Below are 242764 nucleotides of genomic sequence, written 5' to 3' on the forward strand. Positions count from 1 at the left end.
CATGAATTCTAAAATAGGCAAATTTTTATTTGATCTATTTAATGGACTTAAATCAGGTCAAATGGATGCTCATTCATATATTTCAACGTTTCATAGGAATTCTAATTCCACCATGAAACTCTACTAATACAATTTGGATAGTTCTTGAAGCCTGAGAACATAAAAAATGAAGACAATTAAACACTATAAAGTTATTTTAATAAGAACATCACTGTTCCCAAAAGTTTGAAGTCCATTTTTTTCTTTTAAATTGGCAGAACTACTTTAAATACCTGAATTTCATAGATGTTGAACACCCTGAAAATCTCATTGGCTATAAAGGGCAAATGGGATGCTTGGTAGCTCTCAGAGTGTACTTACACTGTTAAAATTTCTTACTCTCCTCACAATTTGGTTAAATACAGAGAGATTCTATGAGCCTCATTCTTAGCTCCACTCAAGTACCCAGGAAGCCATCCTAACTGGCTTCCTAAATAGTCCCTTTAGGTGGGGGATGTTGCTTTTTGTGGCCTGAACAGTTAGCCAGCAGTTACCCAATATTCAGAATCCTATGGGTTGTTTCTGTTAGGAGGAGAAATTGATGAATACAAAAGATATTTCTTTGATGCAGTCCTACTCCCAGAAACACTTCCATCAAACAATGTCCAGCAAAACCCTTCTTCCCCCATAGTTCAGTTTCTCACCAGCCTTGCATGAGGCATGTGTGTTGGGGGATGGCTCTTATTTTTTCAGCTATCCTACTCCAAAAAGGCGCTTAACTGCTTCTTGCATTTATCCTGTGTGAAGGGCGGCTGTCATGCGCACCAGCTTCACAGAGGTTTCACAGATGGCATAGCAGCTTTATGCCATCCACTAACTCCACTGCCTGCAGCAGAGAGAATTCCTGCAAGAAAGGGGCAGAATATTACGTAAATTAAGTTGTCCTGGGATAAGAGGGAAGATCCTTTTATGGATTGAGAACTGGTTAAAAGACAGGGAATAAAGGATAGGAATAAACGGTAAATTTTCAGAATGGAGAGGGGTAACTAGTGATGTTCCCCAAGTGTCAGTCCTAGGACCAATCCTATTCAACTTATTCATAAATGATCTGGAGAAAGGTGTAAACAGTGAGGTGGCAAAGTTTGCAGACGATACTGAACAGCTCAAGATAGTTAAGACCAAAGCAGACTGTAAGAACTTCAAAAAGATCTCACAAAACTAAGTGACTGGGCAACAAAATAGCAAATGAAATTTAATGTGGATAAATGTAAAGTAATGCACATTGGAAAAAATAACCCCAATTATACATACAATATGATGGGGGCTAATTTAGCTTCAACTAATCAGGAAAGAGATCTTGGAGTCATCGTGGTTAGTTCTCTGAAGACGTCCACGCAGTGTGCAGCGGCAGTCAAAAAAGAGGATAGGATGTTAGGAATCATTCAAAAAGGGATAGAGAATAAGACGGCGAATATCTTATTGCCCTTATATAAATCCATGGTACTCCCACATCTTGAATACTGCGTACAGATGTGGTCCCCACATCTCAAAAAAGATATACTGGCATTAGAAAAGGTTCAGAAAAGGGCAACTAAAATGATTAGGGGTTTGGAATGGGTCCCATATGAAGAGAGATTAAAGAGGCTAGGACTTTTCAGCTTGGAAAAGAGGAGACTAAGGGGGGATATGATAGGGGTATATAAAATCATAAGTGGTGTGGAGAAAGTTAATAAGGAAAAGTTATTTACTTGTTCCCATAATATAAGAACTGGGGGCCACTAAATTAAATTAATGGACAGCAGGTTTTCTTCTTCACGCAGCGCACAGTCAACCTGTGGAACTCCTTGCCTGAGGAGGTTGTGAAGGCTAGGACTCTAACAGGTTTTAAATGAGAACTAGATAAATTAATGGAGGTTAAGTCCATTAAGGGCTATTAGCCAGGATTGGTAAGGAATGGTGTCCCTAGCCTCTGTTTGTCAGAGGGTGGAGATGGATGGCAAGAGAGATCACTTGATCATTACATGTTAGGTTCACTCCCTCTGGGGCACTTGGCATTGGCCACTGTTGGCAGACAGGATACTTGGCTGGATGGACCTTTGGTCTGACCCAGTATGGCCATTCTTATATCTCTACACCTCAGTGATCTTCAGCAGACAGAATGACCCTTTTGGTTGATAGGCAGCTAAGTGTAACTTAGCACACCACTGTGGCTCAGCTCTAAGTTATACCAGGGAGAGGACCAGCCCTGGGACCAAGGGAAACACATGGTGATTTAGAACTACCTTTATTTCCCGACCCACAGCTATGCAGAGCATATCTTGCCTGTAGATGAGGATCTAGCCCTAGCTATCTGCAGATACCTTTTTCCAATTGCTCTATTATTTTTATTAAATAAAGATGTTAAAACCTTGGCCCTTGCAGACCTATCTAGTTGTATCATCGCTGATACTAAAACAGCATTTCTTTGCCACTTTCTAGTGTTTTTGAGAGCTGAGCAAGCAGTCCTTAAAGAAGTGTGGCCATAAAGTGTGACCTTGAGATCCATAACCCCTTCCGAGTGTACTGTCAGCTTATGTTTAGTTAGCTAAGCTTTTCAAACTGTGACATTCCAAGTATCCTGCATTTTAAACAAGACTTCAAATTATCTTATTCTAAATTTGGACTTTATAGAAGTCCAACAATTTAAAGGAAACCATTCTATACCTCCACAGCTTCTCTCTCTTTTCTTATAAAGAAATCACAATTTAGTTTTTCTATAGCTAAACACAGCAATTCTAGGAAAAGATCAAAACATTACCATTGTGGAATCAAAGCTGACGGGTAAAGTGAGGTACATGCAGACTCTTAGACCTGCTCACCTACACTTACTGATGTAAAAGGCAGTTTAAAGAGGGCTTCTCACATGTAGAGGAGCCAGAAGAAGAGGTAAGTTACAATTAGTGATGGGGCTACTTTAAACTTACACCTTCCTGCTAGAAAGAAAAGCAAGTACATTCCTATCTTCTTGTGAATTACACCAGCTAAGATTCCCTCACAGTCATTCTCACTGGGCTGTGTAAGTTACATGTTGACAATAAGCATGAATCTAAGCCCTGGTCTACACTACAGGGTTAGGTCGAATTTAGCCATGTTAGGTCGATTTTATAATGAATGCGTCTACACAAGCAACCCCATTCCATTGACCAAAAGGGCTCTTAAAATTGACTTCTGTACTCCTCCCCGACGAGAGGAGTAGTGTTAAAATCGACTTTGCTAGGTCAAATTTGGGGTAGTGTGGATGCAAATCGATGTTACTGGCCTCCGGGAGCTATCCCAGAGCGCTCCAATGTGACCACTCTGGCCAGTGCTTTCAACTCCGATGCACTAGCCAGGTACACAGGAAAAGCCCCAGGAACTTTTGAATTTCATTTCCTGTTTGGTCAGCGTGGTGAGCTCAGCAGCACAGGTGACGATACAGTCCCCCCAGAATCGCAAATGAGCTCCAGCATGGAGCGAACGGGAGACACTGGATCTGATTGCTGTATGGGGAGAAAAATCTGTGCAGACAGAACTCTGATCAAAAAGAAGAAATGCTAATATATATGCCAAAATCACACAGGGCATGATGGACAGAGGCTACAACAGGGACACACAGCAGTGCTGTGTGAAAGTCAAGGAGCTCAGGCAAGCCTACCAAAAGACAAAGGAGGCAAACGATTGCTCTAGATCAGAGCCCCATAAATGCTGCTTCCATGATCAGCTGCATGGCATTCTGGGGCGGGGGGGGGAAGAGACCCTACCACTACCCCACCACTGTCCGTGGGCACCTGCAAGGGGGGAGTCTCACGCAACAGGGAGGAGGAGGAGAACGTGCAGCAGGCAAGCGGTGAATCCGTTCTCCCCGGCAGCCAGAACCTTTTTATCACCCTGGAGCCAATACCCTCCCAAGGCAGGATCCCAGACCCTGAAGATGGAGAAGGCACCTCTGGTGAGTGCACATTTGTAACTACAGTACGGGGTTTAAAAGCAATAGTGTTTAATGTTTGATTTGCCCTAAAGACTTGGGATGCATTCGCGGCCAGTACAGCTACTGAAAAAAGTCTGTTAACGCGTCTGGAGATGGAGCGGGAATCCTCCAGGGATATCTCCATGAAGCTTTCCTGGAGGTACTCTGAAAGCCTTTGCAGAAGGTTTCTGGGGAGGGCTGCCTTATTTCGTCCTCCATGGTAGGACACTTTACCACACCAAGCCAGTAGCAAGTAGTCTGGAATCATTGCAGCACAAAGCATGGCAGCAAATGGTCCTGGGTTTTGGTTGCATTCAAGCAACATTCGGTCTTTATCTTTCTGTGTTAGCCTCAGGAGAGTGATATCATTCGTGGTCACCTGGTTGAAATAGGGGAATTTTTGTAAGGGAACAGTAAAAGGACCCCGTTCATGCTGGGCTGTTTGTGCTTGGCTAAAAGGGATCATCCCATAGCCACGCGGCAGGGGGAGGGGTCATCCCATAGCCACGTGGCTACAATAAGCAATGTGCCCTTGTCGTTCCCTCCTCCCCCACCCGACCTGGGCTAACTTATCAGTTATCTCCCTTTTTTTAAAATTAATAAAGAAAGAATGCATGGTTTCAAAACAATAGCGACTTTATTTCCTTTGCCAGCTGTGATGGAAGGGGAGAGGGTGGTTGGCTTACAGGGAATTAAAATCAACAAAGGGGGCGGGTTTGCATCAAGGAGAAACACACACAACTGTCACACCGTAGCCTGGCCAGTCGTGAAACTGGTTTTCAAAGCCTCTCTGATGCCATAAATGTCTCCCCCTTACTCGCTCAGATATTGTGGAGCACACAGCAAGCAGCAATAACAATGGGAATATTGGTTGTGCCAAGGTCTAACCTAGTCAGCAAACCATGCCAGCGAGCTTTTAAACGTCCAAAGGCACATTCTACCACCGTTCTGCACTTGCTCAGCCTATAGTTGAACAGCTCCTGACTACTGTCCAGGCTGCCTGTGTATGGCTTCATGAGCCATGGAAGCAAGGGGTAGGCTGGGTCTCCAAGGATAACTATAGGCATTTCAACATCCCCAACAGTAATTTTCTGGTCTGGGAAGTAAGTCCCTTCTTGCAGCTGCTCAAACAGCCCGGAGTTCCTAAAGATGCGAGCGTCATGCACCTTTCCCAGCCATCCCACGTTGATGTTGGTGAAACGTCCCTTGTGATCCACCAGTGCTTGCAGCACCATTGAGAAGTACCCCTTGTGGTTTATATACTGGTTGGCAAGGTGGTCCGGTGCCAAGATAGGGATATGCGTTCCGTCTATCGGCCCACCACAGTTAGGGAAACCCATTGCAGCAAAGCCATCCACTATGACCTGCACATTTCCCAGAGTCACTACCCTTGATAGCAGAACATCAGTGATTACATTGGCTACTTGAATCACAGCAGTCCCCATAGTAGATTTGCCCACTCCAAATTGATTCCCGACTGACTAGTAGCAGTCAGGCATTGCAAGCTTCCACAGGGCTATTGCCACTCGCTTCTCAACTGTCGGGGCAGCTCTCATCTTGGTATTCCTGTGCTTCAGGGCAGGGGAAAGCAACTCACAGAGTTCCAGGAAAGTGGCATGAGAAAGTTTTGCTGCCACTGGGAATCATCCCATACCTGCAAGACTATGTGGACTCTCAGGTCTGTGCTTGTTTGCCGGGCCCAGAATCGGCATTCCACTGTATCAACCAGCCCCACTGCCGCCAAGATGTCCCAATTGCCACATCCCGTGCTTTCAGGAACGTTTGTGTCCATGTTCTTCTCACAATCGTCCTCGTGCTGCCGTCTCTTAGCTAGGTTCTGTACATACTGCAGTACAATGCGCGAGGTGTTTACAATGCTCGCAACAGCAGCAGTGAGCTGAGCGGGCTCCATGCTTGCCATGCTATGGCGTCTGCACGGGTAACCTAAGAAAAAAGGTGCAAAATGATTGTCTGCAGTTGCTTTCACGGGGAGGGAGGAAAAACTGACGACATGTACCCAAAACCACCCGTGACAATGTTTTTGCCCCATCAGGCATTGAGAGCTTAACCCAGAATTCCAATGGGCAGCGGAGACTGTGGGAAGAACTGTGGGATAGCTTCCGACAGTGCACCGCTCCATGAGTCGATGCTAGCCACGGTAGTGAGGATGCACTCCGCCGACTTAATGCGCTTAGTGGGGACATACACAATTGACTGTATAAAATCGATTTCTAAAAATCGACTTCTATAAAATCGACCTAATTTCGTAGTGTAGACATACCCTAAGAGAGCTAAGTAAGCCAAGGGAGCCACACAAAAACAATGAAAGGGCCAGAAGACGACTCACCTTCAATTTGGCCTTCAAAGTCTAGGGGAGTCCTCACTGACCAGCAAGATTTGGGAACACTGGATCCAAAGCATTCAATTCTGTTTTTTAAGAGAGGGAGTTCTTCAGACCTTACTCTTTAGTGACTCCCCTGGCTAACTGAAGAGCAATATTCAGGGATCCTAGTTTTCCGTGATATAAAAAACAAAATTCTCTGATAAAAAAAAAACATAAAAATCTGTGTTTTGCATGATTAAAATTAAACACTGAACTTTAGTTGCCCTAGCCACTATATATATAGGGATCAGTTGAACACAATGTCTTATTGATATATTTACAATTTTCAAGCAAGTTCAAAGTCTACCAGTGCCATCAATCATTTTAATAAAATTAATAGAATTGCAATGTGTATATCTTACATATACCAAATACTTCTATGTCTGTTCTCTATTGTCAGAAAATTGTTTTTTTTTTTAAATGCACAAAAATGCTGGAGTGATCTAGACACAGTATATTGTTTCTTTACCGTTGTCAATGGCCCTACCGTTTCAGCCTTTTGTTTTCATTCAGTTTGTTTAGCGCTTTCCATATGTTCCACAACCGTTTGCTTTCGAATGAAATTTACAGCACTGCTGCATACGCTACAGAACAGCACATTAACATCAACATGAAATTTGCCCTTGCCAAACTCAATGACACTGTCTTCAAGAATGATTTTTAAAGTTTCTGGCATCTTTTCATAACTTTTAATTAACTTACATTGGGCGGCTGAAGTGAAATTTGAGATGCATTAAAACACTAAGCTGTATATATCAGAAGCAGTTTATTATATGTTTAGCTATGTAAATTTAAAGCACATTCAAAAATCAACCACAAGAGGGGGAGGCTGCATGCATTAAATAAGGGACATTGGTACTTTTAGTAAAATTTAGTTAATACATGTTTTTATTTTTTCACAAAATGTAAAAACTAAAGATTCTCTGTAAAGACACAAATTCTGCGTTCTTCTGTGGCAAATGGATTTCTAAGATCCCTGGACATAATGATAGGCCAGAAAGACTGATCAAGCTATGGGACCTTGAGATAGAGGGCAGGAAAGTGGAATTAACAGTTCTACTAAAAGAAAAGGAGTATTTGTGGCACCTTAGAGACTAACAAAATTTAAATCCTTTTCTTTTTGCGGATACAAACTAACACGGCTGCTACTCTGAAACAGTTCTACTAAGAAATTTTACAAAAAGAAATCCCTCCAAGCTCTTCCCAAAACTCACTAAACATGTGGATGTGATATATATTTAAGAATAAGACCTCGTCTACAAATGAAAGTTAATATGGAATAAGGTAGGGTGTGAATTTAAAATACATCAGCTATTCCTGATTAACTCCAACTGTAGATGTTCTTATTCTGGAATAAGAGTGCTTTATCTATTTTCTGGATTAAGCTAATTCAGAATAAAGCACTTTATTCTAGAATATGAGCATCCACGGATACAGTTGATCAGGAATAGCTATTCTGGAATGACTTCCCATTTAGACAAGCCTTAAATTGTCATTACTTGGATCTGCAAGAAGGCAGCAGATATCCTGAAAGGAATTTCTGTGACCCGCATAAGATGCATCACAAAGTACTATGTCTATGATACATGAGCTTTATGTATACATAGACTGACAAAAATAAGCAGTAATAGCTACGTATGTTTTTATGTCACTGCTAATCTGATAATGGAGTCTTTCAAAGCTCAATATGTACTTTATTAGCTCTTAATCTTTATGCATCAAACAGCGTTTGCCTCATCCTTCCCACAACATCACAGACCTAACTCCTGGTATAACAAGACCTGACAAGAGCACACAAGTCAACAGTTATTAAAATGATCTGGATGCAGATTATCTTTTGTCGTTTGATCTACCTCGAAACTGGAATTGTTAATACAAAGATGAACTAAAGGTTGTCTAGTTTCATTGAAGGCTCTCTAAGCAATTCTAGCTCCTTTGCGGAAGAGAAGGTAAGTGAGAAAGTCTTTTATTGGACCAATGTCTGTGGGTCCAATCACCTCACCCACCTTGTCTCTCTACTATCCTGGGACCAACACAGCTACAACAACACTGCAAATCCAGGCTCTGTTGTTCTTCTAGGCTGACCTCTCAAAGGAAGCTAACTGCACCTTCTCTGAGGACAGAAGTCTGCAGGGATTTGGTCTATCCTGACTAAGGAGCCTGTATTCCCCACACAGGGGTAATTCCCACACATGGAAGTGTAACCACTTTGAACTCAGAATTTCTTCATCATCCTCTGTGTGCATGGTGGGGAGGCTTACTCCCAATACAAAAGACTGAGTCTCAGGGGTTCCACTGGAGACAAATCATCTGCACTAAGGACCTGTGCCTCCACATACTCCACCGAAGTATTAATGGATTAGCCACAAACAAAATCAAGATAGACTTTTCCTTTAATTCATATGTGTTTTTGCTAATGCTTTGACTGATTAAAACTGAAATAACATTTAAAATTAATGCATTTTTCAAAATTTATGCTAATAGATACCTTTTTGCATTTTTCTCAGCTTGGCCAGTGAAACTAAACAGGTCCAGTTCCCATTTGTTTATAGTCACTTTCATTTCCTTATGCACCATCAGGTTGCTGATGTATTGCAGAATATGTACATTTCTTTTAAATGGTGCATTTAATTCTTTTAAAAATCATTATATTTTCTGATAATAAACACCTGCAATGCCCATTCACTCCAATGAGAGATGAGGGAGCTCTGAATCTGAGTGATATTTTTACATGTAAATGGACACATTCATTATCTTACCTGAGAGTCAAGTTACATGCGATGTGATATCAGAACTGTAATCATACAGAAGGGCTTCCTTCCAGGACCTGAAAGTCGTGTATTCATAGCCCTTCAATTGCAAAGTCACTGCTGAGTAGCTGGCACTTTGTCTGCATCACTCTTCACAGGACAAAGAGTTTGGCATCCTTTTATGTATTCCTTTCTAGAAAATAAAGAGAATAGGATAAGAGGGTTGAAAGACTTATTTTTTCTTGTACATTTTGGCTGTTTCTAAATAAAACAGAAACAAATTGTTTCTTTCAGGGTGTGACTCAGTGCGCTATTGAGCGCCTCACAGAATCAGCGACCCAGGGAGGTCTCAATCCTACTATACTGAAATCAGTGGTAATCCTTCCAGTACTCCAATGAAACTCTTAGATGGTCATATTTTCCCATTCTTCTACCCTCTTCACCACAGAGTTGTTATATATGTCCATTTTGTAAGGGTTAGAAGTGAGAAATATCTATTACTATCCATGTGGTGTTGGTACATTTTGTGGTTTGTGTTTTTTAAATGCTGCACTAAATACTCTAAAGCACTCCCTTCTGCACCCCATCTCATGTGACTGATTAATACTAAGAAATTGAAATATACATAAGAGGCACTGAAAAATGAAAATCTCTAATAAATGGAAACAATTATTTATTTCATCCAATTAAAGGTCTCAAGAATGAAGTGGTCTGCCTCAGTTCAAGATTTTAAAGATCGTTACCATAATTAAATAAGGCAAAACAGATTTGCTGTAGCACACAGGAAAATGTGAGAAGACAGCAGAACAACATTCCAAGACTAACCTGAAAACCGGGGGGCTCACATCTAGTAATTAAATATATTGCCAATACGCCATAAGTCTCCACTGCATGAGCAAGGGAAATATGATTGTAAGCGCACCCTGTCACTGTTTGGTGTTCATAATGCGTTATCCCAAGGGAAACAAGTGCATCTGTTCTATATTAATTGTAGGTGATTTTTCAGTAGTTTGAAAGATATTTAAGCAAGTATTATACATACAAAACAGTGTTACAGTAATATAGCCAAACCACAAAAAGATTAAGGAGCTATATAGTAATAAAACAAAGGTTTCAAGGCACATTTTTATGGAGCCATTATCGGGGGTGTGTGTGAAAAAAGAGGACACATAGAGTGCATCTTAATTCCCACATCCCCTGCACATGCATGCAGCCATTCTTCTTCTTATACAATAGTAAGCGCAAAGGAGGTGGGATGGATAACCTGACCACCAGTGCTCCACAGCTTTAAAGGCATGTGGTCTGCCAGCTAGGGTTCCCAACCCTACATATGCATATTGTAGTAGGGAGCATTGTTCTTTTCTGGAAAAGCCAAGTGATTCCCCACCTCTTACTGTGATGGCAGAGAGGTCCAGGAACTCACCATGCAGCTGGCAATACTTTACTCATCCCCAACGCAAATACATTCAAGACTAGATTTTCATGATGTGTATTTGGAGGCATACATATGCTATCATTGTATACATATTTACTCTATATATGTGGACAGTGAAAAAGAATACTATGGTGATATGCAGCACAGAAATAAATAAATAAATAAGTCTAATAACGTTGAGCTTTCCTGGCAGTCACTGGACCTGAAATCTATCTTCCTTGTCAATCCCTTATTGCAATTTGCTTATGCCATGGGCCCTGCCCTAATTTTTGCCGATGTTCACTGCCTCCAGGCCAACACATTAAAAAAACCACAGCATTCTACGTAGAAACTGCTCTGCTTTGCTAACAATTTACACCCACAGACTGACTGGTGTTCAACTCATTGAATATTTAAGGACAGTTAGCTAAGAGGCCTTGTGCTTTGATCATACCCTCCTTTTGACACTTTCCGGTCTTTGTTTTATAACAAGATACTTTACAAAGAAGATCAAAACAAATCCAAGTGCCAGCAACTTTTAATTATGAGCAAGATAGCTCATTATTTGTGGTCTACCTGCCCTTTGCTGATTGCAGTGGGTCTGACATGGGAGGAATCTTTTGTTCCTGGCTGCTAGGTTATTTATATATTTTTCCATGTGATTCACCACATACCTGAGCACCTCATAAACATGAATGAAGTTATCCATACAACACCCCTCTAAAGCAGGAAACTCTTTTTTATCACCATTTTACAGACGGGAAAGTGAGGCACAGACACACTGACCTGTCCAAAGCTACCCCTTACTAGCTATAGCAGAGTTGAAAACAGAATCCAGAGTTCCTAAGTCCCAGTCCAGTACCTTAGCCACAAAACCTCTGCAGATCTGCCTCTCCTCCAGATACACTAGTCTCCAACTCCTACCTACAAGTCTGGGCTCAACTAAACCTGCTTGGTCGGTGCACACCCAGACTAATGCAAGGGATGGGAAATGTTCAAGGTGACAATCAGTGCTACAGAGATGCTCTGCGGTGTGCCAGGAGCAGGTGAACTGTGCAGCAGCGCAGAATCCAGGCAGAGCCATGGCAAACCATTTAGGAAAATGAACCATCTTTTACAAGGTGGTGAAGCGTAGGCAGACACATTAAGTAATTTACCCGGCAGAGTTTCCTTCATTAACATGCATACGTCCCTGCTAGCCAGGGTTAGTTTCTGGGGCTGCACAGCTCTCTCCCAGCTCCAAGCCGAGTGACCACTTCAGAAGAACTTTTCCTTCTGCGTTGTCCTAAAACGTGAACCGTTTTCGCAGCTGCCTTCAAGGCGAGCTCGTGTTTCCAGCCGCAACGTCCGTACTCCGGGGAGGCCGCGGGTGCAGGTAACGCTCCTTCCCCACCGCAGCCGCCTGCAGCGGGGCCCGCTTCTTTCCGCCTTCCCCATCGGTTCCGTCCGGACCAGCAGCGGGTGTCAGAGGGTCCCGGCCGGGGCCCGCCCAACGCTCCTGTCACGGCCCCAGGCGGGCGCCCAGCAGCCTCAGCCCCTCCTCAGAACTTCCTAGGACAGCGGGCAACCGATGCACCCGGCTTCCCCCGCCCCCGCCATCCCTGACCCCTCCCCACGGAGCAGCCGCCCCTGCCCCTCCCCGTCTCCCGTTTCCATTCCAGCGGCTGCGCGGTCACCTCGCACCGGCGCGGGGCGGGGCCTGAGGAGCGGCGCTGCCGGGCCCCGATTGGCGGAGCAGCTTGACAACCGCAGTCAGGGAGCCGGAGCAGCCAGAAGCGGAGCCGTAGGGTCGGGGCAGACGCCGAACTGGACCCCCTTATTCCTGGGCCAGGGACCCGCCGCCATTTTGCGTCCCTCCCATCCGTTCCGTGCTTATCTCTGCGTCCGGGCCCCCCGGACCCCCCTCAGGTGGGTCCCCTCTGGCGTCGTGGGGAGCAACCTCGGGCTGCCTAGGGAGAGTCCTGGCCTGCTGGGGACCCCTTCCTGCGGGGGCCAGGCTGGCACCTCCCGAGATGGGGTGATGGCAGGCAACGGGGGAGGAGAGTGTCTGGGAGGGAGCAAACCGTGGAGGGGCGGGAGGAGGGGAGTGGGAGCAGGAGCTGGGGTGGGGTGGCGGCGGGCCTGTCAGAGAAAGGGGGGGTAGAAGAGAGTCTGGGGGTGTGTGTGACAGCGGGAGCTCTGAAGCGGGGAAGCCCCAGGGGATGACAGGACCCCCTGTCATGGGGAGGAGGGGAGGAAGTCTCCTGCTAGACAGTGGAGCGGAGGGTGGTGCTGAAGGGAACAGGCGAGACAACAGCCTGGCTGCTTTGATGCTGGTTTGGCGAAAGCCCATTCATCTTGGCATTCTCTCCTACCCCGCCCCACACCCCGGTATCCTCCAGTCTAAATGTGGTGCGTGTTCCTGTTCTGTGGCCTGCAGCCCCGGTTCATTTCCCCCGTGAATAGCAAGGGGACAGTGTGGTTCTAGCCTGATTCCTCTGTTGTGATCCTGGCATCTAAGTACTGATTTCCCTTTGTTGTAGCGTCACAGGGCAAGTCTCCTATAATTAGGTGCCTTGGACATAAAAATGTGTCGACTCTTAGCATCCTTGTGTTTACATAAACGAGATGCTGTTTCTTTTGTGCCTTTACTGCTGACAAATGGGATGTATAAATATGGTGCATTAAACCTTAATATTTAAGTACAGTAATCTCACTATGAAGTCCTACATGTTCTTAGTTCTTCTGAGTAAACATTCTGGAAATATTTTCTGTATCTTGATGCTGTATCATTAAGTACCTGTACCTTATTGTTTCAGGATTTTGAGTAGCAAAAAGGAGAAAATACTCTTAAATACACATGAGAAAAAACGAATGAAGTATGCTGATGTGTAAAAGTGGTGTGCCAGTGACTACTTAGTCAAAACACACTAGCTAGTTGCTAGATTGTCAATTATTTTTCTTAGTAAAAATTGTTTCCTTTTTCCTCTTTATACCAACATACAAGTATTGTGTGGTTTAATTTCACTTTTTTTTTTTGGCATCCATCATACACTTCTCTGTGTGACGTGCATGTATAATCTAGACAAAGCATTCAGGTTGTAAAAGAAACTGATTAAAGGCAAGGAAATCTGCCGGTCAGTTTTCAAATACGGTAGTTTAAATGTTAATGAAGTATGTAATATTGTGTCTCTCTAAACTGGGCCTTGGAGCACCTCCTTGTGGTCTGCCATATGAAACACTTGGATGCTAAGCAATGGGGTTGTGGAGAAAGAGAGAGAGGATGGTGCATGATAGAATCTTTACTTTAACAACTGATCAGTGGAATGGAAAAAAGTTGAGCCATTGAGTTAACGCTGTTCATTTGGGGGCCAGGTATGGGAAAATGCGTTGTATAATTCCTCCTTATACACAGGTTTGTTTTTTTTAATTAAAATCGTAGTACCTGTATTGTAATGTAGTTTATATGAATTTTTATATTACACTGTTGCTAAGGGCTAAGTGATTTCCAGTGATTTTCACCCTATATATCCCTATTTCATGGGGATTAATTCAGATAAAAACTTGGCTCAGAGAATGTACTTTTTAAATATTTCCTCTTTTCTTTAGGGCATCTTAGAATAATTGAGGACAGAGTGAAAATGGATCCACAAGTTAATGACTTGGGCCCAGATCCTGCAATGAACTCTCTGCATGGACAGACTCCTATGCTCACATGGAGATTATCAGTGCAGAATCAGGGGCTAGGTTACTCTAGAATGAATGAATAAAAATGTGTCTAATATTTCACACCAAGAAGTAAACACTTTTTTATTATTTTTTTATTTTAAATGTTTTTTCTTTTTTTCCCTTAATACTACTTACAGAGCTCTTTTCTGTGAAGTTGTTTATGCTGCAACAGTTATTATTGTGAGAGAGTCTCTTCAGAAGTGTCTGCATTTTAAAAGGCTTATAGTTTTACAGCTTGTTATTTACACCTGTTAGGAAAACTAGACTTCTGAATGCATTTTGCTCTTCTGTGTACAGAGATATATGAAGAGACTCTGGAATATTTGTAATATAATGAAAAAATATAAAAGGAGTATGTCGGAGATATTTTTAGGCCAGAAGTTTAAAACTTCTTACACAAATTAAGGGGGTGAATATTGTCTTTAAAAAAACAAAACAGAATTAAGAATATGTTCTCTTTAATTGTCTATTTATCCCTTAATAACTGTTGCTTAGAACTAGTACAAACATCCGTTATTTTAGACTTTCAAAAGTCTAAAAGAATTCCCAGTATGACTGCCCCTCAGTCAATGATCATTATCTAAGGGCACTAACATTTTATTTTAGAAATGCATTGCTATCTAAAATGTGAACAAATCTGGTGTTTTTAAAACTCCCTTACAAAGTTCTTTTTGTAACCTCTACTAAAAGGCCATAGATGCAAGTTTGCACAATTGGAGTTATCATTCCATTTATCGGCAAACACCTTGTGTAGAATGTTAAGTTTAAATTATGCCCCCAAGAATAGATATTTCCTGATTCTGTTGCCCTACCAATACTTATAATACTCTGTTTTTTTGTTTTTTTGTTTTACATTTTTTTAAAGGAAAACCAGCACAGAAATCTGAACGCTTGGGATATAAATGCAAAGAAAGGAATTTTAAACCTAACACTGTCCCTCAGTCATTCTTGAGTATTAGTGCTTGATCAGATCATTGGTGACGTTATGTGCCATATGTGCTGGCAATACAGTGTCACAGGGGGATGGTATGAAGATGCAGCTTGAGCTCTAACTATGAGTTTTCCTGCTGCTCTGTGTTTAATACCTATAATGTTTTCAAAAACTGATATATAAACACACATTTCACAAGATCCTGTGTGCAAACTTCTGGATTTTTCATATTGCATACTTTACAGCTCATTGTTCCAGTGCATAACTTGACTGTTTAATGCATATGAGTGTAGTAAATCTGAGGGGTTTTTTTTCTTGTTATCCTTAAAAACCTTCAATTAAATGAAATTTTTTTCTGTAGTAGACCTCTCATTTATTCTGGCTCATTGCCATTAGACTAGCAATTGTGCAGTATCCCTCTCATCTGCATTTTCAGTCAGTCTCTTCAGACTCGTGTTAATGAATTCCCAGCATGGTGCATCTTTTCCTCAGAAATTCAATGTCCCACAACAGTGTTTTTTTTTTTTTTTAAATGGGGCCCAAAAAATGTTGCCATAACTGACAATGAATCAATAAACAGTCTTTAGGTCCTGTCCTGCAAGATGTTCAGGACCTCCTGGATTGTATTGAGTGGCCTTTATTTCAATTGCAGGCAGAATGTAAGTAGTCAAAATGTAATTATCCATGTTGGAATTTGGCAAGAACACTAAATGAGCATGCACCTACTCTTGAAGAAAGTACCATGAAATCTGGAAACAGATGATACTTGTTCTCTTGCAGGACTGGACTGTTTTGGACCTAATCCTGCTTCCACTGAAGTCACTGGCAAAATTCGTTTTGGTTCCAATGGAAGCTGGCTCAAAAGGAAGACACTCTGAGCTCCTCATTTTAGTTCCAGATACGACTGATTTATTTTAATTATGAATTTATTTTAGTTATTTTGGTGTCAAACGCTTACCAAACCATTGACACTCTAAAGTACTGACTAGGATTATATGAAACCTCAGATTTTCTCTTTGCATATTGTAATAAGATGTAAATTTCTCATGCAGTAGCTTAGTTTATTATGATATGGTGGCGTTTTTGTTGTCAGTGACAATTTTGTTTGCAAAATGGGGCTCAGCTGTTGTTGGTCCACTGAAATTGTTAGTTCTCTTATCTCTAAAGGTATGCAGAATGAATATTCCTCTGTAGTCCCTATCTAAAAAAAATTGTATAGCTGTAGAACTTTACACCTGCATTCAAAGATCGAAGTTACTTGTGTGGAAGATGAGTGCTGCTTTTACATGTTGCAGTGCCATAGAATTCTCCTAGAATAAGTTTGCGGAAGCAGGACTGTTCCTGGTTTAAAGACGTGGTGGTTGTCTTTTGTGCTGATAACTTCTTTTACTGTCACAGCTGTTAGATCTTTCACTTAATGTAATTGTACTTCCAAGAACGGTATTGTATATCACATTGGTTTCTGCATCAGTAAGGTGTGTAATATTTAACTTTAATGCAGTCGTGGAAGGCACGTAGAGCCTGTACTCCTATTTAGCTTTGATCTGTGGTGCCATCCAATCCAAACAAAAGTCCAAGCTAAATGTTCCATTGCTCAGTTGGAGGTCTTATTCTGCATGAACTGTACTAGTAATATCCTAGTAAAGAGATTCATTTTAAGGTTGGGGACTAGTTTTACCTGTCTGCTAGGAAATTCAATAGTTCAATAAAAGCTCTAATATCATAAAACATAGTAAAAGGCAAATCTGAAGTCTAGAGACCTACCTTGGAAGATGAGGTTGGGGATAAAGGTGTTGACACTTCAGTATTACAGTATATGTTCTGATAAGGTTGTTAGTTTCCTCCTTCCCTCTTAAAGATATGACTGGATTATCTTCTAGGACCAAAAAAACCCTTTCCCAGTTGTAGAAAGAGAATTAGAATAATGATGAAAGAAGAGCATCTGTCAGCATTAGGGAGGGAATGACATCTCACCATTCAACAGCTTTTTGAAGTAAACACAAAACTATGCAACTCTGTTTCCTTTCATTATTTTATTCCTGGGGGAATTCTGTGCCACAAAATTAAAAATTCTGCACACAATATTTTAAAATTCTGCATATATTATTTGTCAAAATATCACAATATAATCATGCTGGTTTCAATTATTTAGGTAATTTATTTAAATTAAAATACAGTGGATAGAGAATGGGAGTGGGGAGCGTTGAAGGAAATCCCCAAACCCCCTTGCCTAATAATAATGTAACTAGGTTTGACCTTTTATATCTAGTTATTAGTCCACAGATATATCCAGCCATATGCTCAGTGTTACATCATAGGCACTGAAGAGCAAGTGAGGGCTGGGGAACCAAACTCACAATTTATATTGGCTACTGACCATCACCGGAAAGGTCAGTAATAAACAGTTCATGGAGCAAATTTTGATAAGAAATTTTTTCAGTCCAAAAATTTAGACCAGTTCTAATCACTAAAGCACTTTACACCACTCTGGCCATGTAAAGGAGCCTTAAAACTTTTACATCTGTTTTATACTACTGGGGGAATTCACAAAGAGAATGGGAACAATTCACTAAGCGGGCGGGCTGCTATGTTCTGCTCTGCCTGAGGGAACAGCCTGTGCCACGCCTACCTCCTCAGACCCACCCAGAAGCCCTTCTCCTCCATGCCGAGCGTGCCGCAATAGTGAGTGAGAGGGACAGAGTCTCTCTCTCTCTCTCTCTCTCTCTCTCTCACGCATGACTGCCCACCCCTTCACACACCCCTGGTAGTTATTTATGTCCCTATTTGCTTCTCCAGGTGCCCAAACGGACCTGCCTGTGCTGCCAGAGAGGGGAGCGTGACTGCTCTTGTGGCTTTCCTTTGCTCCCCTGTCAGAAGTCATATTTCTGCGGGGAAGCAAAGAAATCTGCGGGGGACATGAATTCTGTGCACACGTAGTGATGCAGAATTCTCCCAGGAGTAATTATTTACATAAAATGTTCTGTGAGCCAGCTGACTCTTAAATAGAAAAAAAAACTTGCCAGCTGAGAGCATAGGCCCAAATAATGGTTGTGCCTGCCATTGGAGCCACTAGAATATTTAATGATGACTAGAGCCTTCTGTGACTAAAACATGAATTAAAACTAGTCATATTAACAGAAGGCAGGCTATTCTAGGTGGCACAGCCAAATGTACACTGCTCCAAAATAAACAAGGCTGCTCTAACTGAATAATTTTTCCAGTCAAGTGTTCTGGGGCGGGGGGGGGGGGGAACAATTAAAGAAAACTGGCATACAGCTAAAGGAAGAATATGGAAAATGCTATGATTTAACTGGTATAATATTAAAAAAAAGTCTGAGTTGTCATATCTGTTAGAATTCAGCAGCATAAGTTTACTCTGAACAGCGAGAACTTTCAGATTCAAGTATTTATTCTTTCAGTTTTCCTGTTGACTGTGCCTGGTAAATAGTTCATCTGTTCACTAATCCCTCATAACACATTTTACCTGGAAAATCAAGCTAAACTGATTATTCAAACTTGATATGGCAAACTTCTTTTTATTTCTGTCTCTTGCTTTTTGATTACTATTTTCAATACTTTCCAAATTGGAAGTAGATTAGTAATTACCTGCCCCTAAGTGGAGGACCGCTAGAGTATGCACCACATCTTGAAGTTGACTTGGGAACCACATCCTTTCCCGTTAGCAGTCATTTAACATCCCAGTTGCAATTACTTACTTATGTGGAAAAGTAATATTAGAAAAGTGTATATTTTAGATATGCCTAATATATTTTTTGTCATTCTTGAAATGATGAGAAAAAAGTACAACTCTCCCTACTTCACACAACATTTTTCATTTTACTCTCTGTGGTTGTTTCTCTTCCCTTACTCATATTTCTTTTCCTCTTCATTACCCCCTTGTCCTCTGCAGACTAGCCACCTGGCTCTCTTGTCCCCTGTTTTCCTGGACATTCTTTCCTACTGATGGCTCCAGTCCTTGAGAATAGCTTCACTTTCCTCTCTTGTTGCCAGCTGCTTTTAGGATATGTCTATACCAGGGGTTCTCAAACTTCATTGCACAGTGACCCCCTTCTGGCAACAAAAATTACTATGCAACCCCAGGAGGGGGGACTAAAGACTGAGCCCGCCTGAGCTCTGCCGTCCCGGGTGAGGGGGCCAAAGCTGAAGCCCAAAGGCTTCCACCCTGACTGGGGGGCATGTAACCTTAGCCCCGAGCGGTGGGGCTCAGGCTTCAGCTTCAGCCCCGGGTGGTGGGGCTTGGGCTTGGGCTTCAGCCCTGGGCCCAAGCAAGTCTAACACCAGCCTCAGCAACCCCATTTTGGGATCGTGACCCACAGTTTGAGAACCCCTGGTCTATACTACACCAGGGAGTGAGCCTCCGAGCCTGATTAGATAGACTTGTGCTAATGGCACACTGAAAATAGTAGACTGGATGTTGAGACTTTTGCAGAGACTTGGCAGAGATCCAGCAGGTCACGTGGGCTTGAGCACCTGAGGTGCAATGTCCACGTCGCTATTTTTAGTACTCTAGCTCGATCCCCTCAGGCTGGAAGGTTCATTACCACTGCAATGTAGAAATACCCTTACAGTTCACCCTGGGCTCCTCTTTGCAATGAAGAGCTCCTGAAAAGATGGTACTGTGTGATCTGCAAGCTTTCTACAGACCACCAGCAAGTTCCCAGTGGAACATGGTATGGGAGCCATTGCTCTAGAGTAGAGTTTCCAAGATGTTGCGCACCCTCACCCCTAACTGATATCAGAGAGTTGAGGTATTTAACATCTTGCAGGAATAAGCCAGTGAACTAGGAAGCTATCCCAGATTTCCAAATAGAGATGTATGCCTTTGCTTGCCCATGCTTCTGTGGAGGGGTCTTGAGTCAAGTTTGACATTTAGATTCCCCATAAAACATTGCAATGGAAATAGGCCTCCTTACAAAGTAAGGATGGAAAGTCCTGGCTTACTTACCATGTACTGTTTCAAAATGGCAAAATAAATCAAGATAGTGCTTCTTATCTCTCATAAAATTGTTCTTCATGTATCTTTTGTATAATTATAAACTCTTACATGGATAAAAGTATCTCATGCATACCTTAAATACTCAAATACTATTCTGTTATCTTGTATTTCCTTTTCTGAGAGAAAGAGACTGAAGTCTTGCAAATGGAAATTTTATTCCAGGGTAAAAATATAGTTGAAAACTTCTTGATCAGCTCATTTCAGTGGTCCACTTCATGAACTCAGGGTACAAATGGGTAGTCACAGTTTCAGGATCAAGTCGGAGTTATGGCTGCATGCTCAAATGCATGAGATTGATTTTCTAAATCCCACTAACCAATTTTGGAATACTACAATATTCAGTATTGTCAAAACAAACGTTTATATGCAATCTCTGGTCAACAGCATTTGATGACAAGGCATAAGACAAGATATTGACCATATTACTTACTTTGTTTTTTCTCTCTAGGCTACCATCATGACTGCTGAAGAAACAGTGAATGTAAAAGAAGTTGAAATAATTAAACTAATCTTAGATTTCCTGAACTCGAAGAAACTTCATATCAGTATGCTGGCTCTTGAGAAAGAAAGTGGAGTCATTAATGGCCTGTTCTCAGATGACATGCTTTTTCTGAGGTAGAAATTATTATATAATTAGTACAATAGAAACTAACTTAATATCTGCTGGCCATGTGTTCGCTAGCCAAACCAATTGACTGCTGACTGCCATGAAAAGCATTGAGTCATTTTTGCCATAACCATTTTCTCTCTTCAAGTATTGCTTCTCCATTGTGAATTGTCCTATGTGTAGCATTTAAGCACTTAGGATGTTGGTGGGCTTTCAAAACATCCTGAGACACTCATGAAAAATGTCAAAAAATATTTTGATAAAATATTCTGGTAACTGTCTGAGCATCTGTCGTGGATGGTTTAGACACAACAAATCCTGAATTTTGGCAGGGCGGTAGACTGGATGACCTTTGCAGTCCCTTCTAACCCTGTGATTGACTTGGTCTCTAAATCAAATCTTTTCCAGAAGATGTCATCTGCCTTTCAAAAAGATGCTCAGATTTTCTCTAACATCAAACTGTGGAAGTGGACTCTACAGGGTTGATGGCATATGTTGTACAGCAAAATGTTTACTGAAAGGACCTGGGTGACTACAAGTATGAAGATAGGTTACTAAACCCTACAACAAATGTAGGGAAGAAGTTCATACAGGGAGGAGTTTTTGTTTGTTTTTGGTTGGTGAGGGGGAAGGGAGAGGGTGAGGTTGGGGATGTTGGTAGTTTGGACTTGGACCAACGGGGCTCTTTTTTTCATCTGTAGCTGAACAGATATTCCAGCCTTGCTCTTGAGCAGCTTCCCTCAGGCTAAAACTTAATATAGGGCTGACTACCAGTTTTAGTATAGACCTAACATTTGTGATGATTAAATTGGGATTTTTGCCGTGCTGACAAAAAGGCAAATTTTTCTGGTAAAACTTCCTAGTGTAGACCAGCCCTCACCAGTATTGTAGTTATACTTCTAGCACTCCTTTTGAGGCTGTCACCATTCCCATAGTATTACCCTCCAGTTGGAAAAGTGGCTACTGTTGAGGCACAATAAATAGACTTCTAATATCTCACATTTACTAAATAGGTGTTTGCATGATGAAACCATTAAGCACAAATGAGTTTTATAATATACGTACTAAGGGATTTTACAGCTTACCGGAAGCATAGGAAACTATTTATACAACTATATTTAAATAACATTAAATGTGAAATTTAAAATCTGCTTAACAACATTTCCTGCCCACCCCCAATTACGATGTTCTTGTGGGTTTTTGGCACATACTGCTAAAGCTGAGTAAGCATAATGAAAAATAGGTACGTAAATTGACAAATTCTCGGTTGAGGTTCTTCATCCTTAATTTGGGTGGGTTCTTAGTGATAGCAGAAGTATTCATTAAGGTGAAATTTTCCTCTCCCTACCAAAGTTAATAGACTTTCTGAGGAAAGCACTGTGAGGGCATGAAGAAATGGTATTTACCCACCCAACGGGGGATGAGGCTGAAATGCAGCCCTGCCTGCTATTCCAGCTTATTGGATGGAGTAGTGGCTCTTCTGCTTGCCTGGGAGTTTTGAGCCACTGGATCCAACTGAGCTCTCACAAATGCTTCCCTTATACGTTGCTCCCTAGCATTGGGACTGTGTCCACTTTGTATTTGTACAGGGCCTAGCACAATAGAAAAGTTGATTGTGCTATACTATAAATACTGTAAGCAGATGCGGAGCCCTGCTGCACAACTGCTCTGTTTACACACAACCCCTGAAGGCAGTTAATACTTTTAGGCTTATTTCCAGTATTTTTCAGGATGTCTTCAATCATGTTTTGTATGGTGACTTTTAAAATCTCACTTGTGGAGAAAGAATGAAGCATCTTGGAAGAAATCCCTAAAAACATAAAAAGCAGCAGATACCTGAAGAGATACTCTTGTACCTCTTAACAAATACATACGTATCTATCATTTGTCCTCGTGGTGTTAGAGTATGTAGCTACAAAGATAGTATTGAGAAAGGATTTAGGTTTTACGTTTATCTCTGTTTAAATCCGATCTTGTCTGCTTTGCAAAGCATTAACTTTACAAAGCTCGCTGATCAGCTGTACATCAAGCTATATGTAAATTACATTTGTAAAAATGTTAAGTAAAAAATGTCCAGCTAAATTTAATGAGTGGCTTTCTTTTTGTATAGACAGTTGATCCTTGATGGACAGTGGGATGAGGTTCTTCAGTTCATTCAGCCTCTTGAGTGTATGGAAAAATTTGACAAGAAAAGGTAAAATTATGAACTTTGAGGTAGTAGCATCGTAAATCATGTGGCAAGGTGGAAAATCTCTGGAATAAGACTTTTTCAAGTCTTTAGAAAAATAAACTGTAACTACTGAATCTGAGAACAATAGTTTACAATTTCAGTTGTATGGCTTAATAGATTTTTTTCAATCTATACATCCAGTATAAAATTATTTGAAAGTATTTTAGAACTTACTACAGACTTTAAAGTATTCTGTAACGTGTCTTGGCCTGGTTAAAATGCTTTATATTATAAGAATTGTGCTCGATTTTAAAAAATTAAAATTTATTTTCTTTGAGATCACATCAGAGTAACCCAGGTATTCAAGAAAGGAGGATACTGGCTGTGTATCTTTCTCTTATGAACCAGCAATTATTTTAACATGTAATATTTCTGGAAGTAAATCATTGGAAAAAGACATCTTTTCTGAAAAGAACCAATTATTTTATTGCCTGGCTTGTTACATTTTGAGAGCAAAAACTTTGCACTGTAGTTATCTGTGGAATGTACTACTTAGCTACTGCTTTAAGATCTTTAGTGTCTTATACTTCACTTCTTTTGTGCAGGTTTCGCTATATTATACTGAAGCAGAAATTTTTAGAAGCCTTATGTGTGAACAATGCAATGTCAGCAGAAGATGAGCCTCAGCACGTAAGATTTTATACTTGGCTACATTAATGAAATGCTTTAAAATCCTCTTATTGATTAGACACTATGGAAGTCCATAGTACAGTATTGTTGTTCCGGAAGGCTTATGGTAGTAATTTGTTTAGCTAAAAGTTCTCATGTATGACATAAGAACTACCAACCTTTTCTGAAAGTGAAGGACTACAGTTGGGAATAGTATTGGATAGATTCTGGGCAGTTTTTGCCCACGTAATTCCAACTGTGCACTTCAAATTGGCCGTAAAATGCCCTTGCCATTACTTGATCCAGTGGTGCCAACAGTGCAGTGTTTACATGATGTTAGCAAATATGCAAAACTAAATTGAAACCTCTAAATTAGTGTATGTTTATGATCTAACAGAGGACTTCAGAGGTGAAAGGTTAGTTTTTACCTCTGCCCATTGGACCGTCTAGCATTCTGTTTTAGAATAACAACTTGGAATATGTAAATATATTTAATAATCTTATTAGGCTCCCTAAATATATTTATTTGTTTTCATTATCTCCTAAAAGAGGAAACTTTGATTAATATTTTTGAAGTGTTATAGAATCTGAAACCTGTCAATTAGACTTCCAATTTCAAGCTCAAATTGATCGTTCAGGTGTTAGTGTGCAATTTAAATTCTTCAATGCGTTTTGCCTGTGGCAGCTTTTATAGACAAAGATGCAATGCTGTTCAGTGTTCCTTCGCTAGTAGAGAATAAACGATGTCACAGAGGATTGAGTTCATTGAATGTGTGAAAAGCAGGGAGGAGGAGTTATGAATAAGGTTTTTAGTGTGCAAAAGGTTTTAAATGGTAACCAGAGCTGTAGCATGGTAAGGCTTATAGGCTGTAGGCTTATTCATTGTAAAGTATTTCACTTTATATTGCTCATATATGAACATTAAATTACAACTACAAAAGCATTATAAAACTTTTACATAAAAATACATTTCAAACAAAAATATTAATTACTCAAATAAAAAATTAACATTGCTGTGGTGACTTTAATTCTCTGTCCCATTGCCATATATTCTATGGCAGGGTCTTTACCTGACCGCATGCAGAGAGCAGTACAAAGTTCTACATTTAAGATTAGAAGAAGGACGTAGTTAAAACATTTAGCACTCTAGTCATAGTATTTACATAATCTTACTGGAGAACACTATAGAAAAAGGTGCAATTTCTTGATATTTTACATGCTGAATATTGTTGTATGATAGGTTAATGAAAGGTCATCATAATGCACATGTAAGGAGGGACAGTTGGTGGAAATTTCAAAGTTTTTCCATTTTCTGCAGCTAACATCTCAATTTTAGTATTGCATTTAAGTTTACTTTCTTTTTTTAATTTTTAACAAATTCTATCAAACACATCTGTGTGTATTTGAATATGTGATCTGCAAAGAGCTGTGGAGATTTTCATCGCTTGTTTTTACACACACACATCACGTATAGTCTGAGAATAAGCATGAAAAACTTCAACACAAAACATAACTTTCTCAGAGTTTCCAGTGACTGAAAATTACAGAAACTTAGGACTTGATTCTCTTACACCAGTTTGATACTCTTAACTTAAATGGAGTTTCTCCTCTTTATGGCTCTGAAAAGAGAATTCGACTCCTAAAGTGGAAATGCCTTCTCAGCCTACAGTTGTAGCAAATTTGTTTAACTATATATATATTAAAATTCTGAGAGCTTAAAACATGTAGTGGCTTCTGTGAAAACAGCCACATCAGCATGACCTTCATTGTATTGATCAAGTGATTTGAAATTGGAGTCCCTTAAGAAGAATTTGGTCTTAGAACTGCTGACATGAAAGCTGTTGCAGACTCCGTGTATGCTAATTTAATTAAAATGAAAACAATAGTAACAACAAAGCAAAAATGAGGGAAATCCTATTGCATGTTATCCTTCTGCAGCTAACTCTGCTTGTGAAGAATAAATTGGTAACTTTAAAGTCAACTGTGTCCTGTTTGTATTTAATATTTCTTCCATAGCTGGAGTTTACAATGCAAGAGGCTGTACAGTGCCTACATGCCCTGGAAGAATATTGTCCTTCTAAAGAAGACTATAGTAAACTGTGTTTGTTACTCACGTTGCCCCGTCTGACCAACCATGCAGAATTCAAAGACTGGAACCCTAGCACTGCTCGAGTTCACTGTTTTGAAGAAGCTTGCATCATGGTTGCAGAGTTTATTCCTGCCGACAGGAAACTGAGTGAGGCTGGTTTCAAAGCAAGTAATAATCGTTTATTTCAGCTCATAATGAAGGGATTGCTTTATGAATGTTGTGTGGAATTCTGTCAGAGTAAAGCAACAGGAGAAGAAATTACAGAGAGTGAAGTATTGCTTGGCATTGATCTTTTATGTGGTAATGGGTGTGATGACTTGGACCTGAGTTTATTGTCATGGCTTCAGAATCTGCCAGCTTCTGTTTTCTCTTGTGCTTTTGAACAAAAGATGCTTAATATTCATGTTGATAAACTCTTGAAGCCCACAAAAGCTGCATATGCTGATCTTTTGACACCTCTTATCAGCAAACTTTCTCCTTATCCATCATCCCCAATGAGACGGCCTCAATCAGCTGATGCTTACATGACTCGTTCCTTAAACCCTGCCTTAGATGGGCTGTCATGTGGATTAACGAATCATGATAAGCGAATCACAGACCTTGGTAATAAAACCTCTCCAATGTCACACTCCTTTGCCAATTTCCATTACCCAGGAGTGCAGAATCTTAGCAGAAGTCTCATGCTTGAAAATACAGATTGCCATAGCATTTATGAAGAGTCACCTGAGCGGTAAGTTTCATTTAACTCCACATTTTTTTTGAGAGAGAGTTGTTAATACTGAAGTGTAACTGACCATGTTAAACATATGTTCTTCCAGGTGCACTTGTGACTTACGTGAATGGTAATTAAAGTTGGATGTGTAAACCCTATTGCAGTTCAAACTGTTTCTTTTTTCTCTCCTCAAGCCCCTAAGAAATTTGACTTTTAAACTAAAAATGGGTATGAGACCCACAAGATTTTAATTCAGTCTTCCCCAAAGTTCAGGGTTGTTCAAACCTGACGCTTTTATTCAAGCCCATCTATAGTTTTACCCAAAATATAGCAGAAAGATGAAGTTCTGGCTTAAATCTAAAACCTTAAATCTAAATCTAATACACTAGATTCTAGTTACTGAAGTTCTTATTGGAACTTACTACGTATGTAGGTATATAGTGGCATGCATTGGCAGTGTAAAATATTTCAGTGGTTGATTTAAAATATTCTGAATGCCTTTTATCAAACTGTAAACAACAGCATTCCAACTCTTTGTATTCTTGAAGAAGCAGAAATTCTGAAGTTTCTGTGAATTTTTTTTAAATGATTATGTCAGCAATGTAGCAAATAAAACTAGATTCAGTGTCTATCTTGGAGAATTCCTAAACTCTGTTTCTTTTCTCTCACCTTTGTAATAACCCTGTCTCCACACTTCCTTGTAGATAAATGGAATGCCCACAGAATGGCACTATACCACACCAACTATTATTGCAAATTTAGATCCTGATCCTGCAAAGAATTAAGTAAATGTTAAACTTCGTATTCATGAGTAATCTCACTGAAGTCACTGGAACTGTGCCCATGTGTAAATCTGCAGGAGCAGAGCCTTAAAAAAAATTCACCAATATTAGAGACTTGTGCAGCTATAACCACAGTTGCACTTAGATATAGTGTACCTAATTGATCTTCGGACAAAATCTCAGCAAGACTTTCAGATTTGCTTCCCTATATTTCTATTTAAATTCCAGCTAATCAGGTTTTGATGGCTATAGGAGTTAATTAATACCTTGTGTTAGTACACAGTAGTATGCAAAACTGATTTTTCTCATGTTAAGAATTAAAACTCTTATGGAAACTTGCTTCTCCCCTCCCCCCGTATCTTCATGATATTAAACTTTTTCCTTTCTAATCCTTATTAAAATCAGGGTTTATGGCTTATGAACTCTAAATTTTATATACTTAGTGCTCTTATAACTTGCACAGTAAACCTGTTTAAGACATTTAGAGTATGTCTATACTGCACACTTCTTTCAGCTGCATGCAGAGTACATACTCTGATCGCTCCTCTAGCATGGGGATAAAAAGCAGTGTAGATGGTGAGGTATGGCTTAGGCGAGTAGAACAGGGAAAGGCTCTGTTCCCTTCGCACTGCTGGAGCCTTCCCCTGCCATAGGGAAAGGCTCCAGCAGTGGGGAAAAGCTGAGCCTTTCCCCACTGCTGATCCCTGCCAGAGCTTTTCCTGGACTCAGTGAAATGCTTGCCATCAGGGAGCTGCTGAAACTTCTCCCCACTGCCTCTCCCCTGCCATAGCCTTTCAGTGACATGTAGCTACACATCACAGTGTGGATGCAACCTGCTTTTTACTGCTGCATGTAGCTACATATAGCCTACCTGCCACCACCAGCAGTGTGTAATGTAGAAGTAACCTTAGAAAAATTTGAATACTTTTCCAAGTATGGTCACCTGTATATCTAAAGGTTGGCATTTGGGCATCTGCCATATCCCTATGTTTTAAAACTGGTCCTAGAATGTGAAATATTTTACTAAGGATTTCATACTTGAATAACTTTATTTATTTTTCTGTTTTAATATGCTACTGTCATTGATTCTATACATAATGAATTTATTACGTGAATTATACTTCTAGGCTATAAATCGCAATAATTAGCATGAGTTACCTTTGCACTATTTTGCAAACACTTTGTACAGGGATTTAAAGGATCAGGCTTTTGATTTGATGTAAAAAGTAACAGACAAGTAATATGAAAATCTTTTATTTTTTTATTTAATATAGTTATCGTACCTCATGAAAGCTGGAAGTAGGCTGAGGGCCAGACTTTAAAAAATGCTTGGAACCCCCAGTTGAGGTTAGATTTTTCAAGAGTTCAGCTTCCATTTAGGTACCTAAATTAACTGACCAGATTTTTGAGAATGGGAGCTCTTGGCATTTTTCACAAGAGCTCAGCACCCCTTATCTTACCGTTCTCTCCTAACCTGCAAAGAAGATATTTCCTCTTGTGTTCAGTAGACAAAAGAAAGATCCTTACATGTCTGTTAATCAGATTAAATTGTTTTTGCTAATGCACACATGCACCAGTAACTCAAATAATTTCAACAAATCGCCGCTCCAAACCATTAAGTATTTGCAATTTTGTCAGGTTAGAGTACTCTTTAAAGAGTCAAACATTTTCTAATGTATTTTGCATATTTACTGGCTACTGAAATGTCTTCTAAAATAATTCCAGATGGAAATACTTCTCTTAACCTAATTTTGTAAGTCCCTATAAAGCACAACATTAAGTGAGAACAGATTTTAGTTGCACTCTTTTTTCCTATATAGCTAAAACAGGAATTTTCTAGCTTCCCAATGTTGAATGTCATTTAAATGTAGCTTAAAGAAATATTGTCCTGTACAGAATGGGAGGCAGTTGCGGAGGTGCCTTGTGATGAATGGAGGCTTCCTCCCCTCCCAGGATTTTAGGGAACAGTGGGAGAAGTCAACAGATCTAATTAGTGTTCCTCAAAAGTGGGAGAGATCTGAAAATTTAACAAAGAGCTTGAGTAATTTGTTGATGGTATTTTAGATTGTTGGAGGAATGGACAACCTTTCATGGAAGGCATAAAAATAGAAAATAAAAGCATAATGGGACTTCCAAAATATAAGGCTTTTTGGAAAAACCTGAGAACAAAGTACATTAGCTCTATTTTAGGGCTAGCAGCTGTTAGTGTAATAGGTTAAAATGGGATATTTTTGTCTGTTCTGCCAGTAATATCTCTAGGCTTCATATAATGGGGTGCCTTGTACATAATCATTTCAGGATTTATTCCATAAATATATATTTCTTTACTTATTAGAGGATTTTCTATTAGATTTCTCAAATAACCTCTTCGGTTTTCCATATCACTGAAAGAAGTGATACTCCTGTGGAGCCGCAGCATTCCATTGGCAGTGAGACCGTGTGCCAGAGTTCAGTTCCAGAAAATGAGCCAATAAATGGAGCACAGAATCAAGGACCAGCAAAACCAGAAAAAAATGAGGTAACGTTTTATTATTTCCATATAAAAAGGCCTTTTGAGCTGCCTGTTCTGATAAATTGCAAAACAATTTGCCTGCTATGATGGGAAATTCATCATGTATATGACACAGATGCTTTTGAATCTTGTTTTGCCCACACCAAGGGGGCTTAGAAGCACTTGGGATTCAGCAGTTGAATCAAAATCACAGTTGACTGGGATCTGTCCAGAAAGGGTGACTGGGTCAGGTGGTGATAGACAACATTGTTTCCATTTGTACTTAACTTGTGCATCACAGTTAACCTCTGGATGAGGTGAGTGGGGATAGTTCACATCTTTCAAAGCTTTTATTTTAAGCTGTCTGTAGGTTTGTGATGACACCCTTGTATTATTGCATACAACGTTTTACTCACACCTGTTAGAAACTTTTTTTAAAAAAGAAAACAAGGTTTAGATTTTGCAGTATGATTGCGTTCCATGACACTAATTGTACAAGGTACAGATTCTTGTTCCTACTGTATCAATAGAAGATCCACCAGCTTGTCTAGTTGTGCTGAGACATCTCCTTCTAACCTACAATTTCAAGGGTTATGAGGATGTTTTGCCTTGGGTTTCATATAAGTGTACATATTAGTTGACAAAAGAAGTCCTACTTGTAATGCTTCTGAAAAAAAGAGAATGAAATCTTTTTTCTGCTGCTGAGTAATTATTTTTACCTTAAATTGTGGTATTCCAGTGTTTAAACTTTGCCCCGTAGGATTGGTATAGCTTTTTGCTTGTATTACTAAAGTAAAAATCTCCTCTAAAAACTGATGGCAGAAATGGCATCTTTTAGCAGCAGATCAATTTCTTATGTATATTCAGTTTTACTTGCTTACTATAGTGACAAAACAACTTTCATTCTTCAGTCCTGCAAAGCCAGATTCAAAAAGTTAAAGCTTTATAACCATTAAAGCACAAACTGTCAACATCACATGTCAAAATATACAAAGCAAACATCCTTAAATCAAACTGTTCTCAAGGAGCATTTTCTTTGCCTATCTGTACATTTTGATTATTATTGATTAAAAAAAAATTGATTTTTGTGTGTATTTTTAATTTTAATTTTAATTTACCATTAAAATTCAAATCCTTTTAATCCTTATTTCTTTAAGCTTCGTGATTCAACAGAGCAGTTTCAAGAATATTATAGACAAAGATTACGTTACCAGCAGCATTTAGAACAGAAAGAACAACAACGACAACTGTACCAGCAAATGTTGCTTGAAGGAGGAGTAAACCAGGAAGATGGGACAGACCAGCAACAGAATCTTACTGAACAGTTTCTTAACAGGTTGGCTTTAGTTGACTGTTCCACTGATGTCATCTTATGCACTTCAGTACTAAATTGCCTCCTAGATACTAATCTGCTTAGATATTCAGAATGCCAAATATGGAATTACTTCTTTTCCCAGATGTACCCAAAAATAATTTTCTGGGCTAAAATTATGTTTGCCAATAAATTTTTCTGAAGAATAAACTCCTCTGTCATGAACAGAAATGAAAAATAACTCACTAAACAATTTAGTGAAATAGCAGTGAACTTATATACAGATATTTGAAGTTGTTTGTGGTCTTTCTTTAAATGTTTTATACTAAGATAACCCTGTAATTGGGAGAGCTTTCCTCCATATTGGCTTATATTTAGACAATTCGTTACTAAGATTTGGGTACTGATATGAAAATCGTGAGGAAAGCCAACTAACTTCTAACAAGAACAAATTTGCTTTAATGGTCATATTCTTTGGAAGGTCAAATAGGCAACTGGCTCACTTTTCATTTTTCCTAGGTTTTATAATATAATGAACTTAATTCAAACCAAGCAGCAACTAAAAAGCTGGGTTTGGGTATTTTGGTCTAAAAATAATTACCGTTCTCATTGTGTTGGTATTCTAAAGCTACAAATCCCTCTTCAAATACAGTATCCTCTAACTGGTCTAAATTTGAGTAAATAGACATAAGTTTTGCAAAGAAAATCTTGGTACTTTGTAAGTCGTACATCCATCCTCCTCCTCCTCCTCCCCTCCTCCTGCACCTCCACTCAAAAAGGGTTTTACTAACTTCTTGATGTCTGCTGACTACAGTTTATAATCTGACTTTTTTCCAGAAAAGCACTTGAGCACACCTAAATTCAAGTATGTCAAGTTTAAGCATGGGTCTAGGTGCTGTACTTTGGACCAGGGCCTCTGTTCTTCTGGAACCTGAAGAACTGGATATATTTGAGGAAAGTTTTAAGAAAACTTATTGTACAGCCATTTTTATAATTAATTCTTTGGGGGGGGGGGGAATTTAACTCCTTGTGGTATTTTTTGACCAAGTCTGCTGTGTACCCAGTTCTGATGCATAAACCCACCTTGCTTTGCTCTAAATGATTTGACCTGGCTGAAGGATTATTCAATTTAAGAAATAAAATTATAGACCCAAATAATTTTAAAAATAGTAACTTAGACTACTGATAACTAGCATTTGGGAATTTTAAACTAGACTTGAATATGGCCATCAGGCAAATAAAATATTCTACATACATCCTTGAAATATTTATATTAATTGGCTGTGCTTTTCATATGGAAAGTGTTGTTCAAACATGCTCTTCATGTTAAACTGTCTCATGTCTGTTTAAATTTTAGCCCTCCTGGAGAAAAGTGAAATTCTTATAGATTTGTTTTCTGGCCATGTAAAATATACTTGTCTTTTTTTTAAACTCATGGCATAATAGGGAATATCACATTTGTGTAACTGGAATTTTTTTTTTTATTTTCGTTAGTTCATAAGACCAAGACTTATTTGAATGAATGTGTGAATACTATTTGAACTCTGGTAGCGAAGAGAGGAAATTCAGTTCAGAGGCAAAATTCATCAACTAAGTCTATTAAGTATTATTACCCAGTTCTAGTATTTTGTGTCCTTTAGGACCAAGTGTTTCTTTGTCTTTTTATGGAGGATTCCTGTTGATGTTAATGGAAATCCTATGCACGTGTCCAGTGTATAGCCCAATAATCAGAAACCCGTGAAAATCCAAATGGACAGAATTTAGCCCTTTAAAACGAAAACTCTTAATGTTTGTTAGGTCTATGCTAAATAACCTGCACCATGTATGAACTGTTATCAAACACACAATTCTGTCATAAAACAATTGTGGCAAGGTACCTCCTTCATCTTGCTGGGCACAGTGTTTCCCCCTCTGGCAATGGAGACATGGAGTAAAACAGTCCCAATGTGGACCTCAGGGTAGGCCTGAGCGAGTACCTTTTAGCCAAACAAAAAAGAAAAGGTAATAACATAAAAGAGGGAATACTTTTTTTCTCTTCCCCATCTCTGGGGTGTTGCCTCATTATGCTCGCCTCTGGGTGCTAGTACTTCCCCAAATAGTCCGTTTGCATAGTTGCTTTTCCTGTAGGGAGGAGTGCAGCCCCCCACTTAGGAGAATCCTTTTTCCTTGTGGTCACTAGCCCTGCCGCAGTTTATCTCCTTTTCTGGTGAGATAGAGGGAGGGTTTTTTAAAGATCACAGGCAGCCCTTAATTGGATTCACGGGTCCCTCACTGACCTGAGGTAACCTCTTTTCAGCTCATGGGGGAGGACCTTTACCATTCTAGGGCTGAGCAGAGCTCCTCATCAGCCGCCTCCTAGCAATGGCCAAAGTGGCCATCCATAACACCAGGGAGAGGATGTTGGCTGAGGGGGAGCTCTGCGACTGTGGGGCCTATTTCCGTTCCTCTCTCCGTTCACGTATCCAAGCAGAGTCCCTTTGGGTTGTGTCCGCTGGCTCCCTTGACAGCTTTGAGGAGCAATGGGCACTGTCCAGGGTTCTCTGCTTGTCCCCTTCAGGGTCCCTGCTTTTGACCCTTTGCCCTCACACTTGTCCTTGTTTTTTCTTCTGTTGTCCCCTGTATTTATTTGAGTCGCGTGCTCAGCGGCTCTTCCCCTTAGGCTGGGGGTGGGGCCTTTTGCCATGGGTGGGCTTCTGCCCGCCCACTTCCTGGACCCCAACAAGACCACTCTCTTACAGTTGTCTGGTCTGACTTTGTCACATAATAGATTCACTTTAGAAACCTCATAAGCTTGAAATCCCCAAAATGTAATTATTTCAGTTATGTAGTAAATACATAACCTAAAATAAGGTGGTCAATGTTTGATTCTAGTTATCTTTGTTACTTTCTACAGTTCTCTTATGGGTGTGATATTAGGTTGTCACTCTGGTAACAAAGTGTAAAGGAGTATTTTTTGTGATTATTTTATGATGGGAGAAATAGATATTAAATTAAAGGAAAACTTATTGTTTTACTTTGACATCTTGTCAGTTTGTTCATATGAAAATACTCTTCCTTTCATGTTGACAGGGTGGGTTTAAAACATGTCAAAAATATCACTCTTTAAGTAAATGGGCTGCTAAAAATCTTTGGGTCAAACATCATTGTAATTAAATATAATCAAACTTTTCATAGATTAATTATTATACCTGTCATGCTACAGGGCAACGTGGGTACAACTTCACTTTTTTTTTTTTTAACCTTTTCAAGTTCCCATATTATAAACTGTTTCTTTAACTTTTATTGTCTGTTTTCATCAACCCTGTGCAGGTCTATTCAAAAGCTGGGAGAGTTAAACATAGGTATAGACACTCTTGGAAATGATGTGCAGACGCTCAGCCAGCAATGTAATGGGAGCCAAGGGCATGCATCTAACACACCAGCAACTAGCTTCGTATCACCACCTCCAGATGTTAATCAGAGAATAGGTACTGATAGCCAAAGCGTTAATACAAGCACTCCTCAAAAGCGTGGATCAACAAATCAGATACCCTTTCTTGAAGAGTCGCCTGTCCGTGGGAGTAAAACGTAAGCACTAGAGATTGTTCAGAGCTGGAAATGTTGCTAATCTTCAGTTAATACTATGGGGATGGGTATTGTATTTTGAAAACTAGAAAATTCATGTATTTGTGGTGATGTATAGAGTCCTATGACCCGACCTGAATCCGACAGGACCCGACTAAAAGTGTTAGGTCCAGATCAGGTGGGAAAACAGGTGGGTTAGCTTGACTCTCCTCCTCCTGCTGTGGAGTTATTGAAGTGGAGGCAGCGTGCCCCACTCCTGTTGTCTGCTGCCACCTTGCTGCACTGTGCATGCTGCGAAATGAATGTGCCGAGGAGTTGTAGCCCTCTCAGGCCACGTCTACGCTTCCCTGGGGATCAACGTTGCTGCAATCAGTGCAGCAGCTGGGGTTGATTTAGCGGACTCGCTAAATCGACCGCAGAGCGCTCTCTGGTTGACTCCGGTACTCCAACGGAACAAAAGGAGTAAGGTAAGTCAACAGGAGAGCGTGTCCCGTCAACGCAGCGTAGTGTAGACACCGCAGTAAGTTGACCGAAGCTAAGTTGACTCTAGCTATGTTATTCACGTTTAGTTTGGACAAGGCCTCACGCTATAGCACATACAGTGAAGCTGGGGGCGGTGAATGACAGGAGCAGCGCACCCAGCCACCACCACGTGGAGCTGCCACCATGCTGCCACCATGAGCAGGAGGAAGAGAGCCCACTCCAGCAGCAGCAGGCTGTATCGGGTTTGAGGAGAAGGGGCCGGGCTGGGCCATAAAATGACTGAACTCTCTCAAGGTCAGGTCTGATGGGCTTGGGTCGAAAAATTAGGTTCTAGCAGACCTTCAGTGATATACAGTTCCTGCTAAATGGTCAATGTAAACTGTATTTTTTTTTCAGTTCACTTAGATTTCTGCTTTTCATAGACCACCCTGTAAACAATATATCCTGATATTTTTTTGCTCCCAGTTTGTATAAGTCTTACCAGTTATTTTCCGTTTTACTGAGTGACTGCCTACACAGGGAAACAGTAAAACTGACTATACACCTTCTGTATAATGCAGAAAGTAATGGGGCAGGGAGAGGGAGACGTACTCTTTCCTTTTTTTTAGATGTTGCTTGTAGCAATAGTAAAACAACACTTCCAGACAAGTTAATTTTCAAGATGACGATGTCGCTTTTTAGTTATATATTTAAGATTTTATTTTACTTTGCAAAAATATTTTTAAAAATTCTGTAAAACGATGGCTTATTGTTAATGTGTCAGACATAAGTGCTACTGTTGCTCCTATAAATTAATGAGTTAATTCTGAGTGCCAGGTTGGATATTGTTGTTCCAGTCAGAATACATTCATCAAACAGACAAATTAGAAATGAGAAAGATCTGCTTATTTTGTGTATTGCACTGAATTTTTTTTTTAATTTTTTAAAAACCAAACAGTATGCCAGAACACACTATCATTCAGCCACGACTTGAAGATTCTTCAGGGAATCTAACTAGGACAAGAGGTGATGAGGTGAGACTTTTTTAAAGGGTATTTACATTGTGTCCTGTAAGGATAACCTTTGAATCTGACTATATAATATCTTAATAATATTAGATGTTAAGAGCAACAGTATTTGTAATGAGTTTCTAATACATGCCAAGTTTCAAAATTAAGAAAATGCAGATGAGGGTTAAGACTAAATGGGGGTGCAAGGGGGCTGTATGCAGCGAAATTTCAGGCTCCCCTCGTATCCACCCCAAAACCATTCCAACTCCATGGAAATCTACTCAGACTGCAACTTGCTTTTAAGTCCTTGCCATCGGTGCTCTCCTATGCTGGCCCCCAAAATACTGCTTATGGGACTTTGTCCATTACCTTCATAAAGTAATATTTGGAGTATTCTGAATGGAGTCAGGCAGCACATAGCTATCTTCCTTATAAGGTAGAAGGTTTGGTATACTGTGGGGGACACATACCATGATGATAAACATATCAAATGACCAGATATTAATTCTTTGCATTCTTTGATTCTAAGAAGGGAACTTAGACCATTTTCTTTCTTTCTCTGTTATAAGAGGGCTTTGTGGAGTAGCCCATTTCTCACCCCACTCCCATACACCCACTTACCTTCCAAAAAACACCTCTTGCATAGTGATAGGGATCTTCAAGGCTTTTGCCTCTTTTCTGGCTTGTCGGAGAAAGGGAAGGGAGAATGCTAGGTGGCTCCAAAATGCTTGTTGGCCCAAGAACAATCAGAGGGAGTAGAGCACTGACCACATCATACAATACTGAGGCAAACACACCCATGAAAGGAGCTGCTGTTGCCACACTGAGTGGCATATTTTTGCAGGTTGTTGTTCTGTTTTCCCCCAGTTTGGATATCTGATCTATGATCCTGCTTTAATCTACCACAGGAGGCATAATTGGGAAGCTCTTCGAGGGCTTGTTTGTGTCCATTCCAATCGGGGTGTTTGTGTGTGTGTGGGGTGGGGGGTGTGTGCACGCATGGCAGCCGGAAGATTTTCCCCCTAGCAGTATCTGTCGGGTCGGTCCAGGCACCCCCCGGCCTCTCATGGCACTCAATATATGGCCCTACAGACCCGCCACCCCCTCAGTTCCTTCTTACCGCCAGTGACGGTTAGCTGGAACTTCCCCTTGCTCTTGTTGTGACAAGTGCATTTGGCAGTCTGTATATCATTACTCATTAGTTTTTGTAGTTAGTGTTAAGTAGTTAGTAGGTGCTTAGGGTTAGTTCTTAAGTTTCCTTTGGGGGAGTTTTCCCTCCAGTGCTATCCAAGCGCTGGGGCATGCTGTGGTCTCCAGGGTTCAAAGCCTGTGAAGTCTATGGCAAGTGTATGCCCAGAAGCGATCCTCAAACTTCGTATTTGAAGTGTTTGTGGGAGAGCCTTCGAAAGGATCGCTGGAGGATCTGCAGGGGGGTTTGCCCCAGGACATTAGAAGATAGGGATCAGCGCCTGAAGATCCTACTAATAGAAGCAGAACTCCATCCCCAGTCCGACCCCGGATCCTGCACCGAATACCTGCTCCTCGGTACCTTGGTTACCAAGGTCCCTCCCCCAAAGAATCGGGTGGTGAAACGATTCGACCTTTTCAGGAGAAAAGTCTAGTCCACTAGCGGCTTGCAGCTTCGCATTTCTAATCAGCAGGCCATTGTCAGCAAATGCTGCTATAATATATGCAGGGCAATGGCGAAATTTGCGGAGCTGCTGCCGCAGGACTCCCGCACTGAGTTTTCAGCCCTGGTGAAGGAGGGTAAGCTCAGTTTCCGAGCTCTACTGCAAGCCACGCTGGACACAGCTGATGCAGACAGGATGAAAGGTCTTCCAATCTCCTCTCAACGAATTTCGTCATGAATCACATCCTGCATCCGTGAGTGCTAGAACCTGGCGAAGGTGTCTGCTTTCCACCCCACCCCATCCCTGCTCACAGTGCACTCCACCAGGGCTCAGGCTTCTTCAACAGCCTTCCAGGAGCATGTTCCCACCCAGGAAATATGTAGAGCAGCGACGTGGTCCTCAATACATACCTTCACATCGCATTATGCTATCACCCAACAGGCCAGAGACGACGCGGCCTTTGGTGGAGCAGTGCTCCAGTCAGTGGACATCTGAACTCCGACCCCACCTCTGGAACTTGGGCTTGGGAGTCACCTGATTGGAATTGACATGAACAAGCACTTGAAGAAAGAAAGGTTCCTCGCTCTCTCGTAACTGTTGTTCTTGGAATGGGCATGAACAACACATCTCTAATACCCACCCACCCACCTACCCCTCAGTCGGAGTAGCTGGCAAGAAGGAATTGAGGGGGTTGCGGATCGGTAGGGCCCTATAGTGAGCGCCATGAAGGCGCCACTCCAGGGGGTGCGTGGACCGACCTGACGGATACTGCTAGGGGAAAAGTCTTCCGGCTGCCATGCACGCGCATGCGCACATACCAGATTGGAATGGACATGAACAACACATCTCGGAGAACAACAGTTATGAGAAGGTGAGTAACTTTTAATTTTCCCATCAATCTTAAAAGTGATCACGTTTATCAGTGACTTAAGATGTACAGCCCCATATTATGGATTACAGGAGTGGCTTGAACTGGTTCCATTATAAGCACAACTTTGAATGCCTTCTAACTTTCACCATAAACTACCTTTTGTCTGAAAATGTTTGTACTTAATGTCATTTCAAAGAGGGTTTTTGGTTGGAAGGTTATTTTGGTGGAGGTGTTTGGGGATTTTGTCTTTAAAGTAAGTTGTGAAAGCAGGTGGAGTTACAGGACTCTTCAAAATGTAACTTGTAATTTTTTGTGATTATGAAAATTAAAAATTAAAGAAATAGACAAAAAGTAAACTATTTATTAACAGCTTGTATATGCTAGCAAATACTGCATAATATATAACTTCTAAAAGTTTTTTGTCCATCTGTTACTCAAGAGTCTTGAAGTCTTTCTGTTTAGTTCTCATATTTTCCTATATATTTAAATTGGAAAATAAATTGGTACAAGTATTCTGCAGAGAATATTATATGCTTGTAACATGCAACATTACACTGTAATATCTTTTACTGTGTATTTTAGTTTCTCCTTAGTCTAGTACAAATAGCACCAGAGGTTGTGAAATGTCACTTCGTCTGTTCAGTATTAGGTGGCTTTCCCTTAACCCACAAGTCTTCCCCCTTGACTATTTTACAGCTGTATGTAAAATATTAAGATGAATTTTAAAAAACTACAATAGTTGGATGTCTTTGAGGAAGGAAAGAGAAGCATTTTACTGGTGCCTAATTTGGAAGTAGAAGAAATAGGAACAAGCTCTTGCAAAGGAGAACACTTCATATTTTATCAACTAAAATATTAAAAGGTTTTCAAGTTCTTTGCTCAGGAAAATGTGACGTCATGCCACCTTTGTTTTAATTTGATTTTGTGTAAGCATTCTTGTAGGTCTTTTAGAAGAATCTTTGAAAAACTGTTCCTTACATGATTTTGTTAAGATCAAGATGCTGTGATATCTTTACTCTCCGTATCACAAACAGTCAAGGAGTGTTCCTCCCAGTCTTTTCCCCTATAAACTTTACATTTGAATACATTATTTTTTTAATGGGGATGGATTTTAACTTCTCTCAGCCTTGGAAATGTGTGTAAGCTATTAAAAATGTAGTTATGTTTGTGAACCTATTGTGACTGTCAAACTTTTACACAACAGGATGATAAATCAAAAAAACAGTTCATTTGTATTAATACTCTAGAAGATACACAAGCTGTCAGAGCTGTGGCTTTTCATCCAAGTGGGAGTTTGTATGCTGTTGGCTCAAATTCCAAAACTTTGAGGGTGTGTGCCTATCCAGAAGTAATTGACCCAAGGTAAGAAGAAAAATAAATGAACATACAGTCCTACCATAATCATTTCTGTTCCACTACCGATCACTGGATATCCAAAGCTGTCTGTAGATATTTCAAGTCTGTTCTTGTCTTTTACCCTTTCATTTTGTTAGTTGATTAAACCTGTCAACAATGAACTGTTACAATGTTGCTTTGAGAACATAGTAACTACCAAGACAGAATAAAAAGACCAGCTGCGGTATTTTTGTGTTTGTGACTATTTTGACTAGTTCTTTCCCCTACTGCCAAGCTGTTTTGACATCAGTACTACAACTTTTCCTTTTGGTAGTATTCTTCCCCTAGAGTCTTGGACACACTGGCATTGTAAAAGAATCTTTTGTGTCTGAGAATATACATTCAGGAACAGAAAAAGATGTTATGGCAGAATGCTTCTGGCTTCTTCCTCTTTTGTCTTAATTCCACCTACTTGAATTTTCATATCCATTATTTCCTTCTTTCTTCAGAAATAAATCTTGGTGTCAAACTCACTTTCTAGTTATTGCTTCAATTCCATTACTTTTGTAAAAGTTGGAGAGTTTTCAGAAAAATTACTCTAAAATGGCATTCTTTTTGTGTGTATCTGCTCCTGATGAGTCTGGGACATCTTCCCAGTTTGGCCAAAAAGCATGCTTTAGCCTCTAATGTCCTTGCCTAATATGCATTCTGTTTTCCCTCAAAGGTAATAAACAAAGGAGCCAGTGAAGTTCTTATTCCAAAATGTTTGATGTTGATGTATGAAGCAGAAAGGACATGGGTTGGGGAGATGTGGAGTGCGTTGTGTGTCCTCCTCTCCCACTCCCCCTCGCCCACCTGATTGGTTTGGCTTGTTATGCTGGAAGTTAGAAAAATCTGTTGTTTTTTTTTAATTTATAAACAGATTATCCCTGTAGCCTTTAACACCCTTTTAATAGTTAGTGTGTATAATTTGATTTGGTGAATTTGATGTGACTATTGGCTTGATAAGATAGTTTCTTGCTGTGCTGTAATTTTCTAAAGGGAATGTTCTGAGCTTTCCACACCTCTTCCTGAGGTCTGTCTGTACATCTCCTTACCCATTGTCTTGTCAGGCTGTAAACATAGTGAAAGATTGTTCATATTCTTAATCTTGAGAAATATCTCCTGCATCTAATGAAATTCTAAAATGGCCCATTAAAAGTTAAGATTTGCTTTCTCATTTTTAAAAAGCCATAGTACACCTGGTACTCTGTCTAGTTTAAGTGCATTTAGCCTTTTTATAATTGTGTGTTTATATGTTACGCAGTTCCTCGTCTGTCGTCCCTCGAAAACTGATACCTGACCTAGGCAGATCTTCACTTTCTTCCTCTGTAAAGATGGCAACAGAGTAACTAGTAACTTTATTTCCTTTTATGAGCTGTCTTCTGTAACTTTAAAGTGGCCACATTATTTGCTTTCCCTGTTGCATATCTATTTAAAATCCTTTGAGATCTTATCATTTTTTGTGCTTTTTTCCCCTCTTATCATTCTTGTCATCCTCATTTTCCAGTTTCTGTGGCAAGTTTTTAAAATGCATTAGGAGTCAGATACTTAGTTTCTGTTGCCCTATTAGCTTCTTGCCTTTATTAGAATGAGCTTTTATTCTCGATGCTGAATTGTATCTTAAATACTTTGTAACTTCCCACAAATTTCCTACAAGCATTGTATTTACTCATGTCTAAATAACCCATAGAAATAATCGGAGAAAGGGAATTAGGAATTTCTCCTCAGTCAGATGTAAGTAAAGGCTGATTTAGGATGTTCAGGAATAATGCCGGGAAGGTTACAACTATAATGTATAACTGAATAAGTTTTGAGAAAGTGCACTAGCTGTACTTTTTCCACAGACTGCCTCATTCAGTCTCGTTTCTTGTTAATGGGTGAGATGTTCTTAGTGTCATATTGCTCCTCTTCCTTACTTTTTAATGTCCAGTACATGGAGGTTGAGTGGTATGTTGATATGAGTAGGTCTTTAAGGTGACCTAAGAAAACCAAGGCTCACTTCCTTCCTAGGCCTCTGCAAACACTTACATAAATGCTTAACTTTAAGTACACAAGTAGTCCCACGGAAGTCAAGCACATGTATAAAGTGTTGGATACAAAAAGGAATACTTCTTCCTGGTTTTCACTTGTTTTGGACTCTGAAAATAAGGTATTTTGGTGGGCATTTTTGTTTAGTTGTTGGGTTTTGAGTTTTGGTTTTTTAAGACAATACCTTTTTAAGAGTAGCTAAGTGTTGTCTTTGTCAAACCAGGTACCTCTGGCAGACATTTCTGAATTTTGTTTCAAGGTTGTTGGGGTTTTTTCCCCCATCAAGAACACTCATAACTTAATTAGTGTGTGTTGTAGAAATCGTTTCAGGTCACACTTCAAATGTTTCTGTAGTGAAATATTGGAGAACAAGGAGGAGCTTTCTTTGTGGTTTCTCTGTTATCCTAATACTCCACCTTAGTTGCCTTCCAGCATTAAAACTAAACACTTTTTTTAAAGCAAAAGTTTAAATTGCCACCTACACTTGTCTATTTTCATTGCCCTTTAGAGCACTTGCTTATGCTTGCAAGGAATCAGACCACAATAAGTGTGGTATGGAAGATGTTTGCATAATGCATGGAAGCTAAAATGTGTTTGGGGAACATAGTTCCTGTGTGGCAACAAAACACTATGTTTTCACACTTTAGTTTTAACTTTAATTGCCTACCGTCAGAAAACTGAAAAATAAGTAGAAATTAACTTTCTTGCCTACTTTGGATTTCTTATTACATTAAATAATACAGTTGACTTGCATTTTAGATTACATATTCTATATTTACATATAAAAGAAATACTTCTCTCTCTCTCTCTCTCTCTCTTTTTTTTTTTTTTTCAGTGCTTATAACACTCCTAAACAACCTGATATTCGTTTCAAAAGGAACAAACATCACAAAGGGTCAATCTACTGTGTGGCATGGAGTCCCTGTGGACAGTTGTTGGCTACTGGTTCTAATGATAAATATGTTAAAGTACTACCTTTTAATGCAGAAACTTGTAATGCAACAGGTAGGGTGTATGTATATATACTGGTATATCATGTTATCATTTATTTGGGATGGTCATATTAGTGACAAATGGCAAAGTAACTTGAGTTATGCCTGTCATTATGGTAACGAGATGTATTAGGCTGTGTCTACACTGCCTCTTTTAGCGCTAAAACTTTAGTCGCTGAGGGGTGTGAAAAAACACCCCCCTGAGTGACAAAAGTTTTAGCACTGAAAAGCGCCAGCATAGACAGTGCTCCCGGCGATAAACCTACCGCCCCTTGTTCGGGGTGCTTTTTGTTTTGTTTTTTTTATCACCAGGAGAGCTCTCCCCCAGCGATAAAGCGTGTCTACACTGCCCACATCACAGCGCTTCCGCGCTGTAACATGGGCAGTGTATACATACCCTTAGAGTATCACACCTAGTCCTGAACCAATTGTAGGTTAGAATGCTGCCAAACCTGGGCTCCAGATCAGTAACTTTAAGTACCTGATTTGTACTTACTCATGTTTTGGGGGAAAGGGAAATGCTGCTTGGAAGTTTGAAGTACTAGAAGATATTCAGCAGCGACAGATTAATGACTAGTATGCAGGTGAGATCAAAGAAAGTTTTATTTTGAGGTGCCTGGCATACTTTTTTGGTTTCTTTAAGAAAAATATTAATAAATCAGAATCTGACCGAAGGTTTTGGTAAGGAATTTCAAGATCATTAGCCTGTTTTTAACTTTGATAAATGTATTCCAGGATAATCCAGTCACAGAAGTACAGATAACCTTATGGGACTTGGTCTTTCAGCACAAGCATAAATATGCTTCTTATTTTGATGTCACTGATTTAATATTACAATATTATTTCAGTTAGATAACTGTGTGGGATTTTTTTGTTAACTGAAATAAAATACCATGAACAAACATATTGAAGTCTAGCTCCAGAACTGAGAATCAACTATTGATTGAACATCAAGGGTATGTCTACACACCAAAGAAAAAACCGATGGTTGGACTGTGCCAGCTGACTCAGATTCAAGAGGCTTGGGCTGCAGGGCTGTTGCATTGCTCTGTAGACTTCCAGGCTCCAGCCCTAGGACCCTGTGAGGTGGGAGGGTCCCAGAGCTCAGACTACAGCCCAAGCCCAGAAGTCTACACAGCAATGGAAACAGCCCCACGGCCGACCTGTGAGCCCAAGTCAGCTGGCATAGGCCATGCATGGGTTTGTCTTTGCTGTGTAGACATACCCTAATAAGATGTGAACCTCTCACAGAGGGATTAACTAATATTGAAGAAACAGAAAGTTAATATATTCTGATACACAGAAACTTGTCAGTTTGCCCGTTCAGTGTGAAATTTTATCCTATTTTATGAAGTTATATTCTCCCCCTTGAAATTGTTACATGTATCAAACTCAAGCTTTTTAATTAATACTAATGCACTGTCACAATAACAGCTTAAATTATTACATAATTAATTTATACTAAACAATGTATATCTCACTCTGTTCTTGGTTTATTTTAAATTTTTTCAGGACCAGACTTGGAGTTCAGTATGCATGATGGGACAATTAGAGATCTTGCTTTTATGGAAGGTCCAGAAAGTGGTGGCGCTATTTTAATTAGCGCTGGAGCAGGAGACTGTAATATTTACACAACAGACTGCCAGCGAGGTCAAGGCCTGCATGCTCTGAGTGGCCATACTGGTATGTTTATAAAAATGCAACAGTAACAATCTGTTCTATGCACTGGTAACAAGCGACCAGATCATGCTCTTCTTATGGACAGCACCTCTGTCCTATCAAAAGTGAGCTCAGGAGAGATTTTATTTCATTAATCTAGACCGTTACGTATTTTAAGCCCTTTGTCTCCCTGTGAATGCTAGGGAAGATGTAGAGCAGGGTCTTGCCATTGTACTGGTGGCACTTCTTCAGTCCATGCCACATTGAAACCTTTCCCAAGAGATGCATATATTTGGAGTAACAGATAATGAAGTGAGACCTACAGAAATCTGCTAACAAAGGCTCTCTGAAGAGAGCTAGTTGATTATCTCCAACTCTCTGATCCATCCAAGACTACTACTTTCCTCAAACCAAAATATAACATTTAATCTACTAATTGTATGCTGCTGATGACCCTACTTAATGTGTAAGTGCATATTCAGAACAATAATATGTAGAGAATTCAGTAGTGATCTTTAAACAATGAGTAATACTAGTAAAGTAAAACATGTTCTTATCTACAGGTCATATTTTAGCACTTTATACCTGGAGTGGGTGGATGATTGCATCTGGTTCCCAAGACAAGACTGTAAGATTCTGGGATCTTAGAGTACCGAGTTGTGTTCGTGTAGTTGGAACAACATTTCATGGAACTGGTAAGACTATTGCTCTTCTCGCACTGACTAAAAAACTTCTTGCACAATTACATATTTTAAAGATTGTTCTTGTCATTGGTTTGCTGAAAACAGGGATCTTGCATTGTAAAATGAGGACTTATGGCTTGTTCAAAACAATCCCCAGTTGCTCGTTTTTAAAAAAACAACAAAAACTCGGTATATTCATTCAAAAACTGGTTAGTTCTTTGCTTTGTGACCTTTTGATATTATTAGCTATTTATATAGCACCATAAGCTTACATGATGCTCTAAAACAGAGAAAACGTACAACCTTACCCCAAAAAATCAACACTTTAGACTGACAAACTGCCTTACAAAGAATGACACGCTTTGTAACAGTGATATTATTTTATTGATAACAAATGTAAACATGATGGCTGCAAGGAATATTAGGCTGTTAAAAAAGTCAACCTTGGAGTTAAATGTGGCTTCTGGAATTTGGCAAATCTATTGTCGTGTAAAGGACATAGGACTCTACCTAGCAAATGATGTCCATATATAGTTAATGCAACACTTCCAAACTGATACAGCTCAAGTCAAGAAATAATAACATGTTTTCTCAAACTCCAAAATGCAAATGCACAAAGGATGGTGTTTGTCTAAACTACAGATGTACAGTAATCTACGCAAGAAGTGTTTTGAAAAAAAGTGAGTCAGGTACAGAACTTGTTTTCAAAACAATCTCTTTATTGCCAATATATTTCTAAATGAATTATTCTGCTATGGATTCTAACTATGCAGAAAATTAAAAGCCCGCCAACACTCTTGGGTATTCCCTTTTTCTGTGATGAAACATTGAGCAAATATTCCTAATCTTTTTCCACTGTTAAACACAATTCTCTGATGCAGCTTTAACTGTGACTTTGCTACCACTCCACAATTAGAAATCAACATATGCTACAAGGCAAACTATACAATGGGGGCAACACAACATAAGACTTGCCTTTTAATATAGACAAAATTGGCTGAAAGTACATTTAACTTGGCTAGATATGTTCTTTACCTTTTTAATATTAACAGTTCTACAAACATCTCTCAAACCTTTCTATGTTCAAAAGAATGCAGAACATATCCATAAGTCTATATTAGTTTATGGTCGGCATTTTCTTCTTATAGGTAGTGCTGTGGCATCTGTAGCTGTTGATCCTAGTGGTCGCCTCCTAGCTACAGGGCAAGAAGACTCCAGTTGCATGTTGTATGATATTCGAGGAGGACGAATGGTACAGAGCTATCATCCTCATTCCAGTGATGTTCGTTCTGTTCGCTTCTCTCCTGGGGCTCACTACTTGCTCACAGGATCTTATGATATGAAAATAAAGGTGACAGACTTGCAAGGTAATTCATCAGATGTGAAGTGTTTTAAGCAAAATTGAGCAGTGAAGTGTGTTTTGTTAATAGCAGTTTTAAGAGTGTTTGGATCAAAAGAGATTCATTTCTGAAAATGTAGAAATCTGACATCTATTAAGGCTATAAAGTGAAATTTAAAAGGTTTAGAATACACATGACTATTGGTTCTTGTCAGCTCACAACAGATTGCTCTTATTGCAGTCAAGACTATAGTCTGACATATAAATATGATTAAGGAATATAATTGCAGTATGGGAAACAACTTGCAGCTGTTTAATCACTGGACCTCTGCTTTGAGGTGGTGTGCAGAAAACTCAAACCCACAAAGAAAAAAATCATGCTTGGCTTACCTTTTTTGGGGGGGGGGGGGCGGAGTGGGAGGGATTAGTCAAAAGTCCTTCAATTAACCTGATTTTTATGGACCATTAATTTGTATTTAAACTGTAGTTTAGGAAATACCAGTGTTGCAAACAGTTGTATTGTACCTAACACAATAGAGTCCCAGCCTGGTTGGCCTGTAGGCACTGCTACAGTATAAATGTTAAAAAATTATTTATAGCAGTCAGTTTTATTGATTATAGAATTTGAAAGGAGATTGTCTTGGGCCTTCCAAACCAAAATAGACTTTTCCCCCTTTAATGTGAATGAAAGGGTTTGTGTGCATTCTTCCTGTAAGCATATTCTTGAGGTATCTTTAAATTATCACCTAATGAAGTAATTTGTTGTTCAGCAAGTGAAATAGATATGTAGAGTTTTTTTAAGAAAATTATTTTAAGTGTTCACGAAACAAGTAATTATTTCTATTCCTCTCTCCTAGGGGACCTTACTAAGCAACTTCCTATTATGGTGGTAGGGGAACATAAGGACAAAGTGATTCAGTGTAGATGGCATACGCAAGATCTATCCTTCTTGTCATCTTCTGCAGACAGAACTGTAACACTTTGGACCTACAATGGGTAGAGTGCAACTAAAGGCAATGTATGTAGATAAAGCACAGAGAAATAAGACTACTGGACTGTAAAAATAATAATTTAGGGATTCAAAGAGCAGCATCTGACCAGGAGAGTGTCTTAGCAAGAAGAGGCACTTGTCACAGATTTTCTGATTGGTAGGAGGTCTTGGTGTGTTAGTATTATTTTGCAGTGCTTTCAGTCTTCCATGTGAACTCTTGCTGCTGTGACCTATTGTAGTCTTGTTGCCAAAGTCTGTTGGAAGAGCTCTTATGTTGTCAATGTGCACTCAAAGTAAGATTAATGATGTGTTTACAGTTTAGTATTAATTGCATTCCTTGGTCTTTGCCTCAATGACAATTTTATATAGAAACTTAAACTGAATTACACTTTTAATCAACTCAGTAACTAGTTCCACATAAATGTAGAAGATAAAAATTTACTTCTGCTGTTTCACACTTCTGTTGTATGCATCACTTGTCAACCAGAGGTCAGACTTTTTTTTTCCTTTCCACACTTTCAGCATTGTTTTGGGGGGGTTTTTTTTGGGTTTTTTTTTTTTTTTTAGTACATATAATTGTAAAATTTAAAGGTGACTAGGCAGTAAGTGCTTCTTGATTATAGTCCACTATATAGTGTGTTTTGCTTTTCACCTAAACTGGGGGAAGTGTTGCTGTTTTTACTAGGTGATATTGTTTTCAACATGCTGACGTTGAAAACAAAAAGTAAAATGTTGGGTTTGCTCCAGAAACCATGTAATGTTTCATTTTGAATGCAACAGAATACCTCTGTGTATAATGTACTGTAGAAAAGAGCATGGATTGGCATCAGTTATCACAGTGAGCTAAATGGTTAGCTGTTCTCTTAAAGAAAAATGGTACCATTAACACTTAGACAACAGCATGGCTTAAAATGCTGTTTGCATGATAATTTAAATTAAAACATTTAACTTCCCAGTCTAGAAGCATATTTGGATTTTTCTTTCTTGCACTGTTTATGTAATGCAGAATTGCAGTTTTATTTCTATGAAAATTTAGATTCTAATGTTTAAGTATTGTTATATTTTCATATTGTACAGTTCCTTTTAAATTAAAACCTTACATTTTAGGTTATTTATTTATTTGAAATGCAGTTATTTGGTTTTAATAACGACTAAATTATCGGTTCACTCTCTCAAGCATTTTTTAACTAATTGTATAAAAGTGAAAAGATTATTATGGAAGTGTATCTCTGCTATAATCTCATTAAAGACCTCTGACACCTGAAAGCACAACTCCTACTTATTTCACTCTTAGTCTGGTCTCTCTTATACTACTTTTATAAATCTCCAAGTTTCAACTCTAGGTTTACATGTTATTAAAAGATGAAGACTTTATACCTTCCATATCCTCTTTAGTAGCTGATTTAGTAGAGCTAATGTATTATAGTAAATTACTTGGTTATAGAAGCCTGTTCTACATATAGACCCCTCCCCCCCATGCAATTTTGAAGTTAAGTCTGAGTTTTAGTTCTTCTGTCCTGTCTTGTTTCCATACGTATAGCTGGTTGGTGATCTATGGTCTCAGTCATACAATATTGTAACACACTGATTGCATGTTAAATTCTAACAATTTCCCTGCAATAGATCTTATTCAAAATTTGAGCATCTTATTTCAACTGAATTCCTGACTACCACAAAACTTCAGTTTCTCTTCCATTCTTCATTTCTGTGTCCTAATCACTGCTTCCCTGTTGTGATTCGTATTAGACTGCAGCTGTACAAATTCTGATTTTTAACACTTGAGAGATTCCAAGCTTATCCTCGGTGTGCTTTTCAGACCACCTAACCATGCATCTGAGAATACCCACACAACATATTTTCTCCCAAAATGGTGTCTTGTCCGCAGCTCCACACAAATTATTCGAAAAGGTAAAACATTCGAATCCGTTATTCTGGTACAAGATAAACCATACAGAAACCTGCAGCATGACATGTCACAGTAGGCGGGAAGGTGTAGGGGAGAGAATTAGATCACTCAAGGACTGGCTACACAACCTTTCACCTTTTCTGATTTTTAAATCCATCTGATACTGGTAGAAATATTCAGCTGCTTGTTCAGCGGTCTTTGTGAAATTAGTCTGCTCTCAGTCCATTACAGTAGTTATGCTGCAAGCCCCTGTAATGGCACCCTTGCTGTTCGCTTCAGCAGGGAGGCAAATGGTATTTTCAGGTCAGGTTTGAGACGTGTCCTACATTGCCCGCCCGCGGCGCGCCGTTTTGAACGGTCTGTTTAGCTTGGTTTCCGTTGCCGCCGGCGTCGTTTCTGTCCCGGATGGAGAGGAGCGCCGAGCGCATGGATTGGGATCCCGTCTTCTCCGTGCGGCTACGCTGACTCACTCTTCGCTGGCAGGGGGGCTGGGGAGGGCTCGGAGCGGGAGCTGGGCCTGGCTCGAGGCTGCCGGAGCGGGGCCGGGGGCCGAGCGAGGGAGAGGGCAGGTGGGTGGGGCGCTCGCTGGCGGCGCCGTCGCCGCGGGGATTTGGGGAGGATTTGTAGGGGGTTGGGGCGTATGTGGGGGTTCCCTCGCGGGGGGTTGTGGGATTCGGGGAGCGGTTCCCACGTTGGGGGGCGGGAGTCGGGGGGAGGGGCTGGCTCCTTGGTTGGGGGCGGGGGGTGGGTTGTGGAGGGCGGTTGCGCCTCGAGGGCGGGGGGCTCCCTCGCGGGGGTTGTGGGATCCGGGAGGGAGGCTCCCATGTTGGGGGTTGCGGGGGGCGGGTCTCTGGCTAGTGGGACTCGGAGTCAGGAGGATGGTTCCCTGGCCGGGGGTTGTGGGATTTGGAGGCTCCCCTAGGTGGCACTGCAGGAAACTAACCCACTAGGTGGTGCCACAACACGGGTACAATTTGTAGCATGCACGAGAGAGTAGCTGGATGTAGCACAACTCAAGTCTTAGGCTTAACCTCGTTTGCAGAATGTGTCTGGATTCATCAAAAGACTAATAGGGGGAGGCTTTATTTCCTTCCAGATTTTAACAGTTATAAGTGACGTTCCTGTTTTGTTCTTTGTTCTTTGTCTGTTGTTCAGTAATAGGTTTTCTTAATTAGTAGTAGCAAATGTAGATAGAAATTGGCACACAAAGACACTATATGGATAATAGTACAACCAATATTTATCTATAACCAGTTATTTTACACATGTATATTTATAAAATAAAAATCCCACTCTCACTACTTGACTTCTCACTTTGATGTGCTTATCATGGTTAGAATTTGGAAAAGGAAAAATATTATATGGATACTGTTCAAAATGTGTAGTTATGAAACTTTCTAGTATTTTTCTGTTCAGTAGGATTTGTAACATTTTAATCCTTTTGATAATTTACTTTAACAAATTGTTGCAATCGTGCAATTTTATCCAAGCATATGGATCCTCTTGCAGGTCTCTGGGATCTATATTGTGCCATTGTTCAGTAAATAAAGGTCTGATCATAAATCAGCATTTATTGGCTTACATCTATTTAATCTTCAGAGTGCTTTCTTTTGTAGGAGGTTATGTAGGATATTCTCTTACCTTTTAATGTGTGTTTAATGCAAAATTTACAATATGTTATACATACTGTACAAGGTGCAATTTATTAAGATTTTAAATTATTAGAAATACTAATATTTACAAAAGGAAATGGTGAATGTTGGATCTTTTTCATTCACTTGAATGAAACACTTTTACTTTAAAACCAAAAATCTTGTTAAATCTATGTAGTTGGCAAGGTGAAAATATAGATTTTTTCCTATGTTCAGGTCATAATCATTGAAAGAACATGGGTAAAGCCAATGCCATATAATTAAGGAAAAAAACTAGGCAAAACTGGGATTCAGTCCTTCAGAGTCTTATTCATAGTAATAGTCTTACTGAAAACAAGGCTTCTTAAGTGAGTGAAGTTCACTTGTGAGAGTTGGAGTTTGCAGGATCAGACAAAGCTTAGTGATACAGCTGAATCCATGTTTTAACAAATAAGGAGACATCTGGATTTAAACGCAGATATTTTGAGCTGGACTCCAGTAGAATCTTAGTCCTTTCTCAGTTATCGTGACTTCATCCATATATTTGCTCACTGATAATGGTCCGAATCCTGCTCCCATTGAAGTCAAAGGGAGTTTTGTATTCCATAAATTAAGTAAAATGTATTGATTTTTTTTTAACACTCTTTGCCTGTATCTGTCAAATTTGGACTCTTACATATGCTAATCTCTGTGTTTTTAGCCAGTAATTCTTACCTGTTAGAACAGTGTGGTGAGGTAACACTGTTGAATGCTCAGTATAAATTATTAGTTATTTTCTTTTGGCCAAAACAGTTATTTAGACAAATCTGTTTTATAGGAAACAAGTTTATACACTACTTTGGGAAAAGGTTGATGTCCCATAACATAACATTAACAACTTCTAACCACAGTTTGCAGTTTTAATCAAATTTGTGGATTTTGTTGTTGTACTCAGGATGCTGGTTCCCTTGATACTGTGTGCAGCTCTCATGATAGGAAGTGGTGAAATTCAAGGTGATGAATGGATTGACCCCACAGATATGCTCAATTATGATGCAGCTTCAGGAACAATGAGAAGACCTGCCAAGGTTAAAAAAAAGAGTGTGTCTCTGTATATTACTTGTAAGAATGTATGTCAAAAGAACATGATTAATTCAGCACCATTATGAGTATGCATTATGCTCATGATTACATACTGTTTTTTTCCACAGGACCGCTATTCTCAGTTCTGGTGCCCAGCCTGCAACAGCTGACTGTTGCAAATGCCCTGGCTGGAGCATGCCCACTGAGAAAGGAAACTTTGGGGGATTTAGCTGCAAAGTTCTAGCAAATCTGCTGAGCATGTGCTAACTGTGATTTTTCAACATCTTATAACTTGGCCAAATTGGGGTGGATTTTCATGGGCACAGCAAAAGGTACTTCACAGACACAAAGGACCCCTTCCTGCCAAATTTCAAGTCCCTGCTCCAGAGCATGGGTTCACTAGAGGATCTCAAAGAACAGGATGTCAGGATTTAACAGGGGTAAAACAACATATTTTTCCCTAGCCTCATTCTCAGAAATGGGGCAACTGTTTTAGTTGAAGTTTCCCAAAAAACTCAGTCTGAGGCAGACACTTCATTGGAACCAAGTTTGCAGGCAGGAACAGAAGAGTTGGAAGGGGCCAGTGAGGAGTGGGATCTCTGGGTTTTGGTAGGGCCGAACAACCTTGTCTGTTTCATCTCTGTTACTTATGATAGAATAATCTCAGCAAATCTCTGCAAAGTTTTCCTCCTCCTGATCTCTATGGGTATGTCTACACTACGAAATTAGGTCAAATTTATAGAAGTCGATTTTTAGAAAGCAATTTTATACAGTCGATTGTGTGTGTCCCCACTAAGCGCGTTAGGTCGGTGGAGTGCGTCCACAGTACCAAGGCTAGTGTCGACTTTCAGAGCGTTGCATTGTGGGTAGCTATCCCACAGTTTCCGTAGTCTCTGCCACCCAGTGGAATCCTGGGTTAAGCTCTCAATGCCTGATGAGGCAAAAACATTGTCGCAGGTGGTTTTGGGTACATGTCGTCAGTCGCCCCTCGCTCCGTGAAAGCAGCAGCAGACAATCATTTCACACCTTTTTTCTGTGCGGGTGCCATACTGGTTTCAGCAGACGGTGCAGTAGGACTGCTAACCGTCGTCATCGAACCACCGCTACCGCTGCCACTCTGCTCTCCTGCTTTTGTCTCAATAGCAAATTTCTCCATGTTGTCTCTCATGGGCTCCCACTTCTACAACTCTGCTCTCCTGCTCTCATGAATCCACCGTCAGGTCGTCAGCCACCGCTTCCACTACGGCTCTGCTCTCCTGGTGGTCTCACAGGGCTGCTTCCACTGCAACTCTGCTCGGCTGCTCTTGTCTCGCCATAACACGGCAAGCGTGCAGCCCGCTCAGCTGTTGTGTCCTGGCAGTAGACGGTGCAGTAGGTCTGCAAACCATCGTCACTGAATGACCGCTTCCGCTGCCACTCTGCTCTCCATGCTTGCCGTGTATGGTGTCTGCAGGAGCCTGCTCAGATCACCGTGGCAGTTATGAGCATTGTAAACACCTTGCACATTATCATGCAGTATATGCAGAACCAGAACCCACAAAAGCAGGCAAGGAGGCGATGGCAGCACGGTGATGAGAGTGATGAGGACATGGACATAGATTTCTCTCAAAGCACAGGCCCTGGCAATTTGGCCATCCTGGTGGCAATGGGGCAGGCTCATGCCATGGAACGCCGATTCTGGGCCCGTGAAACAAGCACAGACTGGTGGGATCACATAGTGTTGCAGGTCTGGGATATTCCCAGTGGCTGCGAAACTTTCGCATGCATAAGGGCACTTTCATGGAACTTTGTCACTTGTTTTCCCCTGCCCTGAAGCGCAAGAATATCAAGATGAGAGCAGCCTTCACAGTTCACAAGCAAGTGGCGATGGCCCTCTGGAAGCTTGCAACGCTAGACAGCTATCGGTCAGTCGGGAATCAATTTGGAGTGGGCAAATCTACTGTGGGGGCTGCTGTGATCCAAGTAGCCAACGCAATCACTGAGCTGCTGCTATCAAGGGAAGTGACTCTGGGAAATGTTCAGATTATAGTGGATAGCTTTGCTGCAGTGGGATTCCCTAACTGGTGAAGCGATAGACGGAACACATATCCCTCTCTTGGAGCACCAAGGCAGCCAGTACATAAACCGCAAGGGGTACTTTTCAATGTTGCTGCAAGCACTGGTGGATCACAAGGGATGTTTCACCAACATCAACGTGGGGAGGCCAGGAAAGGTACATGACGCTTACATCTTCAGGAACTCTGGTCTGTATGAACAGCTGCAGCAAGGGACTTACTTTCCAGACCAGAAAATAATCGTTGAGGATGTTGAAATGCCTATAGTTATCCTTGGGGACCCAGCCTACCCCTTAATGCCATGGCTCATGAAGCCGTACACAGGCACCTTGGACAGTAGTCAGGAGCTGTTCAACTATAGGCTGAGCAAGTGCAGAATGGTGGTAGAATGTGCCTTTGGACGTTCAAAAGCGCGCTGGTAAAGTTTACTGACTCGCTTAGACCTCAGCGAAACCAATATTCCCATTGTTATTACTGTTTGCTGTGTGCTCCACAATATCTGTGAGAGTAAGGGGGAGACATTTATGGCGGGATGGGAAGTTGAGGCAAATCGCTTGGCCGCTGATTACGCGCAGCCAGACACCAAGGGGGTTAGAAGAGCAAAGCAGGGCATGCTGCACATCAGAGAAGCTTTGAAAACAGTTTCATGGCTGACCAGGCTACGGTGTGCCAGTTCTGTTTGTTTCTCCTGGATGAAAACCTGCTCCCTTGGTTCATTCTACTTCCCTGTAAGCCAACCGCCCTCCCCTCCCCCCTTCGATCACCGCTTGCAGAGGCAATAAAGTCATTGTGGTTTCAAATTCATGCATTCTTTATTAATTTGTCACACAAATAGGGGGATAACTGCTCAGGTAGCCTGGGAGAGGTGGGGTAGGAGGGAAGGACAGGGTCCCACTGCACTTCAAAACTTACTGAATGCCAGTCTTCTGTTGCTTGGGCAGTCCTCTGGGGTGGAATGGTTGGGTGCCCGGAGCGTACGTGTGCCCCCCCGGCACGTTCTTGGGCATCTGAGTGAGGAGGCTATGGAACTTGGGGAGGACGGCGGTTGATTACACAAGAGCTTCAGTGGTGGTCTGTGCCTTTCCTGCACCTCAACCATACGCCGGAGCATATCAGTTTGCTCCTCCAGTAGCCTAAGGATTGTATCCTGCCTCCTCTCATCATGCTGCTGCTACCTTTCCTCTTGATCCCGCCGCCTCTCCTGTTGCTCCCGCAACCTGTCCTCTCGTGTGTCCCTCCTGTCCTTGCGTTCATTTTGTGCTTTCCTGGACTCTGCCATTGTCTGCCTCCACGCGTTCTGCTGGGCTCTTTCAGTTTGCGTGGACTGCATGAGCTCAGAGAACATTTCGTCGTGAGTGCATTTTTTTCGCCTTCTTATCTGCGCTAGCCTCTGGGACGGAGATGCTAGTCGCAGCGTTGAAACATTTGCAGCTGTGGGAGGAAAAAAAGGAGAGTAAAATTGAAAAAGACACATTGGCCATTTAAAAGGAGGGGCTGATGTTTTCGGGTTAACATGCAGCACTAACCCCCCAATCCCCCCCACACACAACCAATTCTCTGGAATGATCACTTCATCCCTTCCCCCCACCACGTGGCTAACAGCAGGGATAATTTCTTTTCAGCCACAGGCAAACAGCCCAGCAGGAACAGCCACCTCTGAATGTCCCCTTAATAATGTCCCTGGAGGATTTCTGCCCCACCCTCAGACATGTTAACAGACTTTTTGCCAGTAGCTGTACTGGCCGCGAATGCATCCCAAATCTTCAGGGCAAAGTAATCATTAAACATGCTTGCTTTTAAACCATGTATTATATTTACAAAGGTACACTCACCAGAGCTGCCTTTTCCGCCTTCAAGGTCCGGGAGCCCGAGTTGGGAGGGTATTGGATCATGGTGATAAACAGTTCCTGGCTGTCGGGGAGAACGGTTTCTCCGCTTGCCTGGCGTGTGCTATGTTCAACCTCCCCCTCCTCATCATCTTCCTCGTCCCCAAAATCCTCATCCCTGTTGCGTGAGACTCCCCCCTTGTAGGAGTCCATGTACAGGGGTGGGGCAGTGGTAGGGCACCCCCTAGAATTGCATGCAGCTCATCATAGAAACGGCATGTCTGGAGCTCTGACCCCGAGCGGACGTTTGCCTCTTGGGTTTTTTGGTAGGCTTGCCTAAGCTCCTTAAGTTTCACACGGTACTGTTGCGGGTCCTTGTTATAGCCTCTGTCCTTGGTGCCCTTGGAGATTTTTTCAAATATTTTGGCATTTCGTCTTTTGGAACGGAGTTCTGATAGCACGGATTCGTCTCCCCATACAGCGATCAGATCAAGTACCTCCCATTCGGTCCATGCTGGATCTCTCTTGCGATTCTGGGACTCCATGGTCACCTCTGCTGAGGACATCTGCATGGTCACCTGTGCTGATCAGCTTGTCACACTGGCCAAACAGGAAATGAAATTCCAAAGTTTGCGGGGATTTTCCTGTCTACCTGGCCAGTGCATCTGAGTTGAGAGTGCTGTCCAGAGCGGTCACAATGGAGCAGTCTGGGATAGCTCCCAGAGGCCAATACCGTCAAATTGCATCCACATTAACCCAAATTCGACCCGGCAATGTTGATTTCAGCACTAATCTCCTCGTTGGGGAGGAGTACAGAAATCGATTTTAAGAGCCCGTTAAGTCGACAAAAATGGCTTCGTTGTGTGGATGGGTGCAGGGTGAAATTGATCTAACACTGCTAAATTCGACCTACACTCGTAGTGTAGACCAGGGCTGTGTTTTTCCACTGGAGGGGGTAAGTCTGTTTCCAAGCAAGGACATTGGATTTACACGAAACAGCAATATGTTTTGCTGCTACTTTACACTGAGAAATGAGAGATTTCTTTGGGCATGAAAAATTATGTTTGGGGAAGCTTCATGTTGTAAAGTGTATAATGTAATCCGAATGCTTCGGAAAATATTTACACAAACTGCCGTTAGTAAGCTAATATGGTATTTAATCAAGGATGGTATTAGTTCTGAATATACATCTTGGGGACATTTGCCATTTTGCCTTTAAATTTTTACAGTGAAATTCCTTTTAATTAAAGTAATATTGGCAAGTGTGTCAAGCATTGGAGAATCTGAGCTCCTACTTGTATTAAAGTCAGTGGGAGTTTTGCTACTGACTTCAGTGGGAGCCAGAACACATCACAGAGGATTATCCTGCAACCCCATCCATCTGCTCTTTTTTCAGCATGTCTCTGCTGCTCTTGTTTGAGGGGATTTGTAGGAAGGCTGTGTGGACTAAAATTCAGTTGGTTTCAATTCTTCAGTTAGGCTTCTTTTCTTTTTACATTTTGTTGTATTGGATAAGATGACCTGATTGATTAAAAGATAACATCAGCCTGCATTAACCAAAATCTTGCCTAGAACTATAATATGAATAATTTTTTCTTTACTCTATCTGCAGGTAAATTATGACGACTCTGAGGATAGGGAGGTACCAGATGCTGTTACGAACTTGCCAAGCATTGCAGCAGTATCAGAGTGCCATAGGAAATTAGAATCCTTAATTCAGAAGGTTGGCTTATAGCTTTATATTCATTCAGAACACTATCAGGAAATCTATAAAGTATTTCCTATCTTTTTACATCATTTACATGTTTTTCTATAATCATCAGAAATGTTTGCTTGGAACAGGTGAATTAGTAGAGGATCAGTCTGGTTTTTTTTTTGGGGGGGGGTGCGCTGATTAAAGCCATTCAATTAATTTTTTGTGCAGTAGTATTTGATATTTCAGCGTTTTAATTTGACTCATCTGCTACATCTGTGGATATCCATGTACTGTCTGTTGTATTTTTGGCTTATTTTAGAAAGGTATTGACAGGAAAGCAACACTCAAAATGTATGCTTTGTGTGTGATTGCCCTATTTTAAAAAAACAAAACAAAGCCCAGAATACACACACACTTTGACAATCCTAATAGAAATATGTACATGAAATTTTAAACTTTAATGGGAGAATAGATTTTTTGGTTGGAATTAAATCTTCTTCCCATCAGTGCTGGCAACTAAACTGTTGGAGCGTTGTTAGTTATGGGAACTAAAAAGTTAAACTGACTAGAAACAAGGAAAATTGAGCTACCTCTCTTTCACTGTGTCTGTGTGTAATATGAAAAATGGGGAGAGGGCTAGTGGTGTGAGCGGTTTGTCAGGAGCAGGGCCACAACACATAGGCTTGTGGAGATTCTAGGCAACGTTGCAGCCCTTAGGGCAGCCCCAGAAGACTGCTGTAACTTAGGCTAGCTCACAGGGCTGTCTAAATTATGCGGGGAGCCTTTCCATCCCCCAGAGTAGCCCAGGATCATCAGGGATTGCAAATATGGCTTAAAGCCACGTTGGCCATGTAGATGCTTCCCCAACCCATCTCACCCCAGGTTGAGAGTTCTGTGCTGTGCCCTTTTAGATCTCACTTAATACATAACTGATTTTTATAACTAAACTGGTACAGATTTTCTTCTGATTTAAACTTCAAACTATTGAGGGATGAACAAATATTTAGTTTCCCAAGTCCAAGGGATATACTGAGGTTAAGATTCAGGCCACATCATCAGAGGGTTAAAAGTCTACAACATTTATGACTTTGAAACAAGTGCCATGGAAAGTAGCATGCCAACTGTTGTTCTTAAGTACTTTACTATGATTTTATGTGATACATTAGCGGCAACAAGTTTATATTAGGCTATAGGAACTTGTTTCATTCACTGGAAACTTTATTCATCCTTTGCTTAACTAATAAGTCATGAGTGGAAGATTGTAATTTAGAATTTGCTTTATTGCTCCAGATTGAAGACTATGAGAAGAAAGAGAAGACCAAGTTAAGTGAAAGCCATAGCATTCATGTTTTTAGGAGATACTTGAATAAGATTTTAATTGAAGCTGGAAGACTTGGCCTTGTGAGTATTCAAATGTTAGTGAAAATATGGTAGAATTTTAACTGCTACTTTATATATTTTTCATTATTACAAATCAAATCAACATGGTGATTTAAGTATTCCAGTTACTCCAAACTAAGACAAATAAGATAAAGGGAATCGTAGTGAAAAGACATTTTACAGATTAAATTATGCTACATTAAATTAAAATACGTACACTAAAATAATGTACCTGCAACCCTAGCCCTCTCATGCCCAGTTTGTCCACAGCTGCAGAGGGAGCCCACATGAAGCTGGGTTGCATGCTAGTTGAAGGTGTGCACTCCCCATGCAGCCTTCCTAAGTGCTGCCCTCCTGTTTGGAAACAGAACTGAAGCCTTTCAATGAACAGAGAGCCCTCTACACCTGCGGAGATGTGAGCAAGATTTGCCATGTGGAGAAGAGAATATAGCCGACTTAATTTATAAAGTATTCAAAAGGAGATGATTGACGTTCAGAATACTTATGTATCAGTCCACTGCTATGATGCAGCCACTGCTGAGACAATGCGCATGCTCCCTGCAGTTTAAGAGACAAGTTCTGTTCAGTCTTTTTGTCGTTTGACAATTCCAGGGCATTAATTCACTTGTTTACAGGAGCTTGCATAAAACAAGGTCACTCAATTAGTGATCATTTCATTTTGATGTTTTTGGATGTAACTGTTTTGCTTATACTTAAGAAAAAATTCTCTCTCTGCCTCAGAATAGGAAAAAAATCAGTTAACAGCATTGTGACGGGTTGGGTCACAGAGACCCCCTTGAGACTGCCACCTGATGTGCTGAGACTACCTCTGAGCCCATTTTCCCTGCCAGCTTGGGACTTCAGTACCCTGTCTTGTTGAGCCAGACACGCTAGCCTGCTGCAAACACAGACCCAGGTCTGAACCATGTCCCCCAAAAGCTGAAGACTTAACTAAAAACAGCTTAAGAAGTGCTCCTGTCTCTGGCACCCAGCTCCCAATGGGATCCAAACCCCAAATAAATCTGTTTTACTCTGTATAAAGCTTATACAGGGTAAACTCATAAATTGTCCACCCTCTATAACACTGATAGAGAGAGATGCACAGCTGTTTGCTCCCCCAGGAATTAATTACTTACTTTGGGTTAATTTATAAGCAAAAAGTGATTTTATTAAGTATAAAAAGTAGGATTTAAGTGCTTCCAAGTAATAACAGACAGAACAAAGTAAGTTACCAAGAAAAATAAAACAAAAACACCCAAGTCTAAGCCTAATACATTAAGAAACTGATTACAGATAAATCTTATCCTCAGAGATGTTCCAATGAGCTTCTTTCAAAGACAAGACTCCTTTTTAGTTTGGGCCCAATCTTTCCCCTGGTACAGCCCTTGTTCCAGCTCAGGTGGTAGCTAGGGGATTTCTGTAGCCTCCTTTGTTCTGTTCTACCCCCCTTATATAGCTTTGGCACCAGGCGGGAATCTTTTGTTTCTCTCGGGCCCCACCCCTCTTTCTAAATGAAAAAGCACCAAGTTTAAGATGGATTCCAGTACCAAGTGACATGGTCACATGTCCTGTGAGACCCCAAGGCTTCATTCTTCCTGGCCTGACTCACAGGAAGGGTTGCAAGTAAACAAAGCCATCTATAGTCAATTGTCCCAGTTAATGGGAGCCATCAAGATTCCAAACTACCATTAATGGCCCACACTTTGCATAATTACAATAGGACCTCAGAGTTATATTTCGTATTTCTAGTTTCAGGTACAAGAATAATACATTTATACAAATAGAATGACAATACTCAATAGATTATAAGCTTTGTAATGATACCTTACAAGAGACCTTTTGTATAAAGCATATTCCAGTGACATTATATTCACCCTTATCATATTTTCATAAAATCATATGGAGTGCAAAGTCACCAAGCATTGCCAGAAAGAAGCACATGATAACATTTCTTAAGGAGCAGTGAGCGCTTCTGCCTTTTTGTACTAAAGTATTCACCAGTGAACAATGCCATTTTTCTCTCTCAATCCTTCCAGCTACAAATTGGACTTTCCAGTCTGTTTGAGAATAGATTAGCTGTTAATACCTGCAAGTGGAGAGGTATTTTGAAATCCTAATAAAATATTTTTTAACATGTTTCAGAGTAACAGCCGTGTTAGTCTGTATTCGCAAAAAGAAAAGGAGTACTTGTGGCACCTTAGAGACTAACCAATTTATTGCATCCGATGAAGTGAGCTGTAGCTCACGAAAGCTTATGCTCAAATAAATTATTTAACATGAAGTTCCACTTCTTTTTCCATAAATATTGTAATAAAGTTATAATACATGAACTTTGAAGGTATGTGAATTAGTAGTTTCATTGGTACAGAAGAGTTAACAAAAAGGCTCTAGAAACCCCAGATAGCAAATGACAGGTTTCAGAGTAACAGCCGTGTTAGTCTGTATTTGCGAAAAGAAAAGGAGTACTTGTGGCACCTTAGAGACTAACCAGTTTATTTGAGCATAAGCTTTCATGAGCTACAGCTCACTTCATCGGATGCAAGTGAGCTGTAGCTCATGAAAGCTTATGCTTAAATAAACTGGTTAGTCTCTAAGGTGCCACAAGTACTGCTTTTCTTTTTGCAGATAGCAAATGAGACTCTGATCTTGCAGACTGACCCATACAGAAAGATACTTATGACCATGCATAATTAAGGGTCATCCTTAGGACTCCATATGGTAATATGGGTCTCTTTGCATAGATGAGATATACTGCAGGTTTGAGGAAAGATCAGGTAATTCTTCATACTTTTGTCTTTCTGATAGATTTCGTATTGCAGGTCGACTGTTTAACTTGTTTTGTGTTGCTTTCATTTAGCCTGATGAAAACATTGGTGATGTGCATTATGATGCTGAGATCATCCTTACAAGTCAGGCTCTTTTGGAGATCAACAGATTTCTGAATGAGGAGGACTGGAAATCAGGCGCTTTGGATGATGCAGTTAGTGATATTCTGATTAATTTTAAACATCATGATTATGAAGTTTGGAAATGGAGGTTTGAGGACACTTTTGGAGTTGATCCATATAATTTGCTTATGGTAAGAAAAAAGGGATTCTCTGTACTTTTTTATTCTCCAGTGTTCTTTAATAGGCCAGCCCAGTCACTGAGTATATCCTTCTACCAGTAGATGGGGATCAAAATAAATTAAATTTATGAGGCTCTTCCCCTCATAAAGTGCTGCCTGAGCATTCCTCACTTCTTCCATCCCAGCAGGTGAAGATGACGTATCTGCCCAAATTAGGCATTTTTAACTTTGTTTTTCCTCCTACCTTTTTCTTATAACTTTTTTTCTGCTTGAAATTATCACTTGGCCTCACAGTTGTTTCTCTTTATTCTCCATCTTTTGGATCTGTATGTGGATTGGCCCATTGAGTTGGGCATCTTTCTTAGTCCTAGATTTCCAGGACCAGATATTGGATCTTAAGCTATAGGGTTTCAGACACACCTTTAGAGGCAGTAGTTTGGACTCTGTTGATGCAGCCTTTGGGGTTGATCTGTATAATGTGCTTGCTCCTGGTGAGAGAGGAGAAATATTAGTTTAAATGTTGCAGCTTTTAATAGTTATGTGTCTTTAGATTTAATCATATACGAAATTTTAAAATGTAGATTTTGAGTTAATCATGAATAGAGAGGTATAAGTCCACTGAAGGTCTGTGGTGAATTAATAAATCATAAATTTAAAATAAAAATCCAGGTATTGGATCGTTAATTATTCTTTATCCCACTCATCATGTCCCGGTGGTGCTTTAACCTCCCTCTTCAATGGTCTTTTCCTGCGATGCCTCTCTTTTCCCCCCTGCAAAGTCCCATAGAGGAGTCTTGCTGCTGCTTTCTTATTCTGCTTAAACCACTGGCAGAATAGGTTTGCCTCACTGCCCTGCTGCAGATGCTGGAGTGGTGATTCTCTGTTAATAACCACCAGACATTTTGCTGCTCCAGCACTGATTTTTTTTTTAACTCTTGTACTTTGCCATTGTAACAATTCCATCACACTGAAAATGTTAAATGTAATTGAAAATAGTGAGAGATTTTGTGCAAATATAGAAGATCTTGTGACGATATGATGGAATGACCTTTAAAGTCAGGAAAAAAATTCCTTTTCCCACAGTGCAGAGGATGTGCTCTGAAAAAGAGGCAACAATCTCGTAACATGAATGTATTTGGATGAATTGAATCTGTTCCCTGTTTTCTCAAGATTTCTGTTCCTTCTGATGTTCCTTCCTTTTTGTTCAGTCCCATAAGGCATCTATCCATTCCTTTCTCAGTGCCTTTTTCTTTTTTTTCCTCATTCATTCCTGTCCTCATCCTCTCATCACTTTCCCCTTTACAATATAAATCCACTGTAGTGTCCAGATCCAGCAATTTCATTTTAGCAAATTCCACACTGGTCTCTGACAGCTTGTATCATTTCCTGTGGGGCCTGGTTTTTCAAAGTGCTGTTCTGCTCTTTTTTCTTTTTTTTTAAAATTAAACTCATAGACACGTAGACTTTAAGGTCAAAAGAGACCATCATGATCATCTAGTCTGACCTGCATATTTCAGGCCACAGAATCTAACCCACCCACTCCTGTAATAGACCCCTAACATCTGGCTGAGTTATTGAAGTCCTCAAATCATAATTTAAAGACTTCGGTTTACAGAGAATCTGCTATTCACACTATTTTAAACCTGCAAGTGACCTGTGCAAAAAAATCCCATGGTCTCTGCCAATCTGACCTGGGGGAAAATTCCTTCCTGACCCCAAATATGGTGATCAGTTATACCCTGAGCATGTGGGCAAGACCCACCAGCCTGATACCTGGGAAAGAATTATCTGCAGTAACTCAGAGCCCTCCCCATCTAGTGTCCCATCACTGGCCGTTGGAGATATTTGCTGCTAGCAGTTGCAAATTGGCTACATTCCATTGTAGGCAGTCTCATCGTACCATCCCCTCCATAAACTTATCAAGCTCAGTCTTCAAGCTAGTTAGGTAAATGAAGCTGAAAAAGAGAAGTTTGTAATTCTCTCATTTTACTGGCAATAGGCTTGAAAAACTCCAAATCTGGTTCATGACTTTTCCCCCCTCATTTCCTTTTCAGGTACTCTTGTGTTTGGTGTGCATTACAGTAACTGTAGCTACTGAGCTATGGACACACATTGGTTGGTGTACTCAGGTAAAACGCATTTTATTCATCAGTTTTCTCATCAGTTGTGGATGGAACTGGATCTACTTATATAAGGTAAATTAATCAGAAATCCTGGCTCTGTTTTTTAATAGTAAACTTTTAAATCATGATAATCCAGAGAGTTTGGGGATTATTTTTGTTACATTATAAAATACAGTTATTGATTGCCACAGTGAATACTGTAATGGAGACTTCAGATTGCACAAATTATGAGATTTAGATTAAAATCCTTGCTTCTCCTCGCTGCAATGGAGCACAGAGTTCAAAAGGCAGTGGAGCCATCATAATTCCACTACAGAGGATTTGAAGACTGTATGTGACTCTCCAAAGCACCATGGTGGGAGGGATTTAGGAAGTGGCTAATTGATCTGAGTACTACATTGATTCACTGGCTAAAACCTTATATAGTGGGTGTATACTATACAGCAGCTGCTGCTAAAGCCCAGAGCTTCAGTAATTGTCATAGAGCAGCTGATTGTACCTTGGGTTGTGTTAGGGTAAGGATTCTATCTCTTCAGCTCCTACCTAAAAATCCCCGCACAGAGCACATTTACTTCGGCTCTGCCCAGGTATGAGGCTTTGGTCCTTAATATGATTTTGAGAGTTTAGTTTATCGCTAGGTCAATTTAAAACAAAATGGTCCGATCTCTGATGTGCTGTGGCGTCTTTGGTCAAGAAAAGTCTCATGTAGATGCGCATTTTAGAGGTACCCCATCAATTAAAAAATTACATTTTATTCAAAAGATTTTTACCTACTCTTGTTACAAATTACATCTACATTTATTATAATAGAGGTTTGAGGGAGAGGAAAAAGAAAAGGAATACTTGTGGCACCTTAGAGACTAACAAATTTATTTGAACATAAGCTTTCATGAGCTACAGCTCACTTCATCGGAGAGGGAAATTCTCCCATTGTCCAGTTTGCTCATTTTATGCATAGTAAGTTTTGCTATTTCCCTGTATAGTCAATTTCTCTGGGATTTTATGTGGTCTTTTACACATCAGCAGAGGGAGAAAAACATTTTTAAAATTGGAAAATATGGTTATAAGACCACAAAAATTGGGGTAGTCAGGGCAGTTGAGACACTTTTTTCACTCTTTTAAACTGTCCCTTTAAATTAATGTCTAATAAAATTCTTTGCACCAATCTAGAGTTAAAAAATAATGTAATGAAGCTCTTTGAACTGAAGACAGTTAAGAAAATAAACTACTTGTCCATTTATGTTGACCTATGAAAGAAACAAATTTGCTATAAGGATACTTTGAAAAGCACACTAAATGAATAGGATTACTGCTTGCTGCAGACTCCTCTCCATAGAAATGTTTCACTGCTCTTTCAAGTGTGTTACGGGTCTCCATATTTTCTGTATAATCTATGCTGCAGATAATTGACCAGTAGAGGGGCCTTCCACAGATCCAAAGGAGGGTTGAAGTAAAGAGAAAATATATTTTTATTCCCTAATAGTGCCCATTACTTAGTGGGTACTACTATTATTATTTATTACGAGTTTAATTCTACGGTGAAAAACACAGTCCACTTTCTACCAATGTTCAGTAATCTTTTGTTGATCTCTCTTAAAATAAACTATGCACTGTATCCATTATTTCAAGTAGCTAATATCCATAACACTTTGAAAATCTTATATTTGATCACATGTAGCAACAAAGGGTAGATCTCAAAATAGACTGCATTTATTGAAATATTGTATGGATTGTTGCAGACTAAAACTGCGATGAAAATTAGCACAAGTGTGATTAGTACACTTCCGTTCAGAAATATTGGTGGGGTAATGTCTTTTTGAAGATATGTCAAATAGCTGCCTCAATTAGGATGTTGCTTATTTTGAACTGAGCCAACCGAATGCTGCGTGCATTGACAAATCTTTCTGCTAGAACAGTGCTGCATGTTGGGTACAATTGGGAGCTTAAATTAGTTTATAACTTATTTTATCGTGTGTAGCCAGATGTAGTAGAATATGGGTTCTCAACCTTTTTTGCTTCTGCAACTTACTTTCCTTCTGTGACACTATTATCTCAGAATCCTTTGTGCTATCTTCACCAACCCCCCAATGTTGTAATACCAAATAATGGTTTTGTAAAATTCATGGTCATATAATCACAAATAGAAATTTCCATTCAGTGTATGTACCTTTCATCCAGATTAAAGTTATTTACAGTCAGAAGGATCTCTTGCAGCCAGAGGAGCTAGAAACTTTTTTTAATGGAAGTGTACGTTCTGCAGAACACTCCAGAAACCCCAAAATGCAGTTTCACCAACTTTGGTGTTGCAATCCAGTATGGTAACCCATTGCTTTATGCAGTACCTTAGGGGGGCTTTCTTTCAGAGTTACAGTTTTTACTGTAACTATAATTATGTTAACATCTAAAACTTGAAAATAATTTAAAAAACTGATCAGGAAACAATAGAAATGTGCCTGGTTTTGTTTCTGAAAATGGTAAGAAGTTCTTTCTGTACCTGCCTCTTAATCCAGTAATATTGGTGTTGGTGGTGAGTGTTTGACCCAGTTTCAGAAATTGTGTTATATTTAACTAACACTTCCTTATTGTGAAGGAAGCAGTCAGTGCCTTTTGACTAGCTAAAAATTCTTCTTCTTCTCCCTATTCAGGAATCATAGGCTTTTGCTGAATTTGATTTGCTGTGGTGTTTTGCTTTTGCAGATTCTTTTATTTTTAATACATTTTAGGCAACTTTTTGGTTGATGGCAGAAAGTTAAAATAATAGTCTTTCATTCAGTGTAAACCGCTTTTACAAAGGTTAATTCTGGTTCTGTTGCAGATAGCCTTTGCACAGCATCAAGCTGAAGTGGCCAAAATGGGAAATTATGACAAAGTATGTGATGAGAAGCTGGACTGGAGTGAGAGTCTTTTTGGTGAGATGTTTGTAGTTATGTTTCCCTTCTAATACTTTTTATCTAAAAAAAAACTAGCAAACCGTGATTAAATGAGACACAAGCCAGTGCTGGCATCACCCTAGAAGTAGCTTTTTTATTTCATTTTTTACTAATCTTGCATTACAAATTCTCTTATCATATAACTAGGTAAGCCAGCCACTGCTTTATCTAACACATAATTAGCATGCTATTATATTGGGTCTTTAAAATTATTAGATACAGGCTTATCACAAGCTATTTTATGATATGTCACCTCCTCCTGGGTTTAAACTTCTCCTTGCACTGACTAGTAGAATCTGTATCTGAAATATCTCTCTCTATCCCATGAATATTCCACAGCTGTCCTGTACGGTTCAGTATACAGTATCTTAAACTAAGGAAAGGAAAATCCTCTTGGCTTCAATTCCACTTTTCTATACTCCAGTTATATCGCTCTATGTGAATACATGGGCTGCAGTAACTCACCAACACAAATAAAATCATACAAAAATATTCTCTTTATTTCAAACTATAACTAGATATTTTTGCAGCATGCATCCAGTTACTTTACATAGTAAATGGCTGAGCTTATTTATCTTAATTTTATAGCATACTTCTTGCCATAGCAGCTAGAAACCTTACAAGTTTAAAATACTGCATACACTTTTGTAAAACCATCCATGATGGATAGCAAGAATGAATTACTGTTGCTGCCTACAGAAATGTTAGTAACCATGTCTTTTTGTTAGGAATAAAGCAGCGTCCATCCAGCTCTGAAACTTGCTAGGCACAGCAGTGATGGATTATTAAGGGGAGGAAAATGCACTCCAAAGCCTTGCCACTTGTCCTGGGGAGTTCAGTAACAAACATCAGTAGCCTCTAAGAGATCAGAATTGTTATTGTGGAGTGAGGGTGAAAGTTTGGTTGCAGATAATGTAAAGTTTAAAAGATAATTGTCAACCCCTTGAATTGCACCTGAAAACATGTAGGAAACTAATACGGAGACTAGGGCTATGTCTACATTGTGCTACAGTACAGACTATAAGGGTCAGAATTTAGAGCGCAAAGTGTTATACACTAACTGCCCTGCGTGGATACTGCTGGCGCAAACTAAAAGATGCCTAGTTTGGTTAATGTAGTCCTCTTTCAAACAGGACTGCACCAATGCAAGCTAGGTACTACAGAAACACCTGCGCCTGCATGGGAACTCCCCGGTCCAGCATGACCTTTCATGCATAGTGTGTGTGAGGTCACAGTGAGCAGAGGACAAAATGGTATCCTCTGTGTGACAAAAGTTCTGGAACACCGTTCCAGCATGTTTCAGCTTTGACTCAGGGGACAGACCTCTGCAGAACCCAGGGTGGACTCACAGGACTACAGGGACCCAACTTTGGGAACCACTGCTTTAAGGTACTGAACTAGGCAAATACTACCTTCTTGTACGCTTATGCTCCTCCACTATCACCCTGACCCAGTAGCTGGCTGAAGACAGAGCCAACCTCCTAACAATTACAAAAGTACAAACTACATTTTAAAGCACCCCTCACAAATCCCAGTTCATCACGGATATGCAAGAAATAACATTGAAAATGCCCCAAACTCCAGTGACAGTGTGCAACATGTGCCAGATATTTCATCATCTCTTTAAATCAGTGGTTCCCAAACTTGTTCTGCTGCTTGTGCAGGGAAAGCCCCTGGCGGGCCGGGCCGGTTTATTTACCTGCCGGGTCCACAGGTTCGGCCGATCGCGGCTCCCAGTGGCCGCGGTTCACTGCTCCAGGCCAATGGAAGTTGCTGGAAGTGGCAGCCAGTATGTCCCTTGGCCCGCGACGCTTCCAGCAGCTCCCATTGGCCTGGAGCAGCGAACCGCGGCCACTGGGAGCTGCGATCAGCCGAACCTGCGAACGCAGCAGGTAAACAAACCGGTCTGGCCCGCCAGGGGCTTTCCCTGCACAAGCGGCAGAACAAGTTTGGGAACCACTGCTTTAGACAATGTAAAAATTGGCAGACCTTATTTCCTCTTTCAGAACTATTTAGTGCCAAGTGTTGAAGTCTAAAAGAGGGCTAGGAAGGATTTAATGTTAAGAAAAGTTTTTCTTCCCCCAGCCCTCTTCTTTGCTTGGATAACTTTAATTTTCAACTAGATGGATGACTTTTTAAAAAATATAATTAACTTCTGAGCTGAAACCAGGCATGAAAAATTTCAGTGAATTTTTCTATTGGATAAAAAATGTAAATGCCACCTACGGCTTAATTACATCATGATAAAATACATTTGCATATATTTGTATTACTTTTGCTTTCTTTTAACTGTAGAATGGTTTAGAAGTTCATGGACATTCCAGGATGATCCTTGTCAGAAGTACTATGAAACAATACTAGTAAATCCCATTTGGCTAGTCCCCCCAACAAAGGTATATGCAGTTCCTAAAGAAACCATTCACCCTTCCATTTTGTATTTGGAAACTGAAGAAGAAGAATCCTCATGTCTTGTTACTATTTCTTATTTTAGGCATTGGCTGTTACATTTACCAATTTTGTCACAGAACCATTGAAACATATTGGGCAAGGAATTGGTGAATTTATTAAAGCCCTTATGAAGGAGATACCAATGATGCTACAGATTCCAGTGTTAATCATCCTAGCTGTGGCAGTTCTGGTCAGTATATGTTCTCGATCACATTAGTGAATCCTAAAACAAAATGAATAGTTCAAATATCCATGACACACAAGATTACTAAAAACAAAAAAAATCACTGATCTAAAATTTTAGAAGCATTCGTCTATATAGATCTCAATAACAGTTTGATAACATTGAGGCTAAAATTTTAAAGTTGTTATTTCTTGGATATTTTATTTTTTCTGTGATTTATTTGTTGATCTCCTGACTTAAAACATAGCAATGTGAATTTTTCTCCATATTCAAGATATGTTAACTATAAAAGTGAAAAAAAAAAAAACTTATTTTTAAAGATTATTTCTCAACTGGTATAAGCACAAAAATTATTTGATTTAAAATAGTTCAAAATCCCAGGCTGCATGATAAATGAAAATGGGTTTAGTTTCTCACCAGCTCTGGTTGGACCACATAAAAGAACCTCTGCAGAAAGTGGTACTTTGTATTTGAGGACTGAGCTAGAATTAGCAGGTAGCGTTGCAGCGGCTTGCACCAAAAAACATACCAATACTGCAACCATCTCACACCCATACTGACCGACTGTTGGAGAGCAGGACATTGTGAAGTCCCATTGACTTTAAAAAATGAGACAGTAAAAATCTGAAAATATTTTTTCAGTAACCTTAAGGGTTGTAACAAAAGTAGGTAAATTTGTTCCGATGCATTAATTTAAGTTTGTTCCTAAACTCTGTTCCAAAGTAATGAAATTGTGTACTTTTTAAAAACCACTTTGTCAACTTGAGTAATTTTCTAAAGTAGGAAAGCTCTTGAGAAAATGATAAATCATATACTGAAATTTTCCCTTTAAACACTATTGTGTGGAAATGTAGAGATGTAAAAGTATCTCTGTAGAAAAAGAAGAAGAAAACCATACAAGTTGTGAAAGTGAATGTCAGTTATACTTAAGGAGACAGTGTTTTTTCTTTAGGGTTTCTGCTATGGTGCAGGAAGATCAGTTGCTACACTAATACATTTAACAGGTCCTGAGCGGAAACCATCTCCTTCACTTCCTCCAAGTGACAGACAACAACAGGAACAAATACATTATAGTGCAGGTGATTCAGATGCCAATTACAGAAGGAATGTTGGCTCCCTCAGTGGAGAACCTCATGACAGAAGAGATGATCCCATGAGACTACAAAATGGCAACAGAAGCTCTGAAGTTCTGCTGCCAGGTGGTACACTAAATGCACGAAGAGAAGAGCGTCACAAGGTACCATCTAACGTACATTAACAATTGAGCATTTTAATAGCTATTCAAGCTAAGCCTATTTGCTATTTAACTTAACTGTACAGATTTTTCATGTTTAAAAAGGTGGTGTAGTTTTAACTAAGTGCTCCTCTAGAGCAGTTACCCGGTCATCTGAAAAACCACCTTAATCCGTTCCCCTACAGATGTTCAGAGAGAATAAATTCCTATATGAAAGGATGGTATGTAGATTAATATTTCTGGTAATATATAGACTTCTGAAAGAACACACACCATGGAGTATTAATCTTATTTAATGATAGTGAGCTGAAGTGGCTTAAAAGTTTTTGAAAGTTGAAACCTTAGCAAGATTTCAGTATCTGTAGATCTAAATAACTCTTCGTATGTGGTTTCCGAGTTCACTCCCAAGTCAGCCTATGAATGAGGATTGCAAATGAAAGGAACTGGAAAAAAAGAATTTAGACCAATCTGTAAATTGTAAGTCAGATTTAATGTGTATTGTACATGAAACAAGTTCAGTTCATGAACGTTTCCTGAAATTAGAGATTTATTCACACTCTTCAAAAAATGCAAATTATGATATTCTTCATAGGGTTGGGGAGTCCTGCTTCTCAGTCTGATGATAACTTAGACCACTGCATAAAATACCAGCAGGTCTTAGGCTGCCTGCTCAGGTTAAATCACTTAATATACCCAATTAATTGTCCGAATAACACAGATTATCTATTTTACAGTGTGGATTGCACCCTGTGTCTCAAGATCAAACTATTTTTAGAGTGAAAACCAATGCAGATCAAAATCGTGATAAAGAGATTGCACCTGAAAAACACAAACTGCGCATGCTTGAAGTTGAACAAGAGTCTGAAAAGAATTGTGAACCTCAAGCAAGTTGTAGCCCAAAAAAGGAGAAAACAAATAAGCAAAACTCAATTGATAAAACAGGAGATCTTGAAAAGATGGAAAAGGGCAGTCGACCTCAATTAATGGAAGGCACAGAGGAAACTGAAGAATCTTTGAACTCTGCTGTAAGTTTTGTCTAAATTTTGATTCATGTGTGCTTTTCCTTTGTGTTTATATTTTTACAGTTACAATCAATCACTGAACTAGATGTAGGCTTGGCAGAATTTGATTAAAAATAATCAATATCTGAAGTTATCTTTTTTCATGATCAGTTTAAATTTTCACTGTTGTGGGAAGTTATGGGAGTGTCAGACAATTCTTGATTGACAGACCTTGAGATTTAAAAAGTTAGTTTTATAACCATTAAGACAAATAAACATGTCAAAATAGCCTTATGTAGGTTCTCAAGCAGCATTTTCTTCCTTTGCCTATGTGTAAATTTCAATTATTGATGGAAATACTTTTTCATCAGTTTGTAGTGAAATTGATGTTTGACATTTACTGATGATAAATCTAATCTTCCTAAACCAAACTATATGAGTGAGCTCATTTTGAGCCAAAATCAACACTACTTTGTTGGACATAGGTCCCCTTACGCAGACACCTGTGCTTTTAGATTCCATCTGATAATATCTAGGAGTACTGACAAGCTGTACTTCTCAGAGCTGTTTTTATAGTGGAGCCTGTTACCATTACAGATTTGGAGGTTCTCCAGTTTCTACATCTGTTAAATAAGGATAATAATCCTATTGCTGTCTTTTAAACGGCCAAGAACTTGCTCTGAACTAATGCAAACTGTGCACATTTTTTACACGGGTGAAATTTAGCTTCCAGTTCACGGTCTTTGGGCCCCCCTCCCTCTCAAATTTAAACTTTTACTTTTGTTTTGAAGGTAGAGATTAAATACATAACCTGAAAATTAAAAGTTCCAGAATGTTTCAACTAGAATTTCAAAATAAAACTTGGTTCTCTTAAAACCTGTCCTGGGTAAGCACTAAAATGCTGTGTGTGTGACCCAGCCCTTCAGGGCCAGGTAATGGCCCACCTTGTGCTGGTATCACAGATTTGATTTAGGCTCAAATGTAACTTTTTCTATAGCATAGTTTGAGGGTTGTGTTTGCCACAGTGAGCTGAAGTAAACTAGATTGGAGGCTAGCACATTTAAGGTAGTTCTATTTAAAACAATTTTTAAATGCTGCTTTTCAATCCCCATCCAAATAGAGCTTAAATTTTTTTTTTTTTTTTTTACTTATCATAAAATATAAACATTAAGAACTATATAGTTTGAAATTACATTGTGTATAGATACACTAATGTCTTGTCTTGACTAAAACATGTTGATTTGCAACATAATTGCAAATCAGTCTTCAGGAAAATAACTAAAAATACAATGAAAATGGGTTTAGTTTCACACCAGCTCTGGTTGGACCACGTAATAGAACCTCTGCAGAAAGTGGCACTTTATACTTGAGAGGACAGAGCTAGAATTAGCAGGGAGTGTTGGAGAGGCTTGCACCAAAAAACATACCCATCCTCCGACCAGCTCATACTCATACTGACCGACTAGTGGAGAGCAGGCCACTGTGAAGTCCCATTGATTTGAAAAAAAACTACTTTCAGGTTTACCATCCCATTTTTAAAAATCTTTCAGTTACAGTAATCTTAGGGGTTGTAACAAAAATAGGTAAATTTGTTCAGACACATTAATTTAAGTTTGTTCCTAAACTGTTCCAAAGTAATGAAATTGTGTACTTTTAAAAAACCACTTTGTCAATTTAAGAGTAACTTTCTGAGGTAGGAAAGCTCATGAGAGAATGGTAAATCATATACTGAAGTTTTCCCTTTACACACTATTGTGTTGAAATGCAGAGCTATCGACGTATCTCTGTAGAAAGTAAGAAGAAAACTGCAGTTTGCAAAAGTGAATACTTAAGGAGACAGTGTCTTCTCTTTAGGGTTTGTGCTATGGTGCAGGAAAATCAGTTGCTACATTAAGAGATTTTAAAAGTCCTGAGCAGCAACCATCTCCTTCACTTCCTCCAAGTGACAGACAGCCCCGGGAACAAATACATTATAGTGCAGGTGATTCAGATGCCAATTACAGAGGGAATGTTAGTCCCCTCAGTAGAGAACCTTATGACAGAGGAGATGCTCACATGAGACTTCAAAATGGCAACAGCAATCCTGAAGTTCTGCCAGCCGGTGATATACCAGATCCACAAAGAGAAGAGCATCACAAGGTAGCATCCAATGTATGTTAAAAATTGTGCATTTTAATACCTATTACAGCTAGGCCTAGAACAATTTAATTTTTGCTATTTAACTTAACTGTATAGGTTTTTATAATTTTCATGTTTAAAAAGGTAGTGCACTTTAAGTTCTCTCTCTAGAGCAGTTATCTGAAAAACCAGTGTTTTGTCCCCCTCCAGGTGTTTAGACACAATAAATTCCTATATGAAAAGGCAGTATGTAGATTAATGTGGATGAGACTCTCAATCTAGAGCAGGGTGTAGAACTTTTCATCTGGCCCTCAAGCACAGTTGAAGGCTTTCCACACTGCTCCCAGAGGCATGGTGGTCATGTCTCCCCTCCAGTTCCTATGCATAGGGGCAGCCAGGGGGCTCCACATGTTGCCCCCACCCCAAGCACCAGCTCTGCAATTCCCCTTGGCTGCAGTTCCCCACCACTGGGAGCTGCACCTGCAGAACCTGCACCCTGACCTAGCCTCAATCCCACTCCTGCATGCCAAACCCTCCCTGTGTCCCAGCCCAGAGTCTGTACCCCCAGGTGGAGCCCACAGCTCAGCGCCCATTTTTGTGAGCATTTGTGGCCTGCCATACAATTTCCATACCCAGATGTGGCCCTCAGGCTAAAAAAAGTTCACCCACTCATCATCTATAGGGAAATTACTATAACTACACATGCAAAACAAGATCAAAATTGGTTAGATTTAAACTCATCCACCTTAGTATAATTTATTTTGACTTTCAGAGAACATTTGATAAAGTCCTTTACAGGAGGTTACTAGGGCAACTTTGTCATGGGAAGAGGGCCAAGTACTGGCTAAGATTTGGATAGGCCAGTTTTCAGCATTGTGAAATGTTATGTGGGGTGCAGCAAGGTTCTCTATTACTCTTTGTATTTAACATGAAAAAGGGGGTAACGAAGTTGAGAAAATCTGCAGATACCACAAAATACTTAGGTTCCAGAGACATGTGGGTTTGTCTAACAAACTCAGGGAAAGGGGTAACAGCACAGTAGCTAACATTTGTCAGTTTTATCTATCACATTAAAAGGCATAATTTGAACTCCTCATATACTGCTGTCAAGAAAAGAGTTGGGTGGAATTAGCCTGTTTTGCAGCTCAGTTAAAAAATCAGAATGTTCAAGAAACAATACAATGCCATATTATAAGCCAGTGGTACAGCCTTTAGACTACTGTATATATTTGTGGTCACTTCATCTAGAAATAGAAGGGGGACAGATAGTTTCAATCTTAGTTTCCCTTTCTAGTTGACTGACTGTTATATACAGGGTGTTGCCATGCCCCCTTTCTAAAAATGTGTGGTTTGCTCTCTTACAATACAAAAGTAAGCTCTTTGGGGCCAGGAGCTATAACTGTGGCCCTGAGTTTCATTGTGTCCCTTTTAATATTACAATAACTTCAGTGCTAAACAGGGAATGGGTTTTGTGCTACATAATCTAGTGACAGTGAGTTGCAGAAATTAGGAGGCAAGAGGATTTATAGATAGACACCAGCAGTTATTCAACAGAATTAAAAACTGTTTCAGAGCATAATTCCAGCTACTGTGTGTTGAGCAGGTTATTCTAGAGCTGTCGAGGTGGGATTTGTTGATTGTTTTGAAGCCTCTGATCTAACCCAGTACATCAATTTCTATTTTGCAAAACTTAAATAAAATGCGCCTTCTAACATGGCTCAAAAATGCATTATCCATGGGGCCCGTGTACTGATATGGTGGTCACTTCACTGGAGTAATGACATCGTTCTGGGGAGGAGAGTTGAATGTTTTGAACTGCAGGATCCACTTGCTGTTTAACAAACATTTTAACCTTCTCATTGCAGGAACAAAGTCAGCAGCCTACTACTGAAGATCTTCCAGAAACCCCTTAGGTCCCTGGTTTTATCTTCCTGATGCAATGGAACCCCAGTGGAGGTGAAAGTGCAGCAATTAAAGAAACAGTAATTTATCAATGCCAGTTGGCAAGTGACACTACCTGTGGCTTGTCCCTTAATCCAGAAGACTGGATTCCAAGTGAATTCCCATCCTTCAGATTTTTGCTCCTTATCAATCAACACTACCCCCATGAAACGGTTTATAAAAGTCCGTCCTGTGATGGAGAACTAGCCAACTGTATGTATTTCAAAGTAAACCAAGCCTGGTTGTAAAGCAAGAGCTTATTTTTGAATTTAAATAAAGTAGCTTTTTAAGAAAAAAGTGGCCAAGATGTGATATGTTCAATTTAAGCTAAGAGAAACCAGCAATCTTGATGTTTAGGAGATAACTTCGAGTAGAAACTGTGTCCTAAGCTAAACAGGAAATGGTCTTTTTCTGAATTCAGGTACCAAGATAGCTCATCATAACAAGACTTTTACTGACCTGAGTTCTGCAGAGAACGACTTTTCCCAATCCCAGTTAGATTTTCAGTAGATTCCAGGCACACACATGAGAGCAGTCAGGTAATTTATTCCTCAGTTTGTGGGTTTAAAAAAAAACTGGTATAAAAAAAAGTTTTTAAAGGACATATAGAACTATGAAATTTGTATTACTGTTAATTTAAACTGCTATAAACTTGTAGTGTTTTAATCAATGAAGCAGAGTACCTTAAACACTACATCTTATTGATAACAATGCTATCCACTTTCTTTTAACTATCTAAAGTACTCAGTGACTCATTTAAACTTGACATACAGTTAATCTCTAGCAGTAGTAGCAACTGTAGACTGTACCTTTTGCAGAACACTGATCACAAGAGTGTACAACTGTCAGTTTACTAGCACTATTTTAAAAAAGTAAAACTAATACACTTTGAACGGAATATCCAAATGTTATTAGTGCTACAAAACCCATTTTCCTTTAAAGGTATATTATCGTTTTCCCTGCAAACAAAGGAAAGTGATAGACTTTGTTAAAAATTACAGTACAATCTGATCCCCTAATCTTTGTTCTATAGTTGAAATTCCAACCAGGCTTCTCTTTCTAAAAGTCTTTGATAGGATTTGGTCTCTTTGTACTCGAGGGTAAAGGGACTCTCTGTTCATCCATTCTCTTGGCCTGTGATCTCAAAATAAGGCTGAAGAAATCTTCATCAGGTACAGTTTGTCCTTTTGTGGCAGTTGATGGTGGAGCACATCTTTGATCATCTAATCTGGAACCCTAAAGATTTAACAAGGGTTAAAAATTTAACCAGTGCCTGTCAGAAGTGCAAAAGCTCATACAATAATACGATTACTATTTCATTGCTAATATTCTGTATTTTCTCACTGCAGAAAGTTTATTTTTATGCACAGGAACAGATTCATTAAAAGCCATCAGGATTTCTTATTAGTAAAACCACAGGGGTTTTAATAAAATTATAGTAATATTGCCTCTAGAATACTGGCAGGATTAATACTAAGGGTATAATGCCTCATCCACTTACCAGGTGTGCAGGCAACTCAAACCCTTCCCTCCCCTCTAGCAGTTGAATGGGAAATACTATAACATACCCATTGAAGATGTCTCATCAAAAACATCCTGTATTAGAGTTGTGTGTGAAGTTAAGAATGTGGTTTAGTTTAGTTTCTTGTAAGCCCGTTGAGGTGTGAGTAGTAAGTATGAAGAGAATAACCTTTTTCGTAGGGGAATATGTTGGTGACAAGGAAAGGTGAGCAATAACCTTACAATATTTTAGTTTTGTATTCCTATTTTCTATCTATATGGACACTAGACTCTCCCTCAACCTTATTAGTGCCATTACACGAGGGCATGTAAGAGAGTTAATTTCCATTCCCAATTTGATCTGACATCACTCCTGTAGTTAAAGTAGGATACAATTGCAAAAGGCTTCAGCTATGTGTTTAACTCTGCAATTCAGGAATAAAATGGAAAATCAAACAGGAGAGGAATGGAAGAAGAGACATTTATTTTAAAAACATTAAATTAAATACCACAAACAAACCTGTAGCAGGATCCTTAACTAGGATTAGTTTATGCACACTTGCGTCTTACATAAAAGATGAAGAACCAGTTAATTCTGGCTCTGATCCAACTCCACTGCTAGCAAGGGAAAGGTGGGTGGAACCCTCTAGTTTAAGCTTTTTTTGGCTACAGATTCTCTTGTTTTGCTATATTCACTTAAAAGCACAGTAAAACATTGAGCAAACTGAAGAGGTAAAGCTTATCTGGCTTCACAGTAGTTTCTGTAAGTATATCTGTATGGTCTGCTGCCATGCCCTTTAGTAATTCCTTACAGCAATCTTCTCATCACAACAGATTTCACATTCTACCTAGGGAGGGTGTAGAAGCTCCTTCACTGTAGGTTTTCAAAAGGAGGCTGGATAGCCATCTGTCTTGGATGGTTTAGACACAACAAATCCTGTGTCTAGATGACCCTTGCCATCCCTTCCAACCTTTTATGATTCTGAGGACACTGTTTTACATCCCTCCCCCTCTGGCAGTAACACACTTAAAATGTGTCCTAGTAGTGCTGGACTAAATAGTAGTAATTTTCCTAGCACCAAATTCTGCTGTGGACTTCAGCCTGTGCAACCCCTATTATCTCCAATAGGGAGTGTAAATATTTTCCTCACACTGGAAAAACCCAAATCATTTTTCTGGACTAAGTGTAAGACCTCACAAAGGCCTGATAAGAAAAACACCTGCACCACCTTAAATGCATCTGCCTTTCCAACATGAAAGTACACATTATACAGAATGGAAAGCAGGCAATTCTGCAAAACACACACACACACACACACACACATCAGTAAGCCACCAGGCTACTAGCTACCTATTATACGTCTTCCTTCCTTTGGATACAGGCACATTTTTACCAACTTATTTTAAAGCATCTGGCCTATTGCAATGGTTTAACTACAGTAATGTGCTGAAGTACATATTGTTAATGCTGTACTGACTGCACAGGAGTGTGCAGTTATTTTTAAAACTGAATAGAAGTCTACACAATATTCTCTAACTTTATTTCCACAATTTGCCATCAGTCTGATGCAAAGTGTGGCACTTCTGTGGCTACGGCAACAGATTTAGGGTAGAATTCAGGATCTTCAGTGTTAAGAAAAGGAACTAATGATTACATTCCGTTTAATCCTCTTTCTGTTCTGGACCCAGCCTGACATTTCAGATCACTCATGTTAACTAAGTAGTAGAAATATTTCATAGCTTCTCTGTATTAAAAAGTTTTGTCCTTATGGAGGCTCTGCCACTGCGTCCTAACCACCTTCAACACCCCTTCATGGACTGGGAGGGGGCTGCTGCAGCTAAAATGTTGAACAGGCTGTCCATGGGCTCCTTTGGCTCCTCCACCTCCAGCTTGTGGGAACCTGTTTAAGGAGCTCTTGATGAACCCTGAAGTCATATGGTGGCAGTGGGTTGGCAGGACCTGTGACCTCCACATTTAGGGATGATGAGGAAGGGGCTACTACCATAGGAGGGACTGGTTCCTCCTCCACTACTGGGGTTGCCTCCACTGGGACTGGGGTTGCAGTCTGCGTCCAGCACCAGCTGGGGTGGCACAGTGGTTCGCCTCTTGGATACAACCAAAGGTGACAGCTGGGAGTAGGATTCTGGCATCTGAGGGAACCGATTGCCATTACACCAACCACTGCCCCAGTCGCCAAGCATCTGCAGAAGGTCTGGCGCCAAAGTCTGATGCTGGTGTCTCCTCAGGATGAATTCATCCCTGGCCTCCGAAGAGAACTCCTCCTGCGGAGACCATGGAGCCATTACCACTTCCGCCTGTCAGCTATGATGGGGGAGCTGGAGACTGGTGCTGTGGAGCCAGTGACATGGGACCGTGGATGTGTGTCACAAAGTAGGGATCAGTGCTGTGAAGCGGAAGACCAGTGGCATATCAGAGACCACTGAGGTGGGCCCATGGAGGGTCTCTCTCTGGTGGGGACAACCTTCGACAATTCTGAGGAAGCCGGTTGAGAGGATCTCAGAGCATGAGCAGCACCAGGAGGGACATTAGGTCCCTTGCTGCCTGCAATGCTTCCAGTGTTGATGGGACTCATAGGCGTAGGGTGCCCTGACTGCTCCCAGGAGTCAGCGTTGAGTCCTGGACTGGGCTTGTTGCCCTGGGTGGAGTCGCCACTACAGAGCGCAGCTCTGGGGAGGACACATGGCCCGGCACAGGTATCACCTCATCAGTCACTCTCCACCTATCCTCTTTGGCACTGGGGAGCGCCCTCTTTTGGTGCACAGTTTCTTGTGCCTCTTCCTTGGCATCGAAGACAGTGAATGGTGCCAGGGGAGTACTCCGTACCACAGCTGATTGCTCGGTGCAAAATCAGAGCAGCACAACTCCAAGGTCAGTCTAAGTGCTGCTTCCAGTAACAGGGCCTTCAAACGAATGTCCCTGTCCTTTTGTGTGCATGTCCTGAAGCCCTGCAGATTTTGCACCTGTCCTTAATGTGGGCTTCCCCGAGGCACTTTAAGCAGCTTGAATAGGGGTTGTTCACTGGCATGGACTTAACATAGGCAGCAGACGGTCTGAAATCTGGGGACCAGGGCATGCCCCATCCTTATGACAATGTCCCGATATGGGACTGCTATCTACTTTAGCTAACTACAGCTAACAACTAAACTTTTAACTATATACAGAACAACAAAGTCCAAAACCCACTGGAAAGCCTGCAAGGCAAGAAACATTCCAGCAACCATCCCAGGCAATAAGAAGGAACAGAGAGCAGGGGACAAGCAGTGCCCCTTATACTGGCGCATAATCACAGGCTCCAGGAGGTGATGGGGCCAGCCCCTATCGCTACCATTAAGGACAAAACATCCAGCAACTGTGCATGTTGCGCATGCACACCTACCATGGAACTGACATGAGCAAGCAGCCGAAGAACCTCAATGTACTCATCATTTCAATATATTCTAGAAGATTAAATAGGAAGGTTTCATTCACAGATTGAAATTAGAGCCTAATATTTCTAGTATCAAGAGTCTTACTGATGTTGAGTGTAAATATTGCAGTGACATAAGTTAAAAACATGAAAAAAACCTCACTGAATTTTCTCTCCAACTCTGCACATATTACAGCACCCAGCACTTTTAGAGTGCTTTTCATATATCAATTTCGAAGTGCGCTACAGATATAGGCATTATCCCCATTTTTGAGATGAGGTAAATGAGGCCTTGTGGGGGCAAATTACATGAACACCCAGTTCTTTTGACCCTCCCATATAACTGAGCAGAATTTTTTCCACATACTGTTCTTGTTGACTTACTTGACATTTTATTAAGATATCAAAGAAGTCATCATCTGATTCTCTGTTGTTGCTAGCCATTAGGTGGCTAAGGACTGACTGACTGTTGTGCTGATTGAGACGAAGCCCAGGTAAATTGCTAAAGTTGGCTCGTTGATCATCTAGGCGGCGGCTCTGTGAGCTTGCAAGTAGATCTAAAAATTCATCAGTGTGTGGTGAGACCATGGAAGTAGAGAAGGCTAAAGGTGGAAGGAGAAAGCAAACAAGTTAGTCTGGAAATGTCTTGGAACAGTAAATCTTGTGTGTTAGAACAGTTTAAAAGACTGACATCAACCCAAACCAGAGGCACATTATTTGGGTAGATATTTTCAAACAATAAAAAAAACCGTACATTTTCTCATTGTTTTAGATGGGGTGGAGGATGCTGCTGCAGCTGTCATTCTGCTCTTCTCCTGGAAACAGCATCTCTGATCATCCATCCTGTTGCTTTGAAACCGGCTCAGCAAGTCAAAGAACCCTTCATCTCCAGTCATATCAGGACTGTTTTTCTGAAAAGATAGGCAAGAGAGTCAGGGAAACTTTGGGTTATGATTGTCTCCTATTGAACTGTAATGCAGAAGCTGTGGCAGTTGAATCTGTTCATGTTTGATACTTGGATATTGTTTAAACACATTACAATGGAAGGTAATCAAGTCAACAAAAAAGCTTGCTTGTGGAAGATTTTTTAAAACAATTGAAATGTGAGCATTACATGGCAGAGTTAGTAGTCACCAGGAAACTAAAACTGCCAGGCATAAGTCAAAGACGTGTTTCCAGTTGCTGCTCTAGTTCTCATTATCACAAATGGATTCTCTCCTCTGACCTCGATCAAGTTAACTTAATTCTTTTTACTTCACTTCTTTCAAATTTAATACGAAATTGAACATATATATATTAATCTAGACAAAGCTAGTTCTGTACAGTAACTCCTCACTTAACATCATCCCGGTTAGCATTGTTTCGTTGCTGATCAATTAGAGAACATGCTCATTTAAAGTTGCGCAATGCTCCCTTATAACATTGTTTGGCAGCAGCCTACTTTGTCCACTGCTTGCAGAAAGAGCAGCCCATTGGAGCTAGCAGGTGGGAGCTTGGAACCAGGGTGGACTGGCAGCCCTGCATCAGCTCCCCTAAGTTCCCTCTGCAGCAGCTGCCCAGCAGGCTATCAATTGCCAGGCAGTTCAGCTGTCCCTCCCCCCACTGCCGTGTGTTACTCCTGCCCTCTGCCTTGGAGCTGCTCCCAGGAGCCTCCTGCTTTCTGTGCAGCATGGGGGAGAGGGGGGAAAGAGGGGTGCTATGTCAGGGTGTTTGTCTCCCTCCTCCCCATACCTCATCTCCACAGAGCGGGGGCAGGGGAACACACAGAGGGAGCTTGCTGGCAGCAGCTGCTGTCTCAACTTGCTGATCTACTTAAAAAGGTAGTGTACTTACAGTGGGCTCAGCGTACTTAAAGGGGCAATGCGCCTCTCTCTCTCCCCCCCCCCGTCTCTCTCTCTCTCTCACACACAGAGACCCACCGTGTCTCTGGCATGCTGCGTCTCCTCTCTCCATTCATGCTGCCTTGTAGAGGGTGAGGCTACATTAACAACAATCTGTTAACCCTTGAGGGCTCAGCCGAGTGCTGGTTCACCATTTAGCAGTAAGGCATTCCCTGGGAAATATTCCACCCTTTTACCACCACCTCAACCAAGCTTCACAATCATCATCGCTGTGTACAGTATTAAAATGTTTGTTTAAAACTTATACTCTGTGTGTGTATATATAATTAAAAAAAAAAGTTGTCTGGTAAAAAAATTTCCCTGGAACCTAATCCCCCCTATTTACATTAATTCTTATGGGGAAACTGGATTTGCTTAACATTGTTTCACTTAAAGTAGCATTTTCCAGGAACATAACTACAACGTTAAGCGAGGAATTACTGTACTTTAATCACTTTTTTCTGATCAAGTAAACAATAAGAACTGAAATTAACACACTCCAGAAATGAGCACTCATTTGTGCTATAGAAATTTTCACCGAACAAACAATTAAACCTGTTTAAGCTTTAGTTCTCCAAACATACCCTCTGAGAGCTTGGAAGTCGATGATCAATAGAATTACTAGCATCCTGCAGAACTTTGGAGGATGTGCCATTTTTGTACTTTTTTCCTTTTAATCGATTTACAAAGTGCAGCTTTGCTGAAGGTTTGGCAACCAGGGGTTTCTGCTTAGCAAGAATGTCACTGTTCCAGTTCTGAATCTAAGAAAACAAGAGTCAGATGAAACAACCCTTCTTTACATATGCTGCTGCCTATCATCTAATTAGCTTCACTCCCCATCAGTGAAGAATCTCTAGGTTATATTTCCTTTTCAATAGATGGATGAACAAAATTTAACTGTTAGGTCACATCACCTGACTTGTGACTATGAAGTCCTCTATTATCTCTAACATACAGTAGTGATACTGCACAATAGAAATGAGCTCAAAGTCAGTGAATCAAAGAAAGAACATTCCATTCAGAGAGTGCTGCAAAATACAGATGCCTGCAAAAGTAAGAGAGAGAGAGACTCAACATATACCCAACCAGTTTTACACTGAGTCCTCTTCTGGGAACACAGAAAGCTCCCAGCAGTAAGGCTTGGAAAAGAATTAAAATCTTTCAATATTGTCAGTGAAATTTAGAACTGTAACTTAAGTTGTAAATTGAAATGCTAGAGCATTTTTTTTTAAGTAAACTTGTCTTTTCCTCAAAGTCAAACCCCTTAACATAAGAAACATAAGAACGGCCATACTGGGTCAGACCAATGGTCCATCTAGCCCAGCATCCTGCCTTCAGACAGGTGCTTCAGAGGGAATGAATAGAAAAGGTAATCATTAAGTGATCCATCCCGTGTTACCCCATTCCCTGCTTCTGGCAAACAGAGGCTAGGGAACACTTCAGCACATGGTTTTGCATCCCTGCCCATACTGGCTAATAGCCATTAATGAACCTATCCTCCATTAACTTATTTCGTTCTTTTTTTAACCCTATTATAGTCTTGGCCTTCACAACATCCTCTTGCAGAGTTCCACAGGTTGACTGTACATTTTGTGAAGAAATATTTCCTTTTGCTTGTTTTAAACCTGCTGCCCGTTAATTTAATTTGGTGACCCCAAGTTCTTGTATTTTGTAAAGCAATTCAGATTTCCCTTTAAACTAGTCTCTTGTTTTTTAAAGAAACCTACATATAAACTCTCCTCTCCCCTAGTATTTCGAAACTGAGGTTACAGATTGGTATTCCCACATGTCTGGCATCTAATTAGTTTCACACTTCTAGGTAGAGCCCTGCGCGGATACAAAATTTATATCCGCATCTGATCCACTATCCACAAAAATAATCTGCAGATATCCGCAGGCCTTTAGAAATTAAATTTTGTATCTGCATCCAGTCACGATCCGCAAAAATGGTCCACGGATGTGGATATTTGTGGATATCCACTGATTTGCAGGGCTCTACTTCTAGAATCTGTGTGAACTGCAAGCGAGGACCTTATTAGATGTGCTGTCAGGGAGTCTTCTGTACTATTGAGCCACGAGCACCTAAAGAACCTGCTCCTCAAGCCAGAATTGGCCGCTCTTCTTCGTTCCCCCCAGAAGGATGGACTCCTGAAAGGGAGACCAGTACCTTCTCTCTTCCTCCTCAATGTGCACATAAACCAGTCCCACTAACACCAAGTTTGACATTGATGTGTTTTTCAGATTAGAGTATCGGCAGTGTTATAAATCACCCAAAATTGTTATGTTCATAAAAACCCTAATAAATCATAATTATATCCAGCAATGCCAGGGCCTTGAACAAGGTCCTTTTACACAGCGTAGCAATTCTACATGGTAGATGATTATGAAATGAACGGTTTGATAATCTGTATCAAACCTTATGGGCTGAATTCATCACATGCAACTCCACTGGCTTCACTGGGATGAATTTAGCTGTCTGGTTCAACCTTTGACATTGGGAATCCCCAGCCTGAAATCCTGTCTCCCCAGAAGAACACAGTTGCAGATCAGCAAGAGGACACACTATACTTAATATATATGAATCACAATTTGACACCTGGTTGACAAAACATACCATTTGATTACATTTGCATTAGAAACTAACAGGAAGGATTTCCTACATAGCAATAGGCAGGAAAGCTGTTACTTTGCGTGCTTGAAGTGTGCAGGAAGATTTGGCAGACTTTGCTGGCATTTTCCACACTTTATCATTAAAAATTCCCAGCCTAGCCCAATGGTCTGGCAAAATAACAATGACACAACTCAACATATACCCAACCAGTTTTACACTGAGTCCTCCCCTGGGAACACAGAAAGCCCCCAGAAGTAGGGCTTGGAAAAGGAATTGGGGATAAGGGAGCAACTCCAAGTGGTCCAACACAAAAGCAACAACAAAAAAGGAATTAAGTGCTCAATGATTTCATCCTCACATAACAGAATAAAATACAAAACACATTTGCGTCTCTAACAAATTCCCCTCAAAATGCTTTTCTAAAACAAAAATTCGGTGATAATTACAAATCAATGGTAGCTTCCAAAAGACACTCAATATTTGTGACATAGGAGCCTTTTAGAGCTTTTTCATGGGAAGCTATGCAGTTGAATTTTAAAATCAAACTTCTCCCTTGTTGCATAGATGCCAGACAACAGCAGCAGCATGGCTGTGAAAGCAGAGGTGGCTGCCAAAACAGAAGGATATCAGGGACCTAAGTCTGGTTAATGCTGTAAGGCAGACTCCTACTCAGAGATTAGTGTGCCAATATTTTTTGCCCTCTTGACATAATTATGTACAGCTGCATTAAAAGCTTATAAAGACTAAACAAATATTCTGGTTCTGACAAAGCCATTCATTGGCTGGCACTAACCCCTTCTTATTTGTACATTCTCTTCATGTTGGATATTCTAGCCATATCTTAAGGTCTTTCAGATCCTCTGGTTTAGGCCTTATCTAAACTCCAAAGAGCAGGCTCCTTAGCTGGGCTTTCCCCCCCATTATGCCTTTGGAACCTCATCCCTCAACTCCTTCTCTTGAGTTTGTAAGAGTAGTATTTTGAAAGGAGTCCTTTGTTACAGCTATGCTATGATATTTAGTTTTGGTTTATTATAAAGGCACACTGGAAAACTCTCATTACACAGTACCCCAGGCTATACTGTTACATACAGAATCTATATTTTTAAAAGTTATCACCTAAGCAACGGTTTAAGTGATCAGAGCGGTACAGGATAAAAAACTTCAGCTGGAACTAGCTGAATGTTCAGCAGTACATTGTGGGAGATGCAGGCTGGAGGCCAAACTTAGGATCTTCCATATCAGTCCCAGCAGGGGCTCAGAGTGCAAGAAGTGACTTAAACTTCAGCACCATCAGCCACCCAACATGTCTGTCCTGGAAGAGATTTAACCCTCTTATCTGCAAAACTAGAGAACAGGTTTGTACTATTGGAGGAGATGGGGATGAATAGTATCCCAGGATGGAGATTGAAGTAGAAGTTCCAACCTCCCATTAAAATCCTTTGGGAAACATGGATTTATACAAAATTGTCAACTTGGTTTGTCAGGCAAACAGGTTCATTTTAGGTAACTCTTGCCTTGAGGTTAAGGTACATCACTCCTCGTCAGGAGACCTCTGTTCTATTCCCAGCTCTGATAGACTTCCTGTGTGACCTTGCAGTGAACCTTCCAGTGCCTCAGCTTTTACATTTCTAAAATATATCTACTTAACATGGATATGAAAGGCTTGATTGTTTGCAAAGTGTTCTGAGAGCCTCAAACAAAAAAAAACTATAAAAATGTGATACATAAATAAAAATATGGAATTGTTTCATAGCCAAGGAATGATTGCTCTACTAATCTCTGGACAGCTTCCCCTTCATTTTATTTTGAATCAGTTTACCTGTGTAGTCAAGAAGTGAAGCTCTTAGGGCAAATACCTACTCCCTACATGCTTCTAATGTGTACTGCAGAAAATAAATTCTACAACCCTGAGAAAACATCCTCCAGTAAACCATTACACAGGACTGACTTTGCTACCATTGTGCTTTTGACCATGAATACTCTTTGCCACAACTAGTTTATTGAACGTCTCTGACTTCTCTAGATTTGTACCTGACACTTCCTTTCATTGATCAAGATTTTACTAGCCACTTTTAAAGGGGTTTGTATACAATTTCTGATGATCTTGCCCTAAAACCCATGCTCCTATCATTTAAATGAAGAATTTATTTGGAATGATCCACGTTAGGCATTTCACAGCACTGGTGCACTGAAAGCTATGAAACATTACTGCAATTCTTCTACTCAGAACAGAAAAAAAAGGAAGGAAGTGCCAACCTTTTCAGGTGTTAATTTCATAAGTTCCATGTTTTCCATACTGTGACGGCGTCCTACTCTGGATCTTGCACCTTTGGGAAGAGATTAAATAAGACTAAATAAGTTGGTTGCCTATGAAGGGGAAGGATACATTTTCTACATTTCAAAGCTATGTTGTGGTATATACCATTTAAGGTTTAAGACACGGTAATTCTAAGTTCCAAAATGATGTAATAAAAAATATTAGCATGAAGTAAACATCTGTAGATTACACAGGCTGAAAACACTTGGTTTTGCACTTCAGAGTTGAAGGCTAATTACCTTAAAACACAAATATAGACTGTCTCCTTGTAATAAGATTCTTTGATCCAGGAATGCTATGCTCTGGCATCAAAATACCACACACTTTCTAAAAAGAATTGACATTACACTACACTACAAAGTCACAGAAAATCAGCTGAGTTTTGAAGAGGCTACACAACCGTGGATGGGAGCAGGGAGAGAAAGGTTTGATTAAGGAGCTTAGACAGAGGAAAAGGGACATCAGAAGAGCCCACAATTTTTGTCGTCAGCTCCCCAGTGCCAGTAAGAATGCTATGGACAAAGGAGGCAAGGCAAAACCTGTAAGCTAGTAAACAAAATTAGTCGTATCTCAAATTAAAAAAAAAAAAAAAGCTGTTATATATTTGCTCTCATTTAAAAAAAAAATTAGCCACAAAGACAAATGAAAACAATGGACTATAGAGCAAAAATCAAACTGTTTGCATCCTTTCCAGCTCTATTAAGATGCATATAAATGTTGCTTTTAATTTTTTTAAAAATGGGATTGTATTAAGCGTTTTTTCCTCTAATTTGGAAAAAAGTCAGGTCCTCAAATGTCTCTCTATTAGAGGACTGACATTTTTGGAGGATCTGCATAGCAACATCAGCCTCTCTTCTCCCCTTAAATGAAGTGGTTGGGGAACATTCAGATTTAGACCATTCAACTTGTGGAGAGGAGAGAGACAGGCCTGCAACACAGGCTGTCCGATACCATGATGCAAATCTTCCAAACACACAAAGCAGAAAGGCCCAATATTCCAAATGGAACAAGCAGATACTTGGACGTGGGGAGGAGGAAGGGGGACAGGGGAGTGAGAAACACAAATTCAAAAGCCTCTGTACACAATAAAGGAGCAATCATTTTTTCCTCTCAACTTCATCTAAAAAAATATGCTGGAAGGAAACACTTACCATTCAAACTATTATCTACAGCATGGATTTCTGACATCACGGAGTTGTTTGTGCTGTAGCTTAGACCAAGCACCATTTGAAGATCTGAGAGGTTAAGTCTAGCTGTTAATTCTCCACTTCTATCCCCTACCTGCAACCAAGTACATTTGAATATATTTATTTGATTATTATTTATTTCCTCCAATTTCTAAAAATGTAACTATTGGTATCAGTTGCATGCTCTGAGCACCTATCCCATGAATCAAAATCAAACACACAGCAAGCATGTGTGTGTATATACATATGCGTGCGCGTGTGTTCTCATTTTGCAATTGTCGGCTGAGGTGGATATATACATCTCAGCCCACAACTGCAAAATGAGAACACACTGCTTATGGATTTAAAGTTTCTGTTCAACATCTTAAAATCTGGTGTGCATTTAGGCAAAGTTGACTGATGCACCAGAGAAAGCGAACAGCATTTCATAAGGTGACAGAAAATAGAAAGTGAAGAATTAGTCTACTGACAACTTATATGTTGCTATTTTTGCCAATTTTTGTTGATATTTAAGAAAATCTACGAATGCCGTACCTTTTGCTTTCCAAGAATATTACACGATTACTTTGGGTTTATGGCCTTGACACCACCACAGTGGTGACATTTCTATATAGAAAGATTGTTCCTGAATCTTTTTACTAATGCATTAGGTGCAAACATGCACAAAGCCACAACTATTTTTCCTCTTCACACAGATTTACTGGGGCCCCTGTAAACTAACCCGGCCCAGATGACACTACTTTGACACAGATTTTTTATTTTCTTCCTCCAAACAAACACAGTGTGTCATGCAGTCTGGATGTTTGACATGAGAAAGATCTTCAAGAGGAAAAGCCAACAGCCAAGACATAAGAATGCGCAAGTCATACCTCTCTTGAAATTTCTAAATGCTTTTCTGCAAAGTGCATAGCTTGATCATGATTTCCTAATGCTGTGTACGCATTTCCTAAACTCCAGCATGCTCTTCCTTCACCAATTCTGTAATACATTTAAGCAAACATTCAGTTGTAATCCCAGGTGGTCAGAATTTCATGCTGTAACTTCTGGGACAGAATCTGTTGCTGGGCCCAGTAAGCATAGGAAATGCTTACCAAACACCAAAATATTACGTACATTATAGTCACTACTGAAAGACATTTAACCAAGTATTTAAACCATCTATTCAGTGTTCATTTAAAACATTTACTATTTAAATTAGCAATTTTGTGAAGGTGAGATCTTTGATTTTTTACATTACAGAACGGACAAATAACTCCTTCAGTCTTGTGAACATTATGACTCAAATGACAAGATGCGGATAATGATGCAAAGGACCCAAGAGTTTAAAAATGCATAGGGACCACATTTTGTAACCCAGTTCATAAGCATTTTTTGCTTGAATTGCATTCTCTTTAACACTTGTCTTTCTCTACAAATCAATAAGCATAACATTTAAAAATTACAAAGCAATTTTAGTTGCCCTGAATATTAAAATACAGGGCTTAAAAATTATCTGCATTTTAAAACTATATCGTTTTAGTGGACTTGTCCTTTTCTTTCCAATTCATTCCTCCCCAGTGAAGGCACAAAAGCGTATCTATTGGTATGAGAAGGCTGCAAAATTATAGCAATCATTAGTTTCAAAGTAAAGATTGAGAGCGGCTGCGTCTTCCCTTAACAACCAACCACCGACAGAGGTGGAAGTCAGTCTAACAGTAACAGTGATTCCATAAGTCACGGGCTACTCTTCATCTCAATGCACCTGCACAAAGTCTACCTTTCATCTCAGGATTCACTAATGTGATACCTTTAAGACTACCACTTTTTCCTCTGAAGGGTGTAATCCTATAGCCAATCCATGCTGGGAACTCGTATTGATTTCAATGCAAGTTCCATATACAGAACAACTATAGGAGACGAAGGGTATCCTATTATCCCTTAAGTTAAATATACAATATTGGCTCTAAAGGACTTACCTATCATTCAGTTCCTGAGCGATTGTAAGGTGCTTCAGATGATAGTCAATTGCTTTTTCATAGTCTTGGAGCAAAGTGTATGTATTTCCAAGACTGTAACAAGCCTGTGCTTCCACAGCTCTGTCTTTAAGCTGTCGAGCCAGTTGTAGTGTCTTTCTAAGAGAGTGGATTATTAGCCTCACAAAATCACTATAGGAAAAATTCTGTTTTCAGATCTGTCACTATACCTGTGCAACCCCACTGAAATCAATACAGTTGTCTGGGTAAAATGGTAAAATCCAACCTTGGTTTTGCAAATTAGCTGCTAATAATCATCCCACAAGAGAATAATTACAGTTTTTCCACTTCCCATTTATCTCAAACCTTAAAATGGGGGAGAGGGGGAAAGTCCCATTGATTTCAATGGGAGGAGGACTGGGCCCTTAAACTGCATATTCTAACTTTAGCCAGCTGCTTCATTACTGCATTATTTATGCTGATTTTCTTCACTGTATAAAAAAAAAAATCCAGAGTATAATTTACAAAGTCTGCTGCCAACTTTAGAAAATAACAGAAACAGTAAATGTTTAATCAATAGGAGTAGGTAGTGTTAAGATACTTCTGCAGCTATCAAGGCAGCCAATCCCTAATGCTCAACAAGGATTGACTTGATTGGTCAAACAGTTAACTGAGTCAGCAATGTTCAGGTCAGTTCTGCTCCCTTTTGAAAACATTAGGAGGCCTGGGCTTCAGAGCTGAAATCTGAACTCATATGTAGCCCATGTACCTAACCTACCGAATGCAGATATTTTAGCTTAATTTTACTGAACTCTGTGCAGCAACTATATTTGCCTTGCTGTGCAGAAGATTAGCAGATAAAAAAGGGATGTTCATGAATAAAGCATGAGTATACAGCCCACTATGCAAGACTGCCTTTGGCATGTTTCAGTTATTTCCTAATGCACTACCGATCTCAATACAAGTACTTAAAGTCTGTGGATCGTCATCCTAGAATTTGGTGGGTATCAAGGCAACACGCTTAGGACACAGGAGAAAGCTAGTAAAAGCATGTCAACAGAAAGCAATAACCTGTACTATGGAGAAGTGCCCCTTTAAATATTCCCTCTTACTAGAAAAGGTAGAGAAGACATAATACAAAAAACCAGACTTTAGGAAAGGCTGAACAGTCAAATGACTAGAAAATTAATTTTAAAATTCTGTTAAGCACTAAATAATTAATTCTCTCCCAATTTGTGTTGTAAGGATTATTATAAAGCAGTATATCAAATGCTAAGCATTATTATTACTAAACAGCGGTAAAGACTTGCCTACTTTGATTATGTAAAAAAGGATTGGTACAATGTTTATATATAAAGAAATAAATTAACTAACTTGTAGTATTCAGAAGCTGTTTCAAATTCGCCCAAGAATATGTAGGCATTTCCAAGATTGCTGTATGCTCTTCTTTCAGCAGCTCTATCACCAAATTCTTTTGCAATTAGGAGACGCTGAAAAACCACAGAATCTTACTGATGTACTCAGTTATTGTACTTCACAAAATTTATCTGCAAGAACACGTTTATAGGGCTTTACCACTTCATATCAACATTTGTTTGTTCTTCAAGCAAACAACTCTTGAAAAGATTGTACAAGTGCTTGAATCCGTACTATTAAGTATCAATGAAGCATGGTAAGTTAGCATTTTAAAAGTCTACAGAGACAATACATGCATACAAAGGATCAATCAACAGCTGAAAAATGTTCTGCTAAAGTAAACAAAATTCCATAGAAGTACAGTCTTGTACCTGTTCATGGGCTATAACAGCATTCCTGAAGTTGCCTAGAAGGTAATGTGTATTCCCCAGATTTCCATACGCACGTCCCTGGGCTGCTCTATCACCCAACTCTGTCACTATTGTCAAGTTTTCCCTGATGAGGGGGAAAGAAAAAAAAATAAAAAGAGAGACCTAATAAGTTGTTCATAGGAAACTACAAGCCATAAAATAATTTGTCTTCCCATTACTACAAAGGAAAAGATTATTTTCCCTTTACTGGCTAAGTGGCCTTGACGTAGCACTAAGCATTATCTAGTCTGATACCAGCAGATACTAGACTGTTTTATCCTCCACAGGCTGGTGGGCTCAACTCTTGGAACAGGGGAAGATCATCTGCTCAGAACCTGCTAGCCAGTCTCAAAGTACATCCATTCTCCTGTGACAGTTGTGGCGTTTCCAGCACAAAGTGGGTAAAGGTTACTTAAGGAAAAAGACCAAATGTCGACTCAGATCTGCTGATGCACAGGTCTTACCTTTTCATCTCTTACCCTGGTTTCTGAGCAGATGGCAGTGCCCCAAGATGTTGGAGTGACTTATAACAGGTAAAAACAACGAGAAGTCCTTGTGGCACCTTACAGACTAACAAACTTATTTAGGCATAAGCTTTTGTGGGATTATAACCCACTTCATCAGATGCATGGAGTGGAAAATACAGTAAGCAAGTATAAATATACAGCACATGAAAAGATGGGAGTTGCCTTACCAAGTGGGGGGGACAGTGTTAACGAGGCCAATTCAATTAGGGTGGATGTAGCCCATTCCCAACAGTTGACAAGAAGGGGTGAGTATCAACAGAGGGCTTGTTAGCACTACAAAAAGTAATTTCCCCCCTGTTGATATTCACCCCTTCTTGTCAACCGTTGGGAATGGGCTACATCCACCTTAATTGAATTGGCCTCGTTAGCACTGACCTGCCATTTGGTACGGCAACCCCCATCTTTTCATGTGCTGTATATTTATACCTACTTACTGTATTTTCCACTCCATGCATCTGATGAAGTGGGTTATATCCCACAAAAGCTTATGCCCAAATAAATTTGTTAGTCTCTAAGGTGCCACAAGGCCTCCTCGTTGTTTTTACTGATACAGACTAACATGGCTATCCCTCTGAAACTTATAATAGGTAGAGATAGATAACAGTTGCGTGGTATTACAGAGAAGCAAATAGCAGGAATGAAACCAAAACCACCCTAAAAAAAATCCCCAGGTATGACTCCTTTACTCCTTTCATGTTTTATTAACTTATCCCAAATGCCAACATATTGTTGCTGGTACCATTAACTGGTGCTACTCTATACTTTAGTTCACAACACTGAAGGTTTCTTAATATTTTAAACTATTTATATGCTCCTAAGCTCCTTGAGCTAGTGATTTTTCTCTTTTCAGTCACAGCCTTTTGAAATCATTACTTACTCATAATAACCTGCAGCTTTTTGTAATGCAGCCTTTACTTCATCTGGAAGTTCCCCTGGATCATGAGTCCCAGCACAGGCTACATTTTTCCCTTTGGAGTGATACACATTTCCAAGATTATAAAGTGCTCTTGCTTCTCCAACCTAGAACAGAATATCAGTATGTCGGAAAGATTCTGAAATCCTGTGCAGCTCTGTGCTGTATCAACTATTAGAACCATCAGCCAAAGAAAGCAAGTTTCTCAACTATTAATGGGGAGCTATGATCATTTTGGAGAGTTACACCCCCAGAGCATCCCAACAAAGCAGTTGTGCCTGTGCCTCTGGTGCTTCCACCTGTAATATCCTAAGTAGGAGCACTCAAACTTGCAGGTATCTTCATAATGTAAGTGGTTACATGACAAGCCACTCAAGACCACTATACAAAGACTCATCAGTATGTGCTACTACTTCTATAATTATTGTTCTATAAAATTACAGCCAGATTGACAGTAACTGAATGTTCACCATTCTTACCTTGTCATTAAGCTCTCTGGAAATATCTAGGTGCCTTTGACAACAAACAATAGCATCTTCAAAATTCCCAAGCACCTTTAAGGTGTTTCCCAAATTACCACTAGCTTTAGCTTCACCTAGTTGATCTCCAATGGTCCTGAAATTAAAAGAATACAATAATCCAGTAAATCCTGTACATTTGCAACAGATATATGTTCAATGCACTGTAAACAGAATTACATGGAAGGTTATTTCTCTTCATAAGATCTACACTAGTATAAAGTGCACATTTCGTTCACAATTTATAAGGTTATAGGTTTATTTTTCTTTTATAAATAAATTATATGCACACACACAGTTCAATTGTAGAATTCAGCTTAGCAGAAACTGGGGGACATTTATTTTAATTTTATTAGAACTGCTATTTACTGCCTTTGTGTATGGTGTGACACTGCACCCCATATTCTTCATAGTGATATTAGTAGGATATAATTATATCATAATTATGATGTATTTTATGCAAGATAAGGCATGTGAGGTATCACTGGAAAGGTTATGGGCTGCTAAATATGATTATCCTATTTGTATGCATGTATCATTTTTGTATCCGAAGTTATGAATATTGACTATTTATCTATTTCACAGGTAGCTATTCCTGGACAATGCCCACTAGGCAAAATGCTCTCAGTCTAGATCAAGGGCGGCCAACCTGAGCCTGAGAAGGAGCCACAGTTTACCAATGTACATCGCCAAAGAGCCACAGTAATAAGTCAGCAGCCCCCCCTCACTTCCCCCCCCCCCCCCCACTCCCAGCGCCTCCCACCCACCGGCAGCCCCACTGATCAGTGCCTCCCTTTCCCTCCCAATCAGCTGTTTTGTGGCATGCAGGAGGCTCGGGGGTGGGGGGGAGGGGCGGGAAGGGGTGAAGTGGAGGCAGGGCCTGTGGCAGAGCCAGGGGTTGAGCAGTGAGCATCCCCTGGCACAGTGGAAAGTTGGCGCCTGCAGCTGCAGCCCCGGAGTTGGTGCCTGTACAAGGAGCTGCATATTCACTTCTGAAGAGCCGCCTGTGGCTCCAGAGCCACAGGTTGGCCACCCCTGGTCTAGACGGCTGGCTGGGAAGGGCCCATTCAGGTTAATGAGCCATCCAGAAGAAACAATAGGATTTAGGAGAAGCTTGTCTCACCTGGTGAGCCTTCCTGTGAACCTGCCAAAAAGACAGTGGGGGATGGCTGCTGTGACTCTATAGAGACATGTGACCAGATCACCTGGTGCTGGACTCCATCTTGGGATTTTAGTATTTTTCCCATTGACTGGCGTGGGAACCAAGCTTTGAAACACAGGATTCCCACCATATGTAAAAGCTATATAATGCAGGGGAGTGACATCATTGAGGTTCTTTACTGACTCCCCACCCAAGACAACTCCTGGAAACACCTAAGAAACAAAGACTGAACTTGCAGAAGTGCTGGACCCAGACTAAAGAGATTTTTAGCCTGTGAATGGAACACCTGGGGATTCCAAGCTGTAAGCAAGTGCAGCTTGCCTCTTAAGAATCTGCAGCCTGCTTGTATCATCACTTAGGTGAGAATCTGCTATTCATATCCAATCTATTTAGTATATTAAGCTTAGTTCACGTATTTTGTTTATTTGCTACGTAATCTGCTTTGATCTATTTGCTATCCCTTATAATCAATTAAAAAATTTATCTTCTGTAGGTAATAAATTTTTTTTTTTTACACTTTCTCTAATCCAGGGTGTGAGAATCATAACTTGGGGTGAAAGACTGTTGCATATTCCTCTCCACACTGTGGGAGGGGGCGCATTTTTTGAGCTTACACTATACCGTTCCCTGTGCAGCACAAAATGGAATAATTCTGGGTTTATACTCCAGAGGGGGTGTCTGCCTGAGGAGCTGGTAGGTACCTTAGCTGGAGCCTTCCCATACAGGGGCAGGTCAGAGAGCCTGCCTGCATTTAACTATAGCTGGATGTATCCCTTTGTGTATGTATGCTGGTGAAAGAGCAGGCTAGAGAGGACTTTGCAGCTTGTCACAGCAGTACAGTGTAAAAGGAAGCCCAGGCTTGTGGGTCAGGAGGGCACATTGGTAACCCAGTTTCTGTTGGCACCCTGGAGGGGACCAGTCACATATGCCACAGCTTACTTATTGGTATGTTACACCAAAAAACCCAGGACCCTGGAAGATCATTGTGATAGTACTCTAAAGAAAGAGGGAAAAATGTCAATGCAAGAAGCTATTTTTCTTCTGGAAATCTGAAATCTCTGGCTTGAATCTACAATTGTTGTCCGCTGTAATTTGTCTTTGGGGGGACAAGGATGAAATCAATACAAATTAATGTGTCAATTCTAGATACCTTTACTATGCAAAGTTGGCAATGAATAGTTAGGTGTCACAACTTGGTGTAATAGCACTATGTTCATACCTTCCCCGGAACCTAAATTAAGGTCTATTAGAACATTTGTCTTCATGAGGGAGGAAAAATTTCAAATGCAACAGTCAAACAATTATCCAGACCTCCTGCACTTAAGGTATAATTTTTTTCTCAATGTTGTATAGGAACAGCTTCTTTAGATTATACTGCTGAAAACTTAAAATTTAAACATGGAAGTCTGAAAACTAGAAGGGCTTGGAAAAAAGAATCAAATATATGTAATGAAAAGCTTAAAATGTTAAAAGATACCTGTAGAAACACCACATGAAATGTACATACTTCGTATATTTTAATCACATCATCACATTATTAGTTTTAAAGAGAAATATACTAGTGAGCTGTGTCTATTAAACAATAATGGCAGCTTAATTTTTGGAGAGCCAGGTAGAGTTAGCTTTAGAAACAGGAAAGGGTGAAGAACTGATGGATTTAAAGAGGAAGCCGTCACAAATCTGGCAACCCTACATCTCCCCAGTAAAGCGATAGCCAAATTATTTGCCAGAATACTAACCGCCACCCAATCTCCCACCACTAGCACATCAATGTCTCTAACAAGCATTAACAATGAATGTTTCACTGAACAAACCATTGCTCATCTTCACAAGAACAGAACAGAGATTGAGGATGTACCTAATGGAATACAAAATTACCTTGCAAGGGTTAAATCATGGTGGTGGTATTCCAGAGCTTTTGCATATTCATGCAGGTAGAAATAAGCATTGCCTAGCTGACTGTAAATAGCACTAAGTGTTTTTAGATCTTCTGTTCCAACCTGAACTGCAGCTTCAAAGAAAGACACGCCAGCTCGACAATCTCCTGCTTTACACAGTCGCTCGCCTTCCAAGGCCAGCTCCAGACAGGAAGCTTCCATTCTGCACAATTTGAGGGGGAAAAAGGTAACGTTCAGTCTAAATATAGTTCTTTCCATAAGAGCCTGAATTCTGAAGACATTTATGCACAGGAAGTTTCTCTGAATACTAGAAACCTACAAATACACATTAAAAACTCTCTACGTTTGTTTGGAACAAGGTTTCCTTATCACAAAGCAAGCATTAAGTTTACTACTATTACATTATATAAACTGGTGCTGGTAACGAATGTAGAATGTTCTACACAAAGTCAGGAGAGAAAAATCCTCTCTCAATATCTAAAACCAAAAATTTGGATATTGGGCTAGGTCTCAGCCAATCAGGGCCGTCCTTAGGATTTATGGGGCCCTACGCAGTATTATTAAACTGGTGCCCCTTTGCCCGATGGCAGTCCAGGCTTGCAGCCCAGGGCGGGGGAGGGACGAGGCAGGAAAGGATACTGAGACTCACGGCAGCGGAGACACTCAGTTCTCCGCAGAGACCCCTGCACCCTCTCCCTCATGCACAATGTGCGGCGCTGGCGCATTTGGCTCTGTAAATATGGCCCATGCCTAAGGAGACTGCAGTGCACACTGGGTGTGCGGGAGTCGACCCGCTCTTACCTGCTGTCATGGGCAGTGGGTGAAGCTGCTGCTTGGGGAGGTTCGCATACACCTGCTCCGTCCCAGGCCCCGCCCCACTCCACCCAGGGCCCTCTCTCTCCCCACTGTCTCCTTCCTCTCTTCCCTCCCACACCCTGCTCACCCCCTTCCAGCCAAATCCCTGAACCAAAATGAAGCAAATGACATTTGGAAAAAACACACTTCTGCAATTTCTTTCTAAAGAAAATGAAGCATGTTTTCCATTCCATGCCAGATGGTGAAGACTGGATATGCAGAAGGTACCTAATTAAAAGCACTAAACTGGGAAATAAAAAATGTCAGTCACAAGTTTTTTGATATGCCCTGAAGTTTGTCAGAGATTTAGTTGCAAAAAAACTTTGTAGGAAGGGCGAGTCAGCTGTCTTGCTGAATACAACATTAAATATTATGGAATACATGATGCAGCTCTTCTCTGTTTTACATTCTCTTAATCAGTATTTCTAAGTTGATTTTACATTTTAAATGTACTCTTAAGCCTTCATAAAGTTATCATTCCAGATTACTACATATTTAACTCACTGAAACAAAGATGTTATTTTAAATTAATCAGTCACAGAGGTTTAATGTGTTTATAACAATGTTCATTGCTTTTAGAAAAAGGGAACACTAATTTACTTTGTGTGACCACCATAACAACAGACATGTTTATGAAATTTCACCAATTTTGAAAAATGTGTTTCCAAAGATTTTAGGCATAACAAAGGATTTTATATCTCACTAGCTATCGATTTTGCTGGAGGGTTCTCTTAAAACTAGTTCATCAGCTAGTCAGAAGTAAAGAAAGGGAAACACTCTGTCCAGCTATCTAGAAGGAAAGGGGTGTTGTCCCTTTAAGGGCTCTCTTCAACGGGAGAAAGGGATGGAGAGAAAGGACAAGACGACTTTGGAAGCAAGTTTTTTGTACTATAGTAATTAAAATTAAAATGTGTATTTTAGATACGGGTGGTCTTTTGAAGGATTTCTTTAAAAAACTATTTTTCTGAAGAGCCAAGCATTTAAGGCTAAAGATGTTTGTGCATCTAAAAATCTATGCAAGGATGTTTTAGAGATGTGATTTTATAATCTTCACCAACTCACTAATGAAATATTTTTAAATCAAATTTTAAACTAAGGTCCTGTAGACTAACATGTTCTGAGTAAATATTACAGTAATGCACAACTGTTTTTGTCAGTAAATTCAGAAACTAACAGTATATACCTGGGGGTTGGCAAATGCCTGTTAAATGGCTTCATTACCACTTGCGTGGCTCTTTAACAGTTTCAATGTTGCGCTAATAGGTCTGGCAGGCTGGAAGGCTTTTTCACTTTTAAGTTACTAGATCCCCTCTGGAGTAAGAGTCACCAGGCTGCCGCAGTCAGCTGTGGGAGCCTGCAGGAAAGGTCAGAACAGGGATAGGAAGAGCTGGGAGCATGGACACTAAGACCAGTGGTGCCCCAAATTTTCAGGTGCCCTAGACAGCCACATATGCCTAAGGATGGCCCTGCAGCCAATTACTAGGAAAAATTTTGTCAGGTTTTAGCAGATAAACCAAACCTAAACACTACAGTGTAGTCTGAGCAACTACTACAATTTTGCAAAAAGAAAAGGAGCACTTGTGGCACCTTAGAGACTAACCAATTTATTTGAGCATGAGCTTTCGTGAGCTACAGCTCACTTCATAGTTTCCACAGTATGCATCCGATGAAGTGAGCTGTAGCTCACGAAAGCTCATGCTCAAATAAATTGGTTAGTCTCTAAGGTGCCACAAGTACGCCTTTTCTTTTTGCGAATACAGACTAACACGGCTGTTACTCTGAAACCTACTACAATTTTGAAATGTGTAGGACCAAACCTTGAGGTCTTACCCAGGCAAGTTTTCATTAAGGTCAAATGGGATTTTGCCTTAGTAACAACTGAGAAAAAACAAAGGAGATCAGAATTCAGCCCATTCAAGAGCGCTCTCTCTCAACACTATTCTTGTTCTTCGTCTCTCATTGTCATTCCAGCAAGGAAACCACGCAGCATTCGAGAACAAAACTGAAAACTTTCCTATGAAGTGAATTTGAAGTGAAGAGAAGCGGATTTGTTCAACATGGAATAAGGATTTTTAAAATATCCTGATTATACTGAAACTTATTTCCACATCAATATTGCTACCATGCAGAATGTGCTCTTAAGAGATAAAGTGTTAGCTTTTTTTATACAGACTGATTTTCCAGAGATTTATGATATTTTGGCCTTATATAAAACCTTAAGGACTCTAAAATGCTTTACAAAGGTTATAAAAGTTCCAATATTTAGGTGAGCTAAAAAATTCTACAGTACTGTCAAAAGTATCAGCTGACATTTGGTTTGGACAAAATATAAATTGATGGTTTCAATTTTAATAGATTTATGGTTTACAGTAGCTAAGAAATGAAAAAGGATCCAGTTTAACATGTGCTCGCACATCTGATGTATGCTAGTAGTTAGTCAGTGGAACTACAATAACTTCCCCAGCTGAGGTTCTGCCCCAAAAAGATGATATTTTTAATTTTAAAGTTAGATACCATAATTACGCCTGCAAAATGTCATGCCTTTTTTTTTTTTTTAAAACAGCTAACAGAGAAACATTTAAATTAACTATTGAACAAGTACATTCACTACTTTTTCTAACGTTTTAGGTACAATATTTTCCAACTCACTTCAATGGTACTTGCCATTAGATGGCCTTGTAATGTCAATACAACTCTATGGAAACTAAATGGCACTGTAAAGAACAAAGTGAATCAACTACCCGACAAACAGACAACAACAAGTATCTCAGTTAAGGTTGTTTTACTCAGAAGAAGCAGTCAGATACTTGGAAGATGTTTCACTAATGTGAGCCAAGAATGTGAATAGTTACAGATATTTTCTGCATTGTTTACAATATAGCACTGCTATCAATTTATAAAGTAGTACAAAGTAAAGTTGCAACAGGAGTACATTTTGAGCTTAGGCCATGCACAAAGCAGCTTTGTTAGGAGAGCTGCAATAATCAAAAACGCCCTCCTTGTGCATTCAATCTTATAAACTGCTGAATTGTTAGTAATTACACATGAACATTTTCTACTGTTCCTCAAAAGACCCATACCTAAACAAGGACGTCAGGATTCTCAATCTGAAGTAGTATAACCACATTATTTTCAAAAGTATAGACATTTATATAAGCATTAAAAAAGGTAATATGCTAATAAATTCCAAAAATAAAATAGAAGTCCATGCTTTGGAAAAAAAATCTGACAAACTGAAGTCTTATTCTGGAAAACCACTCACTAAAATATACCCATAACTTCTAAAAATTGTTCTTTAACTTGGTTTACAAAGTAGATACAACAGCTACTCAATACCAAACTGCCTTTCATCCCCAAAACTATCTTTCAGAATCTAATTGCTTATTCTCAGCATAACATTTTAAATGCAATTAAACATTTTCTATTATTAGTGTTCCTTTCCATCACTAGGACAACCAGTTATAACTCTTCATCCGATGTTCTCCATTTTTTATTAATTATTCTGCACAACTGCAACATCATGCATTTCTAGGCTAAAAGGAAAAATCTTTGGCCTCTGAGTTATTTAAAAAAGGAGTACTTGTGGCACCTTAGAGACTAACAAATTTATTTGAGCATAAACTTTTGTGAGCTACAGCTCACTTCAGAGCTTATGCTCAAATAAATTTGTTAGTCTCTAACGTGCCACAAGCACTCCTTTTCTTTTTGTGAATACAGACTAACACGGCTGCTACTCTGAAACCTGAATTATTTAAAGTTTTTATTGGGTAGGACACTGACCTAATTAAACGTCAAAACTAGATCTGAGGAAATTAGTACACAGTACTATAAAAGCTCAAAAATATTAGATAACATTTTACCTAAACTGGGAGGAGAGTTTAAGCATGGAAATTGCATACAGCAGCTGGTACAGTTTATTATATGTTCACACCCTAGTGACGTAGAAAACATTTAACACTCAGGCAAATCTCTAGTACAATGAGAATTAATACGTCAAACCATTGAAAAGCAAAATCACTAACACTGGCAATTAAAAATATCCCCCAACACCAACAGCTATTTCACTGGCAATACTAAAGTGCAGATAGATATCTAGGCAAAACACTGAGCTGAAGAACAGTTAATGTAACTTTTATATTATGAAACACTGATTAAGGAATTAGTAGGTAACAAAACATTTTATAAAATCTGAGCAGGAACAAAGTATTCTGAAAGCTCCACTGGACTGCTTTTCAGGAGAACCAGAGTAGTGTAGGCCATAAGTAAAATGAGTTAACTAAATTGTACTGTACCTGGTAGTCTTTGACATTCCACAACTTAAGCAGAGTGACATAACAGACATTCTTAACTTTTGTAATTAAATACAAACTATGCCTGGTAGCTGGCAAAGATGAAGAAAAAAGTTATGTCAACCATGGAGTTCTCCCCAGGCCCAACTTTCCAGACTGGATATCCATAACCCACAGTACTTTTATGTTTTGAGAAGTTGAAGAACTGCTATTTGTTCCACAGAGCCATCTTCTTTCAATTTATTGCACAGTGTACGTGTTCAACGTTGTTTGGGAAAAGCCAGAAATGATTATGTACAGTATGTCATACCATCAGCAACAAAAGATTTAAGATTTAACACACTTCATTGGGTAATCTTAACTAATCCTATCCCAAGAGGTTCTCTCCGGGCACCTCATGTTAACTGACACATCCAATTAACTTGACACGTAGAAAATATGGTGCTCCTCAGTACTAAGACTTACACAATCACCTAAGTTTCTTTAGATTTTAGCTTGCAATGGTCTTTGTACTAGAGTTTCATATTCTTGAGAAATAAGCTATGTGTACTGCTTGACTTCAGTTCTATAAACTGAAATCTAGCTATCACTACCTTCACAGTAAATGAACATTTAGCTTGGATACAGTGATGTATTCGGGAACTATGCATTAAAGCCACAGAAAAAGGCACAAAGAGGCCTGAGGCATACAAGGGAGATAGTTTAAGAAAATGTGATATAAAACAGAAATAAACCATTTAAAATATTTTTTCTCTGCTGTCATACATCCAAGTAATTTTACACTACACAGGTTCCTTAGCAAATAAAATATTGTTTGATCATAGAATCATACAATACCAGGGTTGGAAGGGACTCAGGAGGTCATCTAGTCCAACCCCCTGCTCAAAGCAGGACCAATCCCCAATTAAATCATCCCAGCCAGGGCTTTGTCAAGCCTGACCTTAAAAACTTCTAAGGAAGGAGATTCTACCACCTCCCTAGGTAACGCATTCCAGTGTTTCACCACCCTCCTAGTGAAAAAGTTTTTCCTAATATCCAACCTAAACCTCCCCCACTGCAACTTGAGACCATTACTCCTTGTCTTGTCATCATCTACCACTGAGAATAGTCTAGAACCATCCTCTTTGGAACCACCTCTCAGGTAGTTGAAAGCAGCTATCAAATCCCCCCTCATTCTTCTCTTCCGCAGACTAAACAATCCCAGTTCCCTCAGCCTCTCCTCATAAGTCATGTGTTCCAGACCCCTAATCATTTTTGTTGCCCTTTGCTGGACACTCTCCAATTTATCCACATCCTTTTTGTAGTGTGGGGCCCAAAACTGGACAGTACTCCAGATGAGGCCTCACCAATGTCGAATAGAGGGGAACGATCACGTCCCTCAATCTGCTGGCTATGCCCCTACTTATACAGCCCAAAATGCCATTGGCCTTCTTGGCAACAAGGGCACACTGTTGACTCATATCCAGCTTCTCGTCCACTGTCATCCCTAGGTCCTTTTCCGCAGAACTGCTGCCTAGCCATTCGGTCCCTAGTCTGTAGCGGTGCATTGGATTCTTCCGTCCTAAGTGCAGGACCCTGCACTTATCCTTGTTGAACCGCATCAGATTTCTTTTGGCCCAATCCTCTAATTTGTCTAGGTCCCTCTGTATCCTATCCCTACCCTCCAGCGTATCTACCACTCCTCCTAGTTTAGTATCATCTGCAAATTTGCTGAGAGTGCAATCCACACCATCCTCCAGATCATTTATGAAGATATTGAACAAAACCGGCCCCAGGACCGACCCTTGGGACACTCCACTTGATACCGGCTGCCAACTAGACATGGAGCCATTGATCACTACCCGTTGAGCCCGACAATCTAGCCAACTTTCTACCCACCCTATAGTGCATTCATCCAGCCCTTACTTCTTTAACTTGCTGGCAAGAATACTGTGGGAGACTGTGTCAAAAGCTTTGCTAAAGTCAAGAAACAATACATCCACTGCTTTCCCTTCATCCACAGAACCAGTAATATCATAGAAGGCGATTAGATTAGTCAGGCATGACCTTCCCTTGGTGAATCCATGCTGACTGTTCCTGATCACTTTCCTCTCGTGCAAGTGCTTCAGGATTGATTCCTTGAGGACCTGCTCCATGATTTTTCTGGGGACTGAGGTGAGGCTGATGAAACATCACTTCATCAAGAAACAAAATACAAACTTTTGACTTTTTTTAGTATGTACCAAGTGAAAAATAAAACGGTTATTAACCTTTCCATAAGCGTTGTTCTTTGAGATGTGTTGCACATGTCCATTCCACTGTAGATGTATGTGCGCCCTGAGTACAGTTCCTGGAAATTTTTCCCTCAGTGGTACCGTCAAGTCAGCTCTGGCACCCTACTCTTGGACATCACCGAGTAAGAGCATCTCGAATGGGGTTTTGGCATCAGGGGGAATCTCCACAGGTTCCAAAAGGGCCACTGCATTGGAATAGGTAAGTGACCACTATGCCAAGTGCGCCATGGTACTCCTGTGCCAGGGACCATGGTGGGGTAGGGATGCGTGGAGGCGTGGCAGAGTCTACTCCTCGGATGAGAAGAATACAACCCAATTTCCGACTCCGAAAACAAGCCTTCTTCCGGGGACCGTGGAGGCGAGACTCCCACTGGTGCTGGAGATTACTGCCGGGGCAGGGGGGCGTGCATCAGGGCCAGCTCTCGATGGTACCATGGGGCCCAGAACCGGATGGCAGCTGGGTGCTACGTGATCCCTCCTGCCCGCAGGCCCCGGCACTGCCGACTCTTGTACTGCCAGCGACGGCAGTACCAAGAGGGCCACCAGGTCTCTGGCCATAGCGAATGCCTCCGGAGTGGACAGAACCACAACAATGCTGATGCCACACTGTCCCTCCAGTGCACACAGTTCAGCACTGCCTGCATAGGGGGTTGAAGTCAACAGTGCCACCTGCGATGCAGAGGCAGAGGAGTGGCCTGACTTAGGTTGCACTGCACGCTGCTCCCCATTCTTGGACTTCTTCGGTGTTGGGGAATGACCCATCTCGGTCAGCTGCTCCTTGTATCTCTTTCTCGGCACTGAGGATGGCGAATGGTGCCAGGACTCCAATACAGTGGGAGGAGCACTCTGCATCAAAGCTGATATGCTCGGTGCTGAGTTCAACCAGCTTGGCTCAGAGGAAGGTCTGAGCACCGTTTTCATCAATAGAAACTTTAACCTGGCCTCCAAATCTTTCTTCATCTGAAATTTAAACTTGCTGCAGATCCGACAGCGATCCCTGATGTGAGCCTCAAAGCACTTTAGACAGCTAGACTGCAGATCACTCAAAGGCATAGCCTTGTTGCAGGAGGCACAGGGCTTGAAGCCTGGTTACCGAGGCATGCCTCGGCACCAGGAACAGACGAAACTCCGCTAACTGATGGAGAAGCGCCAATTACGCTATCTAAACTAAAAAACTGTTATTAACCTTTTCGTAACTGTTCTTCGAGATGTGTTGCAGATGTTCATTCCACTGTAGGTGTGTGTGCACCCCGTGCATGGCTGCCGGAAATTTTTCCTCTAGTGGTATCCATCAGGTCAGCTCTGGAGCCCCCTGGTGCCACATGCTCATAGCGCCAGTATAAGGGGCTACGCTGAGCCTGCACTCCTCATTTTCTTCTTACTGACCACTCCAAGAGTGGGGCCGTCGGGTGGGTCTTGGAATGGACATGTGCAACACATCTCAAAGAACAACAGATACGGAAATGTTAGTTAACCGTTTTTTCTTTTTGTTGGAGTGTTTGCCCGTGTCCATTTCATTGTAGGTAACTCACAAGCAGTTGCGTTGGAGATGGGCTCGGAGATCAAGGACAAGCCAACTGTAGTACTGCGCGGCCAAAGTGTGAATCATCTCTGGCCTGCTGAGCGATGGCATAATGCGTCGAGAATATGTGTACCGAAGACCAGGTGGTGGCTCGACAGATGTCTTGAATCTGAACTTGAGACAGAAAAGCTGCGGAACAGGCCTGAGATCTTGTGGAATGAGCGGTCAGGTTTGGTGGAGGGGAAGTCCCTGCCAGGTCATAACACGCTCGGATCATGATGTGATCCAAGACAAAATCCTCTGTGCAGATACAGGGAGGCCTTTCATCCTTTCTGCTATTGCTATGAAGAGTTGAGACAATCTACAGAATAGCTTAGTCCTTTCAATGTAGAATGCCAAAGCGCACCTCGTCCAAAGATTGCAGGCACTGCTCTTCTCTGTTCACATGAGTCGCCGAGTAAAAGACTGGGAAAAAGATTGGTTGGTTACAGTGGAACTGGGACACCACTTTCAGAAGAAATTTTGGATGTGGATGTAGCTGGACCTTATTTTTAAAGAAAATGTGTATGGAAGCTCTGCGGTGAGGGCCCAAATCTCTGATACTCTCCTGGCCAATGTAATGACCACCAGAAAGGCAACCTCCCAAAAGAGCTGTAATAATGAGCACGTTGCTAGTGGCTTGAAGTAAGAGTCTGTCAGCTTTGAGATGACAAGGTTCAAATCCCAGGGAGAAAATGGGTCTCTTACTTGGGGAAATGCCTTCTCCAGGCCTTTCAGAAAACAGCTTACCTTCTCATGAGAAGAGAGGGACTTATTGTCAACTTTGGGATGGAACGCGGAGATAGCAGTCAGATGAACCTTGATTGAAGACAGGAAAAGGCCTTGGTCTTTCAAGGATAAAAGAACATCTTCTGTATTTTCCACAGTATGCATCCGATGAAGTGAGCTGTAGCTCACGAAAGCTTATGCTCTAATAAATTGGTCAGTCTCTAAGGTGCCACAAGTATTTTGCGAATACAGACTAACACGGCTGTTACTCTGAAACCTGTCAAGGATAAAAGGTAATCCAAAACAATTTGCAGGGATGTGCACTCCGGTGGAACTCCTTGCTCTGATGACTGCACAGAAAATCGCTTCCATTTTTCCCAGTAAGTTATCCTCTTGGAGGGCTTCCTGCTGCCCAGCAGAACTTTATGCACTTGTTTGGAGCAAGCTAGTTCCTCAGGATTTAGCCATAAAGATTCCAGGTGTTCAGATGCAATGCGCTGAGGTTTGGATGAAGCAGTGACCCGCATGGGTGCCAGGTTTGTATAATTTTTGGTGGTGCCCAGAACAGGTCCAAGCAGAGCCATCCTGTTGATAGGACGGACCGGGGCAACCGCCTCAGGCCCCATGCTTTGGAGGGCCCCGCACTTCGGGGGGACACAGGATCCAGGGCAGCCCGGGGAGCTAGTGGCGGGGGGGGCTGGCATCACCAGCAGCAAGCGACCTGGCCCCAGCCCGCCCCGCTTTGCCTGCATTGCTTGGGGGAGGGGGCAGAAGCCATAAAGAGGCGGAAGCGGGGACAGGGCGGAGCAGGGGCGGGAAGGCCAAGCCCCTCCGCTAACCTTCCAGGCCACCCTGGACTCTGTGTCCCCCTGAGGCGCAGCGCCCCCCCAAAGCGCAGGACCCAGGGTGGTTGCCCTGGTCCATCCTATGTATGGGACAGCTCTGAAAATACAAGCCCAAACATTGGTGGAGCCGGGCCCACGTTCCTGAATACTGGTGGAGCATGGACACCACGGACCCATATAACTCGCTGCCTATAGTGGCCCGTAGTCTTGTGTGATCAGGTCTGGGAATAACTAGAGACTGCTCAGAGGCTCCATGGACAGCCAAAGTAGCAGGGAGTACCAATGTTTCCTGGGCCCCGGTGGAGCTATTAGGATGACCCAAGCTTGGTCCTGCTTGATCTTCATCAGAACCTTGTGAATCAACGGGATGAGTGGAAAAACGTACAGTAGGTGATTCGACCATAACAGGAGAAAAGTGCTGATGAGAGACCCTTGACTGTGGCCCCTCAGGGAGCAGAACTGCTGACACTTCCTGTTGGTATAGGTGGCAAACAGGTCTATGTGGGGAACTCCCCACCTGCAAAAATGTCCCTTGTGACATCCGGGCGGAGAGAGCACTCGTGGTGAGCTGAGAAGGACCTGCTCAGGTGATCTGCAAGAAGACTTTGCACCCCTGGAATGTAAGACACTTCGAGGCCTATCGAATTTGCTAGGCATAATTCCCAGACAGATTGCCTCTTGACAGAGTTCCTCCATCTGTTGATACAGAACATGGCTGAGGTATTGCCCATAAAAACAGAGATCATAGTGTTTGTGATGTGAGGCAAGAATGCCTGGTAAGCCAGGTGGACAGCCCTCAGTTTCCTGATATCGATATAGAGCGTGAACTCCTCTCGAGACCACAGACCAAATCCTAGCACTGAGAGGTCAGTGACCAGATGTGCTGATGGTCAGGGCCTCGCAAAAGGTACCCCTGCACAGACCGTACTGCAGTCTAACCACCACGTTACCGAGTCCAGAACTTGCAGAGGTATCAGGAGAACCCTGTCCAGGTGGTGCCTGGACAGGGAATAGACAGAGGCTAACCAAGCTTGGAGAGGTGAACGGAGTCTCAGACTCGCATGTTGAACCACGTAGGTACACGACGCATGTGTCCGAGGAGGCTTAAACAAACTTGAACTGTCGTGATCAGCTGTGACTGCAGGGAACTTATTTGGGATGAAATCTCCCAGAAGTGGTCCTTGGGTAGAAGAGCTTTTGCTTGTAGGGAGTTGAGAACTGCCCCTATAAATTCTATGTGTTGCACCGGTATGAGGGTCGACTTCTGGATGTTTATTAGTAGACCCAAGGACTGAAAGGTCATTTGTATCAAAGCAATGTCCAGCTCCACCTGCACTTGGGACCGACCTTTGATCAGCCAGTCATTGAGTTATGGGAAGACTTGGACCCCTTTCTTTCTCAGAAAAGCTAACTACCACTGCCATGCATTTGGTGAATACTCTTGGGGCCATGGACTTTCCAAAAGGCAGGGATGCAAATTGGTAATGGGCCTGGTTCATCACAAACCTTTGGTACCTCCTTTGGCCCTGGAGTATCAATTTATGGAAATAGGCATCTTTCAAGTCGAGGGCAGCATACCAATCCCTGGATCCAGTGACAGGATGATTGAGGCCAAGGAGACCATGCATATGATTGAGTCCATACAGGTCTAGGAAGGGCCTGAGACCTGCCTTGGCCTTGGGTATAAGAAAATACCGTGATAGTACCCTCTTCCCCTTAGATGTAGTGAAACCTCTTCCACGGCTCCCATCCAAAGGAGGATTGAACCTCTTGTTGCAGAAAAAGCTCGTGAGAAGGGTCCCTGAAGAGGAACAGGGAAGTGGGGGTGGGAAGGTGGGGTAGAAACAAACTGGAGGGTATATCTGGATTCCACAGAGCTTAGAACCCAGCGGTGCAAAGTAACGTATTCCCAGGCTTAGAGTAAATGGGAAAGGCAGTTGGAAAAGATAGGGTTGACTGGATCCTGGAGGAGGGGGGTTGGTAGTCCATCGTCAAGTGCCTCGTCAAAACGAATATCTCAAGATGCCAGATTGGCTCGGAGCCACCTGAGAAGGTCCCATGGAGGATGAGGGCGGAGGTGGTCTGTGCCCAAACCCCCCCGTTTCTCCTCCTCCTCTGATCCTGCCTGGGCAGTTGGGAGTAATAACACCCATACTGCTGAGGTCTATAGGACCTTCTTGACTGGGCAGGCATATGCAGACCCAGCAATTTCAGTGGCGCCCTAGAATCTTTAAGGCCATGTAGCCTCACATCCGTTAGTTCAGAAAAGAGAGAGGATCCCTCAAAGGGCAGGTCTTGGATTGTCTGTTGCATGTCCTGAGGAAAACCTGACCATTGCAACCACGAAGCTCAACATATAGTGACAGCCGCGGCCATTTACCTGGCCGCAGAATCCAGGGCTACCTGCAACAAAGTCCTCACCACTGTCTTGCCCTCCTCCACGAGGGCCAAGAACCCCTATCATCCTGGGGAAATCTGCCCAGAAATTTGTCCATTGACCCCCCACATATTAAAATCGTAGCGAGACAACATGGCTTGTTGGTTCACTATTTGGAACTGCAATTCTCCTATAGAATAGGCCTCTCCCCCCAGGAGGTCTAATTTTTTAGGGTCTTTTGCCTTAGGCGTCAGTCCTGCCTGGCCCTGACAGTCTCTCTCTCTCTCAGGCAGCCACCACTACAAGGGACCCTGGAGGAGGGTGAGAAAATAAGAACTCACAGAAAGTCCTTGGCTGGTACAAAATATTTTAGCTCAGTCCACTTGGCCATGTATGGCAAGGGCCACCCTAGAGGGACCTCCCGTCCCTAAGATGTCCAGGAAGCAGTCAATAGTTTCCCTTACTTCCTCTGCCTGGATGTTTAGATTGGACGCCACCCGCTTTAATAAGTCCTGGTGGGCCTTATAATCATCCCATACTGGGAACAACTCCTTCGCCAACAGCGCTTCATCAGGCGAGGAGGAGGAGGAAGTGTGTAGTGCTAGCGCAATGTCCACCCCTCCCTCTGCCAGAGGGGTCTGCTCCTGCTGTCCAGCGCCAGGTTCGGCTCCGTGGTCGGTACCAGGCTTCTCCCCACAGCTGGTACCGGGTTCCAGTGTAACTCAATACTGTACTTGCAGCCCCATCCCTACAAATTATGGTGCCCTACACAGCCCAAGCTCCCCACCCCGCAGAGGGTCTGGGCTGCGCTCAAGGCCTGCAGAGGCAGGAGCTGTGGGGGGCCGCTTTGGGGATTAGCGGGGGACCTGGCGCCAGCAGCAGGAAGCGGAACAATGCGTCCCCAGCCCGCTCCGCTCCCCTCGCCCCAGCCGTGTCACTCGGGGGGAGGGGACTTGGGGGAAGGGGTCCGCCCCCCCCCGGCACTCACTGACACAGCAGGGAGCCAGCAGAGTGGAGTGGGCTAGGGCTGGGTTGCTCTGCTTCCTGCCACCGCTGGTGAGTGCGGTGATAGGCCTGACCCCTGCTGGGAACGTCGGCCCCCCTGCTAGAGGAACTACTAGAGCAGGGGTTCTCAAACTGGGGGTTGGGACCCCTCAGAGGGTCACGAGGTTATTACACGGGGGGTCGCGAGCTGTCAGCCTCCACCCCAAACCCCGCTTTGCCTCAAGCATTTATAATGGTGTTAAACATATTTTAAAGTGTTTTTAATTTATAGGGGGGGGTCGCACTCAGGGGCTTGCTATGTGAAAGGGGTCACCAGTACAAAAGTCTGAGAACCACTGCACTACAGAGTCTTGCTGAAGCAAGGAGGGAAGTTCCAACACCCGTCGTGGGCAATAAGAAGAAACTGAGGAGTGTGGGCTCAGCGTGTCCCCGCCCCTTATCCCGGCACTACGAGTGTGCAGCACCAGAGGGTGCCAGAGCCAACCCGATGGATACCACTAGGGGGAAAATTTCCAGCAGCTGTGCACAGGGCACGCGCACACACCTACAATGGAATGGTCATGTGCAAGCACTCAAAGAACTATTTATACGTTCACTATATATACACAAAATATGAAGAAAAGAAGAAACCACAAAGACCACTGAGAACAGCTTGCCGAAGCAAGGAGAGCAGTTCCAGCAACTGTCCTGGGTGGTAAGAAGAACCTGAGGGAGGCAGGGTTGGTCACACCCTTTATACTGGCACTATGAGCGCACAGCACAATGGGGCGCCAGAGCTGAGCTGACAGGTACCACTAAGGGAAAATTTTCTGGCAACTGTGCTCAGGGCATGCACACACCTACAGTGGAATGGACATGTGCAATCACTCAAAGAAGAATTATTCTTACCATGCAAAAGATAAGAAATGCTGAAGTTCTCTCTTTGGTTAAAGTTCATCAAAACACAAGAGCAGTGAATAGCTTACTGAAATACATTAAAAATAATCTAGAATTTGTGTTAGATTTCAGTTCAGCTCTGTCAGTTATGGTTAGGGCCCTACCAAATTAATGGTCCATTTTGGTTAATTTCACGGTCATAAGATTTTTAAAATAGTAAATTTCATGATTTCAGCTATTTAAATGTAAAATTTCAGTGTTGTCATTTTAGGGGTCCTGACCCAAAAAGGAGTTATGGGGAAGTCACAAGATTATTGTACGGGGGGCTGTGGTGCTGCTACTCTTACTTCTGCACTGCTGCAGCCAGCAGCGCTACCTTCAGAGCTGGGCAGCTGGAGAGCAGTGGCTGCTGACCAGGAGCCCAGCTCTAAAGGCCAAGCCGCCGCGAGCAGCAATGCAGAAGTAAGGATGGCATGGAATGGTATTGCCACCCTTATTTCTGCACTGCTGTCTGGAGAGCTGAGCCCTCAGTCAGCAGCCACCACTCTCCAGCCACCCAGTTTTGAAGGCAGCAGAGCAGAAGTAAGGGTGGCATGGTATGGCATTGCTGCTCTTACTTCTGAGCTGCTGATGGCGGGGCACTGCCTTCAGAGCTGGGTGCCTTGCCAACAGCCGCTGCTCTCCGGCTGCCCAGCTCCGAAGGCAGCACAGAAATAAGGGTGGAAATACCACGATCCCCCGTAAAATAACCTTGTGACCCCTGCAACTCCCTTTTGGGTCAGGACCCCCAGTTTGAGAAACTCTGGTCTCCCCTGTGAAATAGGTATGGTATAGGGTAAAAGCACACAATAGACCAGATTTCACAGGGGGAGACCAGATTTCATGGTCAGTGACACGTTTTTCATGGCGGTGAATTTGGTAGGGCCCTAGTTATTGTAAGTGAGGATAGGGAACTATAAAAGTTTCAATTAAAGGGGAAAACCACAGGAAACTAAAGATTAAAAAAAAAAAAAAACACACTACCACAAGCATAGCTATATTGATTCATATATTATAAGGCCAGAAGGGGCCACAGTGATAGAGTCTGACCGCCTGTACAATACAGGCAATAGGATTTCCATGAATTAATTCCTGGTAGAAGAAGAACATATTTTCTTAGAAAAACTTCCAATCTTGGTTTAAAAATTGCCAGTGATGGAGAATCCACCACAACTCTTGGTAAATTGTTCCAATAGTTAATTACCCTCCCTGTTAAAAGTGTGCACCTTATTTCCAGTCTGAATTGGTCTTACATAAACAGTCTATTGATTTATAAAAGCTGTTTTTAGGAACCAGTGGATGCCAAAAAATCTAAGAACTACTTTCCATTTGGATCACTCTCTTATTGACTTATTTCAAGTTTGGGGTCTAGCTTAATTGTGAGAAAGGAAGAGAAGGAAGTATGTGTCTCAGACTAACTGCAGATGCCTGCACTGACCAATTTTTCAATATTTTTAGTCATACCATATTATAGATCGCTACCCAGCTCTCAGATTTTGCCAATGTAGTTTTGGACAAACAGGCCGATTACAGACTTCTGCTCTGGGTCTAAAATCTGGTAATTAAAAAAGGAATTACACATAACCTTCAAAGTTAGTGACAGGACACACTAGTGTCTGAGCTACTGAACACACACTATTCTCAGTTTCAAAAACATCCCCTTTTTTGGAATGCTCTCAAATCAGGTTTAAATTACTGCTGCTAACATGGATAAATTGTAAGCAGGCAGACAAGATGAGGTTGGCTTATCAATTTTTTAGGAAGTAATTAAATAGTTACAAGAAAGTAATTTCATATTCTTCCTGTCTGTTATATTGTCTAACTTGAATTACTTCATTATTCACTAACCAAGTGCATAACAAAGGATGCATTGAAGCAGTAGAGACCAAGAGAGAACAAGCTTCATTCATTTGTGTAATTCTAGGGAAATTCTGTTCCAGCTAAACAGGATAATGCTCTTTAAGATGTTTTTGTGGAAATATTCACACAAGTGCTTCATTTTGTTATTCTACTTATTCGCCTGGTCCTGCTTTTCTCCCAAAGGTTTTTGTTCTGTATAAATTCTCATTTATAAAACTACCTTACCCTCATTTGTCACTCAAAGTAATTCATCTCATCCAGTTCCTTTTTAAAATCTTCTTTTTTCTTAACCTTCTCTTTTGAATTTTCTCTACTACTACTAAAATAAACCTTCTCTCCCCCCGGCCCACTATTTGGAGTCTTTGATTTAAACTTTTACTTTAACTGCAGTCTGCAAAAAGTGAAGCTGCAGAAAACTGTTATAAGGAAACAGAAGTTAGAAGAACAAAACAAGACCAGAAGTCATACCTGCGTCCAGAAATACTATCAACCAAAACTCAACCTGTTCATTCCTGTGAATGGGATTTCTGAAGGCTCCTGATCAGATTTTTACTACTACTAAATACACACACACACACCTTTGTTGTGAAACTGCTAAGACTGCTACAAAGAACATCTGACACAAAAAAATTAAAAATGTAAGAAAGGTAATCTCCATCAGAAGCACACACGTTATACTAACACAAGTGTTTACACCACACCCCACCTCAACTCTGTCCCTTAACCTTCCTTTCCACACACATCCCTTTCCTGGACTAGTCCCTCCCAGCAATGTATGTGTTAACTAGCATGTTGTAAAATTGTAGTTTTAACAAGGCAAACTGTACCTTAGCACATGCTAGCTGGCTGAGTTGAAGCCTGATGGGAGTCTCAGTTTCAACTTGACCACCCAGTACAGGGTGGCCAAACTTACTGGCCCTCTGAGCTGCATACGACAATCTTCAGAAGTTCGACAGACGGGGCGCACCTGCTGGGGCTTGGAGCTCAGCCCCGCAGGAGATGCCTACCGAGGCTCGGGGCTTCAGCCTCGCTCCTGCTGAAACCCCCAGCCCTGGCAGGCACACCCTGCATGGTTGAAGGCCCTATCCCACTACAAGGCAGAAGTCCCGAGCTCCCTCCTAGCCTGGCTGGCATGGGGAGCTCTGTGTGCCACACTAACTGTAAAAGAGCCACATTGGGCTCATGAGCCACAGTTTGGCCACCCCGACCTAGTACATGCTAGAGTACAGCTTGCCTTGTTTAAACTAGAACTTTACAACATGCTTACATCAAGTTAAAAAGAAATCCTACTCAAGATAACCCCTTAGTTGTGGGATGTTTGGTGCACTAATTTAGTGTTCTGTGGTGGAGGTAGTTTGCCAGTAGTTGCTCCATGGAGAATTTGCTGGTGGTCTCTGGAGAGCTGGGCAGTCACTGGTGTTGGCATCATCCTTATTTCCAGCCAGTGAATAGCAATAGAAGACAACCCAAAATATATTATATGTTTCTCCATATAGGCAATTGATGTAGCTGCCACAGAGATAGTCTGACTATAGAGTGCGAAAAGTGATGGCCCACACAATCAAAAACAGATCCACAATCATATCTCTGTACTAAAATGTGGGCCCCGCCATTCAAATTGTTTGAGAACCCTTGCTATAGGAATCTCTTTGGAAAGGGAATTCTGCTCAAGAGACAAAAGGGCAAGAGAGATCACCTTCTGCATATACAAATACTGACACACAAATAATAGATGACCTGAACATAAAGTTGAGGGGGGGGGGGGTGGGATTATTTTTTTAACCTTCTAAATTCTACACTCTACAATTAACTGACTCAAGAACTAAACTCTAAACTACATCCATTTAAATAAAAGCCTCAGATCAGTTCAATATCTGAATCTTACTTATGAGCTTTTTCTTTATACTAGTTCCTTGGAAATTAAAAATGTGTAGCTATTACCTCACCAAAACCAACCACCTTTTAGGATAATTGCCACAACCATCCTTAGGCACAGAGTAATCTGACCACTATTTAAGAACCATCACGATTAAATACAATTTCCGCCCCCTGCTGTCACAGAAGGGTGGGGCGGGGTATTCCAGAATTGCACTGGGAGAACCAACTGCATCAGTGCAGTTGTCAGGTCCCTGCTTGGCATCTACACTAGCACTACTCCTGTGTAGAGTGGTACAGTGGCAGACAACATTGCTATTAGCCTTGCTGAAGGGGCACCACAGAACAGATAATACAGGTTCTGGGAAGAAAAGGTGCGATCATGCTGACCTGCCACCACCCAACAGCAAGAGCACTAAGTATTTCTATAGTCCTTCACCTTTAATTTGCTTTATAACCAAATTTCAACATCTACACAAGGAAGGTGAATATCCTCATTTAATGAGGATAGCATTTGCCTCAATAAGAGCATATCAAACAAGTTTACCTTTAACAGATTTTAAGTGTTTAGTATGTCAAGTTATATCAAGATATAGCAACTTCACCTCCAAGCCAACATTCCTCTTTTACACATTTACACCTTTAAGCATTGTCATCCAGATTTATGCAAGAAGTACCTCTCAGGCACACCCTCCCTAGCTCATATAGTCAGTAGATTATGAAAATACGCATAGTTTGTGGGGCTACTGGGGGTACGGTCAAGGGGGTACAGCAAGATAACACAATACAGCAGAAGACTGTCAAATACTGTGGACCATTTCAGGAAATTAACTGATAAAGTCAATGAAGGGAGTTACACATGAATTACACTACTGGGATTATGCTCCACTTCCTTCTTAGAACATAACAAAAAGTCACATCAAATTGGCATGCTAAACCCTCAAACACTGCAATATTTTTGTAGTAAATCACATACACCAGTTCATTTGGCAACAGCGCACAGTTCCAGTTCAGTGACAGGTTTCAGAGTAGCAGCCCTGTTAGTCTGTATTCGCAAAAAGAAAAGGAGTACTTGTGGCACCATAGAGACTAACCAATTTATTTGAGCATAAGCTTAAGTGAGCTCAGAGCACAGCTATGGAAGGTATAAAAAGTGAAACTTCTTGAAAGAACAGTTCCAAACTTACAGAAGTGTGGAATGACAGGTTTTTTTAAATTATTTTCTCATCTCACACTATTCTTGGGTTCAGCACCAGAAGAGACACTGTCAGGTCAAATCTGAACCAAATTTTAGGTTTTGCAAAATAAGCTTTGACAAAACCTAAGACCATTAGAAACGTTTCTAATGGAAAGTTCCCGCATCCAGTGGAAATATTTTCCATCAAAGTTTGCACTGTACTAATGTAACTGGGGGTGGGGGGGAGGAAATGAAATCAACTAGGCAACTGACTAGTCTATTTTCACTGTTCAAGCCAAGAAAAGAAAAAGAGCAAAACTTTTCAACAGTAAGAAGTAAGTGGTATTTTAAAATTTCTTTCAGTTTTAAGGTACAGTGCCACTAGTAACACAGGTTAAGAAACAGGTTCCTGTTGAAATGATGTTTAACTTTGCTATTTCTCTTTAAAAAGAACAGTATTGAACATTCACATAAGGTTTCTATTGTTAATATAGTACTTAAAGCTTTATCCAAAACAGTACATAGTCTTACCTGTAGCGAACATGAAAGGAATGATCTTCACGCATGCTTATCAAAACATTACTTTCCTCCATTGAATTGCATTATCAGTAGAGAAAAGTGTTCTGCAGGCAGGACAAGTACCTTAATATGGAAAATTGTTGTCAGCACATTATCCCAATTACTATATTAACAAGTTAGAGTTAATACATCCTAAGCTCCTGCTGAAATACTCTTTTTTAATAAGGAAAAGAGAGCAGTGCCAAACACAGCTTTCCATAAACATGTCTCGAGTTCTTGTGTCTGTGGCCCTTTCAGTTCCATTCAGCTGCATTTCTGCAAAGGGAACACAAGATGCTTGGCTTGAAGTCTCATTTTCAAAGAACTCATAACCACCTTGGGCTGATGCAAAACACAAAGCTAATCCCTGCCGAGTGCTAAATCTTATCAATCACTTAAAGTGAGAGAGGCAAAGTGTTTCACTGTAACCATGGGAATTTTTGCATGCAAGCAGCTGAAAAAAAAGAAGGGTCAACAGAAAGCAGTACTCTGTGTTCAGCTAGATTTTGAATCAGCTATCATTGTGTTGCTAGTCTTTTGTCCTGGGTATAATTCCAAGTGACAAGCTTAAAGGATAAATATATATGGGTTTGGTTTTAATATAGCATCTTTCATGTCAATATGATTTACATATAAACATGCACTTGTGAATTACATGGCTATGCATTCCAGCAAGAGATTTTAGAGATGTCAGAACATGACAGCAAAACTCAAGCATTTTATACAGTCACCAGAACACCAAGAGGAAATTCTGAAGCTCTAATTTAATCTACCTTTATTTAATTCATAGATTTAGTCTTGGACCCACATTTTCCACACAGCATCCTCCCTTCTCTCTACTCCAAATTTTTTCTCATTTCTGCTTCCAGCATCAACCACTTCTATAACCTGCAATTCCAACATAGTGCTCCCATTTGCCTCCAACAGTGCTTTTTCCTCTACCCAGGCCTGCCAAGACTTCCTCTCTGGCCAGCACTGTAGCCAGACAGCCAGCCCCCCCTCTCAGACCAGCATTGCTGGAAACACACGGGAGCCAAAACACCAGGGCACTCCAGCACAGCCTTTGAAGCTGTGAGAAGCACAGGTGTGCTGCGACAATGTGCCTCTGGGAACGTATACAACAATTGGGCTCACAGCAGGCAGAGGCGCTGTGACAGACATGGCTCTTAGCCCCTACTAAAACAGCATGATGCACACACACCAACATCCTAGGTAGGAAAATATTTACCCTGATAAAAGAAGTGTCCAGTAGTCGAAACTTATTGTTTCTCCCTTGCAAGTGTGAACTACTCTTGCGAGAGCTGGCGTCACCCCGACAGACCAGCCCCAATTTAGCATAGAAAGGAGAAAGAGAATAAAGGAGTACAGAGGTATAAGTAGGGGACCTACAGCACCATGATTTTTGAGTGCTTTTCACTATCTATCTGCTGGTCAGATAAGTGACAGCCTCCCAAGGCTTCTGCAGCTAAGAGGGTCCCTAAGCCTTGTCCCTTATTCGTCTTTCTGCGGAATTGAGTGACCGATCCTGGCTTGGCACCGCTGGAATCGAGAGATGCAAGGAGGGTAAGAAGCACCCACACCTGATCTCCTATCTTTAGTGTACACATATTTTGAAATAGAGCTCTATACTTTGTTTTCTTTCTTTGGGATTGTAGCTTCAGTTTTGTAACTTGTTTGTGTGTGTAACATCTCTACACTTAAATAAGTAGGCACTAGCAATTTTGTAACCACATGATTAGAATCTAGTTTAATAAATTTTGGTAACCATTTATGCATAAGCCTGACTTGTTTCTCTGGTTTACTGTGAAGCAGCCAACACAATTAAAGAACCTCAGCCGTTTTGGCTATAAAGCCTGGCCATTAGGTGAGAGTACTAAGAGCCTAGCGTTGAGTTGTGCCGCCTCCACGGGGCAAACTCTTGGGGCACCTGTCAGTCAATCCTGACTGCCCGCTGCGAAGGAGCTCTGAGCTCTAGCAGTTAAAAGTCACGGGTGTGGAGAGGCTCTTAGTGCTGCCATTGGGGCACCTGTCAGTCAGTGTTGACTGCCCGCTGCGAAGGAGCTCTGAGCTCTAGCAGTTAAAGTCACGGGTGGTTAGGACCTTGGGGCATCCGTCAGCCTAGCCCGGGCTGCCCGCCGCGAAGGGACAGTGCGTCCTAGCGGTTAAAGTCACGGATGGTATAAACGGGCATAGCTGGCACCTCACCAAACATCCCTGGCCATCGGCTAACAAGCACCCCATAACCAAAGTATCAACCCTCTTCTAGTAAAACAGTTCTTTCACCCTTCCATGCAACTGGTTACAACTGCCTCACTCTCAATAAGTGGGTGTAAATTTTTTTTTAATAATACATGGGTGTGACACACACATTTCAAGATTCAATTGCAGTCTTCATGGATTGGGAAGGACTTAAGTTATGACCTACATATTAGAAGTGCCAAAAAAGCTCTGCCCTACTAATGCAACAATATGATTAAAGATTTTGAATGCACAGGAATGAGGGAGTTATAGCTTCCACGGAAGTGGTAACTGAACCTTCTCAACCTACACAGTGTATGCACACTATGCTTTTGTATAATGGCATAAAAATTAAAGTGATTAACAAAGTTACAAGCAATGCACAAGGGGTCAATTTATAGTTCCTGTGATTTCCCACAACTGTAAATTATCCAATTTTTACATTTATGTCTGAATCATAGCATTTTGTGTACTGAAGCTTTGAAAAAGAGGCAGAAGTAAACTAGAAATCAGTGCATTTTTGAACATACATCAATGATCACATATTCAAATAAACACAATTTTTTGTTCATAATACAGTCCAAATGTATAAAGGAAAAACAAAAGAAACCCTAGAAACTCAAAGGATATGTTTGCACTGCACACGAAGCCCAGGTCTGCAGGACCCGGGCTTGTGGACTCTGTGTTTCCAAACCCATGCTTGTACTGCATTATAAACCTTGGTTTACAATTACTGGACCCAGGTCTCACATCTACACTGTACTACACAAACCTTCTGACTCGGGTTTGTGGCTTGACCTGCATCCACACTGCAAAATAACAGGGCTTGGACCAGAAAGTGTCAGCAGGACTTGGGCTCTGACCTTTGCCGCCCCCGGCAGGGTGCTAGGACCTGGGCCTTGAGTGCTTGCTGACCCAAGTTAGACTGATGTGTGTGTGCGCATGGAAGGGGGGCTTGGGTTCAAACCTTGAGTCAGAGCCCAGGCTTGGTGTGCAGTGTAAATATACCCTTAGATGCTCATATGGGTTTAGATTTTCTAGGATGATTTAGAGAATGTGGCATTTGTTGCAATGGGAAAAATTTCATTTTTGGGGTGCGTCTACACAGAAGAAAAAATAATGTGGCAGCAAGTCTTAGAGCCTAGGTCAACTGACTCAGGTTCATGGTGCAAGCTAAAAATAGCAGTGTAGACATTCAGTCTCAGAGTCCAGGCTCCAGTCTGAGCATCTACACTGCTATTTTTAGTCCCACAGTGCGAGCCCAAGTCAGTTGACCCAGGCTCTGAGACTCGCTCCTGGTGTGTGGTTCGGGGGGGGCGGGCAGAGAAGTATTTGTTCTTTCATGCATTTTGTAGGTGAACCCTTAGAGAACTGTATCTTGCTATTCAATATTAAAATAATAATTAAAAATAATAATAGAAAAGTGGATATTGTGATCTGTATTTTCAACTAAAATCTCTTCAAGCATGACAATGACACCTGTCTTCACCAAGGAATAGGTCCATGGTAAGTATGAAGTTTAAAAAGAAGTCACTTGAGTTTAACTCTTCCATGACTTCAAACAAAACTACACTCACAAATGTGTGAAAGAGTGCCTTTACTGATGAAAGCCTTATTGGAAATTAAAATACAAAACAAAAAAAAGCCACACATACAAGTCAAACAAAGGTTTACCATATTTCCACTACACCAACCTTGCACATAAAGTCATATCTGGGATGGAATAAATGAATGAGGGTTTAGCTCAATGGATATTTTTTCATAAAGTTTTAAAGCACCTGAAAAATTAGGATTAGTATGGAATTTCTTCCTGAACAAAGATTATGATATAGCTAGTTCAATGCTTCAACAAAATATGTTTATTATATAATCTTAACTATACATATACAATGATGGGGGTCTAAATTAGCTGTTACCACTCAAGAAAGATCTTGGAGTTACTGTGGATAGTTCTCTGAAATCATCCACTCAATGTGCAGCGGCAGTCAAAAAAGCGAACAGAATGTTGGGAATCATCAAGAAAAGGATAGATAAGACAGAAAATAACATATTGCCTTTATATAAATCCATGGTATTCCCATACCTTGAATACTGCATGCAGATGTGGTTGCCCATCTCAAAAAAGATATATTGGAATTGGAAAAGGTTCAGAAAAGGGCAACAAAAATGATTAGGGGTATGGAACGGCTTCCGTATGAGGAGAGATTAATAAGACTGGGACTTTTTAGCTTGGAAAAGAGGCGACTAAGGGGGGATATGATAGAGGTCTATAAAATCATAAGTGGTATAGAGAAAGTAAATAAGGAAGTGTTATTTACTCCTTCTCATAATACAAGAACAAGGGGCCACCAAATGAAATTAATAGGTAGCAGGTTCAAAAACAAACACAAGAAAGTATTTTTTCATGCAACGCATTGTCAACCTCTGGAACTCCTTGCCAAAGGGTGTTGTGAAGGCCAATACTATAACAGGGTTCAAAAGGGAGCTAGAAAGATTTATGGAAGATAGGACCATCAATGGCTATTAGCCAGGATGAGCAGGGATGGTGTCCCTAGCCTCTGTTTGCCAGAAGCTGGGATTGGGTAACAGGGCATGGATCACTTGACACTAACCTGTCTGTTCATTCCCTTTGCCATTGGTCACTGTCAGAGGACAGGAGACTGGGCTTGATGGACCTTTGGTCTGACCCAGTATGGTGGTTCTTATGTTCTATAATCAGGTGTAGCAGCCAGTATGTGCTCCACAACAAAAAGAACAATGTCTTACCAAACTTTCTTATTGAGAGAGAATGTTGATCTGATGCCAGTTATTCCCTAAGGACCACAAGATCTTTAACTTCTACCTGGGCAGTCAGTTGAAACAAGAAGTCACTTCAATTGAACCTGTCACTGGAAGATGGGAACTCTCCTGGGAGGATCACCTTTGCCTCCTCAGCACTATACTGAAATTTAAGTATTGGGCATAGAAGCTTGGGGCTTGCTTGGTGCGAGGTAGGTATAAAGTATTGCCCTAAGGATAATGAGGAAAAAAATTAGGTTTAGGGCTTCATTTTCAGAGGCACTGAACACCTCCAGCTTCCATTTACTTCAAATGACTTGTGTGTATTAGCAACTCTGAAAAAAATCAGACTCCAACTGATTTGGGTGAGGTTATAAGGCAAGTCCAAGGAAAAGCAAGAAAGAAGATCCAAGTCTTCCGACTACCAATCCTCCACTTTAACCAGCAGTACATACTACATTCTCTGAGAACCGTATAACAATAAATGCAGCTCTTTCCCAAAAGTTTGCTAGGTTATAAACTGACCTGGTTGTCAAGATCTTCCAGACTCGAGTTTCTGATGCTATACAGCATCTTCTACCACAAAGATTTAGTTGCCCAGGCTAGGAGACAGTACAAACTTATATGACTAAAGTAGACATCTCCGTGAAATTTTCAGTAAACTGTGGATTCTAACAGATCTCTTCAGTTCTGAGATATTCTTTGGATAGAACAACAGATTGATATGGCTGGTGTAGACAGTGTGCAGTAATAGAGGTACTTACCTAAAATATACATCAAAAGAAAACCAAAAATGCTTATTTTAAAAGGAGATACTAGCTAATTGGGATCAACTGCATTTATTCTAACTATACAGAAGAACAATTTCCACACAATTTTTAGTGGAATGATTCAGCAGATATGATTATTATGAAATTAATTTATTAGCAGAATATGGAAGACCAACAGTCAAAAGATGATGGAACGATGGAAATGTTTGTTTAAAATATTTCAGTGTAATGATCACTTAAATCAAGACCGTTTTCTTCAAAGCAAAAAAAATGTATTTAAGTACAGAAATTTTTCCTCTAGAAATGGAATATTCGGGTTATAACAATGGAGAGAAAAGAGAAAGGGCAGGCTTGAAGCAGATAATCTAAAAACGGATCTTTGGCAAGCACTGTTGAATTTAAAGTTAGATAAAACCATACCAAATAGAGTAATAAAATATACTGACAGGTTTCTTTCTTAAATCTAGATGTTAGCATAGGCCCAGATTTTCAGACCTGTGCACACACAAAATTCCACATAATATGGGCCATGGTGTGAAGAACAAAGAGTAGAACTAGAAGCTTGATTTTGGCTTTTAATTCAATTTCAAAGTATTTTTAATAAGTTCGCCTGAATTAATAAGTCATATCCCAATACATGAAGCAGACAATGGGTTCACTAAACCAAAGGCATAGTGCAGTACATTTGAAACATCATCACATTGAGTGTAATATAAATATTTGTATAGTAACTAACGGAAAAATAATATCCACTATTCATTCTTGATTTCTGATATTCTATGACTGGGACTCAAACAGCTGTTAATAATGTGTTGGGAAAACACAGATTTTCTGAACCATTAACACAGAATGGCACATGGTGGTTAGACATGACTCAGTTATTTATGATGGTGTTGCAGCTGCGTCGGTCCCAGGATGAGAGAGAGAGAGAAAGTGGGTGAGAATATCTTTTATTAGATCAACTTCTGTTGGTGAAAGGGACAAGCTTTTGAAATTCTCCATTGAACTCAAAAACTCATTTCTTTCATCAACAGAAGCTGGTCTAATAAAAGATATTAACTTTGACAGAGACAAGGTGGGTGAGGTAGATACAGTTCTGCACAGCTTTATGGATTCCAGGTAAAAGAAAACACCACACTAAGAAAGGAAATATGATTTCTCCTGGAATTTTCATTTCTATAAATTTCTCTGCACCAGTTTAAGAGTTCCAGGTTTGCTCTCCTCAGCTGGTAGCTTGAGAGAGAATAAGAGAGGTACTTTTACTAACGATCTGATCCTTTTGGGATTTAAACTGGGACAGTGTTGATTTGAAGTCTAATGATTCTTTTTGGTTTGTTGTTTATAATAATCATCTTCCCTATCTCTTGGCTTAATTCCACATGGAAAAATCATGGAGCAGGTCCTCAAGGAACCAATTCTGAAGCACTTAGACGAGAGGAAAGTGATCAGGAACAGTCAGCATGGATTCACCAAGGGCAAGTCATGCCTGACTAATCTAATTGCCTTCTATGATGAGATAACTGGCTCTGTGGATGAGGGGAAAGCAGTGGGCGTGTTGTTCCTTGACTTTAGCAAAGCTTTTGACACAGTCTCCCACAGTATTCTTGCCAGCAAGTTAAAGTAGTATACTGGATGAATGGACTATAAGGTGGATAGAAAGCTAACTAGATTGTCGGGCTCAACAGGTAGTGATCAATGGCTCCATGTCTAGTTGGCAGCCGGTATCAAGTGGAGTGTCCCAAGGGTCGGTCCTGGGGCCGGTTTTGTTCAATATCTTCATAAATGATCTGGAGGATGGTGTGGATTGCACCCTCAGCAAGTTTGCAGATGACACTAAACAGGGAGGAGAGGTAGATACGCTGGAGGGTAGGGATAGGATACAGAGGGACCTAGACAAATTAGAGGACTGGGCCAAAAGAAATCTGATGAGGTTCAACAAGGACAAGTGCAGAGTCCTGCACTTAGGACAGAAGAATCCCATGCACCGCTACAGACTAGGGACCGAATGGCTAGGCAGCAGTTCTGCAGAAAAGGACCCAGGGGTTACAGTGGACGAGAAGCTGGATATTTGTCAACAGTGTGCCTTTGTTGCCAAGAAGGCCAATGGCATTTTGGGCTGTATAAGTAGGGGCATTGCCAGCAGATCGAGGGACGTGATTGTTCCCCTCTATTCGACATTGGTGAGGCCTCATCTGGAGTACTGTGTCCAGTTTTGGGCCCCACACTACAAAAAGGATGTGGAAAAATTGGAAAGAGTCCATCAGAGGGCAACAAAAATGATTAGGGGACTGGAACACATGACTTATGAGGAGAGGCTGAGGGAACTGGGATCGTTTAGTCTGCGGAAGAGAAGAATGAAGGGGGGGATTTGATAGCTGTTTTCAACTACCTGAAATGGGGTTCCAAAGAGGATGGATCTAGACTGTTCTCAGTGGTAGCAATTGACAGAACAAGGAGTAACGGTCTCAAGGTGCAGTGGGGGAGATTTAGGTTGGATACTAGGAAAAACTTTTTCACTAGGAGGGTGGTGAAGCACTGGAATGCGTTACCTAGGGAGGTGGCGGAATCTCCTTCCTTTGAGGTTTTTAAGGTCAGGCTTGACAAAGCCCTGGCTGGGATGATTTAGTTGGGGATTGGTCCTGCTTTGAGCAGGGGGTTGGAATAGATGACCTGCCGAGGTCCCTTCCAACCCTGATATTCTATGATTCTATGAAATGTCTCCAGGGTGAAAGATATCTTGAGAAAAAACAGGCTAATTGTGAAGAAACTCATTTTGTGATAACTATTCTTCCAGCAAACAGGTAGGAAGCAGATCTCTCCAGAGTCTAATAAATTATTTTCAGATTTGCTTGAAGGAAAGGGCAAGGGACAGAGGTTTACTAGACAACTACACAAGGCACTCCCCCTTCACAAGATGTGAGAAAGCAGGTTCCACAGATCTTCTAGCCACTGTGAACATGGAAGAGAAGCCCCAGCCCAATGGTGCACTGTACTATCACTGGACCATCAGCCCGACCTACATGTAGACTATTGCTAGTGTAAATGTTTTGTACGCTGATCTTAACTTGCATGTTTTTTCCCCCAGCATTATTTTTTTTTTAAACACAATCACCCACAGCTTTAGATGGACACATTTTTAAAGTAAGTAATATGTACTTTATGGAACACTGCAGACAATCAAAAAAAGAAAGAAAAGACCTACGTCTCAGCTAAGACTGACACCCTAAGATTCCCAAACACTCTGATATGTTAACTTTGACTACCTATTCTTTGAACAAAACAGGGGTTTCCATCAACCAGCCACTTTACAAAGATAGAATTTCCATCAGTGTATGATTATAGGTCTGAAAAAAATTTTTGGAAAGGACCACTGATGTGTAAGAATCCCTGAACAACTTTTCCCTCTGGGAATAGAAACAAAGCATCTTGACAGAATAAGGCTAGGCAAGCACACTGTTATTAGCTATTTCTACACCTCATCCTGGTTAGTTTTTTTCTGAACCTGCAGATACCAAAATTAATAGCCAAAACCAGTTTGCAAAGCTCACTATAAAGATGCATTACAGTTCTGAGTTCTTACCTCCTCACAGCCTATCAGCATCCAGGACTCTTCAGACCTTTGAAGGGCTTTTATTTAGTTAGTAGTGTCTTCTCTAACAGCCCACCGAACAGTGGAGATTCCCAACAGAAGGGAAAAGGTAGTAGCTGCACCACAGATAAGCTCCCCTTTAAAAGAATATATTTTAAAATATTTTTGACAGAAAAATAATGAATACATAAACAATTTTTAATAATACATTAATCTGAGTCTCAATCAACTCACTCCCATAGCTGCCTTCCCTTTTCCTCTTACATTTACAAGATCTCTTGCGCCATCCCCAATGGCTGAGCAGTGGGGAGCTGAAGGAAGTCGGCTCCTTCCACTAATTAGTGGATTGTCATAATTCATGGATATGACATCACACCCCATTAAGAAAGATTTTATTCTTGAATAGGTGTTCAAAGGCTATTACAAATAGCTTAAAACACACCATCAAAGATACAGAGTGTCCCTCTGATGCTGCAGTATAGGTTCCATTTCATTCAAGATATGGGAGCCAAAACCATTCCTTTTATAGCTTCCCCTATCCCACAAGAGGAAAAGTGGTCTAGAAGACTGAGGACAAGCACTGGAAACCAAGAACTACCAAACTGTAATCCTGGCTGTACACCAAATCATTTAACCTCTGTATACCCATTTTACCAAATTTGGATAATGCTTCCTTTTCTCCCTCCCTCACCTGTTAAGGATTCATGTTTGTACAGCACTTTGATGACAGAGAATGCTATGCAAGTGCCAAGTATTATTCTTAGTATTAGTCATACATGACCTACCCTCAACATTAATTAATATACTGATTCACTCCTATCTACACAACGAGATCAAGTTATTTTATCCACCTCACAAACAAGCAATTCCCGACTCAGAAACCACCTTGTCAGAAAGAAACTCACCAGTGTTCTTAAAGGACTGCTTCCTTTTCACTTCTGTAAGATGTCTAAAACCAACACCCAAGTAGGAAGAATAAAGTGTGCATATATACCAAAATTGTGGAGACAGTTAGTGTCACGGGGGAGGGGGGGGGGGGAACTGGGAGGAAGGAGGGGACCTTTCAGTTCATTTAATAGTCCAAATTTAGAGCCAGAATCTGACTTTACTCACATTGAGTAATACCCTATTTCACAAGGTAGTTCCATTGCAATGTGAAAAAGATTACGAACAATGGGATCGCTTCTGGAGTAAAGTAGTAGTCAGCTGGTACTGCAAAACAAGGTTGGGGACAGGAAGAGTTCAGGGACCTTGAAGAGAATGGTGCAATACAAGTGTCATTTAACATACATTCGGAATGGAACCTTAAATTTTGCCAAGTTTACATATGATATTAAGTATGGTAACCTCATTATAACCTTGATTCAACTCCCACTGATATTTACTGCAATGAGATGGATTGGGTCTTATCTGCAGTATTCTCTCATGTTAGATATTTAACTAAAAATGCTTAGTTAAGGCATGTGGCAAGATTTACAGGCCACATAGTGACTTGAAAACGTAGAACTACACTCACTGAAGACACAATTTAGCCTGTATAACCTTTATTAACAACAATAATCCACATGGAAGAAACCCAATCAAACTCTCAGATCCAAGGCTGAATATACACAACTGGTAATTCTAAGAGCCATCTTATTACTTGTTAATTACGCATATTTAATATAGAAGTCATTGTGAGGATCAACGCTAAACCTCACAATGCCTTTATTACAGAATAACTTTTCAGAGCAGAACTGCTCTTTACATATAGTATTACAGCAGAATCAATGTTTAGCTCAGAGTCAGCTAACTACTTTTGTAGCTCTTTATCATCCTGTGATCAAGTTAGTGCAGAGAACTGGGCGTAGCCAAGGACAAGAAGTAACCACAAATACATTGATAAATGCAAACTAACACACGTGGGAAAACATAATCCCAACTATACATATAAAATGATGGGGTCCAAATTAGCTGTTACAACTCAAGAAAGATCTTGGAATCATTGTGGATAGTTCTCTGAAAACATCCACTCAATGTGCTGCGGCAGTCAAAAAAGCTAATAGAATGTTGGGAATCATTAAGAAAGGGAGAGATAAGAAGACAGAAAATGTATTGCCTCTGTAAAAATCCATGGTACGACCACATCTTGAATACTGCGTGCAGATGTGCTTGCCCCATTTCAAAAACAGATATATTGGAATTGGAAAAGGTTCAGAAAAGGGCAACAAAAATGATTAGAGGTATGGAACAGCTTTCATATGAGGAGAGATTAATAAGACTGGGACTTTTCAGCTTGGAAAAGAGATGACTAAGGGGGCTATGATAGAGGTCTATAAAATCATGACAGGTGTGGAGAAAGTATTTACTCCTTCTCATAACACAAGTACTAGGGGTCGCCAAATGAAATTAATAGGCAGCAGGTTTAAAACAAACAAAAGGAAGTATTTCTTCACACAACACACAGTCAACCTGTGGAACTCCTTGCCAGAGGATGTTGTGAAGATAAAGACTGTAACAGGGTTCAAAAAAGAACTACACAAGTTCATGGATGATAGATCCATCAATGAGACTGTCAGCTGAACAGGGTGAACTAGCAAGGACAGGATGAACATGTACTGAAGTAAGTGAAAACATTCGGGAATTGTTTGCTTTCCACAAGAATAGTTAGTGCTAATTTACTTAAAGGGAAAAAACATTTATTTAAACTGCCTTGCCATACAGAGTGTGGGGGAAAAAGTCTGACTGTTTCCTTGTGTACTCCCTCCTCAGCCTATCGGTATCCATCTGTTGTTTCTTTTCTTATACTTAGATTCTAAGCTCTTTTGGGCAGGGACTGTCTTTTTGTTCTGCGTTTGTACAGCACATAATAATACAACAGGGTCTTGGTCCATGACTGGGGCTCCTAGCCACTATGATTATGCAAATAATAAATATTTGAGATATGTATGAAACAGTTTATTATACAGTTGAATTATACTTTGCTTTCAATAACTGTGTACTCCAATGATGTTAGGGAAGCAGATGCACATCTGTCCACAAAGTACCTAATTACTTTCCCTCATGGCCTCCTTGTAGAGCAAAGTGATAGTATGGCCTGCATTCTGCCTCCATTCCCCCTTCCATCTGATATATCAGATTCATTCTAGTATTTATTACTGTACAAATACTGCTTGGTCACAATAGGATCATCTGTCCTCTCCTACAATAAACCCTTGCTTGCAAGGTAAGATGGAGAAACTCTGGAGCATTAGAACAAAACAATAAAGCAGCATAACACACTGTAGGTACTGAGGAGTGGAATGCAATAAATAGGAGACAGCCAAAAAGGATTTTGAGAAACTTTTTGAAAATGTACATGGCTATAAGTAGGTTCTTTTTTAAGAACATAATACCGGTTGAAGGTTCATAGGCCATGTACATAAACTTCATTGTATGTCTACATCTACTTTTAAGGGTACCACCCAACCTGTGAGAAAGAACCATAATCTCCAAACATGATCAGAGTTAAGTGTTAGGACACAATCACAAAGTGTTGTTAACAGTAGCCTAGGCTGAGCTGCTAGAAGTGTTAAACAGCTTCCTATCAAAAATCATAAACCAATAGTTAAGGTAATATGCCATTGCTCATGCAGCTATAACACAAAGTTGATAGAGGAATGTTTTTGCAGCTGTATGAAGAGAAATGTAGATAAGTGTTGTAGGAGATCAAGTTGGGAGACCAAGTTTGTCTCAATCTTTCCAAGATGGTAGAGGGACAGATCCATTAGTTCAAATTCACACACATATCAAGACACTTGATAGGCTACCAAACTCCTCAGAAGTACTCCAAAGTTGTTCTGAGAACATCAATACACTAACACAACACTGGTACATTAGAGCTGAAGGTGATCAAGTGAAGTATATCTCAGGATCCTTCACATCATACTGAATAGCTGTAAAATGTTACTTAATAAGTAGGCACTGGTATTTTCTTCCCCCTGGCACTAGTGATAAAGCAAGACTAGATTTTGGCCCAAACAGAAGCAACAGAAGGGGAATTTTAGCCATTTCTCACCCAGATATGCCAAAATAAGTTTTCAAAGCTTGATCAGCTTAAGCAAGAGTAGGATATTTCAGTTGAGCAGAAACACAGCCTTTATTAAGCAAAATATTGTCAGTATTCAGATTTTATATACTGGAAATCTGGACCCTTAGAACCCAGAAACTTAAAGGGTACTAATTTAGAACAAAAACAAGGAAATAAAACTATATTCTGCCACTACTATTACTTACAAGTTTATCAACTAAAAGGAAAACTTGGGGAAAAAAATAAAAAGAAAATGAAAAAGAAAACACTAGTTTGTAAGGGAGGGACACCATCAAGCTAATCCGTTAAAAAAATTTTTTTTTTCAGATATTATGCCTGTTCCCAAGTTTTTGTGGGACTTTGTTTATCTTTTTAAAATATTTTCTTCCTGTTTATATATGTCTTTCATAAATAGAATGACTATACAGAGAAAATAGTACAAACAAATATAGAAGTAGTGTCAAATGCACAGAGAAAAACCAGGAAAAAACACCTCAGAAATACTGTCTCTAATCTTTCATTTATAGGAATCCTGTGTGTTACTCATAAGAATAATAGGTAAATGTCAATTTAAAAATCACATTTCTTTCTGAAAGATAGTGTCCCTTAGCAGTGACACTGAACTTCAACTTTTAAAAATATATCTTGAATTTTATTTTTCTTTAGAAGTTTTGTCGGGAATTTTTATGTTTACAATCATCTTTCCAGCAAAGAAAAAAAAAATGACAAAGGTACCAGTCTTGCAAATATTTACACATACTTAACTTTAAGAATACAAGTAGTCCAATTAAAAACACTGATGCTATTCAGGTACTTAAAGATAAATACATGTGAGACTTTAGGATCAGGGCCTACAAAATTATATAGAGGAAAGAGTGAAACTGACTGAACCACAACTGCTGTCAAGTGCACAAAGTAAAATTGAGTAAAAGGGAAAAATATTGTGATAGAGGGCCTAGAGTCTGTCCATAATTTATATTTCATGGCAAAGGAAAATTGAAACAAAATGTTTAAGAAACAAAGAACTGGATAAACTGGATGCAGCCAGACACAAGGATCTGTGGAAAGCTGTACTAGAGTTCAGTAGTGAAGCATTTTAAAGGCAAGTAGTAATCACCTGAAGAGGGCTCTCTTCTCCCCAGTAGGCCATTTCCTGAAGGGTTGGGAATGCAGCTGCTCCCCCAACTTCTATGGTGTGTATACATATCTGGAAAAAACTAGTTGAGAAAATGGGGTGTGCTGTACTGGATCAACAGGAAATAATAAGTGGGTTCAAGACTGACACTAGAGATCATTCTGGACACAGCAGCAAGAAGCTGTCACTGACTGGAGTGGGGAGGAGTGCATGAGATGAGACCTGCTTTTTAGGAATGTAGAGTCTTTTCTTCTCTGTAACGAAGAAAAGAGAAGCCTGTTTGGGCATTTGCAAAAAGTTTTTACCTAACATATTTCATTCTTCTTCACCACTGTTATTGTTCTTCTTAACCTCTGAGGATAGGACAAGAAGCAATAGGCTTAAATTGCAGCAAGGGCGGTTTAGGTTGGACATTAGGAAAAACTTCCTAACTGTCAGAGTGGTTAAGCACTGGAATAAATTGCCTAGGGAGGTTGTGGAATCTCCATCATTGGGGATTTTTAAGAGCAGGTTGGACAAACACCTGTCAGGGATGGTCTAGATAATACTTAGTCCTGCCTTGAGTGCAGGGGACTGGACTAGATGACCTCTCGAGGTCCCCTCCAGTTCTATGATTTTATGAACTGTTTATTTGTATCTGATTCTCTATATTTAATAGATCTTGTTTTTAAGAATACAGTTGTGTGGGTGTATCATGCAACACCTCTGGAGAGAGTGAAAGCCTTCTCTTTAAGAAGGAATACAAAACGTGTTTCTGGAGCCTATAGGTAGTGGTGTCCTCTCCCAGTGAGGTGTTCAGGAAAGGACTACCATGGAGACACATAGGGGGAAAAGCCTAAGGATCCATGGAGACATGAGAAGGCCAGAGCATGTGCAACATGTTTCCTTACCAACTTTTTAAATTAGGGTAATCTTATAGTGTCCCTTTAAAGTCTTTTTGTGATGTAAGAGTTGGCAGGTCCATCAGAACTCTGAAATGGTTGCCTGGCTCTCCACGGCAACCCCAAGATACCTGATCTATGCATCTTTGAGGGCTAAAAGCTAACAAACAGTCAGGAGCCGGAAACTTCTAAGAGTAGGAGGACTGCAACTTGAAGGTGGGAGTCTAAGTTTGGCTCTATATTGCCAAAGAGGTAAAAAGAGTAAACAAAAAGCAAGGATACCAAAGTACCCGTATCTCCTTTTTAAGGGGCGAGGGACTAGGTCAGAGACATCTGCTACAACCTGAACTAGCATAAGTTTCCATTTCTATTTATTAAAATGTGTTTATGAAACAAATTTAAAAACTACATAAGGAGCAAAGTCCGTATAGTTCACTTCCCTTTAGTTTTATGATATATTTAACAACAATCTTGGTTGTTTCATTTCTCCCTTGACCTAATGTCTATTTGTCATTCAAACAGCCAGTAAGAGTAAGGACTCAAGATACTTAATGTGATGTCATCGTGTTATTGTCTCATAATGGAGAAATCAAGAAGTTAATCCCTCAACAATTTTTTTTAAAGGGTTGGTTTGGTGGCAGCAAATGACTATTTTCCCTCCCAAGTAATGAAACTACCATAATCCCTTGCTGTGTTTGTTTTGCAGTCTAGACTATAAAAAATTGATTGCAGCTATAGTTCTGTAAGGCAGAATATAATATTAAACAACTGCACAAAACACTGAAAGCACTTTAAAACAACTGCACTATCCTTTGGATTTGGGAATTAAACACTATCATTTTTTCACATTTATTGTAAACCAGACACAGCCAACAAACAAGACATTTCATGGGTTAAATTATTCAAACAAGTAACACTGCAGTGCTAGTAAGCACAATCATCATTTTAAAGCACCAAACAAATTGCTCTGCCTTGACATTTTATCTCTTTGCACTGCAGAGGACTCTTCATCAACCACTAGAGCAGGGTTTGATTTCATGTTGCGATTGGGAAAGGACTGATGCAAAACAGCAAGGTTGGTGCAGCGAAATTAACTGCAGTTATTTCTTTGGGAGCAACAGCCCAGCACGCTTCTCTCAGCGAGGCATGGAGCATCTTCGGGTCGCTGGGCTTGGAGAAAACCCACAAGGGAACAGTAGCCGCCATGCGCGCAACCCCCGCTACGAACGTCAGAATACTGGGGGGCACCCTGCCCCAAGAGCATCACCTGCATGTCTTTGCATACATCACCCTCAAGAAACAACCCATCACCTTCCCCTGATCGACCCCCTCGGGTCAGCATCCCCCTCCACCCTCAATAATTCATCCCCCCACACGGGTCATCGCCCCCTTCCAGCCAACCCCACAGCTGCCCTCGCCTTCAGCGAGTTCCCCTCAGTCACCCACCGCGCCTCTGGCGCCCCCAATATTGCTGCCTCCTCAGTCGATATACTCCTACCCTCTACGCGACACCACCACCTTGCCCCAGCAACGCTCCCGGCCTGCCCCCTCCCTCACCCATACGGCCGCTCTGCCGAGGGCGGCCCCACTCTCCCGCCTGCCGGACTCACCTCAGCACCGGGGCCGCCTGCAGCCGCCGGCCTCCTTCTGGTCCGGTCGCTGGCCTCGCTCCCCCACAGACCTCCCTCCCTCCCTCCTCACCCCCCGCCCCCCTCGCTGATGGACCAGCCCTACAGCGACCGCCGCAACGCGAGAAGGGAGGGGAAAGCCCGACGCTGCCAACAAACGCTGCCCCGCCCCCCGCGCACTCCACACTTCGAACCCGCCAATAGCCGGTGCCCTGCTGCCGCAGCTCTTACACGAATATCGTCTCCCTCCCCCTGCGGCTGAGAAACCCAACGGCTCTCCCCGCCTCCGCCACTGGCACATTCTGCGCGTGCGCTGAGGGTTCCTTCACAGTTCTCATTCTCAAGCCCCGCGGAGCCCTGCGTCATTCACGCTGACCAATGGGAGCCCGGGGTTTGAGTGGGGCGGTGTGATCCTGTTCTAGGATGGGAGGTCACGTGGGGATGAGGGTCAGTGTGCGGTGGGGAGGGGAAGATGTCTCGTGTGGGGCAGTCAGGGATGGGTGTGGGAGCTAGGAGGCAAGTGGGAGGGGTTGGAGTGGGGAGCCTCCCTCCGTGGGGGAGGAGGGGAAGAGCCAGTTCCTGAGTGGAGTTGGGGGGAAGTCCTGCTCCACGCTCTAGCCATGGGTGAGGTGAAGAGCTTGCGGGGGGGATCATTTAGGCCCCATGCCTCTCCCTCTAGGGAGGGAGGTTTGCTGCACTGCTGTAGCCTTCAGTGTAGCTGCTACCTACGGCAATAGGAGGGGTTCTGTTGCTGCAGTTACTCCACCTCTCTGACAGGTTTCAGAGTAGCAGCCGTGTTAGTCTGTATTCGCAAAAAGAAAAGGAGTACTTGTGGCACCTTAGAGACTAACAAATTTATTTGAGCATAAGCTTTCGTGAGAGTTGTCTACCGCAGCGGCACAGCTGCATCATTGAAGATGCTCATGCTACCTATGCAGATGGGGAGAGCTACTCCTGTTGGCAAAGGTACTCCACCACCCTGAGACACGGTAGCTATGTCAAAGAGAGACGCCCTCCTGTTGACATAGCACTGTATACACCAGGAGTTAGGTTGGTATAATTGTGTCTCTCAAGGGTGTGGATTTGTCACACTCCTGAGTGATGTTATACCGACATAAATTTGTAGTATAGACCAGGGCTGAGAGCAGGTAGGTAGGTCGAAGGAAGAATTTGTATATCAACCTAGGGTCTTCTACACCAGGGGGGTAGATTGGCATAGCTACATCTCATAGGTGTAGATTTTTCACACCCCTGAGAGACTAGCTGTGCTGATGTAAATTCTCAGTGTAGACTAGTCCTATGACATTTATAATCTTTCCTTTTTCTGCTGACTCCACAGGCTCAGAACCAAACCTCCATAGACCTGCCTGGGCTAGAGTTTTTGGTCCTGCTGTTATCCAAATTATTTTTTTCTCTTAATTAAAATTATTATAAATGCTAATCTAGGCACCCCCACAAACATTTGTTCCTGGTCTTGGGTCACCATAGGCTGGGGCCTAAGAATGAGATAATATAAATTAAAAACACTTTATATATTTTAGTATATAAAATAAAGTAAATAACATCTACAAAACAAAGAGAAATAATGTATTTATGGCATTGAATAACCAATATATCTAAATTGGTGTCCCCACCAAGAACTGGAAAATGTTTGTTTGCTGTGTTGCAGGGCCTTTTTGAAACCACTGAACCATAACTGAATGGAACAGTAATATTAAATAGCAAGGTATATGGTTACACTTATTGAGAAACTGCACTTGTACTCACCTGGCTGCGTTAGAGATAGGGTTACAACCGATGTAACCAGATGCATCCACTGTGAAACAGAGACCTATGTCACATGTGTAGACTAAAGCATTTAGAACTGGAAAATTTAATACCTACCTTAGGTATAAATTTCCAGAGCATCTACTATAACTCTAGCAGTGGTCTAGGAAATGTAACCATTCATCTACAATTGGTATTAGGGAGTATTTATACTGTAGCTTTTTCAGATTTTGTCCACTTATTGCAGCAATTCTGTTCAAGTCAACATTTTTAATGACTGAAGTAAGTTTGCTTCTATTTCTGCTGAAGTTTATGTTGCTTTCAAATAAGGTGTGAGAATTAGTTATACAATATCATTCCTCACTTTGTGAGGCTAAGAAGATTGCTGGGTAGTGTACTGAAAGAATCTACAGTACTTTATGTGGCAAAGTACAAGAGAACAGGAATGGATTCAAAGACAGAGGCTTTGTTGGGATCATCCGTGAGTACAGATGTGTGAGAAACGCATTATGCTCTGTGAGGTGAAGGATGAGAAATGAAATTGTATTGCACAGTAAATTTCATTTTGTCTAAAGAAAAGTTATCTGTTTAAATCCCCATGTTTGTCTTGTTTCTAGCAGATAGATGATATATGTGCCCCCAAAGGTTCAAAATATCTTTGGAAACCTTCCTTAAAGCAGCAGTAACAGTTCTTGGTGTGAAGGGAGCCGAAGACACACATGTTTTGCGTCGTATTATTCTGGTGTATAACATTATTCTGCTATTTATAGAGGCATGTGGAAGAGTGCTTTCCTAGTAAAGTATCATGATAGCAGTAATGGCTAGGGGCTCTTATTAAGATTAGGTCCCCATTGTGCTGGGCTCCATACGCACATATAATGAAAAGATTGTCCTTGGCCCAAAGAGTTTATAGTCCAAGGTCTTGGAAATTTTACCTTTGGAGTAAAAGTATGCCAACACTGAGTACCTTTAAAGTCCCACCCATAGTCAGGCTTGGCCTTAGAATTGGAGGGGCCAAGCTGCTAGAGGAAGAGGGGAGGATCACTTGATGAGTTACCTCCTCCTGTGCCAGTCCCACTGAGACAGGGAAGAGAGAGTCATTTTATGATTTGAGAAGTCAATAGAGGAGTTAGCATGTGCCCAGAACCCTTTCAGAGTAAGTGATTGAGAATTATAAGCCTCACACATTTAGAACACTTGTGAGGCTATAAAGGTGGGGGATGGCTCCTAACTTCCTCTCTTCCTTTCCAGCACCTGAAGTTTTTATTACTCAACATCTCTGTACCTGTTTGTACAACACACTATCAGCACTCAAATAATACCTATAAAATAATACCTGTAAAAGTGAAAGCAACCACATAAATTCTCATATGAAGTGTTCAGCGTGCAATTAAAGGAATTTTTGAATTCCAGCTCATTAGGAAAGCTATGTTTCTTAAGGTAACCAATAGCAAACCGCATTGCACTCAGACTGCTCTGAGTTGTGCTGTCTACAATGGCCAGCAAGGTACAATTTCAGCATGTGAAGATTGCTGTTTCTTCTCCCAATGCTGCTATATGGGTAGTTGGCTGGGTAATATGCCTTTACTGCTTTAGTGGGGACAGACTCTAACCATGTGTGTAGAAAAATCCAGCTTCATGTTATGCTGATCTTGGCCCTTGTTGTGTATTAAATAGGTGCTTTTACTGTTCTTGGCTCCATTACTAACTTCATTCATTTTTATTTAGTTTGTAAACACTGCAGTTTACAAACTAATAAAGGCTAATAACCTGGTACTATAGACTGTGGGCCACATCCTTTCCCAAGTAATTTGATATTTGGGTAACTCTGTTGACTGAAACAGAGTTGATCCTGATTTGTACCAATGTAACAGAGAGGAAAATCAGGCCCTTTATGTACCTGTCTCCCACTGAAGATTATGGAAGTTTGTGTGGAGAAGGACTGCAGGATCAGATCTAAGATATATGCTTATGCTTTTATTTAATATATTGTTAGATATATTTAAATGTGAGCTAGTTTTCTCATGTATTACAGAACTTAATACATACAATAGTAAAAGCTCTACATGAAAGCTGAGGACCAATGACATGTAAATGGAGTATAATCAAGACGTACAGATTAGGACAAGTAAAAGCAGACAACCTGACCGACTGAAAAACAAAGTGAATAACATATTATTAGATAACTTTGACTGTCCTGAGGATGCAACTGATGAGGAGCAAGAAGACTTACCTTATGATGGAGACCTAGAAAAAACGTATCACCACAATAATGAATCAAATAATTTGAAAGCCTGTGCTTCTGTAGAAAGCATTTCTGATAATTTCTTAAATTTGACCTGTTCTGAAATTAACAAAAGTTTAAAAGAAGAAATAAATGATGAAAGACAACAGCTATCTCAAAAAAAGGTCTTCAGCCACCGGACACCTGCCACAAGAACAAATGGAATAATGATTGAAATGGCAATGGAAGCTCCTGTGGGTGGCATGTCTTTCGAGACAGAATTATCAGTTGGAGCTTTTAGCAGCCCAGATAGGAAGGAACATTTCACCAACTCAAAAATTTCTGATGTTCTTTTGCGTCATTTTTCCAAAGAAGAGTTATCAAACGCAAGCCAATTAATTGATTGTGAGACTATCCCAGAGACATCCTTTACTGAAAGTGTTGATGAAACTGTCCTCACTAAACCTAGGATTTCAGAATGCACCAAGCCCACTTTACTAACAGAACAATGGGCAAAGTATTTTGAAGACTATTATTTGAACAGACAAGAAGAAACATCTGAAGATGATTACAAAGATAAAAATTTGCTAGATGAAAATAAATATGTTATAGATGACAGAGCTACTTCTTATGGTGATGAGAAAGACTGCATACAAGAAAATTCACAGTTGATAGCTGAAAATGAAGATACAAATAATTTCCAAAACATAAGAAAAAATCACAGTCATCAAAAAGGTTTGTTTGAAAGAACAGGTTCCTCTCATGAACTCAAATATGGCCAAGGCCAAGTTAATTATTGTCTTCCTGACTTCTCTAAAGTTGCTCCAAAAGTCAAAATACCAAAAAGAAATAGCAGTGATAAAGCAGCTCCCATAATGAAAAGAACCAAATTCTCGCCTAATTTGATTGGTAAATCAGCAATTGTGAACGATGTTTTAGAAACTATGAATTATTTTGATTCTGTTGAAGTAAAGAATCAAGAAGAAGAAATGAGAATTCCTGAACTTTTACAACAGCTAGAGGTAAATGAGATCTTTTCAGATATCAGTTCAAGATTTAATAAAATATTAATGCCAATGGAAGTGAAAGAGAGAGTCCAGAAAAGCCTAACATGAGTAGTCCTATATGAAAGTGGTTCCACTGAAGTCAGCGGTTCTACTAATTTAATTAAGAATTACTTACATGAGTAAAGGTTTGTAGGATTGGGCTTTCAGTCCATAACTTCCATAAACAGACATATTTTATAATGTTATGGAGTGGTACCTTCATTACTAATAATTTAAAAGTTTCCCTTCAAAATATTATGAAATTGGTTATAGTCAATTTCATTTTTTAATTCTCACATACTTGCAAAATGTTATTTCTAACACTGTAGGAAAATGTTTAAATCCCACCAAAATTATTTTAATTTAAATGTTTAATATCTTAAAGAAATAATTAAAGGTTTGTTTTCATATTGTGTTTGACCCAGATCCCATTTACATCAATAGTGATGTTGCCAATGGATCTTTAAGATTTATAACGTCTTTGAGGATCACCTGTGCTACCTGACTGATTCCTTTAAATGATTTGTTCCAGTATTTTAGGGTTTCCTTTATTCTGGTTGTAACTAGATCACTTAACAGTCACTTTTCATATTTAGACTCAGTCATTGGGACTACTCACATGTATAAAGCTAAGCACATGCTTAAAGCTTTGTAGGATCAGGGCATTAGTATATAAGAAAGACTTATTACAACACATTAATACTTTTTTCTTTATTATTTCTGGATTAATGCAAGTTGCTGACAAAACATGCTGAGGCTCAGAATCGTATTGATCATTTGAGGTTTGATCCTAAGGTAAATCTACCAGAATATTATAAAATCAGATAAATTGTTTAGGAGATCTTTTTCTTAGTACAGTATATTTTCTCTCGAAGGGTCTGATATGAAGCATATATTCTACTAAACAACCTTTTATATTGTTGTTCCTATTTTTAGAACTTCTCTAAAGATAGATTTGGCTAAGTAACTTGAGACATTTAGATGTCTAAAACACATACAGGGAGAATAGTCAAACTATAAACATACATGTTCATAACTTGGTGTCTTCATGGGAAATAAACATGGATATTCTGACACTTTTTAATATGTTAATAAAAAGTGAAAAATAACTTATTCCATATTCTTTATGTATAATTTAAATAACTCTAACCAACTTCTGTAAGGATATACAGTATTAAAATAGTTTCCTTTTAGCATTCCAAGTGAATATTTTATATATAAAGCTGTTCTTTTATTTTTAAATATTGTTTTGTATATTTTTAACAGATATATCCTCATTCAGCTTCTTCTAATCCAAACCTTTCCAGTCACTCAAGATGTATGGGTGCAGCTTCTGAAGAGTTTATATTTCATCCCCTTACTGTTCCTATCCAGCCTATGCTTGGTTTGTCCCAAGCATCTTTTGCAGGTAGTTGAAATTACAGTGGTTATACAAATAACAGAGGTTCCTTATTTTACATAATTGTGCACTTTGTTATTCTGTTCCATAATCATAGAATCATAGGACTGGAAGGGACCTTGAGAGGTCATCTAGTTCAGTCCCCTGGATTAATGGAATAATAATCTGGAAAACTGTATACAGAAATTCCAGTTGGTACTTTATTCTTTATTTTCATTATGTTATATAGGATTACAATCTGGGAGAAAGATTTCATCATTACTGTCAACCAGTGCAGAAGCAGAAATACACTGTTTAAATCATAACTTGATGCAAAATACAACAAAAGGAGAAAAGATGTCTCAAATGCTAAAGGAGCAGGCAGAGCAATTGAAAGCTAAAGTAATATGAAAGAGATTTTTTTCACTACCTACTTAATGTTGATGCTCTTGTTTCTTTTTATGAAATCTAAAATCCCAAATAAAATCTCCCAATTTTCTGTTGAAGGTGGAAGAATTTTCTAAATGTGTAATACAGGAGGCCTTACCTTTGCAAGATCGCTGTTTGGTAAATTATTTTTTTCACATCTATTGCAGGGAATTGAAATGTGCTTTAAATGACATTGGACCTGTATTTATTGTAGTGAAATTTTCAGTGTTCTTCAGAAAGAGATATTTAATAACAAATTAAACCTTTTCCTCCGTTCCAGAATTAAGTTATAGGCATGAAAAAGGCCAAGGTCAAGTTTGAGATTGACAATATGTGTCTGAATCTCCATGACTCCTTTGAAAATCTTAACCTAAACTATTTATGAAGGCAGCCCTTACTCAGGGAAATTGCCATTGAAGTTATTATGAGTTTTGTTTGAGCAACACCTGAATCAAGACCCCACAATTTAACCCTCTATTTGTACATCTGCTGTGGACCACAGAGTGTTAATAATTGTTCTGTCCAATTAAATAGCAAAGTCATTCATTATTTAAATCTCTTTTATTGGTGAAGGTATTAAAGGAACTAAGAGGATACCTTGAAACATTGGAACGGAAATATTTAGCCACTAAGGAGGAGCATCGTGGTTTACTGCTACAGAACTACAATCGCAAAGCCATAAGCGTTGGCGAGTTTGATCCCGACAGGTCAGAGCTGCCTGCTAAATAGTATGTCTATGCTCCCATAGTATATGAGCACCTGGCAGTCATTAATTAATTATTTATCCTCACAGTATCCCTGAGAGGTACAGAAGTAATATTGACAGGTTTCAGAGTAGCAGCTGTGTTAGTCTGTATTCGCAAAAAGAAAAGGAGTACTTGTGGCACCTTAGAGACTAACCAATTTATTTGAGCATAAGCTTTTCTGAGCTACAGCTCACTTCATTGTTGCACATTTTCGACCTGGGGGGCTAGTCAAATTTTGAGGCCCTGAGGATGTTCCAGTTGGATGTAGAAATTGATGGAGTCTGGTATTAACTTTGATGCAGTCTTGTTTAGTTACAAGGAATGTGCAAGGAGTCTGCTTCTCCAAACACAAGAGGAGCTCAGAACAAAAGAAGCAGTTTTGTAGCTTACAGCAAAGCTTCTTCAGACAACAGACCCAAAAGTGCTCTCCACTTTTTCCCAGGGTCACACTGTGCTCACAGGCGACTGCATGTCCAACCTAAACCGCTCTTGCTTCAATGTAAGCCCATTGCTTTTTGTCCTATCCCTAGCGGTTAAGGAGAATAATTTTTCTCCTTCCTCCTTGTAACAACCTTTTATATACTTGAAAACTGTTATCATGTCCCCTCTTGGTTTTCTCTTCTCCAGACTAAATAAACCCAATTTTTTCAATCTTCCCTCATGGGTTATGTTTTCTAGATCTTTAACCATTTTTGTTTCTCTTCTCTGGACTTTCTCCAGTTTGTCCACATCTTTCCTGAAATGTGCCAAGAACTGGACACAATACTCTAGTTGAGGTCTAATCAGCATGAAGTAGAGCATAAGAATTACTTCTTGTGTCTTGCTTACACCACTCATTTTAATACATCCCAGAATGATGTTTGCTTTACTTGGCAACAGTGTTACTCTTTTGACTCATATTTAGCTTGTGATCAACTATGACCCCCAGATCCCTTTCCACAGTACTTCTTCCTGGGTAGTCATTTCCCATTTTGTATATATGCAACTGATTGTTCTTTCCTAAATGGAGTACTTTGCATTTATCCTTATTGAATTTCATCCTCTTTGCTTCAGACCATTTCTCCAGTTCGTCCAGATCATTTTGAATTTTAATCCTATCCTCTAAAGTACTTGCAACACCTCCTAGCCTGGTATCCTCCACAAACTTTGTAAGTGTACTCTCTATGCCATTATCTAAATCATTGATGAAGATATTGAACAGAATCAGACCCAGAATTGATCCTTGTGGGACCCTACTCGATACGCCTTTCCAGCTTGACTGTGAACCAATCCAGGAAGTTTTTGGAAAATGTAGGGGACAGTTTCCTGGTGCAAGTGCTGGAGGAACCAACTAGGGGCAGAGATCTTCTTGACCTGCTGCTTACAAACCAGGAAGAATTAGTAGGGGAAGCTAAAGTGGATGGGAACCTGGGAGGCAGTGACCAGGAGATAGTCGAGTTCAGGATCCTGACACAAGGAAGAAAGGAGAGCAGCAGAATACGGATCCTGGACTTCAGAAAAGCAGACTTTGACTCCCTCAGGGAACTGATGGGCAGGATCCCCTGGGAGAATAACATGAGGGGGAACGGAGTCCAGGAGAGCTGGCTGTATTTTAAAGAATCTTTATTGATGTTACAGGAACAAACCATCCCGATGTGTAGAAAGAATAGTAAATATGGCAGGCTACCAGCTTGTCTTAAAAGTGAAATCCTTGCTGCTCTTAAAAACAAAAAAGAAGCTTACAAGAAGTGGAAGATTGGACAAATGACCAGGGAGGAGTATAAAAATATTGCTCAGGCATGCAGGAGTGAAATCAGGAAGGCCAAATCACACCTGGAGTTGCAGCTAGCAAGAGATGTTAAGAGTAACAAGAAGGGTTTCTTCAGATATGTTAGCAACAAGAAGAAAGTCAAGGAAAGTGTGGGCCTCTTACTGAATGAGGGAGGCAACCTAGTAGCAGAGGATGTGGAAAAAGCTAATGTACTCAGTGCTTTTTTGCCTCTGTCTTCACAAACAAGGTCAACTCCCAGACTACTGCACTGGGCAGCACAGCATGGGGAGGAGGTGACCAACCCTCTGTGGAGAAAGAAGTGGTTCGGGACTATTTAGAAAAGCTGGACGAGCACAAGTCCATGGGGCCGGCCGGACGCGCTGCATCCGAGAGTGCTAAAGGAGTTGGCGGATGTGATTGCAGAGCCATTGTCCATTATCTTTGAAAACTCATGGCGATCGGGGGAGATCCTGGACGACTGGAAAAAGGCTAATGTAGTGCCCATTTTTAAAAAAGGGAAGAAGGAGGATCCTGGGAACCACAGGCCAGTCAGCCTCACCTCAGTCCTTGGAAAAATCATGGAGCAGGTCCTCATGGAATCAATTCTGAAGCACTTATAGGAGAGGAAAGTGATCAGGAACAGTCAGCATGGATTCACCAAGGGCAAGTCATGCCTGACTAATCTAATTGCCTTCTATGACAAGATAACTGGCTCTGTGGATGAGGGGAAAGCAGTGGACGTGTTATTCCTTGACTTTAGCAAAGCTTTTGATATGGTCTCTTTAGCAAAGCTTTTGATATGGTCTCCCACAGTATTCTTGCCATCAAGTTAAAGAAGTATGGGCTGGTTGAATGGACTATAAGGTGGATAGAAAGCTGGCTAGATTCTCGGGCTCAACGGGTAGTGATCAATGGCTCCAAGTCTAGTTGGCAGCTGGTATCAAGCGGAGTACCCCAAAGGTCGGTGCTGGGGACGGTTTTGTTCAATATCTTCATTAATGATCTGGATGATGGCGTGGACTGCACCCTCAGCAAGTTTGCAGATGATACTAAATTGGGAAGAGTGGTAGATACGCTGGAGGGTAGGGTTAGGATACAGCGGGACCTAGACAAATTAGAGGATTGGGTCAAAAGAAATCTGGTGAGGTTCAACAAGGACAAGTGCAGAGTCCTGCACTTAGGACGGAAGAATCCCATGCACCGCTACAGATTAGGGACCGAATGGCTAGGCAGCAGTTCTGCAGAAAAGGACCCAGGGGTTACAGTGGACGAGAAGCTGGATATGAGTCAACAGTGTGCCTTTGTTGCCAAGAAGGCTAACGGCATTTTGGGCTGTATAAGTAGGGGCATTGCCAGCAGATCGAGGGACGTGATCGTTCCCCTCTATTCGACATTGGTGAGGCCTCGTCTGGAGTACTGTGTCCAGTTTTGGACCCCACACTACAAGAAAGATGTGGAAAAATTGGAAAGCGTTCAGCAGAAGGCAAAAAAATGATTAGGGGACTGGAACACATGACTTACGAGGAGAGGCTGAGGGAACTGGGATTGTTTAGTCTTCGGAAGAGAAGAATGAGGGGGGGTTTGATAGCTGTTTTCAACTACCTGAAATGGGGTTCCTAAGAGGATGGATCTAGACTGTTCTCAGTGGTAGCAATTGACAGAACAAGGAGTAATGGGGGAGATTTAGGTTGGATACTAGGAAAAACTTTTTCACTAGGAGGGTGGTGAAGCACTGGAATGCGTTACCTAGGGAGGTGGTGGAATCTCCTTCCTTTGAGGTTTTTAAGGTCAGGCTTGACAAAGCCCTGGCTGGGATGATTTAGTTGGGGATTGGTCCTGCTTTGAGCAGGGGGTTGGACTAGATGACCTCCTGAGGTCCCTTCCAACCCTGATATTCTATGATTCTATGAACCACTGAGAACTACACTCTGGGAATGGTTTTCCAGCCAGTTATGCACCCACTTTATAGTAGCTCCATCTAGGTTGTATTTCCCTAGTTTGTTTATGACAGTGGTCCCCAACCTTTTCAGGGTCATGCCCCTTTTACCCCAGTCCACACAAACACACACACACTGGGAACCAGGCCAGGAGCAGGGCCATGGCTCCCAGCAGGGGATGGTTCGGGCAGGGGCAAGGGAGCCGAGGCTGGGGCTGGGGCCAGGAGCAGAGCTGGGGGTGGAGAGGTGCTGGGTTGCACTCCCTCCCTGCTTTCCATGGGGAATGCACCCCCCCAAACATTCCTCTTCTCCCCCCCCCCCGAGGGGCGTGCCCCATAATTTGGGGGCCACTGGTTTAAGAGAAGGTCATGCGAGATTGTATGAAAAGCCTTACTAAAGTCAAGATATACCACATCTACCACTTCACCCTGTCCACGAGGCCTGTTACCCTGTCAAAGAAAGCTATTAAGTTGGTTTGACACAATTTGGTCTTGACAATCCATGCTGACTGTTCGTTATCACCTTATTATCTTCTAGGTGTTTGCAAATTGCTTAATTATTTGCTCTATTATATTTCCGGTTATTGAAGTTAGGTTGACTGGTTTGTAATTCCCCGCGTTGTCCTTATTTCCCTTTTTGTAGATTCAAGCAGGTAACTGTGGTTTCATTTAATCTATTTAATTTTGTAATGGTATTGTTTTATTTTTGGACAGTGCTGCAACTTTGATACTGCAGTGAGATACAAAAAGCGAAAAGTTTATTAAAAGGCTGATTATATAACTCTGTGTTTTCTATTTGGATTTAGAAAGGTGGAGGGGGAAATATTTAGGCTTGGTATGCTGCTTGAAGATGTCAAAGAGAAAATTGATGACAATATATGTAGTCCACGTCCCTCTTCATTCACAACATCTCCTACGTCTCCTTCACTCACTCCATGTGAATCTGTGCATTCATCCTGTTCTCATCTTCGTGAGGTAACTCATCAAGTTCTATAATCTACAGACCAAACTCTTCTTTCAGTTACACTGATGCAAACCCCATTAATTAAAATAGGGTTGTGCAAGTATACCCAAGAGGAGAATTTGCCCTTATGTTTCTAAGAGTGAATTTCTTGCTACAATGCAGAATGTTAATTCAAGAAAGTAGTATATTTTATTCCTGAATTTAAACTTTAAGATATCTCATTAGCTATGTTGATCAAAACCTAAATATATGACTACAGCTGTGTTGCGGGAAAAGATTCCCAGTCTCAGTGGAAAAAAAATAACATTTGTATTCAGAAAATCAAAATATTCTAATCTGTGCAAAAATTGAAAAGCAGTTTTTGCAAGTGAATCACTGTCATTTAATAGAAAAAAATTATTAAAATGGTAACTTTCTGCTTCAGTGAGATTCATAAAAATCACAGTTTGGCTCAAAGGATCAAATTCTTTTGTGTCACAGAAAGGTGGTGAAAGTGGTAATGTTAAGTCCTGGATCATATGCTTGCAAAATGGAAATTGGTGGTTTCCCACTGTTCTACATGTGACCAAGCAATAGATTGCTAAATGCTTTCTAACTGTACTAATTTTTTGAAATACCATATGAATTCTGATGAGTCCTCCTTTGAATCCTGAATTGCATAGATATTCAGGAAATCTTGGGTTGCAGGAGGCAAGATTTTAGGGAATATAGTAAATGACAATCTGTTGTAAGTGTCTTTATGCTATCTATAATATGGTTACTTTGTACAGAGTCCTGTGGTTTCAAGCATTAGTGATCCTCCAGAAAGCTCTGCTACTGAAGTGAATTTTCATAATAATGAAAGGAACGAGGGAGATAATAGAAGTCATGCTATTGATGTGATCCCAAAGAAAAACAGTCAGCTTTCTTTACAAGATGACAATTGTGATCCTTTTCCTGAAATGTAAGTGTTGAACTTTGTGATAGGTATTGAAGTCATTTACTAAAATTGATTTATAATTGCTTACTAAATATGAAGACATTTATTGAGCATATCTGATCAAATGTCCACTGAAGTCAAAAGAATCTCATTAATTTGACTGAGTGTTAGATCACGCCACTGCATGGCCTCGATTGTCACCATAGATATTCAAGATGGAAAAGACATATTGGGAGACCTAATCCAACCATCCTGCCAGTGCACAATTATTCCCTTCGGTAATTTTTTTAAAAACAGGTTGAAGGTATGTCAATATCCAAAATCACTACCTATTCCATTTTTTGGTGACTCAGCAGAGTATTAGTATTTCTGTGAGTTATATCTTTGTTGAGTCCTGCCCTGTTGGAGAATCATATGATAATCATCTTGCTAAAAAACAGTGTTTTAAATGTGTTCGAAAAAACAGTATTTTAAAATAAAAATATTTTTTCCCTTAGCCCATTGGGATTACAAAAAAGAGATGCATTTGCCTATGTAAAAGGAATGGAGCCCCTGGAAAAAGCAGGACTGCTAGCAAATAAGCACTCTTCAGATGTAATGGTACAAGGTCTATTTTCATGCATAATTAAATTTTTTGGATGAGCTTTTTTGTTTATTTTATCCAATGGGATAATTTATATTAGATTATATTCTATTGTCCCAATGTTAAATTTGCACAACAAAGCAACTCAGCTGTTGTCATTGTTGAGGTACTACAGTATATCAGAACACTGCTGTACAAATGCCAAGTAAGATAATTCAGGTTTAGGAATGTTGCTGTCAAAACTTGTGAAACATTCATAATGTGCTTTGATTCTGAGGGGAACTGTTCTGGAAGAAGTTGCATAGGCAACTATTGGATTTTAAATAGTATCATTTGTGCTTGTTTAGGAAGTGAGGAAAAAAACATGAATCCATGCCAGATCCACTGAAACCTACACTAACAAAGTCATTTCACCTTTGTGTCTCACTTTTCTTATCTATAGAATGGGGATAATGTGCAGACTCTGTGCAGTCCATTTTACATAGCCTAGAATTGTGAGTGGATGATAAAGCAAGAAAAAGCATTGTCAAAACCATAGAAAAATTATATCCAAATATATGTGTTGCTCACACTGTATTTCTTGAGAAATACACAGTAATGTGAATAAATGTATAAAAATCTTACATTCTGGTTTGTGGTACAGCAGTGCTTCCTTCCACCTGAGGCAGACAATGGGTCTGGAGGCCTGGAATCCCACAGGCAGCTTATATTAAGTCAAAAATTTAACGCTGATCAAGAAAACCCAAAAGGGTAAGTGCTTTATGTATTTTGGCTGATTAAAAATATTTGTAAACAGCCAAAATGAGTGTATGCATTCATGGATACAAGTTTTGCTGTTTGACGATGTCTGAAATTTAATGCATTGTGGTAGGCTCAACTCAAAGTAAAGCTGGTTGTTTTTGAACATGGGAAGATCTGGTTGGAAACGATTATTGTGTCTTTACATTGTACACAGACAATAAATCACACAGGATGAAATCCTGACCCCGCTAAAAAATGGCAAAACTCCCTGTGACTTCAGTGACAGCATTTCACTCAGTGAAATACAACCCTATCCAGAGGACCAGCACAAGGCCTTCTACATCTCTTAAGTTCCACTTACACATTATTTTGAGGGCTCAAGTAGAGCATAGGTCTTGTGTTGGCCTTCTGCACAGAAGTGAATTTTCACCCCTGGTAACTAAAAGTTAAGTAATAAATTAGTTCTACAATCATATTAAAAATATTGGAGACAAAATCCAACATCCAGATTAAAAAAGGGACTTGGCTGAACAGTGACAAATACAAGTCAAAAAGATACATTTGTGTAGACCTTCAGCATTAAGTTTGGTTGTTTTACTTACTTTTGTCACATCAGTACTTCTGTATGCTGTCTTGTTTGTTCAGGAATTTAAACTTCTGGCAAATGACATCTCCACCCAAAACCAAGCCTTATAATATGTGCAATTTGGAACACAAAATTATTAATCTAAATGTGCGGCAAGAGCAAGGTAGGAGCAAGAGGAAAATGCTTTTATTCAATAATTTGTATCATTTCATAACTCTGGTAAAACTCACCCACTTTCCAATTCTTTCTTTTTCCCCCCGATCATTTTAGGCAATTTAGCACATCCCTCAGATCATTGTTTTTGTGGAAGGGTAGAAAACTGTTCAAATGCACATGATGATGCTCTATATCCCAAATGGAAAATACACTGGTCAAAAAATGCAAACAAAGAACTTTGTTCCTGTTCTGTCAATAGGTGAGCATGTGCTGACTATCGCCCTAAGCTCTAAAACAACACAAAACATTAACAAACTTCAAAAATAGTCCAGAGGGTGTTATTAGAGTAACTGTCTCCTTCAAACCTTTGTGCCTGTCTGTGTTCATGTGTGCACATGTATATAAATACACACACCTAAGATTTCTTAAGTGCTTTGCTGAATAGAGGTGGGGTTACTCACAGGCTTAACTTTAAACACGTGTTTTAGTGCTCTGCTGAATCAGGGTCTTAATGCCATGATCCATACTATAATTCAAGGTGTAATACGATTTTTCCCCAAGATTAGATCATTTAGTATGGATATATTTCATATTATGAATAAATCTATTTTCCTGAATTAATAATTTGGCAACATTAATAGCATAGGTATTAATATGCTCAAAAACTTTTCATACAATTGGTAACATTTAATTCAGATCTTGTACTATTTTTGTTTTTAACACGTAGAAATAAAAACACAGAGGACAGAAAAACTGATAGTGAAAAGTCAAAATGTGGACAGTATTCAGTCTTCATTCAAGAAAAAGCAGTGGCGCTAGATTTGTCAGGCACTAACCTTTGTAAGTAGAGATTGTCTACAGTGGCCAGAACTATATTTAACTACTACTGAGTCCTTGTAGTAATTTGATGTCATCTCACAACACCTGCAGAGTATGAAGATCTTAATGGACTTTTATCAAACTTTACTGGCTAAGCTACTAGGACCCCATTTTCAAACAGGCTTTCAAAAAAGCATCCATGACACTTCCATGTGTAGAAGGGCACTGATGTGTACAAAATTCCATTTTGCTCATGCATGTGCAGGATTTTGTATATGCTAACTAGTGCACTCCCAATTTCAGCATATCTTTGAGGGTAGTTTGAAAAGTTGGCCCCTAAAGTGTTTCAAAATTTCTGGGCCAGATTATTTCCTCCCCCATCGAAATAAGTGGAGATTTTTATGAGAAAATCTCTGCCTGGCATCCCTTGTTGAGATTATTCCCCATCATTCTGCTGATGGGAAGGAGGGTAGAAATGCCATCTTAAACCTCATGGATCCTTCATACACCCCTTGTGGCCTCCCCTTAATAGCCGCATTCCATTGGAGTCACACTGCCAAGGATGTCCCCTGCCCCATTGGGCAGGGCAGCTCCCAGGTCCCTCAGAAGTTCAGTTAACTTCTCTGGGGACAGAGGAATGACAACAGGCAGTCTTTCTTCCAGCCAACCCTGACTCCACACCTTCCCACTGCACTGTCTTGGGTCGAGGATGGTACTGTGAAGGTGGGTGTACTGCATGTGTGAATTGGAAGGCATGAGCTGTTTCTGGGTTTGATTTCAAATCAGGGGATTAGGGGAGGGATCGCTCAGTGGTTTGAGCACTGGCCTGCTAAACCCAGGGTTGTGAGTTCAATCCTTGAGGGTGCCATTTAGGGATCAGGGCAAAAATTGGGGATTGGTCCTGCTTTGAGCAGGGGGTTGGACTAGATGACCTCCTGAGGTCCCTTCCAACCCTGATATTCTATGATTCTATGATCAGACTATATGGGCTTGTTGTCCCACCTGAGTTCTGGGATGCCTTTTGCTCCTCTTTTCTCTATGATGCCTTTCCATTTAGACACACATTGGTAACTGGTACTTTAACTCTGTTACCAGTGCTGTTATATGGATCAGCTAGTACAAGGTGTTATATGAGTGGCACACTCAACACTCTCCTCTACTTTTGTCATAAATATAAAGGGAAGGGTAACCACCTTTCTGTATACAGTGCTATAAAATCCCTCCTGGCCAGAGGCAAAACCCTTTCACCTGTAAAGGGTTAAGAAGCTAAGGTAACCTAGCTGTCACCTGACCCAAAATGACCAATGAGGGGACCAGATACTTTCAAATCTGGAGGGGGAGGGAGGGGAACAAAGGGTTCTTTCTGTCTGTGTGATGATTTTGCCAGGAACAGATCAGGAATGCAAGCCTTACAATTCCTGTAAAGTTAGTAAGTAATCTAGCTAGAAAATGACAGGTTTCAGAGTAGCAGCCATGTTAGTCTGTACTCGCAAAAAGAAAAGGAGTACTTGTGGCACCTTAGAGACTAACCAATTTATTTGAGCATAAGCTTTTGTGAGCTTGATTATCACTACAAAAGGTTTCCTTCCTGCCCCCCGTTAACCTGCTGGTAATAGCTCACCTTAAGTGATCACTCTCCTTACAGTGTGTATGGTAACACCCATTGATTGTTTCATGTTCTCTATGTATATAAATCTCCCCACTGTATTTTCCACTGAATGCATCCGATGAAGTGAGCTGTAGCTCATGAAAGCTTATGCTCAAATAAATTTGTTAGTCTCTAAGGTGCCACAAGTACTCCTTTTAGCTAGAAAATGCGTTAGATTTTCTTTTGTTTAATGGCTTGTAAAATAAGCTGTGCTGGAGGGAATGTATATTCCTGTTTTTGTGTCTTTTTGTAACTTAAGGTTTTGCCTAGAGGGATTCTCTATGTTTTGAATCTGATTACCTGTAAAGTATTTACCATCCTGATTTTACAGAGGTGATTCTTTTACCTTTTCTTTAAATAAAATTCTTCTTTTAAGAACCTGATTGATTTTTCATTGTTCTTAAGATCCAAGGGTTTGGGTCTGTGTTCATCTGTACCAATTGGTGAGGATATTATTATCAAGCCTTCCCCAGGAAAGGGGGTGTAGGGCTTGGGAGATATTTTGGGGGGGACGTCTCCAAGTGGTCTCTTTCCCTGTTCTTTGTTTAAAACGCTTGGTGGTGGCAGCCTACTGTTCAAGGACAAGGCAAAGTTTGTACCTTGGGGAAGTTTTTAACCTAAGCTGGTAAAAATAAGCTTAGGGTCTTTCATGCAGGTCCCCACATCTGTACCCTAGAGTTCAGAGTGGGGAAGGAACCTTGACAACTCTCTTTTGTGGTCCCCTTGGTTTCCACTGGTTTTAGAGAGGCAGGGTCCAACCTTAGGCAAGGGAGGCTTGTCTTGTGTAAAGGCACAGGCCTGACACTGGTGAGATCTGAGTTCAGTTCCTAGCTTCGACACAGGCCTCCTGTGTGACTTTGTGCAAGTCACTGCATCTCTCTGTACCTCAGTTCCCCATCTGTAAAATGGAGATACTTCTCTGCATCACAGGGATGTTGTGAGGAGAAATTCATTAATGTTTGTGAGGCACTCAGATCCTAGAGTGCTGGAAACCATGTGGGTGCCTAGATATAGAGCTGCAGCACCCAGCTTATGAGCTGTAATATTTATGTAAGACCTCTTTGATACAATTTTTTTTAGGCAGTGATTCAGAAGACATCTCATTCTGTGATTCCTTTCATGAGTCACACAGTGATGAATTTCTGGAACACAGGACTAAAAATTATAAAACACGTAGAGCTGGATTAAAAGAACAAAGCAAAGGTATAGTGGTTTCATAGCTCCTAAAACATGTTTGTGTGGAAATGTTGTCTGCAGTGTAATATTTTACCTATATCACTTGTTTGCAGGTCTCAGCTGGAGGTGCGATAGGGGAAACAGAGATTGGTTTAAACTTGGGAATTATAAAGAATTTGTTCAGTCCTGCACCTTATGTAGAAATAAAAACCTCAGTTCAACTCGTGAGTATAGTGTGCTGCCAAAAAGGTTACAAACCACAAGCTAAGCTTTACATGGCACAAACCCGTGAGTGGAATACACATAGGGACCAGCACTCGAAGAAGAACTAAATATTTAGTTCCAAAGCTACATAAGGAGCAGTAACCCAAGTCTAGCCTCACCTCAGCTATTCCACAACCACAGTGGAACTATCCATTTTTCACTTGGTGGGAGCGATAACATTTCCAGTTTTCCACCAACATCTTCAAAATGCCGGTCACAGGCACCATCCTATACCAGCTGTCATTTGCTGTTGGCCCACTAGGCAGTATGGTCTAGAGCAGGGGTAGGCAACCTATGGCACGCGTGCCAATGGCGGCATGCGAGCTGATTTTCAGTGGCACTCACACTGCCCAGGTCCTGGCCACAGGTCCAGGGGGCTCTGCATTTTAATTTAATTTTAAATAAAGCTTCTTAAACATTTTAAAAACCTTATTTACTTTACATACAACAATAGTTTAGTTATATATCATAGACTTATAGAAAGAGACCTGCTAAACACGTTAAAATGTATTACTGGCACGCGAAACCTTAAATTAGGGTGAATAAATGAAGACTCGGCACAGCACTTTTGAATGGTTGCCGACCCCTGGTCTAGAGCAATGAACAAGAATTCCTCAGTTCTTATGCTGCCTCTGCCACTGGCTTGTGTTAACTTCAGCAAGTCAGTGAGAGCCTGGTTTTCAGAAATGTCCAGCACCCGCGGCAACCTTTGAAGTCTCTTAAATCTCTGCCTCAGTTTCCCCATCTGTACAATGGAAATGAGGTTAGTTATCTGTTTTACAGGGCCAGAGTGAATATAAATTAGCTAATGTTTCTACATGTTGGTTGGAAATGTAAAGTGTTATGTAAGTCTACATCGTATTAATGCATTTATTATGATAATGCTAAGTTGTCATTACAGTATGTTCTCTCAACAGCCTTACAATACAGGGATTGGAATATAAATTTCTGCACTAGTTGTCAAAGAAACAAATGCAGCAGGGAATCTGACAAGAATAATATTGGTAAATGATCCCAGACTGTCGGTCTTAATTATGTTAAAAATATTTTGCAGTTATGCCTTATAGATCATGTGCAAACTTTTTAAAGACATGTTGTATAGATAATATAATGAAATGTACAATAACAAACTGAAGTCTGATCTGATTAATGAAATGGATTTGGCTAAAGAGGGAAGGACAAGGAAGAGAGCCCAGCATTTTGAAACACTGCTGGAATGATTATATGAGAAGCAAACATTGTACTCAGGGAATTCAAGAAATGCATCTAGGGCTGGGCTATTTTTTATACTAATTCAGGATTCCAAAGTGCTTCACAAACTATGTACATAGAGCACCAATGAAATGCACTTGGAATTGCATAGTACATTGGAAAAGAATGGCACAGTGATCCCCAGGAACAATCTAGGACTGTTTTCTCTTTCTATCTTGACTTCCAGTTAGTGGGTACCTCAGAACATTATTAACTTATTTATAACTAAAATATGGGTGCTCCTTTCCATTTTCCTGTTTGATATTTAGGGGACGTCTTAAATGTCTGTACAGAGCATGGGAGAGGGGAGCTGTTAAAGAAAGTGGCTTGACTTCTACAGCTTATACATAGCACACATAATAAAAGGTGGAAGAGATGAATGAAATATGTTTGGTACAGGAGAGGGGGCAAGGAAAAAAGATGAGAGGCAGATCAAGATATTTCACCTTTACCCCTTCTTTCCCTGCCATTTACTTCAATTTCATTTAATCTTTTTACCGTGTTCCTCCTCCTCCTTTGTTTTTTGCCTTTTCGGGATTTATTATCCTTCTCATATCAGTTTTTTTGAACCATCATGCCCTACAGGGCTTATTCCTAGAGATTATGTTGATGCATTTGCATGCAGTTTTTCCAGCCTCAAATATTTAAAAATTATGAGTCAGGCCCCCACAAAAAGCTTAAGATTTTAAAAAATTATACAATTTTGAATTCTTTTGTCTTCTCATTTTGAAGCATTTTGGGTGCACTTACGTCACAATTTCATTCTTTTCTCCACAATTATAAGGGCTAGAAAGGTAATTTTTTAAATGAAATCTGAGATTCTCACGTATTCAAAAAACTTCTGCCACTGGGGCTTTAAGAAAAACAGCAGTCATGATAAAGACATGATAAAATCATGCGAGTTGGCAAAGCAGTGCATGTTTAAAGAATGTTGGGTTTAATTATTAAATTGATTTAGTAAAGAAATACATCTTTTGGATATTTTTGTTGGTATTTTTCTAATGAAAATTAGAAAACTAGAGTGGGCATTTCCAGTGGAGACGTTTTTGCAGGGATTCCATTGACTGGAGCTGCTGAGTTAGCAAATGTCAGGTCACACAAGGATTCTAAGAGCCAAGGCTGTGGAATAGTAAACTGTTAAAATCCACTTTGTATTGATGAACAATTTAACTGCAATTCATAGGGGTGAAAGAGGTACAGCGTCAAGACTGTATGATGCTCTCTGGTAACCTACCTAAAAACAGACAACTGGCTCTGATCTTTTACCGTTGTGTGCACATAATTCCATGCCTAATTTGTCTGTTCCATTACTGCAGTTGGCCATGGTAACTAAGTGCACACACTTTTAAAAAACCAGCCTATTCTGTCATTGGTGCTAAATATAAGAAAGTATAGTTTTCTATATATTTGTGTTATTTTGTTTACTCTAATTATGGCCTCCAAAATTTCAGCTTCTTCACAGAAGAAAAGAATTGCCACCGATAGTGTTTGTACAAGTAAGCAACCAGATCCATTTGCATACAGACTTTCTGACAAGTAAGTGTTACCAGTAGCTTTATATAAATTAGTACCACAGAAGATGTGACTATTGAAGATATGTAGTGTGGGCCAAATTCACTAATGTCATAAGTGGCACAACTCCATACCTGTGCAATATGTCCTATATATTAGAATAGTAGTCACTAATGAAAGTAAAATATATAATGTAAATGCAAACTTGAACAGATTTAACTAGATTTTTTTCTGAAACTTTTCAACTACATGGAAGAACTAGAAAATTTGCTAATTCTTTTAGTGTAGTATCCACCCAAGAGGTCTCTTTTCATTAACTAAATGTGTCATTATCATTCCAGATAACAAGCCTGGCAGTGACAGCTACGTTGTTTGTAGGAATAATGATATTGCAGTACTGTTTATCCATCTCAGAAATGTCTTTTCCTATTTTTGCTTGTTACTAACATTAAATTATGTCTGGAGAATATGAAGTAGGACAGATTCTTAATTATAGTGTTGACAATGTGTGGGGAGGTAGGGAAGATTGGCAAAGAAATTAAATAAATGAAAACCTTTTGGGGCTTCTCTCCTGCTTCCAGAGCAGGCAGTGCTGAAAATTCTAATGAGGATAATTCAGTGATGCCAGATTCCCTGCCCCTTCCCTGAAGGTTTGTCTGTCTGTGACTATAAGATGTATGCTATAAATGTAACACTAACTATGCAGTTGTATTTTATGATTAAACAAATGAAGAACTCTACTGAAATTATGATACAAGGGTGCTAAAAAGTTATAGACATTGCATACACATTGTTTAAACACATTTTCTTTGTTTTGTAACTATAAAATGTTTTTTTGTATATATTTTATGTATTATCTTCTAGAGACAATTTAGAGGCTCCCAAAACCTGCTACTCAAGGATGCATGATACAATTATCTTTTCACCTCAATACCTAGCCAGCAGGAAGGTTTATGGAAGTAAATCAATGATCAATATTAGAAACAAACACATCAGTGATACTGACACAAAGGTAAGAATTTAGAGTGTGATTTTAAAAAATGCCTAAGTGACTCGGGAGCAACAAGTCCCACTGACTTTCAGTAGCACTTTTGAAAATCTCACCTGTAAATGCTAATGATTATAATCCAACTTGTCTTGCGTTCAGTGCCTTATAGGGTGCTAAAGGTGTCTTGTTGGCTTTTAAATAGGAAAGTGTGTTATTTATTAACTTGTCATGTTGAAACTGGCTTATTCTTAACTTTTTTTTTGCTTTGGTAAAAAACTGTTACTCACTTTCTCGTAACTGTTGTTCTTCGAGATGTGGTGTTCATGTACATTCAATCAGGTGTGTGCGCGCTTTGTGCACACCAGCCAGAAGATTTTTCCCTTAGTAGCGTCCATAGGGTCGGCCTGGGCACTCCCTGGAGTCGTGTCTTCATGGCACCCAATATAGCGCCTTGCCAACCCCCCCCCCCCTCAGTTCCTTCTTGCTGGCTGTTCCGACAGAGGGGTAGGAGGGCAGGTATTGGAATGTACATGACACATCTCGAAGAACAACAGTTATGAGAAGGTGAGTACCCGTTTTTTCTTCTTCAAGTGCTTGTTCATGTCCATTCCAATCAGGTGACTTGCAAGCCAAAGTTCAGGAGGTGGGGTTGGAGTCATCCACTGATTGGAGTATGGCTCTTCCGAAGGCCACATTGTCTCTGGCCTGTTGTGTGATCACATAGTGTGACATAAAAGTGTGAATTGAGGACCACGTTGCCACTCTGCAGATTTCCTGAGTGGGGACCTGTGCCAGGAATACTGCTGAGGAGGCCTGAACTCTGGTGGAGTGTGTGGTGATTGGCGGAGCGGGCACCTTAGCACTCCCGAATGCACGTGATCCACGACGAGATGGGTTGGGATGAGATAGGGAGACCTTTCATCCTGTCTGTCACTGCTACGAATAACTGGATGGACTTTCGGAATGGCTTAATTCTCTCTATATAGAAGGCCAGCGCTCTGTGGACATCCAATGAGTGAGGCCTCTGCTTCCTTCCGCAGGAATGTGGCTTAGGATAGAATACTGGGAGGAAGATGTCCTGGTTGATGTGAAACTGGGAGACAACCTTAGGGAGAAAAGCCGGTTGAGGCCTGAGCTGAACCTTGTCCTTATGGAATACCGTGTAAGGAGGCCCTGAGCTCTAACACTCTCCTAGCTAAGGTTATCGCCACCAGAAATGCCACCTGGTATGAAAGATAAAGCAGGGAGCACATTGCCAGTGGCTCTAATGGTGGACCATAAGTCTGGAAAGGACCAGATTAAGGTCCCAAGCAGGGATAGGCTGTCGTGTTTGCGGGTAGAGTCTGTCAAGACCTTTAAGAAAATGGCTAACCTCAGGGTTCGCAAAGACTAGTGGCCATCTACGCCCTGATGGAATGCAGAGATGGCGGCCAAGTGAACCCTTATTGACGACATAGACAGAACCTATTGTTTAAGATGGAGGAAGTAATCCAGTATAAATGGCACCGAGGCAAGCGTCGGTGACTGATGGTGCTGCTCCGACCAGAGAGAGAATCTCTTCCTCTTGGCAAGGTACGTTGCTCTTGTGGAGGGCTTTCTACTGCCAAGGAGAACTTGTCTGACTTGATCGGAACAGAACAGTTCCACGGCATTTAGCCATGGAGCATCCATGCTGTGAGCAACTCAAGGTTCGGGTGCCAGAGGCGGCCGTGATCCTGCGTCATCAGGTCCAGGACAAGCGTTAGGGTGACCGGAGTCTCCACAGACATTTCTAGGAGTGATGTGAACCAGTGCTGACATGGCCAGGCCAGAGCTATCAATATGATTAGGGCTCGGTCCCTGTGGCTCTTGAGGAGCACGTCGTGGACCAAAAGAACTGGTGGGAACGCGTAAAGCAGACGGCCCCCCCCATGGAAGAAGGAACACATCCACGATGGAACCCGGGCTGTGATTCAGAAAGGAGCAAAATAGTTGACACTTCCTATTGCTGCGCGTGGCTAACAGGTCTATTTGGGGAAAGCCCCAGAGATGGAAAATTTGAGCTCACTATGTCCAGCCAGAGGGACCACTCGTGGCCATGAAAAAATCGGCTGAGACGGTCCACCAGCTCATTCGGTATCCCAGGGAGGTATGATGCCTGCATGTGTATCGAGTGCTCCACACAGAAGTCCCACAGCATGAGGGCTTCCTGGCACAGGGGAGAGGAATGTGCACCCCCATTTGTTGATATAAAACATTGCTGTGGTGTTGTCCGTAAGGACTGATACACATCCACCTGATATGTGGGCTCTGAAAACCTGGCACTCCAGGCGCACCGCTCTCAGTTCTCCAATGCTGATATGCTGAGCTAGGTCCGCCTGAGACCAGAGACCTTGTGTCGTGAGGTCTCCCAAATGTGCTTCCAATCCCAGATCCAAGGCATCTGTCACTAACGAGAGGACTGGCTGGAGGCTGGCGAAGGGCACTCCTGCACAAACTACCTGTGGGTCGAGCTACCAGAGGAAGGAGTCTAATATTGGGCAGGGCAGGGTTACAATGCTGTCCAAAGCGTCTCAAGCCAGTCAATAAACCGATGCTAGCCATGACTGGAGTGGGCGAAGTCTGAATCTGGTATGCTGTACTATGTAGGTACAAGCGGCCATATGCCCCAGCAGTTTCAGGCAGTTTCTTGCTGTGGTCGTAGGGAACTGTCTGAGGCCTCGTATGATGTCCCCCAGAGACTGAAACCTGGCTTCTGGGAGGTACACCCTGGATTGAGTCGAGTCTAGCACTGCGCCTATAAACTCTATCCTCTGCACTGGGGACAGTGTGGATTTGGCCTCGTTGAGAAGGAGACCTAGTTTGAGGAAGGTCCTTCTTATGAAGCCGACCTGCTCCTCCACGTGAGATCTGGAGTGGCCTTTGATCAGCCAGTCATCGAGGTACGGGAAAACCTGTATCTGCTGCTTGCGCAGGAACGCCACAACGACTGCCATGCAATTGGTGAAAACATGAGGTGCTGCTGACAGGCCACAAGGGAGAACAGTAAACTGATAGTGGCTGTTGTTCACCATAAACCTGAGGTATCATCTGTGAGGTGGAACTATTGCTATGTGAAAATACACGTCCTTCAAGTCGAGGGCGGCATACCAGTCTCCTGGATCCAATGAAGGGATAATGGAGGTCAAGGAGACCATGCAGAACCTGAGTTTCTTGACAAACTTGTTGAGCTCCCACAGGTCCAGGATGGGTCTGAGGCCACCCTTGGCTTTCAGTATTAGGAAATACCGGGAGTAGAAGCCCTTGCCCCTTTGCTCCTGAGGAACTTCTTCCACTGCCACTACCAACAAGAGGGTGTGAACTTCCTGTATTAGAAGTTGCTCGTGAGAGGGGTCCCTGAAGAGGGACAGGGAAGGGGGGTGGAAGGGTGGGAGGGCACAGAATTGGATGGAGTATCCCCTCTCTACCGTGCGGCGCACCCAGCGGTCCGAGGTGATATGGGACCAAGCATGGTAGAAAGGGGATAGATGGGACGAGAAGGTAAGAGGGGTTGGATCCAGTTGTGGTACTGGTGTGCCATCCTCGACCGCACCTTTAAAAGCGGTTCTGAGGCTGGGTGGAGGCTTGGGCTGGCCAGAGCTCTGCCCCGAGGAGGGGTGCTGCCACCTCCTACCGCTCCTATTCCTCCTATGAGGAGCATCTTGGTGGTTCTGGGGTTGGTAGAACGTGGAGGGAGGCTGTGGTCAGAAATGCCTACGCTGGGTGGCTGGTGTATGGAGCCCCAAAGATCTTAGGGTGACCCTTGAATCCTTCCGACTATATAGTCTCTTATGCGTTTTGTTGGAAAAGAGGGCCGGACCCTCGAAGGGGAGGTCCTGGATTGTTTGCTGGATCTCGTGGGCCAGACTGGAGACCTGCAACCAGGAGCCCCTTCTCATACAACCCCCGTGGTCATCATATGTGAGGCTGCATCTGCTGCGTCCAATGCCGCCTGTAGGGAAGCTCCGGAGACCAGCTTTCCCTCCTCCACTAATGCAGAGAACTCAGTGCGAGAGTCCTGTGGCAGGAGCTCCACGAACTTGGCCATCGCAGCACAGGTGTTGTGTGCATATCTGCTCCCGATGGCCTGCTGGTTCGCGATGCGGAGCTGTAGTTCCCCAGTAGAATAGACCTTCCTGCTGAACAGGTCGAGTCTTTTCACCTCCCTATTCTTAGGGGAGGGGCCCTGGAAGCTCCCACTGATTGGCCGCATCAACCACCAGTGAGTCGGGGGGTGGATGGGTATATAAATGTTCATATCCCTTAGAAGGGACAAAGTAGGGTCCTTGTTTGGTGCTGGTTCGCACTCCGTCGGCGCCGGAGCACTGCGGACTGACGATGAAGTACTCAGCATGGGTTCTGCGGATCCGGGCTCAGAATGGGGTCACAGTGCCGCTTCCATCAGCAGGATCTTAAGTCTCTGCTCCCGGTCTTTGATGGTCCTAGGTCGAAAACTCTTGCAGATCCTGCATGTGTCCTTTTGGTGGCTCTCCCCGAGGCACCGCACACAAGAAGTGTGGGTCACTCTTGGGCATAAACTTGCACAGTCCTCACAGAATTTGAACCCTGGGGACCCGGGCAAACCCCAGAGGTGGGGAAGACATTGTTGGGAGAGGAACCCCCCAAACAAAACTAAACTACGACAAGAACTATTTCTAACTAACTATTTACAACAACAGTGAGCAATGTTCCAGCTAGCTGCCACTGGTGGTAAGAAGGAACTGAGGGGTGGGGGGTTGGCAGGGCGCTATATTGGGAGCCATGAAGGCACGACTCCAGGGGGGGCCCAGGCCGACCCTACGGACTCTACTAAGGGAAAAATCTTCTGGCTGGTGTGCACGGGGCGCACACACACCTGATTGGAATGGACATGAACAAGCACTCGAAGAGGAATAGTAGGTTCCATTTTACTCCAATAAAACCAATATATCCCTAAATAAACTTCAGCACAAGGCATAAGTATTGTCATTGACCCAGCTGCAGGGTGCCAGTCAGGAAGTTGAGATACATCAGTCACTCTTAGAGATCTGGAGTGAGATTCTGTGCTATGCCTCTAAAATCCACAATACAGAACTTGCAGCTTAGATAGACAGGAGGTAGACACTTTCTTGAACTGGGGCTGCTTTGTTGCCTACGGTGTAATTTAGACAGCCCTGGAGGCCTGTCTATATTACAGCAGTCTCCTTGGGATTCCCAGTATCTCCACAGTGCTATATCTAGAGCTTCTCCCTCAACACACCTCTCCCTCCTGCTGTATGCCCCTTACACCAGAACTTGGGAGAGGATCCTTGGAAGGCAGTCTTATGGCTATTGCCTGCAGCACCTGCACTGGGGGAATCGAATCCTCCCTTGGGTGGATACAGGGATTTTAGGGGTCCTTTTACAGAGTAAAGGGGCTAAAGCTGGGGCAGAAATCTGAGGCTAAAGTTTGGGCTGTTACGCTTTACATACCACAAGCTAAGAAGCAGTCACACTCTAGGCACTTCATGCACCAGACTGTAGTCCTAGGTGGCTCCTAAATGCCACACTCATGCAGTGGGAAAAGGATACTTTAGAGCTAGCACTATGGAAGTGTGGAAATCCCATGGGTGCAATGGCTTAAACAGTTAAAAAATATAAAGTATTAGCTAACTTCGGCCCTGTGGCAGTCCACCACGGGACTCCAGCGTCAGAGTAACCTGAAGGGCTTCTCAGTTCTAGTCCTTCCAGTCCACCCCTTTCCTGGTGCCAGAATTCAGTCGTGTTGTTGTCGGATCTCATTCAGGACCCCTGTCTGTTGTCCTGTCTATTGTCTGTACATGCAGTTGCATCACACTTCTTAACTACAGGGTACTGCTGGCTCCCTGTTATCAATAGCTTGTGTTCCTACTCAGCTTTTCACAGTCAAGTCCTAAGCTGCTATCTCCAGCTTGCTCTTGCTGTCAGGCTGTCATCGGGCTTTCTTCTTGAGCCAGATACCCACAAGCCCTCAGGTTGTTGCTTCTTTTTCCTGTTCCTCAGAGAGCTCCCTTACTGCCCAGATGCTTAACTAGGTCCCTATTCCTTCCAAAATAGCTCACCAGCCCCCAATCCTTTTCTTCCAGTTCCTGTCAGAGGAGAAAAGGGTCCCCACTCATGGACAACCAGTTTCATTATGGTTCAGTTGAGGAATTTATTTCATCAAGATTTATTGGCAAAATATAATTGATGTTTCAGACTTTAAAAATGTCATTTGAGGATATACTTTTCTAACCTTTTTACTGCATGACTACCTAAAGTATTATTTTAGATACGCTCAATGTCTTATTTGTGGGTGTATCATACCATACTTTTTTAACCAACAGCAGGGAATAGATTCATTCTCAAATGTTTAATGTTTACTACAATTAACATTGTGTGCATTACTTCGGGTGGCTTTAGTGTGGATTCATGAGTGCATTTGCAGACACAGAAATCATGAAACCAAATATCCAAAAACAACCGGACGTACGCTTCTCCAAGTCCAGGGCCGAGGGGAGGCACGGTGGTGGATTATAGAGCAAGCTTACTCCATAGTGGCAATTCCTGTTGCGTGGAACTCTGCCTGGCTCCCCTCTCTGGGTGTTGCAATGTGGCACGTGGGGTCGCAGCACCACTCAGGTCTGGTCCTGCGGGCCAGGAGCTGTTGCTGTGTGGCAAGCTCTCCAGCCACCTCCCAGCCCCCTGGAGACTGGGCCAGGGTTAGGATGGTCATGCTGGGGCAGAGGGTGATGCTGTGGGTGGTTGGTGCCCCATCAGTTTAGTATAGTGCACCCATTGAATCAGCAGGCTACATTAGCCTTTTCTGCTATTTCTTCCCCTTATTTTGATTAATGGCTGAGGGCCACCTTTCTCTATGCTAAAAGAGTTTCTTTGTAGTTGTGGAAGAGAATGACATATAGCAGACCTGGTACCCTCCAGTACACATCCTCCTCCCCAACTCTGCATAGATTTCTTAGGTACACAGCTTTATATGTGACCATTGAAAAGGCTGCACACAGAAGAATACAAGCACCTGCCCTGCCAAAAAACCCCAAAACCCTACCTGCAGCACTTTTCAAAATACTATAAGGTAGACTTGTTGAAAAGGTTACATAGATCCCAGATTGAACATTCCTTCCCCTTCTGTTTTTTTGTGTTTGGGAACATTTATCTTTAAGCCTATGTATTATCAGAGAAAGTAGATAGTAACTATCCTACAATTTGACTGTTTTATGCCTAACAGATTTTAAACTCTACTTTGGATCATGCAATACAGACTGCAACCAGTTTGAAGGAAACTACAGAACGAATGGTACAAGTAGTTGCAGAAGATCTAGCTAAAGTCAAAACTCATCGAACTAAGCAGTTTTTTAGCTGGCCTGTTTCAAACATTTGAATTTGTCAGCTGAAATGTAGAGACAGAACTCTGAGTTGTGAAAAATTGGATTAACAAATAGTACAAAAGTTAGGAGAGCAGCTGCCCTTATGTGTGGTATTAGCAACAGGTTAAGAGCAGAAAAACATATCAGAGTGCCAGGTTTATAAACCAAGAGCCCTTGAAAGTTGTCACATCTGTTAGTGAAGAATGGCCATATAGGTGACTTCCCTCAGCCTTCAATAATGGTAGTTCTTTATAGAATTGCTCTCGGTAACCAAGCTTAGCTGTAGTTTCTAAAATGTGTAATTTGGGGCCAGGAGGAGAACATCTCATTCATCAGTGTGTTCTCAGCAGTATCACAGCCCAGCTCTGTATCCTGCTTGGTACTGAACATCACAGAGGGAAATAACTGAAACCCTTTGTTTCTGGATAATCTTTTAAAAATGAGTTTTAGCTGTGACATTGAATATGTCCTTCAAAAATTGACAAAGAATAGGTTGTATTGTTAAGCATACGCTTCTGTGCATCTCAGTAAATGCTCTTTCATCACTCCTGTTTATATTCCAAAATGTCAGTATCTGTACAGTGACATTCTTAGTATCTGTTGGATTTAGCTTTCATAAAACAGCAAATACAAATCTTCAGCTATTTCAGCATTATGAATAAAAAAATTGCAAATGGGATAAGCTTCTCCTATGCCTGTACAGAAATTTGTCACTAGTAAACTGATTGTATATGTATTCTGAAATGCAGTGAGAGTGGTTTAGTGCATGAAGCTTGGCGATTAAGGACGAATCACACATAGATACTACTAGCATTCTTTTTAATAACTTCACACATTAGGGAGATTATATTTTGTTAACTCCCAAATATGCATGGGTAAAGGGGCAGGGGTCTCATAACTGGGCTCAAAGATTGTGACCATAGTTAAAAAAAAACAAAGGTCAAGTATACCAAGTAATACTTGGAAGAAGATTGCTCTTACTTTTCCCCATCTAGGGTTGGGTTAGATGTCTGAACAATGTTCATCTATACCGTGTCTAGATTTGATTTTGACAACTAGAAACTAGTTGAGAATTTGAAAGTAGAAGGCAGCTTGGGTCAAAGTGATCATGAAGTGGTAGAGTTCATGATTCTAAGGAGTGGTAGGAGGGAGAACAGCAAAATAAAGACAATGGATTTCAAGAAGGTAGACTTGAGCAAACTCAGGGAGTTGGTAGGTAAGATCCCCTGAGAAGCAAGTCTAAGGGGAAAAACAATTGAAGACACTTAACAGTTTTTCAAAGAGACATTATTAAGGGCACAAGAGCAAACTGTCCCACTGCATAGGAAAGACAGGAAGTATGGCAAGAGAACACCTTGGCTTAACCAGATGATCTTCAATTAAATCAAAAGAGAATCCTACAAAAAGTGGAAACTAGGTCAAATTACAAAGCATGAATATAAACAAACAAGTATGTAGGGAAAAAAATAGAAAGGTCAAGGGACAAAACAAAATCAAACTAGCTAGAGACAAAGGGTAACAAGAAAACATTCTACAAATACATTAGAAGCAAGAGAAAGACCAAGGACAGGGTAGGCCTGTTACTCAATGAAGGAGGAAAAATAACAGAAAATGTGGAAATGGCAGAGGTGCTTAATGATTTCTTTGTTTTGATTTTCACCAGGAAGGTTGGTGGCAATTGGATGTCTAACAGTAAATATGAGGCAGGATCAGAGGCTAAAATAGGGAAAGAACAAGTTAAAAAGAAATTAGATGTCTTCAGGTCACCAGGGCCTGATGTAACACATCCTAGAATACTCAAGGAGCAGACAGAGGAGATACCTGAGCCATTTGTGATTATCTTTGAAAAGTCATAGAAGACGGGAGAGATTTCAGAAGACTGGAAAAGGGCAAATATAGTGCCAATCTATAAAAAGGGAATTACAGACCAGTCATCTTAACTTCTGTATCCGGAAAGATAATAAGGTGATAAGTAACAGTCAGCATGGATTGTCAAAAAACAAATTGTATCAAACCAACCCGATAGCTTTCTTTGACAGGGTAACAAGCCTTTGTGGATGGGGGGAAATGGTAGACGTAGTATATCTTGCCTTTAGTAAAGCTTTTAATACAGTCTTACATGACCTTCTCATACACAAACTAGGGAAATGCAACCTAGATGGAACTACTGTAAGGTGGGTGCAAAACTGGTTGGAAAACCTTTCCCAGCGAGTAGTTATCAGTAGTTCAGTCATGCTGGAAGGGCATAATGCATGGGGTCCTGCAGGGATCAGTTTTGGGTCTGGTTCTGTTCATCAGCATCAATATCTTCATCAATTATTTAGATAACAGCATAGAGAGTAGAGTATACTTAAAGTTTGTGGACGATACCAAGTTGGGATGTGTTGTAAGTGTTTTGGAGGATAGGATTAAAATTCAAAACGATCTGGACAGACTGGAGAAATGGACAAAATTCAATAAGGACAAATGCATAGTCCAATTAGGAAGGAACAATCACAATCAGTTGCACACATACAAAATGGGAAATAACTGCCTAGAAAGGAGTACTGCAGAAAGGGATCTGGGGGTCATAGTGGATCATAAGCTAAATATGAGTCAGAGTAACACTGTTGCCAAGTAAAACTAACATTATGGGATGTATTAGAAGGAGTGTTGCAAGCAAGACACAAGTAGTAATTCTTATGCTCTTCTCTGTGCTGATTAGGCCTCAACTAGAGTATTATGTCCAGTTCTGGGTGATGTTTCAGGAAAGATGTGGACAAACTGGAGAAAGTCCAGAGAACAAAAGTAATTAAAGGTCTAGAAAACATGACCTATGAGGGAAGATTGAAAAAAAAAAATTGTGTTTAGTCTGGAAAAGAGAAGACAGAGGGGATATGAAAACAGTTTTCAAGCATATAAAAGGTTGTTACAAGGAGGAGGTAGAATTGTTCTCCTTAACCTCTGAGGATAGGACAAGAAGCAATGGGCTTAAAATTGGATCAAAAGAGGTTTAGGTTGGACATTAGGAAAAACTTCCTTTCAGGGTGGTTAAGCACTGGAATAAATTGCCTAGTCACTGGAGATTTTTAAGAGCAGGTTAGACAAACAGCTGTCAGGAATGGTCTAGATAATACTTAGTCCTGCCCCGAGTGCAGGGCACTGGACTGACTTCTCCAGGTCCCTTGCAGTCCCATGATTCCATGTCCCATAAGATAGGGAGATGGTCACAATTCATGTAAAGTTTTACACCCCCTACTTTGGCTTTGGAGTGAGCCACTAACAGTTTATGGTTCATATGTGAGGTTTTTTTTTGTTTTTTAATTTAACTGCAGCATAGCTATTTTCTCCATTAGTTAAAACTAGCCACTGATAGTGACTAGAGGAAGCGGTAAAGCTGAGCAATTCTTTTTAAAAAAAGGTAAATGTTTAGTTTACATAGCATGCAGCAACTCAAACATGAGAAACTACAATAATTATTTTTGGACTATAGTGTAGTAATCAGATTTCTTGTTGTCAAGCATCTCTATACAGCCAGTTAACTGGCAATCATCCTTATTAGCCACTGTTTGGATTAGGTTTTTTTGCAAGATTGGTCCTGCTTTGAGCAGGGGGTTGGACTAGATTACCTCCTGAGGTCCCTTCCAACCCTGACAGTCTAGGATTTTAAGAGCAGAATGCTAGATTTAGGTTATTAAAACCACTTGGTTTTGTTATGTGCAGATCATTTAAACAAACCCGAGAGGACAGATTCACATTAGCATTTTAAAACACAGGTGCTGGAACTAGTGGTGCTGCCGCACCCCTGGCTTGAAGCGATTTCCATCATATATGGGGTTTAACAGTTTGGTTCAATGGCTCTCAGCACCCCCACTATACAAGTTGTTCCAGCAGTCATTTTAAAACGTCAACTTTTATCATGATTTAAGTCAGTCAGGGAGCAGGAAATTTTGATTCAAATTGATTTTAATCACATTTTGCATTTGTACTTAAAATTAATTGTTCTAAAGAAAGGTTCATTACCATTGAAAGTAGTTGCAAAACATTATATTATATTTGGAGACTGCACTATACCGATACACATTTATTCAGATTCTTAACTTTTACATTGATAGAAAATGGTGAATGATTTTTTACTAGCTTTATTTTACTCTAGATTTTATGTCAAGCTGTAATTGGAGGGAAACAATTCAATTAAAAAAGTAGAAACACACTGGCATTAGTTAAATAAAAGCTACCTTTCTGCTGGATACATAAGGGAGAAGAAAGTGTATCCAAACATGTTTTGTTTAAAAAAAAAAAAAAGCTTTAGAGGCAAAGGCAGCATTAACTGTAGCTAGTGAATTGACAAGACTGTCTCTGGTCACTGTGAGCCAGGTTTTCAAAGGTATTTAGATTCCTAAAGAACGCAGATAGGCACCTTGTGGGATTTTTAAAAGTGCCCAAGCATGTCCAGTGCCTAACTCAGGGATGGGCAAACTTTTTGGCCTGAGGGCCACATCGGGGTTCTGAAACTGTATAGAGGGCCAGGTAGGGAAGGCTGTGCCTCCCCAAAGAGCCTGGCCACCACCCTCTGTCCACTCCCTCCCACTTCCTGCCCCCCTCAGAACCCCTGACCCATCCTACACCCCCTGCTCCTTGTCCCCTGACCGCCCCCTCCTGGAACCCTCCACCCCTAACTGCCCCGCTGGGACTCCAACCCCCCGACTTCCCCCCAGAGTCCCCTGCCCCTTATCCAACCCCACCACTCCCTACTCTCCATCAGGAGCTCGGAGCCCCACTGCCCAGAGCACTGGCGGCACAGCAAGCTGAGGCTGCGGGGGGAGGGAGGACAGCAGGGGAGGGGCTGAGGGCGAGCCTCCCCAGCCAGGAGCTCAAGGGCCGGGCAGGAGGGTCCCATGGGCCAAAGTTTGCCCACCTCTGGCCTAACTCCTATTTAAACCAATGGGAATTAGGTTGAAAATCTGGCCCCATGTCCTTAAATCTTGAAAAGTTAGATCTTAGACTGGAAAAGGAAAATTGGTATTTCTACTTTTTCCAACTTTGAATGAACTAAACCAAATAAAGACAAATATTCCTTCTGCGTCTGCTAACTAAATGGAGACCAAAAGTAAAAGCTTTTCTGCATATTTTTATTCAAATGGTTAATTACAGTAAGTTTACACTTTAAATACTTTTCCTTTTTAAAAATAAACCTGTTTAAAATTAAATTTTGAAATTGACAAACAATGATTTTTCTCCACCCTGACGAACTACTCACAACCACTCTCTTATTTAAAAAAAATACACTGGAGTATTTCACTGCCCACATGACATGAACAAACAAGAGGGGGGTACTTTGCAATGCAGTGGCAATAAAAAGGTAGAAAAAGTGAGATTTTCCCCCAAACGTGGCTTAGAAGTCTCTGAAGTGTCACCAGGAAATCTTCATTAGATTAGTTCACAAGCAACTCAATTTACAAAATAGATGTACCATGCACACACAATAGTGGGGAAATTTTTTAATAAATCAAAGCTGCTTATTTTTTTGTGAAGAACAACATGGGAAAAGTCTTAAACAGTACTGTTCGTGCACTGAAACATTTCATATAAGATGGACAAGCATGTTCTCCAGAGTTCTTTATTGAAAGTAAAACCATTTCTTTTAGTAGTTCCATGATTAATTCCCCTCCCCTCACAATCTACCATCTGAAAGCACCAGTCAGTCAGTCATATTTTACCCAAGGATTTTTCACAAGACAATATAAGTTTCCATTTTTAATATAAATTGTTTTAATTGAATTTTACATATTGCAAGAGACATTGCACTTATAATCTTACCATATGCTTATATTTACAGCTTTTGCCTCTGAAACTTCTCTAAGTCTAGGTACTTTTATGGCAGTTTCAGAAAACCTCTCCAGTTTCCAGCATAGAAAGCTATCATAATTACTGAAAAAGCCATTAGTATATATATACACACACACAAACATGATGATTTCTTAAATTCTACCATGATTTGTTGCAGTGGTAAAAATGCCAGTTTCAGAAAGCACTTTACCATGAAATGCTGTCCATACCCAATACAATATAAAAACAGAGTGTTAGACACTTTTCCCCTCTTCTTCCTGCCCTTAACTCCAAAAAGAAAAGCAGCAAATTTAAATTATAAAAAGATACTCCATTAGTTGAGGGTGTGTACTGTCCCAAATACATCACCGGAAAAGTTAATTCCATTAAAATATTTACATGCTATTTATATTATGTGATCTCTTAATAAATTTTTAGTTAATCACTACTGAAATAGTACTGCGTGAACATTACAGTTTCTCTTCATCCTTAATGCAAAATGTATCCTTTGGTTTATTAAGCGTCTTTACATCATCCAGCAGTCTTCTGGGTGTCAAAATATGAGTGGAGCCTGGTAAAACAGAATACACTTTTAGATGGATACAGCTAACTATGTAGGATTTGCAGACATCAGCATGACTCACTACCAAATCAAAATTGCATGTTAAGTATTTTTATTGCACCCTTCCTACATTAAAGTAGTTTAAAATGCTTTACTTTAAATGATTTTTGATGCTGGACATGCAGTGATTATGGAAGCAAATGCTCCTCCCACCCCAAGGTAGGGGTGGCTTTGACTGTCAGTAGGAGAACAAAACCTTGGGGGCCTTTCAAGGATTCCACTCCTTCCCCCCCCTCTGCCCCCCCACCATATAGGTTTGAGAAGTGGAGAATCAGTGCCCAATAGGCTGTGCTCTTCTGTACAGCTTATTTGCTTCCACATACCCATAAACCCTTCCCCCTGCCCACAGCTGCCATAATCTGAGCACCAGGAAGAAAAGATCTCCTCCTCCTCCCTCCCCCACTTTTGGGATTAGAGGACGACCAGGGTTTGGGGCTGTGCTGTGGGTACCTCGGTAGTCCCCTTTTAAGGGCTAGGAAGGAGTGGCCTGGGCAGTGAGGAGTACTTTTTTTGCCTGCCTCCCAGTAGCCCAGGGAGGCAATAGGTTGGCTAGGTTGTAAAACGCATTTTGTCACAATGTTGCAGGTGCCCAATGCAGGTTATTGTTCAACAGGATTCTCTGATAAACCCGAGTTGGAGGCAAATTAGGAGATAATCTCCTAAAGAAGGTAGGGAATGGGGCTGGGCTTCTACTGTCTGGAACAGTAAGGAGACACCTTTTCCCCACTCCCTTAACCCTCATGTGAGGTGATGGAGTCCCAGAAGCTGTGCTAGGATCAGGTTAACAGAGTGTGGGGGAGGGGAGCTGATGGCAGCCCTTCACCAAGTGGAACAAATTACAAAGGACAGATGACCTGCACTGGATGAGTTGCTGCTGGATGGTTTCCTGATGTGTTACTTAAAGTCGCAGCCTAGTTAAACCACATTCCTGGTGTCCTGTCTTCCTTCTTGTGATGTCTGGGACAATAGCAGCCACCATTATGCCCTCTCTGAGCAACAGCTCAGTCAGCTCTAGACATCAGACTTTTTTTTTTTTTTTTTTTTTAAACTGTGAAGTTTTACTCCTCTAACACACAAGATTTTTAATGGCTATCTAGACAGAGTAACAGCAGCTGGTAGAAGGACTATCTCCAATAATTCCTGCAGCATCTATACTGGTAAGATCAATTCTTGGCATGTGTCTTGAAACAGCCAGGACCCACTACAATTCTCAGTGTTAGGTGGACTTCATCAGAAGTAAACGATTGACTCCTGGCTAGAACTAGAAGAATGCTGCCAAAAATTCTGGGCCAAACTGAAGCCATTTCAGTTATTACTGCAGAAAAGTTTTCTAAGTCAGTAATATTTTTGCACTACTCTGGTTTGTGTTTTCCAATTTCAACTAGTAACAGTAACTGCAACAAGTTCGGTAATGGGCTAGATGCAAGTGACTGCAAATATGAAAAAAATAGTTAGGAGATTCATTGTAATGCGTACCTTTAGCGATTCAGTGGCATGACTCCTATGAGTCATACATCTGATTCAGTAATTTAGAAATTCGGATACTACATTTCAGCAGCAAGACTGAGGTCTGAATTGTCTCACATTGGTTACCAATTCTTCTTTAGGGATTTTCAGGGTAATTGTGGGAACATGTCTTTTTAGAACAAGGACAATAGCCATAAAGGACCAGTTCAGATCTAGGGATACTGGATGCAGTTTCAAAAGAGCATAGTAGCCATCTGATGCTTTTTTTAGACTGACCTAGGGGACACAGAAAAATATGCTTCTGTTTTTCAAAAATGCACTTAACTAAACATCATTAGCCTCAAATGAAGCACCTCATCTCATCTACTACTTCCTCTTCCCTAGACAGGCTTACCAATAACAACTTCACAAGATTTGTAGGCTTGAGAAACTTCATAAGCACTGCGCATCTCAGAGTATGTGATGCCTCCAATTACAAAAACGATCAGCTTTGAACCACTCTTTCGGTCATCCAGGTAACTAGTCCTGGACTTCTGGCGAGCGCTGTAAAATAGTTCATAAAAAAACTGAGCACATAAAAGCACAGTGATATATTGCATCTAGTTTCATCACCCACAGAGTGTAATGTACTAGTAAAAATGACAGAAAATGTCCATGTTTGCAGTATTGCTGTAGCTTTCAAAAGATGAGACTGGGAGCTTAAGTTCATAACTTTGTTGGACACTAAAAATCATGGTCTTAAGCCATAAATCCAGGGTCTTCATTACAACAATCTGTAAGCCACTAACCCCTTTTTGGCCCTATGACAGCAGAGATGTTAATGGGCTATGTCACCTTCAGTGGTCCCTTAGAATGTGTATTAGTTACTTATGCTAAACAAATCTGTTCATCTCATATTTAGCTGTGATACTGACTACCTTTCCAAAACCTGAAGAAGAACTCTGCAGTTCAAAAGCTTGTCTCTTTCACTAAGAGAGGCTTGTCCAACAAGATGATACCATCTTACCCACTTGGTCTCAGAAAATTTCCATGCAAGTCTGACCAATTAACCATTTCAGGAAAACTTAAAGAAAATTAGACAAGTATTTTTCACAGCTGTGTAGTAAAATATCTTTTGACTCAAATTACAATTGGATGACTTACAAAGGGAAGTCGCGATTACTTAATTTTTTTTTTGACAAAAAGTATAATACACCATAAATACAAGTCTAAAACTACAGTTATCACAAAAGGGAAAAGTAAATACAAGCGAGAAATTTGAGATACACTTGGGCTATATTTTATATACACACACACACACACACACACACACACACACTTCTCAGAGAAAAGCTTGAAAATTCTGAATCCAAATGATCCAATTACACCTTTCCCCAAAAAAGGGTCCATCTCCTTTAAGTCAGACAAACATCACCGTCCTAGCCTTCTCAATACCTAGCTATAAATAGCACCATGATGAAGGGTGTCTGGCCAATACTGAAAAAGACTGCTGACATTGTGGGACAGCTGCTGGAAGACTGTTAGGTCTCAGTCTCTACATTTGCCCTGCATTGACCTCAATAGTCAGCAGACTACTAATGCCCCAACAGACACCCAACTTCAAATCTGTGACTAGCCAGAAAATTGTGCCCCTACCTATCCGACAGACAAAGACCTGCCTACAATGATCAACATTTGTGATAGCCAACATTGATTATTGCAACTCACATCTGACTCCACACATTGAAAATAGCTTTAACCAGTACTATGCAAAGATTCACTGAATATATAAACAGCACCCCTCCCTCCACTATACTCACCATGCTAGCTGTCCATTGAATACAGAATTCATCTGAAGGTCACTGCTATTTGAAGACTTCCATGGGACTGGACCTAGCTACCAGTGATCACCTCTCTCTCTCTCTCTCTCTAGAGCCACCGATTTCCACAAGAGTTAAATTCCACTAGGATAACTAAATTGTTCAGTAAGGGGAGGCTTGTGAGTACGGGAAACAGAACTTTCACAAAACTCAGATCTAGCCTACAGACATCACTCTTTTCAGAAAAAATGATGGGAATGGTCACTAAATGCAAAAAAACCATTTCTTCAGCCTAATACAGACACACACGACACACAATTCATACACAAACCACCACTTATAAACTACTCAAGTTAACTCTCCAAAAAAGGTGACTTAATTCTAGTAAGAAAGATGTTAGTTTTATTTTAAACATGTGGGAGGCACTCAAACTACAATTATGAGCTATATAAGTAACCAGCTTGAAGGTCAAACAGAGGGGTTTTCAGACTTTTGTACTGGTGATCCCTTTCACACAGCAAGCCTCTGAGTGAGACCTCCCTTATACATTAAAACACACCTTTTTATATACTTGACACCATTATAAATGCTGGAGGCAAAGCGCAGTTTGGGGTGGAGGCTGACAGCTTGCAACCCCCTGAGGGATCCTGACCCCCAGTTTGAGAACCCCTGGTCAAACAGTTAAGCTCCACAGATCATTTCAGATGAACTGAAATGCTTTTCAGTAGACTTCATTTTATACTAAATAGTTACTTTGGCCCCTAGCGTGCATTATTTCTCAAAATGAAAAATACAGTGAGAATAGTAAATTATTATTCTGAATGTAAATCGTAACAATTTACCTTACTGCCCCTGAACCATTCCAGGCTGCAGGGCACTGGGAAAAGTAAGGCCATTCTTTTGAATCTAATTTGTTTTCTATAGCATCCTGGAATGGAAAACATACATTCATTTTAACCAGTTATGTTAACTTGAAACACTATACATATACAAAACCCCATAAATTTCAACTCCTGACAAGGCTGTCTGATTTAGAACTTCAATCAAGTCAAACAGATTTCACAAGAACCAGTGCTCCTACTGTGAAAGGCTAAGCACCACACCAGATCTATATTTAATTACTGTAGTGCTGAAAGTCATTTGTGACAGACTCCATGTATCATGATGAGGAAGAAAAACAGAAGGAAGTAATTTCTAACACATTGATTTTTTATTTATAGCTGCATTAACCTACTTAATTTCTCCACAAAGAAATTATGTCTGTCTGTCTCAGGTTTCTAAAGACAAAGTACACTACTGACTTTGCATGGATTTCCCAGGTCACTAATGGCATCCATTACATGAATTTAACATTTAAACTATAGTCTAAAGATCCACCACACACGTTTAATTTAAAGAACCCAATATCAAAACTATCAGCCACTGGAGAGGAAGTTCAAATGTCTCCCTCTACCTTAATTTGCTTCAGCTAGCTTTAAACTATTTTCCAGTTATACTTAAAACTAAAGTTTACCTTATAAATTTTCTATTTTAATATACTAACTAGAAATTTAGTGGTTATGTGCACGTCTGAAGAACTTTCCTCTTAAGAAAATGTTATGGAATATAAAAATGTAATTAACTCAACTTCTATACTGCCATTTCAAAAGATCTTGGATAAACTGTTAGCTTACAAAGTACTTACGAGTATTTCTATATTACACCTAGGAAACAACTATGTTCTTAGAGTTTACCTCCATAACATCTTTGATAACAGGTGTCCATCTAGAAAGCTGAAATGTTTCTTCTGAAGAGCGGTCCTTCCTTGATTGTCTACGTTGCTGAGAAGCAGACTAAATAAAAAGATTTATTTATTTATTTTAAAAGAGGTTATAGTTTTATTATACTATTTCTTTTAAATCAATCCCAACAAAATAGAAAGTTCTAAGGAAATATTGCACCATGTGTATCAAACTATGTTCAAAATTAAGTACTGAAAACTTCTATTTCAGAAGAAAAGAGCTGGATATATTGATATTTACCCAAAAAAGTGATTGTTTGAATACTGAAGTGTATATAATACAATTGCTAAGCTAATGGATCTCCACATATCATTCTTGCCCAGTTGCTGGAGCCTAGGATTTATAGCAGTGGTCCCCAAACTTTTTACCTCCTGTCTGCCTCCCTGTACTAGATTTTATTGTAAGGCACCTATATACTTTGATAGAACAGTGAAACAGGAATAAAGAGCGTTTTCCAGGAAGTATGATTAAGTTATAAAACAAAAAATTGCATTTTTTTTTGTTACTATTAGAACTGCCTGTCATATACTTAATTTTAAGAATCTAATCATTTAAGTAAGAAAACTGTAGAGTTCAGACAGATACTCAAAGCCTGCATAACTTTGACAAGTTATGGAATAAACAACTTGCATCAAAATAAGATGATTTTTGCAGAAATGTTAGATACTACTTTGAAAACTATCAAGTGTAAAACCAGCACTCTATTTTAGAAAATACATATGTCGCAAATTTTAGCAGTGGGAATTTCTCAAGAATTCCTAGCAAAATAATTAACTTCGGTAATTTCTGGATTCTCCCAAGAAAAGTGTGGAATGCCACATTAAGAGTTGCAGAAAAAGCCTTATAGCTAAATGAAAAAAAATGCAGTATTTCTTACTATAGGGGAGAGTGAGAGCTTGAAGCACTTGACCTGGTGCAAGACCTGAGGCCTGAACTAGAGGCTGTGAACCAAAGTCAGGCCATGTATTAAAGTAGATGCTTACAAGTACACTCTCGGATACATGACCTTGACAAAAATACTGCTAGTGTTGCTAAAACGCAGGCACTCCTAAGAAGCAGCAGATAGAGTGAGTGTGTACAAACACATTCCAAAAAATTAGCCCAGGTGCATCCTAACACCAGATAAGAGGGTTTGACAGAAGTGATGAATAGGGATGTTTTGCCTCAGACATCTAGAGCAAAGTACAGGGGGAGGTAACAAGCAGTTGTCATGAAACATGTAAGGTGGTACATAAGTTGTCTCAGGTCTATAAACGTCGGGGAACCTTGCCTTAACCCAGGGGAGGGCTAACTACGGCCTGCATCTAGCCCATCAGGGCTTTCAATCCGGCCCACAGGATTGCCAGCCCTGTGACACAGTGGGGCTAAGGCAGGCTCCCTGCCTGCCCTGGCCCCGCATTGTTCCCGGAAGTCACCAGCACCACATCCCTGTGGCCCCTGGAGGAGGTGAGGGGGGCAGAGGGCTCTGTGCACTGCCCTTGCCTGCAGGCACCACCCCCCGCAGCTCCCATTGGCCAGGAACGGGAAACTGCGGCCAATGGGAGCTTCGGGGGTGGGTACCCACAGGCGAGGGCAGCACATGGTGGAACCGCCTGCCCTACTCCACCCCCAGGAGCCACTGCTGGACATGCTGGCCACTTCTGGGAGCAGCGCTGGGCCAGGGCAGGCAGGGAGCCTGCCTTAGCACCGCTGCGCGCCCCTGCCACCCTGGAGGCACTCGAGGTAAGCAGTGCCAGGCTGGAGCTTGCACCCCAAACCTCTGCCCTAGGCCCCTTCCTGCACCCTCTGCCCCGAGCCACCAATCTGCTGCTGCACCCCTACCCCTTGCCCTGAGCCCTTTCCTGCACACTGCACCCCATTCCACACCCCAACCCCCTGATCCAGCCCTACATTCACGGCCCTGCATACAATTGCCCCACCCAGATTTGGCCCTTGGGCCACAAAGTTTGCCCACCCCTGCCTTATCCCTTTGTGCAGTCAAGGGGACAGCAGAAATTCCTGCTGCTGACTGAGCCATTCCTTGCCACTGGGCACTCCTGTTAGTGTACCCAGAGCTCCTATGAGATGCTAGTACTGTGCCTGAAGGTACTAAACCTGGTCGAGTGCCTCTGTCATCAAACCATGCCTGTGATCTTTCTTTATGAGTAACGCCAAGGCCTGCTGAATTAGCAGGCTGAATTGTCTGCTAGAGCTAATAATATCAGAGCTCCAAGAAAAGCAGCACTAAGTACCTGGAACAGCTAAGTGGCCCCTAAATAGCGTTACCACAGCAACAACATTCCAGCCTTCGGCACTTAACACTTACCGAGACCACAACAGGTACACCAAGGTATTCCCAATTTTTTATCATGTCGCTGTCACTTTCTATTTGTACATTCTGGATCAGTTTGTCCAAATTCTCTTGTGTAGTTCCTTTTGCCACAAAGAAAAAATGAGTAAGTTAGATTTGATTTAAAAAGTCCATCTGATACTTAAGATAAATTAGCTCTTGGTCCCAGACATGATAGGATTTTTGATTATTTAAACTAGGATATATTTCTTTGATAGTTCATAATAAATCCATCCTTTTAAATTTACCATAATCTCCTTCAGATTCTGAAATAAATACACCTCTACCCAGATATAACGCAACCCGATATAACATGGGTTCGCACACAACGCGGTAAAGCAGGCCTCCAGGGCCTGGTAGGCAGGAGCTGTGGGTGGGAACTTTTGGGGGCCCCGCAGGCCCAGAGCGGCCCTGGTGATTAGCAGGGGGTCAGGAGCAGCCCGCTCCACTTCCTTCACCCCAGCCCCAGCCGTGTTGCTCGGGGGAGGGGGTTTGGGGGAAGGGATCCCCCCCCAGCACTCACCGGCAGCAGCAGAAGCAGAGCAGCCCGGCCCCAGCCCGCTCCACTTCACCAGCTCCCAGCCACGGCGCTCCGCTTCCCGCCACCGGTGAGCATCCTTTCCCCAACCTCTCCGCACTCACTGGCAGCGAGAAGCGGAACGCCGCAGCTAGGGCCACGTTGCTCCGCTTCCCGCCGCTGCCGCTGAGTGCCTGTCGGGGGGGGGGGGGGGGAAATAGGGGTCGGGGCAGTCAGGGGACAGAGGGGTTGGATAGGGAGAGGTCTCTGGAGGGGGCAGTCAGGGGACAAGGAGCAGGGGGGCCAAAGCAAGTTCGATACAACGCGGTTTCACATATAACATGGTAAGATTTTTTGGCTCCTGTGGACTGCGTTATATTGGGATAGAGGTGTACTTGGAAATTCAAATGTCGTCACTTCACGCCAATCTTTGATAATACATTCAAATTTCTATAGGAGCCTCTATTTCCTTTACTCCAACAGCAATTAGTATATTTCTGGGTCCAGTACAGCAGATCTTGATGCTCCAAGGTCCCATGTGGAAAAATAATTCACTTTTGGGGAAATGGAGGTGGAAGGAAAGGCAAGTCAAACCTCATTATCTAAGTTTCTGCTACTCAATGCTTATGATTGAGAGCTCAGGAATGCATTCTCCTCTCCAGTCTCTTTGTCACCACTCTTCCCCATCCACTCCAATTCCCAGGATGCACCTAACAGCAAATCCCATCCCAAATCCTCTAAACACTGACCTGGGTAAGGAAAGAAAAATTCAAGAAAATATCCCACATCCCAAGTACTGAGATGCTGCTCAGATAATCTATTGTAAAAAAATAAATGTGCTTGCTCGTTGTGCTGGATCACTTCTAGCCCTGTATGAGCAACCTCTTCAAGAGGCATCTGGGAGAAAGAGGCTACAAGTTATGGGCAGCATTTCCTTTTAACCCTGCCATGGCCTAGTACGACTGGTCCATACCCAGTGTTGACCTCTGCACTAAAACCTAGTATTGAAATCTATAACATATTGAAAAACAAAGCAACTTATCATACCATTTGTGCTGAAGATATAAAGGAGGATAGCTCTTATTTTATCATAAGAGTCATGGTTTTTGTTGAGTAGAACTGGAAGGAGGACTCTCATTGAGTCTTTCACTTTTTGGCCCTCTGCATCAGTTCCAAGAGCTAAATCCTAAGTTAAAAGCAAACAAAGTGGTCTTACTGACTAGTCATTAAAACAAATAGCATCAGTGTGTGTTTCTGTATTTAGTTCCAGCAAAACGCTAGTTACCACTAACTTTACAACCACCATCAGTGGTTGTGATGGAAGAGTTTCACTAATGACTATTCACACTGAACTTAAACCAAAGGTCCTTTGTCTATACAATTGAAACAACTATTATAGTTGTGTATTGCAACTGTGGTATCAGAGCTTGTATTTTTTAAACCCTGTAGCAAAACAATTTTGACAGTCCACGCTGGCCAGTGAAATCCTGATAGAAAACAGCTCTGCTAAAGAATTTCAGCTATAATTAAAACACAGTTGTCAGTAAGGGCCCTGTCTGTACAGATGAAACTAACAGCCTGAATATCAACATTTTGAAAACTGAAGAGCTTTTACATTGTAACTATTGTAAATGTTTGGTCAGATTTTGTTTAAATGTTGTATTACCAAGTTCCAGACCAAAGACCACTATAAGAAAAGTTAATTCTCATATCCATGTTATATTTTGCTATTGTAAAAGAGTCTTTATGTTCATAATATTAAAGAATAAGCTTAAACAACATTTTAAATATGATTTTGTACTTCATTCTTCAGGTTAACAGCATTAACTTGTTTGTTTATGGTAGTGCCCACAGTATACAAGATGCTTTCTAGACATTCAGAAAGGGAAAGTACCGGCTCTGAGGCGCTCAATCTAAGGTGAGACATAACTGGACAAGAAATTAGGGAAAGGGAAAAACAAATTGGGATTTTTTTTAAATATAAAGGTCAACTAGATTACTCATAGGCAAAGGTAGGTCTTTTAACAGGGACTTAAATATTGACAGGATAGGACCTTGGGGATGAAATCTTACAGTATGATTACTCAGTAGAAAATTAAAAAAAATCCACCATGAAAAAGGCAGATACAAGCTACAAAATTAGTGTTATGAAAATGACTATTTCTGCATAGTCTGCAAACATTAGATTTTATTTACACTAATGACTTTCACATACCTGTTCAGTTTTGCACAGCTTTTCTATACTGGATTTAAACTTACTCATGCAATCTTCTGCTATGTTAAGATGGACTACTTGCTGTAAGAGAACAAACATCGTAACTTACTACTTTTCACATAGTTCAGTCCTAGCAGGAGTACAATTTAGTTCATTTTTACTAGTTATATAGTCATCTTTTGACTAGCTGAGTTTAATTTTGTAACCACCTTGTGCTTGTGTTTTACCCCTCACTTAGAACAAGTGATGGGTTATTCAGTAAGGATCAAATTCCAGGTTTTCAAAGGCAGAAACATTTTTGCATGTGGGTTTTTTTGTTTGTTTTGTTAAGACTATAAATGACAGCTTCAGGTTAAGGAAGGTGGTAATCTGTGTGATTGGTAGCTACAGCCAAATACAGTTTAGATGACCTGTCTTGGCAGTAAAACACCAAGCAGAAATTGCGGTGTCCTAACAAGGTGGAGATCAGTCCCAAAGACATGGAATTTAGGAAGCCTAGTCTTCACATATCTCCATAACATCCATCAGTTCGATTAAGGTGCAAGGAGGAAGAGACTGTCTAAATTAATGTTGATGATCAAATTCTAGTTACAAAGTCTACAATGAAATTATTGGAATCGAGGTTCCCCATCCCCCTTTACTAATTTCTTGTTTCTCGAAAAATGTTTATCAGCCTACAATAAGTGAGAACCTTGTGGCCTAAAATAGGGAAGCGTTGACTTATGACCTTCGCTTAGGATATGGGAATTAGTTTAGGATTCTATATTTTGCTAGCTTCTGGTGACTGCTTCACCCTACTTGACTAATCCCTTACATCCTTCCAGAAAAGCACAATGTGACTGATTACAAGCTGATGCCATTCCATTAGGGTTTTGTATAAGGCCACTCTATGATTATGAATTTTGAAAGATGCCTTTACCAAAACCAATCTTTCCCAGTAATTTGACTATTTCAATGCTGTGAGATCATTACAGAGGATTAAATTCATCTGGATTATCTCAAACTTTGGCCCATTAGAATGTCTTCTCACAAATAACTAAGATACAAAATATGATTCTAAATATTAGATTTAATAAAATTTATCAAATGCAAGTTATGACCCTGGATGTTGCTGTTTTTTGACTGAAGGCATTACCAAAAATAAAAGATGAAGATGCTTTAAAACCACAACCGAAGATTCTCTTTTAGGTGTTTGATTAGATAATTTCACTTGAGAATTTCAAGTTCTATCATCTGCTAGTCTCTATCTGCAATGTCACTACTCTATTCCATGGAGTGAAAAAGGAAGTCTGCACCAGGAGAGTGCCATTCACAAAGAAAGATGGTTTATCAGACTTCTAGGTACTATTATTCTTCATCTGTATGAGACCTCTTTCCCTCCACCAGCTCAGGTGATAAAGTCGTGACATGCAACTGGCTGGAACCTGATCTCACACAGGAGTCCAGAACATTTTAAAGGGAAATGTGTGCAACAGCAGTACATCTTTTTCAGTCTCTGTTTTTCATTTCCATAATGCATGAAGATTCTGCAGTGGGTTTGTGATTAACCACACCTGTTAATTTATGGTTACAGATCAAGTGAGAACATGATCATGCTTCAGTAGTTTCCTTTAGATGTGTATTTTTGCAGATAGGGGTTTCATTTCAGTTTTAATTGCTGCATTTCACACTACTTAACTTTAGAATCTTTACTAAGTAAATAAAATACCATTGTGTAAAGTTCAGTTTGACAATATACTAATTGTGTGTTGATCCTATTAATTTGAAACATTTCTTCCATTCATCATTGCTATATAAAGAGAAAGTAAAAGCAATACTGTGAAGCATTAGCTGTTCAGACAGGTATCTACAATCATAATCCAAGTGCATTAGTTTACTTAAAGAGTATGAATGCATCCAACAGAAGGCTTAAACATTTCATATTGACAAAAAAAGCCGTTACACTTGGAAGTGGACTTACTCTTCAAAAAATGTATTCACTGAGAACAAAAATATGAAGCACCGAACATGAAAACATGCACAACAAAAGCTCAATATAAAAAACAGATTTTTCCACCCTAGGGTTCTTGAATTAAAATAATAAAAATATAGCCTGTAAAACCAGAGATACTATTTGGTGAGAACAGTTGACAAGAAAAGCATAGCAATGTACAGGATGCTGCTTACCTTGGTAATCTGTTTACGGAAGTGGGGCATCTTTTTCATTAGCTGGGCCAGATTACTTAGTGATAACTGTGAAAAGAGGACACAGTTTAAACTCAACTGATGTTTCTCATTCAATAAATTTATTTCCCTTACTGCTGGAGGCTGGGATTTCCCAACTTCACAACTGAGAAACTCATATCAATTTCTCAGGCAGGTTAAGAACCAATAACCAAACAGAACTTTTAACTGACCTAGTTGAAAAATACACTGGGCAGGCAAATAATATTAAAAAATATATATATATTTTAACAATAAGTCAGTAATAAGTAACTATTTCTTACTTTTTCTTCTGTTGCTTTTCTCTTTGATGAAACTTCTTTCAAAAGTTTTGGAATTTCCCTGTCAGATTAGGAGAAAGTAAAGGAATGCTTTAAAATCTGAAACAAGTAATTTATAAATTAAATTAAGTTAACAGTATGATGAAGTAGTAAACGCAAGAGATTTATGGTTTCCAATTATCATAACTGTTTTTAGTGAAAAATGAGGTATTTTGGTATTCCATTCTTCAAAAATACTCATTTTGGATGGGAATGAAGTCTCTTTTCTCCATTTATGGCAAAGCTAAGTGCTTCTTGCATTCTAAATTTCCTCCTCAAAATTTAGATGAAGATTGTGGAGTCTCATCTTTGAAAGATAGAAATTAAAATTATTTTTATAAAGGATTTCAATAAATATTGGTATATGCTTAACATACATTTGCGTTATTTTGCTAACATCAGTTTTTGGATACTAGAATTTAATGTGTACACCACTGAGAGGTCTGTACATACTGACTATTCTCCCTTACTAGCTGGCCAAACCAGCTAATCTTTTCCCATTACAAATCTAATCTTTCTATAATTATTCTCTGTCTTTATACCTTTGTCAATTCTATTACTGTAGTATTTTCTAATTAAATAATATCCCCGAAATGTATAAAGTATCATAAACATCAAGAATGTATTCACATACTCTAACACATCTGCAATATGCTTGTGCCGAATTTTCACCCAGAGCTCATCCTCCTCCTCCAGAATTGCCTCCCTTTCCTTTCCACTGGGTCCATCTGTTTTATATCTACAGACAGGAAATCAGGTTGTGGAATTAGATATTTCCAATGCATGTTTTACATAAAGCAACTGAACATGTAGAATAAAAAAGTTAAATAACTATTTTTGACATTGGCAGGTAATGCACAAATATTTCTTTTTTAAAAAGGAAATGTGGTTCTGAAACAATAGGTACTGTTTTAACCATATTTTATGCATAATGCTCAGGAAAAGTTAAGGCTGATCCGAAGTCCTTAATAATTAAGGCAAAATTACATCCATTTTAGAATAATTTTCTTCTGCAGTAATTTCAGCTATGGTTGGAAATCCATCCCGGCTTATCCTTTGAATATTCTGTAGGTTGTTGGTTTAAAACAAAAAACCCCACCCCCCACACAGATTTACATGCACTTTCATTTCCTCTAGGTTTTTGATTTTTCCCTTTTGAATTGAAGTTGAGTGCAAAGTCAAACACATTGGAGGTGACAAAATCTAGATAGCATTAGAAGTCTATATACCTCTTGAAGTGCAGAAGGACTTCTGTCTACAAACTCTATGTAGAGCTACAGAACAGACTTTTGTGGACTAATTACTCCACATAAATTGACAGCTAACATGCTTAACATCACAGACTTCAATTATTAAGTAGTTTTCTGTGAACAGAAGGAATATGATGCATATTGGGTATCTCACGACACAATACTTTCATTTATATTTGGATATAGTTGAAGAAACTCACAAATAGCGGTTAAACCAGAAGCCAGTAGAAATGAGAAAAATACAAACTTAATTTAAAAAAAAAAAAAAAAAATCAAATAGTGGCTATACCAACTGGATAAAATAATCTAACCAATAAGTTTCAGACTCATAAGAATATAAATATATGTTGCAAGCTTAGCATTATTTCTGAAACTCGTCTTAATTTCCATTCGATATCTGAGAATCTGCTAAAGAACTATGTATCTGAAATGCATCCCACAAAGGTTGCCTGATAGCATGGCAGAAGTATGACGACTTGTTTGTGACAAACAAATTTGGAAGCAGATTCAAGATTTATGAGGCTTATATGCTATAACGTGGAGACAGTCTTTTTATGGAAGAGACTCGAACTAAATTAGATCCAAGTTCCAGAGCTCATACCTGGATCTCAACTTCAATAAATATAAAAAAATTCAGCTCTACTAGTCACCAATTAAGCTTTTAGATTAGGGTAGTAAATATAGCTACATCAGATAGATGTCTTAATTTTTCTGATCACAGGATAAGCCAAAAATTGTTGCTGCTATGGACATTTTCCCCTCCTGCCATAGTTATCCATATGTCTGTGACGCCCTCCCATTGCCACATTAGTCTTACTACTGGGGCTGTATCTTTGAAGGTCCACTCAGAAGCTTCAGTTAGCAAGACAATGTAACCAATCAAAAATCTCTGGCAAAGAGAAGACGGAAGAAAAAAAGTTTTTAAAATAAACTGAAGCCATCTTTACACCGCATAAAGTAGTAAAATAGCAAATAATTCCCTTTGTAGTTCACCTTTAATAAACTACAAATAAAAGATATCAAAAGACAGTTCCTAAACTCAAGTCGGAATGAAGTACTTAGATACAAGAAGTTATACTTGCTTGTATGTATCATTTTCAATTGGTAGCAGATCATACGCCATTGCTTGGAAGGTAAGTTCATGGAGTACAGTAGACACAGGGTCAAAGCCACGATCGATTATTAACAGCTGGGAGTGGGTTTTACCCTAAAAACATAAGGGAAGAAAAACTTAAGACATACTGTACAAAGCTACAACACTCCAAATCTATTTGAAGCAACCAAATCACATTCTAAGCCTTCTTGGAAAATCCTAGAGAGTGCCAGACTGGTTTATTCTCTGATCAAGAGCAAGATTTTTTTTTGTAATTCAAAACTCCATTACAGTTAAGTTGTCTTTAGCTATACCAAACTGGCCCAGCTACTTCTCAGCCATGAAGTAGAGGCAGCTTTCTGTTTAAAGACAATATGCATTCATATTGCATTTTTTTTATGTAGTGTGTTTTCAGACACAATACAATCCTTTAATTTTTCACTTCAAAAGCAAAAGTCCCTGTTGAACTGGATGCAACAGAAAACAAGCACGTCTTAGGCTTGACACACACAGATATATTATCTGAATCCTAGACCAAGCAAGAGAACTTACAGTTTTAAATGTGATCATCAGCTGATCTTGATGTGGATTCAAAACTAAGTTCTTTAGGAGTCACTAGAAGACCAGCATCACAAAACCTCAGGGCTTTGATCAAGTCAGAAAGTCAGTAAGACACAGGACCAAACTGACTGAGCATTCAGGGTGGCACCAGAAGTCCCAGAATGTATGACTGATTCCCAACCCTTTTATCAGAGGCTCTTCCTTCCCCCAATAGATCAGTAGTTTATTTCCCCCCCCCCCTCCATTCTCTCTTATATTCTTGTTTGCTTCTGTTTGTGCTCCCATTCTCTTGGTGGTTGTGCCCACCTCATTGCCCCAAACACTAGAGTATCTACTGGTGGGCAAAAGGGACTCAATTGCATTTGTTCTTGTGGCTGAGCTGAATGCAATGGAAGCAGAAACGCTTGGGTCAGTGGGCTACTGCCTAAGGATGCAGCCACCTGTACACATGACCTACCCCATATAACAAACTATTAGGTGCTACTGTGGGAGAAATGAAGGATGGTAAGCATATTTCTAAGAGCCCTGTTCTCCCACATCAATGGGAGTTCCATGAATCCCAAAGTGGGAAAACTGTGCCCCTGAAATAATCCGCTGCTTTGCCCAGTGCCCTAAAAGGTGGGATGAGTCAAAATCATGCATTTTCTCCCTGATCTGCACCACCCATTTACTAGTCTGGCAACCTTCCTCCAGGTGGGATGTCTCCATGTGTTATTATATGAACAGAGCATCAATTCTGTTTTCTTTGGATAAGAAACCAACTGCACAAGTTACCTTCCACTCTTCCAACCTGTTTTTAAAATTACACAAAAAGCAACTGAAGTGACAGTTTTCTATACAGTATATAGTAACCAAATCTTTTTTTAAAAACAGCATTCTGTCTAACATCCTTTAACAATTTCCTTTGTTTACAAAAATAAAGCAAACATGGGATGTAGTTTTCACTCTACCTTTATCTGGCTTCTCTCATCAATTTTATAGTAGTTTTCAAGCTTCTTTTCAACTAGCTCTGCAAGTTTGCTGGCATTATCCAATGGCTTGCTGGAGGAAAAAAGAGAAAATGTCAAATATTGTTTATTAAATTTTTGTTATAAGACATTTTAGTGTCAGTGTTCTATAATGCAACTACTTATCTTCAAACATCTATAGTTTCAGAACTCCTACTTAATTTTAAAACATTTCAAACACATTTTTGCCATAATGAATATTTACAGTACTTTCCCTCAACTATGACATAAAACAGCTTAAGAGCTTAATCCTAAACACACTTAAGCAACGTGAATAATTTCATTCCTATTCTCCTATCAAGACCACATATCTGTAAGATCAAGCCATAAATGATCTTGTACTCAAAACAAAGTATACACAGGTGTTTTTTTAAAGAAATAAGCAAGACCAAAATGGACAGCTTAAAAAAAAAAAAAAAGAAGGACAGCATAGTCAATAAGAAGAGCGAAAGAACAAAAATGGGATGGTTATTCAGTTCTGGTTGCAGAAATACTTGAGTGAAAAATTTCAATGTTTCTCCCCATAATTCTAGTTGCAAAGCTAACCACAAACAACAATTTGTTCCACAATACAATATTCAGATTTATAATAATTTTTAGCTTAGATGCTATAAGATAGATAAACAGCCTTTAGTTATGGTTCAACTGTCAAAATCCTTTAGGCATTTAACTGTAAAAGAATGCTGCTTGTTGAAAGTGTGTGTAAAAAGTTACGTGCCCATCACACACACAAAAAACCAGGAAACTTTTTCTACTTTTAATTTACTATTTAAAACACAAACTTGTTTAGTACTTTGTTCCCACTATATTATAGGAAATGATAGCTTTTTAGACTGTATGCTGAAGTGGCAGAGAAATTTAATAATCTGCATTTCTATTATGCCTTTGACCAGAAAATATCAAAAGATGCTTGAGAAGTTTTTATGCATTTAGGCCCTGATTCAGAAGAGCATCCTTACTCAAAACACTTAAACATATGCTTAAAGTACTTTACTGAATAGGGATGCACTTAAAACATGTACTTAAATACTTTCTTGAATTGATCCAAGTCCTAAACACTCCTGTGAGTGTAATGTTACCAATTTTACAGCCAAGGAGACAGACAGAAAAGTTAAAAGAATAGTCTTAGGTTATAGAGCAAGTCTATGGCAGATCCAGGAATAAAAAAAAGTCAGACCTCCTGGCTCTCCTTTCTCCAGAAAGAGTAAGTAGATACTAAAGAGAAGGTAGGTGAGGTAATATCTTTTATTGGACCAACTTCTGCTTTCAAGCTTACACAGAGCTCTTCTTCAGATCTAAGCAGCTAACCAGCAGGCAGGCAGTTTTTGCTTAACTATTTTACCAGAGAATGAAATACTATCTAAATAAATGGCATCATTCCAACCAGTCTGTGCTTATACTGTAATTATCTCTGAGCAGAACCACCACCGTTAGAACAAAACCAAAATGGATTTAAAATTACCAGCGAGACGGACATCCATAAAAAGCTAGAAAATTCAATGCTAGAGCTCAGAGTATCTACTCACTACACCAAACTGGGCACAATGAAAAGAATGAATACTAAAAGGGACAACTTACTTTATTTTTTTTAAGATTGAGTTTCTGTATAGTACCCTTTTAAAAAGTGTTTTATCTTTAAACTTTCACATTTTAAAAGATTTTTTCTGCTCCTGTTTATTTTTTTAATCATCTTTTCAGCTAAGTAGAATGGGCAGCTTGAAACACAAATCTGCTCAGGCCTGCCTCTCTATTTCCCACCCCAACAGCAATTGTGTAAATCCTTCCCCTTGACCCACAAAGGACTCCAGGAGAATGGAAGTTGGGAGCTTTCTTGGACCCCCAAGGATCAATTGTTCGGTGCTCTCTGGAGGGGTTCAGAAAGGGAAGGGGACTCTCGACTCCACTCCGATTGCTCCTTAGCTGCCCCACACACACACACACCCACCCACCTCAGACCTTAGTTGTTTCCCCTCTCCTCTGGCTCCTATTGGTTCCCAAATCCATGCAGGGACCCCAGAAAAAGGAGACATTCTCCTAGGCTCAAATTCAGTAACAGAAGTTCTGTTGCTGGGTTACTGGTAAAACACATGCAGAACCTGGGGAACAAGATGCATGCAAGTGCCCCCCCCCCCCAAAAAAAGCAGTATGTGAAAATGTCACACTAGCAAATGAGACAGTAAGTGCAAGTGACCAGCAACAAAAGCACTGAGACTGACTATTTACTAAAAGTTGACAAATGCTCAAGGGAAGCAAAAACAACCTGCACTACACTTACTCTATGTGGACTCATACCAACTTATTTAATTATCGTTAAGGATCAAATATTATGTTTTTATTAAAAGCATATCAGAAGATGGAACACTGTTTCTAACAGCACTGCAAGTAGGATTTTCATCGTTGACTTCCTACATATATTTAACACTATTTTCTGCCCTACCTTTTATATCTTACTCCTGGGTTTTCATCTAAAGTTGCACATAATGTAACAATTTGTTCAGCCATTGCTTCCATGACGGCATCTTTACCCTTTGCCTTTTCCACAGTTGGACAGTAACAGCAGAAGAATGCATCTGGGACATCGAGAGTAAATACCTAAGTAAAGCATAGCCATGAAAGAGCTTAGCATTGTACATTTCTTTAGAAATAACATCTGGTGTAAGACCAACTGTCAGAGGGATTGGGACCTCATTTTGTAACAAAAAAGGCATGCACAAGAAAATACATATCTAAGCTAACATTGCCTAATGATACCATTTTATTTTTACTTCAATCTTATTTCATTTTCTCTGTCCTCTTGAGCTCATCTTTGTTTCTTGTTCTCACACTCCTTTCCTCCATTACTTTCCTCCATTTTCTCTTCTCCTTTATAGACTTTACTGTATGTTTCAACCTGTTCACTACCTGTACAGATGGAGGAACCTGAGGCAGTCAGAACTAAATACCATCCAACGTCTGGCATGGAGCAATACAGTGCAATGCCAAAGTGATTATAGTAAGAGACACAGTTAAACCTGCTTAGGCCCACAATTTGACATACATTTAAGAAATTATAGTCGGGGTGGGGGGCCCCTCCCACGGGAACTACACACATACAATTGTAGAACTTCAGCAAAAGATTTTACTTGTTTCTGACACTATTAAAAACCACTCTTCTGGCTGCTCCCCAGTTAAGCAAGTTGCTGCCAGAGATTCACACAATCCTTGTATCAACAGGCTCTCTCGCCAAATTCCAAATAAGAATTCCCTCTGCAGATAAAGGCGCAAAATGCTTATTTCCTTCTTGCAGAACATGGCCGTTCAAACCTGTCTCAGAATGAAGTCTGACTCTACCCAGTTCCATCACCATGCAAACTGGGCTTAAGTGAATGTCATCAGGAGATTCTTATCTGCCACCCAAGCAAGCAAAAATGCTCTTTACTGCATATTTATGATTCACAAAGACCTCAAGGGTTCCCTGATCCCAAGGCATACAAAAAAAGAAAAAAAAAGAAAAAAAGGAAGAGGTACAGATTATGCTTACTTTTTACATTAGAAAACCAATGATCAATTTCTTGGTTTCAGATAGAGGTTCTCTGAAGGATCAGGATAGTGAAATCCCACAATAGACTGAAGCTTTCACAGCCCTCAGTTGACTTTGGATGCAGATGTTTCATCAAAAACTTTTTTTTGGTAAAAGCAGTTTAATAAAAACAACCTTCTGACAAACAGTTGTGATAAAAGCCCTTTGTGTAAGTCAACATTAGGAACAAGATTTTCTTTCCATGACTACAACCCCATGACTCACCCAATAAAAAAGTAGTGAGGTGAGGGAAAGGAGTCCTTCAGTTACGAAGCTCCCTTACCAGAAAATAATAGGAGGCACTACACTCCTATACTCACATATCAGTTGGGGTACAAGAGTTTGACACCCTAGCAGTGTGGCAAACAGAGAAAGGGAAGGTACACAGAAAAACAAGGAAAAGTAATGTGAGAAGAGTAACACTCAGACATTTCTACAACTTCCTACAGTGGAGCAAGGATTCTTGGCCTTGTGGGCTTCCCTATATTGTCCAGTATTGATGTAGTATTTCACTTTTTTTTCCCCCTTTGATATGAAGTGCATGAGTGACAAATCTACTATTGCAGATAGAGTGAAAACCACCAATGAAAGAGGCTGGAAACTAGCTAGTGATTATCCTCAGTGTCTTCATACTACTACTCTTAAATGTAAGATTTAACCATGTCTTTTTTGCTTTTAGAATCCTAAATTCTCTGAATTGTTTGCTCTTGCTGAATTCCCATATCTCTATGAGTAGTTGATTCTGGGGTCTTAACTAATCCTATCCAGTTACAAGTAAGAAGAACAGTATTGCAAAATAGTGAGTAGTGCAGTTTGGCATTGCTTAAGATGAGCCAAAACTCATTTGCTGCACTGAATGACAAAAGCTTTCCATGTCAACTGAACCCAGTCATGCAATGAAGACAGTGAAAATAAACTTTTGATAGCAATAGCAGTTTGTTTTCATCTTGCAAATACATTGTAAATAAGCCAAAATGGTGGTAGGCTTTGTGTACCGTTTGTCACAATGTCTGAAAAATATGTTTAAAATAAAAAACAGCTAATTTCAAGACTTTATAGTGGATAAATCAACACTTAGAAATATAAAATGCAGTATAATTTCTGGAGTTATGCTAATATAAAGACTAAAGTTTACCTGAGATTCATATGGCAAGAAGGAAACATTTATTTCTTTGCACCTTCTTATAGCCCATGAGCAGGAGGACTTCATTTTATTAAAGAGAATGTCAGGGCAAACTGGGGAAAGAGATTAGAGGTTATGAAGCCATTTTATATTTATTCCTTTCAGTTAATTCATTCACATTCATAAATCTTGTTCTTTAAAAGTCAGATTTGTTTTAGAGAATTACTACATTAGTCTGTGGTGCCAGCATGTGATCAGACAGGAACTCTCCCAGCTAGAAAATTCTGAACTTTCTGAAACCAGAAACATGCCCATGGCTTACAGAATTCCAGCAGCAGGTCCTTTCAAGAGAAAGGCTGAAACAAGAGTCAATCACTATTAATGGATAAAAAGTATTATAGAACTCTCCCAAAGGAAAAGATAAGTAGTGCTAATCCACCAGGTTTGAGAATCTCTCTTCAGAGAAGAGTTACAGGTACTTTACTTTCCAGCGGATTCCAACTTTTGGACACTGAAGCTTGAGAAAGATTTCTAACAAATTTGAGAGACACTGGAACGATGATGAGAAGAAAAAGTAATGTACCACATCCTGAATAGTGAAAAACAAACAAGAGGGTTGTGTGTATGTTTTCTCCTCCCTTTCATACGAGTAGCAAGGTACCTCCTAAATATTACAAAAAAGGAGAATAAGATAGCCCTCTCCTCCACCCCCAAAATAGGCAATACACACCCCCAAACAAAATATAAAGCAGATACAAGAGTTTGGTTGCACCTATCTTAGAAATATATTCTGTAATACTGAAGTTAAACTTGGATTCTTCTCTAGAAACTGAATTTAAACAATGATTGGTAAATATATGCAGATAAGACCATATGGATACTTAGCAAATTCCTTGAACAGACATAAATCTGAGACAGAGCCAAAATGGGTTTTCCTTAAATGAAATAAATGAACAAACCTTTAAGTTGCAGGTCTGTAAACCTCTAACAGGGAGATACACAAACAGAAAGCCATGCAGACATGGTTCTCTTGGAACATCAGAACCTATTGTAGAAGTGTTGTATGGACACAAAAACCCAAGTGGATTTTAAGGGCTCTATAGCCTATTTTAACTAGGCCCTGGTCTACACTATGAGTTTAGGTCAAATTTAGCAGTCTTAGATCGATTCAACCCTGAACCCGTTCACACAATGAAGCCATTTTTGTTGACTTAATGGCCTCTTAAAATAGATTTCTGTACTCCTCCTCAACGAGGGGATTAGCACTGAAATCGACATCACTGGGTCGAATTTGGGGTAGTGTGGACGCAATTCAATGGTATTGGCCTCTGGGAGCTATCCCAGAGTGCTCCATTGTGACCGCTCTGGACAGCACTCTCAACTCAGACGCACTGGCCAGGTAGACAGGAAAAGCCCTGCAAACTTTTGAATTTCATTTCCTGTTTGGCCACCGTAGCAAGCTGATCAGCACAGGTGACTGTGCAGATCTCATCAGCAGAGGTGACCATGGAGTCCCAGAATCGCAAAAGAGCTCCAGCATGGACCGAACGGGAGGTACTGGATCTGACTGCTGTATGGGGAGATGAACCCATGCTATCAGAACTCCGTTCCAAAAGACAAAATGCCAAAATATTTGGAAAAAAAAAAAATCTCCAAGGGCATGAAGGACATAGGCTATAACAGGGACCCGCAGCAGTGCCGTGTGAAACTTAAGGAGCTCAGGCAAGCCTACCAAAAAACCCAAGAGGCAAATACCCGCTCGAGGTCAGAGCCCCAGACATGCCGCTTCTATGAGGAGCTGCATGCAATTCTAGGGGGTGCTCCTACAGCTACCCCACACCTGTACATGGACTCCTGCAAGGAAGTCTCATGCAACAGGGATGAGAATTTTGGGGACAAGGAAGATGATGATGAGGGGGAGGTTGAAGACAGCACACACCAGGCAAATGGAGAAACTGTTCTCCCCGACGGCCAGGAACTGTTTATCACCCTGGAGCCAATACCCTCCCAACCCGGGCTCCCGGACCTTGAAGGCAGAGAAGGCACCTCTGGTGAGCGTACCTTTTTAAATATAATACACAGTTTAAAAGCAAGTGTGTTTAATGATTAATTTGCCCTGAAGACTTGGGATACGTTCACGGCCAGCACAGCTACTGGAAAAGTCTGTTAACATGTCTGGGGATGGAGCTGAAATCCTCCAGGGACATCTCAGTGAAGCTCTCCTGGAGGTACTCCCAAAGCCTTTGCAAAAGGTTTCTGGGGAGGTCAGCCTTATTGCCTCCTCCATGGTAGGAAACTTTACCACGCCAGGCCAGTAGCGCATAGTCTGGAATCACTGCAAAAGAAAGCATGGCAGCGTGTGGTCCCAGTGTTTGCTGGCATTCAAGCAACATCCGTTGTGTTATCCTCAGGAGAGTGATATCATTCATGGTCACCTGGTTGAAATAGGGCAATTTTATTAAGGGAGACATTCAGAGGTAGCCATTCCTGCTGGGCTGTTTGCCTGTGGCTGAAAAGAAATCATCCCCACTGTTAGCCACGTGGTGGGGGGGAAGGGTGAAGCGATCATCCCAGAGAATTGGGTGCGTGGGGGGGGGGGGGCTAGTTGGGTTTGTGCTGCACATTAACCCAAAAACATTAGCCCCTACTTTTAAATGGTCAATGTGTCTTTCAGTTTTACTCTCCCTTTTTTTCTCTCCCACAGCTGCAAATGTTTCAAACACTGCAACTAGCATCTCCATCCCAGAGGCTGGCTCAGATAAGGCGGCGAAAAAAACCGCACTTGCGATGAAATGTTCTGAGCTCATGCAGTCCTCCCACACTGAAAGAGCCCAGCAGAATGCGTAGAGGCAGACAATGTCAGAGTCCAGGAAAGCACAAAATGAATGCAAGGACAGGAGGGACACGTGAGAGGATAGATGGTTGGAGCAACAGGAGAGGTGGCGGCAGCGTGATGAGAGGAGGCAGGATACGAGGCTACTGGAGGATCAAACTGATATGCTCCGGCGTATGGTTGAGGTGCAGGAAAGGCACAGACTGCCACTGCAGCCCCTGTGTAATCAACCGCCCTCTTCCCCAAGTTACATAGCTTCCTCACCCAGACACCCAAGAACGTGGGGGTGGGGGGGGAGTAGAAGAGAAGAGCGTGGTGGCTCTGGGCACCCAACCACTCCACCCCAGAGGGCTGCCCAAGCAACTGAAGGCTGGCATTCAATAAAAGTTTTGAAGTGTAGTGTGGCCTTGTCCTTCCCTCCTCCCACACCCCGTGCTACCTTGGCAGTTATCCCCCTTTTGTGTGATGAATAAATAAAGAATGCATGAATTTGAAACAATGACTTTATTGCCTCTGCAAGCGATGATTGAAAAGGGGAGGGGAGGGTGGCTGACTTACAGGGAAGTAGAGTGAACCAAGGGGGCAGGTTTTCATCAAGGAGAAAAACAGAACTGGGGAAGCGTGCAGCTGCACAGTCCAAGAGTAGACCAGGGACCAAACTGATGCAGCCAAAATTCAGTGTCTGCTTCCCATGGGGGAAGTAAGTTGAACTGGAATATAAGGGCATAAGAATGGTCATAGTGGGTCTGCCAGATGCTTCAGAGGGAACAAACAGAACAGGGCAATTAGCAAGTGATCCACCCCTGTCATCTAGTCCCAGCTTCTGGCAATCAGAGGGTTAGGGACACCCAGAGTACAGGTGTCCTTTTCCTAGCACAGCTTACTTCCCTCTCCACACTCTTTCAGCTGTGCTGACTGATAATGGAGGGGGCGCAGCCTTAGTTCCCACACCCACACAGACTGAGGGAGTACCTATGGAATGACAGCTGTTCTTTCCTTTGCATGCAACTTATGATGCAAGAAGACTGCAGAGGAATTAAGAGGGCACCTTATACTTCCTTACTCCCCTACAGTCATGTGGAGCCCAGCTCAAAACTGAGTTCATAGTGAATAAGTGAAATATAATCAAACTTCAAACTACTGTCCTTGCAGCACAAACTGTCATCCCAAGAAAGTCATTTTTTGGTGTTATTTCTGCACAGGATTATATGTTTGCGTACCCCATAATTTTGCTCAAAAGCCTCTTCCTTTACATTCTATAGCATACAAATACAGTTAGCACGTTATAAAAATAAAACCAAAACATGTAACATTGGAAACTAAAGGTCATACCTATTCTGGGAAATAAGAAGCCACAGTGCCACACTGGACAGAAACTCTAATTCCACATCCTGTGGCTTTCCATTTCTGTCTGCAATGCCTTACAGAATAACTAACAGGCAAAGACAGAATTATGGGTTGTTGCTGTTTTGTTTTTTAAACACTTCAACTTAAATCCTCAACTCTGGTAAACAAGCCGAGTCTCAAAACTCCCCTCATAGCTTAGCGCAGTAGTTAATATCTCCAATATGCACCAACTAGAAAATCAAAATATATTAGTAACAAGATAAGACTGACAACCACTTAAACTCAATCATTAGTTTATCATTAGCAAACTCAATAAAAAAGTTACTTACAGTCAGTGAAGTAGACATATGCTGCTTTGTACTTGCTGGATGATTTACTTACAAAGTCATTTATAAGCCCATCTACAGACTTAAGATAAAAATGCTAAATTGTAATTTACTATAAAGAAAATAACTGTTATTAGTGTCTATTTTGCCTGCCCTTAGAACAAACTTTTCTTGGACTATATTTTTGAAAAGTTCATGTTTTTATTGATCAGTATGAAACCAGAAATACTGTGATCACAGTCACATGGGAATGTAAACACTGAACTATAATATTCATATATCCAGTCCAAGGATGACAAAACAATGCAAGAAGATCAGTAATATTCTCATCTGTAGAAGTTGTACAAAAGATTGCTCTAATGAAGCAAAGAAAGCACAGGGGAGAAGGAAAATCTTATGTTATATTGTTATAGATTGAAAATGATTTAATAATTGGAGATTCAGTCTCTTCCGAACACTTCTATAGTACCAGTAGAGCCAACTCTTTTCTATAGCCATTATTTTGAGGGGCAGCTTTGTAATAGCTCAGTTTAAATTGTTACAATGGTTTAGTGCTTCATGCTTTGTGTACTACCAAAGATTAAAAAAAACTAAAAAGTTTTTCCTTAAAAATACTAACCTTCTCGGTTGGAGTGATGAAATAAATTGCCTTCATGTGTGGGACAGGTTCACGGTTTTTATAAACATTCTCCACAGCTAAAATATATAAAGTTACTCATTTCAAAATGCAATACTCAATATATCTTTCTTAAGAAATTAAGTTTGGAAAACTACATTGAACACCAAGGTTTTTAAAACAAAAAAGAAAACTAAAGCATTCTGGATTGTATCCTCTAATAATGCTCCATTTGTCCAATGATTGTATTTTACATTAGTATTTCCATAAGCTAAAATAGGTGTAAAACTAATTCTATGGAGAGAGCTGAATTACACTTTTAATTGATTAAGTAAGGTCTGTGGGTGAGCCTACAAAATCAGGGGCCAGATGCTACCTTATCTATAAAGAATCCCCCAATTTTTTTTATATTGGAGGTTAACACAAAGAGAGTAGAACAGAGTTACATATTAACTAAACCTCTAGGTCCCAATCTTGCAAGTTGTTCTACACAGATAGACCCTCTGCCCTTACGTAGAGCCTCAGTAAAGTCAATGTATCTCCATACATGGGGCCTACATGAGAACAGCAGCTTACAGGATCACCACCTTAATAAAATTATGCTTATATTCAACATCAGAAGGGGAAAAAAAAAACCCAACGCAGAGTACTTTTAAGACTCTAGCTTTTTCTGTCCTTTGGCCATTTCTTACGCAATTAACCTACTAAACATGTAACTGCATGCACTATTTTTTAAAAACCAACAATTTCATGTAACCCATGTCCTTCCATTGGCTTCTCTGTTTAGCTTATTCATTACACTACAGATATTACATATAGAGGATTTCCTGAGATAGGGTTGTAGTACATTGGTGGCAAAATTTGCCTTGCTTCTGATCATGCCACAGCTTTTGTAAATAAATAGAGAACTTCAGTTTCCAGGACTGTCAGTCTGGCACTTTAAGCAGCACTTCACTTACTTAGTGGTTAAGAAGAGTTATACCCATTTGTTCTGAAAATGTTTCAGATGGAAACAGCAAAGCAATTTACTATGAGTAAAATACACTTGAAAAGTGAATTACAGTTGAGATTTGAGCTTATTGCTCTTTCTGAAGTGGCATGTGTGATACTGGACATATGGAAAGACAGTATCAGAGTAAATAAGTCTTAAAGCAGGATAAATTTAATATCAATGTTTAAATTTACATATTAAGGGTCCAATCATACAATCTCTTCCTTACTTTAAGTAGTCCTATTGACTACTCATGTGAGCAAGAATTGTGAAGTGACGATCTTAAATACTGTCTCACCATAAAACACTGATTTAAAAAAAAAAAATCTATTAGAGAAGACTGAAAACTGCTTTCATAAAATTTAATATATTCACCACCAATTTCAATGTTAATTTTCACCAAGATGATTTAGGCATCAGGCATCACAGAAGTGTTAACTTTAAACACACTTCACGTAAGTTTTATAGCAAAAAGTACTTCTTACTTTTTGAACTTTAAGACTGCTGAGCCAAAGAAAATGTAGGTGTTCCCTTTAATAAATAGTTGTTATAGGCTATAAAATTTATGATTGCAGTGTTTCATCTTCTCAAGAATATAGGTAAATCTAGTCTCAAATATATCATATAGGAATTACATTATCAAATTAAATCTCATCTGATATTCTGCTTCTGACAGAGGCCAATACCAAATGCTTCAGAGGAAGGTGCAAGAAACTCCATAATGGACAGATATTGAACTCCCCATCAGGGTACTTTCTCCTTAAAGAGTTGCAGAAAGTGACTGCCTGAAGAATGAGGAGTTAGCCTTCATTTTTTACTCTAGCTAACGTAACCAAGATTATTTTCATTATCCATTTTTAATCCTTTTAATTCTGGAAAGCTCTTGGACTCTGACATATTGTGACAATGAGTTCCTGTGATAAATGAGGGGGAAGAGGGGTAGCTCCATTTTATGGATGCCCAGCCAGCCAGCAGCTATAAAATCCCTCTTAGTAGCTGTTCTCTAATTGCTCTACCTGTAAAGGGTTACGAAGTCTCACTGCTATGCATAGGTAAAAGGAAGTGGGTGGACCTCTGGCCAAAAGAGCCAATGGGAAGGCTAGAACTTTTTAAAATTGAACAAAGACTCCTTTTTGTCTGTCTGTGTTGTTCTCGGGGAGAGGCAGACAGGGAGCAGTTATGCTGTGAAAAGCTTGGGCCAGGTATGAAAAAAATCATCAGTATCATACTAGAAACTACTTATCTAAACCCCAGATAGATTAGGAAATGTCTAGGAAGACGTGATTAGGTTTATCCCTTTTATTTCTCTATGGCTTGTGAATTCCTCTGTACTAACCCCAGGTGCTTTTGTTTTGCTTGTAACATTTAAGCTGGACCTCCAGAGAGCTATTCTTGATGCTTAATTCTTGTAGGTTTTTGTTTTTTTTAAAATCTAGCAAAAGCTTAAGTTCCCAGATGTATTTTCTTCCTTTTTAACAACAGAATTGGATGTGTGCGTCTTAAGAGGCTTGTGCACTTTGTTTAATTAGCTGGTGGCAACAGCTGATTTCCTTTTTTTCCCCCCCCTTCCTTCTTTTCTTTCTTTCTCAGCTCTTCCCCAGAGAGGGGGGGCAGGGGTGAAAGGGCTTGAGGGTACCCCACAGGAAGGAATTCCCAAGTGCACCTTCCTGGGTTCCCAAAGGGGTTTTGCAGTTGGGTGGTGGCAGCATCTACCAATCCAAGGTCAGAGAAAAGCTGTAACCTTGGGAGTTTAATACAAGCCTAGAGTGGCAAGTATTAATTTTTGAAGTCCTTGCGCGCCCCCACCTTCTGCACACGAAGTGCCAGAGTGGAGAATCAGCCTTAACAGTTCTATAGGTTGATTCTGCATTGTATAGAAGGATTCCCTTTTAGCACTTTTAAACGTTACCTTTTAGTTTCATTGAACGTCCCTTTGTTCTCTATATCATTATTTTATTCACGGCTATCATGTCTCCTCTTCTCTCCACTATAAACTTAAACAGTTCTTAGTCTTTCTATCCTTCCCTGGAGACTGCACCTTGATACAGAGGGAAGGCTTGTGTGTTCCAGTGACCCTGACAGCTATGCTTGCAGGAGTTTTAACTCCTGATAGGGCCACGCAAACTGGATAGGTCAAAGTGTAGGGATCAAAGTAAAAGCAGCGTACTGGTCCTCCAGTGTTGGGCTGAGCAATGGAACAACAACCCATCTTTGTACAAAAGTTATAGAAACACAACCAAATATTTGGAGTACAGCAGAACCTCAGAGTTACAAAAATCTTGGAAATTAAAGTTGTTCAATAACTCTGAAAATGTTCGTAACTCTGAACAAAACATTATGGTTGTTCTTTCAAAACTTTACAACTGACCATTGATTTTATACAGCTTTAAAACTTTACTACCCAGAAGAAAAATACACTTTTTAGCCTTCCTTTAAATGAAGCAAGCACAAAAAGTTCTCTCTCTTTTTTTTTTTTTTTTTAGTAGTTTACATTTAACACAGTAATATCCTTCCTGGGCATTTTTTGGGGTTTCTGCTGCTGCCTGATTGCATACTTCTGGTTCCAAATGAGGTGTGTAGTTGACCGGTCAGTTCGTAACTCTGGTGTTCATAACTCTGAGGTTCTACTCTAGTGGCACGATGGACAGGGCTTGCAGAGCCTTGTCCACACCTTAAACAATATCTGGCGGCATGGGAAGGATTCAGATTCAGTCTTTTCCATAGGAAAGTCTTTCCATGCCTTCAGCAATTTTGGTTTCCCTTCTCTGGGCCTCTTCTATTTCTGCTTTCTCAAGACTGGATACAGGATTCAAGATGAGGGCATTCCATTGATTTATATGTGGGGTTAGAAAATGCTGAGAATACTATATCCTGTTCTTCATACATTCTAATGCTTTGTTTCTTTTTGATCATCACTACACTAAACACATTTTCATTGCGCTAACTACAACTGAAAAGACAGACAGACATTCTCAAGAAGTTTGTCTTGTGTCTGACCACATACTGGATTTGATGCTTCCCTGAAAGTACAGGGGAGCATCTAATCACTTATATAGCATGAAAAACACTGAAGAAGACTTCGTCCAAAAGCGAAGTCTCCAAGTGAAGAAAAGTTAACTAACAGCCGACTGTAAAGTTCTTTCAAGCAAGTCTTTCTACACTGGACCTTCAAATTTGATCAAGCATATCAGATTTTAAGGACAGCAGACAGGCAAAGGGCACATCTCTGAACTGACAGCATAAAGTTTCAATAGTAAACAGCCAGTCAGCTATGGCAGACCAGTTTCTGCATTTTGCAAATATTATACGTGCCTACATGCCACTTTGCAACACTAGTGCTGCAAGGTTCTTTCAAGAAAGCAGCATTAAATGCTATTTTTCAGGCTTGCAATTAACAAACCATGGAATAGTAAACAAGTAAGTAAAGAAACAGTCATGACCTTTTTCTCATTTATAATAGTAATATTACCTACAGTGCATATATTTATTAGTAAGGCTGCGAGTCTGTCCGGAGGTCACAGATTCCATGACCGTTGTGACTTCTGCAGCTGCTGGTGCTGGCTCAGGGGCTGCCCAAGCCAGGCAGCCCCTGGGCCAGCAGAAGCAGTTTGGGTGAGTGGGGGGCTAGGGAAGGGGGCTCCCCAGCTCCCACAGCCCTGCAGCTCCTAAGCAGCAAAGGGCGAGCACTGCGCCACACGCTGCTCGCACCCACAGGCCCAACCCCCACAGCTCCCATTGGCTGTGGTTCCCGACCAATGGGAGCTGCAGCAGGCAGCGCTTGTGGCGGAAGCGGGGCGCAAAGCACCCTGACCCCTCTGCCACCTAGGAGCTGCCCCCTGACCCCTCTGCCACCTAGGATGCAGAGCTGGGAAGGGAGCCCCTGCCAGCCCCGCCAACCCTCTCCCCCCCCCCCCCCAGGAACAGCGGGGTTCTGGGCCCTGCACCAGCAACAGCGGACGTCCCAGACCATGCTGCTTGCCCCCCCTACCCCCCCATGCTGCCCAGTCCCTTCCCGCAAACCACCTCCCCCAGCACCTGAGGTGCCCCTGCCCCCCACGCCCTGGAACACCCACAGTCCCCCACCCATGTTTTAGTCACAGGTATTTTTAGTAAAAGTCATGGACATGTGACCAGCAGTGAATTTCTGTTTACGGTCCATGACTTTTACTAAAAATACCTGTGACTAAAACGTAGCCTTATTCATTAACCCAACATTTTCATCTGCCCCAGATTTTAAAAAAAAGCACCTTTAACAACTATTTCACACTTACCAGTAATGCCTTCTGCCAGTAAATCAGTCATTTTGCCACATGACGACAGTAGTTTAGTGGTAAACTCGTCTAAAATAATTATCTAAGTATAAAAACGAATGAAGCAGCATTTAGACAAATAATTCAGAATCAGCTACAGTTACTGTAAGACAAGGTATATTTCATGCTTCTGACTCTTTCATTGATAAGCAGCTGTGGAAGCTTGAAACTGAAATTTATTTTCTTACCAATTTATTTTCCCCAGTCGCTCACTTTATTACTGCAAGGTTGCGATTTTTATTTTAAGGAGTTACAAGTAACATGGATTTTGCAAAGCAACATATATAAATATAAAAAGGGTACAGTAGGCCATTAAACTCCCAATATGTGCCTAAGATACGCTAATCATTTCTCATCATAGGTCTTCCATGACAGTTGAGATCAGCCTGGCTGGTCTTACTCAACATTCCAAACTTCCATCTTGCTTGGGTTGAGAACTTTGTGGCTCAGAGAGCTATCTGCAGAATTTGCTATGTCAGAAAATCTGTTTGAGTCCTGCAGTGGCTGTCTTCATTACATTTGGTTTAGTGTAAAACTTTCCTCTTCAGATCAGTTTATCCTGAATTATTTTAAGCTTCCTCTCCTGATCTGCCTGGGCAAATTTTATTCTACAGATCTTTTTTCATGGCAAGAACAGCTGCATAGCCACAAGGGGAGCATTTTTACTGTCTGTATAATAACCCTGATTTTTTTTGTGATTTAAAAAAATCCCCCAAATTCTAAATAAAAAGTATTAGCTTATGGGACATTGTAGAGGCGGTTTTCAAGTAGACATGACCCAACCCCAAAGGATTTACTGTTTTACCAGTTTTTAAAAGGAAGAATTTGCATTTGGGTCTAACTTCCATATTAAATATAAAAAAACCTGAAAAAGGTTTGTTTTTTTTTAAATTAGATTGTGTTAATAGGCTAAATAAAAATAATTTCTAATTCCCAGTCAATCTCCAATGCCAAGCCTATCAGTTCTACACTTGTCATAGGGAATAAAAGACTAGACTTTTTGCCAACAAAGCTACCACCAGTACAGTCCCACTGATGATAGACATATTAATGTACACAAGGATCTAGACTGCTGCCAGCATTTAAAGCACCATATTATCTAACCCTGCTCAAAACAGATACCCTTTAAGTCTGTTGTGTGTATGTCTACACTGCAATTAAAAACCAGTGTCTGGCCTGTGCCAATTGACTTAGACTCATAGGGCTTAGGCTAAGGAGTTGCTGAATTGTGGTGTAGATGTTCGGGCTCAGGCTGGATACCAGGCTCTAGGACCCTGAAAGGTGGGGAAGGTCTCAGAGCTCGAGCTGCAGTCCAAGCCCAAACTTCTGCACCACAATTAAACAGCCCCTTACCCTGAGCCCAAGTGAGCTGGCACAGGCCAGCTGGGGGTCTTTAACTGCAGCATAAGCATACTATATAAAGCCAACACACCATTGGAAATCAATCAATGGAAAGTTACAGAGACATGAGTGAGGCTGTTGTGTCTTTCAGGAAAATAGAGTAAGACAAGACCTGAATTTCTAAAGTTTAAAAACCAACAGAATCACCTTTCAGGTCTTTTTTTACATCACTAGGAAACCAGAAGACATATCCATTTGTCCATCTACAACAGGTCATTTAATGAAAGTGTTGAAGAAATTTCAAGCAAGCTAAGAAATAGTGTACTTAATGAAACAGAATATGCTTTAAGTAATTCTAAAGTGTAACAAAAAGCAAAATGAAATATACCTTCCATTCTTCTTCCTTCCTACAATCATCAAATACTGATAATTTTAGCTCTGTAAAAAAAACAAAAACCAACAACACTTGTCGATTAAAAGACATACAAGAACAAACACCATAACTACTTATTCAGTTACAGTTACATTTATGGAGATGTCAAAAAGCACAAGATGTAATATTCTGCTAGGTGAGTCTCCAGAAGTATTATTTTTGCAACTAGTCCTTTGCTCTATTTTACAAAAAGCAGTGCAAAACTTGAAGCAGTAGTTTTCACTTAAACTAATTAGTTTCAAAATTTACAGATCCATATAATCTGTCCAAATGGATTACCCTGATCCTGCAAACAGAGCCTAGCTGCAAGGGATATATGGAACAAATATGCTTTGATTGATTAATAACTACTGATTCCTGCTGGCCCTTAAAAATTGGAAAAGCTATCCACCACTGTTTATCCCAAAATAAGATCCACCCAGGAAGACAATAAGAAAATGGTTCACATCATGTGAGACACTTTGTCTAAGGACCCACAGTCAAAGTCCGGAATTCCAATTAAAATTATTAAATAAGAATATTGTTACATCTAGGCAAGACTCTCTCATAATCTGCATATGGATAAAACCTCTCTCTCCTTCCCAACCTACCTAAAAAGAACTCCAAGTTACCATGTAAGGGTGATATGCTGCCTTCTTATGCAAAGAGACCCATTGCACATTATGAGTGGATCAAGAAACGGTTGGGGAAGATGCATGTCAAGCAAATTAGAAATGTTGCTGTAAGACTGAAGGTCAAATTGAACAAAATAACTGTTACACCAAGAAATCCAAGCAAAATGTTCACCCCAACCTATATATTGTTTTCTTTGTAACTCAAATATACTGTAAATAATCTGTCTTTCACCCCATACCAGAACCTGCCCATTTGTTTGCCTTGTGAGTCAGATCTACATCCTTCTATATGTGGAAAATGTCTCTTGTTCTATGGCAAGTCCAATACTCCATATAGTAGTTTACATTGTATGTCCTCCAAATTTAAAAGATTAAGGATTTTGTTGGTTTTCATTGTAAATAACTGTTGCACTCCAGAAGTAATAGGAATTGTCTGACACAAGGAAAAAAATATAAAAAAATATAAACCAGCGTATAACTTAGGATATTAAGAGAAATTGCTTAAAGGAGAAGATCCTAGTTGATAGCAGGAGCGAATAATGAAATACAATCCTTGAAACAAATCGAACTTAAAAAACCTCCGATAAGGAAAGGATTAAAGAAATTAGTTATATACCATCACCATCTATTGGATACTGATGAAAGCAACAAAAACTGAAAGAGCTAAAATCTAAGCACTCACTTGGCTATGTCCAATGGGAATAAGAGGGTGGCCCCTTCCTACAAGTCCTGAAACTAGGTATATAAACTGAAGTCACCACATGCTCATGAGAATTGACTGAACCCAAAAAGCTGAAGAATCCTGAGCGTGACAGACACCTGGACCAACCATGTGGAAAGGACTCTCCCCAATCCCAAAGTTAAGAGGATAAGAAGTATTCAAAGATTACATTACATAATAGAAGGGGAAATACAAATAACTAGGTTATCTTGCCGAGTCTCCACTCTCTAGTGAGACCTCAAGTAACCATATTTTAGATTTTAACTCCTTTATTAATCCAAGCAAATTGGCCTGAAAAAACTGTTTTAAGTAACTGCTTTTAATATTCTAAATTTCTCCTTTTGAGACCGATCCATTCAAACTTTACTAACTACACTCTTCAAAGTGCCTTAAAAACAAGTGCCACCCTGGAAGTGTGATAATTGCGTTAGGCACTAAAGTATTGAGAATGGATTATCATAGAATATCAGGGTTGGAAGGGACCTCAGGAGGTCATCTAGTCCAATCCCCTGCTTAAAGGAGGGCCAATCCCCAATTTTTGCCCGAGATCCCTAAATGGCCCCCTCAAGGATTGAGTTCACAACCCTGGGTTTAGCAGGCCAATGCTCAAACCACTGAGCTATCCCTCCCCCCGAGTAAATGTAATAATAAATCTTAGTAATGTCCATTATTCTTTGACTGCTAAGCCTCAACTCTAGTCTATGAGCATTGCTTGCACAATTTTATAGTATGTGTGTAATACACACAACTGGTTGTATCTACATTTGAGTAGTTAACTGTTGATATATTAAATGTTGTTCTGGTGGAATAATTGCTGGCTGGTTAAGAATAAGCAAGTGTCCTGATTTGAGAAATACTGTTCAAGTTAAAAGTTGATTTTAAAAACCCAGTATTAGAACTAGTAAGCTAACAGTCTCTGGACACAATAAATAAGGGGTTGGCCTACTGGATTCTATTATATACCGGCAAATGTAGTTTGTTAGTCCTTAGCTTCAAAATCTAACTGGCACTCTGGCAAATTCATAAATCCACCCCCTTGCACGTTTACATAGCACAACAGGATCCAGTCTGGTAGTGCCACCACTTTATAAATGCTAAATGAAGTCTGACTAAACTATTCTGTTCTCTATTTCAGTCACATAAATATCCACTATGTTTAAAACCACTAAGAAGTGTGTCAGACCATTTATTCAAAAGAAAACAAAAAGCAAGAAAAAAAATCAGAGCTGTCTGAAAACATGAACCAACATCTCAACCCACATTATCGCAGAAGTACTGCAAAATGCATGGTAAAGTTTCAGGATAGTAGGAGGGCATGCAGCTCAAAGGCCATCCATTTAGTGTTTGTACATATACCATGCCTGCTAGATCCAACAACCCAATGTCTGCCATGATTACGTGGCTGTATAATTTGTCCCCACCCCAACTATTTTTCTTCTTTTCACTAAGACAGAAATCTGTAAGTAGTACAGGAGTAAAGCTCCCCCCTTGCATCCCTTAAGGACGCCAGATGCTGCCTCCTCCTTACCCAGGCCTCCGTCTATTTTCATTGTGTGAATTTTTTAGAATTTCACTGAAATTGAAAAGACTTTGTCACACAACTCAGCTCTGCCATACTGCGTAATTTAGCTCTTACTGTACTGCACAGTTAGATCACTCAATGTCATATTTACAGTTGTTTCAGAGGGGACATAACCTGGCATGTTGTGTTCATGCTATTAATGAACATAACTAAAGAGTTTAGAAAAAACTCAACTTCTCTACATATATAATCCCTAAAGCCCTTTATCATTCCTTGCTATCACCTTCTGGGTTGTTTCCAATTCTAATAATTCAACATCCCTCCCATACTACACAATCCGAAGTTGTGCATAATGCTCCAGGTGTGATCTCTTTAGACTTTTGTACAGAACCACAGTGATCCCTGTGGATTTGCTCTCTTATTAATGTGTCAATATCCATTTCATCCCTGTATTTGTTGCCAGAAACATAACTACTAGTTAAGTTTGTTAGCTATTAGCATAAGAGGAGACCTTCCCTGGTCAGCACCTAGCACACTAACATATTGTTGTATCAGACCAATCATTTTTATAACACTATACTATTACCATACATTCTTCTAGATCTTTCAGAAGATCAGATAGGAATTCCTGAAGTGCAATGAAACCTGAAAGAATTCTATTTTCATTCTTGAGAATGCTCAGCCCAGTGATCTAATTTTAAATTAGATCTTGCATTGTATAAAGACCACATTGTAAAAATAAACTTATTCCTGGAAAATGTTTGCTACTATCATCTCAATTTTCAATGAAATATTTTAGTTTCTTGGCCAAAAACTAGAACAAAATGTTTAAAGTAAATGTTAAATCCACTTGCTAGCTCACATCCTAAATCTCATCTACCTATTATTGGTATTAGTTGGCATTCCCACTCATGACATCTGAGCAATTCTTCCAAATCATCGACAGATCATGTGAACATCACTCCTGTGGCACTCTAGCTGTCACATCCCCTGATCCTGGATCTGTAACTATTCACCAAATTCACTGACTTGGCTTGCCAAGGCAGTTGAGTATTTCACCATGAATTGTTCTAAAAGCCTTCTGGTCTTTCTAGTTATCTATATTAGGCATTTCAAATGCACCTATCATCATAGTATCTAGGCACCAATTATAAATGCAATCATGTCTAGTATTGCACCCTTGTCCACACTGCTTTCCTGAAAGCTTTTCAATTTTTTTTTTAATTAGGTAGCAGCTAATGTGTTTGTCCTAGCTGCTCTCTCTCCTTCTAATCGCCCCATATACACCTCTACCCCGATACAATGTCCTCGGGAGCCAAAACAATCTTACCGCGTTATAGGTGAAACTGCATTATATCGAACTTGCTTTGGCCTCAAGCATTTTCGTTATTAACGCAGCCCCGCCTCCAGAGCGCTGCTTTACCATGTTGTATGTGAACCCGTGTTATATTGGGTTGCGTTATATCAGGGTAGAGGTTTATGTTCAAATAAATGTTTTTAGGACATTTTTCTCTCCTACTACCCAATTCTGTGAAATAATCAAGAGGACCCACACACACACACACCCCTCTGGCAGAATGGTGTCAGTGATAAACAACTTTTTCATTCAAACCAAAAATGCACTTTCAATTTCTTTAAAAAAAAAAAAAAAAGAATTTTAAAAATTAATTTTCAGATTTGGTTCAAGCCAAACTGATTTTTCCTCTTTTTTTTTTTTTTAACCTGCTGTAAGTGAACTAAAAGTCAGTTATCTGCCCAGTTCTACTCCTTATATCTAAAGAAGCATTATTTCTACAATGCCATTTCACATACTTCATTTTTACAAGTTCAATATGCAAAACCATTCAGTGTGAACTCCACTTCCACCTACATCTTTAATCCGATTATGCTCTCTCTTGCTCTGACAATGATGCCACCTTCACACCCGTCCCCACCTTCATATCCTTGGCTCATCCTGAGGTTTTCATCCATACTATCCCTATGCCTAGAACACCCTACTACCAGCATGTCAGATTCCTCCTCACTTTCTTCACTCAGACACCTCCTAAAAATCCATTTTCTTCTAGAAGAACCCCATATCATTGAAAAGACCAATCAATTCCACTTAATGTGAGAGAAAGGAAAGTAGTGAAGGAGAAGCAATCCTAAGGATTAGATTATAAGAAATCCAAATATTAAGCACATAATCCCATCTACATATACAAAATGATGGGAGTCTAAATTAGCTGTTACCACTCAAGAAAGATCTTGGGGTCATTGTGGATAGTTCTTTGAAAACATAGGTGCAGCAGTAGTCAAACACACTAACAATGTTAGGAACCATTAGGAAACGGATAGATAAGATAAATAAATGTGTCATTATATAAAGCCATTGTGCACGCACACCTTGAATACTGCATGCAGTTCTGGTGGTGCCATCTTAAGAAAAAAAAAGAATTGGAAAAGATACATACAGAAAAGGAGACCAAAAACAGTGTGTGTATGGAACAGCCTCCAGATGAGGAGAGATTAAGACGACTAGGACTGTTCAGTTTACAAAAGAGAGGACTAAAGGGAGGTTGGGGGAGGACATAATAGAGGCTAACATCATGAACGTTGTGGAGAAAGTGAATAGGGAAGTGTTCTTCACCCCTTCACATAATAACAAACAGAGACACCCCTTGAGACGCCCCCCACAATGAAATTAATAGGTAGCAGGTTTCAAACAAACATAAGGAAGTACTTTTTCGCACAACACACTGCCAACCTATGGAACTTGTTGCCAGGGGATGCTATGAAGGCCAAAAGTATAACTGGTTAAAAAAAGGAATTACATAAATTCATGGAGGATAGTCCATCAAGAGCTGTTAGCCAAGATGTTCAGGTATGCAATCCCATGCTCTGGTATCTCTAAATCTCAGACTGCCATAAACTAGGACTAGATGACAAGGGATGGGTCACTTGTTAAAGTGCCCTATTCTGTCATTCCCTCTGAAATATCTAGCACCAACCACTGTCGGACAGTATACTGGGCTAGATGGACCACTGGTCTGATCCAGGACAGCCATTCTTGTCTTACATAAATAGAAACAGACAGCAATACCATTAAGTGGCGTACATAACTTAAGTCAAATCTCAAAGTTGTTCTTGCAACCCTCACCCTTCCTTCCGTTGTCCCCATACACAGTTACCCTCACTTGCGGTTTCATGTTTATGACTAAAAACTCCTCAGACCCAGGTCTTATTACATTAAATTAACTTAATTGTAATGTTAATTGCCTCACTGCTGTATAAACAGCAAATAATTTTAAGAACTTAGCTAGATATACATATAATGTATTGAATGCATACATAGCATTTCTTGTTTACCCCCATATCGAGAGCCAAAATGACTCAGGCTATGCCTACATTACAGAGTTTTGTGGACAAAAGTTACGCCACTTTAAACCGCTGTCTCGTGTCAGCAGAGTGCATCCACACTAGCAGCTCTTGCATCAACACAGAGCAGTGCACTGTGGGTATCTATCCCACTATGCAACTGGCTGCAGGGTACTTAGGGAAGGGTTTGCAATGTCTCATGGGGGAGGTACAGCGTCACATGATGCAGGTTTCTCAACCCCATCATTCCATGGGCATCCTCATAGATTGTCTGCTGCTTTTCAACTGAGGTGGGGAGCGGGAGGGGACACTGTGACAGGACACGTGTGTGGGGGGAGAGAAACGGAAACAGAATGTGTCTTGGGGAAGAGCAAATGTGTTGGCATGCGGTCTCTAAGTTCAGACAGCTTCCTGACAAACCTATCCTGAGGCAGGGGGACATCACCACCCTCACAGCAGTCTCTCCCCTTTCCCCTCCCCCACAGCAGAAGCCTGCTCTGCCTGCCTATGGTTCTACGATTCCTTCCGAGTTCTCCCACAGCCTCCTCAGCTGACAGGAGCAGCATCCTCAGCAGCTCTGTGAGCTCTCTACATGGAGGAATGTCAAAACAGCACAGCAGTTGTGACAGATTTATGTTACCAATCTGCCTGAGGCATCAGGTGATCAGGCTGAGGCCACAGGATTTTTAGGGGAGATGAAGAGCACACCAAGTGTCTGAATTTTAAAGCTTTATTGATAAAATAACAAAACAGCGGAGAGCGCTCGGCGTTCCCCACATCACTCAGAGGAAGGAAGAAAGCGTTAGTGCCCCAACCCTAACCCACTTTCATACTCACACCCGCACTACCTAAGGCTGGCCAAGCCTCAGTGTAATGTAAGAAGAAGAGGGGGAGGAGTGGATGGGAGTTCTTGTCCCGTGCACGGGTCGTCCAGGGTCCGCTGTTGATCTCCAACTTGCTTCGGCTCTCAGAAGGGTTTTTAAGTCCTGGGTTCTTTTGGGGGCGTTTTGTCCATCTTTTCCCCGTGCTCTTTGTACCAGTCCAAACTGGGTCTCTGTGGCCTACTCAGCTTTCCCAAAACACACCGGCTCCAGGGACACCAAACTTTGGCAAAGGCCAGCTGGGGGGGACATCTTATTCCTTTTTGCAATCTCTGTAGTCCTGCTCAGCTTAGTTCTCCTTTTTTCACAGCTGGCCAGGGTTGGTTAAGATATGAATACAGCTACAGACTTCTCATCAGGCTCCGTGACCTTGGACTGGGGCCAGCATCTTATCTTCGGACTGAGCTAGCTGAAGTATTGAGTTAACCCATTCTCTGCTCTCTTCCTCCCACCCCCTTTGGCTTCTCACAGCCTGCAAAGGAATCTTCCACTCCACACTCTCACCTTTGACCCTTCCCAAAATGCCTTGCGAAGCTTTCAACAGCATTAGCAATATACAATGCTGATCTGCCTCTCCCAGGGGATCCCCTGAGGGAGGGGGCCATTGGGGTGTGACAGTCCCCACAGCACAACACAGCAGTTCCACCCCCCACCAGCAGTCTGCCTGCCATGGTGTTCCTAGAGCAAGGGAGAACAGGAAGATTGCACTGTAACGATTTGCCAGAGCAGAAGGCATGCTCAGCTGTCTGAATTTCCCAGAGCTTTGAAAGAGGAAGGGCATATGCCTGCAGGGCAGCCCAGTTCAAAACAGTGAGCAGAGCAGTCACAGCAGGTATTGTGGGATACCAGAGGAGGCCAGTTATGTCGACATAACAAATGGCAGCATCTGCACTGATGCTTTGTGGCTTTAACTATGCAGGAAAAAGCTTTATGCCTCTTGTTGAGGTGGTTCTATTTTGCCAGCAAAAGAGCAGGGTTTTGCTGCCAAAAAGTAGCTTAATAGCAGGTCTAGGCAAACTTTTTGGTCTGATGGCCACATCTGGATATGGAAATTGTATGGCGGGTCATGAATACTCACAAAATTGGGGGTTGGGGTGTTGGAGGGGGTGAGAGCTCCGGCTGGGGGTGTTGGCTCTGGGGATGAGGGGTTTGGGGTGCAGGAGGGTGCTCCAGGCTGGGACTGAGGGGTTCGTAGGGTGGGAGGGGGAATCAGGGCTGCAGTAAGAGATTGGGGCATGGGAGGAGGTCAGGGGTGCACGCTCCAAGTGGCGCTTACCTCAGGCAGCTCCCAGAAGTAGTGGCATGTCCCCCCTCCAGCTCCTGCGCGGAGGTGCGGTGTCAGCCAGGCAGCTCTGCGCACTGCCCCATCCACAGGCACCGCCCCTGCAGCTCCCATTGGTCACGGTTCCCGGCCAATGGGAGCTGCAAAGCACCCGCTTGGGGCAGGGGCAGCATGCGCAGCCCACTGGCTGCCCCTATGCCTAGGAGCTGGAGGAAGACATACCGCTACTTCTAGGAGCCACAGCAGGCACGGAGCAGGTCAAGCCCCCTACCCCGCTCCCCGGCTGGAGTGCCAGAGCAGGCCAAGCCCCCAACCCTGCTCCCCAGTGGGAGCTCAAGGGCCAGATTAAAAGGTCTGACAGGCCAGACATGGCCCGTAGTTTGCCCACCCCCGCTTTGTAGTCTGTACAGCTCCCCACTTTTGTCAGCAAAAGGCAACTTTTGCCAACAAAACTGAGTAACGTAGAGAGGGCCTCAGTGAGAAAACTGTACGTTGGGAGAGAGCATATGTTGGAGAATTTACTATAAAGTCCTGCAGATAGTTAACTGTAAAGAAGCTCAGGTTCCCCTTTTCCTTAAAAAAAGGGTGTTGTACTTTTTCCCCAGAGGGGGGAAAAGAGTGTTGCCCCTGGATCATTGTCAGGGCTCCATTTTTTTATACCAACCTGTAACTACTACATGTCTGATAAATATGAAGCTCCCACTACTACACTTCTCTGGAATAGTGGAACTCTTCCTCACTACCCAATTCTAATACTTCCTGCCTGTTACGGGAAGGAAGGGGAGAAACAGTCCTTCTGACAGCTTCAAAGCCTTATTTTTCTGTTTGGGGGTCCTCCAATACCCTGTTCATCTCCCACACAAGACAGATTTTCTGATATTTTACCTTTCCACCAGCACTCTGGCTCCTGAAGGGGACATATCTACTATATACAGCCTCATTTTCTCAGGGTGGGAAAAGTCCTTTGCTTGGACAGCAACAGTACCACCTGCCTCTACTGCTGCTCAGAATGACAGAGGATTTTTGCTATTTTCACTGATACTCAGAGGACTCAGAATAGCAGCAGAAGTGTTCAGTCTCTTGATATTTTAACTATTTTGCTGCTTTGGAAAGTCTACAGGGAGCACTGAAGAAAGATTCAGGAATGCCACACTACATGGGTATATATAGGTACGGTTACTTTCACAACCGTAAAGGCTAGAAACTCAGCTGCCATCTTGCAACACCAAAGGAAAGTTTACATTCGGCAGAAAGGGCTTAATTCCCCTGCATTTTCCAGGAAAACTTTCCAGTCACCAGTGAGGAAAAAACAAGTAACTCTTTCAAGTTCTGGATGACAGATTCAATTTTCAATCTCTACATACTTCTGTGATAGCAACTCTCCCAGTGCTGCCAAATTTGACAATAACCATTGGTAATAAATGCTTTGTCCCCCTCATTTATTCACATTTTCTGAAATGCACATCCATTTGTACGATCATATACAGCAAAATCTTTAGCTGCTAAAAAATTTTTTAATAAATTTTCTGATTGGACTTCTACTTTCCCAAATACATTGTGTTACTAGTATCAAGTTGCCAGAAGACAAATGTTCACTACACCCATATGAAAAGTAGTACAAGGTGTTTTAAACAGCAATTTTCTGACAAAAGTAAGTGTGCTAAGAACACTACACTTCTGCTCACGTATGCAGTTAATAATAAACAGTGCTAACTCTACGTTCCTTGTGGTCATCTAACAACAATTAAAAATAAAATGAAATACTCTGTAATTAACATTTGAGAATAAGCAAAAAATGAGTCTATGGAAGTCCTTGAAGAGCAACATTTACTTGAATACGTTCAGTAAAAATTGACGATTATCCTGAAATATGATGAAAATCCCCTTTCAGGGGCATTGGCTCCATACTATAAAAACTGCTGCATTTGACAGTAGGTGTCCTCTGTCCAGAGCTTGGCAACCTCCTGTTTCCCTCAAAACCCACTGAAGAAGATGACTGTTCAGCTAGAGCGCACAGTGCCAACTAACTTCAACATTTGTCATTATCACATTTTTCGTGCAGTGGGTACTCCACTTGATGAGCCCTGTCAACACCATGACAACTGTTGTCACCACTGATCATAGGGGGGAGATTAGAAATTGCTGTGCTTAGAACAGTGTCAATGCTGCAGTTTTCGTAACAGAACTATTCCCTTATAACGTTCCCATGAAAAATAATGATCAAGACAGAGGTTAAACTAATTAAACTGGTACAAACTGGAGCATAGACAAAAACTTAAGAATAAAGACCTGTTGTCACTGTAATAAGTCAGTGCTACTTCCCAGCAGCTGTAGCACTTCTCTAAGGGCGTAAGTTTATAATGAGACCAACAGGATTTCCCAGGCCAGTGAAGACAGGACCCCATGGAGCAAAAACACATTTTTCAACATCAGTCTATACTGCGCTTCCGCAACACATTTCTAACAGGCCCCGTGCCTTCACTGACCGGGGACCCTTCCCGGCGCTCACGAACAAGCGCGCGGCTCCGCGACAGGCCGTTACACAGCCTCCAAATCACTAGGCAGAGGCAGCAGCTCAGGGCCGGTGCAGCCGGCGGCTGTCTCCCATTCAGTAAGGCACGGTCCATGCCGCCGCAGCAACCAGCCCTTGACCCTGCCGCTCCGCACCCTCTCGGCGGCGCCCAGCAGGCCGCGGGCTCCGGGACCGCAGAGGCGGAACGCAGTGACCCACCGGGCTGGGGGGCACACGGAGGAAGGCCCCTAAAGCAGCGAGGGCAGGACCGCAGCCCGGGCTCCCCTCACTGGGGCAGCCAGGCGCGTCGCAGCCGCAAGGCAGCTGCTGGTGCCCCAGGGCCGGGACTCGCTAACTCGGCGCCGGAGCCGTGTCAGCCCTTCCCTAGGGAGAGGGAGGGAGCAGCGGGGGCCCGCAGGGACGGGAAGGGAACATGGGTGCCCCGGACTTACTCTGCCACACCAGGCTCCTGAGGCCCCGCTCCCCGGACACAGCCCCCACCGCTGCAGGCGCCATCTTGCCCCCAAACTCCACCTCCCCCTGACGTCACTTCTACGCAATCCGCATCCCGTTTACGCTTCATCTATGCCATCCTATCCCCCTCGAAGTCCGCCCCGTGATCCGCCGAAGGCGCGCTTTAGTCTGAGAGCCACGCCCCTCTGGCCCTGCGCAGTGACGTATGCCGAGGGCGGCCGGAGTGCGCCCCGGCGGGCGGGAGAGGAGCGGGGCGCCGGTTGGGGCCGCGGGGTAGAAGGCGGGCCGGAGAAGAGGGGCGGGTGTGAGTGGCTCCCCCGGGCACGGCTCCGAGCAGAGGCTTACTGACGGAAACCTAGCGTTACCAATGGGGACCGTGCCCGGCGTCATAGGAGAGGGACATTACACTCCCCTCCATCACAGAGTACTGGCGGACCAACACCAGAATCATGGTCCACATCCGATCAGCCCTGGGCCTGGGCTGTCCCAGTCTTGCAGACAGACCCACCTGCACCAGCAGCCCCCCAATATCAAGTAGCACTCACTCACCACACTATTGCAGAACCTAAAGGCAATAGAGGAGCAGCTGAGAAGCATGTATCAAACTCCATGAGCCACACGTGGTGCCAGGCCAGATGTCTTCTCTCATCCCCTTTACCTCAAACACAAACCATCCTATTATCCAGTTTTCCTGTTGCCTGAGAACAAAATGCACCTTCCTGAAGCAGCCGACTGAAACTAGTCTTTGGCAAGATGGACAATTATGTAAGTGTGGGAAGTTACTCAAAAGAAATGGCCATAACTACAAAAGGCATCCTCACCTGAAGAAGTCTTCAGTGTAATCAAAAAGGCAGTTCATGGCTTGGGGATTCTTCTGGACTCTGCTTCTTCTGGGTACACAAATAACTATAATGGTTAGAAATGCCTCTTATTAGCTCCAACTGCCCAGGGGATGCATTCAGTCCTATTGTATAGAAATCGGGCCGTGCTGATGTATTCCAATGCATTGTACCCGGGGTTGAAAGTAAAGGCTTTACACTCTAGCTGGTCAAACATGGAGTGACTTGTCTACTAACATAGGATGTGTGATACACGCACAGCAATCCAATGCTCCAAAACCTACAGTGACTCCCTGTCCAAAACTAGATTCAGTTCAAAATCCTGGTCTTGATCTTCAAATCTCTGAGTGAGGTGAACCCAGATGATCTCAGGCATTTTTCTCTGTGATTTATTACAGCAATTACATTTACAAGGGATGAGGTCAGTAGCAAGGATTACACTTGCTGCAAGAGCAAGAGGCTGAAATGGCTGTGGAATGCCTTTCCATTAAAAATGGTAATGACCAGGGGTTTGCAACTTTCAGACAAAAATGTAAGACTCATCTCTTTGCAATTGCTTTCCATAAAAATAGCCTTAAGACTCTGCATTGCTTCCCTGAACATAACAAATAATGTAATTTAAAACTATTTATGCATACTTTAACTGAACAAAAAAGAATAATGAAGAGTGGAGGATACAGTATTTTAGATGGACTGTTTTATGTAGTTTTGTTAGTGCCTGGATATCATGGTGATGTCAGATAAACTACTATCTGTGTAGATTGCTACACAGAAGATTACCCAAGCATATTCTTTGCCACAGTGAAATATGAAAAATACAGGCAGACTTTTAACAAATAAAGAATCACGTATCACAAACTATAATAATAATAATCTGGAGACGAAATCCAAAGATGAACATCTGTGCCAACCACACTAGAAACATTAAAACTGAAAGTAATTTCTACTTCAGTGTGCACCATACAAAGAAGTATAAGAAACATAGTTCCTCAAATTAACAACTATAGTATGACATTTTCCTATTAAAATAGAGAACAAAACCCAAGCATAATTCTGAACAAAAAGAAAGAGATGGCATTTGGTAGAAATAGTATCACAATATGTAGTGAACTTCAACCAGTAAGACCAAATTCCAATGTAGGTATTTAAACTGGGCTCAATTTTGCTATCTGTTACATATGTGCAAGGAATTGCACCTGTGTAACAGGAAAGAACAGAACACAGTCTTCCCATGTAACATTTTCTGCATTTTCAGTTGGATGCAGTATGCTTCATTTCACTAAATATTCCTTGCAGCTGCTTATAGGCCATCCGGAACAGGGGAGGAGGAGCTACAGACAAATATTTCTTTTCACTGTCTCAAAGACTAGTCTTAACAACTATAGTGAGGTGATTACTGCTCTATATGGGGTATCTTACTGATCACATCCAGACACAAAGTGTGAAATAAAAGCTTTGTCTGACAAGATGTGCAGTGGAAAAGGTAAATCTTCGGTACTTATTGGATTTATCCTCATCAGTCTTGAAATGGTGAGTTCAATTTTGTTCTCAAACATTTTTAAGAATGACATGTCCTTTTAAAAAATAAACCAAAAGCAACCTATTTATCAAATTTTTATTCTTATTTTTTATTATTATGTTTTTTGTAAGAGTTATACAATTACTTTTCCCCAGACTCATAACAGACCCACAGAAAAACTACGCTATTATACTTTTAGAACACAGTGTCTTTCAAAGTCTGTCAGCAACTGCAAACTTTCCCTTCTGGATCAATGGCCAGATTCAGAGAGGATAATGAAATAGTAATGTGAGCTGCATAACTATGTTAAATTCACTAGTAACAGCCTCGTAGATTTACCTTACTACCGTACATACATTTGCGTGCTTAAATAAACCGAACAAATAAGTAAAACTGCACGTTAGTAAGCTATGTTCACAAAATACAATGTTAAAGAAGTCATTGTTATTACTGCTAAAAGTTAAATGTTCTCCCTTTTTCCAAAATAATTTTTCAGTTTGTGATTCTAATGTTCTATATCTTTCTTTTCAGATTGTTTCAGCTAACACAGGTAAAGACTTAAAAAGGTATTTTTACCTGTTCATTTTTAGGTGGACGCTAAGAGAACAGAGAAATCTCTGATTACTAATCCAAATTGATTTTTAAAGTAATGTTACAACAAAAGTTTCTTAACTAAAATGAAATCAGACTCAGAAAATGTAAAGAATCATGTTTCTTTATATGATATAATTACAAAAAACTTGCTTTGAAAAATAGTAACCTATGCTACTATATATTTGCATAAACTTTCTAACATACTTCTTACAATATGACACTATCCTAAGCCTACACGCAATTTGCACTGAACAGTACCTTCTTAGACTATACCCATTATCTACACAATCTATTCAGTGTGTGCATGCTTTTCTGTGATATTTTGCCCCTCTTAAAATAGCATAATTTTTATTTGAGTTTAAAAATTAAAGATAAATACTCCACACCATTTTCCTTTTCCTTTTCTTCAATCTTGCGTTCTTTGTGCACTGCAGTCTGAGTTTTGGCTGAGTAACAAACACAGGATTAGGCTCTTACAAGTCATCCATTTAGTATACGTTGTGGCAGTACATATTAGTATATATTTCAATATTCTAGAGTCCTAACCATTACATATTACCATAAAGTTACTACAGTATTTGGGCAATTACTTCAGCATACCGTATTCTTTTCACAGAGATTTTATAAACCACAGGCCTGATCGTGCAAGCTCTTCATGTGTGGAACTCTCATTGATTTCAGAGGGGTTTCCATGCACAGAGTGGTACAGGATTAGTCCCACTATTTGCAAGATTACAAAAGCCATATGTATATAATAGCAGTATTATATACATATGTTATACAACCTCAGATGTTAAAAGATCATGAGGCAGCCCTCTAAAAATAATGAAATTTTAAAAACCACCACCAAATTTTGGCTTCTTTTTATTTGCCCTCTGGTTTTTAAGCCTTAGGATATACTTGGGTCACATTTTCATCCTTTTTTTCTGCAACCATGAGACCTAGAAACTCTTTTTAAAATGAAAGATGAGATTTTTCAAGTATTCAGAAAGCTCCAGTAGCTGGGGCTTGAGTAAAATAGCAATTATCATGAGACTTGCAATATTATCATGAGAGCTGGCGACACTGTACACTACAGTGTATAATGGTGATAGAAATGAGCAGAAAAAATTATTTCAGTTATAGTTTAATGCAAAGTTTAATTTTCAAAAGAGATTATTTTGGGTACCCTTCTTGAGGCCCCTTAAAGGGGCCTGATTTCCAAAAAAGCATTTAATACTTGCTCTCTGAAAATCAGGCTACTTAAACATTTTAAAGAGTCTTGTCCAAACAGTTTGCCCAGTAATGTATTTCAGGTTTCAAAGACTAAAATTTGTTTGGTATTTTTTGTAGGTTTCTCTATATCCATATATAATGTGACATCAAGAAACATTTATCTCAGATGGTCCAAGTTTTCAGGAGCCTTTTCCTACAGAATCACAGCAACCCCCATGAACACAGTAGGCCACCCTTTGCTGGCGCACTTCAATGATGTTCCTGTTATAGGCATTCTTACTTCACTAACTCCCAACACTGTCCACACTGTAAAAGTGGAAGCCATTGATAAGAATGGAATTATCCTGGCGGAAGCACAGACTATGCAGTTAACAGGTTAGTATGGGATGGATTGCTAAGCAAGCTTTCCATTGACTTCAGTAGGGCCAAGATTTCACCCTGTATATTTTATTTGACTTTTAGGGCTGACTCCTACTCATATTGAAGTCCATGGAAGTTTTCCCACTGACTTCAGTGGAAGCATGATCAGCCCTTTCTCTCTCTCGTGTGTGTGTGCGTGCATCCCTTGTGTCACTGCTCACCTAATCACAACTTTCAAAATCAGCTGCCTTGTTTTTAATTGAAGAACACAAAAGTGAGATCATATAAATGCAAAAAACTGACGTTTTATTTCCATTTAGAACCTGATTCTGTACTGTTTAAAGTCAGTCTTGGGCATTATAGAAGAACCTAGATAGACAGTATTCCCTCTTCTCTGTTCCATAACTGATATTTAGTTTTGAAAAAATCAGTCATTTGAAATTCCTTTTAAAAATTATTTTAATTGAAAAACTTTAGAAATATCCTTGTTTTCTTTTCAAAAATTTCAAAATTTTCATCTTATTGAGGAAATAACTAAAATTAAATTCATGGTTATAGTCAAGAAAGTTTAGAATATAATCTACCTCTTTTTCACCTCTTGGTTACCTCAGTCATGGGAGAAATAGCATAATGTTTTAATGTTCTGTAATGCAGTTCTGAAATAAATAATATACTGTGGATCCACTCCTGCAAGCCCCTGGACACACAGCTCCCTTTGACTTGAATAAGAGTTCCTTATGTGGAAGGTTTGCAGGATTGGTCCCCGATTAAGGGTGAAATCCTGCAGTCATTTATCAGACAAACTCCCATAGACTTAATTTAAATTTAAATTTGTACAATATTTTAAAAGAAAAATGTAGAAATGTAGAAAATACTGTTTTTTTGTAATTTTTACAAATGGTGGAAAAGGGGACATGCCTCGCTAATGTGGAATGAAAAAATCTTTGGGCCTAATACAGTAGAGATATTGTTGAAGAGTTCATACTTGTGAAAATATTACGCCTGTAATTGCTGCCAAAGGCTCTGAACTCGTGGTTTAGTTGCCTTGAAATTGGTAGTTATGCTCCAAGGTACATGCTTACATTCTGGATACATTTTCAGTTTATATTTAGTGCAATTGGATCACTTGCATCCATTTTGTAAGGTTTCCTGCTCTTTTTGGTCTTTTATAGCCTTACAACATATAGAACCTGCTATATGTGCTTATTCAAGGCCCAAAATCCTGATTACTGAAATTTAGTTGGGAGAGTTATAGCTTGGTACTTTTCTGACTGAAGTACATGACTGTAGTTTTCTGAATGGCTCACAGTAAGGGCTGTTAGAAAAAGGTTCCTTGAGTTGCAGTATTTAACATGTAGTATCTAGGATTCAGTCTTCCCATTTTAGATGGTTTTGTAGAAAGAAAAGCTATTTCCTGTTGATTATAATACGGACACCTTCCAGAACTACAGAGCTGGATGTGGCTACAGAGCAACATGGGAAAGATGCACTTAGATTATCTAGTGTGACCATGATCAAAACGTTGGTATTGTCATTAGTAACTTCAATAATGATCTAAAATAAATCCAATCTTGCATGTACTGTTAGTACGTATTTAAACTGGTTTAAAACCTGCAGTAGTACCACATTTTACACAGGTAAGTCACAGTGCTTGTTTGAAAGACTGTAGAAGGGCACAAGTGTCCCCAAAGATGCAGAGTAATTTAGCATCTCCTCTTCCTCAGTTTAGAAGATGATCACTTTAGGGACCTGCAATATTCTGGTGACTGAAGCCATACCGGGCCAAATTTATCCCTGATGCTATTCTAATTAAGTCAATGCATTAAGGATGAATTTAGCCCACTTTTTACAGCCTTTTAAACATGTTATTTTCTGGCAGCTGGTCATTAGGCACATGATGGATTGGATTAGATTAGATTAGATTAAGATAAAGTAGATATAGCTCAGAGTTAGGGAGACGAAAACCCAGCTCCATCACTCAGTAAGGTACAGAGAGGAATGACAAATTTGCAGGATAGGGACTACCCAAGTGACTATACAAAACAACCATTCTCCAAAGTCAAAAGACCAACTGAATTGGTTAACGTACCACCATTCCCCTTTAAAGAGCAATCTGAGTACATATATAAATTGCATATCATCAGTGCTAACTATATGCAGTTTTTCATTGCTAACTGAACTGTGGACACTGAACAAACATTTCTTTTATTTCATGGCACAAATAAAACCAGTTATATTTGTATTCAATTTAAATTTGCTATTTGATTTAGAGAAGTAAAATTAGAAGTATCAAAGAAATTATATCCCAGTTGTCCTGAGCACCTCCTGCAAAATGCTCAATGCACTTAGCACCTGACAGCAGCAGGTCCTTATATTTGAACATGATTATGGATTTTGAACTTACCATAATTTCATTTTTAGCTCCTGAGATACCTGCTATTGACCAAGCTTATTCAAAACTGAGCAACAGTATCACAGTGGAATGGGCAGCTGTTCCTGGGGCTACCAGTTATTTACTGACTGCACAGGACGGAGAGTCTTTCATTGAAACTATAGTCATAAATTCACCAGGCACAGTGACAGGATTGAAGGCTGCTACATTGTACAAAATCACCATCAGATCTATAAACTCTGGAGGAAGAAGCCTACCTTCGCCTTCAAAGAAGGCAAAGACAGGTAGCTTTTGATTTTATTTAGCAACTGTCATATTACTAAAGTGCATAACATATATGGCTCATGGAATTTTCTAACTATCTTTTAAAATTCTAGTACAGAAAGTAAAAATAGTTCAAGCATTTACTGGTGATGAATTAGTGCAATCTTATATTTTAAATATTGAACGTATCACCATTGCAGTGTTCAAGAATATAATTATAGGTATATAGATGTAGTGACCTCATGGCCAGTGCATAGGACTGGATTTCTGAATTCAGTTCTCAGCTCTGCTTCTGTGCTTAACATCTCTATACTTTCATTTCTCATCTGTATAATGTGAATAATGACATTAAGGCTTAATGTTTTCAAAGAGCTTTACCGTCCTTGGGTGGAAGGTGCTATATAAGTGAAAAGTAGACATAGACCTATGCATGTAGTGGAGATACCCAGCTGATAGATTACTGTGCCATATGATACATTGCATTTATCACTCACATTTGACCAGTTCTCAGAATTTGTCAAGATGAGCAGTATTCAGGCCTGGACCAATGATAAAGTCTAATATCCAGTGTCCCATCAAGACAGAAATGGGAGTTTTATACATTCAGGAAAGAGAGATTCCCAGTCTGCCTGTGGGACACAGCACTGAGAGACTGGACCTTAAAATCAGGACATTTTTATGAATGGATAAATTATGCTGGGTAAATTTTATAGATTTCTGAAGTGTGTGAGTTGTAATTTTTCTCTAAGGCCTGGACAGTTGGCCTGGGTATAAAAAAATTATTGGAATCCATTCAGGGTGACCTGCATTACTTACGCATGGCATAAGTAACATAGCTGTCCAAACCCATGACAGTAAAACCTTTATATGTATTTCTTTCTTGTATTGTTTAGTGAGTCAGTGTAAACTTGTGGCTTTACCTTCTAATAGAAGATGTACTCTGACATTCTTAGGGGGTGGAAGGGTTGGGGAAGCAACTGAAAGGAGGGTGTAAGATAATAGGACAAAGTCAGGGAATCTAACTGACCTCACGCACTCCTTTTAGTTGCTTTTCTTGCTGCACTTATCCACTTTTCACCCTTTGGTGTGCCAGTCACTTTCACTATGCAAGTCTACTAAATAGTAAATTGGTGCAAACTATGCTAACTTTACCATTTTATTCTCTGATCAATTTATACTACTATTTACATGACCACTGAATTTGGCCCAGAGACATCCATGAAAGTTGATTCTGTTTACCCTGTGTTGAATTTGGCTATTCTAACTTTTAGACAGCATAGCTATTAATGGAAATCCCAATCGTTAATATATATATTTGTAATTAACAGTCTTGGCTGCTCCGGTCCTGTCTGTAAGTTCTCCAAGTTACGACTCCATAGTGGTGAGCTGGGGAGCTGTATATATGGCAGTTGGATTCTCTGTGTCCATCATGAGATCAGATGGTTTAGGCAGTATGATGAAAGAGAACACCACCCATACCTCCTTGGTATTTACCAGTCTAGATCCAGGAACTCTCTATACCATCAAGGCACATGCCTGGAATGTTAATGGGATACCTGGAGATGATTTCACGTACAACCAAATAACAAGTAAGAACTGTTTTCTCTTCTGAAACCAAAGTTAGTGTAAAATTATAAGTTAAAATAATATTGATAGCAGTATGTGTGTTTTTGACAAGACACATTGCGGGTATATCCTCAGCTGGTGTAAATTGTCCAACTGGAGCTATGACAATTTATGTCAGTTCTAGGTTCAGGAAAGTTCTAGAGGACATGGGTCAAATTTTATAAACTTTACTTAGGCAGATCTACCATTGACTTCAATTAAAGTTTTGCCTGAGCAAGAACTGAGTAAAGGAACTTAGGATATGTCCATTAATCTTTATATAAATATTGAAATTTCAACAGAAATTTTTGTGTCAGAGCAAAATTAGAGTAATTGTTTAAAAAAATTCTGTGTAACTGTAATAGGTGTAAGAAGATGGCTGGGGCCTATGTCACAAAAGTTACATTTGGATATAATGTTTCCCAAAATTTGATGATGTTCAGATTCAGGGGTCTGGTTGAGGATCATCTCTATAAAACACCAGATACTAAGTGTATTTACAGTTGTTTCTAACTAATGTAGGTCCTCATGCACCATCAGATGTTCAAGTTGCTTTTGATAGTGGAACTTTGAGGGCCACTGTTTCTTGGATACCGACAGAGGGAACTTTAAATTACAGTGTGACAGCCAGCAGTGGAGCCTCCGAACTGAACTGTAGCACATCTTCCACTTCCTGCACTTTGTCTTCACTCCAGTGTGGTTCTGAATACTCTGTTTATGTCATAGCAAATAATGGTGCTGGATCCAGTAAACCTACAGATGCAGTGAGTTTAAAAACTGGTACGTGAACTATAGTGACCCTTGTATGGCCCATAATATTATTTCTCTTTTGCCATAAAATGAAAGAAGAAAGCAAAAGTTGCCCAAATTTTAGCTTAATATTAAATAGTTTTAGGGGAATTTGCTATACTAATCATTAAGATATTTCAGAACAGTTAAATACTGTCAATGCCTGGCCCTCACATGGTATTATACTCACACCTTATTTTAAAAGATTCCATTATTATGTATATAAACTGCCTCATCATGGTTGTCCATTGCAGCATTCTTTTAAGTGCTGATGTTTCCATAAAGCAGTGCACTGAAAAACTGTTTCGCTGCTGCATTTTACTTTATGGACAAATATTTTTTAAAGAAATTGAGCTATATTTTGCTCTCAGTGACACCAATATACATCTGAAGTAGCTCCACTGAAGTCAAGTAACATTGAGAAGAATCTGGTCCATCGTGTTCATATAAACATATTATTTTTATATCTAACTTTTTAATTATTATATATTTGAAAGTTTGGGGAAATCAGCATTGGGCCAATTTTATCTTTACAGGTAATACAAATTGCGCCTGTCTTCATCAGCCCCGCTTCTTGCATGGCTTGGGGATTTATCTCCCAGAGGAGGGCTGGCAGTGTTTTACCACCATTGCCCCCTAGGGATTATTCCAGGGAAGGTCAATTTAAATTTCCTTATGGGTTTATTAGTAGAGATGCATCCCCTGGCTGCTCTGGCCATGTCCCATTCTTAGGCACCGCCATCCTCTTTTGGGGGTTGGTTTCAAGTCCCTCAATGAAGGGGATATTGTAGGCACCTTCACCATTTCCTCCTCCTGCAGAATTTCCACTTCCAAGGCCATATGCCAGGATCTGTGCTATTGAAAACTATGCAGACCCTGGGTGAACTTGGACCATCATTTATGGGGAGGTAGGAGGACCCTTGTGACCTCTATTGGGGCTTCTGTTGCTCCTGTTAAATATTGAGATATTGTGTTTCTTTTATAAGAAAATTAATCCCTATGTTGAAATAAAGCCTCTGTTTCCGTGGCTATCATGTTATTGTGGCACTTAACAGTGTGTATTCTGAAACTTTTGTTGTACATCATGCATGAAGCGTCACATTTACCCTCTGAATCCTGTGCTAACTTCTTTATTTCTTTGGATTAATTTGAGAATGGCATATTTAGTTGGCAGATACAACAGGCCTGATTTTTCTCACCAGTGAGAATCAGAAGCAACTCCAGTGAAGTCAATAGAGTTACACCAGTCTAAAACTGGTCGAAGTAAGAGGAGAATAGGCCCAATATAAGTAGATGGTGTGCAAGCTTCCCCATACTGAGTGAGAAAAGATAATCTGGTGATTAAAGCACAGAACTATGAGTCAGCAGACCTGTATTCTGTCCCTGTTTCTGCCCCAGAGTGACTCTGCAACTTGGAAAAATAATTTAACCTATTTGTGCCTGCCACCTTACCCTAACTTACTGCACAGGAGTGTTTGTAAGACTTAATGTGAGCGTATTAGAAAAGTGGACTGAAATTCTTAAAAAAATATGCTGTATAAATGCTAAATATTTTGAAGTTCTGACCCATACCCAGTTCTGACCTCCAGTGCTCCTGTTATTTTTGTCCTGGGTTACTCTTAAATCAAAGACCACATTTTCCTGTTTGTGCAATGCCGACCACAATGGAGTCAGGGTGCTGAGTGGGTCTTTGGGTGCTACCTCAAATACAGAGGATGATGATTAATAATGATAATACAAAATTGGTAGGTGACAAGATTGACAAGTCTCCATTTCCAGCTAGAGTGATGCCAATACACTGAATTACATACAAATGTTTAGCATATCTGGCATGTAAATACCTTGCAACGCCGGCTACAAAAGTGCCATATGAATACCTGTTCTCACTTTCAGGTGACATTGTAAATATGAAGCAGGCAGCAGTATCTCCCGTAAATGTAAACAAACTTATTTGTCTTAGTGATTGGCAGAATAAGATGTAGGACTGTGTGGACCTGTAGGCTCTAAAGTTTTACACGGTTTTGTTTTTGAGTGCAGTTATGTAACCAAAAAAAGATCTGCATTTGTAAGTTACACTTTCATGATAAAGAGATTTCACTTCAGTACTTGTATGAGGTGAATTGAAAAAATACTCTTTTGTTTATCATTTTTACAGTGCATATATTTGTAATAAAATATAATATAAAGTGAGCACTGTGCACTTTGTATTCTGTGTTGTAATTGAAATCAATATTGAAAATGTAGAAAAATATCTAAAAATATTTAATAAATTTCAATTAGTATTCTATTATTATAAGTGCAATTAATCACGATTAATTTTTTTGAGTTAATCGTGTGAGTTAACTGCAATTAATTGACAGCCCTATAAATTATACACACTTTTAGTCTTTTCACACACATATTTTATGTTGTGAACAAGCACCATGTTAAAATAATCACATACATGTCATCCCAGTATCCTTACAAATCCAGATAAGTTGCTCTTTTCTTAACTGGACATGTGCCAACTATTCAAGCTAAACATATCAAACAAATTCTATATATCTTTCATTGATGTTTGTGTAGTAAAAATGTTGCTTAAATAAAATCTTGTGAATACAGTTGTAACCTATTCTCTCCCCCCAACTCCCCACCCCATTTTTGTTTTAAATCTGGTTTCCCAGTCCCTTGTGCACCAGGAAGTATAACAATAGAAGAGGACAACCCTGGTAAATTGTCAGTCTCATGGTCTAATGTAGATCTTGGAGATTATTATGTGGTTTTTGTGAAAAGCGATGATGGCTTGGAAGTGCACTGCAACACATCCCATACCCAATGCCACTTCCAATCAGATTGTGGTTTCACTTACTTCATTAGTGTCTTCGCATATAACAAGGCAGGACAGAGTCCTTTAGGGGATGTACTCAATTATACTACTGGTAAGTAGCACTTTGTTTATGCAAACATATTTGGTGATTCCCCTAGTAGTATTAACAATAGAGCTAGTTGGAAAATGTTTTTTTTCCTGTAGAAAATATCAATTTTTGGTGAGGAATTGAAAGGTGAAAATTTTTGGCTGCTACCCCAAATTTTGGGCAGAAAACGTTCAGTTTAAAACAGAGCATTTAGATTTTGAAGTGCTGCCGTGATGTTATGCAAGTGACACATGGTCCTATTTTCCTGTATGGATTGGGCTCCCTGGGTGGACTACATCTCCCATAATATACCACATTCTCCTCTTTCTGATTTACTTCAGTACATCTTCAAAGTCCCTGGCCATGGTGTGTCATGGGAGATATAGGGTGGCTGTGGAACTTGGCCTATAGATGCAAATATTTTGGTGTTCAGTTTTTCAACAGAAAGTCAAAATTTTCTACAGAAGCAGATACTTGTCACCAAAAAAATTATTCAAAAACCCAATTTTCCATTGAAAAAGAAAGTTTTTGATGAAAAATTTTGACCAGCCCTAATTAACAATTATCAGTGCTTTAGTAAATATATTTTTTTAAAGGAAAAGGGTTAAACTTTAAATTGTATTCAGTGTTTATTTGAACAGCCAGTTTATCAGTCAAGTATGCCACCAGTTTATAAATTACAAGGGTTGATCATTCAGTCATTCTAAAACATGTTCAAAATATGGGGAAGGATGGTGTTATGGATGCACAGGACTAGGAGTCAGTATATCTGAATTCTAGTCCTGGTTTTGCCATAGCTTTGCTGTGTAATCTTGGGTAAGTCCCTAACCTTCCCTGTGCCTGTTTCACAATGTATAAAATGGGGAAATATCTGATTATGAGGCTTAGTTTGGTGATTCATAAATGTCTGAGAACCTAAAATAGAAGGTGCAACATAAGTATACAGTATTATTTCAGATTAGTGGATTATTACTGAATGCTATTGTAGGGACGCTAAAGAGATGTAAGAATACACTTTGACGATAAAAATTCTGCAATAGAATTCTTTTTGTCCAGATAAGATGAGGGACATGGCACTTTTATCCAAAACTTAATCTATCAAAAAATGGAGGACTTCAATGTGGGGAACATAATTCGTTTTTAAATTTTTGATAATGGAGGTTTCATATAAGAGGTGTTTGTGTAAACAAGTCACTACCCTGTTTAATATGTAGTATTTTTCAGTTCATGAGCGCTGTTGACATTTCCCTGTCTGTTTTGGCTTTTTCAGCACCTTGTTGCCCCAGTGACTTTTACCCAGTGTTTGTGTCCAGCGATACAGTTGAGATTGTCTGGTCTCCTGTCCGTGGTGCTGAAATGTATGAAACAAAAGCTGTTGATGGGGTTGGTGCAGTATTCTGTAATGACACTGCCACAATTTGCATCCTGTCTGCATTGCAATGTAACACCCAATATAACATCACTGTGTATTCTTACAGTGAAATCAGGGGCAGCAATACATCATGTGTATCTAAATATGTGGCAACAGGTATATGGCTATTTTTCTCACTTCTCTTAACACACAGAATAATTAGCTGTTTGCATTGTTGTAATTAGTTAAATAATTAGTTAGGAGTTGTAAAGTGCTTTGAAGGTGGAAAACATAATGTGAGTGCTAAGAAAGGTTATTATAATTCATAGTTGCAAATGAAAGAAAATTTGTCAAGATTTTCAAAAATGAGTGCCTAAGATTGGATTCCTAAATCCATAACCAGGCACCTCAATAAGTGGTCAGATTGGAAGCTGCTATGTAATCAGCACTTCTGAAAATGAGATTTATGATTCCAGTATGTATATTTGTATGCAAAACCTTAACATGTCAGTTTTTCAAGAGTTTTTGCCTGTAAAACTCATTTAAAGTCTGTATGTTCATAAACTGTTCCAAATTAGTCAAAGATTATTGACTAGGATATCACTGTCAGAATGAGTTTGTCAAATATCTACAATAATTTGCAGCTATTGACACAGCTATACAATATAAAATGGAAGTTATGTGCTGATAACAACACATCTTAAATCTCCTCTGTCTAAAATATTTCAGCTCCATGCAGTCCCGAAATAAAAAACGTCTCACAGGATGATCTTTCCATAATTAGTGTACACTGGCAGGCCAATAATGATGAAACTATATACACTGTTACTGCTAGAGGAGAGGCTGGATTGTGGCATTGCACAAGTTCCGGAAATTCCTGTAGCATAACTGATCTTCCCTGTGGATCAGTTTTCACAGTTAGTGCTGTGGCAATTACAACAGCAGGACAGAGCTTACCTAGTTACAGTGTCCCTTTAGAGACAGGTACGTAGCAATTAATATGTAATTGAAAATATAACCTTTTTCAAATTATATATATATATAAATACTGTGGTAAATGTGTGTGTCTTTATGTTCATGGTTTTTTTTTCCCCACAATGTATCTACATGTATTACTCTTTCCTGTTGGATGAAATGGCATCTGCGCGCGCGCATGTGTGTGTGAGAGAGAGAGAGAGATCATGTTACTCTTTAGTAGCTACATCCTGCTAAACCCAAATCCAGGTACTTATGTTTCCTGGGTCACTGCTAATTAAGCTATAATGGCATAATCTTTTTATGCAATGCATGGCTTCCTTTTCAGCACTTTGATCCTTAATGTGGCTGAGAAAACCACTGATATTCTGATGATGCATTGTAGACATTTTTTTTATTAACAAGATCACATAATAATCCTGTGGTAGTAACTATCTCACACAATGGGTGAAGAAGGAATAAATAATTTATCTTATGCTGTTATTATATATATTAGATGTTAGCTATTGTAGAATGCTGAAGTTAAATATCTGACTATTTTGGTAACATTAGCTAAAAAGTACTTAGTTTTCCTCTTTTTTAAAAATTGCTACTAAGATTATTTTTCTTTCTCAGTGCGAGATGGGTTAGGCACTTAAGTTAATGAAAAGACTCCCAGACTTCAACAAGAACTGGATCAAGCCTTAAGATCAGTAAAAATGTGGTTGACAAAACTGGCAGTTTTTGAATAGATTTTAAATAAACTATTTCTAAAACAAAATCATTGACAAAAATATCTGCATAGAACCTCAGTGGACACAATAAAGTTGATCTCCCTTTCTTTGTTTCCTTTTAAGCTCCTTGTTGCCCTAATGATCTGACAGTAACTCAAGTGATGCAGTCTATAACAAATATCAGCTGGTCGGCTGGGGCTGGTGCAAAGACATACATAACAATACTGGAATCACCAAAAGGACTGGCCAAGTGCCACACACTTCAAAACCACTGTCTCCTGGGATGCATTACATGTGGCACCACCTATACAGTGTCTCTGAAAGTGATTAGTGAAACTGGTTTGGCCTCAGACTGCACATATCAAGACTATTCTTCCAGTATGTAAATGATAAATGGAATTGAAAAGAAAAAAAAATCAGAGTATAGTAGGCGGATGATTTATTTTCATATCAAGGTTATGTGTGAGATTAAAGAAATTGCTAAAACCCTTGCAGTTCCATTTTAAATAGTTAAATATACGTAGGATGAAATTCATGCAAGGCCCTCTGTATCACTTAAACTTCATGGTAGGGCTGCACTGTGTGGGGTTGAGGCAGACTGACTGTGCAAGGGGACTTTTGCATCCTTTGTGCACTATGGAAGGGGGCCGCACACCAGACCCAACCAGGCCAATATCTACTTGAAGTTTGGAGATGGGAGAGAACATAAGAATGGCCATACTGGGTCAGACCAAAGGTTCATCTAGCCCAGTATCTGGTCTTCCAACAGTGGCCAGTTGCAGATGCCCCAGAGGGAATGAACAGAACAGGTAATCAAGGGTTCCATTCCCTGTCACTCATTCCAAGCTTCTGCCAAACAGAGGCTAGGGACACAGAGAGGCCAGAGGTTCTACAATTGTGTGGATCCAGTAGCCCTAACATTCCCCATAGTGGGTGGGGAGCAATAGACCAGTATTCCAATGTATGATACTAAACAGTGTCTGCAGAGGGGCTGTATTCCAGCCCCACAGCCAGTTTGGGAGTTTGGAGGGCAACTTTCATTCCCCACCATTGCCTCGTACAATTTCCCTGACTTTGTGTGGGATGATGAACCTTTGTAGGTTGACTTTAGGTATCAGGTGTGAAACTTGTTAAGAAAATTTATAATTTCCTTTCAAGAACAAGCATAATCTGCAGTTTAGACTTAATCTTGTTTATTTTCTTTATTAGGTGCTTGCTGTCCTTCTGGGGTGAAATTATATAGACTGCGCAATAATGGTATCCGAATATACTGGCGAGCTTCTGCAGGGTTGATAAAGTATAGTACAGATCTATATGGATCAAAAGGCAATTTCACCTGTACCCCTACTTCAGGTTTGAGTTATTGTGATGTCACCGAGATACCTTGTGGGGATGTCTATACAGTGGTAGTTTCTCCAGTTCCTGAGAAAGGATCAAAGCTTACATTTTGCCCTAAAAAAATATATTCAGGTAAAACTCAATTATAGTCCTTTCAACTATGTATATTTTGTTAAATGCATGTCAGTGGAATTTATAGACTACTTATATAGGGCCAAATTCTGGCTCGTAGTTGGGTATAGTCATATTCCAGAATAAGAGGAAACAAAGATACAGCATGGAGCAGAAGTTTTCTATCCCAGTGCTGGCTCACCCCATGACCCACAAAGACTACGCTACAGTCTGCAACATGAGGGGCATTTCTGGGTCAGGGCCTAGAAAATAGGACATTTTCTGCTTATGTACTTGGCTGTAAAATGACACACCCCAATTCGCATGGATTTCTCTTGATTCTGCCATGAATAATCTATATTGGAACAAAGGGCTGTGGGTGTTGAGTCTGGATACTAATGGTTAGTATGTAGATGGAAAGGAATGACAAAATGCACAGCAAGGCTGCTTTTTGCAGCATGGTTTACTCTTTTGGGACTTCAGTTTTAGTTGTTGGGTACCAAACTGATTAATTTAAAAGCAGACTAAGAAAAAAAGCAAATGTAATTCTTCATATGTACTGGTTTTCAAATACCTTAATGCTCTTTTAATTAAAAAAAAATCAGAAGCAATACTGATGAGCCACCCTTATAAAAACAGACTGTCTCTACAATCTTCCTGTAAAAGTGATGCTTCATATTAGCAGAATTACCTTGGAAGCACTGAACAAAAAGCCAAACAGTGATTTATTTTTTCATGGTAGACATTCAAATCCATGATGACATTTTTAATCATACTAAACTTTAATGAAATTGCCTAGTTGTATAATATGGCCCTTACTATACAAATTGCTAATGTTTTTCAGCTTATAATTATACACTTAACTTTCATGCCCCTTCTTTGTATTTCATTCTAGTGACCTGCTCTGGAAGTTCTGTTGGAATGGGTATGAGAATGCTGTCAGCATTTCACCTCTCATGAAAATGGTGGTTCTAGTGAGATATGTTTCTCTTAGAATGAAAAGTACTTTACTTTAAAATAACATTTTCTGGCAGGAGGACTCTCTTAATTCTATCAAAGATAAAACGTTTACTCCCAACATAATATGTATTACAACTTCTGTAAGTTACATTGTATGAAACATATATACCATGGCCTAGATAGATGCTCAGCTAGAGCTAAGAAGCACACAGTATGACTCAGGAGGGAGTGTGCAAAGATGGATTTGGTCCCCTCATGTTGGGGCTGCTCTGTGCCAATCCAGTCCTCCAGTGTAAGTCAGAACAGCCAGAAGGCTGCTGTTAAGTACAATGCCTGCCAAAGGCCCCAAAGGGTTCTTATAACAGCCAGGGATTGCTGAGGTCCAGGGGAATCCTAGCCATGTCCATTTTCTCCTGGCCACAGCCCCTACTACAGTTGTAAGAGGGAGGTTGGCAAAGCAGCTGTATGTCAGCTCTAGAAAACCAGAGGATTCCTGAATATGGTATTCACCCTGTGCAAAAAATGACTTAAACCAGTGAGAGAATCTGGCCTTACACATATGTCCAAGTGAGATCCATGAAATTAACTGGAGACATAACAGCACAGACATGTCATACATTTATCTTGTGTCTGTTTGTCCAGTGCCTAATAAAATGCAAATTTTTAACAGTGAGTAAAAACTATTGGAACATCTTACCTGAGGTTGTGGTATTCTCTCACTTAAAGTCTTTAAATCAAGACTGGATGTCTAACTTTTCAAAATTCTGAGGAGTTTCAACCAGCCACAAACGAAAAAAACATGTCAGGGAAATAGTTCATAGTTGTTCCCCAAATGTGCAATTCACACCCCCAAATTACACTTCTCTGAGGCCCAGGAGAGGCAAGATTCAGCTTTGAGCTACTAGCAGCGTTTTCTAAATGCCACAGCTGTGAAGTTTGAGCCCTCACAGCCTTACAGAGGAAGAAACAAGAGCTCTATATCATTAAGGAGATTTTCTCCTTTCTAATCAGAACCAGCACTTACCTCTGACCTTCCAGGGTTAGAGACATTACACTTTAAAGTTGTGTCACCTTTATATACAGAAAAGTTATTTTACACCACTTTTGGAGATGGCTTCCTTTGAGCCTTGCAGAGTTGCATTCTTGGCAGCTAGCTTTACAGGCATAGGGTTACCAAAAAATGGTCCTAATTTTGTAAAACTCACAAACACATTCCCAAAATATTTTTTCTCCAACATATGCGGCACATACAGAACTCGTGATTGGTGTGGTGTGGTATAAAGGTTTTACTGGTGTTTAGTTGAGGATGGTGCCCATCTGTGGCTTCACCCCTCTTGTGTATTGGGACCATTCCAAACTCATTCAGATAAAGCCTTGTTAACACAGCACAAAATCATATATTTTTAAGCTAAAAATAGACTTAAGTGGGACTCTAATCACCGCCTACACAGATAAATAGCTCTCTCTATATATCTTGAAAAATTAGATGAGTATTTTACAGATATTACCTATATTTTGGCCTGCAGCCATACCACATCAGGCTGTTATCTCACTAGTTCTTATAAGCCAAGCAGTGTGAGGCCTAGTCAGCACTTCGATGGAAGACCTTGAAAAACAGAGTGCTACTGGAAGGGTGTAAGGAACATTATACCCTCTGAATCTGTACTGTCCCAGTGGCCCAGCATGGTGCTACAAGACTTTTATGCTCTTGCATGAGACCTAAAACTGAGGTCTGAACCACTCAGTCAGCAAAGAGCCCATGGAACTTTTTGAAAGTGTGTGTTCTATCTTTTAGAGCCTGGCCAAGTTAAAATTAATTAAATTTAGCTATATTGTTCCACTGATTTTTGAAGCACCACTTACTTTCCGCTAACAAATTGGTGACATTGTATGGTCCATTCTAAGTTTTTTGTGTGGTTTCAAATAAATACAATCTTTCCATTCAATTTCCTGACTGGAACTGCTGGGGACACCTGCATAAGCAACTTATTCAAATAAACATTTCTTGTGTGTGTTTGTCATTTTTTTTCTCACTTGAATTTGTCTAACCCTCTGATTTTTGTTGTAGTGATCTATAGAGGAAAGAGAAGTCCAGAATAACATTTTTCTGCATGGAATCATTGGTTCAGACAAGCAGGTAAGAAAGAGTTTGTTACACTTGAATGACAACTGTAATTGGGATGTACTAAATGAATTAAAATGTTTAACATTTATGAATCCTTAGGACCCTAGAGATAACGCAGTTTAATAAGCATGAGTGAATTTAACGTCCTGAGGACGAGTATACTCATTAGGGATACCTTCTATTGTGTCCAACCCCAGATCCAATGAGGTCTGTTCTCCTGCCCTGCATAATTCTACTCTTATCCCCACTTCAATGAGAGCCATTGTCTACCTCATTAGCCCTTTCTTAATACCATGCTGCTTTCACATTGAGAGCCCCATAACTCCAAGCCGGTGAGGAGACTTGGGATCACACACTCACCTGCTTACTGCCTCTGCTGAATTGAATCAGGAAGCCGCACCTCCCAAGTACCTCTGCTTTGTATCACTCCATGCTGCATTTGGTCTGAAGGCAATGGAGTCACTGTAGGTAGCAGTCTTGACTAGTCCTGCTTGCCAGTGGCCACAAACCCTCCCTGCTTCCCATACAACTCCCCTTGGCAGCCCTAGAACAGCTAGATGTGGATCTGAACCATACCCCCAGATGTGAGCAGCCCCAACCTTTGACATCTCCTACTGGACACACGTTCATTAGAAATGTGCACAGAACTATCTGGGGCCATAAGTCTCCCTATAATACAGTCAATAATAGGAGCTGTGCAAGGGTGCTAAGTGTGGGTTGCTAATGTTAAGTAGTAGGTCTATGTGCAGTATCAGCAGTTGTTCTGGAAATAGTTTGTCAGTGAACTGCTGTAAAAATAAAAAAAGCAGTATTAAAATTCTTGAACTATTTGGATTTAAATACTTGGCAGCAGTTTAGTCCCACAAAATAGAGTTTAACCATCACCTCTCAAAAAGGTTCAAGGCCTAATGTCAAAATGTTTGATGATTGACACAATTAAAATGAAAATAGAAGGCCAGATCCCCTTAGCAATCTCTTCTTTGAGCAGAGGTGACTGATCAGCTTGTGGATCTGGGAGGTGAGCAGGCATGCCATCTCCATAGCATAATTTTTCCCCCAACCTTGCTGTAATCCTATGGCAAGGACCAGGCTTGGCATCCAGAGAAGGAGTAGTGGCTGTTATCCATACCACGCATTGCCTCATTGGAGAGCACACAAATAATGCTGAGCCTTGCTCTCCTAATTCACGGTTATGAATGAAGTGATCTCATCTTAGAGATAATTTGGGGGCAATAGCCTGGAAAGTGATGGAGCAACAGTTCCTGCAGGTTCCAGGTAGCCATGGAGGGCTAAGAATACAAGCAGACATTGTGGATAGCCTTAGCCTCTGTGGATCCCTCAAGACCTATATAGCTTTTGGACTAACAGGGTTAGGAAGCCATCCCTCCACATTCCTAGATAATGATGCTGTGGAAGCTTTGTGAATGAGAACTTGGAATTTCCTCTCCTCTCTGGAGGCTTTGTGGAGAAACCTTGGGGAGCTTTATTTTAATTTATAAAATAACCATTCCTATGTAGTGTGGAAACTCCAGCAGGTCACCATTATTTTAGTTCTTGACAACTGGAAAAATGAAACTGACTAGAAACAAAAGTGAAACTGGTAGTGTATATAGTTTCACTGGACAACTTAAGTGACATTTAAAAAGTAAACACCCACATAATGGGGGAAAAGAGTACATTATAGGCATTCTTTCAGGTTTAATAAACCTAGCTGTAAGTAACGGGTACAGTATTTAGTGAGGAGGAATAGAGGGAGAGAACCATCACTTCTCAGAAAAACAGAGCACATGTTCTGACTTCAGAAAAGCTGATGCACAACCAGTAACAAAATAGGACTTTCTTTAAACTAATTTATGTAGCTGGAAAGCAGACCATACATTTCTTTAAGTTTGTCTTCACAGAATACAGCTATGCAACTCCATCGGGCACATGAATCATCACTTCAGGTCACTTACACAAAGCAATCAGATGGAACATTCTGACACTTCATAACACCAGTACTAAAATATTGTCTTAATAAAAAGGATTTTTGTTCACTGTCAAATACAAGTTTCCCTCTTTAGGAAATGTTTTTTAAATAAATGAATTGCACTACTTACTAAGAAACAGCTAGTTTTTATTTCCAATTTAGGGTTTGAAAAGGTATGAGAATGTAGAAATTGGCATTGTTCTGTTTGCAACTCCCCCCAAACAGGTTTTAATGCAGTAGGTTTCTCTTTATAGTCATAACAGCATTTTCAAACATGGGTCCCTAAACTTAGTCATGTACAGGGGTGGTCTTGAGCCTGCTTTTCGGGTCCTAAGCAATCAGTTTCTAATGAGGTCAGGGCCAAACATGGGCTGTAGCTTTTATCTGGCATACAAACAACTAATTGTAAACTAATTGGTACACTAATTGTAAGTGAATAACTTTATGATGGTCCTTGATAAAAATCAAATTAATTACACTGAATCAGAACAACCAGCTGCATAAGATTTGCATATCTTAATTACATATCAGCCCTCATTAAACTCAAGCATACTTAATAAAAGACTGTTTAAGAGAAAATAGCTAACTTTAATTAAATATGTAGGTTTCGAATAGCTACAAACAGCAACATAATTGCACCCAGTTGTATAAACTTACTCTTTAAGAAATGAAGGTTATTTACCTGTAAGCAGAATTTTTCAAGATTGAATATATGTAAAGTCTTACTCCCCACTCATGTCAACTTCTAATTAAATCAGACTTGAGGCAGCTGGGGCACAATGCTTCCTTTTATAGCCCTGCCTTCAGAACTTTCAGGAATATCAAAGGGGGGAGAGGGCAAGCACTCAGGTACTACTGTTAAAAGATTCCACCATCAAGGCACCCTATGACTGGAAATATGCAGATTCCATTTCTAACAACTACTGTACGTAACCATTGGGTTTGGGATTTTTTCACCCGGTGCATACACTATGGAGTCCTCATCTACTGTGTCCCATTCTTTCTATCTGTTGCTTCTATCTATTACAGAAGGGCAGTATATATATCTGCAAAACCTCTTGCTAGAGTAGGCCTCAATACTGAAAGATTACCTGAGACCCACTGAAGTCAGTGGGGTTCTGTGCAACTCATCTTTTTAAAATCTAGGCCTTTCAAGACAAAATTGGCAGGGCTCACCAAACCATTAACCTAGATTTGGGGGAGGGAGGAAGAGGGATGTTTAAAGAAGCCAGGCATTTGAACGTGTCTGCCAAATCTTCCAAGAACAGAGTACAGAAGTACAGACAGTGGGACAAATCCTGCTCACTTAGCACTATTCACATGAATAAGTTAAAAAACAGTTGGCTCCTTGTTACTCCACATTACTTGCACTTTGTGGTTCTTTATGCTGTATAAACACACAAGGTTTTTCTTGCCTTTTTACAGCAGAAATTTAGTTGAGTCTAGAAGACTTTTTGATAATGGGACAACCAGTACAGGATTAGGGCATCGTAAATACACAGATAATGAAACCCGATGGGAGCGATCTTTATTCAAGCCACTTAAAACCATTTGCCTTTAACAGCAATATAAATACACTTGAGGAAAAAAAGATTTGTTAAGGTTTCAAACCCTCCCTCACCCTAAATGTTGAGTAAGCTCCCACTACATGCTTCTGAGATGTCCCAAGAAGTCCTCCAGTGAAAACAAAGAATTTATATTCCAGCTATTTACCAAGCCAGCTGAGATACAACAAACAAAAGTAGTGGGAGTTAACACTGGTTATGTCCCTTCCACACATGGCAGGACAGCCCAGGCTTAGCTAATGTGGCCAATGGAAACACGGTTCCTTGAGAAGTCATGGTGCCAGTAAGGTGGCACAAAGAGATAAGTCTGTATATGGCTATATAAGAACTGGGTATTAATGTGGGCTTGTAATTTTGATTCCCTTGGGTTCAGCTGGGTTTGGAGAACCTGCATTTTCCAAAACCATTCCCCTTTTAAGTGAGGTATTACTCAGAAGCACTATCATATTTGCTTTGCAGAATTGTATTGCCCTCCTTCCTTTTCTCTCCCACAGGTTTTTACCAGGGAAGGGTATGATACTGCATAAAGGACGGCAGGATTTATCTGTAGTATGTTTATCTGTTCTAGGTTTGGCAAGGGTTCAACTTCTATACCTTTCCCCAATTTACATTAACCATTGTATTAGGTGGCATTTCATCTACTGGAAGAACTGCTTGAAATTTACTACTTGCCACACAAACATAAGAAATTACTGCATTAAAGGATTTAACTCTAGGCATTTAGACCACACTAATCACTGAATTTTTAACTGAAAAATACTATGCTTATTGTATACAGCACTGTACTGATACTCTCAGAGGAGAAAATTCCCCATCATTACTGGACACCAATCACTAGACTAGACAGTTAAACAGCAACCTCAGACTTAGAAGAGAATTCTTCCCAATTTTCTTCAGCCAGAGGGATGCCAACTGAAAAACAGGGTTCTGAGCACATGGGAATCAAGTCATGAAAACAGAAAGCTTCTCAGACATCACTTTCTCTTTCACTTCCATCCTCCCAGATACACACTTTTTGCATTAATAAAGTAAAAGTTCTATGGTATGGCATGCCAGGTCAAGATTCTGAATATAAGTGTAATGCTTGTTCAAATATGCTCAGCAACCAAAAGGGCAGCTGAGAGCTATTGCCCAACTATAGTCTTCTTGCATTTGCTGGTGGTCTGCAGAGGAGACTAAGAGGGTGACAGCTCTTAAGACTACTAAAATACACAACATTTTTTTCCATGCAAGAAAACTTTAGTTGGCACAAGATGATTATTGTCACATGTGGAAGGGGAGATTATCCATAAGAATCTCTATTAAAATGTGAATCCAAAATCTGAGAAATGAAAGAACGCGTGAGGCTGCACTTTTAGAAGTTTGGGTATATTTGCATGTTCGCTTGAAAGCAAAAGTTGAGGATTTTATTCACATTTACATGGAAGATTGTTACTGCTGATGGTTACAAAGGATATAGTATTTCTCTGGCAATGAATCAGCATGCAGTGTTGTTAAGTTACAAAGCAGCATAGGTTTTCACCTCTGAAAACTTAAGCCACTATTTACTTCTGGCTACAGCCAAACCATCCTCAAAACTTTTATCCACCATATAAAATATCCAGCTCACTATGATTGAGATAATCTACACAGAAGAATCACAGGACTACAACATTAGGAGCAAGGCAGCAGTGGCTGAGTTGTGGAAGAGGCACCATAGACCTACCTGCTCCTTGATCACCCAGTGCTACCAGTTTTTCACTAAACTATGTAACCCTGCAACTCTCAGTCTCCTTATTTTCGAACTTCATCCACTTGTTGTTTTCATTCATTACATCATATCTCAAGTCAGACTGTAAGCTCCACAGGGCAGGGCATGTACTTATTTGTCAGAAGTACCCACCATAATATGTCTGTATTACTGAATGAAATTTGAAGAGTCACATTATTTAACCAAATATTAACAACAGAAATCTGGTCTCAATCAGCACAGCCAAGGAGGAAAACAAATGGAAAGATGTGTTAACAGACTTATCTACTAAGCCCCATATCCAATTCACTAAGATAAGTAAAACTTTTTGCAAAGAACCAGGCAACTACTGAGATCAGTATAAATGAGGAGTAACAGTCAATCATTTAAAACCAAGTATCTGAACTGCCTTCTACATTTGTGTTGCTAACCCCTCCCACCCCATAAAGCAAACAGAAACTAAAGTAATCAAAATTGCAAATAAGATGCTGATCATACATTCATTTTCTGACAGAACACATTTGGGGCTTATTGTTTGTTTGTTTTTAAAGCAAGAGGAAAAGATAGAGGGCAACAGCAGTCTGGGTTTTCTACTGCAGTGGATACTCTCACACCCCATATAAGTTTCTCCCCAAACTCCAATTTCAAGCTCAATTACCTATCGGTTTAA

At 40.6% G+C, this 242764-nt stretch overlaps 6 protein-coding genes and 1 long non-coding RNA gene across 18 annotated transcripts; 4 read left to right on the forward strand and 3 right to left on the reverse strand.

Annotated features, from left to right (window-relative positions):
• Positions 1–4616: 4616 nt before the first annotated feature.
• On the reverse strand, positions 4617–12070 carry LOC141992302 (uncharacterized). Its single transcript, XR_012640569.1, has 4 exons — positions 11669–12070; positions 9107–9290; positions 6312–6504; positions 4617–5908 (listed from the first exon to the last, which is right to left on the reverse strand). It is a non-coding gene; the product is annotated as an uncharacterized LOC141992302 (long non-coding RNA).
• A 153-nt stretch (positions 12071–12223) lies between these two features.
• On the forward strand, positions 12224–48862 carry WDR47 (WD repeat domain 47). 4 transcript variants are annotated; one of them, XM_074961195.1, is made up of 16 exons: positions 12224–12419; positions 20616–20782; positions 22885–22968; positions 23550–23634; positions 25630–26432; positions 29591–29714; positions 30845–31023; positions 34309–34566; positions 35984–36059; positions 39742–39899; positions 41179–41259; positions 42778–42947; positions 44447–44617; positions 45157–45288; positions 46425–46643; positions 47473–48862. In XM_074961195.1, the coding sequence occupies exons 2-16, from the start codon at positions 20625–20627 to the stop codon at positions 47613–47615; spliced, it is 2841 nt and encodes a 946-aa protein (XP_074817296.1). In that variant the 5' UTR covers positions 12224–12419; positions 20616–20624; the 3' UTR covers positions 47616–48862. The 4 variants fall into 4 exon arrangements, with proteins under 4 accessions (XP_074817296.1, XP_074817298.1, XP_074817295.1 ...); XM_074961194.1 differs by having other exon boundaries at positions 12226–12419; positions 29588–29714; XM_074961197.1 differs by lacking the exon at positions 41179–41259 and having other exon boundaries at positions 12225–12419.
• Positions 48863–49989: 1127 nt separating this feature from the next.
• Positions 49990–76470, forward strand: CLCC1 (chloride channel CLIC like 1). Of its 3 annotated transcripts, none has more exons than XM_074961212.1 (13): positions 49990–50081; positions 52078–52210; positions 57698–57808; positions 59072–59182; positions 62019–62240; positions 64283–64423; positions 67167–67260; positions 69577–69674; positions 69773–69919; positions 70866–71150; positions 71882–72172; positions 74003–74299; positions 76132–76470. In XM_074961212.1, exons 2-13 carry the CDS (start codon positions 52079–52081, stop codon positions 76177–76179), a joined length of 1977 nt encoding a protein of 658 aa, XP_074817313.1. In that variant the 5' UTR covers positions 49990–50081; position 52078; the 3' UTR covers positions 76180–76470. The 3 variants fall into 3 exon arrangements, with proteins under 3 accessions (XP_074817313.1, XP_074817314.1, XP_074817315.1); XM_074961213.1 differs by having other exon boundaries at positions 74003–74287; XM_074961214.1 differs by lacking the exon at positions 74003–74299.
• Positions 76471–76754: 284 nt separating this feature from the next.
• On the reverse strand, positions 76755–135375 carry GPSM2 (G protein signaling modulator 2). Of its 5 annotated transcripts, none has more exons than XM_074961207.1 (16): positions 135295–135375; positions 127612–127757; positions 118219–118329; positions 97907–98128; positions 94828–94963; positions 94313–94455; positions 92870–92993; positions 92457–92572; positions 91086–91241; positions 90000–90108; positions 89095–89224; positions 87883–87953; positions 83600–83776; positions 81890–82046; positions 81520–81737; positions 76760–77443 (listed from the first exon to the last, which is right to left on the reverse strand). In XM_074961207.1, the coding sequence occupies exons 3-16, from the start codon at positions 118278–118280 to the stop codon at positions 77267–77269; spliced, it is 1998 nt and encodes a 665-aa protein (XP_074817308.1). In that variant the 5' UTR covers positions 118281–118329; positions 127612–127757; positions 135295–135375; the 3' UTR covers positions 76760–77266. The 5 variants fall into 5 exon arrangements, with proteins under 5 accessions (XP_074817312.1, XP_074817310.1, XP_074817308.1 ...); XM_074961208.1 differs by lacking the exon at positions 135295–135375 and adding an exon at positions 128734–128832; XM_074961211.1 differs by lacking the exon at positions 91086–91241 and having other exon boundaries at positions 76755–77443.
• A 569-nt stretch (positions 135376–135944) lies between these two features.
• On the forward strand, positions 135945–166053 carry AKNAD1 (AKNA domain containing 1). The gene is made up of 19 exons (XM_074962208.1): positions 135945–136278; positions 139115–140325; positions 141085–141144; positions 141616–141757; positions 141978–142129; positions 142235–142294; positions 142730–142863; positions 147395–147563; positions 148323–148495; positions 148969–149071; positions 149698–149804; positions 150441–150544; positions 150652–150796; positions 151265–151377; positions 154085–154207; positions 155362–155448; positions 157147–157231; positions 158072–158219; positions 165436–166053. The coding sequence occupies exons 2-19, from the start codon at positions 139174–139176 to the stop codon at positions 165586–165588; spliced, it is 3210 nt and encodes a 1069-aa protein (XP_074818309.1). The 5' UTR covers positions 135945–136278; positions 139115–139173; the 3' UTR covers positions 165589–166053.
• A 4682-nt stretch (positions 166054–170735) lies between these two features.
• Positions 170736–216844, reverse strand: STXBP3 (syntaxin binding protein 3). Of its 3 annotated transcripts, none has more exons than XM_074961218.1 (19): positions 216766–216844; positions 205380–205429; positions 203612–203693; positions 198353–198429; positions 197737–197815; positions 193240–193340; positions 190983–191137; positions 188489–188579; positions 186967–187091; positions 185269–185373; positions 184599–184656; positions 184279–184344; positions 182113–182193; positions 180945–181083; positions 179357–179463; positions 177004–177102; positions 176113–176198; positions 173866–174014; positions 170736–171953 (listed from the first exon to the last, which is right to left on the reverse strand). In XM_074961218.1, the coding sequence occupies exons 1-19, from the start codon at positions 216827–216829 to the stop codon at positions 171853–171855; spliced, it is 1815 nt and encodes a 604-aa protein (XP_074817319.1). In that variant the 5' UTR covers positions 216830–216844; the 3' UTR covers positions 170736–171852. The 3 variants fall into 3 exon arrangements, with proteins under 3 accessions (XP_074817319.1, XP_074817318.1, XP_074817317.1); XM_074961217.1 differs by lacking the exon at positions 216766–216844 and adding an exon at positions 216288–216306 and having other exon boundaries at positions 170737–171953; XM_074961216.1 differs by lacking the exon at positions 216766–216844 and adding an exon at positions 216091–216109 and having other exon boundaries at positions 170737–171953.
• A 2249-nt stretch (positions 216845–219093) lies between these two features.
• FNDC7 (fibronectin type III domain containing 7) lies at positions 219094–236806 on the forward strand. The gene is made up of 13 exons (XM_074962209.1): positions 219094–219156; positions 219677–219695; positions 221072–221329; positions 223736–223990; positions 225299–225559; positions 226098–226355; positions 229028–229282; positions 230529–230786; positions 231339–231593; positions 232421–232675; positions 233507–233767; positions 234642–234671; positions 236775–236806. The coding sequence occupies exons 1-13, from the start codon at positions 219094–219096 to the stop codon at positions 236804–236806; spliced, it is 2460 nt and encodes an 819-aa protein (XP_074818310.1).
• Positions 236807–242764: the final 5958 nt, after the last annotated feature.

This window comes from Natator depressus, chromosome 8 (assembly GCF_965152275.1).
Source record: "Natator depressus isolate rNatDep1 chromosome 8, rNatDep2.hap1, whole genome shotgun sequence".
Classification (NCBI taxonomy): Eukaryota; Metazoa; Chordata; order Testudines; family Cheloniidae; genus Natator; species Natator depressus.

Coding starts and splice junctions, on each gene's coding strand:
- WDR47 (XM_074961194.1), top strand. CDS start 20,625: ATGACTGCTGAAGAAACAGTGAATGTAAAAGAAGTTGAAATAATTAAA. Junction 36,060..39,741: donor CTAGGACAAGAGGTGATGAG/GTGAGACTTTTT, acceptor TTTACACAACAG/GATGATAAATCAAAAAAACA. Junction 42,948..44,446: donor AGAAACTTGTAATGCAACAG/GTAGGGTGTATG, acceptor AAATTTTTTCAG/GACCAGACTTGGAGTTCAGT.
- CLCC1 (XM_074961212.1), top strand. CDS start 52,079: ATGCTGGTTCCCTTGATACTGTGTGCAGCTCTCATGATAGGAAGTGGT. Junction 59,183..62,018: donor AAGCTGGAAGACTTGGCCTT/GTGAGTATTCAA, acceptor GCTTTCATTTAG/CCTGATGAAAACATTGGTGA. Junction 72,173..74,002: donor AAGAATCTTTGAACTCTGCT/GTAAGTTTTGTC, acceptor TCTTCTCTTTAG/GGTTTGTGCTATGGTGCAGG.
- GPSM2 (XM_074961207.1), bottom strand. CDS start 118,280: ATGGAGGAAAGTAATGTTTTGATAAGCATGCGTGAAGATCATTCCTTT. Junction 92,573..92,869: donor CTGTTATAGCCCATGAACAG/GTACAAGACTGT, acceptor GTGGTTTTTCAG/CGTCTCCTAATTGCAAAAGA. Junction 77,444..81,519: donor ATATCTTAATAAAATGTCAA/GTAAGTCAACAA, acceptor TTAAATCTTTAG/GGTTCCAGATTAGATGATCA.
- AKNAD1 (XM_074962208.1), top strand. CDS start 139,174: ATGGAGTATAATCAAGACGTACAGATTAGGACAAGTAAAAGCAGACAA. Junction 141,145..141,615: donor ATTTGAGGTTTGATCCTAAG/GTAAATCTACCA, acceptor TATTTTTAACAG/ATATATCCTCATTCAGCTTC. Junction 155,449..157,146: donor ATCTGACAAGAATAATATTG/GTAAATGATCCC, acceptor CCAAAATTTCAG/CTTCTTCACAGAAGAAAAGA.
- STXBP3 (XM_074961218.1), bottom strand. CDS start 216,829: ATGGCGCCTGCAGCGGTGGGGGCTGTGTCCGGGGAGCGGGGCCTCAGG. Junction 203,694..205,379: donor GGAAGGAAGAAGAATGGAAG/GTATATTTCATT, acceptor TTTTATACTTAG/ATAATTATTTTAGACGAGTT. Junction 179,464..180,944: donor TTATATCTTCAGCACAAATG/GTATGATAAGTT, acceptor TTGTGGCAAAAG/GAACTACACAAGAGAATTTG.
- FNDC7 (XM_074962209.1), top strand. CDS start 219,094: ATGTGCAGTGGAAAAGGTAAATCTTCGGTACTTATTGGATTTATCCTC. Junction 226,356..229,027: donor TGCAGTGAGTTTAAAAACTG/GTACGTGAACTA, acceptor CTGGTTTCCCAG/TCCCTTGTGCACCAGGAAGT. Junction 230,787..231,338: donor ATCTAAATATGTGGCAACAG/GTATATGGCTAT, acceptor AAAATATTTCAG/CTCCATGCAGTCCCGAAATA.